Genomic DNA, 288,358 nt, shown 5'->3' on the forward strand with positions numbered 1-288,358 from the left:
TTGTGAAGTATTATTATTTTGCCCCACTTTATAGAAGATGAAGATTGAAGAAGTTCACTGATATTGTCCAATGGCACACAGTTAATAGCAAAATGTCTTTGAACTTTTATGAGAGAGGGTATTAGAATGAACTTATGCTCATAAGTGACATCATTGCAGTGGTTTACAGAAAGTTACTTGGAGAGTTGGAGAAAATACATGATTGATTCACAAAGCATAAAAAAAAAAAAGCTGCCACAAGCCTATTCTCTGATTAATTCACGTTTGCACTCATTCATACATTTATTCAAACATTCTTTTCTTTAATAAATGCACATTGATGAAAACCACAACCAGTGCAGATGGTTGTCTTATTCAACTAAAAGTACTGACTTGAATATATTCTTGACTTTTTTTTTGACAGTTTCATCATTGTGAGGCTCTGAAGCAATGAGGAAACTGTTGTCCTGACTGGAATTCTGCCAAGGAGGAAGAATATTTGCTGAAGTGGAAGCTATGAAGCTCTTGTGAAGAAGGGGAGGAGTGTATCAGGCTTTACAGAAGGCAGACTGAAAATCTTTAAAATATTTTTTCTTCAGCTTTGGTAGCAAATAAGAATAATATGAGAAGGTTGTTTTTTAAAAAATGTATTCAAGGGCCTCTTTTCCAGAGATTCTGATTTAATCAATCTAGAGTGAGGCTAAGGTGAACATGTGTGTGTGTGTGTGTGTGCGTGCGCGTGCGCACACACATGGGGTCACAAGCACCCTTTGGTTGGCAAAAAGAAATTCAAGAAGGATAAACCAGAAGCTGCTAAAAATGGTATCCAAAAGGGAAAAAGGGGGAGAAGGAATAAGGCTAGGAATAAGGGCACTGAGAAAACACTTCAAGTTTTGACTTGTGAAACATGTAAATGTTTTGTATACTTTAAAAATTAAATTAAAAGTAAAAGAAAAGACAAACTTGAAGAGTAAAATTAAACAGAAACTAGTGAGAACAGAATGCAAACTGCACATTTAGTAGCTATAGTCTAAGAACAAAAAATAGTGCAAAAATATCACACCTAATGTTGTATATGACTGTAGATTACCTCCTGGAGAGGAAAAAGCCCTAAAAAGTATAAAGGAAATTTGTGCAGTAAGTAGAATGTAATTAGAATGTAAAATAAATGTCCTTTATATTCTATTCAGTTCAGTTCAGTTCAGTTAAATCACTCAGTCGTGTCTGACTCTTTGCGACCCCATGAATCGCAGCACGCCAGGCCTCCATGTCCATCACCAACTCCCAGAGTTTACCCAAACCCATGTCCACTGAGTCTGTGATGTCATCCAAACATCTCATCCTCTGTCGTTCCCTTCTCCTCCTGCCCTCAATCTTTCCCAGCATCAGGGTCTTTTAAAATGAGTCAACTCTTCACATTGGGTGGCCAAAGTACTGGAGTTTCAGCTTCAACATCACTCCTTCCAATGAACACCCAGGACTGATCTCTTTTAGGATGGACTGGTTGGATCTCCTTGCAGTCCAAGGGACTCTCAAGAGTCTTCTCCAACACCACAGTTCAAAAGCACCAATTCTTCGGCGCTCAGCTTTCTTCACAGTCCAACTCTCACATCCATACATGACCACTGGAAAAACCTTGACTAGACAGACCTTTGTTGACAAAGTAATGTCTCTGCTTTTTTAATATGCTGCCTAGGTAGGTCACAGTTTCCTTCCAAGGAGCAAGCATCTTTTAATTTCATGGCTGCCATCACCATCTGCAGTGATTTTGGAACCCGCAAAAATAAAGTCAGTCACTGTTTCCACTGTTTCCCCATCTATTTCCGATGAAGTGATGGGACCAGATGCCATGATCTTAGTTTTCTGAATGTTGAGCTTTAAGCCAACTTTTTCACTCTCCTCTTTCAACTTTTTACTCTCCTCTCCCAATTTCATCAAGAGGCTCATTTGTTCTTCTTCACTTTCGGCCATAAAGGTGGTGTCATCTGCATATCTGAAGTTGTTGATATTTCTCCCAGCAATTGTGATTCCAGCTTGTACTTCTTCCAGCCTAGCGTTTCTCATGATGTAGTCTGCGTATAAATTAATAAGCAGAGTGACAATATACAGCCTTGACGTACTCCTTTTCCTATTTGGAACCAGTCTGTTGTTCCATGTCCAATTCTAACTGTTGTTTCCTGATCTGCATACAGGTTTCTCTAGAGGCAGGTCAGGTGGTCTGGTATTCCCATCGCTTTCAGAAGTTTCCACAGTTTTTTGTGATCCACACAGGCAAAGGCTTTGGCATAGTCAATAAAGCAGAAATAGATGTTTTTCTGGAACTCTCTTGCTTTTTCGATGATCCAGCAGATGTTGGCAATTTGATCTCTGGTTCCTCTGCCTTTTCTAAAACCAGCTTGAATATCTGGAATTTCAGGGTTCAGGTATCGCTGAAGCCTGGCTTGCATAATTTTAAGCATTGCTTTACTAGCGTGTGAGATGAGTGCAATTTCGTGGTAGTTTGAGCATTCTTTGGCATTGCCTTTCTTAGGGATTAGAATGAAAACTGACATTTTCCAGTCCTGTGGCCACTGCTGAGTTTTCCAAGTTTGCTGGAATATTGAGTGCAGCACTTTGAAAGCATCATTTTTCAGGACTTGAAATAGTTCAATTGGAATTCCATCACTTCCGCTAGCTTTGTTTGTAGTGATGTTTCCTAAGGCCCACTTGACTTAACATTCCAGGATGTCTGGCTCTAGGTGAGTGATCACACCATCTTGATTATCTGGGTCATGAAGATCTTTTTTGTACAGTTCTTCTCTGTATTCTTGTCACCTCTTCTTACTATCTTCTGCTTCTGTTAGGTCTATATCATTTCTGTCCTTTATTGAGCCCATCTTTGCATGAAATTTTCCCTTGGTATTCTAATTTTCTTGAAGAGATTTCTAGTCTTTCCCATTCTATTGTTTTCCTCTATTTCTTTGCATTGATCACTGAAGAAGGCTTTCTTATCTCTCCTGGCTATTCTTTGGTAGAATGCTTTACCGCCTGAGATACCGGAGAAGCCTCTGGCCATTCTTTGGAACTCTGCATTCAAATGGATATATCTTTCCTTTTCTCTGCTTTTCACTTCTCTTTTCTCAGCTATTTGTAAGGCCTCCTGAGACAACCATTTTGCTTTCTTGCATTTCTTTTTCTTGGGGATGGTCTTGATTCCTGTCTCCTGTACAATGTTACAAATCTCTGTCCATAGTTCATCAGGTACTCTGTCTATCAGATCTAGTCCCTTAAATCTACTTCTATATCAGTGTTAAATCTTGGATATGATAATGATATTCTGTTATGTAAAAGAATGCCCTTGTTCTTAGACATATGCTGAAATAATTAGAGTTGAAAATACTAAAACTTCATGTGTGTGTGTGTCTGTGTGTGTGTGTGTGTAGAGGTAGGTGAAGACAGAAAGAGAAAGAGAGAAAATAAATGCAGCAAATGTTTAAAATTGATGAGTCTAGGCAAAAGGTATTTATGTGTCCATTGTACTGTTAGTTCACTTTTCTGTAGGTATAAAAATATTCAAAAATATTTGGAAAAAAAAATCACTGCTGAAACCAGTAGAAAAAAGTAAACAGATAATCAAAAAGAAAAGTTAATATATTTATTACACTAAAATTTAAATCATCACACACAAAATTTAAAAACAAAAGAAAAACAAAGTGTGTGACAAAACGCAACTTAAATATATTTAAAGGCCCTTACTAATCAATCTGAAAGATAAGCATCCCCCTAAAAATAGTCTATAGAAATAAATAGAAATTTAATTTGAAAATCAATATAACGTTTCATTTGACATAGGAATAAATCAACCCCTTACCAGTAGTAAAAAAAAAAAAAGCAGTAGTTAATGCATTTATCATAGCCACTAGTAAAGAGCTTTCAGTAAAATTGTTATCCCTATAAAATCTTTCTGTAAGAAAACTTGGGAAACACTTGTGTAAAGCCTTAAGAATGTACGCTTTTTTTTCAGTTTATACATGAGCATGGAAATTCCATTTTTAAGAATAATGAATTAAGGATATCTTTAAGAGGTAAACACAAAGATATTCATGATATCTTTGCTTAAAATTATGACAAATTATAAATAGCCTAAGTAAAAAAGTAAAGACTTGGGTAAGTAATTCATGTTATTTCCAGGAAACTAAATATCATGTGATCATTTAAATATATGTAGTACAATTATGTTTATTAATGTGAAAAATGATGTGATATAAAAGAACGAAAGAAGGTTATAAATCATTTTTTTAAGAATAAACGAAATGTGTGTTCTATATGTATATAAAGCATGTTATGAATATATATATATATGTATAAACAAATGGAAGGAAATTTAATAATGTGTTTGTGTAGATTGAGGAGTTTTTGCCATTATTTCATGTTTTTGAATTTTGTAAATTTTTATCAAAAAGAAGGGGGCTACAGAGGATGAGATAATTGGATAGCATCACTGACTGAATGGACTTGAGTTTGAGCAAACTCCTGGGAGATAGTGAAGGACAGGCAAGTCTGGCCATACTGCAGTCCCAGGGTCCCAAAGAGTTGGACACAAACTAGCGACTAAACAACAGGGCATATTGTTTGAAAGATGTGAGAAAAGAGAAGTTTAGATGGCTGAAAAATGAGCTCTAACAATAACTTAGATTTTAAAAAACTACTCAAAGTGAAATGGAGTGGGTAGCCTTTACCTTATCCAGGGGATCTTCCCAGCTCAGGATTCGAACCCAGGTCTCAGGCAGCAGGCAGACTCTTGACCTCCTAAGCCTTCAGGCAAGCCCAAGAATACTGGAGAGGGTAGCCTATCCCTTCTCTAGCGGATCTTCCAACCCAAGAATCCAACCAGGGTTTTCCTGCGTTGCAAGAGGATTCTTTACCAGCTGAGGGACCAAAAAAGTCTCTCAAAAGTATCACTAGGTCATATTAAGGGCAGCATCAGAGAATCAAGGTCATGATGAGTTTAGAGTAATAGGAAATAAGAGCAATGAAAGGGGATCATGCTTTTCTGTTTAGAGCAGGAAGAGAAAGGAGGAGAAGAGCTAGAGAAGGAGAAGAAAAGGAAAAAGGAAAGGTGAAGAGTAAGATCCCCTTACGGTATTTTTACTTTCAGGAAAAGTGATCTTTAGATTATTAGGAGCAGAAACAAACTGCTAAGAGGGCATCAACATCCCCAACTGGTTTAAAAAAAATAATAATAAAACTGTAAGAAATCACATAGACTCTCTAATCATGTTTGTTACTTGGCCCAGGGGTAAAAAAAAAAAAAAGGTTATTCCCCAAGGAACTAAAAAGACAAAAAAGCATATATAACTTTGAGAAAAATTATGTAAGGTAAGAAAAGACTGATAGTAATTGAAGACTGATAGTAATTGGAGACCTGTGGTGAATAGAAAACTTGGTGATAAGCTGAATCAGGCAACTACACACTCTCAATAAAAAAGGAATTCTGTGCTTCTTTAGTATGAAAATTCTCAAGGTGTCTTTCAGTTTGCTAATTTACAAAAGTCAATTCACCAAAAGCTTGATGTGCAGAACAGTCAATTTATGAAAACTGTTTAGCAAACACTTTCCACATTATATAGGAGAATCTGTTGTAGCTGACTACTCACCAGAAACTGAGGCAGAGGAACTTGGGAAAGGTGGGCTAGGAAGGCAGGAACAGGAGTTTAGAAAGAAAGACGTGCAATTCAAGGGGCAGAGGGGGTCCTGGCAGGGACAAGGGAAGGGAAACAGGGATGGGCAGAAAGAGCTTGGCAAAAATAAAGACAGGAGCTGGATTGTAGGGGAAGCCCACCATTGGTGAAAACTATAATGGGAATTCTGGAGTACAAGATCGTTGCGATATTAAGTCCAGCTGTTTTACAAAGGAGCTGCCTTAAATAGCTACAAAGAAAGAAAGCAACTCATTACATAGTCCATATCTTCAGAAAAAGTTCTCTATAGTTTAACAAGCTAGTGGTGTAATGAATTGATTTTCAAGTAATCTGGCCTTCTCTCTTTCAGGTCTGCACAGGAAGATCATTTATTAAAACAAGAATAAAAAAAAAAAAACACAAGAATAATCAGCAAATAAATCATGATTAATTGCTAAAACATTACCAGTATGTTATGAATTACTAGATATAATAATACAGGGTAATATGTAATGTATGCTGGTGGTGGTGATGTTCAGTGTCTCAGCCGTGTCCGATTCTTTGTTACCACACGCACTATAGCTTGCCAGGCTCTGTAGCCTCTAGTTCTGTCCATGGAATTTTTCAGACAAGAATACTGGAGTGAGTTGCCATTTCCTACTCCAGGGGATCTTCCTGACTCAGGGATTAAACCCACATTTCTTGGGTCTCCTGCATTGGCAGGCAGATTCTTTACCACTGTTCTGCCTGGGAAGTCCAAACATATACTACCTTGCAATCATTCACAGTATTTATTGAGTGCTTATTTTGTAACAGATGTTGGGAGGTATGCTTTATTTACATCATTAAATTCTCACAGCAACACCATGAAGTGCAGTAATGTTTCCATTTTACAGATTTTAGAAACCTATAAATTAATTAATCCAGTGAGAACAAATATAGACATGCATCAAAATGTCTTTGAAAACATACTCAACTTCCATGCCATCTCAGAAAGCTGGTTTGTGTTTGTTCTGCATTTCTGTCCTACATGCCTGTTGTGGAGGATAAGCCATGTTCAGGAGCAATAAAGAGCTCACCAACATCGCTGTGAGATTCACCTTCAACTGTCTTGCCAGGAATTCAGGTTGAGATTTGGTCTCTGATGGTGATAAGGCATTTGCTTCATCTCTCCAGTGGCGCTAGTGGTAAAGAGCCCAGCTGCCAATGCAGGAAACATAAGAGGCTCAGGTTCGATCCCTGAGTCTGGAAGATCCCCTGGAGGAGGGCTTGACAACCCACTCCAGTATTCTCGCCTGGAGAATCCCATGGACAGAGCAGCCTGGTGGGCTATAGTCCATAGTGTTGCAGAGTCAAACATGACTGAAGTGACTTAGCATGCACCCACTCCAGTTTATTAACCAGTCTCAAACATTTAGGACTTCCCTTGTGACTCAGATGGTAAGGCGTCTGCCTACCATGTGGGAGACCTGGGCTCGATCCCTGGGCAACCCACTCCAGTACTCTTGCCTGGAAAATCCCATGGACAGAGGAGCCTGGTAGGCTACAGTCCATGGGGTCGCAAAGAGTTGGACATGACTGAGCGACTTCACGTTCATTTTCTTTTCTCAAACATTTAGGACATACATTACTTTGCTCTTATTAGCAAACCCATCTCTACTCTAGGCTGGATTCCAGGACCTGAATCTTAACCCAGAAACTAAGATCCACTGGAAGCCTTGAGACTTCACAGATGCAAATTTCCATTTTCATCTATATTTTTAACCATTTTCTGCTCCAGATCATTCAGCACTGTTTTCTGCTCCTTGGTCTGATATTCCAGCAGCACGGGGAGTGTTTTATTGTTGACCATACTACTGCAAGTAAACAATCTCATGTAGATTCCCAGTTACATGCTAGGTACTCTCGTGATTTTAAGATACAATATAAACATGATATGCTTCAGGCATTCAACAGACTCAATCTACAGTAGCTTGCCCTGAACAGTCTCAAATTTAGGATCATGTTCTGAGCATTTAGAATATATTTACTTAAAAAGAACAAAAGAATATATTTACTTACTTTCCCTACTATATAGAATATTGGCTTTCTATGAACACAAAACATGATATACTAGCATTAAAAAAAGACTCCTACATTTGTAAATATTGAATATTTCCCAGAAGTCATCTAATTTAATAGGTCTCAAAGAAAAATGTGGGAATGTAGGAACTTGACTACTCAGAGATGCAATATTTATAGATAAATGTAAGTCAGTTTCAGATGAATTTTCCTTCCTAAACTTTTACATGTGGGGAAATATAGATACAATATTTTTAGTGGTAGTTTTTCATGCATTAATAGAGAATTCAGACTTCTCTTTGTACATGATTAGAAAGAGCTCACCACACTCAATTCTGCGTGCTGGCCTTCCCAGGTGGCGCTAGCGGTAAAGAACTTGTTTGCCGGTGCAGGAGACAGACAGTCCCAGGGTTGGGAAGATCCCCTGGAGACGAGTATGGCAACCCACTCCAGTATTCTTGCCTGGGAAATCCTACGGACAGGAGCCTGGTAGGCTATGGTCCATAGGGCCACAAAGAGGCAGACAAGACTGAAGTCACAACATACACACACCACACTCATTCTAGAGAGCTTATTATGCTGCTGTTTTGAAGATCAGAACCCAATGTCTCACACTTTTTTTAGATTAGTTCAAAGCTATAGGAACAGAAGAACTTCTGTTGGACTTCCAGAATCCAAGAACTCAGTTCATTTGTTAATCGACATAGGTTTTTCCATATTGATTTTTCCTCAGTAATTAAAGGTCTTCCCATGGGTTCCTTCAGACTTCCCAGGTGACACAGTGGTAGAGAATCCACCTGCCAATGCAGGAGACACAGAAGACCTGAGTTTGATCCCTCGGATGGGAAGATTCCCTGGAGCAGGAAATTGCAACCCACTCCAATATTCCCTGGTAGCTCAGCTGGTAAAGAATCCACCTGCAATGCAGGAGACCCTGGTTCATTTCCTGGGTTGGGAAGATCCCCTGGAGAAGGGATAGGCTATCTATTCCAGTATTCTTGGGCTTCCCTGGTGGTTCAGATGGGAAAGAATCCACCTGCAATGCCAGAGACCTGGGTTTGATCCCTGGGTTGGGAAGACCCCCTAAAGGAGGGTATGGCAACCCACTCCAGTATTCTAGTCTTCCTTAGTGGCTCAGACAGTAAAGAGCCTGCCCATAATGCAGAAGATTCGGGTTGGATTCTTGAGCCAGAAAGATTCCTTGGAGAAGGGAATGGCAACCCACTCCAGTATTCTTGCCTGGAAAATCCCATGGACGGAGGAGCCTGGTGGGTTACAGTCCATGGGGTCAAAAAGAGTTGGACACGACTTAGCAACACCACCACCTGGGATCCTTCAGATTTTTGCTTCATGTGGGGAATGATCCATAGGATTTTTAAGATCTTCAACCCATAATATAAACCAAAAACAAAAGCAAGATGAAATCTTATAGTAAAATAAAACCAACCAAACAAATAATAAACAGAAGCAAAAAGGTCATTAAATCCGTAGTCTGTGTCACATTATGTCGTGCCAAAGGTGATTTGGATCATTTGTGAGATTCAGTACAAGCACTTCTCTTTCCCATATGCCATCATCTCAGATGATAGAGAGGATAATGTATTTAAATTTCTTCATTGATTACTAAAGCTCCATATCCTCTATCTTCCTCTAGTGATGTGCTGTAGTTCAAGGATAATTATCTTTGGTGCAAAGTGTAAGATGATTTAATTTATCCTAGCAGTTGACAAAAGCTTTATTTCCATTTGCTTAGTTTTCTCCCCCCCCCCACCCACCTTTTATTTCTTTCTCCCTCTCTCTCTTTTGTTTTGGGGGTGGGTCTGTTACTCAAACTCTACTGTGTAACATAACTTGATACTCTATTATATTTCTTTTGGCTTACGAAAAGAAAGGTGGGCTGACTTGGGGAAATAAAGTATTCCAAATAAAGATTACCAGGGAGAAAAGTGAGTTGGAGTCAAGGTCCCAGGTATCAGTCTACCCCTCACTCCGCAAATGACTTTCCTGGTACATTTGGTTCAAACTGACAACATACTTTTGGTGCCCTATGTACATCTGGATCCTCTGTAGAAAAACATTTCATATCATTACCTGGCACTGCTGCAAAATCAAATTGATTAATAAGCTAGTAAACATGCTGATATGCAGGCTGTGTAGATTCTTTCATAAGACAATGTGTCAAGAGGTTTTCAGTCAATAGCAGTAATTAGGTCTCTTCTTTCCAATAAAAATATTCAGTGAAACATTACACTTGACTGTGAAGTATATAGCCAAAGGAGGCAGTATGTAGTTCAACAAATTGTTGTGGCCTATTAGCTCAGACATTTGGTGACTCAGATAGTAAAGAATATGTTTGCATTGCAAGAGACCTGGGTTCAATCCCTGGGTTTGGGAAGATCCCCTGGAGAATGAATGATTACCCACGGCAGTGTGCTTGCCTGGAGAATTCCATGGACAGAGGAACCTGGCAGGCTACAGTCCATGAGGTTGCAAAGAGTCAGACACAACTGAGAAACTAGCACATATTAGCTCAAATAACTATACAATTTGTTAGGTATTCAGTAATGCTTCTTAAAATTAGAAAAAAACATTTAGACATTTACTGTAGTACCTTTATTCATAGATCATGTTTATAATGTTTATAAACATGTTTATCATGTTTATAATCTTGGCAGCTGACTTCAAAGAAGTAAGGTTTGCTTGATTTTTTTTTTTTAAGTGCTCTATTCTCCATACCATTTCAGGTATGTATACTGGAACCTAATGTTTTCCTAATCAGAGCCAGATTAAAAAAAAGGAATATTGTCATTCAGCCCAGGCTACAGGAGATAAGTGGGGTGAGGGGCTTAAGAAAGAGCTCAAAGTACTACAGGAGAAATCTTAACAAAGGGGAAAGTCCTATTTCAGACCTTCTTAGCTTAAAACTCTTGGTGGGGAGCCAGTGGGTCTCCTTGGAGAACCCTCCAAACTCCAGGGAATTCTGCTTTTCTTACTGATTCAAGGTGATGTTTCACAGTGAGTTGATTCTAGGAGAAGTTTGCACAGCACTTGGAATAATTACAAGCACATTGATTGGTTTGGACAAAAGGATGCATCACTAAAAATATGGAATAATGGATGTTCTGAGTAACTTCCCAGTTTAAGCTATCTTCCCCTCAATGTCAGAATGATTGCTTTCTTTGTGGTATCTAAACTGCGTAAGAGCACTGTCCTTTACTTAGAGTGGCATTAAATCCTCTTTCCTACACACAGTAAAAGCTTCATTTTCCCAGCTTGCCAACTTTTATCCTATCCACCAACTATGCAATCAGAAATAGTGAAAAATGTGGGGCCAACAAATTGCTAAACTATTCTATCAAATAGTGTGTCAAGGTCTAGGTCTTTACTGCCTTTTAAGAAAAGTTACTACTTTTCTTGTGAGTGCCTGTAATCTGTAGTTCATACAGATGGCAGTTCTAATATTCTTTTCCCCTCCATTCACCACTACCTTAAAAGACACACTAATATTTATGAACACATAAAATCACACACAATCTATTTATCTAACTTGATAAATTCCATTATAGCATCAACTCAGTGATCAGCCGTGAATCTGAAAAGTTGCCAGAACGTAAACACTCTCTGCCAAACTTGCCAAGGGTAGGTAAGTAGTTGAAATTACCCAAATATATTCAAGTTTGACAGGGAAGTGATAATATATTGAAATATAAATTAAACAAATCAGAATGTTGAAAATGTTTTCCTTTACAGAGAAATGGGAAAAGATGGAAAATTGTGAATTATTTAACTCTTGCAAATTTATAATTTCACCTAATATTTTTCTGATAGAGGAAAAATATAATTTGTACTCAAGAATATACATATTTACATATTTGATTCTGTACATAGTCTTTTTATATGTACAGATTATGCCTGTAATAATCAATACTCAAAAAGGTAAAGCCATTAGTAATAATTATTGTACTACTCCAAACTCTTGGATTTCTACTTACTTTCACTTTAGGGAAAAACAATCTGATAAAACTGTGATTGAAATAAAAATGACAGCTAATATTTACTGAAACAACATTTATTTAGGTACCAGCCATACTTCTAAGTGGTTCTGTGTATTAGCTAATTAATTATTACAATATTCCCATGAGGTAGGTTCTGTATTATCCCCATTTTACAGATAAATAATCTGTGATGCAGGAATATTTAAAGAAATTGATAGAGTAATTCCTCAAATTGAACTGTTTTGTGAAATACATACTTTACTGGCTCTATTAGTACTTTTTTCTAGACATTAGGCTGTCTTAGTGAGTTGATGCTTGGGGCATTATATAATATAAAGAATTTCAGCTTATGAACACAGCATATTTCTGGAATATGGTTTAAATCAAGCCAATCTAAGATTAAACCCTGAAAATGCATTGTTTCATATATCCAGCTTGTGACTTGGCCCTGAAGTTGTATAATTGTTGAATATACAGCTGATAAAAAGTACACTACAGGTTTTCGTGAGGCACTTTGCAATAAATGAAGCAGAGAAAACCAAACTCTAGAAAACCGATCTAAAAAAAAAAAGTTTTTCTGAATAATTGAAAATATTCAGGGAGTCAGAAAAGTCCTTACCGTCTGAGCCTCCAGGAAGCCCTCTATATAATAGAGGAAATAAACTATGACTGGAAGAATTGCTAAGTTATAAACAAAAATAGCAAGCTCTAGAGCTGGCTGCACTGTCCCACATGCTGGTCGCCATCCACTCACAGCTCCTGAGGACTTGGGATGTAGCTGGATCACACAGAGTGACCTGTAAGTATCAAGTTCTCACCTGATTTCACAGACTTAGTATTAAAAAAGGCAAAATATCTCAATAATAATCATCTTGATTATTTGCTGAAATACTTTTGATATGTTATATACTTTGGATCAAATAAAATATTATAAAAAGAATTACAACTATTATAATTTACTGCTTTTAATATGACAATCAGAAAATTTTAAATGACATATGGGCCTCTCTTACTCTAAAATAGAGTGAAGACACAAATTCTCAATCTTATTTTCTATAAACTATAATATGTTAGTCTTTATAGATAGAGGGCCTCCCAGGTGTCACTGCCGGAAAAGAACCTGCCTATTGATGCAGCAGTTGTAACAGTTGAGAGTTCCATCCCTGGGTCAGGAAGGTCCCCTGGAGAAGGGCATGGCAACCCACTCCAGTATTCTTGCCTGGAGAATCCACAGACAGAGGAGCCTGGTGGACTACAGTCCATAGGGTCGCAAAGAGTCAGACATAACTGAAGTGACTTAGCATGCATGCACTATAGATAATTATAAACATTTTCGTGTGAAAGTCCCAAGACAGGAAGACTTTAGAAGAGCATATGGGTAATATGCGGCTGTATAGGTAATATCAAAAATGGTAATTTAAAGCCCCAAACATATACTAAAGTTTGTTTTTTCAAGTCAGAACATGGAAGGCTTTTTGTAAAGAAATTAAAGGTTCTCACTCAAAAAAAAAGAAAGACTTTTGCATATTAGTAGAACACAGAAGAAGTCATCATTATATGAGAAAACATTGAGTACTTAAAAGAAGCCAGCTACTCAATGGATTTGCTGTGGCCCCAAAAAATGAAAATTGTAACAACATGTACTAAGGCAGTGCCTAAGTCAATTCTGCCAAATATGTTATAAATCAGATTAATCTTTATTGTGGAAATATTTATCAGTGGTCCCTAGGGTATATAATTTTCTATTTAGTTTTTTCTTTAATAATTATACTTTATTTTGGTGAGATGAAGCACATTTATTTATAGGACATTCAGGCAATAGAGAAAATGTAATTGCTTCCTATTCCACCACTCAAAGCAACCATTGTTAACCTTAGCTGAACCCTTTTTACTAATATATGTAAAAAGAAGGAAGAACAAATGATTTTATAAAAATTATTTCATATTTAAAGCATTTGAAATAAAAATTTTACCTTTATTGTTACTTTATTTTAAGCTAATGAAAGAAACAGAAGTAATTACTGAATATGAGATAAAAATGTCTCTAACACATGCAACAGTGAACCTTAATGTGAACTATGGTCTTTGAGTGATAGTGCTGCATTTCTGTTGATTCATTAGTTGGAACAAATGTATCCTGCTGGGGGGTGTTGGTGACTGGGGAGCTTATGCGCGGTGTAGGAGCAGAGGCAAAGAGGAACTTCTTCTACTTTCTGATTAATTTTTCTGTGGATCTCAAACTGCTCTAAAAAATTAAGTTTACATATAAAAAAAGTGAGCTCCTTTTCAGTATTTTTCAGAAGTACCATCATGATGTATAAGGCAGTCAATAAACTAAAAAAAAAACCAAAACAAGAGCAGAGTATGGCAGGTAAAGAAAGAAAAACTGCTTACGTGTCTATTCCAGTGAGTCTGATCTCGTGCCCCCTACATATTGGGGGAAAAAAGTCTCTACTAGATGAAATCTTTACCCTTCATTAATCCTAGATTTGCACGGAAGCCTTGTATTCTGGGCTTCCCTGGTGGCTCAGACGGTAAAGCATCTGCCTACAATGTGGGAGACCTGGGTTCGATCCGTGGGTCGGGAAGATCCCCTGGAGAAGGAAATGGCACCCCACTCCAGTACTCTTGCCTGGAAAACCCCATGGACGGAGGAGCCTGGTGGCCTACAGTCCATGGGGTCGCAAAGAGTTGGACACAACTGAGCGACTTCACATTCACTTTCTTTCTTGTGTTCTGGGAGAGTTATTTAGTGTCTTACTCTTGGTTCTACTTCAAAGGAGAGTCTGAGACAAAGGCTTCCAGGCCAGGGCTTTGCCTCATGGCCGATCTGAGCGGAAAGGAATGCAGGGCAATGGGAGTAAAAGGGAATGAAAAAAAAAAAGTCAATTCAAAAAATGTCTTATCAAATTAAGCACTGACCTTAAGACCTTTATGAGAAATCTATGACATGTGTGCCAGAACTATCTGCAGTTGGAAAAAGGAGGTTGAGAGTCCACTTCTTACTGTCTCCTGCCCCTGGGTCAGGTGTTAACACAACTAGGTTTCACTGGTCCACATCCTGGTTATGTGGGTCTGGGCTGTGCTCTCACAAAGCAAAGTTGTGGATGCCACACACAGTAGAGCAGGAAAAGCCTCGAGTCAAGAAGTAAGAGGTACACTTGGGATTGGTTTTTGTGGCCATGACTAGAAGAGGAGATGATGCAAAAGCGTTTTGGAAAGATGCAGAAAAGGTGTGAAAACAATACCTACAAGTTCTAGCGTTCTCACTCTGAAATGAGGATGAGAGGAGTGCCTTCTGTCCGCACACCACTGTTAAGAAATTAAGATAGTAGTTATAAAGTTTTCTGGGGGGCCTTCCAGGTGGCGCTAGTGATCAAGAACACACCTGCCAATGCAGGAGACATAAGCAATGCAGGTTTGATCCCTGGGTTGGGAAGATTCCCTGAAGGAGGAAATGGCAATCCACGGGTTCAATCCCCGGATCAGAAAGATCCCCTGGAGGAGGAAATGGCAACCCACTCCAGTGTCCTCGCCTGGAGCCATGAACAGAGGAGCCCAGTGGGCTAGAGTCCATGGGGTCTCAAAGAGTCGGACAGGACTGAATAGACTTAGCATGCGTGCATGAGGTATTTAGCACACTGCCTGGTACAATGTGCTTGCCCAATACATTTTAGCTCTTTTGATTGCTCAGGATCAGCTACAATAAGCTGTGTAACAGACAATCCCAAACTTTAATGGCTCAAAAAAAGAAAATTATATATATTTTGTCCATCGTGGGTTGGCAGAAGGGATCTGATCACTGTAGCAACTCAGAAATTAAGGCTGATAAAGGAGTCACCATTGTGATAATAAGATTGATAATGGAAAGATGAATAAATAGAAAACAAATTTCAGAGCAGAAAGTAAACCTTTATTTGATAACTTATAAATGCAAGCAGCAGTTCAGAGAATGAAATGATAGCTGCTTTCCCATTATCTTCTCTATTTTCTCTGTGTGTGTCCAAAGGACCCTGAAGTTCAGTCTTTTCAAGGACATTAAAGACTGTGTATCCATATCATATTGCAATAGAATTGTGCTAAAACCAAGATCGACCATGAGGAAACATAGAGACAAATTATACATTCCACAGCAAGAAATTTGTGGTGGTTTATGAACACTTCAGGGGTCAAACTGATTAAAGGTCAGAAGAAAAAGGAAGGGGTTACGTGAGAAAGCACAGAAGTACAGAGTTAGAAGGCGCCCACAGCTGGGTCCTTCCTCTGTTATTCAAAAAAATATCAGCAAGACTCTGGCTTCTGCTAGCATCTTGTTTTCCAGAGCCCCCTCCTGCTGTGCTAATGAGGTGAAAAGTGACCTGCCTGCTCGTTTTCTGGCTCCTTGCTTAGTAATGGTGTGACATGCTGAAAAGCTGACTGCATGTACTGTGTTAGAGATGAGATCATACAATACCTAACAGATGCTCTCAGGGTCTTTGAAACAGCAAAGCTGAAGTTTCAAAACCGCATGTGTTTTTCATCTACAATGCTGAAGGAGTAACATCGCTCCTGTTAATTCCACATACTTTTACATATGTCTCCTTCATTACAATGTGTCACAAGCTAGCTGCCTACAAATTACTGCATTTGCCATTCCAATCAATAAGTATGAGCTAGGAAGAGCCCTCGAGGGTCCAATTTCATTTGATGATATATCTTGCACTCTGATCCTTCTATAGGAAAGTATATTCATTTTTACGGCTTGAATGTCACCTGTTAAGTTCAGGCTTGCAGACTCAGGCCTCAAGAGGCTCTTTCTTTCTTTTTGTCACCAGATAAAGGGTATCTCTGTGGTTATAGAACTGGAGTGAGTATAAGCGGAACACGTGTATCTCTGAGTCTGTATTTGCACATGGCGGGTAGCAGAGGAGGGAGACAAGGAAGTGAGGACAGCATGTATTTTTTGAAGAATTACACCTTAAAGTAATATAGCACAATAGTTAATGTTATTATAAAACAAATGTAAGGCTTGTCTAATCATACAGTATAGGGCAACAGGACGCCCTTAACAAGCTTTCTGTCCTTGGTCAACAGTGAAAGAAGTGACAGGTGACTACATCACAACGGCAATGTCTTAACTAGGAGGTATAAAGGCTGGATGGTTCAGTCTCCTTAAAAAAAAAAAAAAAGATTATTTTTATGTAAAAGAAGGAGTAACAAGGGCAAGACAGTCGCTAAGATTCCTGCAGGTAAAAGAACTTCATCAACAGGGTTGAACAGAGTTCAGGGCTGGAAAAATAATACGCCAGTTACTAGTGAGAAGCCAGAGTGGCACTCTAACTTTTAAATAGAAGAAAATTCCCAAAGAGCTAGCGCACGTTTAAATTCTGAGAGCAAGATGTCTGCTCTCTGAGGGTAGAAGGAGGTGAATCCTCAGGTTTCCCAAATGAAGATTTTTCCCTTCCTTCCCATCTGTTTCCTTTCTTCTCTTTTTATTTTTTCTTCTTCTGTGCTGTGTTACAAGCATTCAAGGTGGAAACTCTTTCTGTCCTCTAGAGAAGGGATGCAAAACTTCTAAAGGAATAAGATGATTTTGTTGTTTAGAGTCAGAATCTAATGAGCCACTAGGTATTTTGTGAAGGAAGAGTGAAGAGTGTTTTACAGAGGAGGTAAAAGGAAAGAAATATTCAGTCTTAGAGAGCTTGATAACTCAGAAAGATAATTTCCTTTGACCAGCAAGATCCAGCAGGAATGTCATGAAAGAAGAAAGAATACAAGATGAGAGTAGAGAGGAGGGGAGGAGAGGAATTAGATTATCTGCCACTAATCTAATGCAACCTTCCTAAACACCATGAATCTTTATAAAAGAAAAGAGAAAGAAGGTGATTATTGGTAAACTATTGTTCTTGCTACAGCGAGGTCTTCAAAATGAATTTCAATCTTAACAAAAAACTTATCAAACCATGGGGCCAATAAGACAGAGTAATTGTCTCAAGAGTTCTTGGTCCTGAGTAGTGACCTCCATCCCAACTCTTTGAACACTCACTAATTCTCAGGTGTTTTAATGTCTTTAAATAAAGTTTTTCACCATAATAGAATCTTTTCTTGGATGTACCTGGCTTCCATGATGAAGATATGACGAAAGGAAATGTACTTGAAAATGTTCTGAGTTAGGCATCAACCAGTACATGCAGATCAAAAGGAGAGAAGAGAGGAACTGGAAAGTTCTCCAAACCACCACTCTTTGAAAAAAAAAAAGATGTCTATAGTGTCTTGATTCACACGATTCAAGCTTTGCATCAAAGTTCAATGGATGGACTCGATGGGGGTCACTGCTGATGTGCTTTGGAATTTGGAGTGGGCTGAGCCAATGCCCAAAGGCTAGTTGATCTTTCCAATACTACTCCCTGTTTAGACTGCAGCAGACTAGCTTTCACTTGATCAGAAACCAGATTTAGCTCATTGTTTTGCAAAAGGGGTGTCTGATTCCTGTCTAACTTATGCCATTTAGATATACTCCTTCACAGCAATTGCTAAAAAACACAAAAAAAGATTTTAAAAAGTCCTGCACCTATATCTTAGGAAAGTTAAAAACATGTATCTTGAGGTCTCCTGAACTAGTAATGGTAACAATGAAACTTTTATCTACAAATGCATGAAAAATGAGTGTTGTTATGAAAAATAACAATTTGCTTACTCATAACATGTTACTATTAAGGGCATTTGAGATGAGGGGGAAGCCTCATGCTCGGCTGTGTCCAACTCTTTGTGACCCTTCAGACTGTAGCCCTCCAGGCTTCTCTGTCCCTGGAATCCTCCAGGTAAGAATACTGGAGTGGGTTGCCATTTCCTCCTCCAGGTGATCTTCCTGCCCCAGAGATTGAACCTGAATCTCCTGCATCTCCTGCACTGGCAAGTAGATTCTTTACCACTGAGTCACATGACCTGAGAGAATCAGGATGTCAAATGGAGGATGGGAGGACAGGCGTTCCTTGGGGCATAAAACATGCACCACCCTGGGGAAGGATCTGTTTGCTGCAGGTAGGAAAGTATTGGTAGCCAGGCAGCTCTGGCTGAGCACACCGAGATAATCTGACAAAGGAAAGTATAAATGGGTCCTATTTTATTTCATGGATTTGGGGGGCTTGTAAGATAGTGAAGGCATGTGAACATTTTCATAATCTTCGGAATTAAAGTTTAGGGTATTATATTTTTCCAAGTCTGAAATTGTGCAAATTGCAAAAAGAATTGTCATAACAATACTAAGGATATGGTTGAAAAGACAAATACAATTTTAAACCAAATAATGCCGACAAAAGGAGCCCAAGACGGCCGTTAAATAAATAAATACAAATATATATATGTATAATAAATACCCAAGTATACATCATCACGTTTTCTTGATTCTAAGGTGTGTCCTCCTTCCGATTTCTTTGGTCTCCCACTTGTCTCAGGTAATTTAATCTACCCATCGCATTTGGTAATATAATAAACAGCTATTTCATTTTAGCAGAATCTTTTCAATTCTATGGGCTTTAAGAAACACTACCACAAAATATGACATCTTGGCATACTGAGTACCTTAAGCTGAAGGAGTTTGAGAAAATAACAGAAACTCCCCCCACTCTACCCTTCTTCCCCGAAACAGGCTGCAAACTCCCCCAAAGAGATGTCTTCCCTATATCCAGAAAAGAGGGAGCATTAAAACCAAGGGACACTCGGGAGAACCCTAACACCCAGGCCTTGCCAAGTTTCCCCTGGTGTGTTGTGATTGCCTCTTACCCCTCAGCCTGCCATGCTTCTCCAAACCGTGTGTGCATGCTCAGTCCTGTCCAACTCTTTGTGGCCCCGTGGACTGTAGGCCATGAGGCTCCTCTGTCCGTGGGATTTCCCAGGCAAGAATACTGGAGTGGGTTGCCATTTCCTCCTCCAGGGGATCTTCTCAACCCAGGCACTGAACCCCTGTCTCTTGCGTCTCCTGCATCGGCAGATTCTTTACTACTGTGCCGCCTGGGGCGCCCAACTGTGCACTCCTTATCAAACTAGCACAAAAGACTCAAGTCTAGCTGTTTATTTGGGTCTTCATTACCTTATGAGGGCCCCTGTGTCACATAAAATTTATATTAAATAAATCTGTATGCTTTTTTCCTATTAATGCGTCTTTGTCAGTTTAATTTTCAGATCCAGCCAGGGACCTTAAAATGTTGAGGGAAGCTGTTTCCTCCCCTGAGGATTTTATCTTCCATGGAGAGAATGCAACAAGGGGAAATACATGGGAAAAATTTGTGGTCTAAGATCAACCAATCTGTAGAAGTCAAAAGGATTAGAAAAATAAAGGCCAAGGTGTCTTACAGATCTAATACTCTGATTCATTTTCTTAACTTTGTATTTCAACAACTTATTTCTCTTTAACATGGGAATTCCCAAACTTCAGGATAAGATTTTTACCTAATGGACATGATCTTCAGTTCATAATTTCACAACAGCATTACTTTTTTTTGTTGTCAATTTGTCTCTAGTTTTGTCTTACTTTACAAAAGGCAATGGTACAATATATTAGTTGAACCATTCATAGATGAATTCAGGGAGATCATAAAGCCTAAAATTGATAGCATTTAACAGATTGGTGGGGGGGGCGGGGCTGGCTAACTAGCAAAAGATTTGTCTAAAGTCATCCAAGCAGACCTGATATTCATGAAATTTTTCATCCATTGATACCTAAGTTGAACTCACAAAGTGTGTTTCCTCAAAACATGAATTTGTTTATGTAAATGAATATTCTATATGCAAAATGCAGGCAGAATTTTCCATTTAGGCATGAAATTACCTTTTTTATGTGCATAGAAATATTTTGTGAGCGCAGACATGGGACCTGAAGTTTGAACATCTGAAAGTAATAAAAAAAAGTTCACCAACCAGATAGCTAATAGGAAAATTGTGCTAAAATTTTCTGTTCTTCTAAGATAGGTTCAGATTGGTCTCAATTTTAGTTTAAAATTATAAAATCAAAGCCTATATCACTCATGAATTTCCTTAATTCCCCACCTAAATAGACTCATGTGTATGTCTGATGCTAGGACAGAACAGCCCTTCCAATCTAATTTCTCTTCATTCTTTTATGTAATGACAGATAATATTCTTATCCTTCCTTTGGTTCACCTGTAAATCACATGGGGCATCATTTTTGGGGGGAATTTAAACCATAATGGAACTTATTAAATTTTTCCTTCTTTTGAGCCATACTCAATTTGATTTTGGCATCTGAATTCATCTTTTTCAGTGATTTTTATTATCTCTTTTGTTAGCTGCTGCACCATCAATAACTTTCAATGTATCAGTCTTTTGCATTAAGTACATTATGTGCTTCTTTAGTCAGAGCATTTCTTCTTAAAATAATATCTTTTATTCTAATAAGCATACTGTGCTTTGCAAATGCCTCAAATGTTGGAAAGAATGTTTCACTGAAAGGGAACAAGGTCTGTTTTTCATTGTATCTTATTATACTTATAAATTCATTGTCTACATATTGCCTAACGTATGTTAGATGCTCAATAAATATTTAGTATTTTACAGGTTACACTGCTTTTATGAACAACGCATGAAAAATATACCACAAAATTTGGGGGGAAAAAGTCATAGGTCTTCCTTTTCTTGAAGTTGTGTTCCATTTCTAAGCTAAATCATTACTTATAATTTTATTCTATCTTAAAGCTAAAACTAAAATGCTTACATAAAAGTTATCCTGCAATCTGCTATCAAAGAACCAAAAGTAGAAAAGAGCAAGTATAAAAAATATCAAAGATGGAAATGGAAAAAAAAAAAACAGGTTTAATTTTTAACTTCCACTACCAAGAATTTCCAGACTACATAGCTACTTATGAGGACAGGGAATAAATCTGCATATAAAATAAGTGGGCATAATACCTTAAACAAGCAACTTTGTAGTTTTTAAAAATGTTTTGAAAACTACATTATGGTTACACTGAAGAGACTGGTGGTTGCCAGAGGCAGGGGGTGGCAGGTGGTCAAAACTGAGCAATGGGTGTCAAAATGCACAAACTTCCAGTTATAAAATAAATGCCATAGAGATACAATGAACAGCATGGTGATTATAGTTAATAATTTTATATTGTTTATTTAGAAAGTGATAAGAAAATAGATCTTAAAAGTTCTTATCTCAAGGAAAATTTTGTAGCTATGTATGGTGATGCATGTTAAATAGTCTTGTGATCATTTCATAATACACACAAATATCAACTCATTACACTGTACGTCTGAAACTAATGTGAAGTTACATATCAATTATACCTCAATTTAAAAAAGTTTTCCTATAAACACTTTGTCACATCAAAAGCATATTTTACTTGAAATATACCTCTGGGGGAAATCACTAAGAAATATAATTGTTTTTCAATTTGAAATGATTGTGACTACTTTTTAAATAAATATATATTATATAATGTACCACCCTTGAATTAACATATCATTATTATTATTGTAATTAAACTGATAGTATAAATGATTATGTGATAATAATGCTGGTCTTTTTATATAGTAATAAATCACTGATGATCAAATGCAAAATAGACTAGTGATTGACCCCAGCAAATTATCTATTATATATACACTTTCAAGACATCACAATTTACTTGCTTCAACTCAAAGGAATATATTTTGACAAGCTTTAGGAGAACACTAATTAGAGGGTCCCTAACTCAAGACAAGTTAACCCTCCCCTTCTGGATGCTTGTAGATGTACCCTGGGATTTGCCTCTGGCAGATGACACTGCCAACCTTCTTCATTAGCATGCAGCAGGGTGGAGGAAACTCAAAAAACCTGTGCACGAAGTGGAAAGACTGCTAGTTCTGCATATTGATGGCCCAGGAGTAGGCTGTGAGCCCCAGCCAGCCTGGGAGCAGACTAGAAAAGCACGACCTTCTGAGGCTCATTCTTTATCATTAGACAACATATTTAATTTCCATTGGGGAAAAAAAAAAAATGACACAATTTTCCCTAATTTGTGATTTGTCTAATGCTTTGCAATTATATTGTCCACCTGAAGGAATAATTAAAGTAAGATTAACTTATGTATGAAAACTTCGTATGAGAAAAAAGATAATAGAAAGGTGGAGGAAGTAGACTTTAGCTCTGAGGGATGGGTTGGAGGTTTTGTAAAGAAAGAGGACAAACTTTCAGTGGTATGTGTATTAAAATGCAAACAAGCTTTCTGCATTTCCTTTACTTTTAAGCTTTCTGCATATATTTCCCTGTCTGCATGCATGTGTGATCACTTTCTGCAGTCATGTCTGGCTCTTTGAGATCCCATGGCTCCTCTGTCCATGGAGTCCTCCAGACAAGAATACTGGAGTGGGTTGCCATGCCCTCCTCCAGGAGATCTTCCCGGGCCAGGGACTGAACCAGAGTCTCCTGCATTGCAGGCTGTTTCTTTACCGTGGAGCCACTTGGGAAGCCTGTGGCTGTAGATGTGTCTGCAGCTTTAGACGTGTCTGCAGCTGTGTGAACATCTAAAGACCTGTACCTGTAGATGTGTCAACAAGTTGATGAACTCTTAGCCCTTTCTCTCTCTTCCTGACTTATTAAGCATTCCATTTTATAAAAGGCAAAGTCAGCTAGAAACCTTTAGATGAAACTGCTATTAGAAACTTAAAATTCTCATTAGACAGAAAAATGGAAAACATTAAGAGGTAAAGTTAGTTGTTTTTTTTTTAACAATGGGAAAGAGTTTTTGTACAAATAATTCTTTCAAAAGGCTTAGCAAAACAACCAGAACTGCATCCTGTTAGTATGTTTCCTCAACTTTAATCCAGATGAAAGTGGTGACATTTTTCTTGTTCTGCTCAAGTTGGAAGAAACCCCAAAGTAGATTAGCACTGAACACAGGAGTCTCTGCCAAATTTCAAGTCTTCAGTCCCAACAAGAGTCAAAGGTATTTAAATATTTCACACACAAGAAGTGTGGTTACCACTGCTTTTCATGACCATTTTTAAAGCTTAATAAAGGATTATCTTGGATGAAGTCCTGCCCTAACACGGTTGGATGTTTGTACATCTTAAGTCACTTTTAGAGAAGTGACTCTGGAATTAGGCTTGAGAAGGAACTGGGTTTATGCTTGACTAAACCACTTCACTACATCCTCTGGCATCTACCTCCACTTCAGAGTAAGAAAGGGAGAGAATATATCAATTTTTTGCTCTACTTTTTATTCAACACCCAGTTATCCCCAGGTGAGTAGTCCAGAACCCCTTTTTTTCTCACCTTCAATGCATGTCACTGCTCATTAGAATGATGATAATAATTGGAAGACAAACATTTTCATCAACAAAAGTTTTCTGAGTGCTCTGGGAGTAATGCCATTATAATACTAAACATTGTTGTACAGACTCTATGTTCTATGAAAATTAATTTGCTCCTGCTGGCAAAGGAGTGAAGTGGAGGGAATAAAATGAAGGAGGTAGTAACAGAAGACATCATGACCACTATTCTTAACTGTGCTTTAGATCCATCTTCTAAAGTCTTTCCTTCTCTTTCTCCTCCCATTCCCTTCTCTACCTCTCCTTTCCTCTGTCTCCTCCTCTTGCTTTTTCTCCTTCACCCATCATAAACTAAGAGTTAAAAAAATAATTTCCTGTGCATTAGAAGACTGGTTCAGTTGGATACCATAGAATCCATTCAGGTGAAATTTTCTCTCACTGGTTATATTTTAAATTTTGGCTAAAGGACTAAAAAAATTAAAAATCCCAAACCTAATATTTCTGAAATGCATAGGTTGTTTACAAATTTTGATTCCATTACTTTGCTTCTACATCTCTTCTGTGGCAACACTGACTCTTCTAATGCAGACTTATTCTTATTAACTTCCTCCAATATTACTGCGAGTTAAGGAGGTCACACCTATGTCTGCCCATAATATTGTTTCTAGATGTCTCTCCTAATTTATTCATTATAGAACTCCCTTTAGAAGTCATACCAATTTTTCTAATGTTTTCTTCTACCTTGCTCTACCATCTATCAATCTTTAAGCTCATTTCTATCCAAGTCAATTATTTAACACCTTTTTCTATATTTTCCTATCTCTTACTCCATAATATCAATTTCAAGAACTTTATATGCCTGCAAATCTTACAGTTTCCTAACATGCTTTGCTTCAGCTAATGCCATCTCTACTCTTTGTCCTTTTGAATCATCTTATGTCTTTTATCTTGAGTATTGTTCCAGAACTTTTTTCAGACATGATTGACATAAATTCAACTCAGAATGAATATTAATGCATGGAATCATGATATTTTTATGGTTGAATCCTTGGTCAGCCAAGGACATCAGGAACCTATTTTTGTGTTTTGTTTTTCCCAATTTATTGATTATGCTTTGGTCTGTGCTATTTTTAGCATAATAAATATATCATTTATTTACTTATGGAGGTAAAATATATCTCCATATAATAACAGAGTGATCTCTTTTTATCTGCCTTATGGGTCCTTTGTAGTTAATACTCAAAATAAGTTCTACCAAGTATCAATCATCAATCAATTATCAGTCATCTATCTTCCAGTATTTATATCAATAAATGAAAAAAATCTATTGCCCTTGTTTGAATGACCAAATTGGTTACCAATCAAGAGAAGTAATACATGGTTGGAAAAGGACACTGGAAAGTGCTGTCCCTAACTAGTGTCCAACTCTTTGAATCTTCGTGGACGGGCAGGTTCCCTCTGTCCCTGGGATTCTCCAGGCAAGAATGCTAGAGTGGGTTGCCATGCCCTCCTCCAAGGGATCTTTCTGACTCAGGAATCGAACCTGGGTCTCCTGCTTGGCAGCCCAGCCTGAATCCCACACTGCTGCCAGGCGCTCTATGTAAACCACGGATATGATGGTGTCTTTCACCAACCTGAAATCTGTCACTGAGTCTTTCTTACCTTGAAGAGAAAGTCTATATACTCTCAAGCATGGTCTTCATGGTATGACTTCTAAAGGGAGTTCTATAATGAATAAATGTTGGCGATCAGTTGCATGTCTCTTCATGGCCTCCACCTTGGTGAGCATATTCTTCCCAGAGTCTCTTGGAAAACTCACTTAGCAGTTTCAAACAATACAACATTTTCTCCTATAATTCTGGAGATCAGCAGTCTGAAACAGTATTCCTAGGCTAAGATCAATGTGTTCACAGGCCAGCATTGCTCTTAGAAGCTACAAGGGAGAATCTGCTCCTTTCCCTTTCCCACTGTCTAGAGCCTGCTTGCCTTTTTTTGGCTCCTGGCTCCTTCTTCTATCTCCAAAGATAACAGCACAGCATCTTCAAATCTACTTCCTTTCTGTCCTTTGTTTGAAACGTCTCCTTCTCTGGCTTTCTTTGCTCCCGCTTGTAAAAAGCCTTGTGACCACAATGGACCCACTCTTATGATACAAGAAATGCTGGGCTGAAGGAAGCACAAGCTGGAATCAAGATTGCCGGGAGAAATGGCAATAACCTCAGATATGCAGATGACTCCACCCTTATGGCAGAAGGTGAAGAAGAACTAAAGAGCTTCTTGATGAAAGTGAAAGAGGAGAGTGAAAAAGTTGACTTAAAGCTCAACATTTACAAAACTAAGATCATGGCATCTGATCCCATCAGTTCATGGCAAATAGATGGGGAAACAGTGGAAACAGTGGCAGACTTTATTTTGGGGGGCTCCAAAATCACTGCAGATGGTGACTTCAGCCATGAAATTAAAAGACGCTTACTCCCTGGGAGAAACGTTATGCCCAACCTCAACAGCATATTAAAAAGCTGAGTCATTACTATGCCAGCGAAGGTCCATCTAGTCAAGGCTATGGTTCTTCCAGTGGTCATGTATGGATGTGAGAGTTGGACTATAAAGAAAGCTGAGCGCCAAAGAATTGATGCTTTTGAACTGTGGTGTTGGAGAAGACTCTTGAGGGTCCTTTGGACTGCAAGGAGATCCAACCAGTCCATCCTTAAGGAAATCAGTCCTGAGTGACGTTGAAGCTGAAACTCCAATTGTTTTGCCACCTGATGTGAAGAGCTGACTCATTTGAAAAGACCTTGATGCTGGGAAAGATTGATAGTAGGAGGAGAAGGGGAGGACAGAGGATGAGATGGTTGGGTGGCATCACTGACTCAATGGACATGAGTTTGAGTAAATTCTAGGAGTTGGTGATGGACAAGGAAGACTGGTGTGCTGAAGTCCATGGGGTCGAAAAGAGTCAGAGAGGACTGAGTGACTGAACTGAACTGAAGTGTACTATCCTGTTATTTTACAACGTATATTATGGGAGTGGGTCTGTTAAGATCTTTCTACTGTTAGTTCTAATCTTGTTATCTGAAAATGTAAATTGAGGGAGTGGGTCTAGTAAGATCTTACAACCTTGAGACATTCTTTAGATTTATTGTAATAACCAGTTAAAAAAGTATGTAGCTCCCTTGCTACGACTAGCAAGGGGGCTCTCTCCATCCCCTCTCTGATGTCTATGTCAGAAGCATTCTCTGCCCCCTTTCATACTTTAATAAAACTCTGCTACACAAAAGCTCTTGAGTGATCAAGCCTGGTCCCTGGTCCTGAAGCTAAATCTTCTTCTTTGGAGATCGTGAATCTGACACCATTCACTGTAAGCTATGAGTGGTAGAACAATACTCTTTGAACAGTAACCCTCCAAATGGGGATAGATTTGTGTACCTTCTCCCCAAATTCATATGTTGAGATTCTGATTCACAACGAGAAGGTGTTAGCTTGGTGGCCTTTGAGAGGTAATTAGATTTAGGTGAAGTCGTGATGGTGGAGCCCCTAAGATGGAATTAATGTGCTTCTAGGAAGAGAGAGACGAGAGCTCCATCTGCTCTCTGCCACGTGAGGAAGCAGCACAAAGATAGCCACCTGCAAACCAGGAATGAATTCTTACCAGAACCTGACCGTGCTGGTACCTTGATCTTGGACTTGCCACCTCCAGACCTGTGAGAAATCAATTTCTGTTGTTTAAGCCACTCAGTCTATGGTATTTGTTATAGCAGCCTGAACTTGCAGGATAGAACACTTTCCTAAAAGAAGAGATGGATTTCCAGAAGAATCTCAGATGGCCTCACACAACTGTTTTCTGCTATTCTTATTAGTCTTTACTTGACTGACATGACTTGGCATTCTCTGCAGATAATCTGCAAGGTCTCAATATTATTTATAAACTCTCACTCTCAACAGAGATCTTTAATTTCTAATCTCAAAGATGGATGCTACTAATGAGAACTTTATCAACATCACCATTGCTTTATTTGTCCAGCCTCATGTTTTTCATCACCATTTATATTCATGTCTATCATATCATCTGATACTAACCAATGATTAATGAATGACTAATAATTGATTCCCAAATCTTTATATATTTCCCAGACCCTTCAGCTAAGCTTTATTTTCAATCCCTGCTGGGCCTTTTTGCCTGTTTATCTCATTGAAATTCTTAAATCTGTATTTTCAAAGTCAAACTCATTGTCTTTCTTCTAACTCTTTCTTGAATTTTTCTTTCTGTTACTGACATCATCCTCATCAAAGTTGGAACCATGGAGTTATCTTGTTCCTTCCCCCTCCCTCCCTTGTTTTTTTTCATTTCTAGCCAGTTGTTAAAATTCAATACAATTCGTTTCTTAATTGCATGTGGCTGTGTTTTAATTCTCCTTGTCTTTCACTGGAATCACTGTAATAAACTTGTTGATTTCCATGCTATCTCTCTGTAACTTTGCCCAGTAAATATTTCAAAACTGAGATTATGATTATAATTTTAGCATCTCAAAATTCTTCTGTGTTCCCCCAATGCACTGAGAGCTAAGTAATAATCCTTCAGTTGCATGATAATGTTTTACAATTAACTAAGCACTTTGCATCCATTATCATATTTTTTATCACAGAAGTAGACTTATAAAATATTCTAGTTTTTATAATGAATGAGGAAACTGAAATGCACAGACGTAGAGTTTTTGGTTAGGCTTATATGGTTAGTGATAGAGATTTACACTACATCAAGTGTACTCTCAAATCCACTCTTCTTTGAGACAGAGGAACTTTTCTCATTTAGCCATTCAATGCCTTCCATTGGGAGGGCCTGTTGTATCTCTCTGACCTTACGAGTTATCACCACTGCCCCTTAACTTATGAGTTAACACCTCTCAAATTTGAATCACTGTAATGTTATTTATTTGTGAAATTGACTCCATCTCTACGTTTTGTTATCCTATATATTCCTCTAATTCTTCATGAAATCTACTGATATTGATTCTGTGTGATCTCTCCCTTATGCTTTTTATTCTTGTCTTGTGTGTGTGTACTTTTATCATTTGCCCCAAAGCTTTTGAAATTATACATATTCCCAAGTGCTTAGTACAAACAGGACCTTTCATTTCTGAACCACTCAAGACACGAATGTTAATTTAACATATCTTATTCCTATCTATACCATGTTTAAAAGATCATGAGAATTCTGATGCTGTGTTTGACCCCAGGATTCTATCTTTGGTGGAAGAAAGAACAAATATGTATTAAAGCAAATTTATTCTGACGCTTGTTAAAACAGTAAGAAAAATTTTATCAGGACTATTGTAGTAGGTGTCAAGATTAGTGGAATGGGAGAGAGTGATACAGCAGACAGCTGTGGATTTATAGTCAATCAGAAGAATGAGGGTGGTCAGTGGATGGAAAATTGCTAAGAGAAGACATCAAGGGTAGAGAGTCTTGCTATACTGACCTAACAGGATTCTTACTGAAGGTAGACCAGGGTTATCAGAGATCAAGGTTTGTGGATTCTCACTAAACTGACTTAGCGGGATTCCTGTTACAACTATACTAGGTATACCAAAGGCAGGATCCAAGGATGCAACTGAGTTGAAAAGAAGACTTAGAGGAACGTGTCTACAGTTTGGTCAAAGAGAGAATCTTTGTCACATGGTAGAGACAGGATAGGAGGGAAACAATGGTTTTCTTTCCCTAGACACGTCCAGTTCCCTCAGTTTGCTGAAAGAAAAATTATGGATAAATGATTAATGATTTTTTTTTTTTTTCCTGAAATTGTTTCAGTCTATCTGTAGATTTATCTCACCCTACTCAGGGGTTGTTATCTGTCTCGTGAGGCAATGTAAGCCTGGATATGAGTCCTCTGTACAAAGTCCGTACTTTTCATGATAGTAACTACACACCTTCTCCCAGAGTTGGCCTTTCACAATGGAAAAATCCTTCAGTAACATCTTACCCCATTTTTTTTTCCTGCTTTGTTTTTGCAAACTTTCTTAGACTTCGTCTATTTCAATTTTATCTATCTCATGCTGTGACAGTAAAGCTGTAAACACTTTTCCAGATGGCAAAGCATCAAAATAGTTTCAAAGTTTGAGATAATATCTTATATGTTCTTTTGAATATGACATTTGCCAATGATTGATATTTTACTTGTATTCTTGATCAAGTCAAATCTTAAGCTTTTATCACTACGACTGAGGTCTTAAGTGATACCTTAGAGTTGATAATTATAATACAAACTGTTTTCTCATTTTCACTACTTCCTCATACAAAAAATAATCTGCCACTTATAAATGCATTCAAAATTTTGTCAAGACTATTTTCTAGCCTACTTAGTAGATTCATAATTTATTTTATTTACTTTTATTTTCAGATCATATTTTCTAATACTTTAGTTATCTGAAAAGTTCTTGCCTTCTTAAAATTTCAGGATGATAGAATGATGAATTACCTTTGCATTTCTCCATTTAACATATTGCTTATTTTAATTTATATTTTATAAATTCACAAATATCCAGAAGCAAAGAGACCAATGTTCATGATACTTATGCACCATTAAGATTTTAAAAATGTTAAAATTTTGTCCGATTCATTTTTTAGGGAGTAAAATAGAATCAGTTTACATCTCTTTGTATTCTCCTGAAACCTATTCCCCTCATTTGTTCCCAGAACTAATTACTTTGTTAAATTTGTTTCCCATGGAATATAGCTAGACAACCTTGGAAAGTTAACAACATGCAGTTTCTCCTGGTCAGGTGATCATCTCTCTAGATCAGACTTCTACATACTTATCTCTATGAAACTTCTCCATGGTCTTCCAGAAACATAAATGAGCCTTTTGAAATCATGGACATGTAACAGTGCTTGCTATTCATGTGTCACATGATACCACCTCTGGCTTCACATTCTAATTAACCATCTCCAGGGTATGCATATCTTAGGGGAAAAAAATGTTATTTTAGCTCAGCCTATGTGACAGCAGAAAACTTACTTCTCAATTATGATCAGGTGTAGGTCACATGCCGGGAGAATGACAGGAGAACAAAAGCTCTGAGTACCTTAGACTGTCAGCAGATTTATCTTTTTCAAGCTAAATTAACTTCAGCAACAATCATTTAAAATATCAGAAATATCTTTTTAGAATGCAATTTCAGCAATCGTTCTGACCCTCATGAAGAGTTATAAAGATAATAATAATGATTTATGTTAAAACACACACACACACATTTTAAATTAAAATAAGATAATATGTTCTAGTTTTTATTGATAGAAAAGATGAAACATGAAAGTAAAAATAATATTTTCAATCTTTAGAAATAAACGAATTAAAGTTATGCATTTATTATTCTTTATTCCCTCTACATTCCTTCCAATAAGAGTGACCGGTGGAAATGAGAAATGTCATGGGAAGACAATTATTTCTATCTAGGCACAGATACCTAAACTAGGACAGCTAATCTCAGCCACAGCAGCTGTTCAGGGAACCGTGATAATACGGGAGGTAAAACAAATTAAAAAAATAAAAAAATAAGAGGCCAGAAAAGAGAGTCTGTACATGCTAAGCACTTCATTACTACTTAATAACGGTTATTGACAAACAGTAATCTTATTTTTTACATAGAGCCTCGAAAAACCTTCCCACCAAAGCCCATCCAGAGTCACCCCACTGCTTTATCAACAAAAACAAGTGTGGACTTCCCCAGAGTCTAGTGTTTGGGGCTCCCTGCTTCCACACAGTGGGCATGGGTTCAACCCTTGATTGGAGAACTAAGATCCCACATGTTGCCCGGTGTAGCCAAAATCAAAACAAAAACTAATGCAATGCGTAAAATGCAAATTTGACACTGAGGAATTTATGTCTAATTCTGGTTTTTATAAGTTATTTCCTTTTACAAGCAAACTTTGTTTTTCTAATAAAACTTTTATTTTAATAAAAACGTATCCACTCTAGAGGAAAAACTTCAGTTTTTAAATTGTCAGGATATTCCTCTGCCACATTAATGAATTGACAAAGAAAACACGTTTCCACTCTGCCTACAAATTTGCATGTCCACTTCTATTGGCTTCCCCCGGGTGACATGTACAGCATCCCACTAGGTGAAACCCCCAGGGCCTACCCGGGTAAGTGTCTGGGGTGACAGAGCAGTACCTGGTCTGCACACTTTGTAATGTCCTAATCCCTCAGCTAGCTGCTGAGGACATAAGAATGAGTAAGAGGGTTACGCCACTCGAAAGTCAGAAGAGAAGAAATGTCTTTTAAATGAGCAGTGACGTTCATGGCCAAGGGATTTAACAGAGGAAAATGCAACAAAAACAGAATCCTGATGATATCAGGGACGCTTCAGGTACATTTCAGGTTTATGTAGTAGATTTGTGGACCTTGAGTAAGGAAGGATTTTCAAATGTAAGAGGTTAATAAAGTTGAGTAATCTCTATATTAAACAATGCTACTTGTTTTAAGAGAAGTATGCTCTTGATTACCTAATCTTTCGGTAATCTTCTCAACTTTATCAGATTGAACAAACCTCAGATCATTGCGTTACAACCACCCACCTGAACTCTGAAACTTGGATCCTTCATTTAATCTATCCAAGATTCCGCAAATCTGTACCTCTACTTTCTTTATTCTTAGTAATAACTTTCATTCTATAAGCTACTAGCACAAAGTGAACTAATGTTAATAATTGACAAATCACTTTGGTATGTTTACTTTTCAAAATGGTAAAATGCATTCTTACTGTATTCATTGTTCATAGAGTTTTGAAAGTCTTTTTTACATAAATTCCTTGGCAACAGTAGGTATGAACATAGTATATACTTAACAGACCATCAAATGTAGGACTGAGGCTAAGTGGTTTTCATAAGGTGATGTGAGAATAAGAAAATGGAGTATTAAAAAAGAGAAATTCTTTATTTCTTTATTATCTTAAATATCTGTGTCTCTTCATAGTTCCTCAGGTCTATATTTTTATTATCAAGTTACTTGCCAGTCATCATTTACGTAAGTTTGTAGGATTAAGTTGAAATGCAATATTATGTATTTGCATTTAAGTAATATTACACAGTCATTTATTTTAATTTTTATCTTTGATCAATTGCCAATTTAATAGGCAGTAAGAAACATAAAAGGACTAAAGAGAGGAAAAAGGAAAACACCAAAAATATTGAAATCAGAGAAGTAAGAACATGGGACTACCATAGGGGCATAGAAGAGTGCAGAGGAGGGTTATTTATCAGCAAGAAACAGAAAAAAAACCCTTAAAAGATTACAATTTGCAAAATTGTGGCTACTTAAAAATATGTGTAAGCTTTGAATCATTATATTTCTAAGGATGTATTCTGACAATTCAGCTTTCCTGGTGGCTCAGGGGTAAAGCACCTGCCTGCCAATGCAGGTGACGCAGGTTCGATCCCTGGGTCAGGAACATCCTCTGCAGAAGGAAATGGCAACCCACTCCAGTACTCTTGCCTGGGAAACCCCATGGACAGAGAAGCTTGGTGGTCTACAGTCCACAGGGTTGCAAAAGAGTGGGACATGGCTTAGAAACTAAACAACAACAACAATAAAATTCTGATGAATAAGGATGTATATCTGAAATAACGGGACATATCTACAAACACATATGAAAAGAGTCTTCAAAGTAAAATGCTTTTATTATTGAAATAGTGACACAATCTGAATATCCATTTATAAGTTACAGTTTGTAAAGTGTGTAAATTTTATAAAAGGGCAAAGGCAATATTTTAAAAAGAATTTTATCCTATTAACATGGAAGAATATTCACAATACCTTTCTTACGGAGAAAAGCAGATTATAAAACAGTATGGACGGTAGGCCCAGTTTCATAAAAATAATTTATCTACATTCATATTGCATATCTGGAAAAACAATGTTATCTCTTATTCATGTATTTATATAAGGTTTTACATTTTTCTTTTTACTTATGTGAATTTTCTATTATAATTTTTCACAGTGAACATGATTTGATTATATTAAAAAATTCTGAAATCCATTCTTGAAATCACAGCTGCTGGAAAGAAAATAGTGTGGCAGAATCATCTAAGATTTAAATTGAGTTATGGATATAAAAACATTAACACTTTAACTGAATGTATATCTAGTGGATATGCACAATTAAATTGATCTGAACAGTGTAAATCAAGTGAGGAACAGTGTTGAAAATCTCAAGTTTCCTCAAATGTGAAATGAAATAATCTACTGTTTATTATTTTGTGAATGTCAGGATCATGCAAATGTTGCCTCTGTGAGACACAGGGAGGATCCAGAAAGGTTAAGACCTGAGGATCCACTACTAAGCAGGTTCTCTCTGTCACTATCAGCCAATAGCAACCTTCTCTACTCTGTAGAGTTATAATGCCCATTGCTACATTGGGTGTACTTTTAAAGGAATGCCATCTAGTAAGGTAAAAAATATATTTATTCCAGTAAGCTGTTTACTCAGAGGGAGTATCCAACATATCTTAGAGCTTGCCTCACACAGTACTGAAGGGGTCCAGGATAGATCACTGTGGCATAAAAATTATTTTGAGCTGAAGGCATTTGAGAATAGATTTTTTTTTTTCCTGAACCCTCTTATTTTCCTAAAAGCAGAGCCTTCCAAAAGAACTCAGTTCTCATAAATCTGCTTCCCTGGATTTTCCCAACCAGGGAAGATTGATTCTTACCCACTGGAAGGGAGAAGTCCACTCCACATGTAAACAGACATTGCCACAAAGCTCTCAGATTGCTCATCTATTGTCTTAAGGGACCATCAATTATCTTTCCCAAAAGTCATTTATTTTCCCATAAATTCCTTGCTTTCACCCCTTTCCACATTAAGACATCATTCACTTTCCCAGAAGTGCCCTTCTCCCCATTTCCTTCCCCTATTGAGATGGCATATAAGCCTTAATTTCTAATTGCTTCCTGGAATCACATTTGTCTGTGAACTTCCATACATACGTTAATAAAAATACTTGATTAAATTTTGGCTTTTCTTCTGCTAACCTGTCGTTTGTCAGTTTAATTTGCAGGACCCCATACATTCCACCTAAGAGAGTAGTGGAAAAGCTTTTCCTCCCTGTGGTGCCCTTGCTGACAGAGAGAGATGGTGGCCCCTTGGAGAGGTGCTGGTAGTTTGGCAAGCTTTTGTGGAGGGAAAGATCAAAACACACTGTGCCTTACCTTTTCTAGTGGATGTACTTCATGAGGAAGACAAATCGTTGCCCTTGAATTTTAACTATGATCTGTCTCTACTTGGAGTCTAATAAGTAACATTTTTTTAAAGGAAAGAAGGATAGTATAACATGGTCTGGTCTAGTGAATTCCGCCAAGGTAAATAAGACCCTACAAGGCCTTCCCCAGACAGACTGCATATCTTCTCTTTAACTTCTCTTTGAAGTAGCTAGATAATAGCATCTGTGCACATTTTCTGATGTGAAAACCCCCACCCAATGAAAGATGTTAGCTACTTGATGATGATAAGCATGGAGTCCCCAGGCCTCCGGGAGCCTGAGGGTTGATACACAAACTCCCGTGACACTAACCTGTTACCTCATCATCGACTAATCAGGGAAATTCAGCATGAACTGATCAAACACACTGTCATCCCCTCCCTCACCTTGCCTTTAAAAATGCTTCTCTGAGATCCATGGTGGCGTTTAGGCTTTTTGAGCGCTAGCTGTCCTGAACTCCTCGTCTGGTGCCTTACTATAAACGTCCTTCACCTCAACCCACTGTTGATAGACTGGTTTTACCGCGTGCAGGTGAGACACCCAAGTTTAGTTCAGTTAACACCAAAATTTGTTTTAAATCAGATGACAAAAATCAATACCTCTTCCCTGAACCTATAATAAGCATGATGACAATAATTAATAAGTAATAAATAATAAGTAAACAAAATTCTGAAATATATAGAAAAGATATAAAGGAGACATTAGCAATCACCCATAATATTGACACTTGAAGATGATGACGACGACGATGATGATGACTCATAGAGACGACAGCGATGGCGGTTGTGATCATAATCATAGGAGCAACTAATGTGTATAGTGCGCTTACCCACGTGGGCATTCTGCTTCACGTTGTATGTGCATAATCTTATAGAAGATGTAAAGCTATTGTTATCCCACCTTTAGAAGTGAGAAAAATCAAGTTTAGAGAGTTGATTTTTGAATTAGAAGAGGCGGGAGCACAGAAGTAGAGGACTACAGATCTGGCCCAACTCTTTGTTTTAAGAGATAAATGTAAAGAATCCCAAATTTTGACTAAGTTTGTTCACCAGTTAGCTGCAGAATAAGATTATATTCTCACTTCCTGACTCAATTATTAACTATATTCAATGCCAATTTATATTCATATATAAGCTGGCAGTGACTATATAAAAATTCATATATATATATACACAAATTCATATATATATAGTTTTAAAACAAGGGTGTGGTCTAAATTCCTATTAAAATCTCAAAGTTATTTTATTGCTATAATTTTTAAATCTAAATTTTTAATCAGAACCTGAATGAAGCTATCTACACTTTGCAAAGATCTCCCACTTCACTTTCAAGAGTGCTGTCATTGTATTTGAAAGCTATTCCACACCTGCCTCCATCCCCCCAAAAAGAAAATTATTCTAAATATATGAATAATAAAATCTCTAGGTTTTTTTCAATATTTAGCATCTCCCTTTTTCTCAAAATTTTAAACAATTCAAATGGTCTTACACAGCAATAACAGCCAAGAAAATAAAAATAATGTGTATTCAGAAGGCTGTGCTGCTTGTGAAGCTCTTGTTCTTGAAGTGAGGGGGGGTACAGCTCCAATCATAGTCAGGGTCAAGTTAATAAATTCCTCTTTATTTTCAGGTGGAGTATGCCACATACTTAAATTGTTCCATGGTGCCCTATCATCCTGACACCCCCATCTATTTTGAACCACTTTGTTTAAATGAAAAGCTCCTGTTTAACTTTGTAATACAAAACACAGCTGAATCATTGACACTTCAATCAAACTTTATTATGCTGAAATCACAGTAGGATATCCCTTCTATCCAGAATGTACTGACACTAAAATAGAATGGATTTCAATCTAAAAATGAAAGAAAAAAACACATCAATATATGCATGCATCTGCATAATAATCCAGTGTAATTTAATTATAACTGTGTTCACCCAACAGCAGAACTCACCATGAGATAGACCTGAATCTGGCTGAATAAATTTTCAAAAATTTATAATTTTTGAAAGAAAAAACTTTTAAGCTAGGCTGACAACTTTATTTATAAAGAAGTTTAATCATTCCTCTACTACAAGAGTATACAGTGAGAAGAATGTCTTAAATTTGTCAAGCACTTGTTTTTCTCTAACCTGGGGAGTTATTTATTGTCACAAACATTGGAAAGTTTACCGAAGGTTATTCTGACTTGTCAAACAGGTACAGACTTTGCAGATGGCATTGTGGAACAGTTCATCATGTACAGGGTGATCAGGTTCCTTGAATTACTTAGGAGTTAACAGGAGATTCCAAACCTAGGTTTCTCCTTTGACCAATAAGATAGAGGTGTGGAAAAATAAATGAGATGTATATCTTATATAAAGACCCACAACATGCGCTCAGTTGCCCAGTCGTGTCTGATTCTTTGTGACCCCATGAACTGTAACCTCCCAGGCTTCTCTGTCCATGGGATTTCCCAGGCAAGAACACAAGTGGATTGCCATTTCCTTCTCCGGGGGATCTTCCCGACCCAGCTATCAAACCCGCTTCTCCTGCTGTGTGTCTTGCATTGCAGGATTCTTTACCACTGACCCCAGCAGGGAAACCAGAAACCCTGGCAGGGTCAAATTTAGATTCATGTTTTAGAATAGTTAAGCAAAGAAAATATGAAATAAATAAATTACCATAACTAGTTAACTGCCTATTGCATGGAATATTTTCTAAAATGCAAAGGAGGAATTTTTTTTTTTTTTTCCTCTCTACCTTCCTTGGATCTTTGGTCTAATAATCAAAACAACATAGGGTAGATTAATAAGAGAAAATAAATTTTAATTATATATGTATGGGCCCCCTAGAAGACTTTGATAACACAAGCAGTAGGACAATTGAGGTATGTTTCAGGGAGGAAGTCAGTTCTGACTCCATGTTGGAAACGGTTTCCTTGACTTGCTTTTATTGTTATAATAATACTCAATGGGTTGCCTGGAGGACCTTGCACCTCTGCTTGACTGTAAACTAAAGTGCCTTTGTTTAGCTCATGGAGAGATAGTTTTTCCCTGCCCACCTGTGAATAGAAAAGATTAACACACCCCTTCCAAAAATCTGTCCATTCCCTTGGAGATGTTTTGCAAGGCTGAATACCCTTTACTTTGCTTCGCAAGTGCATTTCCCTCTCTACTCTTCCTTTTCACTTTAGTTCCTCATTGCTTCTTTCCCTCTGATCTATAAAAGAATCTGGCATCCAGACCCCAATATTGTTTATTTTGAGTCAGCCTGCCATCTTCTCAGTCAGCTGCGTTCCAAATAAATTCCCTTCCTTGCCTCCACCCCTCGTCTCTCGTATTCATTGGTCCATCACACAGGGAGCAGAGTGAGCTTGGACTCAGTAACAGTTATATGCTAGCCTGAGCTGAGAAAAAGGGAGGAGGGCTTGGGACTTCAAAGGAGAGAAAGTTCACAGGAAGATGGGAAGAATAAATGTTTGGTAAATAAATGTTGCCTGTGCCATGCAGAAGCCACGGAGCACAGAGAGAAATGTGATCTCTAAGCCCAGCTAAGCTCTCTCCAGCATGCCGTACCCAGGTCAAAGCTTCTGTTGTTATCTCTTCCTAGACCAGCCCCTCTATCCAATTTGTTTCAGGCAGTTAAAGGAGAGGTAAATGTTTTTCTTGAACCAGCTGGGTCTTGATCGCCTTCAATTCAGTTCAGTCCACATGCCAAAGTGGCACATTTTGGGGACACTTGTTCTCAACCCCTTCAAAGGGCAAGAGTAGGAAAATGAGCAGCTTCCCAGAGAGTTTAAGTCCTGTGGCTTCTAACTGAACCAGTAGGATTTTGATGTTTTTAAAGCATACACTAGGACTGTTTGATTAAACTGAATGCTGCATAAAATGCCAAGCAAGTCTATGAAGTGTGAGAAATGTGTTGGCTTTTGTCCACTAATAAACTTAGAGTTGAAACAAATCGTGTTGTTGCCTAAACTGTTTCCTGGGCCCGAAGAAAACTGGAACTCCTACATAATGCATATGTTTCATTAATTGCAGGAAAAGAAAAAAAATCTGTAGTTTAGAGAGAAAACAGTACTCATAGCACAAAAATGCCAGCATGAGCAGGAAAAAAAATAAGAAGAGACTTACAAATGAGTACATTTGCATGCAGGAAAAAGAAAAGAATTTAAATACCTGAAGCAGGTGAGCTGTTTTAACAAAGAGAACAGTGTGTTATTTAACAAAAGGCATTACTCTAATTCTACCATTAAATCCATCTTGCAAAGTGGAGTGAAATCTGAGAGGCAACCTGAAATTGTCAGTAATGGAAAGTATTCCCTGTGCAGAGACCTCAGATGGGCTAAAACTTGAATCCATATCTTAGTTAAACACAAGGAGTCTTATTTTGAGGATGTGGATCTTGAAAAATCAATGAAAAATCCATCCAGAGTTTATCAAATTAGCTCAGATTTGCAAGCTGTAGATAGTGATGAACGGGAAAGAAGGTTGGATTGATTTATGATTCTTGCAAAGGCTCACCTTCATCTATAAAACAGCAAAAGATGAACCAACGGTATCTATGTATTTAGCATAATTTAGCATATAAAGAGTTTTGACATTTAACAGTAACTGATCAGAAAATTATACGAAGTAATGTTATTAAGCATGACAGAATCTGACTAATGAAGATATATAACAAAGATAGTTTTTATCAATAATAAATAACTTAATTTTTTGTAGTGAATATATGTTATTCAGAAATAGTAGGCTTTAGTGTGCTAATTAAAAGCCATTGGCTTCCCAGCTATTTACATGGCTTTCAGCTCTCCAAAGCCAGTGACCTAGCCAAATTAATGCTGGCCTCAACTTAAAAGTCATCTCTATGAATAAATAATTAACACCCTCTGCATATTTATTGCATTAGCAGTTGCACTACAGGATTTTGCTGGTATTATGAAAAAAATCAGTAGGGTTAAAACTAAGAAGGCAAATAAAATATATTTTAGACCACCATCTAGATTAGAGCATGAAACTGTAAAATTAAAGTCATTTCATAATAAAGAGTCACAAGTATATATAAAGACTTCTTCTGGTTATATTGTCAGCCTAAGACTGACAGATTTAAATATATGCATGTGTAAATATGTATTTTACAATCCAGTGACAGCATTAAAATAGCAAACATGACTTGGATAGTGGGATATTAAGGAAACATTGCAAAATCCTTGGTAGAAAATAGAATCATAGTTTGAAATAGAAATTAATGTCATATGTTGTTTTCTTTGTTTTGTATTTCCAGTCCTGTGTTAGAGAACATACTAATCATCCGACATATTAAACATTCTAAAATAAAAAGTCATGTAGATAATTTAAATATTTGCATATGTGTATTACATATAATCATAATAGATTAATCATTATATCAAGCTGACTTTCCTGGAGAAATATTGGCTGACCAAGATTTAGTTTGTCCTTTTCATGTTTTGTTTTTCTGACTAATTGTATTTTAATTCTCATGGGTTCAGAATTTTAAAGTTGGCTTAGGTCAAGCATGTATTTAACTTGACTCTCATAAAAAAAGAAAAATCTACACTAACATCACAGTTTATACTATTTTGTTCCTTATGAGGAGACTGTAATTCTTAGACTACTGATATGAAAAGTCCTAACTGCTTTATTGACTATGCCAAAGCCTTTGACTATGTGGATCACAATAAACTGTGGAAAATTCTGAAAGAGATAGGAATACCAGACCACCTGACCTGCCTCTTAAGAAACCTGTATGCAGGTCAGGAAGCAACAGTTAGAACTGGACATGGAACAACAGACTGGTTCCAAATAGGAAAAGGAGTACGTCAAGGCTGTATATTGTCACCCTGCTTATTTAACTTATATGCAGAGTACATCATGAGAAATGCTGGGCTGGAAGAAGCACAAGCTGGAATCAAGATTGCCGGGAGAAATATCAATAACCTCAGATATGCAGATGACATCACCCTTATGGCAGAAAGTGAAGAGGAACTAAAGAGCCTCTTGATGAAAGTGAAAGAGGAGAGTGAAAAAGTTGGGTTAAAGCTCAATGTTCAGAAAACTAAGATCATTGCATCTGGTCCCATCACTTCATGGCAAGTAGATGGGGAAACAGTGGAAACAGTGTCAGACTTTATTTTTTTGGGCTCCAAAATCACTGCAGATGGCGATTGCAGCCATGAAATTAAAAGAGGCTTCCTCCTTAGAAGGGAAGTTATGACCAACCTAGACAGCATATTAAAAAGCAGAGACATTACTTTACCAACAAAGGTCCGTCTGGTCAAAGCTATGGTTTTTCCAGTGGTCATGTATGGATGTGAGAGTTGGACTGTGAAGAAAGCTGAGTGCCGAAAAATTGATGCTTTTGAACTGTGGTGATGGAGAAGACTCTTGAGAGTCCCTTGGACTGCAAGGAGATCCAACCAGTCCATCCTAAAGGAGATCAGTCCTGAGTGTTCATTGGAAGGACTGATGCTGAAGCTGAAGCTCCAATACTTTGGCCACCTGATGTGAAGAGCTCACTCATTTGAAAAGACCCTGATGCTGGGAGGGATTGGGGGCAGGAGGAGAAGGGGACGACAGAGGATGAGATGGCTGGATGACATCACCGGCTGGATGGGCATGAGTCTGAGTAAACTCCGGGAGCTGGTGATGGACAGGGAGGCCTGGCGTGCTGCAATTCATGGGGTCGCAAAGAGTCGGACACGACTGAGTGACTGAACTGAACTGAACTGAACTGCTTTATGACTTGCCTTAGCAAACTTTCTAAACTATATATATGTGTGTGTATATATATATATATATGTATATGCTGCAATATTTACAGATTGATACATAACTTGTCACAGATAGTAACATAATTTCCTAGGAGATTAAGTTCTGTTCAATATTAATAATAACTAATAATAATAATAGATAATTGAAAATATAGAGTTTTATATATTTGTGTATGTGTGTACTTAAGGACTTATCATAATTTGGGAAAACTTCAGCAATTTCCATAAATAAAAATAAATAAATATTAATAGTTAAAACAAGCATAAATTCAGGTCTGAAGATTCTTAAAATAGGAAAAATAGACATTTAAATTAGATCTTAATAGGATCAAGCATTATGAAGGGTGCCTATGAACAGGTGATTAAATATTGTGCTACATATCACAGCAAAAGGCAGACCTTGACACTCACCCAGAAGCAGAGAGATCTATACCAACAAGAGAAGGTCCAGATGGGCTCTGCAGAGTTCAATGTTCTTGCTTTGGCTTCTGGTCCTGAAATGGGACAAATTATGTTTCTTGGTCTGGTGCAAATCATTGATCCTGCTAGAACTGGTGTGAAAGAAGCTGTTACAACACTCATTGTCTCGGGAATGTCAATAAAATTGATTACTGGAGTCTCACAGGAGACTGCAGTTGCCATTGCTAGTTGTCTGGGATTATATCCCAAAACCTCCCAGTCAGTCTCAGGAGAAGAACTAGATGCAATGGAGGTCCAGCAGCTTCCACAGATTTAGTGTCAAAGGTGGAGCTAGGGATAAAGAACTTGCCTGCCAATGCAGGAGACACAAGAAACGTGGGTTGGATCCCTGGTTTGGGACGATCTACTGGAGGAGGAAAGGACAACCCACTCCAGTATTCTTGCCTGGAAAATCCCATGGACAGAGGAGCCTGCCGGGCTACAGTCCATGGGGTCCCAAAGAGTTGGACACGACTGATCAAGCATTAGGTAAAAGATTATATATTAGATGGAAGAAACAGATAAAACAAGCAGTTCTCAGATCTCTGAAGTTTTACTCTTGCATCCTTGTCCACTGAGGGTTGAAGAAAAGAACAAGCGAGGAGCTACTCCATGAAGTCATTCAGGAATTCAGACTTCTGCTATGAAGTTTATGTACCATCATCTTGAGCAAAAGTTGGAAAACTAGGATCCATGGAAAAAATTTTGGCCCAAACTTAATTTTGTATGTCATCTGGGCAAAGAATGATTTTTGCATTTTTAACAGCTATTTAAAAAAAAAAAAAAAAGAATATGACAAGCAAATCCTTTACTCTCTGGACTTTTCAGGAAGAACAAAATTCCCAGTCACAGCTCTAGATCCTTGGTGCCCTCAGATAAAGTCTCTGTATCCAGCTGGCAGATAAGGGAAATGAGACCATGGCAGGTGGTAATAGAGGTTTAGGGGACAGGTCTGGATATGACATTCATCATTTCCACTCACATACTAATGGCCTTACATATTTAATGGAGCCCCACCTGAATGCAAAGCATAGTTGTAAGCACAGCCTCTCTTTAGATGGAAAAGGACTATGACTTAAAGAATTATTAGAGATGCTTCATTGATAGGGAAAGAATTTTTTTAAAACTTGTTATAATCCCAACTGAAGTTAAAGATGCTCACATTCATGTCCGACTCTTAGAAATCCCATGGACTATACAGTCCATGGAATTCTCCAGCCCGGGATACTGGAGTGGGTAGCCATTCCCTTCTCCAGGGGATCTTCCCAACCCAGGGATCGAACCCAGGTCTCCCACATTGCAGGTGGATTTTTACTAAGTGAGCCACAAAGGAAGCCCTTTTTAAAATTTTTTATAAGAAAAGGCAGAGGAATAAGAGCTCAAATTGCCAACATCTGTTGGATCATCAAAAAAGCAAGAGAGTTCCAGAAAAACATCTATTTCTGCTTTATTGACTACACCAAAGACTTTGACTGTGTGTATCACAACAGACTGTGGAAAATTCTTAAAGAGATGAGAATACCAGACCATCTGACCTGCCTCCTGAGAAATCTGTTTGCACGTCAAGGAGCAACAGTTAGAACTGAATATGGAACAACAGACTGGCTCCAAATTGGGAAAAGGGCACATCAAGGCTGCATATTATCACCCTGCTTATTTAACTTATGCAGAGTACATCTTGCAACATGTTGGGCAGGATGAATCACAAGCTGGAATTTAGAATGCTGGGAGAAATATCAACAACCTCAGATATGCAAATGATACCTCCCTTATGGCAGAAAGAGAAGAAGAACTAAAGAGCCTCTTGATCCAAGTGAAAGAGGAGAGTGAAAAAGTTTGCTTAAGCTCAACATTCAGAAAACTAAGATCATGGCATCTGGTCCCATCACTTCATGGCAAGTAAATGGGGAAACAATGGAAACAGTGAGAGACTTTTAATTTGAGGGGCTCCAAAATCACTGCAGATGGTGACTGCAGCCATGAAATTAAAAGACACTTGCTCCTTGGAAGAAAAGCTATGACCAACCTAGACAGCATATTAAAAAGGAGAGACATTATTTCATCAACAAAGGTCTGTCTAGTCAAGGCTATGATTTTTCCAGTAGTCATGTATGGATGTGAGAACTGTACTCTAAAGAAAGCTGAGCACCAAAGAATTGATGCTTTTGAACTGTGGTGTTGGAGAAGAGTCTTCAGAGCCCCTTGGACTGCAAGGAGATGCAACCAGTCCATCCTAAAGGAGATCAGTCCTGTATATTCAATGAAAGGACTGATGTTGAAGCTGAAACTCCAGTACTTTGGCCACCTGATGCGAAGAACTGACTCATTGGAGAAGAAGTCGATGCTGGAAAAGATTGAAGGTGAGAGAAGAAGGGGCCGACAGAGGATGAGATGGTTGGATGGCGTCACTGACTTGACCGACATAAGTCTGAGTAAGCTCTGGGAGTTGATGATGGACAGGGAGGTCTGGTGTGCTACAGTCCATGGGGTTGCAAAAAGTTGGACATGATTGAGCAACTTAACTGAACTGAACTGATAATCCCAGCTACTGGGTAACAAAACTTAAAATGGAAACATTTGAAAAATATATAATAGAAAATAATTAAATGTTGATTTGCAAAAGAAAAAAATAAGGTTAACCGGAAAGCACAAGATAGTCCAGGTTACAAACAGGCAATTGTGGTTAGTGGCATTTTTTTTCCCCAATAAATATTCAATACAATCCAGTAGCAAGTTATTCTAACTCTTGAACACAAAATCTCTGGAAATATAATGCACATTGGTTGGCTTGTCAAAATGGAAATTATATCTTTCATAGACCATATGAAAAGTGGAACTGAGATTATCTGCTGCAAAATTATGTTGAATAAAATTGTCTACTAGATTCTTCTTGCTCAGGTATCTACCATCACATTATCTAACTAACAATTTTATAAAAATAATTTTAAATTTAGTTCTAAATAATTTAACACCCAGATAAATGAGAAGTGTTTTATAAACATTGAATATAAGCCTAAATATATATAGAAAAAAATGAAAAAAATTACACGTCACTAGAGTGTAATTCTTATGTAAACTATAAATCACTTATCTTTGGGCTTTAGTGGAAATCACTAGGCATGACTATCTGAGAAAAACCTCCTTCCTTACCCTGTGAAGATGTTCTTTTTCCTTACTGTCATGATTGTTTTTTATCTGCTTCTATACACATTGATTCATGGTGGACAAGAGCAGAGAGCTTACTCTCTTTATTCAGAGGCAGGATATTAATTAAAGAAAATTATCTTTCTGTCTGAAACTGCTTCAAATTCAGTATTTAAAGCAGAAGGAATAGTTGACTACATCTATTTCATCAGTAATATCTCTTCTTCTAGTTATATATACCATAATGTATATTTCCCGCACTTGTGAAATAGAAAATGTAGGGATAGGAAATCTGCTAATATTTTTTCAGGGGCTCTTTGCGATGCCTTCCACAAAGTGCTCTTCGCAGACTTCATCTGCTTCATCTGTGATGGGAATGATTTTATTCATCTCCTTCATTTTTCAGTACCATCAAAAGCATGATATAGGGAAAATAGTATCTTAGATGTGAAAAGTTACTTGCAAAAATTGCCTATATTTCTCATCCTCCCTTCGGGAACTGTTTCCTCTTTCAGTTATTAGGAAACTCCAGCGTTGCGCCATCAAAGCAGTTACACCGTATCTGTCTGATGTACTCCAGGAGTTTGTTGATAAACTCTTCCATGCTCATTTGCATGTGGATTAAACACACACCCTTTCTCTCATACCCAAGCTGTATCATCTGATTGTCATCATATAGCCTCCACATCTGGCATCTAGTAAAAGCAATGAGGTGAAAAACTCAGGGAAACTATCTTACTAGAAATTTTGGATGTAAAATACCCTTTAAACCTGCCAATCTGGTTCTTTCGACCATGACTCGGCAATGACTTTGGAAACACTTATTATGGATTTCTTTTTTTTTTTTACTGTGAAGGAAAAAAAAAAAAAAAAAAGATTCTGCTTCATAAAGCCCTGACTTTCTCTCCTAAATCTTGCAAAGGAGAGATTCTCCTTTGACTGCCGTCCTCGCCTGTGGATTGCAATTTGCCACATTGCAGAAGCTTATTGTGACTCTTTGAAAGGCTTGTGCATCCCCATGCTGTTTTGTGAATCGGCTCTCAGCTATCAGCCTTATGTGTGTGGTGATGTCACACCATGCACTCCTGAAAAGTTGTTACAAGCCACATCCTTATGGATTCTGTACAATTTATCTAGAGAAAGCCTATGGAAGCATACGATCAGCCTTTAAATCAAAGAAAAGAAGCACTATGAAGATTTTCTTCAATACAATGTTAGCTCTGTGTGAAACTAATATGGACAAGGAGTCTGTGAAATCTGGGCTACTGAGTTGAAAAGCTTTGCTAGAGTTGCTTAAACCTATAACATTCATAAACATCTTTAATAAGATTTTGATTCATGAAAATCTAAGCCTGTCCTTTTTATAAGTAGTCTTACAATGACGTCAACACAGCCAGCCACCGATTCTGTTCCTATTATTAAACATTACAAATATAATATTTAAAAAATATATATATAAAGAAATGGCAACTGACTCCAGCCTTCTTGCCTGGAAAATCCCATGGATAGAGGGGTCTACATTCCACGGGGCTGCAAAGAGTCAGACACAACAACCCAGCGATTTAACAACAACAACACCATGCATACAATGTGTGTGTGTGTGTGTGTGTGTGTGTGTGTGTGCACATGCGTACGTGCCCAGTCGTTTCAGTCCTGCCCAACCTTCGTGACCCCATGGGCCATACCCCACAAGGCTCCTCAGTCCATGGGATTTTCCTGGCAAGAATACTGAAGTGGGTTGCCAAGCCCCTCTCCAGAGGACCTTTTTGACCCAGAGATCAAGCCTGCATCTCCTGTGTCTCCTGCATTGCAGGTGGATTTTTATCGCTGAGCCACCAAGGAAGCCCGTGTGTGTGTGTGTGTGTGTGTGTGTGTGTGTATGTATACACTACTTCTTTGAACTACCCTTGGTGGAATCATAATTCCAGTTCTGGAAGCATTAAACCTGGTCATACCAGAAAAATGTCTGTATAGGAAGAAGTTTTCAGGGTCACTTTTCTAAATATTAGCTTATATTCCCAGAAATAAACAATGCCCTGGGTCATAAATATTCAATTTTAAGAAATCTGAAATTGCTACTAAAATAGTTCAATTGCTTAGGGGTTTAGTGAATGATCTAAATTACAGGCAACAAAATTCAAATAAAAATTTTATCATTGAATAAATGACTAGTTTGATATTGATGAGATTCGACTTAATAGGTGAAAAACCAAGCCTTGTGGTCTCTTTTTTAAAGTAACACAGTGGACATAGGAGAGATTGGGAACTAGTTAGAGTAAATTGGGATAAATGAACAAATATGGTTAAAATAGCACACAATTTGAGGACTTGGTCTAGGTAATAAAATTATAAAACAGAGCTATGACAATAAGAGGGTAAGCTATCTACTTTATGGGTAACTTTGCAATGAGTGAGGGAGAGAATAATAATTACAAAATTTTTCCCCAGTAATTCTTTTTTTTTTTTTAAATCTCTTGAGCCCCAGTTCCAATAATTCTTCATATAAGGTTTAAAACATCATTTTAATGTGATGTTTAACCTGAAAGGGTCTTTGATACAAAAATAAATACATATCAGAACAATCCTAACTATAGCACTTTTTTTCCTTTTTAAAAAGGATCATTGTTTTGCTGTATTGTGTTGGTTTCTGCTGTCCATCAACATGCATCAGCCATAAGTACATGTGTGTCCCCTTCCTCTTGCACGCCCCTCCCACCCCCCATCCCACTTTTCTAGGTTGTCATAAAGCCCCAGTTTGAGTCCCCTGAGCCATACAGAAAATTTCCACAGGCTCTCTGCTTTATATATACATATATGTTTTTTATTAAGTGTTGATGCACCAGACATTCAGGAAAGTGTTGTAAATATTATTTAACTCACATATACAGACTAAAAGCTATCTTATGTACTAATGGTGTTACAAATGAAAAACCAGACGCTAAGAAAGGATAAATGAATTCCCCTTAAGAACCAAAACCTGTGAGCAGTAGAACTAGGAGTCCAAATGAAGTTTGAGTCCAAAGCCACTGTTCTTAATACTTAAAACTCTGAGTTCTTCCTCTAAAGTTGGAAATGGACATAACCTTTGTGATTAAAAGAACATAGCTGTTCAAGCTTCCCCAAAACATTCCTTAATAAAGCTAAGCAGCAAAGTGTGACCTGTTTCATTGGTTCAAGGGGGTAAAAATAAATAGATAGATCAGTTCAGTTCAGTTCAGCCGCTCAGTCATGTCCAACTCTTTGCACCCCCATAGACTGCAGCCAGATCTCCCTGTCCATCACCAACTCCCAAAGCTAGCTCAAACTCATGCCCATCAAGTCAGTGATAGATCGATAAATAGATATATAGATAAGTCTCCCAGTTCATATCACCTGAAGGGGAGTCTTTTGGGGCTCTAAAAGACAAAGTGAGTAATAGAGATTTTAAGGATAGAAATGAAAAATAAGTAAGATGAATTTCATGTTGTGATGAGAAAAGATGAGAGGCGCAGTGTAAAGTAGCTGGAGATAAATAAGTACAGTGAGAAAACAGCAGGAGGAAGACAGCTCTTACAGAGTGAGTGAGACTCAGCATGCTTATTTTTGAACATACAACTTTGTGTGAAATCTAACTATGAAGGGTAAAAAGGGAGTGAGAAAGGAAGACATCACTACAAATAAAGGAGATTAAGCTCAAGGGGAATAACATGGAAGTTAACTAGAGACTGAAGCTAAGTTTTTTATTCAAAATAAGAAATGTAAGTCAGAAATCAAGTAACAGAAAAGAGCCACTTTTGGAGAGCCTAAGCTAGAAAAGAAAAAGCCTGAAATAAGCTACACAAAGTCACATAGCTATGGATCAAATAGTTCTTGAAGCAGGATTGTGTAACCTAAGTAGCATCACTAGAAAGAAGGCATAAAAATGTGATTTATTGTTCTTTGAGAAAAGAAAAAATACAATGTCAGTACAAGAAAGACCATATGAAAAGAAAATACTATGAAAGGATGAACCAGTTTTGGAGTTCTTCATAATGATTAATAAAGGGAAACACAAGCATAAAAAAGAGGGAATATGATATTTTACAACTATTTCTTTAATTGATCCCACTTTGTGAATCTATTAGAATGGGTATGCTCAAAATGATCATATTTAGTTTTTCTCAATCTATATTTGTCTTAAAATTAATGCTAAAGAAAAAATAACAAATTCTATTTGTTAGAATAGGTAAATTTTGTGTACATTTATAAGATATATGAATTGGGAGGCAATTCAAAGTAGAAGTATTGACAAAAAGACAATGAGTGGACTGAAAGTGACCTAGGGAGAGAAATACTGGAAATCAGATTTAATATTATAAATATCACTAATTCATATGTTTTTTCATTCATTTATTTGACATAATTCCAAAAGCAATCTATAATCATTTTTAAAATTTTAGAAAATACTCTTCACAGCAGCAATACAAACCTATAGGCATGACATGGTATTCTCAAGACCATCCATTCAAGTACATCTGTATACCCTTGCAAGCTGCCTTCAGTGATTTGTTAATGTAGTGAGGATGTCTTCCTGGATCATCACTTTGGGGCCATGAACTAAATGCCCCTAGATCAACTTCCAGAATGTTAATTCACCAATAGCCATTCATCATAAGACCAATTTGTTCCATGATAAATTTGACAAATTACTAACTCCCCAGAAAGTGTACCCACTAACAAGTTGTGAAGCTGGTAGCAATCCCTACTCACCCAAGGCCACTCGGTTTTTCAATGTTAGCCTTGATATTGCAATTTATTTTGGACTTTGAATTTTAGGTTTAGAATATAACATTTATGTCTAAGAATTTTAAAACTTTGGAGTGAGTCTCTTAACAAAACATTTTCAATCAGGTCTACAATGAGTAAATGCAGAGGCATTGTGTGGGGAGCTGTGTAATCTTTATTACATTCAGGAGGCTTTCCTGGTGGCTCAGTCAGTAAAGAATCTGCCTGCAATGTGGGAGACTGGGGTTCAATCACTGGGTTGGGACGAGCCCCCGGAGGAGGGCATGGCAACCCACTCCGGTATTCTTGCCTGGAGAATCCCCATAACAGAGGAGCCTGGGGTCTACAATTCAGGAGGTCGCAAAGAGTTGGGCACAACTGAGCGACTAACGACAGCACACATTACATCCAGATAGCCGTGGGAACTAAACCTGGGTCCGTATAAATCATAAAACTGAATTAAAAGAATTTACAACCTGAAACTTCCCTGGTGGCTCAGCTGTAAAGAATTTGCCTGCAATGCAGCATACCTTGGTCCAATCCCTGGGTCAGGAAGATCCCCAGGATAAGGGAATGGCAACCCACTCCAGGATTCTTGCCTGGAGAGTCCCATGGACAGACAGAGGAGCCTGGCCGGCTACAGTCAATGGGGTTGCAAAGAGTTGGATATGACTGAGCACCTAACACTTTCACTTTTTTCACAACCTAAAGCAAAAATAAAATTACTTCACAGAGGTGAGATACTCAGGCTCTTTGTGACATACAAAATCAATGTTATATGTGTCATGTTATTTCTATTAGAATTGTTTGATCTGTATATATTTATAAATAAATAAATAAATAAAAGCACTTGAGCTCCATCAATCAGTAGCTGTTTTCAGCAATAGTTGGCTACACAGAGAAAAGACATGGCATTGTACATTTCAAATTCCTGAATACTCTTTAAGTGCTGAGTGTTCTATATACAGATGGGTAAATTTTTCCTTAATTGCGATTCAGACTGACATGGATGTGTGAAAATAGACACTCAGGTGAAAGCTCCACTTGGCAGTCTAAACAATGGTTGGTCTTTGTGCTCATGTTTATCGTGTACACAATAGAGTTTGCAGAAATTAGGCTCAGTATTATTTCTTGGTTCAGTGGTACTAACAAATTACTATCATAGAATTGATTCATTAGATTATATATTTGGGAACTACATTTAAAAGAATGTGGACAAATTGAGCATGCGTATTAAAAAGCTTGCAAATTTAAAATTAGCTATCAATATCTTGGAGGAGGGAGCAGAATATAATGAATACATAATGTTTTTTCTCTGTAGATTCAATCAATGCACACTAAATTTTCTTAAGTCACAAAGATAACTACTCACAAAAGCAAAAATTAGAATATTACAAATATGGAAATTTGGTACAACCACTACGGAAACTAATATGGAGGCTCCTCACAAAATTAAAAATAGACGCAATACTTTTACTTCTGGGTATTTTTTTGAGTGAAAAAAAAAACCCACTATCTCAAAAAGATATCTGCAGCCCCCATGTTCATTGCATTATTATACAAAAGCCAAGAAATGAAAGAAAAAGTATCCATCAAGATGAATGTATAAAGAAGTGTAATATATACATACGATGGAATATTATTCAGTCACAAAAAGAAGGAAATCTTGCCATTTGCTACATGAGTGGGCTTCAAGGGCATTAGGCTAAGTGAAAGAAGTCAAATATAGAAAAACAAATACTATATGATTTAACTTATATGTGGAATCTAAAACAAAGGGAACTCATAGATACAGAGAACAGATTGGTTCTTGCCAGAGGTATAGGGTAGAGGGTGGGCAGAATAAGTGAAGATAATCAAAAGGTACAAACTTCCATTTAAAAGACAAAAACTCCTGGGGATGCAATATATAGCCTGGGTGATTATAGTTAACAATAATGTATTGTGTATTTGAAAGTCACTAATACACACAAAAAAATATTTGCAACCAAGGGTGGATGTGGATGTTAACTACACCTATTGTGATCATTTTGCAATATTTATATAAATCAAGTCATTATGTTTTACATCTAAAACCAATACAGTGTTACATGTCAATTTTAAAAAGAGTGTTATGAACATATATTTCATGGGAGGGTGAAAGTGCTCTAAATTCTCAACATTCATAGTAAGAAGTAAAACATGTCTATAATTTATAAAATAAGAAATACAAACTTAAAGATTGTGCTTAAGGTAATGACAATCATCAGAATAACTAGAGAGATTTATTCTAATTGGAAGGTGCTGAGAGGGTAGAAGTGGTGAAATATAGTGTAAATAGATTCATTTACTCAATAAATATTTCTAGTTACTACTTAAAGCTGTTAAGTCAAGCAACAAAGTTATATAAATTGATAAAGCTTGGTAACTAAGAATTCCAGTTTGTTTAAAGAATGTAGAAAATAGGCAAGAGTGCTGTTCACATCTTAGCAACCAGAAAAAAAGCAGGTGATTTACAAATCCATATCTTTTCTTGAATGTATCACATAGCTGAGGTCACAGCGCAATCAACTAGCCTGAAATCTAAAGAGAAGTACAAACTGTCAAGGAGAGATGTAGTCACATGTTTTAGGTTGCTGGGGCAGAGCCAGAGACAAATACAGGACTGTCATAAAAGGGAGTTAGAGACTTTTTATTAATAAACTTCTGAAGGTTTAGTGTCAGCTAGTATTTAGAGTTTAGGTACAGCCCATATATTGAAACAATCCATCAAGGAGTTAAAATATTTATGATTAATATGTTAGAGGCCCTGGTAGAAAAAATGGACAACACACATGAACAAGTGGAAAATTTTAGCAGAAAGATGGAAACTACAAAAAATAATCGATTGGAATTTCTAACTGATGAAAAATATAAAACAACAGATCTAAAATTCTCAGAGATTCTTGGAGTAAATACTCTGAATGAACCTAAAATCCTGCTATGCAAACATCTAGAAACCAAAGATAAAGAAAGGGCACACTGATAAAACTCTAGGCAAGAAAAAAGAGAGCAGACACAAATTACCAACCTCAGTTAGGAAACAGAGAACATATCTATAGACATTTAATTTAGAGTCTGCCCGCAGTGCAGGAGACTCAGGTTCAATCCCTGGGTCAGGAAGATCCCCTGGAGAAGGAAATGTCTACCCACTTCAGTATTCTTGCCTGGAAAATCCAGTGGATGGAGGAGCCTGGCAGGCTAGAGACCATGGGGTCGCAAAGAGTCGGACACAACTGAGCGACTTCACTTTCTACTTTCTCCTAATTTAGCAGAGGAATTTTACAAAACTTAATAGGAGAATGTTACCAAAAATTATATAACTCTGATTAGATAAACATGTGTGTGTAATCTCAATAGTTTTACACATTTAAAGATATCAAATTTGTATTAAAAAATTACAGAAGCAGCAGCAAAACTCTAGGCCTATGTGACGTCTCTGGCAAACTCAAACAAATATTTAAAGGTGAAGTTGTACCAATCTTCTTTTTTTTGTTTTTTTGTTTTTATTTATTTATTTATTTTTTATTAGTTTGAGGCTAATTACTTCACAACATTTCAGTGGGTTTTGTCATACATTGATATGAATCAGCCATGGATTTACATGTATTCCCCATCCCAATCCCCGCTCCCACCTCCCTCTCCACCAGACTCCTCTGGGTCTTCCCAGTGCACCAGGCCGGAGCACTTGTCTCATGCATCCCACCTGGGCTGGTGACCTGTTTCACCATAGATAATATACATGCTGTTCTTTCGCAACATCCCACCCTCACCTTCTCCCACAGAGTTCAAGAGTCTGTTCTGTATTTCTGTGTCTCTTTTTCTGTTTTGCATATAGGGTTATCGTTACCATCTTTCTAAATTCCATATATATGCATTAGTATGCTGTAATGGTCTTTATCTTTCTGGCTTACTTCACTCTGTATAACGGGCTCCAGTTTCATCCATCTCATTAGAACTGATTCAAATAAATTCTTTTTAACAGCTGAGTAATATTCCATGGTGTATATGTACCACAGCTTCCTTATCCATTCATCTGCTGATGGGCATCTAGGTTGCTTCCATGTCCTGGCTATTATAAACAGTGCTGCGATGAACATTGGGGTGCATGTGTCTCTTTCAGATCTGGTTTTCTCAGTGTGTATGCCAGGAGTGGGATTGCTGGGTCATGTGGCAGTTCTATTTCCAGTTTTTTAAGAAATCTCCACACTGTTCTCCATAGTGGCTGTACTAGTTTGCATTCCCACCAACAGTGTAAGAGGGTTCCCTTTTCTCCACACCCTCTCCAGCATTTATTGCTTGTAGACTTTTGGATAGCAGCCATCCTGACTGGCATGTAATGGTACCTCATTGTGGTTTTGATTTGCATTTCTCTAATAATGAGTGATGTTGAGCATCTTTTCATGTGTTCGTTAGCCATCTGTATGTCTTCTTTGGAGAAATGTCTGTTTAATTCTTTGGCCCATTTTTTGATTGGGTCATTTATTTATACAAACAGTTTCAGAAAACTAAAAATGGAACATATTTCAACTCATCTAAAGAAGCAAAAATTGCCCTGATGTCAAAGCCAAATACTAAGATGAAGACTGAGAGAAAAGAAAACTACAATTCAAGATCCCTATGAAATAAAAATGCCAAAACCCTCAATAAAACATTAGCAAATCAAATCCAACAACATACAGAAAATGGTAAATATATGAGGATCAGGTAGGGTTAATCCCAGGAATGCAGGGCTGGTCCAAAATTCTAAAATTGGTGATTGCTTTTCCCCATTTCAATAGATAAAGGAACAAAGAAAAATTCCTTTCAGGAAATGCAGAAAAAGCCTTTATTCCCCAGTTGCATATTTCATCATTCAGCATGCCCACATTATATTGATAAGTGAAAAAGGCAATTTCCAGAATCTCATATATATATATATATATATATATATGTTTATATAACATATAGCTATAGGTATATAGATATATGTGTACATACATACACAATGATCCTGACAGATTAAATGGGTGAATGTATTTGTGTATGATTAGAAAATATATTGCATATTAATAATGACTGCATCTGGGGATGTCAGATCAGATTTTGGAAGCTACATGAGAAATCAGAAATCTTCTACCTTTCTCTTTGTATACCTCTGTGCAGTGTAAATTGTTTTATAGCAGATTCATTACCTATATAATCAGTTTTAATATAAAGTCTATCATTATGACTGCCTGTTAAGTGGCATATTCTAAAAGAAGCCGTGCATTAAAGAAGAGAAAGTTTCTAAATGAATATCCTGGAGTTGCTCAAAACTCGCCGCCAGCAGATTTTTCTCCCCACTGCTTCTAGAGCATTAATTGGCCCTCGGAATAGATGATTAACTCTCTCTTGTGAATGCTTTATCCTGTGGAGACAGTGATGGCTGAGAATTAAAGCCCCTTGTGATAGAGATGAGGATGGAACTGGAATAGCAACCATTCCAAGTTTCAACGAAAATTATTCTTCTTTACCGATTATGCACAGTTGCATCTCGTTCCCACAATGGATGGTTTCTTTTACAAAATGTGAAAATGGGCTATTTTGTAAATAATGTGACATTGTGAATAACCTCACAAGAAAACTTTACAAAGAACTGAGGGATATGTAAGAGTGAAGAAGACATTTGACATAACAGCTGTTTCAAAAGGTCCTTCAGAGGAGAGGGCTGGGGTGGGAAGGGGTCAAAGGAGAGACCAAGGGATTTAATTGTAAGAGCTTATCACTCCAGTGTTTTCAGTTGATTGTATTCATTTTGTGTTTGGAGTTCTCCATAACTTATTTATAGAGAGTGTTCCGCTGCAAAAGAAAGTCTACCGAATCCATTTTAAAAATAAAGGAATTAAGCCTCCGGTGTTCCCTCTACCTCATTTTCTGTCTCTTATAATTCAAGCTGTTCACATATGTTCCTTTTACATAGAAATAATTCAAGAAGTTGTTAAATTTATTTATACATTATATTTATTCTGCTTATGCATTCAATTACAATTAATTTTAAACTCTATGAATACCTTTTATGTTACAGTTCTATTGTTTTTAATTGAAAAAAGAATGCATGCTCAGCTAATAATAAAAATTCAAAATATTAAAAATATAATTTGTATAATCTATAACATAATTATTCCTCTCCACCCAAGTCCCTCCACCTTCTCCTAAAATGCAATCTTATAACATTTTTATGAATGTACCTTTAGAAATTTTATATACACATACAAACCCATGTATATGTAGATATAAATATTATGAATATGAATAGCCTTTTACAAAATTTAAATGGTTATATTCAACATTCTATCTGCCTTTTCTAACCAAATATCTTAGAAATTGTTTCATGTCTTGTGTTCAGTAGGTCAGTCATGTTCGATTCTTTTTGACCCCATGGACTGTGGCCTGCCAGGCTCCTCTGTCCATGGAATTTTCCAGGCACGAATACTGGAGTGGGTTACCATTTCCTTCTCCAGGGGATCTTCCCAACCCAGGAATCAAATCCCTGTCTTCTGTGTCTTCTGCATTGGCAGGCAGATTCTTTACCACTGGACCACTTGGAAAGCCTGTTGTTTCATAAAACATGAATTTAGAACTACAGTGTACATCATTGCTTGCACTATAATTTAATCATAATTTTAACTGATCAAGTAATGTTTTTTTAAACTTAGCTGGATAAATTAAGGTCATGTTGGTCAATTTTAGTAATTTGCTATTAAAAATCATGTTATTTGTTTGTTATCATTTGCTCCAACAATGCTGCTTAGCAAATGACCTCCAATTAAAAGATTTAAAAAAAAATAACTTAAACCTATGACCATTTAATATTGTTCATGAAAATACAATTTAGATGAGCCATTCTTCTAGCCTTCATTAAACTCACTCATCTGTCTGCAATCAGTCAAAAGTTGAGGAAGTTGCCTTTTTGTTCTTGTTTAAGTCACCTGATGTGTTTATTGCTATCTGGAGGTTGGCTGGATTTTGTCTCTTGCAGGATGGTCTTTGATGGGAACAACTGGGATGACTAGGAAGGTAAGAAAATCTAAATTCTCTTCTACATGTCTCTCACATCCCTTTCCACATTAAATAGCTTTAGCTTCATGTAGGAGATACTCATTCAGTGATTCTGAGGATACTAATTGGAATTGTTTTCTGTGTTTATGGCTGCATTATCTTTTCCCGAGAATCAGTCATTTTGTTCATCTTGTTGATGTTCAGTCACTCAGTTGTGTCCAACTCTTTGCGACCCCATGGACTGCAGCACATCAGACTTCCTGGTCTTTCACCATCTCCAGGAGCTTGCTCAAACTCATGTCCATTGAGTCAGTGATGCCATCCAGCCATATTGTCCTCTGTCATCCCTTTGGGTCTTCTCTTTCACGCTAATGGTTTTACCAAGAGGCTGGGTCTCTTGGTAAACAACAAGAGGTTGTTTAAAGTAAAAAATGAAGTCACTCAGTTGTGTCCGACTCTTTGTGACCCCATGGACTACAGAGTCCATGAGATTCTCCAGGCCAGAATAATAGAATGTGTAGCCATTCCTTTTTCTAGGGGTTCTTCCCAACCCAGGGACCAAACCCAGGTATCCCACAGTGCAGGTGGATTCTTTACCAGCTGAGCTACCAGGTAAGCTGTCTCAGTTTAGTTATATTTATTAATGCTCTCTGATGGCCCAGAAGGTAAAGAATCTGCCTGGAATGCAGAAGACCTGGGTTTTATTCCTGGGTCAGGGCACGGCCCTGGAGAAGGGGATGGCTACTCACCCCAGTATTCTCGCCCGGAGAATTTCATGGACAGAAGAGTCTGGGGGTCTACAGTTGATGGGATCGCAAAGAGTTGGACACGATACAGCAACTAACGCTATTTCTTTTGTTTACACTATTAATGAAGTGTGATGTTAGAATAGATATCTGGCTAAGGATAATATGAGATAGGTAACAAATCTGCCACTTGAATGGGAGTATGAATTATTTGTTTATAACTAAAACTGATACTTTAACAGGCAGGGCTCATAAGTAGGAATGAAAAGCAAAGAAAGCAGACAAAATGAACAGATTCCAACTGCCGATTAGAACTTTACTCTGCAAAGGTGAAGCAATTCAGTATATTTTACTGCTCTACCAAATTGTCTTCTTATCTCACCATATTTTTTTCCTTGTCTGTTGAAGAGGTTCAACTGACAGCTCACTCTGTTCACTACACTATTAGGACCAACACTTTCTAACTTCTTCTAAATATATTAATTTATCTATAAATTCATTTAACAGGAGTTCTCAAGATTTGCACTGTGGGCAAGAATTGGTGCTCAATTTATAGAGAGTAAAAGAAAAATTACCCTAACAGCCAAGTGAATTTAATATAGCTCTTTCATGAATTAATTTGAATGCTCCCCTCTCCCATTCACCCTCCATATGATGCTTTTTTTTGGTTCTTGACTTAGAAGTTCATGGAGGCTTCTTTGAGAAGAGGCTCAAATATTCCTAGTGATTTGGGCCATTATTTGCTCTGATTTCTTCCCCATTCACATGCTTTTTGCTGTCAGTATTGCTGATATAACTCAAACTTTCCTATGGCAAACTTTGTTATACTCTAACACTGTTATAGTTGAAAAAAATTATGATTATTAATTAGCACCATTTCTGTGTAATTTCTATCTTAAAATGAATTTGAAATAGTGGGAGAGAGATGTCCTTACTTTCCCATCAGGAGCTAGAAATATGGAATTAACTATGTAATGGAATGATTTTTAATTTTTTTTAATTGGAGGATAATTGCTTTACAATATTGTGTTGGCTTCTGACATATATCGACATGAATCAGCCACAGGTATACATACGTCCCCTCCCTCCTGAAGCCCCCTCCCATCCCCCTCCCCACCCCACCCCTCTAGGGAGTCCCAGAACACTGGGCTGAGCGCCCTCTGTCACACAGCATGAAGACAAAGAGAACAGACTAATCAAAGAGCTAATTCTGAATGGTAGCTTTTCTTGATATATTTTCTCGTGGATAATCTATTTCCTATCCTCCCATTTGTCAGTGGCAAGTGAGACCTGCCTTTCTGTATTTTTCCATTAGAGAGCAAATAGATTTTAATTCTCATAAACAACATTTTTAGCAATATTAAAGGAAGTATAAAATCTGATCCTAATTGCCTAAGATTTCCCAACTTGATGACATAAATTATGATCTAATTATAGAAATAGATTTGTCAAATCTATAGAATGATGGAAATCATCTCTCATATCTTAATGTTTGTATGTATAAAATATCCTTATATCTAAAAATGTTTTTCTCTTTAAGATAACTACCAATCTGGAGTTAGTCAGCTAACTCTTTGCACAGAGAATCACTTAATTTTTAATCAATCAGATCTGACAAAATTAAGTATTGTTACCATTCTCTTCGGAAATGACCATTAAGACATATCATGCCTCTCTCTAATAAACTTGTAACAGATACAAAATTGCTTCTGGGAATGCTTCCTGGAATTCCATATCTAAACTGGACATCTGGTAAGAAAACAGGTCTCTGTCATCTTAGAATAGATCATTTATTTTCAACCCTCTCAAGAGATTACCCCTTTGGCAACCAAACACTTTTTGCCATCTGTAGCAGGTGAAAAACAGAGACAGTTTGTGAAATTCTAGTGCATTTCAGTGACCACAAGAAATATTTGCAGAAAAATGTTTTCTCTCATTTTAGTGGAAATTTTTTATATTTTTAATAAATGTTCCCTCCCCATGATTTCTGTTAAGATATCATCTCTTTTCCAAGTATGTTACTATTTTTCTTCTCAGAGATGTCCAATATGGTGTCAGGAATTATCCATTAATGTAGGCATATATCATCCCAAAGTTATTCAATAACCATGCTTCAAACTGAAATTTCTGCTTTAAGTTCCATTATTATCTTAGACCAATTTCATTAATATCCAAAAAGATTCAGTTCTTTTTCAGATGTCACTGTTTTTCTGTCCACCTTCTTGTTCTCTCCTTCAATTAAACTCTCAAGTCTATATTAGCATTGTACACTACACATACAGGCTAACAAAGACTCCTAGTCACCACAAATGTTTCAGGTAGTAAGAAATTTTGTGGATTTTCTACTTCCTAGATTGTTGATACTTTAATGTTACATTCAGGATCTTCTAGGTCTTATAACTTAAAGTATATGAATAGAACATCTTACCTATACATCATATAATATATATCAATATATATTTATAGTTATCATATAATCATAGTTATTTATTATATTATAAATTATATTGTAGACTCTTTGAATTAGCACCTAATTGTCTACCACTGAGATGGATGAATGGATAAATGTTATTTCAGAAGAAATCTAATTAACCAGACAAACCAATTGCTCTCAAGAAGATAATCATGGTTCCCTTCTGTAGTTGAATCAGTGCCCAGAACATCAGAAGAAATATGGGAATTTTCAGCAGCAATTATCAAACCATTTCTAAACTGATACAGACTTTTAGCCCAATAAAACACTTCTTAGAATTCCAGTTTGTTGAACTACTTGGGTGGAGACAGGATACGATGGGTAGTCATGGCCCAATTTTTGTCCTTACTATCTCACTTTGAGACATGATTCACTGCCTCTGAACTCTTTGAGGACTATAGATTACAGTTTTAAAACTTTATCCTGTGGGAAAAATTGATTATTTCTGATTACCGTGGTTTGCATATTGTTTATATCACTTGCAATTTGAATAAACTAAGGCAGCTTAAATTATTTAAACTTAAAATGTGTTTTACATTTGATCTTGAAACAATAATTCAGTTCACTTCAGTTCAGTTTAGTCACTCAGTGCTGTCCAATTCTGTGACCCCATGGACTGCAGCACGCCTGGCCTCCCTGTCCATCACCAACTCCCGGAGTCCACCCAAATCCATGTCCACTGAGTCGGACATGGACTGATGCCATCCAACCATCCCATCCTCTGTCGTCCCCTTCTCCTCCCACCTTCAATCATTCCCAGCATCAGGGTCTTTTCAAATGAGTCAGCTCTTCCCATCAGGTGGCCAAAACATTGTAGTTTCAGCTTCAACATCAGTCATTCCAATAAATATTCAGAAGTGATCCTTTAGGATAGACTGGTTGGATCTCCTTGCAGTCCAAGGGACTCTCAAGAGTCTTCTCCAACACCATAGTTAAAAAGCATCAATTCTCCAGTGCTCAGCTTTCTTTGTAGTCCAACTCTCAGATCCATACATGACCACTGGAAAAACCATAGCATTGACCAGATGGACTTTTGTTGGCAAAGTAATGTCTCTGCTTTTTAATATGCTGTCTAGGTTGGTCATAACTTTTCTTTCAAGGAGCAAGTGTCTTTTAATTTCATGGCTGCAATCACCATCTGCAGTGATTTTGGGCCCCCCAAAATTAAAGTTTGCCCTTGTTTCCTCTGTTTCTCCATCTATTTGCCATGAAGTGATAGGATCAGATGCCAAGATCTTTGTTTTCTGAATGTTGAGTTTTAAGCCAACTTTTACACTCTCCTCTTTCACTTTCAAGAGGCTATTTAGTTTTTCTTCAATTTCTGCCATAAGGGTGGTATCATCTGCATATCCGAGGTTATTGATATTTCTCCTGGCAATCTTGATTCCAGCTTGTGATTCACCCAGCCCAGCATTACTCATGATGTCCTCTGCATATAAGTTAAATAAACACAGTGACAACATACAGCCTTGACATACTCCTTTTCCTATTTGGAACCAGTCTGTTGTTCCATGTCCAGTGGTAACTCTTGCTTCTTGACCTGCATACAGATTTCTCCACAGACAGGTCAGGTGGTATTCCCATCTCTTTCAGAACTTTCCACCATTTATTGTGATCCACACAGCCAAAAGCTTTGGCATAGTCAATAAAGCAGAAATAGATGTTTTTCTGGAACTCTCTTGCTTTTTTGATAATCCAGAGGATGTTGACAATTTGATCTCTGGTTCCTCTGCCTTTTCTAAAATCAGCTTGAACATTTGAAAGTTCACGGTTCACATATTGTTAAAACCTGGCTTGGAGAATTTTGAGTATTACCTTGCTGGCGTGTGAGATGAGTGCAATTGTGCAGTAGTCTGAGCATCCATTGGCATTGCCCTTCTTTGGGATTTGTATAAAAAATGACCTTTTCCACTCCTGTGGCCACTGCCTCATTTTCCAAATTTCCTGGTAGAGCAAGGTAACAGCATCATCTTTTAGGATTTGAAATAACTCAACTGGAATTCCGTCACCTCCACTAGCTATGTTCGTAGTGATGCTTCCTAAGGCACGCTTGCCTACACATTCCAGGATGTCTGGCTCTAGGTGAGTGATCACACCATCATGATTATCTTGGTCATGAAGATCTTTTTTGTATACCTCTTCTGTGTACTCTTGCCACCTCTTCTTAATATCTTCTGCTTCTGTTAGGTCCATACCATTTCTGTCCTTTATTGAGCTCATCTTTGCATGAAATGTTCCCTTGGTATCTCTAATTTTCTTGAAGAGATCTCTAGTCTTACCCATTCTATTGTTTTCCTCTATTTTTTTGCACTGATCACTGAGGAAGGCTTTCTTATCTTTCCTTGCTACTTTTTGGAACTCTGCATTCAAATGGGAATATCTTTCCTTTTCTCCTTTGCTTTTGGCTTCTCTTATTTTACTCAGCTATTTGCAAGGCCTCCTCAGACAGCCACTTTGCCTTTTGGCCTTTTTTTTTTTCTTGGAGATGGTCTTGATCCCTGTCTCTTGCAAATGTCATGAACCTCCATTCATAGTTCATCAGACACTCTGTCTATCAAATCTAGTTCCTTAAATTTATTTCTCACTTCCACTGTATAATTGTAAGGGATTTGATTAAGGTCATACCTGAGTAGTCTAGTGGTTTTCCCTACTTTCTTCAAGTTAATTCTGAATTTGGCAATTTGGAATTTATGATCTGAGCCACAACTAGCTCCTGGTCTTATTTTTGCTGACTGTATAGAGTTTTTCCATCTTTGGCTGCAAAGAATATAATCAGTCTGATTTCGGTGTTGACCATTGGTGATGTCAATGTGTAGAGTCGTCTCTACATACTGAAAATATAATTCAGTATAGAATATTCCTGGAAAACAAAAACCTCATAGATGAAAACATTTAAGCCTTTCAAACATCTCAGCTTACAATAAGTTCATGAAACATCAAACTCTGAAAATGGTAAATGATGTCAGCACACAAACTTCTTTATAGAAACAGCCAAGCTAGTGGTGAAGGAAACAAATAACCTATTCTAGTAAATGCTGGAATGTAAGAGCCCAATGAATTAGTGAGCTCTGGAAATACGTTATCACTGAGGACATCTGCTCAACTCTGGCAGCCCAAAGACATCAAGGGTTTTCATGGCCTCTTGGCAAAAAGAATAGAAGCAAATCATAGGTTATAAGCACAGGAGGAGAACTCCCCACCCACATACAATCTGAACATAATTTAACACATCATTGGATAAGGAAAAACAAAAAGCAAAATTCACCAGATAGCAGAAGATTCTCAGAATAAATGACTATCTAGTAAATCCTTGTTTTAGTAGTCTTAGAGTCAGCATTTCTATCAGCATGGGCACAAAAACTCCAAGTTAAAAATTTTAAGGATGTTAATGGTCCAATTTTAGGGCAGTTGATTGAAGCAAGCAGAAATTATTTCTAGAACACTGCATTTTAATACAGTTCTCAAATGATTCCAACAAATAGCATTCATAGGAACAAGAGCTCACAATTTAAAAAAATCAACATACAAATGAAGAAATCTACCACTATTAATAAGAATCAACAGAAAACAGATTCACACAAATTTGACAGTTAATCCTTGAAGATTTCATATGTTGAAATTATAAACTATAAAGTATAAAAGAATTTTGTATGTTTAAAAATATAAATAAGATAATATTTAAAATAGAATGTAGACCAAGCTTATATATTAGTTTCCCTATATAAGCCTGGTCTACATTCTTTCTATTTTAGATTATGCTTATATAAAGAAGGATTTCGGAGAAGGCAATGGCACCCCACTCCAGTACTCTTGCCTGGAAAGCCCATGGACGGAGGAGCCTAGTAGGCTGCAGTCCACGGGGTCGCTAGGAGTTGGACGTGACTGAGCGAATTCACTTTCACTTTTCACTTTCATGCATTGGAGAAGGAAATGGCAGCCCACTCCAGTGTTCTCGCCTGGAGAATCCCAGGGACGGGGGAGCCTGGTGGGCTGCTGTCTATGGGGTCGCACAGAGTCAGACACGACTGAAGCGACTTAGCGGCAGCAGCAAAGAAGGATTTGGTGAAGTGGAAAATGTGTTTATAAAGAAATTATGTAAAACAAGGCATAAAAGCACTAGAGGAAAATACACAAGAAAAGTTAGAGCAGACAGAGAAAAACAGACTACAAATTAAATATCTAGAAGCATATAAAAGAGAAGTGGAGAAAGATGATTATTAAAGAGAAGTAGATTAATAGTTTTCCAGAATTTAGAAAAAATAAAATCATAGATTCAAATACTTAAAGAAAGTCAAAAGAGTATAAGTAAAAAACTGTCCCTTGGATGGAATGCAGTGAAATGGCAGAACACCAAAGTGAAAGAAAAATTTTATAAACTTTTAGAGTTAGAATGGGTTACCTACCACTCAATGACAATAAGTCCAACAGCTGCCTTCTCAATATCATAGTAGAAATACAAATATATTGGATAATATACTCATAGTAATTAGAGAAAATAACCACTGAACTAAAATTCTTTCTTTTAAAAATGTGGTCAAAGTAAACACACATTCAAAATAACAAAGTTTTATTCACGAGCAAACTATATCACTGAAGACTTAATAAAGTAGTACTAGCCAATAGAACTTTCTTCAATGATAGAAATAGTTACATCTGTGCTGTCCAATTTGGCAAGCCACATGTAATTTTAAGCACTTGAGGTATGGTTACTATGACTGAGAAACTGAATTTTAAATTTTAATTAATTTAAATTTAAATAGTCACAGATGGCAAGCGGCTATGTATTAGACAACTGGTCTAAAGGATATAATTTAAGAAGGAATGAAGTGCAAAGATAATAGTAAATTTTGTATAAATATTAAAATGTATAAAACAATTTGTGTTAAGAGAATTAAGAGAGATAAAACTGGAATTATAGTCAATAATATGATCTGGGAAGAGGCTAATCTGTCGGAACATTTTAAATTATTTGTACACGAGGAGAGTAAAGTAAATATTAATTCAATCTTTAGCATGCTAAATAGTTATAGTAAATTCTAGGGAGACTAACAAAAGGAAAACTTAGAATACATAGTTTCCAAACTAGGAGATACATAAAGAGTGGGTGTAATGGATGAAAAAACCCAGTGTAAAATAAAGGAATGAAAAAGAAAAATCTATACAATATACAAAAAATAAAAGGGAAAAAACAAGATTAGTAATGGAAATAAATCCAAATCTATCTGTGATCATATTTAATGCAAAAGGAAAAATGTTTCTACTTAAAATTGGATAGTACTACATAAGATTCTACTTAAAACTTCTACTTAAAAGGAAATGATTACCTGAGTGTATTTTAAAAAAAGCTAGTTGTACTCAGTGTTTAAGAATATAAAATGAGGATAAGACAAAGATATATCAGGCAAATATAAACCAAAAGAAAATTGATGTCGGTATGTTAATATAGACTAAGGGCAAAACTTTACTATAGATAGACTTTTGCATGTTAATAAAATGTTTAATTCATAAGGACAGAATTAAAAATTCTAAATTTACAAATACACAATAAAATAACTTCAAAATGTACAACAAATTCAAACATATAATTAAAATTAAAAATTTATAAATCTGGCATTATTATAAGAGATTATATTACACTTTTGCTCATCAAATTTTAGATATGTAGAATATTTCACTAAAGATATGGCAGTTTAAATTAACATAATTAACAAGAATGATCAAATAAAAACTGTCATAAATGCAATATTTTCTAGCATACCTGTAATTTTCATGAAAATTGACTATGTTAAGGTCCATAAAACAAGTTAAAACAAAGTTATAAAAGGGATATTCATAGAGTGTTGTAGAGACTGTTAAGTCTACCAAACCCCTATCTTTTTTTTTTCTTTTTTAAGAAAGTAGCTGAATTCCACTCCCCAGACTTAATTCCAGTTGAGACAAGAATGTACATGCATCATATACAGTTATAAATGCTATTTTATTCAATGGAATGTGAGCAGAAATGATGTATGTTTCTTCCAAACATGTACTATAAACACCTCTCATAATAATTTTCCACGCTCATTCCCTTATCTCATTCATGGTGACAAGTATAAAGAAATTGAAGCCTTGTACAAAGATACTATACCCAAGATATAAAAAAATGCCTGGAATCTTTAATCACTGCTTAGAGAAAAGCCTCTTCCTAATCAAGAACATATTTGTTGAAAGCTTTATATGAAAAAGAAATGGAATTATATTTTGTTAACTCACTGAGATGTCAGAGGTTATCTGTTACAAATGCTAGTGTTATATCTAATACAGAAATTGATATCAGAAGTGGTATACTACAGTATATAATTTTATATATACAAACATAAGTATACAATATATCAGCTTATAAACATATATCCACATTAGGTTGCCATGAATTCTTAGTAATGACTAAAAACAAAAAAATGGATAAACATGAAATAGTTGGCAAAACACTTAAAGATACATGAGCTATGATAATTTGGAAGGCAACCCATATGTCTCCTGCATCTGCTGCTCTTAGTAAAATTGTTGGAAAGAATTAGTGTAATAGTATATGTAGAATTCTGATTTTGGTAAGATATCACAAGATATATATAACGTTAAAATAAGAATGCTTTACTTTGCCAGTCAAAATAAAAGGAAATTGACTTTTTAACAAAATGTAGCAGAGAAGAATTGGAAAAGACAATTGTTCCTAGACCTCAAGCAGTAAGACATAAGACTGAGAAGGACTTTGAGAGTCAAAAGGCTATTAACAAACTTCATTAATTAATTAATTAAAGTTAAAATTTTAAAATGCAGAGGAAAAATAAAATAAAACACCTATGATCTTTGCGACCCCATGGAATACACAGTCCATGGAATTCTCCAGGCCAGAATACTAGAATACTGAAGTGGGCAGCCGTTCCCTTTGCCAGGGTATCTTCTCAACACAGGGATCGATCCCAGGTCTCCTGCAGTGCAGGCGGATTATTTACCGTCTGAGCTACCGGAGAAGCCCAAGAATACTGGCGTGGGTAGCCTATCCCTTCTCCAAGGGAACTTCACCAACAAGGAATCTATCAGGGTCTCCTGCATTGCAGTAGGATTATTTACGAGCTAAGCTACCAGGGAAGCCCAAATGATTTAACTCTGCAATAAAGGTCAGTGTGTTAATTATCTATTATTGTGCAAGAAATTACCCAGAGTAGTATACTAGTTATCTACTGTTCTCAGTTGCTCAGTCGTGTCTGACTCTTTGCCACCCCATGGACTATTGCCTTTGGGCTTTCCAGGTGACGCTAGTGGTAAAGAACCTGCCTGCAAATGCAGGAAGATGTAAGAGACACAGGTTGGATTCCTGGGTTGGGAAGATCCCATGGAGAAGGAAATGGCACGCCTCTCCAGTATTCTTGCCTCCAGATCCAATGAACAGAAGAGTTTGGCGAGCTACAATCCAAAGTTCCCAAAGAGTTGGACATGACTGAAGTGACTTAGCATGCATGCGCTCATGTGGACTGTAGCCCGCCATGGGATTTCCCAGGCAAGAGTACTGGAGTGGGTTGCCACTTCTTTCTCTAGAGGATCTTCCAGACTCAGGGATCCAACCCACATTTCCTGCATTGCAGGCAGATTCTTTACTGTTGATCCATCCTGGAAGCCTCATTAGTCATCTATTACTACATAACAAATTATCCTATGTAGTTAGTAGACCCAAAGACATCAGGTCATAATCTCTAGAGCTTATGGATGTTACTTTAATATGATAAAAGTTTTGGGGTGTGATTAAATTAAAAACTTTGTGATGAGGAGATTATTCTGAATTATCCATGTTGGCCCTAAATCCTATCACAAGTGTCCTTATAGAAGAAATGAAAGGGAATTTAGACACAAACTGGAGTGATGCAGTGACAGGTCAATCAATAGCAGACTCCAAAAGCTAGGAGAATCACGGAAGAGATTTTTCCCCCTATAGCCTCCAGAGGAGGTGTGTCTTGGTTGAAACACCTTGATTTGTACTCAGTGAAACTGTTTTCAGGCCTCTACACTCCAGAATTGTTAAAGAAGACATTTATACTGTTTACCACATGTGTGACTGTTACAGCAGATGTAGGAAACGAATGCACCCCTAGCAGCTATAAACAAGGAACATTTACTTTATCATTGTTTCCCAGGGTCAGGGATACACAATTGACTCAACTGGATTGCCCTGGCTTAAGATCTCTTACAAATCCATGATCAAGGCCTCTGTAATCATCTCTGGGCTCAATTGAGGAAGATCTCTCTCCAAGTTCACTCATATAGTTTGAGTGATCTCTGAAGATCTGCTTCCAAGCTCATTTACACAGTATTTTCCACATAGATGTACGAGTTCATAGCAGCTCGCTTCCCCACAGTGAGCAATCTGAAAGCAAAAGAAGGCACCAAGATGGAAACCACAGTCTTTTTCTAGCTTAATATTGGAAGTGAAATCCTATCACATACGCCTTATTCTGTTAGTTAGAAGTGAGTCAATAAGTCTGTCCTGTGTCCTAGGGGAGCATATTGCACAAGGTCATGAGTAAGAGGACATGGGGGTATTTGCGGGCCATGTTGGAGGCTTTCTACCACACAGGCATAGATTTTATGAAGAAATAGAAGCACTGAGGAAAAGTTGTTTTTTCTTAGCTCAAGGATAGGTGAGAGTAAGAGGAAAGGGTGAATCGTAGAATTCCAGGTATACTTCTTGATATCCTGAAGAAAGCAAAATTATAAGAACAGACATCAGATCATTTTCTGCCAGGAGACGAGGGTGGGATAATAGACAATTGCCAAAAAGTGGTACTTTGAGGTTAATGAAATTATCTGCATCTTGATTGTGGTTGTAATTATCTAAAACATATAGTTAGTATACATTTATCTAAATCATCAAACTATATCTCAAATGGGTCAAGTTTATAGCACATAAATTACATCACAAGAAACCTGACTAAAAAAAATCACTCCCTCAATGCAAACCAGAAATAATATACAAGGAATGAATAAGTATAATTACATACAAACATTTCTGGGGAAAATGAAATGAGCATACTCTTCAAATTATTTTATGATGTTATAGTAATCTTAATCCTAAAATCTGAAAAGGAGATTAAAATTTCACAGAATTAGAGGTTTATCTCATTCATGAATATGAATACAAAACTTCTAAACAAATGTGAGCAAAGTAAATACTTCAAAAAATGAAAAGGACATCATGACAGAACCAGATTTATCCCAATAATGCAAAATTACTTTCTAAGTATCAATAAAAAAATTAATGAAATTCATCTAGGTAAAGAAAAAGATTTAGACAAATTTCAATATAATTTATATATTTTTTAAAAGTATCTCTCAACAAATTGAGAATAAGCAGGGATTTTCTTTTATTGACTTTTAACTGTTGCCAGGGATTTTTAAGCAGTATATGTCACTGATTTAAAATGAAAGCAAATAAAGCATTTTCCTTCAAACTCAGAATGGTAGGGTACTAGTATGAATTCACTGAATATGACATATCTTTTTGGTTGTTTGTCCATCACCATCTATTTCTTGTTACTATTAATAGAATACAGCTTTGTTCAGAATAGTATGGATGTCCTTCCACATATGATAAAGCAAAACCAGTCTAAGTTGTCATGGTAATTTTTATTTCTTTGCCAGATGTGGAATTTACCAGCTTCCTTTGTAGCCCGTTATGGCCATGTGACCCTGTTCTGGCAAATGGAACCCAGCACATGACTACTATTTGATTAGAACTGCTTCTAGAAAAAGTTAATTTCTATCAAAAAGAAGCCTGAATATGACAGCATCTTTCTTGCCTTAAATATGAATGTAATGTCTGAATCTTGGGTAAGTCATCTTAAACCCATGACACAGTGAGTAACTTGATGAGGGTGATACCCAGAATGATGAGAAGAACATAGCTGCTTGCAGATGTTGTTAAGTTTGTCTATCAATACTGTATTGTTTGTCTAGCCTTGGACATGATTAACGTCCTTATTACTTTAAGTAAGTGTAAGTAAGAAACTTTTTACTTGTAGCTGAAAGTACTCTAAACTGATCAGTAGTTACTGATCAATCCAAGTTCTCTTATAATTAAAGTATATTTATTTCCAATTCATGAGAATATAGATGGGGTAGCTTGGCCCTTTTTATTTATTTATTTATTTATTTAAAATTTTTATTTATTTATTTATTTAAAAAGTATTTAGTTCAAAACTCTTACACTTAACAAAAATTTTTAAATTTGTATGGAAACACAAAAGACTCCAAATGGCCCAAACAATATTGAGAAAAAAAAAAAAGACCAAGGCTGGAGGAATCACTATCTCTGACTTCAGACCGCAAAGCTATAGAAATCAAAACATTATGGTTCTGGCACAAAAATAGATTTATAGATCAATGGAATAGGATAGAAAACTCAGTAACAAAATCATGTACCCATGGTCAGTTAATCTATGACAAAGGCAGCAAGAATATACAATGGAGAAAAGAGAGTATCTTTAATTAGTGGTTGAGGGGAAAACTGGATGGTTACATGTGAAAAAAAAAAGAAAAAGAAAAGAAATTAGATCTTCTGTAATACCATACACAAAAATAAACTCAAAATGGATTAAAAACATAAATGTAAGACTGGATACTATAACTCTTATTGGAAAACATGCAGAACATTCTTTGACATAACTTGCAGTGATAATTTTTTTGATCCATTTCCTAGGGTAATGAAAATAAAATAAAAAATAAACAAATGAGACCTAATTAAACATAAAAGCTTTTGCATTGCAAAGGAAAACTCTGAACAAAGCAAAAAGAAACCTATGGTTTGGGAGAAAATAGTTTCAAGTGATACTACAAACAAATGATTAATTTCCAAAACACAGAAAGAGCTCATACAGCTTAATATAAAATATCTTATTAAAAGTGAGCAGAACACCTAAAAATATTTTTCTCCAAACAAGACATACAGATGGCTAAAAAGTGCATGAAAAGATGCTCAGTATCACAAATTATTAGAGAAATGCAAGTCAAAACTACAGTGAGGTATTATCTCTCACCAGTCAGAATGACCATCATTAAAAAGTCTACCAAAAAAAAAAAAAAAAAAATGCTGGAGTAGATATGGAGAGAAAAAAACCCTCCAACACTGTTGAAAAGAATGTAAATTGGTACAGCCACTAGGGTCAACAGCATGGAGGTTCCTTAAAAAACTAAGAGTATTATTACTGTATGATCCTATAATCCCACACTTGGGCATATATCTGGAGAAAACTCTAATTTGAAAAGATAAATGTACACCAATTTTTGCCTGGTAGTCAGATGGTAAAGAATCTGCCTGCAATGCAGCAAACCAGAGCTCGATCCCTGGGTCAGGAAGATTCCCTGGAGAAGGGAATGGTAACCCACTCCAGTATTCTTGCCTGGAAAACCCCATGGTCAGAGGAGCCTGGCAGGATACAGTCTGTGGGATCTCAAAGAGTCCAACACAACTTGAGCGACTAACACTTCCAATTCCCAATGTCCATAGCACCACTATTTACAGTAGACAAGGCATGGAAGCAGCCTAATTGTCCATAATCAGAGGAATGGATAAATAAAATGCGACACAGAATGTCACATACATAAAAAAGAATGAAAGAATGCCATTTACACCAACACAGGTGGGCCTAGAGATTGTCATATTAAGCAAAGTAAGTCAGACAAAGACAAATATCACATGATATCAATTATATCTGAAATCTAAAGAATGATACAAATGAATTTATTCACAAAACAGGATAGACTTACAGACATAGAAAATAAATTTATGCTTACCAAAGGGGATAGCAGGAGTGGGGAGAGAGAGATAAATCAGAAGTTTGGGATTAAAATATAGACACTACTATACATAAAGTAGGCTTCCCAGGTGATGCTAGTGGTAATGAACCCACCTGCCAGTGCAGAAGATGAACGTTCCATTCTGGGTCAGGAAGATCCCCTGGAGGAGGAAATGGCAAACCAAGTATTCTTACCTGTAGAACTCCATGGACAGAGGAGCCGGGCAGGCTACAGTTCATAGGATCACAAAGAGACATGACTGAAGTGACTTAGCACACACACGCACATATATAAAATATGTAAACAACAAGGACCTGCTGTAACAGTATAGGCAATTATACTCAATATCTTATAATAACCTATAATGGAAAGGAATATGAAAAAAGGAACATATGTGTGTGTGTATGTGTGTGTGTGTGTGTGTAACTGAATCACTTTGCTACTCTTGAAACTAACATATCACAAATTAACTATATTTCGGTTAAAAAAAATCTTATTTTTAAAAAGAATGTATATTCCCGAAGAAACCATGTTTCAGTTCCAAATTCCCATGTAGTAAATGAACCCACAATCTAGTGACTTAAAATGGCAATGATTTACTATTTCTTGCTTCCTATAACTTTTTTAAGTTAGCTGACTTAGCTTTCTTTCTTTGCCACGGGGTGTTGGCTAAAAGTACAAAGCACTTCTTTGGCTACCTTCTGCAGAACGTGGCTGGGATAGCACATCCAAAATGGCTTCATTCACACTCATGGAACCTCTTTTGAGGTACCTGGAATGCCCCTGTAGACTGCTTTGGGCCTTTTCTCTTTTGTCACAGTAATCTTGCCCATAGCCTTTTCACTTTGTGGCTGGATCCCAAGAGAATGAAAATGAAAGGTGCTATGCCTGGTAAAGAACAGTCATGCACCAGAACTTGCACAAGATGCCTTTTGCCTCTTTCTCCTGGTCAAAACAAGTCATGGAACTAGCAACGATTCAAGAGAGGGAAAATAGCATCCAAATCTTGATGAGAGACCAAAGGGATTGTTGGTAGCCATCTGCCGACTGGATAATTTGACTCTAAGTCACTTACGATGATATTTTTCTCCTATCCCCACTATACTTTCTTTTACATGTGTTATTTTACTGTAATGCTTAAAATAAAAGTATAGTCTTTGTAGCTAAGAATTACTATACAGAAGAGTGGAAGATACGGCATAGATTCAAATATGTATTGCATGGATGAGTGCTCAGTTTCCAAGCTGTGTTTGACTCTGAGATTCCATGGATTATAGACCACCAACTCCTCTGTCAATGGATTCCCCAGGCAAAAAACTCTGGAGTGTATTGCCATTTCCTTCTGTCGGGGATCTTCCCCACCCTGGGATGAACCCATGCCTCCCGCATTGACAGCAGTTTCCTTAATGTTGAGCCATCAGGGAATATGTATTATTCTATACCAATTCAAGATAAATCAGATATTTTGTTAGTTATTATTACTATTGGAAGTAACTACATGATTAAGAGAGGCAAAAGTGATAGTGTACTATGACTGAATATGTTTATGCTATATAATCTTCTCTTCATTTCTTCTTCTAGACATTTGCCTTGACTTTAGAATGGAAGAACAATGGGACATTGTTTTACACTTCTATTTTTCAATGAAAATAGAATTTTTTTCATTCTAATATAAAAATTACTTTTTCCACTTTGCAATAAAAATACATAATGTGGAGATGATTAAAGAAGATTTTTCTATTACCCAAGAGAATACTTAAAAAAAGAAATAAAACCATAAACTTGTAAGAGATCAGAAATGTCAAATATATTTGCATATACATAGATTACATTAGTAAATTACAATTACTTCTTCTAATTGCTTCTTTAAAACTACATCTATTTTAGGGATTATTAAGGACTTGCTCTACAGAACTGAAGCAAATGATTTGTTTTGTGTTTTAGGGAAGCTCCTTGTTATATGTATATACATATATACAATGTAATATTATTCAGCCTTATAAAAAGGAAATCCTGTCATTTGTGGCAACATATGTAAATCTGGAGGACATTATGTTAAGTGAAATAAGCCAGACAAAGATAAATACCATATGGTATTGCACTTATATTTGGAATCTTAAAAAAAATATTGGACTCAGAAACACAGTAGAATATTGGGGTTGCTGGAGCTTGGGGGTTGGGAACAGGGAGAATTTGGTAAAAGTGCAAACTTTCAGTTATAAGATGAATAAGGTCTGAAGATTTAATATATAACACAGTGACTGTGGTTGGTAACACTATTGCATAATTAAAATTTACTAAGAAATAAGAACTTAAATGTTCAGATCAAAAGAAAAAAGGGGGGGGAAAGAAGCAAAAAAAGGTAAACATGTGTGTGTGTGTGCATGTGTGTGTGTGTGTGTGTGTGTGTGAGTGTGCACTCAATGTCAGTCATGTCTGAGGACTCTGTGCAACCTTTTGGACTGTAGCCCACCAGGCTCCTCTGTGCATGGGATTTCCCAGGCAAAAATACTGGAGTAGGTTGCCATTTCCTCCTCCAGGGGATATTATTGTAGTCTAAATATCTTACAACTGTATCTGTCAAGTATATCTCAAAAGCTGGGACAAAAATGAAATCTTGAAGATCATCAGCATGAGATAATTATCTTAAGGTATTTTTTAAATTCAGATCTCTTTTTAAGGGCATAAGAAGCAACTTTTATATTTCTTAGAACTCATTTTCTCTAGTCCACTTAATCATCATTTTTCATAGTGCTACTTATTTTACAAAAACAAGTATCTTCTTAAATCCAAATTAGAATAGGTAATATCATATTACATTTTGTTGATCAGTTACTCTAGTCAATCAACTTTAGTATCCTCTACACACACACACACACACACACACACACACATGTGCACATACTTATGTACCTATTTATGTACACAAATAAATATACATGTGTGTATATATAAGCATACATAAAGAAAATTGCAAGACAATATATAAAGGAAAAAAGAGTTGAAAGACACTGGACTTAGAGAGTGGTTGTCACTACATCTAGCCTGAAAGTACAACTGAGTTGGTAATTAAACAGCCACACTCCCACTGACAGGCCTGCAGCTATGTAGCACTCATCCCAAGAATAAGACTGAATCTAGACTCACACTGAAAACCTCCATTAAATAGGTTTACTTCAAACAGATTCAATCTCTCCAGCCAGAGAGTACAAATTATAAAATTTGGCATAAGAGGAGTCACGAAATACCCAATCTTTATCAAACAGTATGTGCAAGGATGGAAGATAAAAGGATATTATATATTTAAATGCATTATATATTTAACGCAAGTTAAGTCTTTACAAAAATCGATTTATTTTGTTAAGATGTACAGCAGCATACACTGATTGGGTACACATCTCATAATAATAATGTTTGATGATGTCTTTTAATAATATTCCAGCTGTATTTTTGGCTCAAGAAAAGTAAATCAAAGTCAATTCCTGCAATCATTTCTGAAATAGTTAAACTAAAATTCAAAATGACCACGAATATTAAATTGTACTTAGGCTGCTACTATCAATAATGCTATTATAATCTCACTGAATTCTACACAGTTCCCAATAATAGAAGCTATATTAGAGCTATTAAAACCTAGATTTGCATAGTGATTATCTGTCCATAGAGCCTAATTTCCTTTTATGAATGTTATTTTGCTCAGAATTCCTACTTTGGATGGAAACAGATGTAAAGGGACAGAATTTTATACTTCATCCAAGATCAAAGAAAACTATTATTTATGAAATAATATATCATATTATTCTTATATGATATATAATATATCATATTATTGATAATAATATCATGAAATAATATATCCCTGAAACAAATATCTCTTAAACTCCTTGGCTAATCTCTTTCACTTCAAGTTCATCCTCACCAACTCCTTTTTGATTGAAGATTCCAGAAATTTTTCTGCATAGTTTGGGGCCACTCTTTGTTCTTTCAAGATAATAGGACGCTAAAAGCCAGAGGTCACAGTGGGAAGTCATCCTAGCCAAATTAATGCCAGAGGATGTGATACTATCACTGCCTTCAGCCAACTGGTTGCTTGCATGGTCGCCAAGCAATAATTTTGTCCCATGATTCATGTTAGGTAGTTAGAATAGGAAAAAGGAGTCTATAGTGGCCATGGTTATAAGAGAAGGAAGGGAAAACCCTCAAAAACAGAACAAAAGAAGTTCGGAGGGCTGGAGTGAGGACCTCAGGTAAAACAAACGGCACTGCTGGCTAGCCCAATTTACATAGGGCAGGCTCAGGGGGAGGAGAAAAAACATATAAAAAGAGGGGCCAATATTGGGCTGGGTGGAGGGCTCTCGTCATGTCTTTTGGGTCAGCATGCCCTCACACCTCAGAAGATGTATTTTCCTTCGCTTTTTAAACAAAACTGAGCTGTAACGCAGAGCTGTGACACTGGTCTGTCCGAGGGCTGTAACACTGGTTCATTTGTCACTTCAAATTTTTGTTGCGATGAGACAGAACGGAGGAAATTACAAAAGTACTACAGGAAATTCCTCTTGAGTCTCTAACTATGAGAAAAAAGACCACAAAAGACAAAACCAGAGCCACATGTTCCTCTGTCACTTAAAATTCTTCCCTATTGACCTCACTGTTTACCTGCCTTTCCAGTTAGAGCCTATTCATTTTTTTTACCTAAATGGCCTCTCACGTAGTAACAAATTTCTTTTTTCAAAAGATGTGTTCTCTGGTAGTCAGGCTGACTTTGGTTCTCAGCCTTCCTCTGACTTATGATGCTATAAAAAAGGACTCATATTTTATGTGGGTAACTCAACACTGCCTTGGCAACAAACTCTTGAAACTTCCCAGGCTTGACCATCCCTTCTGCCTCTTCTGCTTGGCCTTTCATTGGGTCTTCTGGTGGCAGTCTTTAGCAATCTGTATTCCATTTTGACCGTATCAAGCAGTCAGCACCTTGACACTTTCCTTCTCACCACCATCTCCTGTAACACCATGTTTAGCATCATTTTCCTTATAGAACAGTTTGAGCTACTCAGAGCTCATATTCTCTATTATTCCTATTTAGATTTGAAGATAATCCTATTTTATCACCTAGGGTCATTATTCTGAAACATGACAGGCATTACCTAGTTTTTAATCTAGGTAACTAAATATCATGTTCCTTTGTAGTTGTTGTTCATTGACTAAGTTGTGTGCACCTATTTCTAACCTCATGGACTACAGCATGCCAGGCTCCTCTGTCTACTATTTCCTGGAGTCTACTCAAATTCATGTCCACTGAATTGGTGATGTTATCTAACCATCTCGTCCTCTGCTGCCCTCTTCTTCTTTAGCATTCAAACATTCCCAGCATCAGAATCTTTGACAATGAGTCAGTTCTTCGCATGACGTGGCCAAAGTACTGGAGTTTCAGCTTCAGCATCAGTCCTTCCAATGAATATTCAGGACTGATCTCCTTTAGAATGGACTGGTTTGATCTCCTTGCAGTCCAGGGGACTCACAACAGTCTTCTCCAACACCACAGTTCAAAACATTCAATTCTTTGGAACTCAGCCTTCTTACTGAGAGCATTCTTCAGGAGCTTTTAAAATTCTTCATTGTGGGTTTTTTTCTATCTCATATGAATTTATGCTAATAGAATAATAATCTCATGGAATTGTGAGATAAAATTAGAAGTTCCCCAAAATCCATTTTCTTTCCTTTATTTTCTTTCCTTATTAACAATGAAACATTTTCAGGTAGGCTCATATCCTAAATATGCAATTAGGTAAGACTGAATAACCAAAATCTGTTAGATGAAATATGAGCTAAAATAACATGAACAACTTCTGGATCTTGCTATTAAAGGGATGTAGCATGCATTTTACATCTTTTTTATTTTTCATTTTTTCACTGATTTTTTAAAACCTTTTTAAAAATTAACCTTTAAATTTTAGCACATTTGGATATTTGGGGGAAATTATAAAATTAGGACAAAATCTATCATACAAATTCCACTATTATTAAAATCATATATCATTATGGCACATTTATTCCAATTTATTAACCAATGATGACATAATATTATTAACTAAAGACTATATTTTATTCACACATTTTCAGTTTTGATTACACAGTGGAAGTGACAAACAGACTCAAGGGATTAGATCTGATAGACAGAGTGATTGAAGAACAATGGATGGAGGTTCCAGACATTGTACAGGATGTGGTGATCAAAACCATCCCCAAGAAAAAGAAATGCAAAAAGGGCAAAATGGTTGTCTGAGGAGGTCTTACACATACCTGAGAAAAGAAGAGAAGAAAAAGGCAAAAGAGAAAAGAAAAGATATATCTATCTGAATGCAAAGTTTCAAAGAATAGCAAGGAGAGACAGGAAAGCCTGCTGAAATGACCAATGCAAAGAAATAGAAATACAATAGGAAGGGAAAGACTAGAGATTTTTGAGAAAATTAGAGATATCAAGGAGACATTTTATGCAAAGATGGGCACAATAAAGGACAGAAACAGTATGGACCTAACAGAAGAAGAAGATATTAAGAAAAGGTGGCAAGAATACACAGAAGAACTATACAACTATACAAAAAAGATTTTCATGACCCAGATAACCACATGGTGTGATCACTCACCTAGAGTCAGAAATTCTGGAGGGCAAAGTCATGTGGGCCTTAGGAAACATCACTACGAACAAAGTTAGTGAAGGTGATGGAATTCCAGTTGAGCTATTTCAAATCCTAAAAGATGATGCTGTGAAAGTATTGTACTCAATATGCCAGCAATTGAAAAGCTCAGCAGTGGCCACAGGAATGGAAAAGGTCAGTTTTCATTCCAATTCCAAAGAAAGCCAATGCCAAAGAATGTTCAAACTACTGCACAATTGCACTCATTTCACACTCTAGCAAAGTAATGCTCAAATTCTGCAAGCTAGGCTTCAACAGCATGTGACCCAAGAACTTCCAGATGTGCAAGCTGGATTCAGAAAAGGCAGAGGAACCAGAGACAACTTGCTAAAATCAGTTGGATCACAGAAAAAGCAACAGAATTCCAGAAAAATATCTACTTCTGCTTCATTGCTTATGCTGAAGGCTTTGTGTGTATCACAGCAAACTGGAAAAACCTTCAGGAGATGGGAATACCAGACTATGCCAAAGTCTTTGACTGTGTGGATCACAATAAACTGTGGAAAATTCTGAAAGAGATGGGAATACCAGACCACCTGACCTGTCTCTTGAGAAATCTGTATGCAGGTCAGAAAACAACAGTTAGAACTGGACATGAACAACAGACTGGCTCCAAATAGGAAAAGGAGTACGTCAAGGCTGTATATTGTCACCCTGCTTATTTAACTTATATGCAGAGTACATCATGAGAACACTGGACTGGAGGAAACACAAGCTGGAATCAAGATTGCTGGGAGAAATATCAATAACCTCAGATAGGCAGATGGCAGCACCCTTATGGCAGAAAGTGAAGAAGAACTAAAGAGCCTCTTGATGAAAGTGAAAGAGGAGAGGGAAAAAGTTGGCTTAAAGCTCAACATTCAGAAAACAAAGGTCATGGCATCTTGTCCCATCAGTTCATGGCAAACAGATGGGAAAACAGTGGAAACAGTGGCAGACTTCATTTTTAGGGGGCCCAAAATCAGTGCAGAATGTGACTACATCCATGAAATAAAAAGATGCTTACTCTTTGGAAGGAAAGTTATGACCAACCTAGACAGCATATTAAAAAGCAGAGACATTACTTTGCCAAAAAAGGTCCATCTGGTCGGCTATGGTTTTTCCAGTAGTCATGTATGGATGTGAGAGTTGGACTATAAAGAAAGCTGGCCACCAAAGAATTGATGCTTTTTAACTATGGTGTTGGAGAAGACTCTTGAGAGTCCCTTAGACAACAAGGAGATCCAACCAGTCCATCCTAAAGGAAATCAGTCCTGGGTGTTCATTGGAAGGAATGATGTTGAAGCTGAAACTCCAATACTTTGGCCACTTGATGCAAAGAGCTGATTCATTTGAAAAGATCCTGATGCTGGGAATGATTGAAGGCAGGAAAAGAAGGGGACGACAGAGGATGAGATGTTTGGATGGTATCACTGACCAAATGGGCATGAGTTTGAGTAAACTCTGGGAGTTGGTGATGGACAGGGAGGCCTGGCATACTTCAGTCCATGGGGTCACAAAGAGTTGGACACAACTAAGCAACAGAACTGTACTGAACCTAGACAGCATATTAAAAAGCAGAGACATTACTTTGCCAACTAAGTTCCATCTAGTCAAAGCTACGGTTTTTCTGATAAGTCATGTATAGATGTGAGTGTTGGACCATTAAAAAATCTAAACACTGAAGGACTGATGCTTTTTTTTTTTTTTTTTTTTTAATTAGTTGGAGGCCAATCACTTCACAACATTTCAGTGGGTTTTGTCATACATTGCTATGAATCAGCCATGGATTTACACGTATTCCCCATCCCGATCCCCGCTCCCACCTCCCTCTCCACCCGATTCCCCCAGGTCCTTCCAGTGCACCAGGCTGGAGCACTTGTCTCATGCATCCCACCTGGGCTGGTGATCTGTTTCACCATAGATAGTATACATGCTGTTCTTTTGAAATATCCCACCCTCACCTTCTCCCACAGAGTTCAAAAGTCTGTTCTGTATTTCTGTGTCTCTTTTTCTGTTTTGCATATAGGGTTGTCATTACCATCTTTCTAAATTCCACATATATGTGTTAGTATGCTGTACTGTTCTTTATCTTTCTGGCTTACTTCACTCTGTATAAGGGGCTCCAGCTTCATCCATCTCATTAGGACTGGTTCAAATGAATTCTTTTTAATGGCTGAGTAATATTCCATGGTGTATATGTACCACAGCTTCCTTATCCATTCATCTGCTGATGGGCATCTAGGTTGCTTCCATGTTCTGGCTACTATAAACAGTGCTGCAATGAACATTGGGGTGCACGTGTCTCTTTCAGATCTGGTTTCCTCAGTGTGTATGCCCAGAAGTGGGATTGCTGGGTCATATGGCAGTTCTATTTCCAGTTTTTTAAGAAATCTCCACACTGTTTTCCATAGCGGCTGTACTAGTTTGCATTCCCACCAACAGTGTAAGAGGGTTCCCTTTTCTCCACACCCTCTCCAGCATTTATTGCTTGTAGACTTTTGGAGAGCAGCCATCCTGACTGGCGTGTAATGGTACCTCATTGTGGTTTTGATTTGCATTTCTCTAATAATGAGTGATGTTGAGCATCTTTTCATGTGTTTGTTAGCCATCTGTATGTCTTCTTTGGAGACATGTCTGTTTAGTTCTTTGGCCCATTTTTTGATTGGGTCATTTATTTTTCTGGAATTGAGCTGCAGGAGCTGCTTGTATATTTTTGAGATTAATCCTTTGTCTGTTTCTTCATTTGCTATTATTTTCTCCCAATCTGAGGGCTGTCTTTTCACCTTACTTATAGTTTCCTTTGTAGTGCAAAAGCTTTTAAGTTTCATTAGGTCCCATTTGTTTAGTTTTGCTTTTATTTCCAATATTCTGGGAGGTGGGTCATAGAGGATCTTGCTGTGACTTATGTCGGAGAGTGTTTTGCCTATGTTCTCCTCTAGGAGTTTTATAGTTTCTGGTCTTACATTTAGATCTTTAATCCATTGTGAGTTTATTTTTGTGTATGGTGTTAGAAAGTGTTCTAGTTTCATTCTTTTACAAGTGGTTGACCAGTTTTCCCAGCACCACTTGTTAAAGAGGTTGTCTTTTTTCCCTTGTATATCCTTGCCTCCTTTATGAAAGATAAGGTATCCATAGGTTCGTGGATTTATCTCTGGGCTTTCTATTCTGTTCCATTGATCTATATTTCTGTCTTTGTGCAAGTACCATACTGTCTTGATGACTGTGGCTTTGTAGTAGAGTCTGAAGTCAGGCAGGCTGATTCCTCCAGTTCCATTCTTCTTTCTCAAGATTACTTTGGCTAGTTGAGGTTTTTTGTATTTCCATACAAATTGTGAAATTATTTGGTCTAGTTCTGTGAAAAATACCGTTGGTAGCTTGATAGGGATTGCATTGAATCTATAGATTGCTTTGGGTAGAATAGCCATTTTGACAATATTAATTCTTCCAATCCATGAACACGGTATGTTTCTCCATCTGTTTGTGTCCTCTTTGATTTCTTTCATCAGTGTTTTATAGTTTTCTATGTATAGGTCTTTCTTTTTCTTTAGGTAGATATACTCCTAAGTATTTTATTCTTTTTGTTGCAATGGTGAATGGTATTGTTTCCTTAATTTCTCTTTCTGTTTTTTCATTGTTAGTATATAGGAATGCAAGGGATTTCTGTGTGTTAATTTTATATCCTGCAACTTTACTATATTCATTGATTAGCTCTAGTAATTTTCTGGTAGAGTCTTTAGGGTTTTCTATGTAGAGGATCATGTCATCTGCAAACAGTGAGAGTTTCACTTCTTCTTTTCCTATCTGGATTCCTTTTACTTCTTTTTCTGCTCTGATTGCTGTGGCCAAAACTTCCAACACTATGTTGAATAGTAGTGGTGAGAGTGGGCATCCTTGTCTTGTTCCTGATTTCAGGGGAAATGCTTTCAATTTTTCACCATTGAGGGTGATGCTTGCTGTGGGTTTGTCATATATAGCTTTTATTATGTTGAGGTATGTTCTTTCTATTCCTGCTTTTTGGAGAGTTTTAATCATAAATGAGTGTTGAATTTTGTCAAAGGCTTTCTCTGCATCTATTGAGATAATCATATGGTTTTTATCTTTCAATTTGTTAATGTGGTGTATTACATTGATTGATTTGCAGATATTAAAGAATCCTTGCATTCCTGGGATAAAGCCCACTTGGTCATGGTGTATGATTTTTTTAATATGTTGTTGGATTCTGTTTGCTAGAATTTTGTTAAGGATTTTTGCATCTATGTTCATCAGTGATATTGGCCTGTAGTTTTCTTTTTTTGTGGCATCTTTGTCTGGTTTTGGAATTAGGGTGATGGTGGCCTCATAGAATGAGTTTGGAAGCTTACCTTCATCTGCAATTTTCTGGAAGAGTTTGAGTAAGATAGGTGTTAGCTCTCCTCTAAATTTTTGGTAGAATTCAGCTGTGAAGCCATCTGGTCCTGGGCTTTTGTTTGCCGGAAGATTTTTGATTATAGTTTCGATTTCCTTGCTTGTGATGGGTCTGTTAAGATCTTCTATTTCTTCCTGGTTCAGTTTTGGAAAGTTATACTTTTCTAAGAATTTGTCCATTTCATCCAAGTTGTCCATTTTATTGGCATAGAGCTGCTGGTAGTAGTCTCTTATGATCCTTTGTATTTCAGTGTTGTCTGTTGTGATCTGTCCATTTTCATTTCTAATTTTGCTAATTTGGTTCTTCTCTCTTTGTTTCTTAATGAGTCTTGCTAATGGTTTGTCAATTTTGTTTATTTTTTCAAAAAACCAGCTTTTAGCTTTGTTGATTTTTGCTATGGTCTCTTTAGTTTCTTTTGCATTTATTTCTGCCCTAATTTTTAAGATTTCTTTCCTTCTGCTAACCCTGGGGTTCTTCATTTCTTCCTTCTCTAATTGCTTTAGGTGTAGAGTTAGGTTATTTATTTGGTTTTTTTCTTGTTTCTTGATGTAAGTCTGTAATGCTATGAACCTTCCCCTTAGCACTGCTTTTACAGTGTCCCATAGGTTTTGGGTTGTTGTGTTTTCATTTTCATTCATTTCTATACATATTTTGATTTCTTTTTTGATTTCTTCTATGATTTGTTGGTTATTCAGAAGCGTGTTATTTAGCCTCCATATGTTTGAAGTTTTAACAATTTTTTTCCTGTAATTGAGATCTAATCTTACTGCACTGTGGTCAGAAAAGATGACTGGAATGATTTCAATTTTTTTGAATTTTCCAAGACCATATTTATGGCCCAGGATGTGATCTATTCTGGAGAATGTTCCGTGTGCACTTGAGAAAAAGGTGAAGTTGATTGTTTTGGGGTGAAATGTCCTATAGATATCAATTAGGTCTAGCTGGTCCATTGTGTCATTTAAGGTTTGTGTTTCCTTGTTAATTTTCTGTTTAGTTGATCTATCCATAGTTGTGAGTGGGGTATTAAAGTCTCCCACTATTATTGTGTTACTATTAATTTCCTCTTTCATACTCGTTAGCGTTTGCCGTACATATTGCGGTGCTCCTATGTTGGGTGCATATATATTTATAATTGTTATATCTTCTTCTTTGATTGATCCTTTGATCATTATGTAGTGTCCTTCTTTGTCTCTTTTCACATCCTTTATTTGAAAGTCTATTTTATCTGATATGAGTATTGCGACTCCTGCTTTCTTTTGCTCTCCGTTTGCATGAAATATTTTTTTCCAGCCCTTCACTTTTAGTCTGTATGTGTCTCTTGTTTTGAGGTGGGTCTCTTGAAGACAGCATATATAGGGGTCTTGTTTTTGTATCCATTCAGCCAATCTTTGTCTTTTGGTTGGGGCATTCAACCCATTTACATTTAGGGTAATTATTGATAGGTGTGGTCCCGTTGCCATTTACTTTGTTGTTTTGGCTTCACGTTTATACAACCTTTCTGCATTTCCTGTCTAGAGAAGATCCTTTAGCATTTGTTGAAGAGCTGGTTTGGTGGTGCTGAATTCTCTCAGCTTTTGCTTATCTGTAAAGCTTTTGAATTCTCCTTCATATCTGAATGAGATCCTTGCTGGATACAGTAATCTAGGTTGTAGATTATTCTCTTTCATTACTTTCAGTACGTCCTGCCACTCCCTTCTGGCCTGGAGGGTTTCTATTGATAGATCAGCTGTTATCCTTATGGGAATCCCTTTGTGTGTTATTTGTTGTTTCTCCCTTGCTGCTTTTAATATTTGTTCTTTGTGTTTGATCTTTGTTAATTTGATTAATATGTGTCTTGGGGTGTTTCGCCTTGGGTTTATCCTGTTTGGGACTCTCTGGGTTTCTTGGACTTGGGTGGTTATTTCCTTCCCCATTTTAGGGAAGTTTTCAGCTATTATCTCCTCGAGTATTTTCTCATGGCCTTTCTTTTTGTCTTCTTCTTCTGGAACTCCTATGATTCGAATGTTGGGGCGTTTCACAGTGTCCAAGAGGTCCCTGAGGTTGTCCTCATTTCTTTTGACCCTTTTTTCTTTTTTCCTCTCTGCTTCATTTATTTCCACCATTTTATCTTCTACCTCACTTATCCTATCTTCTGCCTCCGTTATTCTACTCTTGGTTCCCTCCATAGTGTTTTTGATCTCATTCATTGCATTATTCATTTTTAATTGACTCTTTGTTATTTCTTCTAGGTCTTTATTAAACATTTCTTGTATCTTTTCAATCTTTGTTTCCAGGCTATTTATCTGTAACTCCATTTTGTTTTCAAGATTTTGGATCATTTTTATTATCATTATTCTAAATTCTTTTTCAGGTAGATTCCCTATCTCCTCCTCTTTTGTTTGACTTGGTGGGCATTTTTCATGTTCCTTTACCTGTTGGGTATTTCTTTGCCTTTTCATCTTGTTTAGATTGCTGTATCTGGAGTGGGCTTTCTGTATTCTGGAGGTCTGTGGTTCCTTTTTATTGTGGAGGATTTACCCAGTGGGTGGGGTTAGACGATTGGCTTGTCAAGGTTTCCTGGTTAGGGAAGCTTGCGTCAGTGTTCTGGTCCGTGGAACTTGATTTCTTCTCTTTGGAGAGCAATGGAGTGCCCAGTAATGAGTTTTGAGATGGGTCTATGTGTTAGGTGTGAGCTTGGGCAGCCTGTATGTTGATGTTCAGGGCTATGTTCCTGCCTTGCTGGAGAATTTGTGTGGTATGCCTTGCTCTAAAACTTATTGGCTCTTGGGTAGTGGTTGGTTTCAGTGTAGGTATGGAGGCTTTTGGACAGTCACTTATTACTTAAAGTTCCATGTAGTCAGGAGTTTTCTGGTGTTTTCAGGTTTTGGGCTTAAGTCTCCTGCCTCTGGATTTCAGTTTTATTCTTCCTGTAGTCTCAGGACTTCTCCAACTATACAGCCCTGATAAGAAAACTTCTAGGTTAATGGTTAAAAGATTCTCCCCCATTAGGGACACCCAGAGAGGTTCACAGAGTTACATGAAGAAGAGGAGAGGGAGGAGGGAGATAGAGATGAGCAGGAGGAGAAAAAGGGGACTCAAGAGGAGAGAGACAGATCTACGCAGCTGTCTGTTCCCAGAGTGTTCTCCGTAGCCCAGTCACCTACAAAGATTCACAGAACTGGATTGGGAAGAGAAGGGGAAAGGAGGAAATAGAGGTGTTCTGAGGTAGAAAACAGAGAGTCAAGATTGGGAGAGAATAATCTTTGGTTTAAAAATAGGGCTTCTCTCCTTTTTTTTTTTTTTGTAAGGTTATAGTGTATTGAAAATGAAAATTAAGGAGTAGTAGAGGAGTACTAGAGGACTTTAAAAGAAATAAGAGAAAAAGAAAAATAGAAAATAGAAGAGAAAAAGGAAAGAAAAAAAGAAGAAAAAAGAAAAAAAAAAGAAAGAAAACGAAAAAAAACTTTTTTTTTTCCCTAATTAAAAAAATCGTAAAAATCTATGGAAATGAAAGTTAAGGAGTAATGGGGGAGTAATAGGGGATTTTAAAGGAAAATAAAAGAGAAAAAATAAAAAAGAAAAAAGAAAAAAAAGAGAAAAAAGTAAAATTATATCTGGTAGTTTCTCTGGAGCTGTTGCGGTCAGTGTGGGTTCGGCTCAGTTTCAGATAGCTCCTCGTTCCAGCTTACGCTTCTCGATATCTACAGGCCCCTTCCGGTGTAGTCAGTGTTTTCTAGAGGGATTTTAATCTGTTGCACCAGTCCCTTCTGAAGCGGTTCCCTTTGTTTATTTGGCTTCTGTTTGCCGGTCTCTTCAGAGCCTCATTTCCGCCCTGACACAGGCGGGCGGAGGTGGACTCTTATTCAAGTAGCTAGTTCCTGGACTGATGCTTTTGAACTGTGGTGTTGGGGAAGGCTCTTGAGAGTCCTTTGGACTGCAAGCAGATCAAATCTGTCAGTCTTGAAGGAAATCAGTCCTGAATATTCATTGGGAGGACTGATGCTGAAGCTGAAGCTCCAATACTTTGGCCACCTGATGAGAAGAGTTGACTTATAAAAGACCTTGATCCTGGGAAATATTGAAGGCAGGAGGAGAGGGGGATGCCAGAGGATGACATGGTTTTATGGCATCAGCAACACAATGGACATGAGTTTGAGCAAATTTCAGGAGTTGGTGATGGACATGGAAGCCTGTTATGCTGTAGTTAGAGCTGGACATTACTAAGAGACTGAACTGAACTAAATGACTCTACTTTGTTCACATATCTTCAGTTTACCTAAAGTTCTTTTTCTTTTCCAAAATTCCATTGTGGATACCACTTTACATTTACTACTCATATCTCCTTTACTTTTTGGCTGTGAGAGACTTATTTTTGATGACCTTTATAGTTTTGAGAAGGACTGTTCCGGTATTTTATAGGATGTATTGCAATCAGAATTTGTATGGTGTTTCATGTTTAACTGGGGTTTGTGTCCATATTTTAATATTTATCAATATTGATGTTAATCAACTGGATGTAGTTGTGTTCTTCTCAATAAGAAGGTATCCAAATGGAGGTGTCTGGGCTAGAAAGGCAGATATGACTAAAAAGAGTGTCTAAGTGCGTGCACGCAATTCTTTCAAAGAAGCGCAATTGGCTGACTTTTTACCAAGTCTAGGATGGAGAAGATAGCCTCTTCCTCTCCCCACAACCTGCCAGGCAAAACTTGTAGTTGCCTATGTCTGGTCCCCAAATATCATACATATGGTTTTGACCTGGACCCAGACTCATCAATACCATATATATATATATATATATATATATATATATATACATATATTTTTTTTTTTCCCTGAAAACCAGGTTTTTGTTTTCAGTAATGAAAATTGAGGTAAATAGACCTACAGTGTAAGGATTTATATTAATCTGGCTGGAAGTTGGACTGCTTTTAATGTTTGCTCTAGCTATAAGGCTTCCCAGGTTGTGTTAGTAAGAAACAATTCAGCTGCCAGGGCAGGAGATGCAAGAGATGTGGGCTGAATCTCTTTGTGGGGAAGATCCCCTGGAGTAGGAAATAGCAACTGACTCCACTATTCTTGCCTAGAAAATTCCATGAACAAATTAGTGGGCTACAGTCCATAGTGTTGCAAAGAGTCACACAGGACTGAGCAACTGCATAGAAGTTCAGGCAAAGTCTTCAAATGACTTGCATCATTGGTGCTAGAGTGGTGAGCATAACTGCCTTGCAAAGACTTAAAATTCCTCTAGTATCCTAGCTTCTGCCTCCCCTCTTGATGACTTTCGGTTATCCTGAAGTATCTCTTAGAAAATTATTTTGTCTTGCAGTTCTTCCGGCTGTAATCCATTATTATGCTGTGGCTCTCTTGGTGTGATGATCACTGAGACAGCAAATATCTCTTCTCTAATGCTTCTGCTCCTTTGACTCATATTGACATGGTGCCCATTTAGATCACAAAATAAAACTCACTTTTTGGAACTGGCAGTGCACTTCAGGACATTCACACAAAGAGAAATGACTATGTGTGGCAGCAATCCGAGCCTTAACTCTCCCCTAGAATATATGTGTGGGTTCTTTGGAAAGGATGAAAAAGGGCCTTCCTACTGCAGTTTCCTGAGGTGGAAGAGCTCCACGCCACCACTTCTTGTGGCTGGGCTACCTTCAGGCAATGGGTATTCATCTTGAGTGAAAAATCAAGAAGACAGAGTCCAGATGCCTCTCTTAGTGTTTACTTGACTCAGGCAAACTTCCTATCTATGCAATTTGAAACGGGAACTGTGAGGAGGAACACAACTTCCTTCACCCTTGACTCCAGCATCTCCTTTCCAGTCCTGGTCCTTTGTTTACCTAATATAGAGCAGGCCAGCAAGGCTGCTGGCTAAACAGATAAGTCTCTTGAGGTTGTCTTCTTTGTCCTATCACCTTGAATTCTGCTGACCTCAAAAGCTTTAGTTTCCTATCTCGCCAATCCTCCTTTCCTATTTATTTGCATTTAGGGTGGAGAAGGCAATGGCTCCCCACTCCAGTACTCTTGCCTGGAAAATCCCATGGATGGAGGAGCCTGGTTGGCTGCAGTCTATGGGGTCGCTAAGAGTCGGACACGACTGAGCAACTTCACTTTCATTTTTCACTTTCATGCATCAGAGAAGGAAATGGCAACCCACTCCAGTATTCTTGCCTGGAGAATCCCAGGGACGGGGGAACCTGGCGGGCTGCCGTCTATGGGGTCGCACAGAGTCGGACACGACTAAGGTGACTTAGCAGCAGCAGGGTGACGTGAAGGGTTGTAAGACCATTTCTGAAGTCCCTTAAGTCCAAATGGGAACAAAGGAGTGTTTGCCCCCACTGTGGCAGTCTCTCTGAACTTAGAATATTGTGTGCTTAGATACTTCAGTGTTCGGGTTTGGTCCCTAATTGCAATTCAGAAAGAAACAAAAAAATATAATAAACTTCTTATGATTTTTAAATAAAAGGTTTTATTGGTAGTTGATGTTTTTCCTTTTGACCCAATTTCTGATTCTTTAGAAATATATAATAAAGGAGTCTCTTTCAAACAAATTTTTCTGAAATGTAATTCCTCTCACAAAGCCAGAGCATCTATAATTTGGTCTGCCCTTTTTCATAGATAGCATTTAACTTTATCCTACTCACATTCAAGAACTGAGAGCCCACATTTTTTAAAGGTCTGAAAACCTTCATCTTAATTTTAAAGACACATTTTCTGAATCTTTTGAAATCTCAAAAAGCCTTTCAACAGTAATTTTTCAGTGGTAAATCACCATTCTGTAATCAACTTATTTAGAGCATGGAATGTAAATCCAGACTCAAGTGGTTACAACAATATTTAGTAATTTATGAACTATGAAGAAAATAAACCATGGACATTCAGTCTGTCAGTGGTCTGGTTAAGAAAGTAGCCTAATGAACCACACATAGGGCCTGGAGTTTCACCTTCTCTAACCAGTGAGATGATCTTCTAGATATATCTACATATCAACTGACCAAATTCTACCAAAAACAAAAGGGAAAATGCAGCTAAAAATAGAAAAAAGAAATAGAAATAGAAAATCATTGTAACAAACCAAAACATAAAGTGGGTGTTAAAATTATAACTAAAAAACAGAGTATAGAGAGGAAAGTCTCAATCATTTTTAAAAAAATCTAACTTCATAAGGAAAGCAGTTATTAATTTTAAAAATGCTGACAGTGGCTATAAATTTGACTCTCAAACTTTCATGTATTTATCAAAAATGAAAAATATTACTTATCAACCTCCAAAATTACATTTGAAATGACTGTGTGCTTTTTCAATAATGTTTTACACATGAAGAAGTTTTGTTTATCTACAGTGTCTAAATTAGAGAGAATCTGATAGCTAAAGGATCACTTTACAGGATCTTAGTTCTCTCTTGCAGTAAATAAAGTTCCATTTGTCCATTTAAAATGCTGAATTTTTAATATGTCCCTCTGCCCTTTCTCTGTCTCCTATCCCCTTTCTCTGTCTCCTATCCCTTCAGCCCAAGAATCCAGTCCACATCTAAAAATCCATTAACTTCCACATGCTGCAGTATCGGAATGGTCTTTCCTGGCTGGGATAAAGAAGGAATTCTTGCCCTATCACTGACCTTTATGTCAAATGGAAAGATAACTTCACGGTGTTATCCTTTCTTACCATGCCCTTTTCACATGATTTAAATTCTCTCACGTTACCTTTACTATTTTCAAACAAAGGTTTGAGTTTGACCTGAACTCTGCTATAGAGACAATCTTTCTTACAACGGTCATTTAGGACAAGTTTCTACCAAGTAAAAACTGGAGGAAGTCTGTTAAGGAGAATTTGGGAAACTGAATTAAAACAAAATGGTGTTTTTAAAAAGAAATGTGAAATATTATTTTCACATACTTTTTAGTTTGGTTACAGAAAATTATTCACATTTTAATGAGTACTTTGAAGCACAGATCTTTCCATTAAATAATAAATTATGGAAATGTGTCCCCCAAAACATGAATATAAAATTTTATTTTAAAACAACTGAGGAAAGGATGATACAGTAAGAAGAGTAGTAATAGCTATTATGTAATTAATGCTTACAACATGATAGCTATTCTAACATTTTACATATTTTATATACCATTTAAACCTGACAATAACAGACTATTGGTAGCTATCATTTCTTTATTTCCAGATGTTAAAATGGAAGCTGAAAGAAGGTAAGTGACTTACTGATAATAACAGAGTCAGAAATTCCACCTAGTTATGTGTCATTCCAAAGCCTGCTTTCCTAATCACTTTTCTAATATGCTTGTGAATAAATGTTGTTTACAAATGAATTTCAGGAACACAGAAGTTTAACAGAGACTTGAAAATTGAAAAAAAAAAAAAAAGAACCTTCTCTTATAGACCAAAATTTAAGTTTGATAATGCAAAACAAGAGCACGAATACAACTTAGATTACTTGGTGTATTATTATTACAAAATGCATTATTTTCACTTCAAAGAGTGATCTCTAGCATCATTGATAATAGTAAGAAAAATCAACAAATTTGCCTTGGAAAAAACCAAAATCTTTTAAGTCACTTAATGCTTGATATTTTTTTTCCCTCATCTTGATCAAATTAATGAATTTATTGTGTAAATATAAAGTGAGTGAAGCCACTCAGTCGTGTTCAACTCTTTGTGACTCCATGGACTGTAGTCCACTAGGCTTCTCCATCCACGGGGTTTTCCAGGCAAGAATACTGGAGTGGGTTGCCATTTCTTTCTCCAGGGGATCTTCCCCACCCAGGGATCGAACCCAGGTCTCCTGCATTGAAAGCAGATGCTTTACCCTCTGAGCCACCAGGGAAGTCCTCAAAATAGGGTATATTTTAGTCAAGACCTTAAAAATACCCTGTGGTCTAATTTTCATGTTATAAGTAGAATTCCAAACCTAATTTTCAATCTCTCTTAATATCTCTGATTTACTTTTAAAATACAGAAAGTCATTTACTTACTACTGTTAATATAGTCAGAGGTATATAAAACAGCCTAATGTTAAGTGCGTTTTCCTTCTCTTTAATCCTGTAACAAGAAGTATATATTTGAAAAGACAAACACTTTCAGATGGTATTATTAAGGTTTACAAAGTATGACCTTTCTGTACAAAATAGGAAAACACTCTTGTTTTTGAAAATGCTTATATCACTAATAAATGATTTTTGCCTGAGTGATGAGACAAACATTTTCGTTTCTTTATGACTGAAATTACCTGGAGATCATCTTGACTTTATCTAACTGTAACAAATAAATGACTTTTAAAAAAAAAGAAATCACCTGTCAGATTCCATACATAGCCTACACTTTTTTTTAAATTATATACTTCTCTGTTTTACTTTCCAATTAAAAAAAATACATCTGGACCTATTTGGACAGAAAAACAGAGATAACTCAGTAGCGGCAGTTCCAGTAGGGGCTGGATAGATTTTTTCATGAATTAGGGTTGGAATAGGACCCCAAGTTCTATCCCATGTAGAATCTCATGCACTAAGCCTTAGAGATCTGATTCAGATCTTTCATGAGAAAATGTTCAGAGAATAAGAGTATACTGAACAAGTTTGATTTGTGACATAATTAAACCAAATTTCTTCTGTTTTCCATTGTTCCTTTAAAACACATTAATGGAAGTAATCATATGTATCTAGATTAAACATGGAAAAGTCCTATGATTTTATGATTTTTCTGTTTTCTTTCAGGCAGCAGAATATGCAGTTTTACAGGACCTAAAGCTTAGATAGTTTAGGGTGACTTCCTTAAGGAAATGAACACTGAAATACAAATTTAATTAAAAAAAGAATATCTATTCAGAAAGAAAAAATAAATCATAAGAACATGCAGTGCAAGTGCTCGGGCCTGGTGCGCTGGGAAGACCCAGAGGAATCGGGTGGAGAGGGGGTGGGAGGGGGGATCGGGATGGGGAATACGTGTGACTCTATGGCTGATTCATGTCAATTATGACAAAACCCACTGAAATGTTGTGAAGTAATTAGCCTCCAACTAAAAAAAAAAAAGAACATGCAGTGCTTAGTTGCTCAGTCATGTCTGACTCTGCAATCCCATGGCCTCTAGCCCATCAAGCTCCTCTGCCCATGATGATTCTCCAGGCAAGAATACTGGAGTGGGTTGCCATGCCCTCCTCCAGGGAATCTTTCCAATCCAAGGATTGAACCAAGGTCTCCCACATTGCAGGCAGATTCTTTACTGCCTGTCACCAGGGAAGCCCAAGAATATTGGAGTGGGCAGCCTATCCCTTCTCCAGGGAACTTCCCAACTCAGGAATCCAACCAAGGTCTCCTGCATTGCAGGTGAATTCTTTACAAGCTGAGCAAAATATGTACATTTTTAAAACTTCCAAATACCACAAACATCACAAATCATCATCCTTGTAAAGAAAAAAAAAAAAACTATACTGCATTTGCATCAATTATACCTGAAATACCTGTGTACTATCTTTTTTCATTATATTTTTTGGTCATATGCCCTTTGATTACTTTCACATTTCAATATATGTCATTTTTTCACAGTAGTACACATCAGTTTTTAATCATGATTTAGCAAAAAATAAGATTCATTCTTTTCATTTTAAAAATTCCTTCAGCTTCACTCCTTATGTTAAATTTTTAAGATAATTTTTAACATGGGGAAACTTCTATTGTTTAAGTATGAGCTGTCAGATGTGAAAGAACTTTTCACAGACCAACTTCTGAGTCTGTATATTACAAGCCTTGCTTCTTCCCCCATATATTTGGTGCCCAGTCACAGCAGGGAAGGGCTTCACAGCGTGGAAACACTCAAGTCACAAGATGACGTATGACTCTGCACCTCTCCATAATGGTGCCAGACGAGTCTAGGCCCTGGGCAGCAGGGGGGTTGCTGGCAGCCATTTCTGCATCTGAAAAACCAGTGGTACATTAACTTTGCGTGGAAATGAGTGAGAACATAAACATCTTCCATGGAACCCAAATGAAAGTATCTGTGGCTTCTCCATAGCTGGGCCTTAAAAGGGCATCCATGGTCACAAGAAAGTCACTTACCTGGAAGGCAAGTGTGATGTGAATAGTAGGAAGTTAGAATGGAAGGAAGTAGTAATGCTGATTGTGGTTAAAACATTATTTGCAAAAGTTATGCAAACCAATGATCCTGTGACTACATTGCTAGAGTTGACTCTAGGCTCCTGGTACCGAGGGACCCCTGAATGGAGCATTAAGTGTCTCAGTGATACCACTACAGGTGGTGTGCTGTGGCCAGGTAATAGGCTTGGGAGACCCAATTATGCTCCTCTCTCCCAACTCTGGTTTCAGGGACACCATGCTGGTAGACAGAAGTTGGCCATAATGGGGAACTGACACCACAGAAAAGGGTGAATGCCACAGATCAAGGCTTTCATTCCAGGGGCAACCACTTGCTATTAACCAGAACAGCACTTGTCCTATTCTCACTTCAAGAATACATTTAAAATGTGAAATTAATCAGCCCAAGATACAATCAATGTTCAAAACTTGAGTTAATATTAAGTGAATATATTTGTTATGTATGAGGGATATCAAGAAGATGAGTGCAAGTGAATGAAGCAAGAATGAATGAAGACAAATTGGAGAGATATTCAAGGTTTGTATTACTTAGTCTTGTTGGCTGTGATGAGAACTTGGAGTTTTATTCTAAATGCAGTTGAATTTTAAATGTGGCAGATAATATGATCATACCTAAAATTTTAAAGGATTACTCAGTTTTTTTGTGTAAAAAGTGGTTGATGGGGAGTGCAAGAGTTGAATTAGGGAAATCGGGTAGAATTTTGTTGCAACGGCTCTGAGAAATACTGGCAGCTTAATCTTTGGTTTTAGAAAGTAGTAACAAGTAGACAAATTCTGAATTTATTTAAAAAGTAAATTCAAGAGCATGTGCTTTCAGATCAGATATGAAATATAAGAGAATGTAAGGTATCAAAGATAATTCCAAGAATTTGGTCTATACAGCTGAAAAGATGGGGTTGCCATTTGCTGTGATAGGACGTCCATGGGAGATAAATAAATGCTTTTCTGAGTTCGTATAAAGAGTCAGGTTTGGAGTAGACATGCCTTACTTCAGACAGTCTAGAGTTGCCATTTACCAAAATAGTGGAGACTTCAGAGTAATCAAGAGGTCAGTTTTGGATATTAGAAGGTTGAAATTCTAATAGTTCTTTAGTTGGTGGCAATTATTAAGAGTAGGCTAAATACACAAAACTGTATTTCATGGGAAAAACAGTTCTGTGTTAGAATTATACATTTGAAAATTGTCAGTGCATTTATGATATTTAAAGACATATGACTGGATGAGACCATCTAGGACAAATGTAAACACAGAAAGGAATTGAGACCATTTATTTTGATGAGTATATTGAAGCCCAGACTAATTAAGAGATTTCCTTCAGTTCAGCTAATAATCTCCAGATCCAGGATTAGAAACACAATCTCTTTAATCTCCATCCTGCATTCTTTCCAAAAAACTTGTCTCCGCCTTGGGTTAAACGTAAATATATGTTTCCTGTGTGAAGACTTGTTAACAACAAGACTAAAGAAAGTCTAAGACATCCACGTAGCTTGGAATATATACAGGAGTGTGGATTCCCAACGGTATTCTCACCTCAGAGCATCATGCAATCAACAGTCACTGTGCAGAGCAGACCAACACATTCTAAGATAATATACCATCATCACACTGCAACTGCTGCCAAAAGAAAAGGATAGTTATCTACTACAACTCCCAAGTAAAAATCCTAAAAATAAAGTTATAAAGTTCATTGCATCAAGGAAATAAATTAATCTTACTTGCATCTCTTTCAGTGATCACTTTCCCCTTATATTACAGTGAGAATCATCACATATCTTTCCTATTTTGGAGGGAATTCCTGAATAGCAGAGATCTTTTTTAACACATATTTGTAACTTCCTGGAAACTGGTATCTAGCTGTTTTTTTTTTTCTTCAAAAAATGGCTTTTGAGTTAAAAATAAAAGAATTAAGACGAAAAAAAGAAGATTAAAATATTGTGCTATTAACAGTAAGTAGCATAAGAACTAAGAAAATTTGCCAATTGACATTATTCTGAGAGAGTAGTATCAGTAGGAGCAGGAAAAGATAGCCTTAAGAAATAAAAGGATAAAAGAAGAAACAGTAAGCTAAGGACAAGGAGAACATGGAAACTTGTGAATAAACAAGAAAAAGCCAGTCAAGATGGGAAAGCAAGTATCACAAATGTCTCAAGGACTGGAGGAGATGGAAAGAGAGAGGTTAGAGAGAGTTGGTGAAAAGAGTTGTTGGATTTATAAGAGCAGAGGAAATTTTTCTTATGAAATAAGAAGGAAATGAACAGGCAAGAAAATTTTGATGTAGAAAACAATTCAAAGAGAAAGGTGAATTTGATCACAGAGAGGTGGGAAGCAAGGTCATTCTCTGAGAGTAAAGAAGATGGCGATGTGTTTGGATAATGTGAGACATCTCAGAAAGGATTAGAACAGTCACTGTGTCAAGTATGACAGAAAATCCACAGGAGACAGGCAAATGGTTTTCTGAGTTAAAATAAAGGATAAGAACAGTTTGAATTTGAAGTGGAGGCAACATTACTTCAAGCAGTCTTTAGTTAAAAAGTTTTACTAGCACTCATTTTGTAAAATATTTATGTAAGTAGAATTGAAAGGAGGAGAGGAGGGAGGGCATCAGAGGATGAGATTAGCTTGATGGCATCATCGGTGCAATGGACATGGACTTGGGCAAACTTCGGGAGATGGTGAGGGACAGGGAGGCGTAGCGTGCTGCAGGCCATGGGGTCACGAAGAGTTGGACACAACTTGGCAACTGAACAACAACTGAAAATAATTTCCAATTTGAATAGGTAATTTACTGAGCATTCAATACAAATACATCACTTTGAGGGTAATTTACAATGTGCCAGGCTCTAATCTAAGCACATCTCATGAAGTAACTCACTTATATTCCTCCAAAATCTATGAGATAGAATCTATTATCATCTCCATTTTAGGTATGAGCAACTGAGGCATGGAAATGTTAAGCTTTATAATCAAAGCAAACAGGTAGGCCAAGCTTTAAATTGGAGTTCAGATCCCATTAGAGAGAGAGAAAAAGACAGACAGACAGACAGATAAAGGCAAAGACAGACATATTTTACATAATAGCATAGAGTTATCATGAACGTGGTTGGGGCAAGGGAGGATATGTACAGGATTATCTGTTTTCCCAAAAGGTTTTCTTCATTGGCCATTGATGAGGGTTCCTTTTTCCCCTTAAAATGAGGCTAAATTGTATCTCTGTTCTAGCATTCTGATGGGTAAAATAGTATGTTCTTTTATTATATTTGAGGCTTCCCTGGTTGATGAGAATGTAAATAATCCTCCTGTAATGCAGGAGATGCAGAAGACCCAGGTTTGATCTCTGCGTCAGGAAGATCCCCTGGAGAAGGGAATGGCTACCCACTCCAGTATTCTTGCCTGGAGAATTCCATGGACAGAGGAGCTTGGTGTGCTATAGTCCATGAGGTCGCAAAGAGTCAGACATGTCAGACATTGTTTTATTATATTTGGAGTAAGAATTAAATGAACTGCTATGCAGATTATGGAATTCTAGAATATATTTATTTCCTTCTTTCTTGTATCCTCATTTAGCATTTAAATTTTGCTTATGAGCTTTAACATGAAGATAATATATTTAAATATTCAAACATTCTTTAGACTAGCCCATGTTGCCATTTTTAAAATAATGGATAAAACCTCATTCTTAATTGTACTAAGCTCCCCTGTCCTAAGAGGAATAACCTTTCTGGCTTTGCTGGGATTTTATGTATTGTATTTATTGTAAAAAATATGTGTCTGATAATAATACAACTTGTGCTTTCATTTATGATCTTGACATATTTACTGTTATAGAGAAAGTTTTCAAGCACATACTTAGGAAGCAAAGTTTAATGCTTAAAAATACTTTATGCTAAGAAACCATCTGAGAAAGACTGCATATGCATGGAAATATTTCACAGGTATGTTGGTAAAAATTTCCACGGTGATTGTAATGGTCATAACTATGGAGAAAGGGCTTTTACCTTCCATGAGACCATTCCTAAACCTTTATTTCCGGCAATAACTTATTTGAGATTATTGAGTTATTTATGTTCTCTTATGGGCCAATCATAATTTAGCAATTTAAGAATACCAAAAATATTTTCTGATATTAAAGATATTAACAAAAAATATGAACAATGCATTTCCTGAAAGATCTGAAGTTAATCCAAACTGTCACCTTGGTTGACTTACTCATGATTTAAAGTGATACAGATAGGTAAACGGAAAGAAAATCTAATTCACATTGGAAAGGAAAGCTAGAAATTCAAATGGCAACTAACATAGATTTACCACAGGATATTCAGTAAGTGAAGAAATAAAAGAAGTGTATATAAAATCATAAAGAGATACCTAAAATATAAAGTAGCATGCTTAAAATGTTAATATGAAATACTTATATACACAGAATTTATATTTTTTCATTCTTTAATATTGAAATAACCTGAAAGAGTGACTTGGAGGAAAAAGATACAAATACAGATAAAAGAGGACACTTATGAAAACATCAACATTTAATAGGTGAAATATAGCCAACTCGATAACTACCAACAAGGTAATTTTCACTCATTTTTAGACTGCAATGAAGATCATTAGTACCTTCACAGTCCTAGGTCAAGTTACAAAGCAGAAAAGTTCTGAATTTGGTTCACTAACAGAATTTATCAATTGTTTTATCTCTTTATGAAATGTATTTTTTTCCTAAACAATTTTCCTAACAACTTTCCTAAACAATTCTCCTTTTGTTATCACAAAAGCTGGTTCATTAATGATATTTGTTGTTGACATACTCTTGTTAAGCTTATTAATCTCGTGTGTGCGTGTTTGCTAAGTCACTGCAGTCGTGTCCAGCTCTTTGCAACCCCATGGACAGTAGCCCACCAGGCCCCTCTGCCCATGAGATTCTCCAGGCAAGAGTACTGGAGTGAGTTGCCATGCCCAGCTCCAGGGATCTTCCCAACCCAGGGATCAAACCCAAGTCTCTCAAGTCTCCTGTGTTGACAGGCAGGCTCTTTACCCCTTGTGCCACCACTTGTGAAGCCCTATTAGTCTCCTAGCCAAGTTGCAATTTTAATAAGATTTTATATGATGAAAAGGTTTGTCCTTTTTACAGAAGTTATTATTAAAACAATATAATAAAGAATAAATTTGAAAACAAAACCAATCAAATAGTAATCCCAACACAATAGATCAACAGTTGCTCTTAAAATTTGTACTACGGCTTTAGTCTTTGACCATATGCACACAAAATGTCCATATAATTTTGAATTCAGCTTATTTTTTCCTATTATTAAAATTTAAGATTTGGGATTATTAAATCATTTTTCAGTGTTTCAGTAATTTTTTGAAATGCTGTAAATAGCATCTTAGAGATGAAATGTTTCATTTTGCTTTTGCATTTTTTAAAAATAATTTTGACATGGTTTAAGAAATCAATGTGTAGAAACAAATTTCAAGGTCTTCAGAATGGTGATATTGCCTTTCAAGAGCTTTGTACCAATTTACAATGCTACCAGTTAATGTATAAATGTACCAGTTTTACCTCTATCTCATTAGCCTCAGGTATTATGTTTGTTAATGTAATAGGTTCTAAATGTACCTTTTCAAGGTGTTAATTTGCAAGTCTTTAATTAGTAGAGAACTTGTTCATGCTACCAGATGTTTGTTTTCTACCTGGAATTTTTTAAAATTAATTATCCACTCATTATAGGTCCAGTTATGTAATGGTATCATGATGCTATCATAACTATGAATATGTACTTTGTATTTAAAGGCATCTATTTTTTAATGTTTAATGCATGTTTTATTTGCTTCTTATTTTCTATATTATTTAAGTTTTTGTGCTAATTTATATGAGCTTCTCAGTGGTTTAAACTTTTTTGACCATGGCAATGCAGGCACTGGATGACATTTTGAAAGGCAGCTAGATTTTTATGGTACTGTTCAAAACACATCAAATGGACAGCATTCTGGTCTACTTCTTTAGCATCTTTAGCCACAAAGATTACAGTAATAGGCTCTTTTATGCAGGGTGATGGTACATGAAGACTCCTAATAATAAAATGCATTCTAATAGGAATGTGCATTTAAATGAATAAAGGCATTGAGATAATGTAGCAAAAGTGGTTAAAAGATTGGGAAGGGAGGTAATGGTAAAGCTGCAAACCATATAGCTTCTCAAATTGGATAGGATTGGGCAAAGGCAAGTAATGTTCTGATGCTTGAAGAATGCTAGTATAATGTAGAGTAGTATTAAGTACTGAGATGACCTGAAGAAAAATCAAGCAAGTACCAAATATTTTTATAGTCAACTCATATGCAGTATGTATATATACAACAACTATTACTGCTATTTTGTTTGAGGACTTTTCCAGTCTTTTTTATGAATAGAAGATGAAGTAACTCATTAAAGTTCACATAGCAAGTCAGTGCCAAAATCAACACTGAGCTTGCAAACAGACTTTTTGCTTTGCTTTCTACTTTGGTTCCAGAACACCTCTCAAATTAGTTAAAATACTTCAAAAGAAGGAGTGGAGCCTGAAGTATATCAAATAGATGTGAAGAAGCTGAAAAAAATAACAGCCAAAGAAAAAGTTAAAAAAGGAAACAGTAAACAAAGAGAAATGTTCTTGCAGGAGTTCCAATGACTTGGCTAACTAGAAAATCAAGAGCAGCGAAACTTGTTTCTCTGCACCTGGTGAATCCCACATACACCTCAAATCCCACAGCCGGAAGAGTAATATTAAAATTTTGTTTCCTCATTCTCTTGATCTAAAAGTTGGATTCATCTTGACAACATCCAGATTTATTTTGAAGTATTAATTAGTGAAGTTGAAATTGCACTAACTTCACTGGTATGTATGGTTTTCATTTTTTTCCCTCTGAAATGTTTATGTCAAGTGACTATGTATTAATTCACATTATTCACACATTTTCTTTGAAGAATTAAAGACTTACTGAACAACTGACTAATCTGCTTTTAGTAAAATTCTGAGTTTAAGCTGAATTGATTCCTGATTTACTTGCTGGTGACCTCTTTGACAATATTCATAAGACTTCTTTCTTCTAAATTCTTCCATTTTTCAGTACTTCTTCATGTCACGTCCAAAAAATTCCTCAAAGCTCCAAGTTTTCAGGTTGAATTTATATTATTTTAGTGCCTGATAAAACTTCCAGTAGCCTGGAATGGGGCTTCTCAGGTGGTGCTTGTGGTAAAAAACCTGCCTTCCAATGCAGGAGACATAGGAGATGTGGGTTCAATCAGGAGGGTCAGGAAGATCCCCTCGAGGCAGGCATGGCAACCCACCCCGGTATTCTCGCTGGGAGAATCCCGTGGACTGAGGAGCCTGCCCGGCTAGAGTCCATAGTGTCGCACAGTCAGACATGACTGACGCAACTTAGCAGAGCCTTGAATGCGTTTTTTTTTTTTTTTTTTTTTTAATTCTGCATCTTATACTTTATCTTTCCTTCAACAATTATGAAGGTGATTCTACTCCCATATACCTGGAGTTGGGTGGAGACGGGATTCAGAGAATGAGAATAGAACTGAAGAAGTTCCTAAAAGAAATAAAGTGAAATGGGTGTAGAAAAGAAAAAAAAAAAAAAAAATATATATATATATATATATATATATATCATATATATCTCTTAGGAAATCTTTTGAAGTCAAGAAAATGTGTGTATGTGTGTATCTGTGTGTGTGTGTGTACACGCATGCACTTTCTAATTGCTAGGACTCAATTCGTTATCTTCAGATAAAGGGGAAAATCAAAGCAACATCCAAACGTCTGTTCCATCACGTTTCCTCTGCAGGAGAGATCTAGTGAGCCTAGGTCTGTCTGGAACATTCTAATGCAAACTCCATATATATGTTTCATTCTCATAATGTTTCCTAACTTTCTCAATAAATGTTAATTAGAATGCCACTGCAAACCTAAAGTAAATATGTCACTGTTTTCTAGTCAAAAATATTACCTATTTTGGCAACTCCAATAGTCTTTTACAACAGATTTCAACAGATTTCAAATTAGATCCTAATACTGAAATTCTAACTGTTGGATCCTAAAGGATATAGTATCAAGAAATGATAGATATCAATACTTTTTTTTTTTCCATTTATTTTTATTAGTTAGAGGCTAATTACTTTACAATATTATAGTGGTTTTTGTCATACATTTCTATAATTAAAATGAATACATAACAGAAGATGAAGTGTACTTAGTCTATACCATCAAAGAACTGAAAATAGAAAAAGTTACGCTGGTGTAATAAACTGCACTCCACTATCAAAAAAAAGAAAAAGTTAGGCTAAGATAGTAGAAATAATTCTAAAACTGAGAAAAGAAATTTTCTCAAGAAATGAGATTAAGATTTCTTAAAAATCTTAAAACAAAAGGCTAAAAACAAAAGGCAAACAAACAAGCCGAAACCCAGGAAAGACACGAATATGTAAAGACAGAAGCAGTAGAATGATTTTTAAGTAGCTGAGCATTGCAACCCTCTAATTTTAAGAAAATATTAGGGAGTAATGAGATTTAACATACTTAAGCATTCGGTCTTTCTCACACTAGGGAAGTAAAACAGCAACACGTCAAATAGTCTCTATGGGTTCTCCTTTCTTTGCAACAACTCACCTTTTCCACTTTTGTTTAGGGCTCTGAAACCTCCAGAATGAACTTAGAGCAGGAATCAGTGACTGGTGTCGGTTGACTAATGCGGTGAAAAGAGTGAAAGAGAATAGTTAAAGGGCAATTAAGGTATCTGCCAGTCTGGGGCCACAGATTAGCTTCTATTCTAACATCTCCCAATCAGCTGCTGAAAATTCAGTATAAAACAGTAAAGACTAATTTGCATCTTCATGCAACTGTGGATTAGGGGGAAACCTTGATGTTAACAAGAAATTGGATGCTAGTAAAAGGAACTCCAAAGAAGCGGTAGAGATGCAAAATCTTAGTAGATTTACTACATCATGGTCTTGACATGCTGCTGTTTATCACCTAAGTCAGTAGTTACTAAACTCAAACTTACTGGTCACTTTGGATCAATGCAAAGTCTTTCTGGCAGATGTGAAAACAAATAAACACATGAACAGACAGCCAACCAAGAAAACAGATTTGGGAAAAAAAAAAAAAAAACCTAGGAAAATCTTTTGGAATGAACTTGTAACAAAGAGTGGAATTTCTGTGGGAAGAACAAAGCTAATAAAGAATAGTGAAAACAATCTCAGTTCCAGGAAAATAAAGTTCTACTGGTTTCACTCTGTAGCTCCCAAGCATTGTACTGAATCCATAGGAACCTCACTTAAATCATCTAACAGTTAAAGGGCTTAGACACAGTAGATACTAAGATTCAGTGAGGGTCTAAATTCCCATAATTCTATGTGACTAGGATTCTCAAACCTTTCATAAACATTGCTTTTATCCTTTCCATTGGAAAACTTACACTGCAAAATTACCAAAAGTTTAATGCTCAAATCGAAGATCATTTAATTTGGTGTCTTCCATGACACTTATGAGACACTTATGAATAAGAAGGAGTAAATCAAATGATATACTCAACTAAGGGCTCTTTTCTGTTTTCTTGCTGTGTAAATATACTTGTCTAACAAGAATGGTAAATATATTCATTTTTATTTTAAATTATAGGAAAATATATAATATGGCATCAGGAAAGCTGATTAAAATCACATAGGGTCTTATCCCTAATGGGTTCTATTATTCTTCAGGTACAATAATTTATATAGCACACCAACTAGGTATAATAATGGCCACGCTTTATTTTTTGTATCTTATTTATAAACTAATTGATTTATTTATCCATTCAACTGACTGACTTAATGAGTACTTACTAGGTGACTGTAATTATGCAAGGCACAGTCTGGGGGCTCAACTACACAAAATGCAATCCTTGTATGTAACTAACTTTGGTACGCAAAATATGATTCTCTTAGAGAAAATTCCATCATTTTAGCTATTTTTTCTAATAATAAATTTCTTTCCTTAGAAACAATAGAAGTAATGATACTACTTCCGCTTGAACAGCATATATATTGTATAATGTTTATACCACTTATTTCTCTCAGCAATCTTAGAGGCCAATGTTATCATCAGAACACATATACCAACCAAGCTTAATGTTATTTTGACTGAGGAGAAACCACATATCCTTCACCTTTTATTGATGTCATTAAGAGAGGAAATGTTGGTAAGGTGCACATAACAAAACATAATAAATAATACATTTTAATTTGTGAGGAAAGACACTTGGATAGACATGTAAAATAAAAAATATATAAAATAGGTAGAGAGATAGATATAAAAATCAAGAGATAGCATGCCCATGAAAAATTAGAAAAGAAAAAAAAAAAAAAAACAAAGAATAAAAAACAACCACAGAGCAAGGGCAATATTAAAAAATAAATAAATAACATAGTACAACTCAGGCCTAAATTCTATTGGAAAGATGCCAGAGAACTTCTCTTGTGTCTGAGTAGCAACAGAAGCAGCAGCTTGATGGATGATGTTCTGGGCCCTAGCTTCAACTACAGAGGTCACTGATAATCCAGGAGGGATAAAAGCATTGGGAAAAAGAATCATAGCATCAGTAGTGATAGATTCAATCTGATTATAGAATCTAAGTCTCTATCATAGCTCACTGAGTTGGAGTTATTATGACCTTACTTAATATCACCGAGTTATAAATTTAGTTGTATATGAAATGACAATAAATAAAAATGCCTAGAAAGACCTAGTGGAGGGAATCAGTAAATATGATTTTGTTTCCTTGAACAGAGCATGTACAAAAGCCAGAAGCTCCCAGGAAGATTTTCCAAGTCTTTCACTCTCAGTTATTAATGTCCCAGATAGCTCAGGGGAACTTGAGGAGGACCGTGCAACCCAAAAGAATCATGAGCTGTATTTTCAAATGGGAAAACAGTAGGCCCAGGCTTTTATTTTCTCCAGATTCTTGATGTCTTCATTACTTTGCTTTCCCATGAGCTTTATGGGTCACTCACAAGTACTTTAGTTACTGTTACCAAGTACAAGCAATGAATAAGCCAAAATGCATTTTAGTAACATTTATGGTGTTTACGATAAATGACATAAGGGCCATTTATGACACAGTGACATAAATGCCACTAACACAGATGCATATCTTTCTAGAAAAGGGATATTGTACGTTAGATGTCAGAAAGGCAGCGACTTTTTAAGAAAAATCTATTTCATTTTATATCTATACTTAATACCTTCCTAAGCTTGAATTTAGGAGAAGGCAATGGCACCCCACTCCAGTACTCTTGCCTGGAAAATTCCATGGAAGGAGGAGCCTGGTAGGCTGCAAAGAGTTGCAAAGGGGTTGCAAAGAGTCAGACATGACTGAGCAACTTCACTTTCATTTTTCATTTTTATGCATTGGAGAAGGAAATGGCAACCCACTCCAGTGTTCTTGCCTGGAGAATCCCAGGGATGGGGTCTCACAGAGTTGGACACAACTGAAGTGACTTAGCAGTAGCACTAGCAAGCTTGAATTTTCTACTTAAGACTACAAAATTATCAAACTGGAGAAAACATGTTAAAAATTTTGGATTATTTTACCCATATATAAACATTGTCATTATTTATATTTTTAAACTGTTTTCAGCAACTCTACTAATAAAACTAGAGTAACAGCAGAAAGCTAGAGTAAAATATAAGTTTTAAACGTCTTTCAAATTTCTATATTTGTGTAAACCAAAAAGGTATAATGTAGGCAATTCCATTTCAGTATTAATCTTACAGTGGGAAGGGGCCTTAAACAGTAGCCATTTCAGTTTCCCATTTTCTTCTTCAATATCTCTGGAGTATGTGAATCAAACGGATACTCTGAGTTTAGATGGCACAGAATAATGCTTAACAATCTAGCTCCTGGACAGACCTTGTAGCAAGTCCTGCCTTTGTCACCTTGGAAAACCTTGGAAAGTTTACTAAATCTGCTTTTGCAATATTGGACAAATAAATCAGTTTCTCTGTGCCACCATTTCCTCATTTAAAAACAGAGATCATGGTAGTACCTACCTCACTGGGTCAATAAGTGCATTAAAATGAGTAGAGCACTTTGGACAGCGCTTAAAGTCAGACAGACTGACTCACAGTTGAGTCTCCAAAATGTCTTAGTCTTTATTAGAAGTGTATCTTTTGAGCTCAAAAGTTCACCCAATTCTTTGTTTGATACTCTTTAATACAGAAAGTTATTCCCTATATTGAATTGAGCCTACCTTCCTGGAAACTTGGTCCCATTTATGTTTTCAAACAAGGCAACCTAGTGCCTCTTTTACTTAATAGCTTTTCATAATTACAAAGCACTGCTCATGTTTACTTTTTTCTTTTACTCACTTTTGTCTTTTTGTTTTGGTGTGGGATGAAACTTACCTAGTTTCTCCATATACAATTTTTCCAAACTATTTACCATCCAGCTTCCCTCTTCTATATAATCCAACTCATTCATATCATTTTTCAAAGCAATGCTTAAGAAATTATATGAAAATCCAATTGTAAACATGATTATTATCATTTCACATTAGTAACATTGTTTCCTTCTGTCTAATTCAGTTTATCCATTCTTTTAAATCTAGAACATTATATTTTTGAATTTTGATTTACTCATAAAATGATAGAATAATAGAATACAGAATTAGAAAAGAATTTAACAATCAAATAGTTCAAATCCCATTTTTACAAATGAAGAAATAATAACTGAAGACTAGAGAAGGGAAACTATTTTACTAAGGTTATATGGCTTATTTTCCTAGTAATAATGGAACCAGGACCAGATTACAAGTCCAAAACCAATAGGTTTTAACTCTGGTGCCGAGTGTTATCAATTGTTAGTCATTTTCCTGAGCAAAATTTAAAATTTTATCCTGGCTCCAAGGGAAAGAGTACTATTAGTAATGTCTGCCTTGGGCAAAATAATGGAAAATGGTACATTCTTACTATATATTTTGCTATTTTTAAACCTAAAATCCTCTTAATCCAGACTGTTCCAATACTGAAACTGATTTTTCTAAATTTCATACTTAACATTTATCATGTTATTAAGTATTATTTTGAGTTCTTTATTCTAGTTTGTTGACTTATTCTCAAAAATTTATTCTGCCATCAAATATATTTGCTCTTTATATTTATGGGACACACACAAATTTGATAAGGCCACTATATCCTTATCCAAAACATTCATTAAAATGTTCCTAAACTGGAACAGAAAGCAAATATTTCATCTGCTTAGGGTATAAGTCATATGTTCAGCCACTCCAATTTCCTCTTTAAATGATTTCTCAGGAATATGAGTGAGAAAAGAATAATTAATTATACAAGTATACATACATATATTTTGTGATTTAAAGTCACTCAGTCATGTCCAACTCTTTGCGACCCCATGGACTATACAGTCCACGGAATTCTCCAGGTCAAAATACTGAAGTGGGTAGCCTTTCCCCTCTCCAAGGGATCTTTCCAACCCTGGGATCAAACCCAGGTCTCCCACATTGCAGGCGGATTCTTTACCAGCTGAGCTGCAAGGGAAGCCCACATATATCTTTCAAGATACTATTTAGTTAATAAAATGGGATAAAAGGAAGGATGAGTAAGCATTTTAGGGGAAGGAGTAAAACATTACTAATGGTGGACAGTGGTGGTGGTGGGGAGATTATATTACTAGTTAGGTAGACTATTTAAAAACGTAAATAAAAAATAGTTCAAGTATTTTATAAATCAAGGCAAGAATATCAGCTAGACCAGTAAAGCTAAATTTCAACCCTGATAAGAACTTCCCACTTCCCTTCACTGTTGGGTAGGACAATGCCTGAAGCCTTCAGGCCGCTTCTAGTTCTGAAGTGGAGCAGGTCACAGCAAGCCCCCAGTGCTTATGGCCAGTTCAAAACATTTCACTCCTGGGACCAATAACAGAGTAAGTTGTGAATGCTGAAGCACCAGTCAGCATGCCACCTGGCTGCTCAAGAAACATTTCATCTGCTATGCCTTAAAGGAAGCTTGCTTATGGGTCTTTTAATATCTGTACTAGCTTCTCACTGTTATGAGGAGGAAACTAATAAGCAAACTTGAAGCTTTGGGTTATTTCTCTAGTTACCACAGTGTCAAATATCAGGGATTCTTTTTAGCACACCTGTCTTATAAACTTCGTCCTTATTCCCCTCTGTGTTTGTTCTAAGACTAAAAACAAAGCAAAACATTAAATAATCCAAAAATACTCTTCATGCCATGGGAGGGATTATGGCAACCAGCACCTGGGTGTCTATGTACCCAAGGGACCACTGCAGTTGTGTGTATTTCTACTGCTCATTCAAAGCAAACAGCAACCAGCTGGCTGTGACTGGCTCAGACTAATAAGCATAAAATCAACATAGGCTGATCCCGGCTGTATCAGCATCTGTTAGGCCATTGTCTCTGCCGATATGTCTGATTGAGCAGAAGGAAGAGCCGAATAGACAGTCTGTTGTGAGGCAGAACACAAGATGAGGAGCCACTAACCACCTGCCAAGTTTTTGGTGGAGGAGCAATGAGGGAATGGAGGACAGTCAAACCCACTAAGAAGGTGCCTCATCCAACCTGTAAACCCTCTGTCCTTTTCCAGATATTTCCTTGGGCATTGCTTCTGGCTAGTTTCAAACAAAAGACAATAATACAAAGAGCCATTGATGACTCAGGAATTAGGATTAAAGATCAGGACTTGTAAAATCATTTCCTGCATCATTACCCTTACCAGAGACAGCCAGATGAACAAACATGGCAGACCATGCTCCACTGCACCAGACAATGAGGTTTCCATCTGATCTGAAGAAGAAATATAAAAAAATAAATAAATAATAAATAATTCTCACCTTGGGTATGGGAATGAATTTAACCTCCCTGACTGTGTCCTCATTTTGCTGAGGCTTCTGCTTCTCTCTCACCTCTGTTCTTGGGCATTTTTGCCATTTCCTGCGACCTCAGAAGCACTCAGGACTTTAACATTATGTTCAGATTCTTCTGATGCATGATTACAATGTAAACCCTTCATCTGTCTTGGGAGGACAGTCTCTTGAACTATAATTTAAAGGATAAGGCAAAAAAAACTGATGAAGAGAAAGACAAGTGGTCTCTCCTTTCCAATCTATGTCAGATTTGATTTTTGAAAATAATTATTTCCTCTAAGTATTCCTCAAGAAAACTAAAAATCACTTGGCATTTTTAAGAGCTAGGAACATCATATTTCTGTATTTTATAAAATGGAAGAGTCTGAATATGGAAGCTTGGCATGTTAAAAAGTGATGTTTCCAAAGTGTAGATTATAGTATGCGAGTCATTTGTATTGAAGGCTCACAGAACATGCCGCCCCAAAATATGCTGCTCTGTTATGTTGATTATTCCAAGCTATTGGCTCTTGAAAGATAGCAAATGCAGGAGAGGTTTTCTCTGGTCTTCCCTTATCTGCCTAAATACAGATCTCTAAAAGGAACTTATTTTCCATAGCGGCTGTACTAGTTTGCATTCCCACCAACAGTGTAAGAGGCTTCCCTTTTCTCCACACCCTCTCCAGCATTTGTTGCTTGTAGACTTTTGGATAGCAGCCATCCTGACTGGCGTGTAATGGTACCTCATTGTGGTTTTGATTTGCATTTCTCTAATAATGAGTGATGTTGAGCATCTTTTCATGTGTTTGTTAGCCATCTGTATGTCTTCTTTGGAGAAATGTCTGTTTAGTTCTTTGGCCCATTTTTTGATTGGGTCATTTATTTTTCTGGAATTGAGCTGCAGGAGTTGCTTGTATATTTTTGAGATTAATCCTTTGTCTGTTGCTTCATTTGCTATTATTTTCTCCCAATCTGAGGGCTGTCTTTTCACCTTACTTATAGTTTCCTTTGTTGTGCAAAAGCTTTTAAGTTTCATTAGGTCCCATTTGTTTAGTTTTGCTTTTATTTCCAATATTCTGGGAGGTGGGTCATAGAGGATCTTGCTTTGATTTATGTCGGAGAGTGTTTTGCCTATGTTCTCCTCTAGGAGTTTTTGAGTGGAGATTTCTTAAAAAACTGGAAATAGAACTGCCATATGACCCAGCAATCCCACTTCTGGGCATACACACTGAGGAAACCAGATCTGAAAGAGACACGTGCACCCCAATGTTCATCGCAGCACTGTTTATAATAGCCAGGACATGGAAGCAACCTAGATGCCCATCAGCAGATGAATGGATAAGGAAGCTGTGGTACATATACACCATGGAATATTACTCAGCCATTAAAAAGAATTCATTTGAACCAGTCCTAATGAGATGGATGAAGCTGGAGCCCATTATACAGAGTGAAGTAAGCCAGAAAGATAAAGAACATTACAGCATACTGACACATGTATATGGAATTTAGAAAGGTGATAACGATAACCCTATATGCAGAACAGAAAAAGAGACACAGAAACACAGAACAGACTTTTGAACTTTGTGGGAGAATGTGAGGGTGGGATATTTGAAAAGAACAGCATGTATACTATCTATGGTGAAACAGATCACCAGCCCAGGTGGGATGCACGAGACAAGTGCTCGGGCCTGGTGCACTGGGAAGACCCAGAGGAATCGGGTGGAGAGGGAGGTGGGAGGGGGGATCGGGATTGGGAATACATGTAAATCCATGGCTGATTCATATCAATGTATGACAAAACCCACTGGGAAAAAAAAATAATAATAATAAAAATTAAAAAAGAAAAAAAAAATAAAAGGAACTTATTTGTCATAAATCCTCTCCACAGGGAGCTTCATCAAGCAAGGAAGATTGACTCCTATTACAAAGAAGGAGACTAGAATTTGCCATCATCTCTGGACAAACTGTGTCCCAAACTATCATACCTCCCACCATTCTTCTAAGTGCCCATTCATCTTTCCTGGGAATCACTGCCTCTTCCCGAAGACACCTACATCCCCACCTCCTCACCTTTTCCTATTAAAGTGAAAGTGTTAATCACCCAGTCCAGTCTGACTTTTTGCCACCCCATGGACTACAATCTGCCAGGCTCCCCTGTCCATGGAATTATCCAGTCAAGAATACCAGAATGCGTAGCCATTCCCTTCTCCAGGGGGACCTTCCCAACCCCGGCATGGAAGCTGGGTCTTCTGCACTGCAGGCAGATTCTTTATCATCTGAGCCATCAGGGAAGCTGGTATTTAACCCTGAAATCCAATCCACCTCTGGGAGTTACTCATTTTTCCTTGGGTGTCTCCTCTGCAAACATAATGTTTTTTGTTTTCTTCTTATTAGCCTCTCTTTCTATCTGTGTTTTTTTTGTGTGTTTTTGGGAAGGGGAATAGGGAAACAAGTGGCGTGTTTATAGGAGGGAAAGCATTACGTGTAGATAGGCTCATGGGTGGGCTCAGAGCTTATTTACCTGTCTTTTATCACAGGAGTCTCAGCTAAGAATACAGATTAGAGGGAAAATTATTTTTTCCTCCTCTATAGTATGAAAACATTCAAACATTTCCTGTGGGAGTAAACAGTATATAAATCCAAAATCTTTTTTGAGGGAAATTTCAAAGAAACTGTTGTGTTGGATCAACAGGAGACATGAAAGATAATAGGGAGGAGGAACAGAAGAGACAAACATAGAATTTGACTATTTAGTGTAAATGCACAGAAGACAGTTTCTGAACCAAATGTGGTGATTCATAAACTGTGAATCATTCTGGGAAGAAAAGAGTCATGCTGCAAATTGGCTCAGCATCTTTATGTTTTCTAATTTTTAAGTTTTTCAATGAAACTGTGAGCCATGCTGTGTAGGGCCACCCAAGACAGACCAGTCATGGTGAGAGTTCTGACAAAACGTGATCCACTGGAGAACGGAATGGCAAACCACTTCAGTGTTCTTGCCTTGAGAATCCCATGAACAGCAGGAAAAGGCAAAAGATAGGACACTGAAAGATGAACTCCCCAAATCGGTAGATGCCTAATATGCTTGGAAATCAGTGGAGAAATAACTCCAGAAAGAACGAAGGGATGGAGCCAAAGCAAAAACAATACCCAGTTGTGGATGTGACTGGTGATGGAAGCAAGGTCCGATGCAGTAAAGAGCAATATTGCATAGGAAGCTGGAATGTTAGATGCCAGAACCAAGGCAAATTAGAAGTGGTCAAACAGGAGACGGCAAGAGTGAACGTTGACATTTTAGTAATCAGAGAACTAAAGTGGACTGGAATGGGGGAATTTAACTCAGATAACGGTTATATCTACTACTGTGGGCAAGAATCCCCTAGAAGAAATGGAGTAGCCATCATAGTCAACAAAAGAGTTAGAAATGCACTACTTGGACACATTCTCAAAAGCAACAAAAAGATCTCAGTTCGTTTACAAGCCAAACCATTCAATATTACGGTAATCCAAGTCTATGCCCCGACCAGTAATGCTGAAGAAGTTGAAGTTGAATGGTTCTATGAAGACCTTCAAGATGCTATAAAATTAACATGCAAAAAGACGTCCTCTTCATTATAGAGGACTGGAATGCAAAAATAGGAAGTCAAGAAACACCTGGAGTAACAGGAAAACTTGGCCTTGGAATACAGAATGAAGCAGGGCAAAAGCTAATAGAGTTCTGCCAAGAGAATGCACTGGTCATAGCAAACACCCTTCTTCCAACAACACAAGAGAAGACTCTACACATGGACATCACCAGATGGTCAATACCGAAATAAGATTGGTTATATTCTTCACAGCCAAAGATGGAGAAGCTCTATACAGTCAGCAAAACAAGACTGGGAGCTGACTGTGGCTCAGATCATGAACTCCTTATTGCCAAATTAACTTAAATTGAATAAAGTAGGGAAAACCACTAGACCATTCAGGTATGACCTAAATCAAATCCCTGACGATTATACAGTAGAAGTGAGAAATAGACTCAAGGGACTATTTCTGATAGACAGAGTGCCTGATGAACCATGGTCAGAGGTTCATGACATTGTACAGGAGACAAGGAGCAAGACCATCCCCAAGAAAAAGAAATGCAAAAAAAGAAAAATGGTTGTCTGAGGAGGCCTTACAAATAGCTGTGAAAAGAAGAAAAGGGAAAAACAAAGGAGAAAAGGAAAGATATTCCCATTTGAATGCAGAGTCCAAAGAATAGCAAGGAGAGATAAGAAAGCCTTCCTCAGTGATCAGTGCAAAGAAATAGAGGAAAACAATAGACTGGGAAAGACTAGAGATCTCTCCAAGAAAATTAGAGATACCAAGTAAACATTTCATGCAAGGTTGGGCTCCATAAAGGACAGAAATGGTATGAACCTAACAGAAACAGAAGATATTAAGAAGAGGTGGCAAAAATACAGAGAAGACTGTACAAAAAAGATCTTCATGACCCAGATAATCATGATGGTGTGATCACTCACCTAGAGCCAGACATCCTGGAATGTGAAGTCAAGTGGGCCTTAGGAAGCATCACTACGAACAAAGCTAGTAGAGGTGATGGAATTCCAGCTGAGTTATTTCAAATCCTGAAAGATGATGCTGTGAAAATGCTACACTCAGTATGTCAGCAAATTTGGAAAACTCAACAGTGGCCACAGGACTGAAAAAGGCCAGTGTTCATTCCAATCCCAAAGAAAAGGAATGCCAAAGAATCCTCAAACTACCACACAATTTCACTCATCTCACAGGCTAGTAAAGTAATGCTCAAAATTCTCCAAGCCAGGCTTCAACAATACATGAACCATGAACTTCCAGATGTTCAAGCTGATTTTAGAAAAGGCAGAGGAACCAGAGATCAAATTGCCAACATCCTCTGGGTCATCGAAAAAGAAAGAGAGTTCCAGAAAAACATCTACTTCTGCTTTATTGACTATGACAAAGCCCTTGACTGTGTGGATCACAATAAACTGTGGAAAATTCTGAAAGAGATGGGACTACCATACCACCTGACCTGCCTCTTGAGAAATCTATATGCAGGTCAGGAAGTAAAGGTTAGAACTGGACAAGGAACAACAGGCCAGTTCCAAATAGGAAAAGGAGAATATCAAGGCTGTATATATTGTCACCCCACTTATTTAACTTATATGCAGAGGACATCATGAGAAACTCTGGGCTGGAAGAAGCACAAGCTGGAATCAAGATTGCTGGGAGAAATATCAGTAACTTCTGATATGCAGATGACACCACCCTTATGGCCAAAAGTGAAGAAGAACTAAAGAGCCTCTTGATGCAAGTGAAAGAGGAGAGTGAAAAAGTTGGCTTAAAGCTCAACATCAGAAAACAAAGGTCACGGCATCTAGTCCCATCTCTTAATGGCAAATAGATGGAGAAACATTGAAAACCATGGCAGACTAATTTTTTAGGCTCCAAAATCACTGCAAATGGTAGCTGCAGCCATGAAATAAAAAGACGCTTACTCCTTGGAAGAAAAGTTATGACCAACCTAGACAGCATGTTGAAAAGCAGTGACATTACTTTGCCAACAAAGGTCCATCTAGTCAAGGCTATGGCTTTTCCAGTAGTCATGTATGGATGTGAGAGTTGGACTATAAAGAAAGCTGCATGCCAACTCTTGAGAGTCCCTCAGACTGCAAGGAGATCCAACCAGTCCATCCTAAAGGAGATCAGTCGTGGGTGTTCATTGGTAGGACTGATGTTGAAGCTGAAACTCCAATACTTTGGCCACCTCATGCAAAGAACTGAATCATTTGAAAAGACCCTGATGCTGGGAAAGACTGAAGGTGGGAGAAGAAGGGGACAATAGAGAATGAGATGGCAGGATGGCATCACCGACTCAATGGACATGAGTTTGAGTAGACTCTGGGAGTTGGTGATGGACAGGGAGGCCTGGTGTGCTGCAGTCCATGGGGTCACAAAGAGACAGACAGACATGACTGAGGGACTGAACTGAACTGAATTTTTCAGAAAACCAACACAGAGCCCATAAAATGTCAGAATCTTATAAATTATTGTTTTCCAATATTCTCTTTTCCTCAGAATTAGCTGACTAAATTAAAAAATTTAATAAATAAACCTTAAACTTCATACCCCTCCTTCCCTTACCCGATGGTTTAATTTGGGTGGGTGGGAGAATATTGAGTGGTTTATTTTTGGTTTAATAAACCATTAATAACCATTTATAAACCATTAATAAACCATTAATACTGATGGTTTAATTTAGTGGTGGTACCGAGGCAATGGAAATTTAAAAAAAAACTCTCCAGGTGATTTTATTCCAGCCATTCCTAAGAACTACTAAAAATTAAAGACACAGACTGGAAGAAAATACTTCCATAATATATAACAGGAAAACCTTAGTAATTAGAATATATGAAGAATACAATTTAAATTTTTAAAGATGAATAGAAAAAATAGGCAAATTTTCAAATTACAGAAAAAAAAAAACTCTAATGACCAATAAATATGTGAAAGCATGGTCAACATTCCTTAAGGAAATGTAAATTAAAATGATAAAAAGAAAAATACTCTAGCTCTGACCAGATTTGCAAGATAACTAATATCTGATAATTTAAAATATTGACAAAGCATAGAAAAATATGAACTTTTAAGTATCACTAGTTGGAATACAAATTTTTTCAATTACTTTAGAGAGAGAGTAATGCTGTATTACCCAGTAGCTGTACATACATAAGACAGTAAATTTCATGTGTAGGTATATACTTTGTGAAATTCTCACCAGCACACAGGAAGATGTGTAGATTATCCATTGAATCATTAAATTTTAACATGTTTAAAATGTAAACAATCTAAATTTCACCAACATGACACTCTGAATGCAAACTGTGGTATATTCCATACTGTAATTCTGTAGAGCTGGTAAAATAAACAAAGTTATTTGCATCGGCAGGTGTTCTATAAAAGGAGAAGGCAACGGCAACCCACTCCAGTACCCTTGCCTGGAAAATCCCATGGATGGAGGAGCCTGTAGGCTGCAGTCCATGGGGTCGCTAAGAGTCGGACACGACTGAGAGATTTCACTGTCACTTTTCACTTTCATGCATTGGAGAAGGAAATGGCAACCCACTCCAGTGTTCTTGCCTGGAGAATCCCAGGGACGGGGGAGCCTGGGGGGCTGCTGTCTATGCGGTCGCACAGAGTCGGACACGACTGAAGTGACTCAGCGGCAGCAGCAGTGTACTATATATTTTTGAAGGTTGTTATGAAAATTGACCTTAAAAGTTCTCATCGCAAGAAAAATAATTTGTAGCTATCTGTGCAGATGGATGTTAACTAAACTTATTGTGATGATCATTTCATACTGTGTACGACTATTGTTGCCATACACCTGAAATTAATATAATGTTGTATGTCAATTATATATATCAATTTTTTCATTCAAATATATAAAATTGAATGAAAAAAGGGAAGAAGCACTAGAAGAAAAAGATAAAAAGGAAAGTTCATTGCTTTTGGCCATACAATTTTCAGAGTCAGTGGAAAAATATTGGAGATACTGTAGAAAACTGGTTTAATAGCCTTTGAAGTCAAAGAAATCTGGATTCAAAACCTTCATCAGACAGTTACTTTCAATGTAACATTAGAAAATTGCTCAATCTTCATAAACCTATTATGCCCACCTGTAATATAAGAATGATAAAAGCTAACTTACCGAATTGTTCCAAGCATTAAATTAGACAAAGGAATATGTGAAACTTTTCCTTATTTAAGGAAATTCTTCAATTAAATAAAGGAAATATTTTCCCCACCTTCATTTTTATATGTTTTAATATATTGTACTAAACTAAAAATAATATATTGACTAACAAGCAAATGATCTCTATCCCTACAGAACCTATGATTTTTATGAATTAGACCTTAAAGAAAAAGTCACTCAGCTGCCTTAGAATCTCTGGCATAGAACCTTCATATGCTTTCATTCAAACAGCTGAACAACCAAAGAACTGAAAACAATATATCAAACCAGAAACCCCGTAATCATAGCGAGCATTTCACCCGTTAGACATGGATTCTATCATCATAAAGGTCAACTCTTCAGAAAAGTTCTAGATGTGGAGTTTATCAAGAGAGTGAAAATATTGGATTAATGTCTTGGCAGTAGTGAATTACTATGTAACATTACCAACCTAGGCTTATATTACATGCCCTAAATTGGTTAAATGAAGGTCATGTGCCCCATTTTTTAATTTATTGCTACTTTGTGGATATAGAAGCATTTCAGAGCATGACGTTCATAAATAAGTGACCACTTTCTCTTGCTGCTGCTAAGTACAAATTTAAGATTTGACTTTCTCACACATCAGGCACCAGCATACAAGAAGAAATATGGAGACTGAGAAAGAAGTTTAGGGTATGAACCACTGTTGTCCTTATAGTCTGTCTTTCTGCCTCTGTGTCTCTCATTAGAAATTTCGATGTCAGCATTTTACAACAGCTCAACAAGCAGAGTACACTCTAGGAAAGGTTTTACTGAACAGAATAGATTTTTTTACTTAATGTACACAGGAGTCATAGTTAAACTTCAACACTATAGGTTGTAAATTACAAAATAAAGTATAAATATAGCATTTAGAAGCTGGGACTAATGAAACAAACAACAAACCCTCAGAAAACAAAATAAAAAACCATACACACATGCACTCATGTATATGCAATACAAGCAGTTCCTTAAAATTTTAACTCTTGGAATGATGGAAAGTTAAGCATAAAAACAGTTTCTAGCAACATTACATAAAGTGATTTTGATAAGTTGTTTGAATTGAGTGGGTCCTTTGCTAATATATTTAAACAAAACAAAGAAAACATCATGAAAGCAGAATAAAGAAAAAAGGAAAGAAATAGGCAAAGCTATATTTTTTTAAGCAGAATTTAGTATAAATATAGAATATTTTCTTCAAGAGAACTTGTTCAGATTAGTTAGGTCAAAGTCATACAACAATAACTTGAACATCTTGTTAGACATGGTGAAACTAATTTTCAGTGAACCAAAGATATGATCAAGTTCTTAGAATGTATTCATTTGATAAATATTTATAGAACACATTCTTCAGATACAAAGATGGGGAAAAAATAGTCATAACCCTCAAATACCCTATGCTTTGTTATACAAAGGAGACAACACACACAATGTAATGAGAAATACATCAATAAAAATCTTTGCAGATGTATTTTTCAAACAAAAATTTAAAGGATGAATCTAAGAGGATTAATGAAGGAAGACAGCAGATACATCTCATCCTGGAGAAAGGGAAAAGTACAATTTAGAGAGATATAAAATGGCGGTGTTTACTTGAGTGAAAGTGAGTAGTTGTACACAAATAAAGGAGTTGTAGGTGCTCTCCTGATGGTATTAAGACTGGTCTTCCAGTAGCAGCCTGATTTCTCAATCCTACCTTACACTTGAAAGGAAATGTCATTCTCTTCTGTCATATCTCTCCTAGATCAATTCATGCATCATGAAATATGGCCATTTGGTTCCATTCTCTAATCTCCCAGAGAGAATCTAATGTTTCAACTTAATGGGTAGAGCAAGATTACATAGAAAATTTCAACCCATTTCAAGTAGCCCATGGGGAAAGAGACTTGCTTTTATGATTGCTCTTTGTTCTCTCTCTGTGTCTTGTCCCCCTCATCCACATATTCTCAGCTCCATTTGACCTAAATCAAACAATGCAATGCTCTGAAACTCCAACAATAACTTATGCTTACGTTTTCTAATTTTCATTTTAAAATCAGGTTACCCATATTTTACATTTTCTCAAGTAAGCTATTAAAAAGTATTAGAATGTCATCTGTGCTTTCTCTGAATGGTGTCCTCATAAACCATGTGAACAAGGAAACATTTCATAACTCCAGAATGTTTAAATTTTGTTGCAAGCTTGTACCAGGCTTCACGGTTTGAGAAGAAGTTGTGTATAAGCACTAGTTTCCTGAGTATAGCAAAAAGATAATTTTTCTTCTCTTGTTTTACTATCTTAAACCTGTGTAATGGGCAAATGAAGTAAATATTTCCTATTAATCAAAAGATTGATAGAATATTGTGTTAAATTTGGCATTTACAAATAACTGCTAATTTATAGTACGTGGTGTTGAACTTTACAAGAAACACAAGAAAGCAGTACATAATTAATTTTTCATTAGTTCTGTGTGTTTAATGGAGGATGAGATCGTAACAGATAATTTTAAATCAATGTAATAAAATAAAATGATATGAATTGTAGAACAGTGAAGTGACTTTAGGAGCTCCTACTGCGTAGTTTGGATCAGCAGTGTCTCTATTTCCTCTTTTCTCTGAAGCAGAAGCAATTTACTAGCAAATTTAAGATTAGGAGTCATTCATATGCCTATGAGCTATAGTTAGGAGGAGTAAAATATTGGGAGAAAGTCTTAAGCTTTCATCACTAAATGTTGGTAGTAAGGTTTTCAAGATTAAAAGGTAATTTCTAAGCAGGAACACCAGCTTCATTCAGAGAGAAATTTATCCAATCATTGTGATTTGAGATAAGTTCTAGACAGTATATCCTTTCAAAACTCACAACCTGCCATTCAATAAGAGACCCATACTTCTGGATCTTAAAAGTTTTTATTTTCAAGACTTTCTTAAAATAATGCCAATTGTAGCTAAACTGACTGTAGGTTACTAAATTCTCTTCCGAATTAGTTGACAGCGTGGTTTGAATAAAACTGATAGAAGTGAAGCTTAGAATACTTTTTGAGTAAGAAGAGTGAGAGGGGATCTTTGGTAGAAGAAAGAGTTTGATTTTTACCTGAACATAGAGAATATTCATCAAACAGAAAACACCAAAAAGTTTTGGTCAGAAAAACCAGTTAGTAGGGAAGACTCAAGAAATGTCCTTAATGGTTAAATAATTTCAGTGTGATGCAAAGCCTTTTTCAATCCAAAATCGCAGTTCTTATTGACAAAAACAGAAAAGAAAAGGAAAAAAAAAGGAACTTTAGCCCACCTGCCCTGACAGCAGATCAAAGGGCATTCTGTAACCAATCATTTCCATAATAAATGACAGTAGCTGGCATATCTAGTGGGTTAAACCCTGGATTTCTGAAGTCCAACCATCTGTATTCCAATTTTTGCTCTTTACTACCAAGTTCGGTGGCCTTAGGCAAATTACTTAATCTCTCCAATTGTCGATGTAAATTTCAGATGCTGCTAGGGAATCAGAAAAGAAACAAACCCATAACAAACATAATGACTGCTTTGAAGGTAGTAGAAGTGGTAGCACAGAAAAAGAAGCATCTTAGTTTGCCTAAGGGAATTGGAGAAGCCTTCTCAGAAGAGGTAAGTTGAGCTAAGATCTAAATAACCTGTAGGAATTCGCTAACTGTATTAATCTGAGCTGTGAACTTCAGGCAATGAAAACATCAAGCAAAGGCAAAAAGGTGTGGGAGAGCATGGAGCCATCAAGGAATTTAACATGGCTGGAATCTAAGATGCAAGACAGACATAATATAAACAAAGAGGCAATGGGGAGCCACAGATTATTCAGAGCAAGGGAATAGCACTATCAGATTGCTTATTGGAAAGGTCGCTCTGGTGACACTTTGAATTAAAACAAAATAATATGACGAAATTTCAACTGAGCACGGATGAGAACCTGAATTGGATTGAAATATAGAAAACATTAGATGAATATAGGAAGTAGAAGAAATAAAATTCAAAAATAATTTGGCGGAGGAGAGAGAGAGAAAGAAGCTTTCTGGAATGACTTCTAAGTTTCAGCTTAAGAAATCTCCACACTGTTCTCCACAGTGGCTGTACTAGTTTGCATTCCCACCAACAGTGTAAGAGTCTTCCCTTTTCTCCACACCCTCTCCAGCATTTATTGCTTGTAGACTTTTGGATAGCAGCCATCCTGACTGGCGTGTAATGGTACCTCATTGTGGTTTTGATTTGCATTTCTCTGATAATGAGTGATGTTGAGCATCTTTTCATGTGTTTGTTAGCCATCTGTATGTCTTCTTTGGAGAAATGTCTGTTTAGTTCTTTGGCCCATTTTTTGATTGGGTCATTTATTTTTCTGGAATTGAGCTTCAGGAGTTGCTTGTATATTTTTGAGATTAATCCTTTGTCTGTTTCTTCATTTGCTATTATTTTCTCCCATTCTGAAGGCTGTCTTTTCACCTTGCTTATAGTTTCCTTTGTTGTGCAAAAGCTTTTAAGTTTCATTAGGTCCCATTTGTGTATTTTTGCTTTTATTTCCAATATTCTGGGAGGTGGGTCATAGAGGATCCTGCTGTGATTTATGTCGGAGAGTGTTTTGCCTATGTTCTCCTCTAGGAGTTTTATAGTTTCTGGTCTTACATTTAGATCTTTAATCCATTGTGAGTTTATTTTTGTGTATGGTGTTAGAAAGTGTTCTAGTTTCATTCTTTTACAAGTGGTTGACCAGTTTTCCCAGCATCACTTGTTAAAGAGGTTGTCTTTTTTCCATTGTATATCTTTGCCTCCTTTGTCGAAGATAACATGTCCATAGGTTCATGGATTTATCTCTGGGCTTTCTATTCTGTTCCATTGATCTATATTTCTGTCTTTATGCCAGCTTGAATGTCTGATGGGCAGTGTTGCCCATCATTAAAACAATGATCACAGATTCAAAGCAGAAGGTAAAGAGACAGAACCCACCAAGCCATGAGAAAGCAGGACTGATACCCGCTTCCATTTTTAAGACCATGAGCACTTATAGCAAGCATTTCTGTGGGAAAACATAGACAGAAAGCAAATCTCTAATAATGAAAAGTTAGTACCTAACATGCAGCAACAATAAAATCAACAATAAAAGTTAGAATACAACTGTACTAAAGTGTGGATTTTGAGCCATTTAGAACAAAAGTCTCATAATTTCTTTAACAGGTATGAACATGGATAATAGGAAATCATTAAACTGAGAAAGTAAAGATGACTAGGCAAAGAAGAGAATATGGCTCTTGTAAAGACAACTATTCCCCTCAGCCTCATCAGATTAAAACTTTCAATTCTTAGAGTAGAGGCATTAAAAACAGAGCATCCCAGTTCTCAGCGCTATTTTTACTATGTTATTGGTAACCAAACTCAGCTCATTGTTCAGTAAAATCTGAATTTACCATCCAGTATTACAACTTATTATTCTCAAAAAATTTCCTTTTCATTTTGGGAAAAAAAAAAAAAAAAAAAAAAAACACCTACATAAACAACCTTACAGACATATTGAAGACAGTTATGTGGCTGGAATTCAACTGGCAAATTTTCCCTAATCTACAGAAACCAAACTAGTAACTTCTTCTGACAATTTAAAAAGTCATTCTAAACAAGAATATTTTTTCCTTGGTAAGCTAAGATGGATGTGGAAAGTTAATACCTTACCTAGAACCGATCCTGAACTAAATGACAAGGGTGTTTTTCTACAAACCTGTGAATAACTCCCAGTAGCAATCACATATGAACCTGGTAATGATCAGAATCTTTCTTTTTTTTTTCCTGTAACTACAAAATCATCAAGTGGGAAGCAGCGCTTGACAGGACAAATCATTCAGTTAGTTGTAAGGGTTCCAAGGTTACAAGTGTAAATGTCATAAGAGAGTTCTTAGCAGCTTTATGCATCAGTGTCTGTAATGTCAGCATTGTGTATAACAAACCTCTGACTGTCTTCTGTGAGGAAGTAGAAGGAAATGTACCATATGATGAGATGTAGTGTTTCTCCTTGCTGGCATCACTAAAACAAGACAGGTCCAACTGGACGAGACTGGTATAATATCTTTAGCCTGGAAATCTCCTGGAGATAGGGCATGGTTCTATTAGGTCTGCTTTATGAACTAGTGCCAAAGGATGCCAAACAGACCCAGTAACAAGCAAGATAGCTATTTTTACTTTTGCACTTTCTCCTTTCACTTTACGTCTTTGTGGTGGACACACATTTTCCAGACCAGATGCTTGCATTCCAGTCCCCTATGATGAAAATGACATATTTTTTTGGTGTTAAGTGCTAGAAGATATTGTAAGTCTTTGTAGAACCATTTAACTTCAACTTCTTTGGCATCAGTGGTTAGGACACAAACTTGGATTACTGTGATGTTGAATGGTTTACCTTGGAAAAGAACCCAGATCATTCTCTCATTTTTGAGACTGCACTCAAATACTGCATTTCAGACTCTTGTTGACTATGAGGTCTACTCCATTCATTCTGAGGAATTCTTGGCATAGTAGCAGATATAATGGCCCTGTTACCTAAATTTGACCATTCCTCTCTATTTTAATTCACCGCTTCCTAAGATGTCAGTCTTCAATCTTGTCATCTCCTACTCGACTATTTCCAAAACTAAGATCATGGCATCTGGTCCCATCACTTCATGGCAAATAGATGGGGAAACAGTGGCTGACTTTATTTTGGGGGGGCTCCAAAATCACTGCAGATGGTGATTGCAGCCATGAAATTAAAAGATGCTTACTCCCTGGAAGGAAAGCTATGACCAACCTAGACAGCATATTAAAAAGCAGAGACATTACTTTGTCAACAAAGGTCCATCTAGGCAAGGCTATGGTTTTTCCAGTGGTCATGTATGGATGTAAGAGTTGGACTAGAAAGAAAGCTGAGTGCAGAAGAACTGATGCCTTTGAACTGTGGTGTTGGAGAAGACTCTTGAGAGTCCCTTGGACTGCAAGGAGATCCAACTAGTCCATCCTAGAGGGGATCAGTCCTGGGTGTTCTTTGGAAGGACTGATGTTGAAGTTGAAACTCCAATACTTCGGCCACCTGATGTGAAGAGCTGACTCATTTGAAAAGACCCTCATCCTGCGAAAGATTGAAGGCAGGAGGAGAAGGGGACGACAGAGGATGAGATGGTTGGATGGCATCACTGACTCAATGGACATGAGTTTGGGTAAACTTCAGGAGTTGATGATGGACAGGGAGGCCTGGCATGCTGCAGTTCACGGGGTCGCAAAGAGTTGGACACGACTGAGTGACTGAACTGAACTGATCCTTGATTCATGGACCTAACATTCTAGGTTCCTGTGCAATATTTTTCTTATAGCATTGGACTTTACTTTCACCACCAGACTCATCCATCCACAGCTAAGTGTCATATCCACTTTGACCCAGCCACCTCATTCTTCTTCAAGCTATTTCTAATTGCCCTCCGCTCCTCCCCAGTAGCATATTGGATACCTTCCTACCTGAAGGTGGGGGGAGGATCATCTTCCATTGTCATATCTCTTTTCCTTTTCATACTGTCTGTGGGATTCTCCAGGCAAGAATACTGGAGTGGATTGTCATTTCCTTCTCCAGTGGACCACATTTTGTCAGAACTCTCCACCATGACCCGTCCATCCTGGTTGGCACTGAACAGCCAGGCTCATAGCTCCATTGAGTTATGCCAGCCCCTTCTCCATAACAAACTGTGATCCATGAAGGGAAAATATAGGTATAAAAAATGGCTATGAGAAAGACATTTTCTGGCTATGTCAGAGCTACATCAGAACTCAATAACCATTATAGAGAAAACTATATGGTAAATGTTCATTTTTTATTGTCAGGAAAACATTTACGTCTCTTGAAGTAGCAGCATTCTTTCTGTGCTCAGGGGACATCTTACAACCTACATCATCTTATTTGTGCATTAATTGACAGGAAGCTTAGGGCTGAAGTGATTGCATAATTATTTCATGTTTTAAGTCACTTTTGTATCTCCTCTTTTATGTTTTTAAATGAAATAAAAATATATTTATTCTCTATCAAGACAGTTTTATACTACACTTTAAGCAAGTTCTATTTATTCTTTATCTCTGGTATAATTAATGTCTTTAATCCTTCTTCTGTATTATCTCTAAATCAATGCAAATTTAAAAAATAACTTCTTGGTTGTGTATTTATCTTGGACACAGATTTCCAGATTTTTTTCAGCTTATTGAGGTATAATTGGTACATAAAATTGTGAGATATTTAAAGTGTACAATATGATGATTTGATATACATATACATTGTGAAAGATGTACCCTCAATGAGTCATTTAACAATCTATCACCTCACATATTTATATAAATGTATGTGAGCACATTTAAGTTCTATGCTCTTAGCAAATTTTAATTACACAATATGATATTATCAGCTATAGACACATATACATTAGATACTCAGACTTATTATAACTGAAAGCTCGTACCCTTTTACCAATCTCTCCCCAAGTTCCCCTCTCTACAGAGCCTGGCAAACCCACTTTCCTACTCTCTTTTTCTACAACTTTTATTTTTTTACTCCATAAACAAGTGTACTATGCAGTGTTTGTTTTCCTCTGTTTATTTCACTTAGCACAATGACCTCCCAGTTTCTGGTTCATCTACATTGTCACAAATGACATGATTTACTTCTTTGTATGAATGTCTTTATATATATGTATATATATTTCACATTTTCTTTATCCATTGCACCATTAATGTACGTTTAAACAGTTTCTATATATCACTGCTTTCTTTACATGGCTTATATTTTTAGGTTTTCATCTTTATTTTAAATATCAAGATATTTTTGTAAAAGACAACCCAAATGCTTTTTGGAATGAAAAATTTATAAATAAGAAAACTTCAATAAGCATAGCAATAGTTGTCAGTGCATCAGCTTTCACTTCCCAGCTGGCACTAGCAGTAAAAAACCGTCCTACCAATGCAAGAGACATAACGAGACCCAGGTTTGAACCCTGAGTTAGGAAGATCCTCTGGAGGAGGAAATGTGATCCTCTCCAGTATTCTTGCCTGGAGAATCCCATGGACAGAGGAGACTGGCAGCCTCAGTCCATTGGATTGTGAAAAGTCTGACATGACTGAAGCAACTTAGCATGCATGCACAGTTTTTGCTTTATCAGATATAAGAGAAAATATTTGAATAGGATTTATAGCCTTTTATGTGGGATTTTCCCAGATCAGGGATTGAACCCCTGTCTACCACACCGGCAGGTGGCCTCTTTACCACTGAGCCACTGGGAAGCCCTCAATTATATTTTAAATACATAAATTCCATAGTTTTAAAGCATTAGTCAGAAGTACTTGTGTATTGGAGTTGAATCATCATTTTGTAAGTTTATTAATTTACTGGTTTGTAATGAAGTTCAGGGTTTTTCAATTATATCTGCACTTTCAACTTACACTAGGTTATTATTACTATCATTGTTGCATGTGTTCCAAACCTAAAATATTCATTACCCTGATTAATTCTAAGAAACCCTAATAGGTAGTCTGTGTTTTATGACTATATCCAGAAGTTCAGGAGTGTACTTGAGAAGTTTGAATTAAGGTTGACCTTAAATACTAATATCTAGCTAAGCATGTCAGAACAAGCAATTTGGGATTCATTAGGTGAGCTATGTTGGAAGGAAAATATGGTTAAATAGAGCTGGTTATTTATTAAAGAACTGAAATGTAGCTTTAGTTTGAAAAGAGATTGGAAAGAGGAATATGAGATGTTTTGCCATATGCTGGTTTTGGCTGGCATCAATTGCAACAGCTCTGAAAAAAATTTTGTGTGTTCAGGAAGTAGGCTATAAAATCTTTCCATGAATATATACCAGAATCATAACAGCATAGGCTATTAAAGTTGGGAGGAATTTTTGAGAATATTTAATACAACACTTTCATATATCACATTAAAAATGATAGACATAGAAATGCAGTGATTTCCCCAGGGATAAGTATTTTTGTAATAAAGTTTGAATAAGAATTTCACCCAACTTCATCCAAATATCAAAAATATCAAATATCTGTTTTTTAAACTCAAAACAGAAAGCTTTGCTCCCATTCCTTCTATTTAACCTCCCACTGTTTCTGTGATATACTTCCAGTTATCACTAAGCATCACTGAAAGAATGTCAAAATGATACCAGTAAAGATGCTCTCCATTTCTAGGAAATAAAAACAGTTTCAAGACAGAGCTCACAATCTTGAACTCTTACTTTGTCTTGGAGTTATTTTCCCCCATATACTATTTTAAATTACCCATTTTTCAATAATATTTTGCATCCAATCTTCTGAGACAGTTTTCCTAGTTTCTTTTGTCTAAGTGTTTTTATAATGGTTTCTCACAAGCAAGTTGCTTATATTTTTATAATTATAATTCATCAGTGAGAGAACATATTAACTAAACCTTTGCAACCATAGATGAGCAGCACTGATAACATCTGAAACTTGTTAGAAATGTAGATCTTCAGGTCCTGTCCCAGACTTCCCGAACCAGAGTCTGCATTTTAATAAGATCCCTCAGTGACTCCTATGCACATCAGTGTTGGACAATCACTGAACTAGATCAATAATCTATATAGAAACCAATACAAAGCTACTCTAAATACCCAGAATAAGACTCTCTTATATGGCTAATTTTTGTTTAAAAAAATAATAATAATAAAATTTAAGAAGGGATGGCTAAACCTGGGATATCAGATACAAATGGATTAGACTCTCAAAAAGTTTAAATAGTTGCTTCTGTTATTAATTTAGGCAAAACAAAACTCTAAACTTCTCTAAAGCAGGGTTATCTGTCTTAACAACATAGGCTTTATACTTTGAAAGTGAAAGTCACTCAGTCATGCCCAATTTCTTTGCAACACCATAGACTATACAGTCCATGGAATTCTCCAGCCCAGAATACTGGAGTGGGTAGCCTTTCCCTTCTCCAGTAGATTTTCCCAACCCAGGGATCAAACTGAGGTCTCCTGCCTTGGAGGTGAATTCTTTACCAGCTGAGCCACAAGGGAAGCTCAAAAATACTGGACCCAACTATTATACAGATTCTCAGAAGTATGGTGGGAATTTAAATATTTAAGTTACTGGAAGAATGAAAAATGGCAACTCTAAGATAAGACCATAGATGAGAAGTGGAACAAAATAGTACAGGAAACAAATATCAGGAAAATGTTTTTGAAAATTATTCATAAGATAATAAATCTGCTCAGTCGTGTCCACATCTTTGCGACCCCCTACACTATAGCCCATCAGGTTTCTCTGTCCACTGGATTTTTCCAAGCAAGAATACTGGAGTAGCTTGCCATTGTCAGGCAGATTCTTTATCATTGAGCCACCTTGGATGCCCAAGAAAATAAACATATATGCTATTATCTCATAAGTATAGTGTAGACCTGAATACTCCCCACTCCTGGAGCTTATGCCACCTCTAGTGGTATTTGTCAACACAACCTAGTCAAAGGAAATACCCATTTTGCATTTTACCATATTGATGTCCCTTAAAATATGTTTTTTTTTCCTAAATTTTATTGGGTATTTATAATGGATCAAAGTAGTAATTATTTTTTCAGCACGACTGAGAAGGATAGGGAAATGCAATGAAAGAGATGTGCTCAGTTGGTCACAGCTTTGCTTATTTTTAACTGAATTTGCTCTAGGAAACATCTACTTTAGGGTGTTAACACATTGTTTACTGAAGCAAAAATCCATTGTGAGAAAGAGTATATTTTTAAACAATCTCTATATTTAAGTAGTTGCATGGCATGTCTTTTCAATCTAGGTAGTCTGTTTGATAAACCAGTGAGAAGTACTAAGGTGATTAATGAAAGTCATAATTTCTGGCCAATTGTCAGTTAAGACAATGATGTGCCACTGACCTTTGTAGCAGATGCAAGTAAACAAATATCCACTATTGCGGTAGTTTGATTGTTACTTGTGGAAAAAGGGTTATGAAGAGGAGCTTCATTTCTAGGGAGGAACACACTTCTTATATATTTATATCAGTACATGCCAAGTTGAGGATACAATCAAAACGTTTTAATTTAGATGATTGTCTCTTTTAGATTGCTCTTGTTTCCATATCTAGTCTGTATTCAGCTCCAAATAGAATAAAGGCTCTAAACACACAGGTGTAATGGGAGTGGCTGATACAGCAATTATCGTTATTTTCTGCTAGTCCACAAATGTCAGCCATTCTAGAGCAGGGGAGATGATCATTATAATGGTTAGTGGAGGCTCAAAGAACATAAGAAAGCATCAATTTCCATTCTGCCTTTTCAAACAAGGTTATATAAAAAAAAAAAAAAGACAAGAGAAGCTAGCTGTTGAACAAAATGAGAAAGCTAAAATATATCTTCCATTAAGAGAAATCATTTGCCTTAATGTGTTACATAACACCTAGCACATGTTAAAGCATTCAACAAATAAGTGTTGAAATGAAAAATAAATGAATAAGTTTTGCTATTAATAACCTCATACTTCAGAAGCTAACAACTCTTCTGTTTTCTTCTATTTAAATGAAAATGGTAAATAATTATTTTGAATCTTTGATTAACAAACAACTGTACTGGTCTGTTAGTAAATAGCTAGTATTATATTTATTCAGTAAGAAATCCTCGATCTTCTACTAAATGCCAGGATCATCTTAGACTCTGAGTATGTGAAGATCAATAAATCAAATTCTCTGAAGGAAACTGAGAATCCAGACTGAGTGCAATACTTGTAATCCCAGACCCTCCCTTCGGTGCACAAGACACTCATTACCCTAGCTCCTGGGAGGGTTGATGACTCTCAGCTAGGTCCCTCTCTGAGCATTTCTCTTAGCTGAAGAGATCTATCTGATATAATATTACACCTCTTCCCCAGAGGCAATCCACATTCAATGAATAAATAAAATCCTGGCTCCCCTGCCTCAAGGAGAATAACCATGAAACAGCATCCCAGGAATTCCATAGTTTTCTGGGGATTTGGTTGAAGCCCGTGTTCCAGCCGATTTGCACTGTGACTCCTCCCTTTGCCAAAACCCATCTCTCTCATTCCCAGTGGGAATTGTTCCTTAGGCCTCCTTACATACCATTTCTGAACAAAAATCTCTGAGTCTGTTTCATGGAAAATACAAACTAAGAGAGCTGATGATGCCAGGGGGTAGTTAGGACTGAGAAAATGGGATTTTGGAGCCAGTTGTAGGGCAATGAAGATGCCATCACAAGTGTAAATGAGGCAATAATTGCGCTCTTAGAATGCTGCTGCTGCTAAGTCGCTTCAGTCTTGTCCGACTCTGTGCGACCCCATAGACAACAGCCCACCAGGCTCCCCTGTCCCTGGGATTCTCCAGGCAAGAACACTGGAGTGGGTTGCCATTTCCTTCTCCAATGCGTGAAAATGAAAAGTGAAAGTGAAGTCGCTCAGTCGTGTCCGACTCTTCGCGACCCCATGGACTGCAGCCTACCAGGCTCCTCCGTCCATGGGATTTTCAAAGCAAGAGGACTGGAGTGGGGTGTCATTGCTAGAGGAGTGCAATTGTCAGAATTACAAGTGTTAAGCCCGAGTGGGATACTAATAGTAGGGAATATATAGGTAAGAATTAGTGGTAAGGAATCTGCTTGCCAATGCAGGAGCCACAGGAAATTCGTCTTCCATGCCTGAGTTGAGATCTCCTGGAGAAGGAAATGGTGACCTCTCCAGTATTCTTGCCAGGATAATCTCACAGAGAGAGGAGCCTGGCGGGCTACAGTCTTTGGGATCGCCAAGAGTTGGACATGACTAAGATAGCGAGCAAGCGTAAGCATGCACAATAGTTCAGGCTCTTAACAGGATATACAAAATATTAATTATAAAGTTAATAGGAACATGGTGTCCCTGTTGGGTGACCTAGGTATATTGAGAAAGACTGAAAAGTTTAGGTTATTGAATCAGCAAATGAAAATAAAGTGTGAAAATCAAATAGAATTTAATGTTATTTGGGAGCATAATAAAACTCATCTGCTACAACCATGGGCTAAAAAATCTGAGGACTTAATTACAAGAGTTCTTAGCTCTAGGGAAGGTGAAAGTCCCTGCCCCAGCAAGCATGCTAGGTTAGGATCATGGCCCTGGTGGGAAATAGTGGAACTCTGAAATCTGGAATTGAGCATATCTAAGAGGATATAGTCAACTCACTGGAGCTCCAGAATATATCAGCAACATTGGTGGAAGGTAGAAGGAGGACGCAGCACTGGGTAGGTGCAGAAGTCAAACTGTGGTGTAGACTGGGCAGCCTCAGTCCACCCCAGGGGAAGCTTGGAACTGAAATACCTCATTGGGCTTCCCATGCTTTGGGCAAAAGTGGATAGGACTTCATAGTCCTCCTTGATCAGCCACTGCATGGGGTTTCCTAGAACTCAGACCAAAGGCAGCGCTTTGCAACTGAACCAGACCTTAAAGGGGCTGATCAGTGATGACTGGTGACTACATTTCCAGAAGCTGAAGAACTCAGCTGGGTGTTTGGTCATAATTTCTCCATGCCTACTACCGTGTGCATCCACTTCTCAGGACTGTACTCACTCCTCATAGGAGGTAAAGCATGAGTACTGATGGCCATGTTCTGGAAGTCCCTTTGAGAACTGCCCTCAACCAAATAAAGTCTCCTTGCTAAAATTTATGTTCCCTTTCCGAGAAAAGCCCAGTTCCAAAGACTGGTTGTATAGGGCAAAAGAGTGAATGCAATACTCCAGTCTTCTTGCCTTAGAATTGTCCATTAAGAAGCACTATCCCAGCAGCATAAGCACCCCATCCCCTGGTTTGTCTGAGGCCTTTGTTGTGACCATATCACAGACTGAATCTTTCCACTTCCTATTCCCTCTTATTTTAATCCCCCTTAAGAGTTGATCTGGAAGATACACTACACTAAACATCTATAAGTAAATCTCTGTCTCATTGTTTGTTTCCCAGGCAACCTGATCTATGAAGTGATGAAAGTCAAACAAGCAACTATAAATCTGTACAATAAAAGATATGACAGAAGTAAGCAACAGGGCCACTGAAGCATAGTAAGAGCATTCAACCTAGACCTGATAGTTTGTAGAGATGCAAAGAGGAGGGGTAAGGACAGCCTCCCTGGTAAGATAAAATTATCTGCCTTTCATGTTGCCCCACTAGAATGGAGCCCCAAACCCACTCCAGTTCTGATAATACGATCATTGTTTTACATGCAGATATATGTAACTAAAATTATATTCACTTAAAAGAATAAGAGATTATTTTTTTGTCATCTGTCAAGAAGTTTTCAGATAGAACAAAGTTCATATGGCAAATTTCACCAGTGATCCAGACTTTTCCTCTATTTCAGCTCTACCATATTCGTAGGTGTGACTGTTTTCTTAGGCTCACAGCATAATTGCTAAATGTATAGCCATTGTTTTTATTTCTACAATAAACATCTACAAGTAAATCTCTGTCTCGTTGCTTTTCTGATACTACAATCATTAAGTTTTACATGAAAATATATGTAACTAAAACCGTGTTCACTTAATAAGGGATTATTTTTTGTTATCTATCAAGAAGTTTTCAGATAGTTAGTACAAAGTTCATATGGCAGATCCACAATTTCACCAGTGACCCAGACTTTTCCTCTATTTCAGCTCTACCATATTCATAGGTGTGACTGTTTTCCTTAGGCTCACAGTGTAATTGCTAAATGTATAAGATTTGTTTTTATTTCTTCACAGGAAGAATGAGAAAGATTAAGAATATAGAAAGTCAAAGGGCAAATTGCAACAGGCAAAAGTCAAATGATTTTAACCCCATTAAAATATTTTCCCTAACCAAACTGTTCACATAAATCACAGCTTTCTCTATCTCAATGAAACTACAAGCCACACTGTTCAGGGTGACCCAAGACAGACGGGTCATGGAGGAGAGTTCTGACAAAATGTTGCCCACTGGAGAAGGGAATGGCCAACCACTTCAGCATTCTTGCCTTGAGAACCCCATGAACAGTATGAAAAGGCAAAAAGATATGACACTGAAAGATGAACTCCCCAGGTCGGTAGGAGCCCAACATACTGCAAAAGAGGAGATAAATCACTCCAGAGGGAATTAAAAGGCTAAGCCAAAGTGGAAACAATGTCCAGCTGTGGATATGTCTGGTAGTGAAAGTCAAGTCCAATGCCAAAAAGAACAATACTGCACAGGAACCTGGAATATCAGGTTCATGAATCAACGTAAATTGGAAGTGGTCAAACAGGAGATGGCAAGAGTGAACATTGATGTTTTAGGAGTCAGTGAACTCAAATGGATGGGAATGGGCAAATTTAATTCAGATGACCATTATATCTACTACTGCGGCAAGAATCCCTTAGAAGAAATGGAGTAGTCCTCATAGTCATCAAAGGAGTCCGAAATCAGTACTTGGGTGCAATCACAAACCACAGAATGATCTTGATTTGTTTCCAAGGCAAACAATTCAACATCACAGTAATCCAAGCCTTTCTCTCAACCACAGATGCCAAAGAAGCTAAAGTCAAATGGTTTTTATGAAGACCTACAAGATCTTCTAGAACTAACACCAAAAAAAGATGTCCTTTTCTTTCTTTTTTTTTTTTTTTTTAAGATGTCCTTTTCTTTATAGGGAACTGGCATGCAAAAGTAGGAAGTCAAGAGATACCTGAAGTAACAAATTTGACCTTGAAGAAAAATAAAGGACAAAGGCTAATAGAGTTTTGCCAAGAGAACTCACTGGTCATAGTAAACACCCTCTTCCAACAACACAAAAGACGAGTCTTCACATAGACATCAACAGATGGTCAATACTGAAATCAGATAGATTATATTTTTTTGCAGCTAAAGATGGAGAAGTTCTATACAGTCAGCAAAAACAAGACCGGGTGCTGACTGTGGCTCAGATCATGAACTCCTTGTTCCAAAATTCAGACACAAATTGAAGATTTTCCCTAACCACACTGTTCACATAAATCACAGCTGTAAACAGGTTTCTCAGGAGGCAAATAAGGTGGTGCTCAAGAAGCAACAGTTAGAACCAGACATGGAACAACTGACTGATTCAACATTGGGGAAGGAGTGCATCAGGCTATATATTGTCACCCTGGTTATTTAACTTATATGCAGAGTACATCATGTAAAATGCCAGCTGAAAGAATCACAAGTTAGAATCAAGATTGCCAGAGAAATATCAATAAGCTCAGATATGAGCATGACACCACCCTTGTGGCAGAAAGTGAAGAAGAACTAAAGAGCCTCTTGATGAAAGTGAAAGAGGAGTGTGAAAAACCTGGCTTAAAACTCAACATTCAAAAAACTTAAGATCATGGCATCCAGTCCCATCACTTCGTGGCATATCAGTGGGGAAACAATGGAAACAGTAAAAGACTTCATTTTCTTGGTCTCCAAAATCACTGCAAACAGTTAATGCAGGCATGAAATTAAAAGATGCTTGCTGCTTGGAAGGAAGTTGTGACAAATCTAGACAGCGTGTACAAAAGTAGAGACATTAATTTGTCAACAAAAGTCCATATCGTCAAAGTTATGGCTCTAATGGTAGCCATGTATGGATGTGAGAGTTGGACTATAAAGAAAGCTGAGTGCTTAAGAATTGATGTTTTTGAACTGTGGTGTTGGAGAAGACTCTTAAGAGTCCCTTGGACTGCAAAGAGATCCAACCAGTCCATCCTAAAGGAAATCCATCCTGAATATTCATTGGAAGGACTGATGCTGAAGCTGAAACTCTAATACTTTGGCCACCTGATGCAAAGAACTGACACATTTGACAAGCCCCTGATGCTGGGAAAGATTGAGGGCAGGAGGAAAATGGGACAACAGAGGATGAGATGGTTGGATGGCATCACTGACTCAATGGACTTGAGTTTGAGTAGGCTCTGGGAGATGGTAATGGACAGGGAAGCCTGGTGTACTGCAGTCCATGGGGCAGCAAAGAGTCGGACATGACTGGGTAACTGAACTGAGCTGAACTCAACTCATCGCATTTACAATAGAAAATTACATACAAACAAAACCAAAATAAACAGCAAGAACAGTTATCATTGTTACTATGGAGTGTATGCGGCTTAGCATGTTTGAAACTTACCAATACTATCTCGCTTATTTATGTAATATAATATCAACCAGTTTCCAATTAACCTAAAACCTACTGTAGTGTTTGTACTGTGCTGTCATGGCCAACTCTTCGAAGCCCCATGGACTGCAGCCCTCCAGGCTCCTCTGTCCTTGGAATTCTCCAGACAGGAATACTGGACTATGTTGCCATTCTTTCTCCAGGGGATCTTTCCAACCCAGGATCAAACCCAGGTCTCCTGCACTGCAGGCAGATTCTTTACCATCTGAGTCATCAGGGAATTAGGGAGCAGGGGAGGGTAACACGTTTAATACAGAATCAATTATATATGAATGATTAAAAAAACCTTAAGTTGATCATTTTGAATCTTCTTCCTGTCCTGTATCATACTGGTTTAAATTGCAAAAAGTAAAGATCAATGAAGAATCCAACTTAGTGCAAATGTTGTTTAAGTGAAACTTTCCATTGAACCCACAAATCCAATTCAAGGAGTACTTTACTCATGCTGCAACTTACATACCCAGGATCTTAAAATGATTTATAAAGTTAAATAATACAATTACACAGTTAAATAACCACAAAGAGAGAAGCAAATTAACAAAGCTTTTAGGCAAGAGAGAAAAGACTTTCAAAAACTCTATGAAAAAAAAAAAGAGATAGCATCAGTGATGCAGAAAAATGCAAGAATTTTCTTCCAGATGCCAAGTACAATAAAGGAAAGGGCTTTGATCCTATCTCATGGAGAAGCACCATGGAAAGAAGGGAGAATTATTGTCAGAGAACTGAGGGAATGGGATAAAATGGAGACAAATATTTCTTGAAATATATTTCCTGGCTACAAGCAGATATCAAATTTTAAAAGATGTTGGGTATTCAAAATTTTTGAGGTATAAAAAGCATTTGATAATATTAATATATGTATATGGTTCCAAAATTCCTACATACAACTAGACACAATTCTCAAAGCAGGAAATATGGAAACGTGTGTATTTCATAGTCATAACTAGACCAGCGGTATTGAATTAAATGAGCCCTTTCCTTCCGCCCAGTTTTCCTTATGTAAAGAGTCTGATGCATTAGAAATGAATCTATTACATAACCCTTCTTTTTCTGTTATGCTAAAGGCAGTTCATACCTCAAAGACTATCCCTGTTGCAGGGAGGAATGCAATGTATGTACTTTGCTGCTTTGATAAGATTCCTTATTCAGCAGCCCCACCTCGTACTCATTCTATCAACTGTTATATTCTCTTTATGTGGAACATTTAGCCGCAGCTTATTCTCATAACCTATGTCCCAGTTATGCCCTTTTGGATGGGATTCTGAGGTGTAATGACTAAAGTACTAGATTTAGAGACAAAAGAAGGGATTTAGTATCTTCCCTTGACTTTCTGATGTGTATTCATCTCTGTGCTCTTTAACTTATTTGAGCCTCATTGTTCCCATCTATGAGAGAGAATAACTGTACATGGAACACTGAGGTAGACACAAATTAAATAAATTTTATGACAGAGAGACGAGACAATTTATACATATTTAAATAGAACAAAATATAGAGTCAGTTAAGACAAAAAAATCATAATTTTACTCCAATATTGTCAAAAGAACTGTATAAAGAATACATGAGTGCATTGTGAACTTTAAATATATACATCTTAAATAGTAAGCACAGGAAAGTCAGTTTCAAAGGAAGTAGAATCAATTATGAGGACCATCTTCCTAGACAAAAAAAGTACTGTGGTCATCTCTTCCATATTAACTAAGCCCATCCAGAATCTTTAGCAATCCTTTCATATGGGTGCCTTGTAGAAGTAAACCACATTATCTTATATAGCCAAGCAGATGTTTTAACACACCATCTTTTTGTTAGCATATGTTCTTAAAGTATTGGCTTTTATATTATATTGGCCTTTATCCTGTATTGGCCTTTACACTGAACATCTAAAGAGTTAAAATTGTAGAATGATAATGATAGGCAAAATTATATGCAATTGATACTGAAATGATGGTATTAGGGTATTCAAAACCCTGTTTGGAGCCATTTGTGGTGGACATGTAGATTTCATTAATGGGCTTCTTTGTCTTTTAGTGTAATGTTTGATACAAGACTTGAAACAAACAAACAAAAAGAGGCTGAGTTGAATTGGTTGGTGTGTGTATATCAGAACAGAAAAGATCCCACAATTAGGAGGGAGAAGTGGGAAGAGACAGAAGAACCAGCAGAGACTGGAATGGGGAAGTCATTGGAAAAGGGGTTGACAGTTAACTTGAACAGAAAATCCAGGGATAAATGAGGTTTTGGGGACTCAGAGGAGAAAGGAGAAATCAGGATATTTTGCCATGTGTCATGTAAAGCATTTCTCTATTTTCCCTCTTTAGCACAGATGTACTTTTCCTTTCAAGCCTTTTATTTTTAATGTTTGACTTGCATTTTCTTTTACAGATTATACTCTGTGAGATAGGTTGCGAAGCAATGAAGGTGAGTGAACGTAGAGTTATCTATATTGAGATATTAAGGTTATGTTACTGCCATACACATGCACAAAATTTAGCAGTGGTGGTAAGTTTTGATTTGGGGGAAAAGAAAAGCAGACCTATATTTGAAACAGCAAGTTTAGAGGCACCATATATTTTAATTCCACTGAGATCTGCTATGATCTCCAATCAGAGTTCAGCACTGACAGTCCAGGGCAGTTAGAATAGTGTTTCTAATAAAAAGGAAGGATTAAATGGAACAAATAATACCTAGAGCAAAATAAATAAACCAAGTCATAAAAAAGCCCATCTCCTATGACAATATCATAAAACTTGTCTTTAATCTTATTTCTCCTTCTTTTGAAAGAGGGAATGTTCATATGGGAAATTTTCATTTTTATGTCTCCCTGGCTACCAATATGACCCTTCATGTGAAAAAATCCTGAGGCCCCAAATGTACCATTTACAATAAATCATAATCCAAAGCTCATAATTTTAGCCACTTTAGGATGATTTCTTTCACCTCAAGTTGTTGTTCTCCTTGGCTTCCACATGATGTTTTCCTAAAGTCATTATCCAACAGAGTCTGTTTATTAAAAATGTTTCAGTAAGAACAAAATAGTGATGGATATAAAGAGCCAGGAGTCACTACCATTGAAAATTGCTTTAGTCAGTGCAGTTAAGTAAAAACATATGTTGATAAGAGTCATATTTTTCAGTAAAGCATATTCTTATGGCTTAATTTGTTCTACAAGCCTAACCTCTTCCTCCCACTGCTTCTGTCTGAACACAATATTACTTTCTCTCTCTAATTATCTTAACAGCAGCCCTGTAAATAAACACAATAGCTTAATTGTATTTATTTGCGACCTATCTGTTTTAGTGTGGTTCTAAATGATTACCTTTTCTAATTATTTTTGTGAAGCTGCTGCTCATAAAAAGAATATAAAAGCCTGTGGCTACAGCAGTGAAGAGGTGAACAGTACATTAAGAGGAGAACAGAATTTCATTGTAAGAAGAAGGGAAAGAACTTTAGAAACCAGTTAGTCCTACCTAGCAAATCATTAGTTTAATTGGAGACTGAGTGAGGCCCAAGTAAAAGACTAATCAAAATATTCATTAATTAGAAGACTTCTGAGAACTGCAAAGTAGGGGACACGGTGATGTACTACGTAGACCTGCCTTCCACAACTGAGGCCCTCATTCCTGCAGCTCCTGGGGGTGCTCGCTGCTGGCAGGTCACAAGCAGACATCTTTAGGAACTGCTCTTAGAGTAAATGTGCACCTTTCCCAGGACTATACTCCTGTTCAGGGACATTTTTTTTTTCTTTTTTTTTTTTTTTTTTAGGAACATTTTTGACTCAAAGGACTGTTCTATGGGGAGGCTTGGCTCCCTGGCCTCTGTTTGAGACATCTCTGACAAGCTCTAGAACTCTGCGTGAGACTGGTTAAGGCCTTTGTGCTATTGTATAATTCAAGTTCTGTCTCTGCACAATCTTGTTCTCTCATTTCTGCCAGCAATTTTTCCCAACAGAATACTCCAATAAATATTTTGCATACCAATTCCCACTTTAGAGTGTGTTTTCCAGAGAATCTAGTCTATGGCACACAGTTGGACTAATTTAACATTGTCTAATTGTCAGCTTGAGAAACTTACGAGTACTCTAAGGTATCTGAATTTTTAATAATATTTTAAAGATCAAAATATTAAAGAAAATGATAAAGTGAGAAATTTGAAGTCCTAATCATTTATTCCTTTGCATTAAACCAAGAATTATAGTTTTTTTTTTTTTATTGTTGAAAGTTAGACAAAGGCCAGTTTCAGAATACAATCACTCGCATTAGTTAAACATTTATCGAGTCTCCACAATATGCCCTACTTGATGCAAGAAACTAAGAATGTTAAGACAAATATGACACAGCCCTGACTTCAGGGAGCATGTATTTAATCAAGTATTGGTAATCAAATAGGGCAGTAAGTAAATTGAGGTACGAACCAAATAAAGAAATGAAACAAAGGAAGAGTGATTATTCTGTTTTGGTGAATCCAAGGGTTCCTTATATAGGAGAGGATATACTAGCTGTGACAACAAAAACTAGTAAAGAGTTCATGAGTTAGAAAAGTAAAGAGGACGAGAGGAATATGGGCAACTATAATATCATGTACAAAGGCACAGAAGCAGTAAGGAGGACATTCTGTTTGAGGAAATTCAAGTAATTCAAGACAGCTGCCATGGAAGGAAAAACTGGCAAGAGAGAGAACAGATGTAGGCTGAGCTAGGAAGATCCTCTGCCAAATTGAGAATTTCACATACTCTCTGTAGTAATATGATAAGATCTGTGTTTTAGAAAGAGCATTCTGGAAATTGCACAGAGGCAGTATTGAAGGGAGGCAAGAAAGACAAAGAACAGCATAACAAGTTAAGGTCCTCTGGTAATAATACAAATGTGAGATCATGAGAGAAGTGATAGTTGTAATAGAGAGGCATATAAAGAAATAAAAAGAAGTACAGATACCAGGATATGGTGACCAAATTCTCCTTGATGCAAGCTTCCACTTTGTTGATAAGTGTATGTTTTGGCTGCTTTGGCTTCTAGAGGTGTATAGCCAACTCTAGCCTCCAGGCAGAAACCACAAACTCTATGTATTCCACAGTCATGTCTTTAGGAACTTGCTTGTTACTTTCGTTTGTTAATTTATTATAGACTTTAATCATTTCATGTTCAATATTTTCCATAGGTCTTAATGGATATGTATTGTCTTAACACTGGAGAATGAACCACTAATGATGAAATTGCAGGCTGTCCTTCCTATTTCCTACATATATAGCTCTCTCCCATTAAAAAAAAAAAAGAAAAAAGGAGTATACAGTTTATGAGAAAACTAACTACAAGAAAACTAAATTTTTCTATATGGAGAATTTTAAAAACTCATAATTATGCATATTTTACTGGTACTTAGAAATATTGATAAAGAAATTAAACATCACTGTGCTACAAGCTGTGGATTAAAGGAAACGGCCTAAAATAGGAAGAAAGAATTCCCAAACCTCCAAATTCATATTCAAAAAGTTTTAAAGAGTGTTAGTCCTTACATTCCAACTTTTGACATTTATGAATAAACCAACTTATGCTATAAAAAAAAAGTAACATGCCCCAAGATTTAGTAACTTGCTCGCATTAATTCCGGTTACATTTAATCCACATTTCAATTTTAGTGGTTTTTTTTCCAATAGTCAATGCATAAAAATCCACCACAATTCTACTATATTCCAGAGAAATGTGACCATATAATGGTGACTTGATTGGGATTACCATAGCTAGTTTTAGTCATTTTTTTTTATTCTACTTTAATAAGATTTAAAAAAAAAAAAAAAAAAAAAAACTCCATTAACCCATTCAGCTGCACTTTTATAAAATCAGAATATGTATCTTGTCTTTTTTATAGATTTCTCCCTAAATTGTGTTTCTTGTCAAAATTATTTCCTCTCCATAGACAGAGCAGATCTCTCCATCACTCATCTATTACCACAGAGATGTTTGTTTGGCCAGTTCTGCAAACTAGCTCTTCAGAGAGAAGTCACTTGGGGGGCTGGGGCTTCAAACCCTTCTTGGGAGAAGTGGAGTATAAATGGATTTGACTCAGCAATACTGAGTTCTTTAGACTCAAAAACTATTCCCAACAATTCTATTTACTTACAAACACCAAGACCAAATTTTCAAAAGTTTTCAAAATGGAGACTCTCAAAAAATAAGTGGCAGAGGTAGTTGGAGGCAGGCATGCCTAGAGCTCTATCCTAGGATCTCACAGGGAAAAGGGTGGCAGTAAATTAGAAGAGATGATGATGTGTGCTCAAACCCATTCTTCAGAGTGTGTGTGTGTGTGTGTGTGTGTATACAAAAGCTCTAGCTTTTAGTTTATGTAATATATATATGGGCTTTCCTGGTGGCTTAAATGGTAAAGAATCCACCTGCCATGCGAGAGAACTGGGTTTAATCCCTATACATATATATGTACATATATACCAAATTTCAGTTTCCAAGGTGACTACATATATATATATACGTGTGTGAGTGCTAAGTCACTTCAGTTGTGTCTGACCCTTTGAGACCCTGTGGACTGTTAGCCCGCCAGACTCCTCTGTCCATGGGATTCTCCAGGCAAGAATTCTGGAGTGGATTGCCATTGCCATGCCCTCCTCCAGGGGATCTTCCTGACCCAGCGATCGAAACTTATTATGTCTCTTGCATTGGCAGGCAGGTTCTTTACCACTAGCATCACCTGGGAAACTGTAACTACACACACACACACACACACATACATACATTCACATTAAAAACTAAAGTTTTGGTATCATAAACTAAACTGTAACAAATATATAACCTATCAGAGAGATTTGTGATGAAGATAAGCTGAGGAGAACAAAGAACATTTAGCAAGAAAGAACAATAATGTATTAGCAAGAAATGCCAGGGTCACATCAAATCCTTCAATTCTTAAGATTAATAATATTTGCAAGACATTATTGCAAAACTAACATACATTGTAAACTTTATAATAGAATTTACAGTAACATTACCTGATTGATCAACAAATTTTGAAGTTGTTATTCTTGAGTTATACATAAAATGCATCTTTGCCTTTATTAAGCTTTTCATTTATTTATTTGGCTGCACTGGTTCTTTGTTGCTGCATGTGGGATCTCTTTTTTTAGTTGAGGCAGTTGCATCCTTGCCTTTAAATGACAAGAATGTGGTTTGACATCAGATTCACTGAAGGAGTGTTAAGAGTTCTATCTTTCATATGGATATAAGTGACATATTTATGCTAAGTGAATGACAAAATATCTCAGAGCAAGATAAAAGTTCCAAGGACTGTATTACAAACTAGGAGCTATAATGTGATTAGAAGTAGATAGCCCCGTTGATATTTTTATATATGATATAAATATAATTTTATGGTATATAAAACTGTTGCAATAATGAAGGCAGTGAAAATATTAACAGAAATTACATTTTAGTATTAGACATACTTGTTAAAGCATATTTAATCATTTATAACTATAATTAAAGTATAAAATAAGAACTCAATATTTTTATAGAGTGTGAGTTGATATCTGTTAACTTAATGAGAGACACTGAATAAATTTGTAGATGAAAAAGTGCATTGATATTTATGATTTATTCTATCACTACATCAGAAAACCTCATAATGAGCTTTGGGTTTGCTGTAAGAAGAGGGAGGGAGGAAGGCTGTGACATAAATGACCACAGACCTAAAATGAGTGCTTTTTAATTCAGAAAAAGAGAGTTCAGAGTTGATCACCAGTGTTCAGTGTACACCTGTCAATTAGCATTGTCGAGAATGTACGTGATTTATTTTGATCTCAAAATGAGTATATTTTCATGGTCTTCACACTCTCAGCTGTTTTCATTCTGATTCTAACATGCGGGTTACTTTAACATTATACAGAAATTTTATTAAATTCTTATGAACAATGTTAGTCAAAACTTTAAAATATGATAGGTATCCAGTTTGAGTTAGACAAAAGGTTTAAGCTATTTTTCTGTAACATGATAAAGCAAAAATGCAATACAAGTAGAGATTATCTGCAGTTTTTAAAGAAAAATAGTATTTATTGGTCAAAGTGGTCTTAATGGGTTCAAAATGATCAAATAGCATATTAGTGTTATCAACTAGTAAATAATAAAAATATATATGAGAAAAAACAGAAAAATTTTAGTTGTTAATGATTATTCCTATATTCTATCACAAGATGGGAATACAAGAGAAGAATAAGATACACAAATTTTACCATTAAACAATGATTCAGGCAACAGTTACACAAAATAGACTGGTAAGCATGATATCTTCTTTTTTTAATGATATGTTCTTTAATGTCCTGCTACAAAATCCAATATTACTTTCCTTAAAACTAAACAAACTCATTAATCTCCTCAAATATTCTATTTCCCCACACCACTAAAACACTGGATATTAATGGAGAGGTGGGCCATATGTTCACAATATGTGTGTGTGTGTGCATGTGTGTGTATGAGAGAGAGAGAGAAATGTACAAATACGCATAGAAAAAGCTAAGTACACCCAAACTGCTTATGCAAATGTTAAAAGAGTATACACATCAAACAGAAAATAGAAAACATTGTAAGAAACCCATGTCAAATAGATACTCTAAAAAAGACCTAAATGGATATATGCAAATACTTTTTATGTAAAGATAGTACATGAGAGGAAAAAAAAAGGAATCCAAAATTCCCTTTAGCTTTACAAAAATTTCTAAGCTGTTTTCAGAAGTAAGACAAACTTCATCAAGAACAACAAAAAAAGAGGGGCGAGAACCCCACTTTTGATAAAATGGCAAAGGCTGATAAACTCTGACATGACAGAATAGGGAATATTATGAAACAGCTAAAAGAGAGCTAAAGAAAAGGGATTCTATTGTCTCAAACTATTTTAGGTCTTTCCCATCTGCTTCAAAATTCTTGTCTCACCACAATGCTACACATCCAGACATATCTATTAGAAGAAGGAGAAGTGCTCAACTGTTAATAATTTAATAATTAGAAGCACTCTTTAAATAGTAAGGCAGGCAATTAAGAATTGTATGAAAGGTGTTGCAATTGATGTTTAAGGCAGGCAATTAAGAATTGTATGAAAGGTGTTGCAATTGATGTTTAAAGGTGATGCAATTGATGTTTAAAGTAAGTTTCGAATGTCCCAAGAAAGCAACTAAAAGCAACTCGTGAAGGAAAGGAGGAAGATGAGAAAAACGGAGAGGAAAAATATAATAATAAATAAAATCATGTAAAATAATATAGACACCAATCTCTATGTGAATATCTTAGAACAGGAGAAACATTACAAATGAAGTGTTTAGTTTTGAGATTTCTTATTGGCCTTCTTAAATGTACTTTCAAAATTGGATTATGATTACATTATAGTTGCTAAAGATGCTTTAGATTGTGTGCTTAGAGTGCATAAAACAATGATGCTTCGTGAATATTGTGCATATCATTCTAAACATTTAAAAAATCAAAAAATGTTCTATTTTCCTCCTTCTGTGCACTTTGCTCTTGGTAAACGGCATTTGAAATGTTTTGCAATTTTTAAAAAATATCTTAGGTATCCTAGACAGCAAATTCTCTCATGCATTTTTTAAAAGCTATAAAATTGTTTGAAACGCATTTAGAATTTTGATAAATTTAAAACGGTAAATTACCTTGATGTTTTTAGCTTTCGTAGAGTAACATTGCCCTTTGAACAAATTGGATGTAATTATGCATTCATTAATTTTAGAGTCATTATTCTGTACAAAGAGAATTAGAATTTTACTTTCAGTCTTAGTTTTGGAAAGGATTTCATCTGTCATGATAATTTATTTTATTTAGTTAGTTAAGTGCAGTTTTATAAGTAAAATGATAGATTTACTTTAGCAAATGAAGAGCCAATTCAGGTACTTAAATTCCTATTAAAAATCTGCATTTAAAATAATATGTACAATGGCAATTTTGTATGATGAATACTGAAATATTTTTTAATCTAAAGAAGCAGTTTCATTACAAATACTAGTGTGTTTTTATGCCAACATGAGAACCAAGAGGCAAGGTACAAAGGAAAATGAATCAATTGCTTGAGGTTTTAAGATATAAAAGATAAATGTCTGAAGATTGTTGGGTTGTAGTAGTGAAATTATAGATCTGTCAATTTTTTTCTAAGCTTTTCTTTACTATAATAATAGTGTTTTTGCAAACATAAAGGAAAAGCAATTAAATATATATATATATTTTAAACTTTTACAAATAGCGCCAAACTTAAGACATAGATTTTAATTTAAACCATCAGTGTCATAGCAGCTCAAAAGACTAGAAAATTCAAGCAGAGGGTAAGTGGTTGGTTGCGCTTAACTTTGCGATTGATTTTATTCAGTAAATATGATCTCTGTTTAGTATTCAAGAATCAGGTTCACTTTCCTTCCTTGTTGTAGCATATGTATGCTCTGCTCTTTTTTCTCTTAAGTATTATTATAAAACATACGCTTTTGACATTCAAACTTAAAACCAGTTTCCATTCTAATTGTGAAAGAGATGAAGAGATCACTCCCAACTGCCACCCACATTGGAGTGTTGAAAGTATTTCACTATGTACCCAGTAAGTCTAGCAGGAAAGAAATAAGATCCTGTCCTCAGGATCCTTGGACATTTCTGACAAGTAGAAAGAAATTCAAATACCAGTAGAGTTTGTTTCCGCAAACTGACTGCATACAAACATTTTTGCTCAGGAACAAAGCTGCAACCTCCTGAAGGGTCTATTTGTGTCAGTTACTTTGTTCAACTGCAATTTGTTATTGAGAAAATATTATCCCTGTAATTCTACTCCGTCAGTGAATCCTTAACTGCTCAGTCTTATAGGTGAAGGTTGTTAAAGTTAAACCATCTGTCTTTCCAGAGTATCTGTTGTAATCAGTTCAGGTCAGAAAAAAAAAAAAAAAATAACTTTTTCTTGTTTGTACCACTGTTCATTTTTCACTGACTCTCAGAAGTGGACATATTGGCTCATTGACCCCTTCAGGTATCAATTTAATCTTTACCCTTAGTTATTGTTTCTTGCTTGTAGAGTGCAAACATCTATTTCACTTGTATTTTCTAAGTTAGTTATAATAATACCCATAGGGGAGCAGCATAGTTTCAATTATTAATAATAATGTCCTGAGTGAGAAGGAATTTACTTTTTGAAGTTAGATTATTTATGTTCTCAGTTGCTACCCACACTTTTGGGTTTGGGGCATGCATGTTTTATTACTCTTTTCTTAAAAAAAAAAAAAGAAACAAAAAACAAACAAAAAACACACCTCATTTGTTAAGTTTAAATTGTCCAAAATGTAGAACTCAGCAGTTGCAGAAGTCATATTTAACACTCATAATTCAAAGATGAAAAACATTTATCTCCCCCCAAAACAAAGGAACCTTCTAACCAAAGCATATTTCATCGGATATAAATGTGTTCATAATCTAGTAATCCTTATCAAAACCACATTGTCTTCATTGTCAGTGACTACTATTGCATTCAGCTCTCTCTTCCCTCTCCTGTGTGATCAGCACTGCTTTAAAAAACGTGTACAGCTTATAGCTGCTGTTCTGTTTGCTCTGTGTTTCTTTAATTAACAAAACAAAAAGAGTTCCTGGCACAGCTCCTCAGACCACGATTCACCTCAGGCCAAGCCCGGGGAATGTTTCCTCAGCGAGGAAGCAGCCACTGCTTCCCCTGGGAACCATCAGCTGAGGGTACAAATAAACGAAAGGAACTACAGTCCCTTGAGACAACAAATATGGGGGAATCATTTATTTGGTGACTGGGCCTCTTTCACCTCTCTTTCTGTGTTCCCTATAAAATAAGAAAGTCACTGTGATTCTACAGATCTGAATCTATAGTAACAAAGAGAGGCATTGTGACTGAGTATGACTCGTCCAAAAATAACTGGGAAGAGTCAAGTCAGTTGTCAGGTACCACAAGAATGCGGCGGTCCCGTGAGGGAGATCCATGGAAATAGAGTTTCTGGACTCGGGACACAAGATGCTTCCTCTACGAAGTATCGGTACCTGAAAGAATCACACATGTGGAGCCGTCTAATGAGAAAGGTTGTTTCCTAATGTGTAAAGAAGGTTTTTTCCCAGTAAAATTTAACTTGGACATTGCTTGAACAGAGACAAAGACGTCAGGGATTATGTATTGATAAAATGAAAGTAAGGCAAAGCAAAATAAAATATAACAAAATAATTGTATACACAAAAATACTAAGTAGAGTGGTAAAAACATGATTTCCAACAAGAATATGATCCAATATGGCAAATGAATTATTTATAGTACATCACAGAATTCCAAATAGTGAAACATTAAGTACCTTTAAAACAAATCTCGTTTATTTTTTAACCACAGCCCACTAGATAAAGTCAAAATAAATCCCTTGATAAAATTATATAAGGCCTTTCATTCTATTATTTCTAATCCCACCACACTGCTACAGTCATATCAAATGATTAATCTCCAAACATTTCAAAATGTTGTTCCTTCTGTTTAGAATTTCTTTAAAGAGAAGAATTTCTTTGCCACTCACCCCCTTACATGTCTATTTTATTTCCCTGACCACCCAATATACTTTCCACATAATCCAAAAAATATTTAAATGTTCCTTCTGGGGCAACTTCTTTCTTATATATTCTTCTGCAACATATCCTACATACCTTTATTACAATCTATGCCACATTGTTAAGTGACAGATGACATGTCTGTGATACTATGCAATCTGTATGCAGTGGAGATCTTATTTTGTTCATTTTAGAATTTGTAATATTATACACCATACTGAAAAACAAAGTTTTTGATGTATTTGAAGTGATTAAAATGATTGAAGGATATATGTTTGGATATTTTTCTCACAGTGTGTCAGTAAGAACTTTTCTAGATATACTTTATATTCAAAAGCTGATTGGTAAAGGGAACTATTTTACATCTTTCTTCTGATTACAAGTCATAATTATCCTGACAAGAGTATTTCTTAGTGTCAGTTCAAGTTTCTGAAATAATTGTCAAGCCCCAAATTATTTAAATATACATACCTTTCTATTGGTGATCAAAGCAGAGACTAATTCCTTAGGAAACATTATTGTATATATCACTTAGCAGTTTTATAATTAGACACTGTGGAGACACTGGAGTGCTTTAGAAGTCATTAATAAACCACTTCACTTATGAAATGATCATGCATTAGAAATATTGGCATTGCAATTAATTCAACAGTGCATATTTATCTCATTTAGTCAAATAGTCATTTTCTTTTTATCATATGAAAAGAAATTTGAAAGTTTATGTACACACAAACCTGTACATGCATGTTTATAACAACTTTATCGATAATTCCCCAAAGCTGAAAGCAATATGCCTTCAGTAAGTGAATGGATAGACAGACTGTGATACATTTACACAATGGGGTATAATTCAGTGATAAAAAGCAATGATATATCAAGCCACGCTTGATGAATACATTTTAAAAACATATTGCTAAGATAAAGAGGCCAATCTGAAAATGCAACACACTGTATGATTGTACTTATGTGATATCTTGGAAAAGACAACATTACAGAGGCAATAAACAGGGCAGTGGTTTTCAGGAAACTGAAATGTCATGCAGAATGTGTCAGAAAAATCAAAGCTATACTACATATGTATGAAACAAACTCAATGGAGGGGATAAAAGAAAAGGTGTTGCCCTAATTTTTAACTATAGGAATGAGTGGAAGCTGTGATACTAAAGACAAAGAAACTGCCCACAAGTACTGCACTGTGGTAGAGACAACTGTTTCTCATAGGAGTACAGGTTAATTTTAAACAAGTGCATATGTACCCTGGAATTGAAAATTAAGTAAATGAAAAGTCAGCGATGAGAAGCAGGTTTCTCATTGTTGAAGTAGGAAGTTACAAATAAGGAAGAGAAGGCTAGAATGTGGCAATGGAAGAGACTCAGAAGTGTCAATGTAAATGCATGTGCATCATTTAACATAGGCACAGGTTGATACACCCAGAAAGTGTGTGTGTGTGTGTGTGTGTGTGTAAACATGTGGATTAGTATACACATGTCATCGCTTTGTTAGCTGAGAAGGTCTAAAGTTAATGACACCCCAGTAATCATGAGCACACTGTGCGCTCAGATCTTGGTTTCTAATACCATTCTTCAACGAAATAAACTAGTGATCCTCAGAGAAATGACTCACTTGACAACTGGGACAGGGAATGTATAAGATGAGCCTGAAACATCTTATATTGCTAGAAAATAAGAAAGTACTAAGAAAAAGAAGAATAAAGAAAGGAAGAAAGAAGAAAAAAAGGAAAAGAAAACTACAGTGTATATCATAAGGACCCAAATGAATGAGCTCCCAGTGTCCAACGTTGAAGCAATTTAAGCAATAAAATATAGCATTAGCTTATAACCTGACATATAAAATAAATTTTCATGAGTTCATGCAATATAAATAAATGATTAAATTAAAACATAGGAAAGAATAAACAAATTTCACAATAGAAAAATTCCAAAATAATTTATATACATCTCTCCCATAGGAAGTAAAGGAAAACATATCCTAAAAATATGAACTACATAATGACTTCCTAAGAATATGGAAAAATGAGGCAATATAACTACATCTAGGTGATCAAAGTTAAAATTAATAGATAAGTCATATAGATAGTACATGATGTGATGACAACGACTTTTTAGTTCTGTGATTTTTCTCCATAAAACACATAAGCGCACAATAATCATAAGGGAAAAATAAGACAAAACCCGATTGAGGGGCAATTATTTTGCAAAATAATTTATCAATATTCTTCACAAACAAGATTATCAAAAACAAAAAGAAAATTCTGAGAAAATGTCACAGCCAAAAGAAAGCTAAGGAGACATGATAATTAAAAGTAATATGGTACCTGGAATGTGATACTGCAACAGAAAAGGGAGAATAGGTTAAAACAAGAGAGTGTGGTATATAGCATATAACAATGTATCAATATTGCAAAAAAAGAAAAAAAGTACTCAGAAGAATCTTTGTCTTGTTAACCTTCCCTTTCTCTGTCTCCTCTGGCATTCTCTACCTTTCTCTCTCTATGACATATGTAAACACACACAAATACAGAGAGCATACACATACTAGTGACTTATATAATGATACATAGTAACTGATACACTAGGCTATTATAACTGTTTGTTTACCTTCAGTAATTTCATACTATTATAACTTCAAAGAAGACATAACCAAGAAGAATACTGTGTTTATCTGATTATTATTCCATGATAAATGCCATCTCTAAATCACTGTACAGTGGTACATGTACAATGGAATATTACTCAGCCATAAAAAAAAACAAAATAATGTCAATTGCAGCAGCATGGGATAGACCTAGAGACGGTCATACTGAGTGAAGTAAGTCAGATACAGAAAGATAAATATCAAAAAATATTGCTTATACATGGAACCTAAGAAGAAAAGAGTACAAATGAACTTATTTACAAAGCAGAAATAAAGTCACAGATGTGGAAAACAAATTTGTTGTTACCAGGGGATAAAGGAAGAAGCTGGGAGATTAGGATTGACATATACACATTGAAAGTGAAGTGAAAATTAGCCACTCAGTCATGTCCAACTCTTTGTGACCCCATGGATGGTAACCACCAGGCTGCTCTGTTCATGGAATTCTCCATGCAAGAATAAAGGAGTGAGTTGCCATTTCCTTATCCAGGGGATCTTCCCGACCCAGGAATCGAACCCAGGACTCCCACATTGCAGGCAGACTCTTTATCGACTGAGCCACCAGGGAAGCCACTATATACACACTATTATATATAAAATAAATAACTAATAAGGACCTATTGCATAGCACAGTGAACTCTACTTTATACTTTGCAATGACATATGGCAAAATAATCTAAAATTATTCATACATATTCATATATGTATGAATAACTAATTCACTTTGCTGTACATCTGAAACTAATACAACATTGTAAATCAACTGTATTCCAATAATTTTTTTTAAATAAACTAAGTAATAAAAATCCACTGCACTTCCAAATGTTTGAATCTTAAATGAAAGACTCAAAATTAAAAGAAAAAAATGTCACTGTTTCCATATATTTTATTTTTGATGAGTTTTTCAATTGGCTGAGCTTTTGGATGATTTTTAAAATATGTATAATAATTATAAATAAATTTCCTAACAGTCCCATCCTTTAAAGAAACACATTTTAATATTTATTATACTATAATTTCTAAGTCTATTTCCTTAATAAATGACTATTTTTAAACATAACTATGTATATATCATCTTAATGCATGGGAGAAAGGTTTCTAGAGAAAATGCTAAATTATTTTTGGTGTCTTCATCCAAAAGTTTTAGGCCAATAATCCAGCTAGTTGATAATGAACTTAACCTAAGCCTCCAGTTTTTGCAAGATTTATTCTTTGAGACTTATCTATTGTTATCTAAGGTTCATTTCAAGAGAACTCAGTGCAATGGACAGGGTAAACAGGTAGAAGTCATGTGCTTGTACTGAAGCACAGATAATGTGAACATTTCAAAATTACTGAAAAACTAATAAGACAAGTATATTCACTAGGGAAGAAACAGAATTGGGGATGTATAAAACTAAACTTTGACTCAAGTTTCCTAAAAACTGGGCTAAAACTTTATGGAATTGAAACATCATTTAATTTGGTCCTGAGCCTCCATTACAAGTAGAACAGATAAGACTCACAATAGTTGTGTATATCTAAACTCTATTCTATTTGTCACCCTGCTTATTTAACTTATATGCAGAGTACATCATGAGAAACGCTGGGCTGGAAGAAGCACAAGCTGGAATCAAGATTGCTGGGAGAAATATAAAAAACCTCAGATATGCAGATGACACCACCCTTATGGCAGAAAGTGAAGAGGAACTAAAAAGCCTCTTGATGAAAGTGAAAGAGGAGAGTGAAAAAGTTGGTTTAAAGCTCAACATTCAGAAAAGTAAGATCATGGCATCTGGTCCCATCACGTCATGGGAAATAGATGGGAAAATAGTGGAAACAGTGGCAGACTTTATTTTTTGGGGCTCCAAAGTCACTGCAGATGGTGACTGTAGCCATGAAATTGAAAGATGCTTACTCCTTGGAAGGAAAGTTATGACCAACCTAGATAGCATATTAAAAACCAGAGACATTACTCTGCCAACAAAGGTCCGTCTAGTCAAGGCTATGGTTTTTCCAGTAGTCATGTATGGATGTGAGAGTTGGACTGTGAGGAAAGCTGAGTGCCGAAAAATTGGTGCTTTTGAACTGTGGTGTTGGAGAAGACTCTTGAGAGTCCCTTGGACTGCAAGGAGATCCAACCAGTCCATCCTAAAGGAGATCAGTCCTGGGTGTTCATTGGAAGGGCTGATGCTGAAGCTGAAACTCCAATATTTTGGCCACCTCATGCGAAGAGCTGACTCATTGGAAAAGACCCTGATGCTGGGAGGGATTGGGGGCAGGAGGAGAAGGGGGCGACAGAGGATGAGATGGCTGGATGGCATCACTGACTCAATGGACATGAGTTTGAGTAGACTCTGGGAGTTGGTGATGGACAGGGTGGCCTGGCATGCTGCGATTCATGGGGTCGCAAAGAGCCGGACACGACTGTGCGACTGAACTGAACTCAACTGAAACTCTATTCAAGTGACCCAGAAAAATAATACAGTTAATAGTCAGTATGAGGCAATCCTTCAAACTTCTAATTAACTAAGAATTTTAAACAGCAGGTTACTAACATACACACACATATTTGTATGTGTGTGTGTGTGTATGTGTGATAGAGCAAGAAAGAGACAAAGAGAGGAAGAGAGAGAAAAAAATAGATGGGATATTAACATATTATCTCAAGAAATCACTCTTCTCAAATTTAAATTGTATAATTCTTAAATTATTTTCAAATAACAGCTCTCATGCATTTATTACCCCATTTACTTTTATGATTAACAGGAGGAACTTAGATCTCTTGGTTAAATTGGCAAATGCAAAGACGTGCCAGGGTAATAGATTATCTTTGATATTTGGTGCCTTTTTAAATGACAAATTCTAAAAGTATTTTTGTAATCAGATTTTTGTAAGGATAATGTCACTGTTTTTAAAATTATGTGAAGAAGTTATTATTGTAGTTTTCATATGAAAAACACACTTGATCAAATTGGAAGTTATTTAAAACTTTTCAGTTTCTTGATATGCTGAGAGCCAATACGACAGCTCTGGTCTTTGGTAGTTGATTAGAGGATGTGATTATTGTTCATCATTTTTCATCATTTTATCTATCCAAATTTCAAGAGCAAGGTTACTAATTATTTTATATTTGTCTACTAACAGATAGCAAAAATAGAAGAAAGACTATTGGAAAAGCCATGAAGCAAATGAAAATTTTAAATAGCCTATCAAATGAGTGGCAATGCAATTATGGCTGTATATTATTAAAAATGAAATTGAATTACCTATATTATGATATTTGCTTGTGAAGTCACTCAATCGTGTCTGACTCCTTGCAACCCCATGGACTGTAGCCTACCAGGCTCCTCCTTCCATGGGATTTTCCAGGCAAGAGTACTGGAGTGGTTGCCATTCCCTTCTCCAGGGGATCTTCCCAACCCAGGGAAAATCATCATAAATCTCTAAGAATGCTAATTTTCTCTATTGTTTACTGATTTTATTTTATAAAAGTCCACTTTTGTAAAAATTTCATTAATTAAATACATACAGAGTAATTCTGATGAGTCAGATAAGACTCCTGTCTCTCAGCTCTAATTTCTATTCTGTGAAGAAGAGATTATTAGCCATATTTTACATTTACATTTAAGAAAACTGGATCTCAGAGGTCAGTAATTCATGCCAATATACACAGTTAGAAGTGACGAGTCCAGGATTACATTCGGGTGGCACTAGTGGTAAAGAACCCACCTGCCAATGCAGGAGATGTAAGTGATGTGGGTTTGATACCTGGGTGGGGGAGATCCCATGGAGAAGGGCATGGCAACCCACTCCAGTATTCTTGCCTGAAGAATCCCATGGACAGAGGAACTGTGCAGGCTACAGTCCATGGGGTCACAAACAGTCAAACAGGACTGAAGCAACTTCGCATGCACACATGTTCTAGTTTCAGATACACGTTCTTATCTAATTTTTTCCAGTTTTGAAATCTGCCAATTATACTTCAATAAGACATGTTCTTAACTATTACGTCACATGGCTTCAATTTACTTAGGCCCTGATTGCAAGTAAAATACAATCATTTTATAAAACAGATTATTTCTTCATAATAGAAAATAACAACTATATGTATTACTTAGCATAAATAATTAATTTTGAAAATATAAAATGCAGAGGATATTAAAAAATCATAACAAAACTCATTCCTATTATATGGAACAGGTGAAGTTGTGTTTGAACTGAAAACATAAACATGCTTATTGTATCATCATTCTTTTTCTTCATAATTTCAAGTTTCAAAAGTGTCATTTAGTAATAATTTGCTATTGCTAATATAAAGGAATTGTATGTGGCTAAATGAGTCCTTTCTGTTGCCTGTGGAATTATGATGTCATCCTAAATTTTGTTTTGGGATATATGGTCAGTAGTTATACCACAGGCTCAGTGGGCAATTGTTATTACAAGAAAACCAGTGACCAACTAATTTTGTCTACATATCTAGAACAACTATTTCCGCAACTATAAATATGTAAAGCAAAAGTGACAAAGCTTCACACCTCAATCCTACTTGGTACAGAAAGATGAAAATAATCTTCCTTTTGTAAATTACGATTTTAACTCAACAAAGACAATAGAATGGGAGAAATTTTCCTGGAATTTATTTTTCTAATTCCTTTGATTTTGACCTATCATTATAGTGATATTAATTAGTACTATTATATAATTATTCAGAACACATGTGCTGCATTTGTAAATATCAAACTGATAAAATCAAAATAACATCATTGAAAGGTGACATTAGAAACATGATTTCAACTTTTTATAAATTATCATTTCAAAAATATATTTTAATGATCAAAATTTCTGAAAATGTGATATCTGTTCCCCTGAGTGAAATGGTATCACTATATAATTCCAAAAAATTATTTAAGATGGTAGATCATTACTGCTTTTTTCTAACAACCTGACAAAAACCTTCACAAAACATTTGGTCACAACACCAAATTGAAAAGTTAACTGACACTTTATTACTGTCTTGTTTGTAGAATGTGGTTGTAGGAGGTTATTGTAGAAGGCTAGGGGGAAAGGAAATAGGTTTGAGTATGTTATAGTTGATGTTAGATGAAAAAATCCAGAAGAGATGGGAGATGGATAATTGGGAGTCACAAGGATAGTGGATTGAAAGGTCTTTCTCTTCCCGAGTCTGCAGAAAGACTATCATATGGGTTGAATTTTATGAAGATCTGTACTATTTACAGTCAGTGTCCCAGCAGAGATTTTTTTTTTTTTTTTTACCTTGTTCAACAGAACAAATATTAGACCTTACAAAAGCCCAATTTGGGTTGGAGGTGGGGAAGGATGAACAGGTAGAGCCCAGGATTTTAGGGTGATGAAAATACTCTGAATGATGCCATAATTATTGATACAAGTCATTACACATCTCCCAAACCGATAGAATGTTCAACAGCAAGAGTGAATCCTAAGATAAACTATGGACTTTGAGTGATTAGGATGTTGACGTAGGTTTATCAGTTGTAACAAATGTGCCACTCTGGAGGGGCATGTTGATAATGGAGGAGGCTATGAATGTGTATGGCAGAGTCTATATGGGAAATTTCTGTACCTTTCCTTGCATTTTGCTTTGAACTTTAAAGTGTTTTAAAAAAAATGAAGTTTCAATATTATTAAAGGTTAAAAAACAGAATCTACTCAGACGTCTCTCAAATGGAAAGACCAATGTAAGACAGTTTCTGTGTCTGCTACAATTTGGACTTTAAAGTATAAGATTCAATTAATCCTGGAAACATCATCAGAGGTAAGTATGTTCTATTGAAGAATCACCAATACGTTAAGTATCTCTACTTTATTTTCCCTTTTTCCTATCAAGACCACTTTGAAACCTAAAATCATTACTCTTGAGACAACTGAAGGAAAACAATTTTTCACAAATGTTCTCCATACTTCACAATATCCCCTTTGTCACATATCTAATTTCTTATAACTTTTGAAATTGAAGAATAAATATTTCCTGGTGGCCAGTAGAAATCAGGGAGGCCCATGCTAAATATTCCAGATTCATAATACAGAGTGAAAATTTTTATTATTTGCTTTATTCTTTGTACTGTAATATAGTGATGATATTGTAAAACAAACTCTGTGTGTGTGTATGACATATGTACATATAAAATAGGATTTTCCTTTTAAAAATCCCTTTCTTTATTTCAGATATTGAAACTCCTCCATAGATTCTTTATTTTCCCATTATAAATACAAAAAATAACAGCCAAGTTTAGATACTGCATGCAATTATTTTCCTTTAAACTCCTGACCTGATGAAGGAAGTGAGGTCTCTTTCCAACGACACAGTTTACTTTCTTGTCATTCTTAGGTGGGAGAACCTTGGGAACAGGCATAAGAGTAAGCTTCATTTCAATTGTCTCTTTCCACAGTCACAAGGCCAGAAAGCATGCCTCAAGTAAAAAAGTACTGAGAGTGTTATAAAACATATTTCTACCTTTCTTCCCCTTTGGGTTGAAAACAGAGAGGATTGTCTATCTTGGCAGCTCCCAAAGTTACTCACAAAAAGATGCAAGAAGGCTCATAAAATCCTTTCTATCTAAAATGACATTCTTAGGTATGGGATTGAAAGTGACACTGTAGACAAAGGTAAGATTTAATAACATAAGACTTCCAAACTTCATGGAAATCGTCTTTCTCATAAAGGTAAAAGAATAAAATAAGTCTTCAAGGATTTTAAGCATACTCCAAAGCAGACTGTAGGAGCTCTAGCTACCTCTCCTGCACACTGCTGGCTTTCAAAATAAACTTGCTCACCAGACAATAATAGATTCAACATACTCTATCACTTAACTGAACAGAATGTGTTTGGTTTTATTTCACCAAAAGGCAAACTGACCTTTGCACATGTATGCAAGTTGCAAGGGTATAGTTCATGGGAATTCACTGATATTTTCAGGACATACAGGCTCCTTAAATAGCAACTTAAAATTAAAATAAAAACCATTTTTGCTAAATTGTGTGCCTTATTGACTTCATAGTCATTTGTGTCTCTGGGGAATTCATGTCTTTATGCTTCAATACAGTTAAAAAAAAAAAAAGAACACTAAATTATGACTGTTCAAATTAGAAAAGCAGGAAATAGAGTCAGGTCTTCTAAATCAGAATGACTTTCTTAGTGGCCATACGAGTATATGTTAAAAGGTACAGGGGACAAAATACAGAGACAGGAGTATGATAAAATGAATTTTAAAGTATCTAGAAATAGGGGAGAATAAAATATCAATATCATCACATGAGTCAGAGATTCAAAATGTAATGCATTAACACTGAATTTTCTCATCTCATAAAAGTGTTATAGATTAAAAGTTTTAATGCTACAATCATTAATTCTAGTCTTACTTCTTGGCCATAAATCACATAATATTCTTCCAACAACTTATTCTGTCTTTCTTTCTCAGATGTCTTGTTCTTCTTTCTTATTTTATGATTATATATCCTTTAAAATTCAGTCAGTTCTTAACCTTGCCTCAGGTCTGCCTCTGGCTAAAACTAGCTCAGTCATGTCTTACCTCAGATCAGGTAAAGGAAGACTAGGTAAGTAAGGGTTACCTATACTTCTGACCAGGAGGAGAAATTTCATTTGGGCAGAATAGCATAAAGCAACCATGTTTATCAAATAACATAATTTGACTTCAAAATAGTTTTCAGTTTTAGTGTACTTCTAAATTCTGAAATTATAATTTGCTTTGCTTTAAAATTGTTAGTGTTCATACATCACAATCAAGTGGGCTTTATCCCAAGGATGCAAGGATTCTTCAATATTTGCATATCAATCAATGTGATACACCACATTAACAAATTGAAAGATAAAAACCATATGGTTATCTCAATAGATACAGAGAAAGACTTTGACAAAATTCAACACCCATTTATGATAAAAACCCTCCAGAAAGCAGGCATAGGAGGAACATACCTCAACATAATAAAAGCCATATATGATAAACCCACAGCAAACATTATCCTCAATGGTGAAAAATTGAAAACATTTCCCCTAAAGTCAGGAACAAGACAAGAATGCCCAGTCTCACCACTACTATTCAACATAGTTTTGGAAGTTTTGGCCACAGCAATCAGAGCAGAAAAAGAAATAAAGGGGATGCAGATTGGAAAAGAAGAAGTAAAACTCTCACTGTTTGCAGATGACATGATCCTCTACATAGAAAACTCTAAAGACTCCACCAGAAAATTACTAGAGCTAATCAATGAATATAGTAAAGTTGCAGGATATAAAATCAGCACACAGAAATCCCTTGCATTCCTATGTACTAACAATGAGAAATCAGAAAGAGAAATTAAGTAAGCAATTCCATTCACCATAGAAATGAAATGAATAAAATGCATAGGAATAAATCTCCCTAAAGAAACAAAAGACATATATATAGAAAACTATAAAACGCTGATGAAAGAAATCAAAGAGGACAGAAATAGATGGAGAAATATACAGTGTTCATGGATTGGAAGAATCAGTATAGTGAAAATGAGTATACTATCCAAAGCAATCTATAGATTCAATGCAATCCCTATCTAGCTACCAGCAGTATTTTTCAGAGAACTAGAACAAATAATTTCACAATTTGTATGGGAATACAAAAAACCTCGAATAGCCAAAGCAATCTTGAGAAAGAAGAATGGAACTGTAAGAATCAATCTGCCTGACTTCAGGCTAAACTACAAAGCCACAGTCATCAAGACAGTATGGTACTGGCACAAAGACAGAAATATAGCTTAATGGAACAAAATAGAAAGCCCAGAGATAAATCCATGCACCTATGGACATCTTATCTTTGACAGAGGAGGCAAGAATATACAATGGAGATAAGACAATCTCTTTAACAAGTGATGTTGGGAAAACTGGTCAACCACTTGCAAAAGAATGAAACTAGAACACTTTCTAACACCATACACAAAAATAAACTCAAAATGGATTAAAGATCTAAACATAAGACCAGAAACTATAAAACTCCTAGAGGAAAACATAGGCAAAACATTCTCTGATGTAAATCATAGCAGGATCCTCTATGACCCAGCTCTTAGAGTAATGAAAATAAAAGGAAAAATAAACAAATGGGACCTAATTAAACTTAAAAGTTTTTGCACAATGAAGGAAACTATAAACAAGGTGAAAAGACAGCCTTCAGAATGGGAGAAAATAATAGCAAATGAAGCAACTGACAAAGAATTAATCTCAAAAATATACAAGCAACTCCAGAAATATATATACAAAAATATACAAGCAGCTCAATTCCAGAAAAATAAGTGACACAATCAAAAAAATGGGCCAAAGAACTAAACAGACATTTCTTCAAAGAAGACATACAGATGGCTAACAAACACATGAAAAGATGCTCAACATCACTCATTTTCAGAAAAATGCAAGTCAAAACCACAATGAGGTACCATTACACACCAGTCAGGATGGCTGCTATCCAAAAGTCTACAAGCAATAAATGCTGGAGAGGGTGTGGAGAAAAGGGAACCCTCTTACACTGTTGGTGGGAATGCAAACTAGTACAGCCGCTATGGAGAACAGTGTGGAGATTTCTTAAAAAACTGGAAATACAACTGTCATATGACCCAGCAATCCCACTCCTGGGCATACACACTGAGGAAACCAGATCTGAAAGAGACACGTGCACCCCAATGTTCATCGCAGCACTGTTTATAATAGCCAGGACATGGAAGCAACCTAGATGCCCATTGGCAGACGAATGGATAAGAAAGCTTTGGTGCAAATACACAATGCAAAATCACTCAGCTCTTGAAAAGAATGCATTTGAATCAGTTCTAATGAGATGGATGAAACTGGAACCTATTATACAGAGCAAAGCAAGTCAGAAAGAAAAACACCAATACAGTATATTAACGCATATATATGGAATTTAGAAAGATGGTAATGATGACCCTATATGCGAGACAGTGAAAGAGACACAGATGTAAAGAACAGAATTTTGGACTCTGTAGGAGAAGGCGAGGGTGGGATGATTTGAGAGAATAGCACTGAAACATGTATATTATCATATGTCAAAGAGATCGCCAGTCCAGGTTTGATGCATGAGAGAGGGTGCTCAGGACTGGTGCACTGGGATGACCCTGAGGGATGGGATGGGGAGGAATGTGGGAAGTGGGTTCAGGATGGGGAACACATGTACACCCATGACTGAGTCTTGTGAATGTATGGCAAAAACTGCCACAAAATTGTAAAGTAATTAGCCTCCAATTAAAATAAATAAATTAAATAAATTTTAAAAATAAAATTGTTAATGGTGTAAGATGATTTTAAAACTTGTCTTCTAAAGTACCTCTTACCAACCTTCACAGTTTGTCTAGGACTGGAGGAAACCACAATCACAGAAAACTAACCAATCTGATCACATGGACGACAGCCTTGTCGAACTCAATGAAGCTATAAGCCATGCAGTGTAGGGCCACCCAAGACAGACAGGTTATGGTAGAGAGTTCTGAGAGAAAGTAGTCCACTGGAGAAGGGAATGGCAAACCACTTCAGTATTCTTGCCTTGATAACCCCATGAACATCATGAAAAGGCAAAAATATAGGAAACTGAAAGATGAACTCCCCAGGTTGGTAGGTACCCAATATGCTACTGGAGATCAATGGAGAATTGACTCCAAAAATAATGAAGAGATGAAGCCAAAGCAAAAACAACACCCACTTGTGGATGTGACTATTGATGGAAGTAAAAGAGCAATATTGCACAGGAACCTGAAATGTTAATTCCGGGAATCAAGGCAAATTGGAAGTGGCTGAATAGGAGATGGCAAGAGTGAATGTTGACATTTTAGGAATCAGCGAACTAAAATGGACTAGAATGGGTGAATTTTAATTCAGATGACCATTATATCTACTAATGTGGGCAAGAATCCCTTAGAAGAAATGGAGTAGCCATCATAGTCAACAAGAGAGTCTGAAATGCAGTCCTTAGATGAAATCTCAAAAATGACAGAATGCTCTCTGTTCATTTCCAAAGCAAACCATTCAATATCGTGATAATCCAAGTTGATGCCATGACAAATAATGCTGAAGAAGCTAAAGTTGAATGGTTCTATGAAGACCTACTTGACCACCTAGAACTAACACCCAAAAAAGATGTCCTTTTCGTTATAGGGGACTTGAATGCAAAAGTAAGAAGTCAAGAAATACCTGAAGTAACAGGCAAATTTGACCTTGGAGTACAGAATAAAGCATGGCAAAGGTTAATAAACTGTTGCCAAGAGAACGCACTGGTCATAGCAAACACTGCTTCCAACAACACAAGACTCTACACATGGACATCACCAGATGGTCAATATTGAAATCAGATTGATTATATTCTTTGCAGCCAAAGATTGAGAAGCTCTACACAGTCAGCAAAAACAAAACTGGGAGCTTACAGTGGCTCAGTTCATGAACCCCTTATTGGCAAATTCAGACTTCAGTTGAAGAAAGTAGGGAAAACCACTAGACCACTCAGGTATGACCTAAATCAAATCCCTTACTACTATACAGTAGAAGTGAGAAATAGATTCAAGGGATCAGATCTGATAGACAGAGTGCCTGAAGAACTATGGACAGAGGTTCATGACATTGTACAGGAGACAGGGATCAAGATCATCCTCAAGAAAAAGAAATGCAAAAAGGCAAAATAGTTGTCTGAGGAGGCCTTAAAAACAGCTATGAAAAGAAGAGAAGGAAAAGGAGAAAAGGGAAGATATACCCATTTGAATGCAGAGTTCCAAAGAATAGCAAGGAGAGATAAGAAAGCCTTCCTCAGTGATCAGTGTAAAGAAACAGAGGAAAACAATAGCATGTGAAAGACTAGAGATCTCTTCAAGAAAATTAAAGATACCAAGAGAAATTTTCAAACAGAAATGGGCACAATAAGAGACAGAATTGGTATGGACCTAACAGAAACAGAAGATATTAAGAAGTGGCAAGAATACACAGAAGAACTACACAAAAAACATCCTCATAACCCAGATAACCACAATGGTGTGATCACCCATCTAGAGCCAGACATTCTGGAATGCAAAATCAAGTGGACCTTAGGAAGCATCTCTACGAACAAAACTAGTGGAGGTGATAGAATTCCAGTTGTTATTTCAAATCCTAGAAGATGATGCTGTGATAGTGCTGCACTCAATATGTCAGCAAATTTGGAAAACTCAGCAGTGGCCACAGGACTGGAAATGGTCAGTCTTCATTCCAATTACAAAGAAAGGCACTACTAAAGAATGCTCAAACTACCACACAATTGCACTCATTTCACACGCTAGCAAACTAATGCTCAAAATTCTCCAAGCCAGGCTTCAACAGTACATGAACCAAGAACTTCCAGATGTTCAAGCTGGATTTAGAAAAGGCAGAGGAACCAGAGGTCAAATTGCCAACTTCTGTTGGATCATGGAAAAAGCATGAGATTTCCAGAAAAACAGCTATTTCTACTTTATGGACTATGACAAAGCCTTTGACTATGTGGATTCAGCAGACTGTGGAGAATTCTTCAAGAGATGGGAGTACCAGATCACATGAGCTGCCTCCTGAGATATCTGTATACAGATCAAGAAGCAACAGTTAGAATTGGACATGGAACAACAGACTGGTTCCAAATCAGGAAAGGAGTATGTTAAGGTTGTATATTGTCACCCTGCTTATTTAACTTATATACAGAGTACATCATGCAAAATGCTGGGCTGGATGAAGCACAAGATTTCTGGGAGAAATATCAATAACCTCAGATAGGCAGATGACACCACACTTGTGGCAGAAAGCAAAGAAGAACTAAAGAGCCTCTTGATGAAAGTGAAGGAAGAGAGTGAAAATGTTGGCTTCAAACTCAACATTCAGAAAACTAAGATCATGGCATCTAGTCCCATCACTTCATGGCAAATAGATGAGGAAGCAGTGGAAACCGTGTCAGAGTTTATTTTTGGGGGGCTCACAAATCACTGCAGATGGTGACTGCAGCCATGAAATTAAAAGACGCTTACTCCTTGGAAGAAAAGCTATGAAAATGCAATCTAGACAGCATTTTAAAAAGCAGAGACATCACTTTACCACAACAAAGGTCTGTCTAGTCAAAGCTATGGTTTTTCCATTAGTCATGTATGGATGTGAGAGTTGGACTATAAAGAAAGCTAAGCACTGAAGAACTGATGTTTTTTAACTGTGGTGTTGGAGAAGACTCTGCTGCTGCTACTAAGTCGCTGCAGTCGTGACCGACTCTGTGCAACCCCATACACGGCAGCCCACCAGCCTCCTCTGTCCCTGGGATTCTCCAGGCAAGAATACTGGAGTGGTTTGCCATTTCCTTCTCCAAAGCATGCATGTTTGGTAAGTTGTTTCAGTCGTGTCCGATTCTGCACCCCTATGGACGGCAGCCCACCAGGCTCCTCTGTCCACGGGATTCTCTAGGCAAGAATACTGGAGTGGGTTGCCATTTCCTTCTCCAGGAGAAGACTCTGGAGAGTCCCTTAGACAGCAAGGAGATCCAACTAGTCCATCCTAAATGAAATCAGTCCTGAATAGTCAATGGAAGGACTGATGCTGAAGCTGAAACTTCAATAATTTGGCCACCTGATGCAAAGAACTGACTCATTTGAAAAGACCCGAATGCTGGGAAAGATTGAAGGCAGGAGGAGACGGGTTTGACAGAGGATGATATGATTAGATGTCATCACCAACTCAATGGACATGAACTTGAGTAAGCTCTGGGAATTGGTGATGGATAGGAAGGTCTGGTAAGCTGCAGTCCGTGGAGTCACAAAGAGTTGAACGTGACTGAGTGACTGAACTGAACTGAACTGGAGGATTTTTCAGTAGTGACTTTCAGTAGTGAACTCCAAAAATTTCCAGGCAAACTGTGTGTGTGTGTGTGTGTGTGTGTATTTGTGCTGGTATTTTCATTGTGGGAATCTTGCTGGGACATAATGGGTGGATTTGGAGGAATATAACTTGAAGCAGCATAAGGAAAGTAAGATATGTTTTAAAAGTGAAAAATATTTAAAATCCAAAGTTAGCTTTCAAAATCATGCAACCTTGCATTCTCTACTATATTTGTGATCATTTTAATGTAAAATCATGTTTTATCTTTAGCGATGAAAAGTCTCCCATTCTATTTCCAGAATTCAAGTAAAAGTGGTACCACATGTATTATTTGGCTTCAAACATCCTCTTGTCATACTGCCACATACCTTGGCAGATTTAAAGAATTACCATATATTTCTGGACTCTATTAAAATATAGACTTCTGAAGTTGATGAAGTTGTTGAAGTTGATGACATTCAAGATCATTAAAAAATCAAAATGGAGTAACAATGGTCCAAAATGAAGTCAGGAAACCACTGTGGATATGGTTTCGGAAATGTTCCTGCATCAATGAGAACTTGAATTTTCTCTGAACCATATCAAACTCAAGGGCACAACCAGACATTTTCAAAACAATATCTGCTAGCAGCTGCTGGCAGCATCCCTGTAGTTCCAAAGTCTCCGTCACCCCATTGCAACTGCAATCATTCCAAATCCCCAACCAATTCCTGCTTAACAAGCACCTTTACTTCTTGCCATCTCCAATCCTAATTCGTAACAAGCAATTTATGTAATGTTGCAATATTTTTGTTTTGCCTTTATAAAGCTTCCCATTTGGTAGTTTGTGCTGTGCTTAGGCTCTCAACTGTATCTGACTCTTTGCGGCCCCATGGACTGCAGTCCGCCAGGCTCCTCTGAAAAAAAAAATTCAATTTATTTTCATTCTTGAAATAAATTTAGTCAGATATAAAATTCTAGGTAAACAGATTTTTTAAAGTCAACACTCTAAAGATATTTTTCTGTTCTTATTTTTTCGTGGGTGGGAGAATGAGCATTGTAGTTAGTCACAATTTGAATCATTCTTCCCCTGCACAGAACATATGTTTTGTCTTGTTTTTTTCCTGCTGCTTTCAAGACTTGCTTTTTGTCTTTGGCTTTTTAAAGTTTTGCCATGATACATATATCATGGGATTATGTATAATCCCATGGGATTTTTTAACAGTTCATTCTGCTTAATGTTTAGAACCTTATGTCTACAAAGATCTAACTTTTAACAAAATGGAAGCTTTCAACCATTATTTTTTAAATATGTTTTCCTGTCCCAGTCTCCATTTTCTCTCTAGTATTTGAATTACACATTCATTTAATCATTTGGTATCAGCTAACAGTTCATTTCCTCAATGTAAGTTTCTGATGAAAAGTCACCTGATGGTATTATGGAGTTTCCTTATATGTGCTTATTTGTTTTTCTCTTGCTGCCTTAAAATTTTCTTTAACTATCAGTATTTCAATTTTTATAAGTCTTGTTTGTTATCTCTGTGCTTCGTGAACCTTAATATTTGTTTTCTTTCCCAGGTTAAGGAAGTTTTCAGCCATTATTTCTTCCAATAAATTTTCTTCCCCTTTCTATCTCTTGCCTCCTTCTGGGACACATGCAATTCAAATGTTAGTATGCTTGCTATTGTCCCAGTGGTGCCTTAAATATTTTTTTTTTCTTGCTGTTCTGGTTGAATGATTTCCACTATTCTGTCTTTCAGATGGCTGATCTGTTCTTCTGTATCATCTGATCTGTTGATTCGTTCTAGTGTATTTTTCACTCTCAGTTATGATATATTTCAGCTCTGATTGGTCTTTTATTTTATGTTTTAACTCTTTGTTGACATTCTAATTGTTTTTTTCTATTCTTCTCCTGAGATTGGAGTATTATTTTAACTATTATTTTGAACTCTTTATCAGATAAATTACTTATTTCCATTTCATTAGGGTTTTTTAACCCAGGGTTTTATTTTTTTTGTTTGTTTTTATATATTCCTCTGTCTCTTCATTTGGTTTGACAAGTTTGTGTTTGTTTCTATTAATTAGGTAAAATAGCTACCTCTACCTCACCTGGTATTGAAAGCATGACTTTGTTTAGAAATGTCTCCTGTGAAGTCTGCATGTGCCAGGCAGCTTTGGCTGGCTAGGGGGAGCTGGAGTGAGTACAGGCTAGGGGTATGGGGCATGCTACACCAGGGCCACCCTAGGGGGGATGGCTGTGGCTGTTGTGGACCAGGGAACTGGGGTGCATGCTGGCAGCCTTGCCAAGCCAGGTAGAGGGCCTGGACCATGTTCCCACTCTTGCTATCAAGATGGAGAAGGAACATACACACACAAAAATGGCACTCTTCAGCACCTCCAACCTGAGAGAGAGAGTATTATTCATAGTAGTTTCTCGTCCATTTGGCAAATGCTCTAGGGTTAATAAATAGATTTCTTTCACATATAGTCTAGGTTCCCTTTAAACCATTGTTTGTTTGCTGTGCCCTGAGGTAGGCAAATCCACAAAGGTGGGGGCCTTTGTGATATGCCTCCCTAATGCACATTACCATGTTGGGGGTAAGGGATGTGGTGAGTTCAGGGTTTTCCTATGCCATTATCTTGAACCTTTGTCTTTCTAGTAAATATTTTTTATGTATCATGCAGAATTTTCTTAAAAGCACAGTACTTAGCATGTTGTGACATTGTGAATGAAGCACAGAATTTGGCAGGGTAACTGGGAAAGTCAGTGTTGCCATAGGAATGTTGACTCAACCACACAGCAGGCAAAGTGCTGTATATTAAAATTCATTTTTTAAAAAAGTGAACCCAGTGTTTAACTTCCTTTTAGAGCTTAGCAAACTGTGGCTTTCACAGAATTTTTTTAATGTCTTCAACCAAAACAAATAAAACAGAAAAATTTCATCAAACTAGGAATAGAAGGAAACTTCCCCAACCAGATAAATGTCATCTATGGAAAGCCTACAGCTAACATATTTGACTATAAATAACTGCACAAGTTCCCCTAAAATTGGGATCATGACAAGGATGCTTGCTCTTGCCACTTCTGTTCAACATTGCAATGGTGGTTTCAGCCAAGGAAATTATGCAAGAAAAATAAATAAAAGGCTGATTGCAAAAGTAGAAGTAAAATGATCTCTATTTCCAAATCACATAATCTTGTAGGTAGAAAATCCTAAGGAATATATATATATATATATATATATATATATATATATATACACAACTAGAATTAATAATGAGATTGGCAAAGTTGAAGAATACAGAATCAATGGACAAATTTCAATTATATTTTTATATTCTACCAAGGAATGCTCTGAAAATAAAATTAAAAGAACAATTTCATTTACAGTATCAACAAAGAAATTCTTTAAAATAAATTTTACAAAAGAAGTACAAAACTATACTGCTGTGCTTAGTCACTCGTCATCTCTGACTCTGTGACCACATGGACTGTAGCCCACCAGGCTCTTCTGTCCATGGGGATTCACAGGGCAAGAAAACTGGAGTGGGTTGACATATCCTCCTCCAAGGATCTTCCCAATCCAAGGATTGAACTGAGTCTCCGGCATTGCAGGTGGATTATTTACCATCTGAGCCGGGAGGGAAGCAGAAAGCAATTAAAGAGAACCAAAATCAATGAAAACACCTCTGACGTTCATGAGTAGCAATATTTAATATTGTTCAGATGGCACTACTTTTCAAACTGATCTATAGATTCAATAAAACTGCTATAAAATACCAGCTAATATTTTGCAGATTGACCAGACAATGTTAAAATTGATATAAAAATTCAAGGGATCCCAAATACCTAAAACAATCTTAAAGAACAAAAAATTTGGAGAAGTCACACTTCACGATCTCAAAACTTGTAACAAAGCTACAGTAATCAACACTGAATGGTACTGGCATAAAGATAGATACATTGACAAATGAAGTATAATTAATATTCTAGAAATCACCCTTAAATTTACGTTCAGTCAATTTTCAACAAGAATGCTAAGCCATCCAATGTAGAAACAATAATCTTTTCAACAAATGGTGCTAAGACAAATGAATATCCACATGCAAAAGAATGAAGCTGATCTGACTTCAGACTAAATATAAACATTAACTTAAAATAGATTCAATATCTAAATGTAAGAGCTAAAAATATATAATTCTTAGAAGATATTCAATTAAATTTTCTTGACCTTGGACTAGGAAATGGTTTCTTAGGACACAAAAATCACAAGTGGCAAAAAGAAACTTATATAAATTGGACATTATCAAAACTAAAAACTTTTGTGGTCCAAAAGATCCCATCAATAAAAAAGAAAGAAAGAAGTCAGATTGAGAAAGACAAATACTGAATGACATCACTTACATGTGGAATCTAGTGACTATAACAAAAAAGAAACAGACAGAGCTATAGAGAACAAGTTAGAGGCTACTTGTAGTGGGGAAGGCAATATTGACATGGAGGAGTGAGAAATACAAACTATTGAGTATAGAATAGGCTATGAGGATATATTGTACAACACAGGGAATATATTAATAGCCAATATTTTTTAATAATAATAAATGGAGTGCAAACTTTAAAAATTGCATAAATTAAATAAAAAGACAACCCACAAAATGTATGAAGATATTTACAAATCATGTCTGATAAGAGACATATTTAGAATATATTTTAAAAAATGCTTAAAGTTCAGTAGTTAAAAAGATAGATAACCTTAATTTTAAAATATACAGAAGATTTAGACATTTCTTAAAAGAGGATATATAAATGGCTACTAAGAATATGGAAATATGCAGAATACCATTAGTAATTAGGAAAATGTAAAAGAAAACACCATAATAAGATACTCCTTTACACCCTCTGGGATTTCTAACTCCATAAAGATGAATGATAGCAAGTTTTGACAAGAATAAGGAGAAATTTGAACACTTGTACATATACATATGTATATATGTATATATATGTACATATATTATATGTACCATATATTATAAAAATGGTGATGGGAATGCAAAATGTTACAACAGTTATGGAATACAGTTTGGAGTTTTCCATAAAGCTTTAAAAGTTAAATATGATGTTACTATACCACCAATATTTCCACCCTTACATATGCACTCAAAACTAAAAGCAATGTATATCTCCTTTATAATTATGATAGAGACTACTGGCTGTTTACCAGACTCATTTCCTTTTACTTGTGGACAAAGAACAAAATTGTCATTATTTGTGACCATACAAATGAGTTCTGACCAATTATGGAAAGGAAAGTATTGACAGGCTCATTTTCTCAGTCTGGCCCAGACAAACCTCTCATAGAAAGTCCCCCATAGTTTTTCTGATTCATCAGCTTCACAGACGAGCAAGAGGAAAGATAGCATAGATACAAGGAAAAAGATTGGCTCAGTGAAAACAGTTACTAGAAGAGAGCTTTTCATACAATCATCATTAACAACTACTTTGGTATTTAAATAAGAAACAAAATGGTATTCTTTTTTTTCTCTGAGATGTTGGGGTATACTTATTACTCCAGAGAGATTTTTCCTTAATTACAATGCCATTCTTGCTAAATAAATTTCCAAAAATTAGCAACCCAATCATGAAAAAATCAATATAAGCAGAAGACTCTCATGGGGGCAATTATTTTTCTTCAGGTAACAGTTTGTATTTCATAAAGAATGAAACTGACTTTCTGGATAGTCATAAAAGTAGCACCAAATATTCACTACATGAAGTTGAAAGTGAAGCTGCTCAGTCGTGTCCGATTCTTTGCAACCCCATGGACTGTAGCCTACCATGCTCCTCCATCCATGGAATTTTCCAGGCAAGAGTACTGGAGTGGTGTACCATTTCCTTCTCCAGGGGCTCTTCCCGACCAGGGTCTTCTGCATTGCAGGCAGATGCTTTACCATCTGAGGTACCAGGGAAGCCCGTGGGCATAAACAAATAGTTGAACATTTTGAGGTGAAGTTTATAGTTTAAGGTTCTTGAGGGGAAAATCTTTCAAATGTAATTTCTTACTTGCACTATTTGGTAATAATATGAATTTTTCTATCATCTTAATTTCCTGAATAGGAGAGATTATAAAACTCTAATGTGAAAATACTTGAAGCCAGTTTTACAATTTGTTTCTTCCTAAACTGTTTGTTCCCTCAAAATTTAAAGATTTTATATTTAGCTCCATTAAGTGAAAGCTGTAAAAGATAAAGATAAATTGCTATAATAAGAGCATATGCACACACACACACACAGAGATTTCTTTCATACCGATTTTCAAAATTACCTTTTAATATTTTAATTACCTAAAATTACTTTAAAATTATTTCTCAAAACTAAAATGCCTTATTATAATAGAAAATCATTTTAAATTTGAGAAGGAAAATTTTACTCAGAGATTTCTACAGTGTATATTTGATTTATTTGAATACTAAACTGTTAATGCAAATTTCACACCATATATTATAAAAATTAAGGTCCTTTTGCCTAATACTACTCAGATGTATTGGATAGCTATCATGAAGGTATGAAGTAACAGTTTACAGTCCCAGGTATTAAGGATAAATAAGGAAACTTAAAATGGCCATTTTAATGCAGTTTTGTTGATATTAAAAAATAGCTGCATGTTAAGGAGTAAGTATTGTCTCAAAGCGACTTATCATCTTATTTGACTGTTTTACAATTTTTTGACAAGCTTCCCAAATATCACATTTGAGTTAAATTTCTTTTGATTTCAGTTAAGTTTGGGGTGCTTTAGATGGCCTCTGAGGTATCTCAAAGAGAAGTATTTAGCTAAGATTATTTGTGTTTTAAGTTAAATGTAATCATTTGTAATTCTGGTTTTTGTAACCAAGTTTTGTTATCTGATCACACTATAATCAGAAGTTTAACCATGCCTTTTAAGCCTTTTGTCATTTATAGACAGTTATTGTTGAACTCTGATGCTGTTACAAAGTGCTGCATCAAAAAGATTCATAGGAAGGCTATAGAAGCAGTTACAACAGTTCCACATCAAGATGATGGCTATGTGAGGATTCTAGCCCATACCAACTCAAAACAAGGCACTGTCCAGCCCCTGAGTCCCCTAAATCAGGCATCCAGAGATTTTTACTGATAGGCAGGGTCAATGTCTGTCAGCTTTGAAGCAATTATGGAAGATGGGCTGTTGTCCCTCTGCCTCCCAAAAGAATGTGGGAATAAAATCTCTGAAGGAGAAATAAAACAGGAGGGAAGAGGGCAGTGTGCAATCTCTAAAAGAACGACACAGACCTTGAGGATATGACATAAACTGATTGGGACCAACTAGGTTCAAGATGGCGGAAGATTCAACTTTCAGTAGACTGTGAGCCTCATTATATGCGCATTGTAATACATTAGCAAGCCAAATGACACACCCAGGGATGCCATGACACTTCAGAAACTAACCATCAAAGGAGAAAAAGTGGGTGGTGGCCCAATTTCTGGAAATCCCTACCATCTCCCCCACATAGTTGGAATAATCGTCACACTCAGCCTATGAAGTTACCCAGCCCATAAAAACTAATCATATTTCTCAATTTCTGAGACGGCCTAAATTCTGTCTGTGGAGTGTGTTTTTTTCCTAGGCTACTCTCGCTTTCCAAGATGACACTGTGCCTTGGAGTCGCTCTCGCCTTTTGAGACGGACCTTATTCTGCCTATGGAATGTTATATAACCCCTGGTCACGCTGAGTTTCCCATAGTCTTCTGTGCATACTATCAAGGGAAAGGTAATGAAGAAGGCAACTCTGTCCTTCCCAACTGTGCCAGTCACAAATATACGTGATTGAAGCAGAAGAACCTGCTTCTGGTTCCACTGGCAGTGGGCATGGCTTATTTCATGTTACACCTATATGTCTTAATACAAGGCGAGGATGTATTCACAATATGGGAAATGTTTAAGGCAACAATGTTATAGCTGAACAACTGCCGCTGTGGAAATGTTAGGAACTTCTGGCATAACTATCTGCACTCAAAAACAAAGAGCAATAATCAGAAGAGAACTCTGGACACTTGGGGTTTCTGAAATTACCTGGGATGGAGAAGAAACTATATTTTAAAAAGTCAGTATTCCTACAATCATGAAGTGACAAAGAACTTTTCATATTCGGGGACCAAAAACATAGCCGCCGACAGGTGAATACGGACACTCGAATCACAATAAAAGCTACAGTAAATGTTTAGGAATCGATTCTTCTTATGTTTATAGTTTATATATAAAACTTAGAGTTTTACTAACTGAATTCCTAAAACCTAACTGCTGCCAAGACTAATTTCCTAGTACACTTTGTTTTTGTTGTTTAGTCACTGTGTCTGACTCTTTGTGACCCCATGGACTGTAGCCCACCAGGGTGCTCTGTCCATGAGACTTCCCAGGCAAGAACACTGGATAGGGTTGCTCTTTCCTTCTGCAGGGGATCCTTGTGACCCATGAATCAAACTTGAGCAGCCTGCACTGGCAGGCAGGTTATTTACCACTGAGCCATCAGGGAAATCCTCTTTGACTCTTACCGAAATGCAAGTCTGTGCACCCAAAGTACTGTGAGGCCAAGCAATTCCAAAACATCAGAGGCTGGAGCAGAGAAAGATTAACTGCAGAGTTCTGCAAGGAGATGGGTGGCTCATGCTCTAAAAACCCCAAACTCCCTGACAGCTTTCAGCAAGACCCTTTGCTAGGAAAGGTAAGGGAGGGATAGGGTTAGGTATTGCAAACTCCATGGTATCAGATCCTTTGTTCCTGAGGTCAAGTCATGGTCAGGTAATGATATTCTACTACACACAAGGAGGCAACATTTTAGACTCTACCTTAGGGGACTATCCTCTTCAAGTTAATACTGGAAAATACATACTGTACCTGTCTATTTTTCTTAAGAATGGCTGTAAAACATTGCCTGGTGTGGCATAAAGGCTGGTGGTAGGGGGTTCTAAACTACTCTGAACTTTGAGGTTGGAAAACTAAAGCTTCTAGGCAAGTAACATAACTTAGTCTTCCTCGTTAATCATAAATTATTACCGTGATTGCCTTTATGTCATATGCTATTCAACAATCCCACCATGTGTAACAGTCCTCAATTCGTTTTCTGGTTAATCATTTAATCCTCATTTAATCCAATGTTTGCTATGCTGGCATGAAAAAATGGAAAGTAAAATTATTACTACCTCTTTCTTCAATATATTTTTAGCTTCATCCTGGTAATTGCATTGCCATTGTTAGCATTTTTGCCAATGCACAGCTAAGTATAGTCAACTCACATTTGCCCTTATATGGGTACTCTACATTCAACTTAATCTGGAATGAATCATAACCATTTAGCCAGCCCCTATTATTTCGACGGATATAGAGTTTACTTCCTTATTTATTTCTACTCTATTTATACCTGTATAATATCAAACTCTGGAAAATCAGGCCAGGAGTTAACTTGAAGTTATTAGGCACTGTAATAAAACTTAGGTGCAGACAAGAGAAGACCTCAAGTTCAAATGATTAGGTAAGTCCAAAAGTTATTCCAACACATCCGTAGTCTAAAATGCCAAAAGGAAGTTAATGTAGTCACCAAATCTAAGAAAAGAGAATCCAAGATTCATATTCAGTACAGAAACCCTGCAATCAGTGAGATAAGAGGTTGGGAGAAAATGATGTAGACTGGAGGTCATAAAACAAAAAGCTAGGGCCTCCAAAAAGAAATGCAAAAAACCAAAATGGCTGTGCGAAGAGGCCTTACAAATAGCTGTGAAAAGAAGAGAAGCCAAAAGCAAAGGAGAAAAGGAAAGATATACTCATTTGAATGCAGAGTTCCAAAGAATAGCAAGGAGAGATAAGAAAGCCGTTGTCAATGATCAGTCCAAAGAACTAGAGGAAAACAATAGAATGGGAAAGACTAGAGATCTCTTCAAAAAAATTAGAGATACCAAGGGAACATTTCATGCAAAGATGGGCTCAATAAAAGACAGAAATGGTATGGACCTAACAGAAGCAGAAGATAAAGAAGAGGTGGCAAGAATACACAGAAGAACTGTACAAAAAAGATCTTCACAGCCCAGATAATCACAATGGTGTGATCACTCGCCTAGAGCCAGACATCCTGGAATGTGAAGTCAAGTGAGCCTTAGGAAGCATCACTACGAACAAAGCTAGTGGAGGTGATGGAATTCCAGTTGAGCTATTTCAAATCCTGGAAGATGATACTATGAAAGTGCTACACTCAATATGCCAGCAAATTTGGAAAATGCAAAAGTGGCCACAGGACTGGAAAAGGTCAGTTTTCATTCCAATCCCAAAGAAAGGCAATGCCAAAGAATGCTCAAACTACCACACAATTGCACTCATCTCACACGCTAGTCAAGTAATGCTTAAAATTCTCCAAGCCAGGCTTCAGCAATGTGTGAACCATGAACTTCCAGATGTTCAAGCTGGTTTTAGAAGAGGCAAAGGAACCAGTTCACATTGCCAACATCTGCTGGATCATTGAAAAAGCAAGAGAGTTCCAGAAAAACATCTATTTTTGCTTTATTGACTATGCCAAAGCTTTTAACTGTATGGATCACAATAAACTGTGGAAAATTCTGAAAGGGATGGGAATACCAGACCACCTGACCTGCCACTTGAGAAATCTGTGTATAGGTCAGGAAGCAAAAGTTAGAAATGGACATGAAACAGCAGATTGGTTCCAAATAGGAAAAGCAGTACATCAAGGCTGTATATTGTCACCTTGCTTATTTAACTTACATGCAGAGTACATCATGAGAAACGCTCGGCTGGATGAAGCACAAGCTGGAATCAAGATTGCCAGGAGAAATATCAATACCTTAGATATGCAGATGACACCATCATTAAGGAAGAAAGTGAAGAAGAACTAAAGAGCCTCTTGGTGAAAGTGAAAGAAGACAGTGGAAAAGTTGGCTTAAAGCTCAACATTCAGAAAACTAAGAGCATGACATCTTGTCCCACAATTCATGGCTAATACATGGAGAAACAGTGGCAGACTTTATTTTTCGGGGCTCCAAAATCACTGCAGATGGTGACTGCAGCCATGAAATTAAAAGATGGTTACTCCTTGGAAGAAAAGTTATGGCCAACCTAGATAGCATATTATAAAGCATAGACATTTCTTTGCCAACTAATGTCCATCTCTTCAAGGCTATGGTTTTTCAGTAGTCATGTATGGATGTGAGAGTTTGACTATAAAGAAAGTTAAGCACAGAAGAATTGATGCTTTTGAACTGTGGTGTTATAGAAGACTCTTGAGAGTCCCTTGAACTGCAAGGAGATCCAACCAGTCCATCCTAAAGGAAATCAGTCCTGAATATTCATTGGAAGGACTGATGCTGAAGCTGAAACTCCAATACTTTGGCCACCTGATGCGAAGAGCTGACTCATTTGAAAAGACCCTGATTCTGGGAAAGATTGATGGTAGGAGCAGAGAGGGATGACAGAGGATGAGATGGTTGGATGGCATCACTGACTAAATGGACATGAGTTTGAGTAACCTCCGGGAGTTGGTGATGGACAGGGAGGCCTGGCGTGCTGCAGTACTTGGGGTTGCAAAGAGTTGGACATGACTGAGAGACTGAACTGAAATGAACAGGGCCTCTTCTAACCTGCAGCTTATTTTTATTTAAAAGTAAATTTAGACATGGTACATAAGTGGACTGACCTGACTTAAAAGGCCAGATGGAAAGCTAACAGAGCCACTCATATAGTTAGACAACTTTGTATAGCTATTTATGCAGTAGCATGAAAATGTGAACATATTTGCTTTACCCATTGAAAATATATGCAAACAATCAGTCTTGATCACCTTGGCCTCATCTCTAAAAGTAAAAAGAAAACTAGGCCAGAAATGGGAAGAATCAAAAAATAGTTCGGGATTGGAGTTAACCTCAGAAATGGAGAGGCAATATCTGCCCATTTGCTTTTTTATATATTTGACAAGTTTTTGGAAGGTCTATCATTGTCAAACAGAAGCATCTATTGTATAGTTTATTCAGCATTGGTTTTTATTAAAGAAGTTTATATTTTGATTTTAAACCCAACTTGAATAAGCCAGGCTTTTTAAAAGGGAGAAAAACAATTGTGAGAAAAAAGATCGCTTCAGAATATTAGGTATCTACTTACCCATATTTCTTTGAAAAATGCCTACCAATTTGCCTTTTGAAATGGAGAAGATGAATAAGATAGGAATATTTGAGTCTCATTCCCTTTAATATCTGCTAAGGAAAATTTTATCTTTAATAGGCAATGACCAACACTTCCCCTGTGTGTGTATGCACACACACACACATACACACTCAAGTTTTATCAGGCAGAGTAGCCTGAAGGAAAGGAGCACTAGAAATTGGTTTGGATTTGGGAAAATGCACCAGAAAGAGCTGAGACTGACTGAAAGATGGAAAGAGAAGTAGGGGCAAAAGAAAGGGGAAGGGAGAAACAGCTAATGCTGGGTGGGCCGAGGTCAGAGAGAGATTTTAGGGGAGTGGATTAGAGACTGACTCACCTAGAGGGAGAGGAACAAATAGATTTTTTAAATTTTTTTTAGAATTGCCTCTTCAAAGTGACTTCCTTAAGACATTAGGCTACTGATGTGTATAGAGATGACAATAATAAGGAAGATAACTAAAAAAGAAAAAAAAAGTGACTATTGCATTTTAAGAAAATTACAGAATATATTTCAGTGTTTTGCATTCTCTATTCTTTTTTTCCCCATTGAAGTGAATAACCAAGTTTTGTACCTGTCCTATGTTACTACACTTTTACAAAGGAAATGCTTCTAAGTGATTAGACAATATAAGCATTTGCATACTATGTAATACATTTTAATAGGGAGATGTCAATTTAACTAGAAAAGCATGAAAACTAGTGTTTTCCTTTTCAATTCATTTTGCTTTTAATCTTTCCATGAAAAAGAATTTTAAATGGGGAAGTTTAAAAGTATTTAAGATACTTGAGGGTTCTTAGTTTAGAATATATATACGTTTTTTTTCTAAGTAACTAAATTATTCTGTTTTACAGAGTCAGTGAAGGGGCTAAAATAATGATCCTGTTGACTTCACATAATTAAAAATAACTGTTTTAAACCCTGGCATATACTTAGTTTAAGTCCAAGTATCACCTAAAAATCTTATCCCCAGCTGTTGTTATTTTATGGATTTTAACTTTGTTTACTCCTACAAAATATTTACTATGTTGATAATGAGAAGAGAAGGGGACTTAGCAAAAACAAATGAATGACACAGTTCACACTCCCTTTAAAAATATAAACACTGAGGTATTGCCAACATTCAGTTCATTTCAGTCGCTCAGTCATGTCCAACTCTTTGCGACCCCATGAATCGCAGCATGCCAGACCTCCCTGTCCATCACCAGCTCCCGGAGTTTACTCAGACTCATGTCCATCGAGTTGGTGATGCCATCGAACCATCTTATTGTCTGTCGTCCAATCCTGTCCTCCTCCTGCCCCCAATCTCTCCCAGCATCAGGGTCTTCTCCAATGAGTCAATTCTTTGCATGAAGTGGCCAAAGTACTGGAGTTTCAGCTTCAGCATCAGTCCTTCCAATGAACACCCAGGACTGATCTCTTTTAGGATGGACTGGTTGGATCTCCTTGCATTCCAAGGGACTCTCAAGAGTCTTTTCCAACACCACAGTTCAAAAGCATCAATTTTTCAATGCTCAGCTTTCTTCACAGTTCAACTCTCACATCCACACATGACCACTGGAAAAACCATAGCCTTGACCAGATGGATCTTTGTTGGCAAAGTAATGTCTCTGCTTTTTAATATGCTATCTAGGTTGGTCATAACTTTTTAGATGTCACCAAAGGCCATCACTCAGGAGTACTTAAATCTGCACTTGAATGTGACATTAGCTCTCCTCTACAGTTTAAATTCTCTAGGATGATTATAGGAAGAGGGAGCTTCTCAGTAAGCTAGATTTCTGTTTTCATCCTGTCATGTCATAATAATCCATTATAATGAATTCACAGTAAAGCTTCATAAGAAACACATTGCAGCTGCCTTTTCAACCTCAAAAGCTCCACTTTTAAAAATTCTACCTCATTAGAGATGATAGAATTATGCCTCTATCAAGCATCACAAATTGATTGTATGATTTGGATCAATAAAATAGCAACCAATTTCTTGCCAAATAATTCTACCCTTAAGGTTTTAACTAAAACATGAAAACATACTTTCAAAGGGGGTAAAGGCCCCATCTGTGATTCTGACTCATTTACTGTTAGCTCATCTAAGTGTCTATTTATGGGGCACAATTTTTGTTCATGAAATGTTCTGCTGTTTACTTCTAACAATCATGACTATATACTTTTGCCTATATAAAGTTAATTTTAATTCCATACTGAGAGCTACAGAAGATATTTGAGGTTATCTTCAGTGCTCAGAAATGTCCTAAGTTTGATAGTTGATACTTGGATCAATATTGCAAAGGATGTGTTAACTCTGAAGCTTTAGAAACATTGTTATGATGTTACAGAAGTTATTATTATTATTATTGTCTAAAGAGTATATAGATTATTGAACAGAATCAACGAAGGCAAAAGATGAGTTCCTAATCTTGAATCAGTGATCCCCTATTACCAGTATCTACTTTTTTTTTTAATATTGAAGTTTTGTTTTTGTGCTTTTTTTTTTTTCATTTATTTTTATTAGTTGGAGGCTAATCACTTTACAATACTGCAGTGGGTCTTGTCATACATTGACATGAATCAGCCATGGATTTACATGTATTCCCCATCCCGATCTCCCCTCCCACCTCCCTCTCTACCCAATCCCTCTGAGTCTTCCCAGTGCACCAGGCCCGAGCACTTGTCTCATGCATCCAACCTGGGCTGGTGATCTGTTTCACTATAGATAATATACATGTTTCGATGCTGTTCTCTTGAAACATCCCACTCTCGCCTTCTCCCACAGAGTCCAAAGTCTGTTCTGTACATCTGTGTCTCTTTTTCTGTTTTGCATATAGGGTTATCATTACCATCTTTCTAAATTCCATATATATGTGTTAGTATGCTGCAATGTTCTTTATCTTTCTGGCTTACTTCACTCTGTATAATGGGCTCCAGTTTCACCCATCTCATTAGAACTGATTCAAATGAATTCTTTTTAATGGCTGAGTAATATTCCATGGTGTATATGTACCACAGCTTCCTTATCCATTCGTCTGCTGATGGGCATCTAGGTTGCTTCCATGTCCTGGCTATTATAAACAGTGCTGCGATGAACATTGGGGTGCACGTGTCTCTTTCAGATCTGGTTTCCTCGGTGTGTATGCCCAGAAGTGGTATTGCTGGGTCATATGGCAGTTCTATTTCCAGTATATAATTTTAAAGGATTCAAAAATAGCATTTGTCACTGGATATACTGTGTCATCCCTGGAGGAGGAAATGGCAACCCACTCCAGTATTCTTGCCTGGAGAATCCCATGGACAGAGGATTCTGGCGGGTCATAGTCCATGGAGTCCAAAGAGTTGGACATGACTGAACGCACACACACATACACACACACACACACACACACACTGTGTTATGTAATTCACAAATGTGATAATATTGTTTAGTCATGCACTTTCCCAATAAGTTACTGCATGGTTAAAAGAAAAAAAGAAAAAGAAAAACTGGGTAATTAGACACCAAAATGTTAATAGGAATTTTTTCTAGGTTAATTATCTTTGCTTTCTCTACAGTTTCTTTGTTGTTTCTAAACTGAAGACAGTAACACAGATTTTAAATAGCCTAAGAGAAAATAATGATTTTGATACATACTTTAGAAAACAGGAAACAGATAACTCATATTAAATCCCCTCAGGTTTTTCAGTGGCTCATGAGATTTTTAACAGCCTGGTAAATGAAGAGACATAAAATGCTTCAAATTTGTTCAAAAATTACAAAGTAAAAAGCCGGACAATTAATTTATCAAAAATTTGACTCACAATGTAAGGAATATGGAATATTTATAGGCACTTGATATTTGTTTGGTTTTTATGCCATTCAGCTTTCCAGTGTTTTAACTCATACCTCAATGTCTTCGGCACACAGAATTTAGAATTGTGCCAGCAGACAAACATTTCAAGATTTACTATCTTTGCATGTTGCTGTATTATTTTCAAGTAAATATAAAACAACAGAAAAGAATGTGTTGTGCTAGTGATAAAAGGTATGTCTCTTAAACTTAATATAATTGGAATAATGACTGTAATTATCAGATATGCCAAATGTGAAAACCAATAGGTGTGATAAAACTTCAGACAGTCATAAGACTTAAGCTTGTCAAATGTGGATTTAAATGTGAATTAAAAGAACAAAATTAAAGTATAGGTGTGAAAGCCTGGATATAGCATCAAAGATCCTAAGAGGTGAGGTATAATTAAGGAAATTATAATACTTTTAGTCATCTCAGTCAAGAGTCTTCTTTGTATAACACATAAATATATTTTCTGACATATATTTTAGTTTCTCTTATACTTGCAAATAGGCTTAAGGAAATTCTGCTGTATTGTATGAACATTAAGTTTTTCCACCACTGTCTTGCAAGTTAGATATTATCATCTTAATTTCACAAATGAAGAACCTGAAGAGACTTGCTCAAGATACATAGATATAGAATGAAGAGTAAAATCCTTGTTTTTCTTATTCCATCAAGCAGGCTTTTTCTATTGACATGACAACATTCTTTCTTCTAAACAAACCAAAGGTGTTTTTCAATATCCAAATTTCAAGATTCTGGCTCATTTCAAGAAGAATCCATAAAATTAGGAGTGAACATTGAATGTGAAATTGAAAGGAATCTTGGAAATGAACTGTCCACATATCTCTTTTTGTCACTGAAGAATTAAAAGATATAAAGGATAAGGAAACAGCTTTTGACTCACTTGGTCCCTTCACAAGTGCTTGGGGTTGTTTGTGGGGTGGGGGGAGGTTCACTATCATGAAGGTGTAATTGGGACGAGATGTACTTTCAAGTCTTCATTTCCTTCTCTTCGATCCTCTGTGTCCATGAATGTAGCATCTGTTGCCAATTAGGCTCATCAGCACTCCTCCATAAGGTCCCTGCTGATCTGCTTACTCTTGTTAGTGGATCAGCAGGGGCGTATGGCTGCTTGGCATCTTAACCTTCGCCCTGCCAGGGTCCATGCGGAACCTATTCATCCCACTGCAGTAATCTGTGAGACTGTGTACATATGCACTTTAAGGTTCTGATGCCATGGTAACCAGTGGGTGACAAAGTCGTTAAGAACACTTATTAGCAGTTGGAACTTCTGCACATTTTCATGGCTGCCAGCGGAGAGGTGCTAACATTGTTTTCCAAACACTACCTACAGATATTAGGAGTCTTCAGGGTATAGCATGTTAGATGAAGATGGAAAAGAACTTTCCATTTGCAGTCGTATAAATTTTTGAATATTAACACTTTGTATGTGTTCTGATTTCTGTTATAGGTGCTTTGCAAAACATTTAGACCTTTTCATGTAGTGATACTTAGGTTTGCAGGTTATGGGATAAATATATTCCCATTTATTCTCTGTGTGTTCATATGGCATATAACAAACTGTACATTTGGAAACATTTTTAAAAGCTTTACATAATTTTCTTAAATTTAATTATAGATCATTTAACTAACCTATGTACATTTGAGTCTATTGCTTTTGAAATAGACATAAAAGGAAGTAAAACATTGATTAAAGATTATCCAACCAAATAGGACAAGATTATAATTAATATTGGTATTTTTAATGTAATTATTTTTTAAATTATTTTTTATTACAATTCTATCTTTGACATTCATAGTGAAGCACAACTTCAATATATATTATGAAACATATGTGCTAAATATGGCCATGTAAATATACTGAATGTCTACTCCCTTGCACACACACACATATATATATATACACATATACACACATTATTACACACATACATATATATATATATGAATAGTCCTTTAAGTATGTGAGTAGTCATTTAAACAGTTATTTGGACTGAATATATTTGTGCACTTTGTTTAATATCTTTTCCCAGCATTGTTAAGATAATTGGCAAACAAAATTTGCATATATTTAAGGTATACAACTGATGGTTTGATATACATATGCCTTATGAAATGATTGCCACAATCAAGCTAATTAACACATCCATCACCTGACATAGTTACTTGTTTGAAGTGTTTTTGTTTACTTGTTTCTTGTGCTTTTTTTTTTTTTTTTTTGATGTGGTAACGACACAAGATTTACTGTCAACAAATTTCAAACATACAATACAGTATTTTACTTACAACTAAGTCAGAAAAAGAAAAACAAATGTCATTTTTAATGCATATACATGGAATCTAGAAAACGGTACTGATGAACCTATTTGCAGGGCAGGAAAAGAGACACAGGCACAAAGAACAGATTTGCGCACACGCGGAGGGAAGGAGAGGGATGAGCCAAATTAAGAGAGCAGCGTTGACGTGCATAGACTACCATGTGTAAAAGAGATAGCTAGTGGGAAGTTGCTGTGTACCATAGATGCTCAGATCCTGCATATCACAGGACCATCAGTGCTCTGTGATGATCTGGAAGGTGGGATGGGCTGAGTGTGGGAGGGAGGCTCAAGAGAGAGGGGATCTATGTATACTTATAGGTGATTCACGTTGTTCAGGAGAAACTAGCCCAACATTGTAAAGAAATCATACTCCATTTAAAAAATAACTTTACAAAGTCTTTTATAACTGAAGGTTTATCCTCTGACCAACCTCCTCATATTCCCCACTCCTCAGTCCCTGGTGACAACTATTTTATCCTCTCATTCTAAGTTCAACTTTTTAAGATTCCATATGTGAGTGACACCAAATAGTATTTGTCTTTTTCTCTCTGGCTTGTGTCAATATAATGTCTTCTAGGCTCACCCATACTGTAACAAATGGCAAGATTTATTCTTTTTTTATAGTTAAATAGTATTCCTATGTATATATATAATTTTACTACTGATAAACACAGGTTGTTTCCATGTTTTGGCAATTGTGAATGTTGCTACAATGAACATGAAAGTGAAGATACCTCTTTGAGGTAGTGATTTTATTTCTTTAGGATCAGTTCACTTCAGTCGCTCAGTCATATCCAACTCTTTGCAACCCCATGGACTGTAGCACACCAGGTTTCCCTGTCGATCACCAACACCAGAGCTTACTCAAACTCATACCCACAAAGTCGGTGATGCCATCTCATCCTCTGTCATCCCTTTCTCCTGCCTTCAGCCATTCCCAGCATCAGGGTCTTTTCAAATGAGTCAATTCTTCACATCAGGCGGCCAAAGTATTGGAGTTTCAGCTTCAACATCAGTCCTTCCAATGAATATTCAGGACTTATTTCCTTTAGGATGGACTGGTTGGATCTCCTTGCAGTCCAAGGGACTCTCAAAGGGTCTTCTCCAACACCACAGTTCAAAAGCATCAATTCTTCAGTGCTCAGCTTTCTTTATAGCCCAACTCTCACATCCATACATGACTACTGGAAAAATCACTGCTTTGACAAGATGGACATTTGCTGGCAAAGAAATGTCTGTGCTTTTTAATATGCTGTCTAGGTTGGTCATAACTTTTCTTCCAAGGAGTAAGCATCTTTTAATTTCATGGCTGCAGTCACCATCTGCAGTGATTTTGGAGCTCAAAAAAATAAAGTCTGTCACTGTTTCCATTGTTTCCCCATCTATTTGACATGAAGTGATGGGACCAGATGCCATGATCTTAGTTTTCTGAATATTGAGTTTTAAGCCAACTTTTTCACTTTCCTCCTTTACTTTCATCAAGAGGATCTTTAGTTCTTCTTCACTTTCTTCCATAATGGTGGTGTCATCTGCATATCTAAGGTATTGATATTTCTCCTGGCAGCCTTGATTCCAGTTTGTGCTTCATCCAGCCCAGCATTTCGCAAAATGTGCTCTGCACCCAGAAATGGGATTACTGGATCATATGGTAGTTCAATTTTTAATTTGCAGAAGAACTTTCACACTGTTTTCCATAACAGCTGTAGCAAATTATGTTCCCACCAAAAGTGTACATGAGTTTCTTTGACCCACATCCTAGCCAACACCTGTCATTTCTTACGTTTTTGATAAGTCATCTTAGTAGATGAGAGGTGATATCTTACTGTAGTTTTAATTTGCATTTCCCTGTTTATTAGTGATATTGAGCAACTTTTCATGTACCTGTTTGCCATTTGCATATTTTTGGGGGGAAAAAGTCTATTCAGGTCCTTTTCCCATTTACTAACCAAGTTTCTTGGTTTGTTTGATGCTGACTCCTATGGGTTTTTTATATACTTTGGATATGAACTCTTTATCAGACATATGGTCTACAAATATTTTTTCCCATTCCATAGATTGTCATTTCATTGTGTTGGTTGTCTTCTTTGCTATGGAGAAGGCTCTTAGTTTGATGTCCTGTGTATATATTTTTTGGTTTTATTGCCTGTGCTTTTGGTGTCATTCCAAAAAAATTCATTGACAAGGCCAAGGTCAAGGAGTATTTCCCTATGTTTTCTTTATGAGTAGAGCAGAAAAGATTTTAAATATAAAAAAGCCAAAAGCAGTGAAAGTTATATTTTAAAAACACCTAATAGCTTTCAGATTTGTTGTTGTTGTTCAGGCTTTATCATTTGAGAGGGAAAAATAGCACATTAGAGACTCCCACCCCCCTCCCACCTTTTGAAACAATACACAAAGAACTCTTTCTAAACTCTCATCTCTTTGGAATGAAGCAATAGTGAATAAGTATAGGAATATAACAGTTGTCATGGTTATCAGACTAATTGGATACATGTTGTTGTTTAGTCGCTGAGTCGTGTCTGACACTTTGCAACCCCATGGACTGTAGCCTGCCAGGCTCCTCTGTCCATGGAATTTTCCAGGCAAGAATACTGAAGTGGGTTGCCATTGGATACATATCCATGTCTAAAAGAATAAAGAATTGAACAACATTTATTCTGAAAATATATATTTATTATTAAGAACTAAGTGAAAGAAAGTAAAAGTTAGTCACTCAGTCATGTCCACCTTTTTGTGACCCCATAGACTGTAGCTCACCAGACTCTTCTGTCCATGAAAGTCTCCAGGCAAGAAGAGTGAATTGGGTTGCCATTTCCTTTTCCAAGGGATCTTCCCAACCCAGGGATCGAGCCCAGGTCTCCCATATAGTAGTCAGACTCTTTACTGACTGAGCCACCAGGGAAGCCCATTAAGAAGTAAATGTAGCCTTAATAAAACACTGTCAGAAAAAAAAAAAAAAAAAAGCTTGTTACAACTATGCTAAACCTATATTAACTTTGTTAAATATTTGTAATTGTCTAGATAGATAATATAAATAAGATCATCAAAAATATACTAGTGGATTCATCAATATTTTGTTCTGGGAAAAGTAAATATCCTGTAGCCCCATAATTATGATTCAAATGGTTTAAAGAAGCTTAGTAAGTCCTGAATTTAAATTCTAATATCTGAGTAACTCTAACTGAATAACTTCTACCTGAGTAACTCTCCAAGTATTTGGGATAAAATATTCACTTTTGAGAAAAGTTTGATCACGTTTTGGGTCACTTCTATTATCCACATCTATGCATATTTAGATGGTCTCTTCATCATGACATAAATCAATAAAAGTTGTCATTTTAATATCAAGTTCTTAGAATAAATGATCCCTCTTCAACCAATTTCTCTTTAGGCCAGTACCAAAGAATTCAACAATGCAATGACTGACATTCACCATTTGCCCTCTCTGATATTTGAAGGAGCTCATGTAAAAGGTATGTTAAACTTCCATTTCTCTAGGCTGGAGTTATATTTCTATATTATTACATCTGGTCTGTATTACTTATCCCCAACACACAGTCATGCTTTCACAGTTAAGATGTAAAGGTATGACTTCAGCTTATCTTTCATTCTATTTCAGCAAAAGCATAAATTTAAAGCATTCATATCAAACCAAATAAATAAATAAATAAAGCATTCCTATCTTCTGCAATACTGCTGTCAAAAATACTTAGAAATTAAATTGTGTTATGTTTATTATTGAACCAGCTATATGATTGATTTCCCTGGAAACTCAGTATTTAAAATATTCTATCCCTGCAAATGAAAGTGTACTTCTTTATTACAGAAGAACTATATATAGCTTCTGTGTTTGTGTGTGTGTGTTTTATTTTGTCTACAAGAATTCTGAAAGTGAAATTCAATATTCAATAAATGTAACTAACTATTCTGAGTTATGTACAATGATCTTTCTTCTCTTTCCAAAGTAGTGATCCCTAACACTTCTGGACCTATTAATACTTGGACAACATGATCAAGTTATGAAGCCACTTCCCTGGTTAATTAGCACATCTGGTAAAATTAAACATAAACACTCAGGAATTTCACAGATCATAACTATGAACACTAGGTTAAAAACTCCTCTTTTAAAGGGTTTCTGATTTTTTTAACTTCACAGTACTGATTTTAATCTTGTAAAGTTATTTAGAATTCTTTAGTAAAAAAATTAAGTATAAATTACAAATTAAAATAATTTCAACGTTAATCAAATAATGTTAATATATAATGCATTGTAATAAATAATATCATATCAAATACATAAATAAATAATATTAATAACTATTAAGTTCTCATTACACTCATATCACATTAGTAAATTAAAGTTTCATTTATACTATTTTTCCTTTCTTTCTTTTTCAGTTAAGAGTAACCAATGATAGGGCAAAGAAATAAACAGAGATCCAGGATTTTATAAACTACATCTTAAATATCAATATTACATCTCTTCACACTCCTCATGCAACAGAAATCTTATCTCAAGCTGTAGAACTCTGATTATGCCACACAATGCAACCTGGATTTCTTGATTACTCACTGTTCACCTAGATTTGGATTGACCCTAAGAATCACTTCCCAGGGCCAGACTTAGAAAACCAATGCTTGCTATAAACTGAAAATTTAGATGTGGAGAACAATCTTCTTGAAATAATCATCACAGCTCATACTATGTTTTGTTATTCCATCCAGTGCATTGTTGGAAGCATTGTGGCAAGCAGTGGCTATTTTTTAAAGCAGCTCTCTGATTTAAACATTTCATGTGTTAGTGTGTGTTAGCCACTCAGTCATGTCTGCCTCTTTGTGACCCCATGGACTGTAGCCTGCCGGGCTCCTCTGCGCATGGGATTTTCCAGGCAAGAATACTGGAGTGGCTTGCCACTTCCTTCTCCGGGGGATCTTCCTGACTCACTCATTGTAGGCAGATTCTTTACCATTTCAACCATCAGGGAAGCCCCTAAATATTTCATATAGAGTCCATTTCACATTTTTAGGAAACACTAGAAAAAAATATAACTTGCCATTTGGGGTTTAAGAAAATAAAAAAATAAAAATTAAATGAGAAAAAAACCCCAAAATCAAAAACTTCCACCCACTCTTCCCATAACACAGTATGTGAGAGTGCAGTAGGAGAGTAGAAAATAGCTTCTTGAGCTATCCTTCATATATTACACAAGCACATAAAGCAAACCTTTTTATAACTCTCTTTTAGTCATAATTTTTCAATCACCCTTTTGATTTCTATCATATTCATAGTCTTGAATATTACCTTAAATGTGAAGTATTGACAAAACCCAAGTAGAAGCTGATCAGACAATGTATGTGCTCCTGGTTCTTACTGTATTTGTTTCCTGAGGCTGCTGCAACAAGTCTTCATCAATTTAAAGGTTTAGAACAGTAGAAATTTATTGTCTCACATTTCTGGATGCCAGCAGCAAAATCAGGCTCTCAGTGGGGTTGGTTCCCTCCAGAGGGTCTGAGGGAGATTCTGTTCCCTGCCTATGTCCCAGTTTTTGGTGACTGAGGGCAGACTTTGGTGTTTCTTGGCTTATGACTGGATACCTCCAAAGCTGGCCTCCATCTTCACTTGACTTCTGCCTGTGAGTGGATGAGTTTCAGATCTGCCTCTCTTTTATAAGGACCTCTGTCACTGAATTGAAGGCCCACTTGAATCTCCAGGATTATATCATTTCAAGATCTTTATCTTAATTATATACACAAAGACCTTTATTCCAAGTATCACATTCTGAGTCTCTCAGGGGACATGAATCTGGGGGAATGGTATTCAACCCACCACACTCACAATATAAACTGCCTCTAAACTGTGACTTAGAATCACCTGGTCTATTTCCTTCTGGGGCTGTTGCTGCCTCCATCAGACCCTGCAGTAATGTTAACTTTCAAAATAGCTTTTCTTTTTCACATCAAAATCCTCTAAAATGCTATTTTTAAAAAGGCATTTATTCTTCTTTTGTTTTTTTTTTTTACAAAAGCAATCAGTGTTCATCATGGAAAATTTGGAAAATGGGGAAAACTACAAGGAAAAAAAAATAAAAACTACTTGAAATCTCAGAGTTAAAGATTCTTAATATATTTAAAGAAATGCTTTTACCAGTTTGTGCAAATACCCATATGGCTTTTTAACAAGTTGGAAGTCATACGGGGCATATTTTTCATGTAATAAGTCATATTATAATAAATGTCATTCTATTTCATAACAAAATATGTAGTTTTTATGTCATAATTAGATACTATAAAATATAATAAGATATAAGCAATGTGGCAATAACCCTACTAAAGGAAGCTGATTGCTGAGTCAAGAAGACCCCAGGAAGAGTTTCTTCAGGGCATACAGTTTGAGTGCAGGAGCTGAAGGCTGGAACAGAAAGTAAGCCATTTGATGTAAACACAGAAAACAGACTTATGGATCCCAGGTGAGGGCAGAGGGAAGGAGCCGATGGGACGAATGAAGAGTAGCGTGGAAACATATACACTACCATGTGTAAAATAGGTAGTCGGTGGGAATTTGCTATATGATTCAGGGAACTCAAACTGGAGCTCTGTGATGACCTAGAGGGGTGGGATGGGGTGAGAGGTGGGAGAGAGGGTCAAGAGGGAGGAAACCTATGTATACTATAGCTGATTCATGTTGATGTATGGCATAAATCAATACAATATTATAAAGCAATTATCCTTCAATTAAAAAAAAATTAAAAATCTATCATCCATGTAAAGGATGCACTATCAGGGTCCCTAATAAGGGGGTCCTCAGAAAAGTCAACAAAAATACCTCACATATGTTGTATGGGCGTGTGTGACAAATGCTACCCATTGAAATACTGCCTTTTTCTGCTAATGCTCCTATTGTCTCCCAGTCCTAGAGGAGTCAGAAGCAGTCTAGCAAGAGTGGACAGAAGGAGAAGAGATAATACCCTTTTCATCATTCTGAGGGGAAGCAGAGTAAGGCTAGGTGAAACAGGTGAAAGGAGTGAAAGTTCTGACCCATATAAGACTAGGTATTTTATTATATATAAGTGAGATAGTTTCAGTTCTGAAATTGATGATGAAGAGACTTACAAGATATTTTGCTACAGGATGGAAAAGGAAAATACAGCACAAGCTATTGAAACCACTGGGAAAGGAGATAATCCTAATTGCATCCTTCATATTTTAGCATCTTTAATGAACAGGCAAAATTATAGTTATGCTTTTATTTCTGTCTCTTCATACTGAAAAATATAAATCAAGAAATCAATATGGCAAATTCCAAAGAGACCTGTTGGGATTTTGAAAATTTTCTTTCATTTTTTGAGATTTGTAAACTTTATAAAGAATTAAATTATCTACAGTATAATAACAACAGTTTCCATAAAATAATTATGCCTCTTACTTCTTCAACATCATGTTCATATTTAGTTTGGATTCTAACTTTTAAAACACTCTCCATTCCTTAGAACAACTTTCATTGCTATAAATGCTCCATTGCCAAAGTTGTATTACATTTCATCTGATTGTTTGTTTATATAAGATTACAGTTAAAAATAAGATGTTAATGCAGAATACGGAAATGTTTTTCAGACTAGATTTAACCCATTTTCATCTAATACTATTTTGTGATTACTCTCATCATAGTTCAATCAGATTTTCAAAGATTTAGAGGAGAATAAACTTCTACACTCAAAAGTTTATAATCTAATAAGAGGAGAGAATATATGAACAACCACATGTAATAGAAGGAGAAGGAATTGAGTGGAAGAGACATGAAAGCAAAGTTCCATGAGAGAGAAGAGAAGCAATGATTTTTGATAATGACAATCTAGGAACTTCAGGAAAGTGAGGTAGCCAAGTTCAGGGATTATTATTAGAGTTTATTTTTGAGACTATCTAGATATATGACCTACAACTTGACAAATGATTTTTACAATCTATCACTGTGCTCAAGAGACAGCCTGGAAATTATTATTTTTAAGATTTTGATTTTATACATAATCCTTAATATATATAGCACATTTCCTTCGGAGGCATCTCTTTTGCACTATCTGTTCATTCTTTGGTTAAAATTTTATGTTTCATAATACATCATCAGTTTTGATATTTTAGCGTGAGCCTAGATTAGTAGTTAGGATAATATTTCCTTGAATATAACTTGGCAAAATAAATAACTTTAACATAGTCTTATTTGGAGAAATGAAGCAGAATGTACATTATTCCCAAAGCAGTAAAAATAAAACCTCTGTGTACTTCTGTGTTCTCAGAGGGTATTAAGGATGTCAAAGCTATTTTTAAGGACATGTACAACTAACTGCTGTTGAATACAGTTCAGAAGCTCTAAAGATTTTAGTCAACTAAGAAATAATGTTCTCAGCCACAAAAACTGGAGAATTCTTATTGGTGAGGGATGTTAAAATGTTAAAAATGTGGCCTCAATATGGTGCCCTTTTTCACCTTTGAAACTACATTCCAAAGTGTGACAGTTTTTAGAAGCTACCTCTACCACACTGTCAATGGTCAAATTTTCTTAGAATAAGTAACATACTCCAATAGATAAATCTGAATTTACAAATCACATAAATTAGGTGGTGATTATTTACACTGTAAATGATTCACTGCAGGGTTCCTTTAAAACTCTACTAGTGTTTTTAAGCAATTGTTTCTAGTTCATTAACTACTTCATAGAAAGACTAGAGAAAGCAGAGAGGCTTAATGCTAAAAAAATTCTGAAGATCAACCAGAAACAATAACAACAAAAATCACATTCTTGGAATTGTATAGAATCAAGCAAAACATTATATTTTTGGAGATAAGATGCTAAAAGAAGATAGAGCTGCCCTATATAATCCAGCTAGTTATCTGAATGGGCAAAACAAAAATTCAGTCTTTCCAACCCACAGTCTAAAAGTTCATCTTTTTACCAAAACCAGACAATTATTGTTCACTTTACAAATATGTGTCACCAAGACATATTGTAAGATATCTATTCCAGAGAATGAAATGTATTTCACTTACATTCAACTGTAAATTTTAAAACTATCAATTTTGTCTCTTGTTTCATCAGGTAAAAATCTATATAAATAAAGTAGCCAGAAAGGATTTATAATGTGATTTCATCGCTAGCATTAAAACATGCCTTCAAAAAAAAATTAAAATTAACTGGGATACTAAGAGATAGATGAAGGGATCCAATAGACCATTCTCTAACTGACCTTCTGTGTTGCAAGCTGTGTTCTTCAGGAAACAAAACTGAGATTGACTTTAGTGTTTAGGATATTTTAGGGAGTACTCTTGGAATCAAAACTGGTGCAAGAAGGTCCAGGGATCAAGATCAGGCTGAGAAAAAATTCAGTTTGTAATATAAACATGCTGAGAACCTCAACCAAGTACATAAGAGGTTTTGGAATTCAAATGGTTCATCAGAGTTGTAAGCTGAGTCAAAACTGTGAATTAGGTTAGCCGTATCAGTCACTGAGTGTTGGCCACTCTGGAAACTCACTGAGGATCCTTTAGGGAGCAGCTGGTACATGATATTGCACATCAGAAGAACTAACGCAGTGCATCTCCATATCCATCACAGGCTCCAGTTCAGAATTATGCTTAATCTTTGAAGATAGTTAAAACTAGATTGAAATATCTGCTTTCTCACTGTCACCAATGTGACTTTGGACTATTCATCTAAGCACTCTGAACCTGTCTCCTTATCTATAAACCAAGGTTAACAGTACTTACCACAGGGAAATGCTTAAGTACAAATATTAACAGCTTCAGATGTGCTGAAGTCCATCAGCCCCAAAGGAAATCAGTGCCACACTAATGGCAGAAAGTGAAGAGGGACTAAACAGCTTCTTGAGATGGAGAAAGAGGAGAGTGAAAGAGCTGGCATAAAACGCAACATTCAAAAACCTGAGATGTGGCATCTGGTCCCATTACTTCATGGCAAATAGATGGGGGGAAAGTGGAGGTAGTAATAGATTTTATTTTCTTGGGCTCCAAAATTACTGTGGAGAGTGACTGGAGCCATGAAATTAAAAGATGTGTGCTCCTTGGAAGAGAAGCTATGACCAAACTACACAGCATATTAAAAAGCAGAGGCATAACGTTGGCAACAAAGATCCGTTTCGTCAAAGCTATGGTTTTTCCAGTAGTCATGTAGAGAGGTAAGAGCTGGACCATAAAGAAGGCTGAACACCAAAGAGCTGATGCTTTCAACTGTGGTGCTGGAGAAGACTCTTGAGAATCTCTTGGACAGCAAGGAGATCCAACCAGTCAGTCCCAAAGGAAATCAGTCCTGAGTATTCATTGGAAGGACAGATGCTGAAGGTGAAGTTCCAGTCCTTCAGCCATCTAACATGATGAGCCGACTCACTAGAAAAGACTCTGATGCTGGGAAAGATTGAAGGCAGGAGGAGAAGGGGTGATAGAGGATGAGATGGCTGGATGGCATCACCGAGTCAATGGACATGAATTTGAGCAAGCTCCATGAGGTGGCGAAGGACAGGGAACCCTGGAATGCTGCGTCCATGGGGTCACAAGGAATCGGACATGACTTAGTGACAACAACAACAACAAAACGCTTCGTGAATAACAGATGGTTAATTAATAGTATCTACTAGTTATGTGAACTAATAATTATTCTCTTAATGGATGAGATTCTGTTTTTCTTACTTTGTATGTGAAAAATAAAAATTTCTTCCTAATACTCATCTCTTGAGCATTAGGAAGAAAGTAAGGAAAACCACTAGGCCATTCAGGTGTGATTATACAGTGGAAGTGACAAATAGATTCAAGGGATTAGATATGATAGACAGAAGGCCTGAAGAATTATAGTTGGGTGAGGATATTTAACAGGAGGTGGTGATCAAAACCATCCCAAATAAAAAGAAATACAAAAAGACAATATGGTTGTCTGAGGAGGCCTTGCAAAGAGCTGAGAAAGAAGATAAGCGAAAAGTAAAGAAGAAAGGGAAAGACATACCCATCTGAGTGCAGAGTTCCAAAGAAGAGCAAGGAAACAAAAATAGCCTTCTTAAATGAACAATGCAAAGCAATAGAGGGAAAAAATTGAATGTGAAAGGCTAGAGATCTCTTTAAGAAAATTAGAGATATCAAGGGAAATCTCATGCAAAGATGGGCACAATAAAGGAAAGAAACAATATGGATCTAACAAAAGCAGAAGATATTAAAAAGAGGGGGAAGGAATACACATAAGAAATTTATTAAAAAAAAAAAAAAAAAAGAAGAAGAAGAAGAAGCAGCAGCAGCAGCAGCAGAAGTCTTTAACACCTAGATAACCACAGTGGTGTCATCACTCACCTAGAGCCAGACTCCCTGGAGGGTGAAGTCAAGTGGGCTTTAAGAAGCATCACTATGAACAAAGCTAGTGGAGGTGATGGGATTTCAGCTGAACTATTTCAAATCCTAAAAGATGACGCTGTTAAAATGCTGCACTCAATATAACAGCAAATTTGGAAAACTCAGCAGTGGCCACAGGACTGGAAAACGTCAGTTTTCATTCCAATCCTGAGAAGGGCAGTGCTAAATGTTCAAATTACTGTACAATTGCACTCATTTAACATGCTAGCAAAGTTATTCTCGTAATTCTTCAAGCTAGGCTTCAACAGTATGTAAACCAAGAAATTCCAAATGTAAAAGCTGGATTTAGAAAAGGCAGAGGAAACAGAGGTTAAATTGCCAACATCCACTGGATCACAGAAAATACAAGGGAATTCCAAAAACCGTCTGGATAAAAACATCCCAACAATTCTGCTTTATTGACTACACTAAAGACTTTGACTGTGTGGATCACAGCAAACTGTGGAAAATTCTTAAAGAAATGGGAATACCAGACGACCTTATCTGCCTCCTGAGAAACCTGTATGCAGGACAAGAAGCAACAGTTAAAACCAGACTTGAAACAACAAAGTGGCTGAATATTGGGAAAGGAGTACCTCAAGGCTGCATATTGTCACCCTGCTTATTTAACTTACATGCATAGTACATCATGCAAATGCTGGGCTGGATAAATCACAAGCTGGAATCAAGATTGCTGGGAGGAATATCAATAACCTCAGATATGCAGATGACACCACTGTAATGGCAGAAAGTGAAGAGGATCTAAAGAGCCTCTTGTTGAAGGTGAAAGAGGAAAGTGGAAAAGCTGGCTTAAAACTCAACATTAAATACACAAAGATCATGGCATCTGGTCTCATCTGCTGCTGCTGCTAAGTCACTTCAGTCGTGTCTGACTCCGTGCAACCCCATAGACGGCAGCCCACCAGACTCCCCCATTCCTGGGATTCTCCAGGCAAGAACACTGGAGTGGGTTGCCATTCCTTCTCCAGCTCATGAAAGTGAAAAGTGAAAGTGAAGTCGCTCAGTCGTGTCCGACTCTTAGCGACCCCATGGACTGCAGCCTACCAGGCTCCTCCATCCATGGGATTTTCCAGGCAAGAGTACTGGAGTGGGGTGCCATTGCCTTCTCCTCTGGTCTCATCAGGTCACGGCAAATAGATAGGGGACAAAATGGTAACAGTGACAGACTTTATTTTCTTGGGCTCCAAAATCACTGCAGATGGTGACTGCAGCCATGAAATTAAAAGATGCTTGCTCCTTGGAAGAAAAGCTATGACAAGCCTAGACAGTGTATTAAAAAGCAGAGGCATCACTTTGCCAACAAAGGTCCGTATAGTCAAACTATGGTTTTTCCAGTAGTCATGTTTGGATGTGAGAGTTCGGCTATAAAGAAGGCCGAGCACCGAAAAATTGAAGCTTTTGAACTGTGGTGTTGGAGAAGACTCTTGAGAGTCCCTTGGACTGCAAGGAGATCAAACTTCTGCTGCTGCTGCTGCTGCTGCTAAGTCGCTTCAGTCGTGTCTGACTCTGTGCGACCCCATAGACGGCAGCCCACCAGGCTCCCTCGTCCCTGGGATTCTCCAGGCAAGAACACTGGAGTGGGTTGCCATTTCCTTCTCCCATGCGAGAAAGTGAAAAGTGAAAGTGAAGTCACTCAGTCGTGTCCGACTCTTTGCAACCCCATGGACTGCAGCCTCCCAGGCTCCTCTGTCCATGGGATTTTCCAGGCAAGAGTACTGTAGCGGGTTGCCATTGCCTTCTCCTGGACATCAAACTAGTCAACCCTAAAAGAAACCAGTCCTGAATATTCACTGGAAGTACTGATGCTGAAGCTGAAACTCCAATCCTTTGGTCACCTGATGTGAAATGACAACTCATTGAAAAAGACCCTGATGCTGAGAAAGTCTGAAGGCAGGTGAAGGGGACAACAGAGGATGAGATGGTTGAATGGCATCACCGATGCAATGGACATGATTTTGAGCAAGCTCTGGGACATGGAAAAAGACAGGATAGCCTGGCATGCTACCATCCATGGGGTTGCACAATCAGACACCATTGAGCAACTGAACAACAACTCATCTTTAAAAGAAAGGGTACAGAATCATGTGACCTATAATGGATTTGAACAGCGTTATATAAAAATGATCCTAAGATCTTCAAGTTACAAGGCAGATATGTATGATCTTAATAATATTAATAGGTATTTTATGTATACATTAGAACCATAATATCTAATACAATATAAAGCTGAGAAATTACATTATCTCATTGAATATCTTCCAATGACTTTACACGGCAGGTTCCTTTATTATCTCCATTTTTAAAATGAGGGTAGTCAATTTTTGTTAGAGCAAATGATTTTCCAGTATCAGTTTTAGTCTCAAGTCTGATACGCTCTACTTACTGGGAAAAGCTCCTGGACCCAGAGAATCTCTGAACAGATATATATTTTTTAAACAATCAAACTAAACATTCAAAAGCCAATAGCTTTATTTTAAAGAAAATTATCTACTGTTTTTTTTTTTTAATATCAACTTAGTTTCCTTTTATTTAAATTTAAGGTCTGTTTAACTTGAAAATTATGCATAGTCAAAATAGTTACAATAGATAACTAAATCTCAGGTTTTAAATTGCACCTGCCCTAGGATTGTATTTTACTATATTTTTGAATACATGTGTATCCATATTTTGCATCTCTTAATTATACAATTGTGTTGATATTCATAAAATTCACTTCCAGATAACCAGGCGAATTCTTCCTAGGGATATTATTATCTTCCATTCCATATACTTCTATGGACTCTGTCTTTTATTTACTATTACATCTTATATACTTTAAACAGTGATATAAGTACATAAATATAAGTGATACAAGTATATGATATATATAGATATATACATTATATATGTATAAGATACATACATAAGAATCTTACATTCTTATATTCTTGGAATATATAAATATGTATATATATATCTTATATACTTGGAATAGCACATATGAGATATCAATAATTTAAGAATGATTTTTCACTTGTTTAGATGTGTCTCCATATCTCTGCAACTAGACTTTCCATTTCCTAAAGGCAATGTTCTGGCACCCAGGCCAACGTCTTATACTATAACAAATGTTCAGCAATACTTAGTTTTTGATAAACAATTTTAAACAATTATGTTATAGTACTTTTTAATACCAAGAATGCCTATTTGAATACAACTTTTCATAAAAGATCATTATTCAGTAGTAGAGCTGATTGCACATAAACACGTGTCTCTGTAAATGCATGATGAGAGCTAGTCAGGAATATTGGTTAATAGTTTTAACCATGGCTCCTCACTGGATGATAGAAAATAGAGTATGGAAACACTGTAATTTAAAAAGCCCTAATTTACATAAGGTGGTAGCACAAAAGCTCATGCATGCTGAGTCGCTTCAGTCATGTCTGACTCTTTGTGACCCTATGGACTGTAGCCTACCAGGCTCCTCTGTCCAATGGGGTTCTCCAGGCAAGAATACTGGAGTGGGTTGCCATGCCTTCCTCCAGGGAATCTTTCTGACCCAAGGATGGAACCTACATCTCCTGCATTGGCAGGCAGTTCCTTAGCACTGTTGCTACCTTGCAATAAATGTAAGTCAATTAAATGTCAACTGTATATATTTTCAAGTTTGTACTATTTCAGATTTTCAAACATGCATTGGTTTTGAGCTGAGTGTACACCAACTGACTCTTCTTTCTGGTAGCCTTTAGGCAGACTGTTCTCTTGTTTTTGCTCTAGTTGCTAATTATTTATTTGGAGAAAGGTGGATTAGACTAACAAAAATATAACTCTTATTTTTTTTTGTTCAGCCTCTCAGTTGTGTCTGACTCTTTGCAACCCCATGGACTGCAGCACGCCAGGCTTCCCTTTTTTTACGAATATACAAATAATTTATCACTCTATAGAATCTGACTGAAGACAAAAAACACAGGAAATTATAAAAAGCAATAGATGTTCAATATTATTTTTTGACAAAAATGAGTTTCTCTCCAACCTCATTTCTTCAAATGAAGAACAAAAAGATAATTAAATAAGTCAGAGGGATAAGTTCCAGCAACTTTTTCGTGTTACTCACCTTCTGATATTGTGGTAGACACAGAAAAAATTCACTTTTTTTCATTTATTTTTATTAGTTTGAGGCTAATTACTTTACAATATTGTAGTGGTTTTTGCCATACATTGACATGAATCAGCCATGGATTTACATGTGTTCCCCATCCTGATCCCCGCTCCTGCCTCCCTCCCCATCACATCCCTCTGGGTCTTTCCAGAAAAAATTCATAATGGAATTTTTAAACTAGAATACTTCTATTAAATAAAATTAGCAAGGGCAGTAACCCTGTTTTAAAAGAGCACTACATACAGATACTCGTATTTAGTAATTCATTATTTATAATAAACCAAATAGCATTATTTCATTCTTTTTTATGGCTGAGCAGCATCATGGATGGATCAATAGACTGTCATACTGAATGAAGTAAGTTAGACAGAGAAGGACAAATATCATACGATATTGCTTATTTGTAGAAATTAAACAAACGTTACAAGTGAACTTATTTACAAAACAGAAGTAGAGTTATTCTGTAGAAAACAATCTTATGATACTGGAGGGGAAGGGCGTGGGTTATAAATTGGGAGATTGGGACTTCTATATACACTCTTTAAAATGGGGTTTCCCAAGGGATGCAGTGCTAAAGAATCCACTTGTCATTGCAGGAGATGCAAGACATAGGTTCAATCGCTGGGTCGGGATGATCCCCTGGAGCAGGAAATGGCAACCCACTCCAGTATTCTTGCCCGGAAAAAGCCCATGGACAATGGAGTCCGAAAGACTATAGTCCATCAGGTCACAAAGAGTCAGACATGACTGAGCAACTAAGCGCACACATATACAAAATAGATAACCAGCAAGGATGTATGTATGGCACAGGGACGTCTACTCAATACTTCTGTAAGGATCCATATCAGAAAAGAATTTTTAAAAGGGTAGATATATGTATGAATATATATACATATATATATAACTGATTCACTTTGCTGTAGAACAGAAAGTAACACAACATTGTAAATCAGCTATACTCCAGTAAGAACTAAGTAAAATAAAATAAACCAAATAATAAGTAAAATATTAAAATATGGATACCAAATGGTAAGCAAATAAAAATCAGCAAAGTCCATGTTATTAAAAGTGCTGAAGTATAAGATAATCTTATTACTTACTAGGCCTCAGGATTGCAGAGGTTGCCAAACTTAAACTTGAGTGGTAAGTGGAGAATTTTGTGAAATAAACAATTTTAGGAAGTAGCGGAATGAAAGGAAAGATATATTTTGGTGAGCTGTGAGGAAAGAGTATCTGCTAGAGAAGTGAAGTTTGAAGAGTCTTTGAAATAGGCATGTGATAAATAAATGAAGACAATGCAGAGGAAATATTCTTGAGTATGGCAGAAATTATACATAAGAAATAAAAAAAGAAGTGACGAATATCAAGACCATGGCTTTATTTTGCACTATAATCTTGACACTGTAATAATATCTCAAAGCTGTTGTAAGGAATTTGCAATCCATACTTTCTAATATACAATGGAGTGACATTTTGGAAATTTTTTAAATTTTCTCTTAAGTAAGAATGGAATATGAATTGAAAGTAATAATAGATACCATTTATGTAACCTTCACAATCCCTGACCTCCATTCAACAGATAAGGAACATGAAGGGTAGAATGATTAACAAAATCCTCATTGTCTGAAAATGGAAGAGTAAGACTGCTACCCTAGGTATGACCCTGTGATCAGCATCTTGATGACTCTTTACTTCAAGTCAAGTCATATTCATTGAAAGTTCCAATGGCACCCATGATATTGGCTAAGTTCCCCCTTCATGTCCGTTATCAATAGTTCAATATAGTGTCACAATTTTATAGAGTCAACATATCACTATGAAAAAGCATAAACAGAATGTTTAATAATAAATATATCAGAATTATCATCTACCTACTCTCTTCAGTAAACAAAGGAGGGCAGAATGCCAGATGAATATTTGGATAGAAATATTTATTAAATCAACTTCAAACCTAGAGCCCCAAGAGTTAAGTGGGGAATATACTCCCACAATTACAACTGAAGCCATACTCAACAGTTTTAAAACCTCCTGTTTCCTAAGTTAACCAACAGAAACCAACTCTGCTTATGCAAAGATGTCATTTTTTGTTAATATATAATAGATATATATAGCAGATCATAGACAGGAACAAAGGGCATCAGTATACAACCTGTCTCATCAAAGTTCTTGGATTTGGATCTGGGGGCTTGACAAAAACTAGATTACAGACCCCACTTCTAGTCAAAAGAAAGTAACAGAGAACAGATTCACCCTCCCACCTGAAATATCTAAAACAAATGGACAAAATACATGGGAAAAAAGGCACTCAAGACACTAAACAATAGGCAACAAAAGACAACAATTCCATAGAGACAAAACAAGGAGATGAGCTCTATCATTGCACCAGTGTACTGCCTATTGAGAGTGTCCATGCAGGTATGAGAAACTCAGACAGAACCAGGAGCTCTTTCTGAATCAAAAAGGCAGTCAAGCCTGGGGAAGCCAAGAAATCATCTGCCTAAAATGATATAACCCTACAATACCCATCAGTACGGCTGATGTTTCACTTTGCTGCCCCATAATCTCCACGATGATGACAAATACCAATTTTATCTTTTTTTTTTTTTTCAAATACCAATTTTAAACACAGTATGTGCTTTTACTTCAAGCCCAGGAGATAATGTTGTAACTTCTAGAGGCAGGCAAAGCAATTATTTCCCCTTTCTTTCCACTTAGGCCAGATTTTTTGGCCCTTATTCCGGTTTTTATTTAGAGATCTCCTCCAAACAAGAAAAATATGTGATTTCTAGGCAACCAAAAGAGCAAATGTCCTCTACAAGCACAAAATAAACAGAGCAACCTCTACTGAGTGCTTGGAAGCACTAAGTATTTAACATAGATGACCCCATTTAAAATCTTTAACAATATCATAAGATAGGTATTATTATTATATTCAGCTTTACAGAGGAGAAGCAAAAGATTTAAGCAAGACAGGTAAGTGGGAAATTCAGGATCTGAACAGCTTCAGTTCCGTAAGTGGGACTATTATCCATTTTATATACCACTCTCAAACAACTGTAGCATTGGTAATGTAGTGGCTCCCTGATCCCACATACATTTCCATCCCTACAAAAACAGTTAATAAATGAAAGAATGACTTTCCTATGAGTAATTTTAATTCTTGAAGCATTTAACCCATGCCTTACACATACTATATACTGATAAAATTTTGCACAAATATTTATCAAATTCAGAGTGTATAACAATCTAAGAAAGACACAATTCAGAAAGAATAATTTATTATTTCTTAAAAAATCTTCCCCTTCAAGTAGTATTGAATGAAACCCACTGGCCCTCCGAACTCAGCTCTGATAAAACCTAAGGAACAAGTTCAAAAGCATGAAATCACCTATATTCTACTCAGGTCAAATGGCGTTTCAGACGGAGGAAAAGATGTAATTCTTAGTAGCTTTGGAATGTGACTTAAACCAACTCCTGAGTACCAACTCCTGAGCATCACTAGCATCACAAAGAAAGAAAAACACGCAGCTGGGACAGATACAATACAAGGGCTACGTGACAAAGAGGCTGCATGGCAGATGAATAGCAAGAGCTCCCTAGTCCTAGCGTGACAATCAGAAGGGATATTGTGGTACAGACCAAACTCCTGCAGGTAAATGAAAGAGAGGGAAAAACCTGGAGGCAAAAAGGTAGCAGAACTGACAAAAAGGTTGATTGATAAAAAGTAGAGAAATACTGAGGGGGCACCATATCTCTCTAGGAGGCCACAAAAAAATGACTAGTCGACACTTGATCACAGTCTATAACTTCAAGTTAAAAATATAAATGAAGTAACGGAGTTATTCACAGTCTCCGAATAAAGTAGGGAAAAGATCAGTGCCCTAGAGTTAAAGAAAAGGTACTTTGAACTTACATTTGGGGGGAAAAAGATTTTTTTTAATACTTTGAACAATTGGACAATAGGCTTAACTCCTAAGGGAAGTCCATGAGTTGATCTTCTGACAGACACGTTATGAAAGGTCAGAGAAGTAATCAGCCAGATTCAACAAGCAAGTTGCTATCAAAGTGGCAGAAGTGGTTTAGATCATCTTGTTTCATAAACAAAGACTTTTTTAAAAGTACTCAAAATATTTACTTGGCTTGATCAAACACAGTAATGCTTTTGGTGCTTCTTGAAGAGAACTTGGTCACGATACAAGTTTAACTTTAAATTAGTGTAAATATGTGATCAGGTTTGGGTAACAAATACATATCTAGAGGATTCTACAAAATGAATTCTTTAGGGCAGACAGTTGATAGATTCAGTAAGCATGTATTCCATTGATCATAACTATTTTGAATACATGCTAATGATTCACATCAAGGTCATGATATGACCTAACAAATATACTACCAGCTACTCACTATCTACACTTTTTCAGAATGTTTAGTTCATTCTGTACTTTCCTAAGTAAAAACAAACAAACTCTTCAGAATACTACTTGTTAATACAGTTGCTGGCAATTTTACTTAAAATCTGCAAGTATGTGCTAAGTTGCCTGAGTTCACTTCAGTTCAGTCGCTCAGTCATGTCTGACTCTTTGTGATCCCATGGACTGCAGCACGCAAGGCTTCCCTGTCCATCACCAACCCCCAGAGTTTACTTAAACTCTTGTCCATTGAGTCAGTGATTGATGGCATCCTACCATCTCAACCTCTGTCGACCCCTTCTCCTCCCATCTTCAATCTTTCCCAGCATCAGAGTCTTTTCCAGTGAGTCAGTTCTTCACATCAGGTGGCCGAAGTATTGGGGTTTCAGCTACAGTGTCAGTCCTTCCAATGAATATTCAGGACTGATTTCCTTTAGGAAGGACTGGTTGGGTCTCCTTGCTGTCCAAGGGACTCTCAAGAGTTTTCTCCAACACCATAATTCAAAAGCATCAATTCTTTGGTGCTCAGCTTTCTTCACATTCCAACTCTCACATCCATACATGACCACAGGAAAAACCATAGTCTTGACAAGATGGACCTTTGTTGGCAATGTAATGTCTCTGCTTTATTTATTTATTTATTTATTTATTTTTTCAGTGGGTTTTGTCATACATTGATATGAATCAGCCATAAATTTACACATATTACCCATCCCGATCCCCCCTAAATAAGGTGAAAAGACAGCCCTCAGATTGGGAGAAAATAATAGCAAATGAAGAAACAGACAAAGGATTAATCTCAAAAATATATAAGCAACTCTTGAAGCTCAATTCCAGAAAAATAAATGACCCAATCAAAAAATGGGCCAAAGAACTAAACAGACATTTCTCCAAAGAAGACATACAGATGGCTAACAAACACATGAAAAGATGCTCAACATCACTCATTATCAGAGAAATGCAAATCAAAACCACAATGAGGTACCATTACACGCCAGTCAGGATGGCTGCTATCCAAAAGTCTACAAGCAATAAATGCTGGAGAGGGTGTGGAGAAAAGGGAAGCCTCTTACACTGTTGGTGGGAATGCAAACTAGTACAGCCGCTATGGAAAACAGTGTGGAGATTTCTTAAAAAACTGGAAATAGAACTGCCATATGACCCAGCAATCCCACTTCTGGGCATACACACTGAGGAAACCAGATCTGAAAGAGACACGTGCACCCCAATGTTCATCGCAGCACTGTTTATAATAGCCAGGACATGGAAGCAACCTAGATGCCCATCAGCAGATGAATGGATAAGGAAGCTGTGGTACATATACACCATGGAATATTACTCAGCCATTAAAAAGAATTCATTTGAATCAGTTCTAATGAGATGGATGAAACTGGAGCCCATTATACAGAGTGAAGTAAGCCAGAAAGGTAAAGAACATTACAACATACTAACACATATATATGGAATTTAGAAAGATGTCTCTGCTTTTTAATCTGCTGTCTAGGTTGGTCATAACTTTCCTTCAAAGGAATAAGCTCTTTTAATTTCATGGCTGCAATCACCATCTGCAGTAATTTTGGAGCCCCAAAAAATAAAGTCTGACACTGCTTCCACTGTTTCCCTGTCTATTTGCCATGAAGTGATGGGACCAGATGCCATGATCTTAGTTTTCTGAATGTTGAGTTTTAAGCCAACTTTCTCACTCTCCTCTTTCACTTTCATCAAGAGGCTCTTTAGTTCTTCACTTTCTGCCATAAGGGTGGTGTCATCTGCATTTCTGAGGTTATTGATATTGCTTTCCAGCAATCTTGATTCCAGCTTGTGCTTCTTCCAGCCCAGCGTTTCTCATGATGTACTCTGCATGTAAGTTAAACAAGAGGAGTGACAATATACAGCCTTGACATACTCCTTTTCCTATTTGGAACCAGTCTGTTGTTCCATGTCCAGTTCTAATAGTTGCTTCCTGACCTGCATATAGGTTTCTCAAGAGGCAGGCCAGATGGTCTGGTATTCCCATCTCTTTCAGAATTTTTCACAGTTTATTGTGATCCACACAGTCAAAGGCTTTGGCATAGTCAATAAAGCAGAAGACAGTAAGCAATAAGCAACCAATGGACAAATGGCCACTAAAGACCTGAAGTAGAGCATTTCCTTTCTTTCTATTATATTATGAGTAAAACTTTACCCCCTGTAATTATGAAGTACCTTGTACTTTTAGAAAATCTCTTGGCTGTTTTTAACTGTTTTCCTCTCTCCCAAACCTTGACATGATCCTTTCTGTCTGGCCAGAAGATTGAATGATAACATATTGGCTTTGGAGGGCTAAAGTAATGCTTTCAAGCCCTAATTCTAGGATCTGATGAAACTGGAAAGATTTCTAAATGTATGGAGTAAAAGCTTCCTAATATTAATGTTAAAATAAGTTGTAGATGCTACCACTGTGCAGGGGTTACTGTGACAATTAAATGGGATAGTCTTGGGCTTCCCTCGTGGCTCAGTTGGTAACAGAATCTGCCTGCAAGGAGGGAGACCTGAGCTCAATCCCTGGGTTGGGAAGACCCCCTGGAGGAGTGCATGGCAACTCACTCTGGTATTCTTGCCTGGAGAATCGCCATGGACATAGGAGCCTGGCAGGCTGTAATCCATGGGGTTGCAAAGAGTCAGACATGACTGAGCTTCTAAGCACAGCACAGTCTACAAACAGTGTAAACAGTAGACATTCCATAAATACTAATTCTCCACTTGCTATCACCCTTACATAGACTATCACCATGAAAACCTTAACCAGATTTATGAGAAATGTCTAATACAGCAAACCTCTGCGAATATGTAGAAGTGTACATGGCACTACCATCATACCAAGTCTAGTCCAGATCCTCATCAAATTAGATGTTCTGTTAACAATAAAGGTCGCTAGATCTCTGTTCTCAACTGGTCCCAAGTCTAGTGGGAAAGACAAATAAATGTACATAAATAATTATAAGACAATATGTTCTGTGCTACAATAATGGTGTGAACAGAGTGTTACGGGAACACAAAGAAAGGAACAATTAACTGTCCAAGGACAAAGTAACCTCAGACAGGCTAATTTAGAGGAACAATTAATAAAATACCCATAATTTTTCAGAGTACAGGTAACATCTCTTGTGAACTCATTAGACAAAGAAAATATTAAAAGCCTAGAACTTCCCGTAAGCTAGAATATAACTAGCTTCCACTGTAACTCAAAAGCTCCGAAGCACAAGAACAATTGTTTTCAACATTAATGTAGTATTAATTTTATAATGTAATTTATAGGCAGACAATCCTCAGGTACATAAGCTAAAATTCATGAAAAAGATTATTGACATTGCAGGATGAAAGGCCAACAGAGCTGACATGAAAGCACCAAATCCCTCATCAGAGAACTATGGCTTTGACTAAATTCTTTGAGAATGCATTCCGTGAGCCTTACTTTCAAATTTTGGCTTAGTGCCACCAATGATTTTTACAGGAAGTCTTGTGCAAAAAAAAAAAAAAAAAATTCCATAAAAGAGACAAAGGGAAGAGTTTTCTTATGAACAAAAGACCAAATTTCAAACATCTTCATAGCCCAAGAAAGTGGCATGAGAATGTCACTAGAATTCAGTGTTGTTTTCATAGTTTTGCCTCACCTCTTCCTGGTTTCACCTTTTGTGCATTTAAAGAGCATTGTATGAAATTAAGTGTCTAAAGAGCATTTGAAGAAAATTATATTTTTTGTCCAAAGTTCACATTACAGAAAGATAATTGGGGGAAAAAAGCAAAATAAGTCTTAATATCCTTCATTTATTTCTCTGTCTGTTTTCTCATCTGGAAAATAAGGTCTCTGATCACCATTTAGATTCTAAAATTTTATTTATACTTATAGAAAATTGAGGCTTTTAATGTCAACAGTCACATTGTTTGCTTTTGAAGAACCAGAGTGGCGCCTTCTCCATTATAGATTAACTGAACCACAATGACAGAATTTCTTCTTTAATTTTTGCAGTGTTTGAGATTTATCCACAAATTGGGTAACACATTTCTATTGAGTTGAGGTAGATCCTTGTTTAAAAGTGAAAGGATGCATCTGTATGTTACATTTGCTAGTTGAGTTACTAAGGTGACTCATCATCAACTGTTGTATTATTAATAGCTACTAATTACTGAGTGCTTACTATGTGCAAGGTATTGCTTATTAGGGAGCTATTATAACTGTCTCTATTATAAGACAATGAAACCAAGACTTAGAGAATGAAAATGACTTACTGAAGTACTCTGAACTAATATACGTTCAAGGTAGGATTTGTAGCTGAGCCTTTTTGATTCTATGCATCAGACCCCTGCTCTTAGTCATGACCTCCCAATGTAGCCTTAATAGAAAGTTTTTCATTCTTTAGTGTTCTATATTGTTTGGATATTGCCCTAACAGCTTATTACATTTATAGACATAAAAAAATAATTGATAGATCCAACTTTAAGCCCTCTAAATTTGTGATAATACATGTCTAATATCTCTGTGCAGGCAGATATGAGTCTGGTTTAACCACAATAGAATCCATCACAAGTGACAAGCACCTGACATACAGCAAAGCACATAAGGGGCCAAAGTAATGCTCAAAATTCTCCAAGCCATGCTTCAGTAGTGCATGAACTGTTAACTTCCAGATGTTCAAGCTGCATTTAGAAAAGGCAGAAGAACCAGAGATCAAATCACCAACATCCACTGGATCATCAAAAAAGCAAGAGAGTTCCAGAAAAACATCTACTTCTGCTTTATTGACTATACCAAAACCTTTGTGTGGATCACAGCAAACTGGAAAATTCTTCAAGAGATGGGAATATAAGACTACCTTACCTGCCTCTTTAGAAGCCTGTATCCTGGTCAAGAAGCAACAGTTAGAACTGGACATGGAACAACAGACTGGTTCAAAATTGATAAAGGGGTATGTTAGGGCTGTATATTGTCACCCAGCTTATTTAAATTATATGCAGAGTACATCATGCAAAACGCTGGGCTAGATGAATCACAAGCTGGAATCAAGATTGCTGGGAGAAATAGCAATAACCTCAGATATGCAGATGACACCAACCTTATGGCAGAAAGCAAAGAACTAAAGATCCTCTTGATGAAAGTAAGAGTGAAAAAGTTGGCTTAAAACTCAACATTCAGAAAACTAAGATCATGTCATCCAGCCCCATCACTTCATGGCAAATGGATGGAGAACAGTGGAAACAGTGACAAACTTTAATTTTTTTGGCTCCAAAATCACTGCAGATGGAGCAGCCATGAAATTAAAAGATGCTTGCTCTTTGAAAGAAAAGCTGTGAAAAACCTAGACAGTGTATTAAAAAGCAGAGACATCACTTTGCCAACAAAGGTCTGTATAGTCAAACTATGGTTTTTCCGGTAGTCATGTATGGATGTGAGAGTTGGACCATAAAGAAGGCTGAGCACCAAAAAATTGATGCTTTTGAACTGTCGTGTTGGTGAAGACTCTTCAGAGTCTCTTGGTCTACAAGGAGATCAAGCCAGTCAATCCTAAAAGAAATCAGCCCTAAATATTCATTGGAAGGGCAGATGCTGAAGCTGAAGCTCCCATACTTTGGCCACCTGATGAGAAGAGCTGACTCACTGGAAAAGACCCTTATTATGGGAAAAATTGAAGGCGGGAGAAGAAGGGGACGACATAGGATTAGACTATTGGATGGCATCACCAGCTTGGGGGGCGTGAGTTTGAGTAAGCTCCAGGAGTTGGTGATGGGCAAGGAAGCCTTGCGTGCTGCAGTCCATGGGGTCGCAAAGTGTTGGACATGAATGAGTGACTGAACTGAAGTGAACTGACTGATAATGGGCACATCATATGCATGTTTGCTGCATTAGTAAATTTTAATGCATTAATGACAATAAAAAATAAAAGTAAGGGAAAATTTACATATTCTCTATTTGTGTCTTTCATGTAAGTGGATAAATAGCTGTAAGTTTCTAAGCACAAACCAAATTAACTGAATAACACAGCAACAATATTCAACAAATTTACCTGTTAAGGCTGAGAGTTTCAATAAGTAGTGACCAGTACTGTTCTTCCAATCAAACATATTAATTGCATACTCCACATCTAATGATGATTTAGAAGTGTATGTTTCCCTAAATGAGTACTTATAGTTTCAAAACAAAGGCAATGAAACTTAAAAAATACTAATTTTCATGTAGAATACATGAATAAAAATAGCCACAATAAAATCAAAGTACTTGGCTCATAGTTTCAATCTCCACCCTCCCTCAAACTCCATACTCTACCATGGTTATGGAGAACCTATCAGAAGCCTGAATTTGAGTTTAAAAACCATATTTCATTAAATATTGAAATAGAGATAAGACCACTTTCCACAAAATGCTCACACAATTCTTGATTGGTTTTTATAATGAATACAAAATGATTATCAAAGAAGCTGACTTTGGTCTTAGATATCCACCTATAAGTTTATTTCCTCCTCTTAAGTCCATATACCCAAATTGTTTGTTTTACATGTTAGAACTAGATAATATCCCCCATGAACTTTTATCTAATAGGAATTCTGGCTCTCCTGGACTGTGAGATATCCACTTTTCCTCAACATATCAAAGGCAGGGTTGGTGCGTCTATGATGTTCTCAGACTTGCCTGCCTAGGGTTGAAGTGGCTTATTAGAAATTCCTTACTGACTTGTATTAATATAAATTAGTAGGTAGAGAACATAATCCAGCACAAAGTACAATTTTTATTCAAATATTTCTATTAGCATAATTATCTTTTTTGAGGAAATTAAATGTACATTATTATACTTAATATGCCACAAATTATAGAAGCAAAAATTTCATTTGTAAGGTTCTGCAGTTCTCAAGTAATTAGCCACATGGCACCCTGGAAACTAAAATTAAATACATAAATTAAACCAGTGGGGGAGATGATAACATAGTTAAAAGGTTCTGGATATAATACAGTATGTCATACCTGAAGCTCAGTCTTCAAAGAGTCACTCTAGGCATGCTCAGACAAGAACTTGATCAGATCTCCTGAAGATCTGAGCATGTGAATAAAGTAATCAGTTGGAAAGTCTTCCTCTGATGAAACAGCATTTACGCAAATAGGTTTCTTTGCCTACTTTCTGAACTTTCAGTTCAGTTGCTTAGTTGTGTCCAACTTTTTGCGATGCCATGGACTACAGTATGGCCAGGCTTCCCTGTCCATCACCAACTCCCGGAGCTTACTCAAACTCATGTCCACCAAGTCAGTGATGCCATCCAACCATCTTATTCTCTGTCGTCCCCTTCTCCCACCTTCAATCTTTCCCAGAATAAGGGTCTTTTCCAATAAGTCAGCTCTTCTCATCAGGTGGCCAAAGTATTGGAGCTTCAGCTTCAGCATCAGTCCTTCCAATGAATATTCAGGACTGATTTCGTTTAGGATGGACTGGTTGGATCTCCTTGCTGTCCAAGGAACTCTCAAGAGTCTTCTCCAACACCACAGTTCAAAAGCATCAATTTGTTGGCGCTCAGCTTTCTTTATAGCCCAAATCTCACATCCATACATGACCACTGAAAAAACCACAGCTTTGACTAGATGGACCTTTGTTGGCAAAGCAGTGTCTCTGCTTTTTAATATTCTGTCTAGGTTTGTCATAGCTTTTCTTCCAAGGAGCAAACACCTTTCAATTTCAAGGCTGCAGTCACCATCTGCAGCAATTTTGAAGCCCAAAAAAATAAAGTCTGTCTCTGTTTCCATTGTTTCCCCATCTATTTCCCATGAAGTGGTGGGACCAGATGCCATGATCTTAATTTTCTGAATGTTGAGTTTTAAACTAACTTTTTCACTCTCCTCTTTCACTTTCATCAGAGAGTCTTTAGTTCTTCTTCACTTTCTGCCACAATGGTGTGTCATCTTTCATATCTAAAGTTATTGATATTTCTCCCAGCAATCTTGATTCCAGCTTGTGCTACATTCAGCCTGGTATTTCGCAAGATGTACTCTGCATATAAGTTAAATAAGCAGGGTGACAATTTTTACAGCCTTGATGATCTCCTTTCCCAACTTGGAATCAGTCTGTTTTTCCATGTCCAGTTCTAATCGTTGTTTCTTGACCTGCATACAGATTTTTCAGGAGGCAGGTAAGGTGGTCTAGTATTCCCATCTCTTGAAGAATTTTCCAGTTTGTTGTGATCCACACAGTCAAAGGCTTTGGCATAGTCAGTGAAGCAGAAGTAGATGTTTTTCTGGAATGCTCTTGCTGTTTTGATGACTCAGGGGATGTTGGCAATTTGATCTCTGGTTCCTCTGCTTTTTCTAAATCCATCTTGAACATCTGGAAGTTCATGGTTCACATACTGTTGAAGCCTGGCTTGGAGAATTGTGAGCATTACTTTGCTAGCCAGTGAGATGAGGGCAACTGTGTTGTAGGTAGATTAAGCACATTATTCAGTCCTTAATCTCTGGAAAACTCAAGGTGTGAGTTCCGGAGCAAGATATTACAGAACTTCAAAGTTATTTTTAATATCCCTTCCAATTTATACCTTGAAACCTTCTGTTATTTGTCCTCTGAAGACATGCACGTGAACACAACAAGGATATCCACTACTCCTCACACAGAAAGTAGCTTGGGGCTGAACTTACAATATTTATACTGGCTACATTTAGTAATAATTGCTCTCCAGTTCACAAACTGAAGAACTACTGTTTTCTGCTTGTTACTCAATCTGACACTAAGCTTAAAAGCAAAAAGCATAAAATGAAACTTGAAGTCTTTGGAAAGTTTTATTCCCCTCCATGTGTAGTTATTATTTTTTATAAAGTGGGAAAACAAAGCAACACTATAAATTAGGTTCTTCCTGTTTGTGTCCCAGGTAGAAAGTGAGACTTAAACATAAACTGTTCTGTCTCCAAAAGACAAAGTAGAGGCTGATGGAGTAGTGGTTATATGTCATTCGTAATGCTAGGACCACAGCCTCATCCAATATTCCTCATTTATACCTCAATACCCAACCCACAGATGCTCTTTTCTACCATATGCTCTTTTAATATAAAATTTGCATTTCTAGAGCATAGGAGATTTTAGGATGTAAGCTGTATGCATACATGCTATGTTACTTCAGTTGTGTCCAACACTTTGAGACCCTATGGACTGTGGCCTGCCAGGCTCCTCTGTCCAAGAATATTAGAGTGAGTTGCCATGCCCTCCTCCAGAGTATCTTCCTGACCTGGTGATGGAACTCATTTCTCATTGGCAGGTGGAATCTTTACCACTGGAACCACCTGGGAATAATGTAAGCCACTTACCATCAAATAGATAATCCTTTTACCATAGAATAATGTGAAACTCATAGGAATAGGCACAAAGTGTGATCCCTCTGTGCCATTTTAATTCCCACCAAAGAACATTCTTCACTAATGAGTCAAAGACAGCTAAATAGTTATGTGATCAGTTAACATCAGTTAGTTTTTGTCTTTGACTATTCCTGGCACAGTAAGTATATGGCTGCAGGTATGGAAGCTATGTATGAGTCCAAAATTGTAAGCACACACTCACCATATCTGAGCTACACACCACTGCTACTGAATTTTCAACCTGCCAGTAACAGAGACCACTGCTGAGTCACTGATACACCACTATCCCTCAATATAGCCCAACTAAGCCAATTCATAGTAAGTTGACTTTTTTGGACATCTTCAATCCTGAAAAAGTCAGAGATTTATTTTTACTAGAATCAATATATATACTGCCCATGTATTTGCTTATCCAGCCCAAAGAACCACTGTGTGAAAGCTTTCAGAGTGTTGGACGCAACATCATGGGACCTCACACAACATAAGATTTCATCAATAAAAGATACATTTTTGGCTGAGTCCTTTCACTGTTCACCTGAGACTATCACATTATTAATCGGCTATATCCCAATACAAAATAAAAAGTTTTTTTAAAATTAAGAAATAAATTTTACAGCAAAGAAGATTTGGAAGTTGCTATATGACTATGGTGTCCATTCATCCTATCATATATCATAACATCCAAAGCTGTGGGCCTATTAAGCTAGAGAACAGAATTTAAAGGCACAGCTGGGATTTAACCTTGAGGATGATCTATTACAAGGATTGGTACCATCCTCCAGAATGTAGCATGTATTCTAAATCAATGATCTTTTTATAATGTGGTATCCCCAATAAGACAGGGGCTGGAGAACAAAATGTGGAGTCAGAAATGGCCTCACTTAACATCACCCTCAGTGATTCTTTGCACAGCCATGCTACAATTCTAGATTTTATGAGTAGAGAGGTCTTGATATCCAGAAGAGTGGTTCCATTAGGAACGTATAATAGTAGTTTCATCAAATTTCAAGCTATGGCCATCACCTGAGTACTTTAGGCTGTGTGTTTGAGACTAGCATGCAAAAAGAGAAGTCACTACATGGCAAATATAATTTACCCTGTCTATTAGGAGCAGATAGGGCTGAGGATACACAATAGGTGATGGAAAGAGTATATTTTACAGCTCAGAGATTCAACTGGGTGTCTTTTTTATTTCTCTGCCCCACCGAAATCATATATGCGTGAGTGGTCAGTTGTGTCCAACCCTTTGCGACTCCACAAAATGTAGGCCACCAAGCTTATCTGCCCATGGGATTTCCCAGGCAAGAATACTGAAATGGGCTGCCATCTCCTTCTCCAAAAATCATATTTGAACAACTACAATAGCCATAATCTGAGAAAAAAAGCAGTGACCAGGGAATCACTCATGGATTATGATCTGAATAATCAAATCATGAATGAAGAAAAACTAAGATGGTGAGTAGAGTAAATAAATCATGAAATATGAATATCAGCTTTAGTCTTACACTACCTGCAACTGCAGAGGCTTTAATTTATGCCAGTAACAGTCTTCTTCCCAAGAACTCTCAGCAGAATTCTGAAGGAACTGCTGCCAGAAACAGTACAAAAACTATAGATCCAAATAGTACAAGGAGTGACTACAGTAGAAGCTGCAGTGCTGTTCAGATTCCCCAACCTCTTCTGGGTCAAAGCATTCATTCTCCTTGAGTGCTAGAAGGGCGTGACTGATGTGGGAGTAAAATCCCAGTCTCCATTCTCTAATGTGGGACAGGTCAAAGGTCATTCGACTCCAGAAGTACCTGTGTATTCAGGTAAGGCTTTTGTTGTCATTGCATCAAAGTCCAATTTCTTCCTCTGATCATCTCTGACTCCTTTGATCTGACTCAAGTATTGATTCAAAAAAAAAAAAAAAAAAAATCCCGTACATGGATATCCATCTCAGACTATGCTTTCCAGGAAATGGAAAATAATATTGTAGGAAACTAATGTCAAAATCTGTATTAGTTTCCTAGAGTTGTAACCATGTACCACAAACTGAATGACTTAAAAGAAATTTAATCTCTTACGATTCTTCCAGAGGTTATAAATTCCAAATCAAAATGTTAGTAGGATCAGTTACTACTGAAGATTCTAAGAGAGAATCTGCCCCACACTTCTGTCCTAGCCTCTGGTGATTGTTGGCAATTCTTGACATCCCTTGGCTTGTATATATAATATTCTAACCTTTGGCTTAACATTCACATGGCTTCTCCTTTCTTTTTTTGTGCTTAAATTTCTCTCTTCTTCTAAAGATGTCAATCTTTGTATTGGAATGAGTGAGGGATAGTCACACAGTCATCTCCAACTCTTTGCGACCCCAAGGACTATAACTTGCCAGACTCCTCTGTCCATGGAATTCTCCAGGCAAGAATACTGGAGTGTGTTGCCATTTCCTTCTCCAGGGAATCTTCCCTACATGGGTCTCCTGCATTGCAGGCAGATTCTTTATCATCTGAGTCGCCAGGGAACCCAACTATTAAGAGGCATTTTTAAGTATAAAGACAGGTCAACATAAAAAGTATCAGCAGGTATATGCTTGACTTTATCTTATAATCTATAGACAATACATTAGAATATGTAATGAATCCATACATCTTTTTCAAAGGAATACCCAAGATGGAAGTAGCAATAAAGTTATAAATGACATTAATCTTTGTATTAAGGCTTACCTAATCCAGTATAATCTCATTTTAATTCCATTGTATCTGTGAAGACCCCATTTCCAAATAAGGTCACATGCTGAAATTCTAAATGGGCATTTGGGTGGGAGTGGACACTATTCAGCCCTGTATTCTGCAACCGAATAAAGGAGAAAAACTATATAATCTCAATCAATGCAGAAAAATTATTTGATAAATTAAACATGCATTAATGAAAAGAAAAAAGATTATTAGTTAATTAGAAAAGGAAGGGAACTACTTTGACATGATAAATGGCAGCTATATAAAACTTACAACTAACATCTTTTTAATAATGACATATTGCATACTTTTTCTCTAAAACAGGGAACAAAGCAAAAGTGTTAACTTCACTTACTGTTAGCATTGTTTAAAAGGAAGAAGTAAAATCCCTTTACTAACAGGTACCCTCACCATTCTACAGAAAATTATAAGAGATCTACAAAATACTAACAGAACTAATGACTGAATATAGTAAATGGTAATTAAAACACAAGGAGATTCATCCACCAGAATGGGAAAATAAATAAGACTAACAGCAGAAAGGGCTACCCCACTAGCTCAGTGGTAAAGAATCCACCTGCAATGCAGGAGACAGAGAAGATCCCAGGGTCAAGAAGATTCCCTGGGAGGGAATGACTACCCACTCCAGTATTCTTGCCCGGAGAATCCCATAGACAGACAACGTGGCAGGCTACAGTCCATAGGGTCGCAAAGAGTAGGACAAAACTGAGTATGTAACAGCAACACAACAAGCAATGACAGCGTAAATTATTAAGATAAAGAGTGAAGTTGATACAATCATTTCAACAATATTGAAATATTGTTTGGTATTTTCTTACAAAGTTCAACATAAACCTACCTTATGAAAAAGGAATTTCACTATTTACAAAACCAAAAACTAAAAATATATCCACAAAAGGACTTATACAAGAATGTATATAGCAGCTCGATTTATACTCTACAGTAATCAAGACCGTGTGGATTTAGTGTTTAGTTCAGTTCAGTCGCTCAGTTGTATCCGACTTTTTGTGACCTCATGGACTGCAGGACACTAGGCTTCCCTGCCCATCACCAACCCCCAGAGCTTACTCACACTCATGACATCAGTCAGTGATGCTATCAAAACACCTCATCTTCTGCCATCCCCTTCTCCTCCCACATTCAATCTTTCCCAGCATCAAGGTCTTTTCAAATGAGTCGAGTTCTTCACATCAGCGGGCTCATGTATTGGAGTTTCACCTTCAACATCTGTCCTTCCAATGAATATTCAGGACTGATCTCCTTTAGAATGGACTGGTTTGATCTCCTTGCAGTCCAAGGACTCTCAAGAGTCTTCTCCAACACCACAGCTCAAAAGCATCAATTCTTCCGCACTCAGCTTTCTTTATAGGACAACTCTCATATAAATACATGACTACTGGAAATTCCATAACTTTGACTAGACAGACCCTTGTTGGCAATGCTTTTTAATATGCTATCTAGGTTGGTCACAGCTTTTCTTCCAAGGAGCAAGCATCTTCTAATTTCTTGGCATGCAGTCATCATCTGCAGTGATTTTGGAGCTCAAGAAAATAGTCTGTCACTGTTTCCATTGTTTCCCCATCTATTCGCCATGAAGTGATGAGACCAGATGCCATGATCTTAGTTTTCTGAATGTTGAGTTTTAAGCCAACTTTTTCACTCTCCTCTTTCACTTTCATCAAGAGGCTCTTTAATTCTTCTTTGTTTCCTGCCATATGGGTGGTGTCATCTGCATATCTGAAGTTAATGATATTTCTTTCAGCAATGTTGATTCCAGCTTGTGCTTCATCCAGCCCAACATTTCATATGATATACTCTGCATCTAAGTTAAATAAGCAGGGTGACAATATACAACCTTGACATACTCCTTTCCTGATTTGGAACCAGTCTGTTGTTCCATGACCAGTTCTAACTGTTGCTTCTTGACCTGCATACAGATTTCCCAGGAGGCAAGTCAGATGGTCTGGTATTCCCATCTCTTGAAAAATTTTTCACAGTTTGTTGTGATCTACACAGTTAAAGGCTTTGGCATAGTCAATAAAGCAGAAGTAGATATTTTTCTGGAACTTTTTCAATGACCCAAAGGATATTGGCAAGTTGACCTCTGGTTACTCTGGCTTTTTAAAATCCAGCTTGAACATTTGGAAGTTCACAGTTCACACACTGTTGAAGCCTGGCTTGGAGAATTTTGAGCATTACTTTGCTAGCGTGTGAGATGAGCACAATTGGGTGATAGTTTGAACATTGTTTGGCATTGCCTTTCTTCAGTAAGAATAAAAGCTGAACTTTTCTAGTCCTGTGGCCACCGCTGAGTTTTCCAAATTTGCTGACATATTTTGTTCAGCACTTTCACAGCATCATCTTTTAGGATTTCAAAGAGTTCAACAGGAATTCCATAACCTCCATGAGCTTTGTTCATAGTGATGTTTCCTAAGACCCAGTTGACCTCACATTCCAGAATGTCTGACTCTAGGTGAGTGCTCACACCATCGTGGTTATCTGGGTTGTGAAGATCTTTTTTGTATAGTTCTTCTATGTATTCTTACCACTTCTTTTTAATATATTCTGCTTCTGTTAGGTCCATACCATTTCTGTCCTTTATTGTGCCCATCTTTTCATGAAATGTTCCCTTAGTATTTCTAATTTTCTTGAAGAAATCTCTAATCTTTCACATTCTTTTGTTTTCCTCTATTTCTTTACATTGATCACTGAAGAAGGCTTTCTTATCTTTCCTTGCTATTCTTTGGAACTCTGCATTCAAATGGGTATATCTTTGCTTTTCTCCTTTGCCTTTCACTTTTCTTCTTTTCTCAGCTATTTGTAAGAACCTCTCAGACAACCATTTTTGCCTTTTTACGTTTCTTTTTCTTGGGGATGGTCTTGATCACTGCCTCTTGTACAATGCCGCAAACCTCCATCCATAGTTTTTCAGGTACTCTGTCTATCAGATCTAATCCCTTGAATTTATTTCTCACTTTTACTGTATATACATAAGGGCTTTGATTTAGGTCATACCTGAATGGTTTCGTGGTTTTCCCTACTTTCAATTTAAGTCTGAATTGGCAATAATGAGTTCATGATCTGAGCCACAGTCAGTTCCCAGTCTTGTCTTTGCTGACTGTATTGGGCTTCTCCATCGTTAGCTGGAAAGAATATACTCAATCTGAATTAGGTATTGACCGTCTGGTGATGTCCATGTGTGGAGTCTTCTCTTGTGTTGTTGGAAGAGTGTGTTTGCTATGACCAGAGTGTTCTCTTGACAAAACTTTATTAGCCATTGCCCTGCTTCATTCTGTACTCCAATGCCAAATTTGCCCGTTACTCCAGGTATTTCTTGACTTCCTACTTTTGCATTCCAGTCCCATATAATGAAAAGGACATCTTTTGGAGGTGTTAGTTATAGAAGGTCTTGTAGGTCTTCATAGAACCATTCAGCTTCTTCAGCATTACTGATTGGGGCATAGACTTGGATTACTGTGATATTGAGTGGTTTGTCTTAGAGATAAACAGAGATCATTCTGTCATTTTTTAGATTGCATCCAAGTACTGCATTTCTGGTCTTCCCTTGTAGCTCAGCTGGTAAAGAATCTGCCTGCAGTTCAGGAGACCTGGGTTCGATCCCTGGATTGGGAAGATGCCCTGGAGAAGGAAATGGCAACCCACTCCAGTATTCTTGCCTGGAAATCTCATGGACAGAGGAGCCTGGTGAGCTGCAGTCCATGGGATCACAAAGAGTCGGATATGACTGAGCGACTAACACTTACTTACTTATTGCATTTCAGACTCTCTTTTACTATGATGGCTACTCCATTTCTTCTAAGGGATTCTTGCACACAGTAGTAGATATCATGGTCATCTGAGTTTAAATCACCCATTTCAGTCGTTTTAGTTCATTGATTCCTAAAATGTCGATGTTCACTCTTGACATCTCATTTGACCACTTCCAATTTGCCTTGATTCATGGACCTAACATTCCATGTTCCTACACAATATTGCTCTTTACAGCATTGGACTTTACTTCCATCATAAGTCACATTCACAACTGGGTGGTGGTGTTGCTTTGCCTCTGTCTCCTCATTCTTCGTGGAGTTATTTCTCCACTGATCTCCAGTAGCATATTGGGCACCTACTGATCTGGGGAGTTCCACCTTTCAGTGTCCTATCCTTTTGCCTTTTCATATTGTTCATGGGGTTCTCAAGGCAAGAATACTGAAGTGGTTTGCCATTCCCTTCTCCAGTGGACCACATTTTTCTAGAACTCTCCACCATGACCCATCCATCTTGGGTGGCCTACACGACATGGCTCATAGTTTCACTGAGTTAGACAAGGCTGTGGTCCATGTGATCAGATTGGTTAGTTTTCTGTGATTATAGTTTTCAGTCTGTCTGCCCTCTAATGGAAAAGGATAAGAGGCTAATGGAAGATTCATGATGTGAGAGACTGATTGAGGGGGAAACTGGGTCTTGTTTTGATGGGCAGGGCCATGCTCAGTAAATCTTTAATCCAATTTTCTGTTGAAGGGCATGTTTTCTGTTGAAGGGCATGTTCCTTACCTGTTGTTTGATCTGAGGCCAAGCTATGGTGGAAGTAATGAAGATAATGGTGACCTCCTTCAAAAGGTCCCATACAAGCACAGTTACACTCAGTGGCCCCGATCCTGTAGCAGGCCACAGTTTACCCACACCTCTGCTGGAGACTCCTGAACACTCACGGGCAAGTCTGGGTCAGTCTCTTATAGGGTCACTACTCCTTTTCCCTGGGTCCTGGTGCACACAAGGTTTTGTTTGTTCCCTCCAAGAGTCTGTTTCCCCAGACCTGTGTAAGTTCTGGCAGCTCTGTGGGGGGTTAATGATGACCTCCCCCAAGAGGGTTTATGCCATACCCAGGTTTACTGCACCCAGAGCCCCTGCCCCTGTGGCAGGCCACTGCTGACCCACATCTTTGCAGGAGACATGCAAACACAGTTCTGGCTCAGTCTCTAAGGGGTCTCTAGGTCCTGGTGTGCACAAGCTTTGTTAGAGTCCTCTGAGCATCTCTGGTGGGTATGGAGCTTGATTCTAAACACAATTTTGCCCCTCCTACCATCTTTCCAGGGCTTCTCCTTTGCCCTTGGACATGGGTTATCCTTTTTTGGTGGGAGCCAACATTCTCCAGTCAATGGTTGTTCAGCAGCAAGCTGTAGTTTTGGAGTTCTCACAGGAGAAGATGAGCACATGTCCTTCTACTCTGCCATAATCAGCTGCAGCAGGATTTAGTGTAAGCATAAACAAATAATTCAATGAATAGTCAATTGGTTATCTAAAAGATAACCATTCAAAACAGAGGCTTCTCAACAAATAGTGTTAAAATAATTTGATAAATATATTCATAATAGCTTGTACCTGACAATGACTCAAATTCCTAACAAAAGTAGACAAATAATCATATACAATGGAATTATACTTATCAACTAAAAAAGAAGAATAAATTGTTGTTACATGTAAGAGTGTGAATGATTCTTAAAAACATCAAATAAAAGAAACCATGACCAAAAGAGAAAATATTGTATGACATTATTTATATGAAATATAAATATAAGTATTTCTATTTATATTCATTGGAATATTTATATTCATTGGGAGGACTGATGCTGAAGCTGAAACTCAAATATTTTGGCCATGTGTTGTGAAGCTGACCAGTTGAAAAAGACCCTGAATTTGGGACAGATTGAAGGCAGGAGGAGAAGGGGATGACAGAGGATGAGATGGTTGGATGGGATCATTGACTCAATTGACAAGAGTTTGAGCACACTCTGTGAAAGAGTGAAGGACGAGGAAGCCTGTGCTGCAGTCCACGGGGTCACAAATAATCGGACACAACTGAACAGCATCATATGAAATACAAAGATAAGCAAAACTAATAAATCATGTTAGAACTAAGAATACTTGCCTACAGGGATGTGAGGGTGGGGATTGACTGAAAAGGCCCAAAAAGAACATTCTTGCACTCATGGAAATGATCTACATCTCAGTTAAGTTATTGGTGACATGGATGTCATGTCTGACTCTTTGTGACCCCATGGACTATACAGTCTATGAAATTCTCAAGGCCAGAATACTGGAGTGGGTAGCCTTTCCCTTCTCCAGGGGATCTTCCCAACCCAGGAATCAAACTGAGGTCTCCCGCATTGCAGGAGGATTCTTTACAAACTGAGCTATCAGGTCTTCCCTGATAGCTAGTCAAAGCTATGGTTTTTCCAGTAGTCGTGTATGGAAGTGACAGTTGGACTATAAATAAAGTCAAGCACCGAAGAATTGATGCTTTTGAACTGTGGTATTGGAGAAAACTCTTGAGAGTCCCTTGGACTGCAAAGAGATTAAACCAGTCAGTCCTAAAGGAAATCAGTCCTGAATTTTCATTGGAAGGACTGATGCTGAAGCTGAAACTCCAATCCTTTGGCCATCTGATGTGAAACGCTGACTCATTGAAAAAGACCCTGATACTGAGAAAGTCTGAAGGCAGGTGAAGGGGACGACAGAGGATGAGATGGTTGGATGGCATCACTGACTCAATGGACATGATTTTGAGCACACTCTGGGACCTGGTGAAGGACAGGGAAGCTGGTGTGCTGCAGTCCGTGGTGTTGCAAAGAGTCGGACACGACTGAGCAACTGAACTGAAGTGACATACATGTATGTTTGTCAAAACTTTGAACTGTCCATTTAATATCTTTTCATTTTACTGTATGTAGATATTCCTTCTCAGTGAAATGGAAAAAAAAAATTATTCTAACTCTGGGAAATGAGTTATAATAACAAAAAAAATTACCAAAGTACTTATTAAGTGAAAGAGGCATTTCAAATAGAAACAATAAATAGATTTGAGGATTTTTACAAGTAATCTAAGTAAAGAATGAGTCACTGGAAAATGATTTGAATTTCTTGCTGCCTTGACATGAAAACATATCGAAGAAGGTAACATGGTAATATGCCTTAACAAGGACATAATGACACATCTGGCAGAGTGGTTTATGAATGTTGTGAATCCAAGGAGTATTTAAGGTTAGCCATTGCACAAGAGAAATTTTAAATTCCCTGTTCACACTTGACAATTTCAGAGTGGCTTCCTCAAATCTGACAACAATCCTGAAATATAGTATGGCATTATCAGTAATGAATTATGAAGCAGAAAGAAACTTCTCTAAACTATCAATAACAAAGAGCAATTTCACATGAACCTTGCTGGAGGAAAGACTTAATTATCTTTCTATTCTCCAAAACAGATGATATAACAAAATATTTATCATATGAAAGAGCAAACAGTTTGCTGCCAGAAATGTAGGAAAAAATGATTATAGATGTCTGTCAGAAATTTCATTAATGAATATATTAGGATATTATTCTAGATTATGTGATTATTGTGGTATGTTTTAGCATTTTATAATTTGTAATTTGTTATGATTTCTCATACTAAATATTCCCTTTATTTTCCTACCCAAATTTATAGTCATAATTTTGTCATCACTTTTCTTGAGGACAAGTAAAATGATATGAGATTTAATCTTCATGAAACTGGGATCTGGCTTTCCTTCAACTCCTTTCAGGGTTCAAATCTTACAGTGGGTAACAGTGTCCCACCTTTACATTACAATGATACTTCAACATTTTTGTGTTGCTCTCACCTCATTCCTAGAGGCCACTCTTCTCCACTACTTCTCTATTGCATTCATAGGTTAATTCCATTTGAAACACTTGAACCTAAACTTCAAATAAGGATTTGAACCTAAACTTCAAATTCATAATCAGCTCTTTTTTCTACAAACACATAATCCACATTTTGTTAACAATTTGTCATTTAACTCTAATGCTGTTTGTATTATTGTCTCTAAATCTCTGTAAAAAGGACTTTTTTAAAATAAGGAAAGGAATAAAATTATAACACAGAATAGATATCACCAGATAATCCATAATTGATTTAATACTCTTATGGCTGAAGAAGAATACAAATGACAGTAAGATTTTATAACACTCAACTCCGAAGAGCAAAATATGCAAAGACTTATTCTAATTCTTCTTCTCTGTTTTCCTCTTGCTCTTATAAAATTCATAATGGGCAGCAAATAGTTAAGGTTTTGAATGGTTGTTGCTGAATCACGCAAAGACATGGGGGGTTCTTGGAGTCCGGAAGAGAAGAATTCAATCCGGGGCCAGAGACAGACGAGGCAGGATTGCTCAGAGCTAAAAGTTTTATTAAAGTATAAAGGAGATAGAGAAAGCTTCTGACATAGACATCAGAAGGGGGTAGAAAGAGTATATAATTCCAGTGCTAAGACTAGCAGAAGAGGAAGAAAGGACAAACTTTTTTTCCCCCTCTACATTCCTTAGGATGGACAGTCTCTGGAAAAAACCTTCTGGCTAATTCTGTTATCTCAAAATGTAAATCATGGGAGTCTTAGCACTTTGCTAGTCTTAGCACTGGAATTAGATACTCTCAAATTAGTTATTGTGAAGTGAAAGTGAAGTCGCTCAGTCGTGTCCGACTCTTTGCGACCCCATGGACTGTAGCCCACCAGGCTCCTCCATCCGTGGGATTCTCCAGGCAAGAATACTGGAGTGGGTTACCATTTCCATATTACAGTGAATCAAAAGAATGTCTAGAGGTTGTAAAGACCTCACCAGACCTACTCCCATGATTTACATTTTGAGATAACAGAATTAGCCAGAAGGTTTTTTCCAGAGACTGTCCTCAAGCAGGATACATTATTGTTATATAATCCTAAGGAATGTAGAGGGGGAAAAAAGTTTGTCCTTTCTTCCTCCTTGAGAATTCCAAACCCCTCTCTCCATGGGGACCCCTAGACTTCTTATCAACTTGCCTAGGAGTTGACTCTCTCAGTTTGCAAGATGATATTTTGCCAGTGAGTGAATAGAAGATTCAGTCATTGTTGCCTTGACTTGGCTAGCGAAATGATTTAAACATGAAGAATTAGATTATTATGCAGTTATTTGAAATGATATTTACACTAAAATTATGACAGAAAAAGTCAAAATAAATTAAAAAGCTTGTTATAAACACTAGTGTTTATCTTTAAATTATTCTGCATATGTATGTAAAAGTTTAGGAGGAAAGAGATGAAAATGTTAACAGTGAAAGATATCTCTAGGTGTTGTGACTGTTGAGTTTCTTTCTTTAAGTTATCATGCTTCTACAACTATATGTTTCACTTTATAGTAAAGAAGTTTTGAAAATAAATTTTTTAAAAGAAGTTTAATAACACGGAAAATTTTCACCATCTAGTAGAAAAGAAATAGGCTAAAATATTTTATGTGAACTATGAACCCAGGCTATAAGTATATGTGTGGTGTTGGTGCTAAGTTGCTTCAGTTGTGTCTGACTCTGTGCAACCCTATGGACTGCAGCCCAACAGTCTCCATGCCTTGGGAGTCTTCAGGTAAAAATACTGGAGTGGGTTGCCATTTCCTCCTCCAGGAGATCTTCCCAACCCAGGAATCAAATCCACGTTTCCCGCATCTCCTGCATCCAACCGGTGGATTCTTTACCACTGAGCCACCTGGGAAGCCCATGCATAAGTACATACATATACAAAAACATTTTATTTAAATGCATTAAAACATATGCAAACCAGCACTCATATTTACTGGGAAAGGATCAGAAGGCAGTTTAGCATATAGTTAACAGAAGTTCTTTCAAGAAGTTGAGTATATGGGCGATTTTCATTTTTTCTTTTATACTTATGTTCAATTTTTTCTACAATTAATATATACTGCTTTTTAAATGGAGGAGAAAGAACAAGACAACGGGCAAGAAAATGTATCATAAAGCAATCTCTCTTTTGTTTTATACCAAATAACTGCTCCTAGTAATAATGCATAAAGCCAAAACGTTCCTACCTCAAATTGGATTTTCCTCATATTTGGAATATCTCCACCTCATTCAGAAAGTGGGAAAGAACAAACCTCAAGCATAAAGAGTTTTCTGCCCAAATACAGATATAAACGCTGGAGAAAAACTAGGGACGTGTGAGGAAGTGAAAAATGCAGCAGAACAAAGCAGATAAACAGATAAGCAGAGATATTTGTTAGATTTGTAATTAAAGTCAGCAAGCTCAGGAGTGATTGTTGTTTGACTTTGAGGTATTGTTGAAGGTGTCTGAAGAATTCCAATAAGCACACAATCTGACCAAAGACAATACAAGAAATTATTATCAATTCAGCCAATAAGATCAACAAAAAACTGAAGCACAGCACATGTAAACACATACACACATATGTAAATATACACACACACACATACACACACAGGGCCATAAATCCAGACCATGAAGCATGGATGGGTTGGGACAGAGATCTGACAAATGATTACCAACTATTTAAAGTGAAAGTGAGAGTGCTGTCAGATATTCCTGATAACACTTAGTAATAATAACGCCCATTCTTAAATAAAGAGGCTAACTCTTTAAATTATGCTTGACTCTTATTTCCCCCGAATTGTGCTATTATTGAGTTATTCCCAAATATCTTTGGTCAAATTCAATAAATATGAATTGGTATGGTTTATCAAAGAAATACTTGCCCTGACAGATTTTAAGAACCTTCATTAACACACAAGTGTCCCAGTAAACATCAATTTTCCCTGATTAAATTCAACTGAAACTCAAACTTCCCTGTGTGGAGAGAAATCAGGAGAAAGGTGGTTATATATATATATGATTATCAATTGAAGACTATAGTATCCTAAAACAACACCAAAAAAACTGACGTGAGCTTGATTTTTAGTGTCTTCTGAATAGTACTTATTAGCATTTACTAATCTCTGTGTATCTTGAATGTTATTGATACAGAAGTATTCATTTCATCTAGCTGGATTGAACTGAAAGTTATGTATTATATGGAATTATTAAGAGGTTACAAGCAAAGTTTTCAACTGTGTTTTATTCCTGAGTTAGGATAGTTCTCTAATACCAGACTCCAGGCACCAGTCGTATGCCCCTTCTCAGGGGAAGCTCCCATCAGCAGTCTTAACATACCTGTAATAGTTAAGGCTGGGCACCAGTCCATGGGAAAGCTATAAACTGGACAAAAATTACCAATAAACTTTCAGAGGGTAATAACTTCTGATCGTTTTTACCTTACCCACGTTTGAACCAGTAATTCACCTCTGAAAAGCCATTTTTAAAAATCACAGTACCATTTAACCATTCACAAAACAAGAACCTAATCTCTTTTAAAATCTACTGTTTATACTAATACGTATGATTATTTTCAAGTAAGTATGAAATAAGGGGGGAAATATTGTGCATACGGGTTTAGTGCGATGGCTTTTTGTTTTTTTCAAAACAGATTAACTCATGTAGCGTAATCTTTATCTGCAAATTGAGGAGATGGAATAAATGAGAGGAGATTAGAAAAAGACATAATCAGCATGGCAGATAATATTTACCACAAGTATATACTCCAGAGGCAGATGGGTATTACAATGAACCATTGTCTAGAATATAAGTTACTTGAACAACTTAATTATTTTTAGAAGAAATATTACCAACTTAATTCTATATTCAAAGGTGAGATATCAACTACTTTTGAAACTAAAAATTCTAACTTCAGGTCCCTGGAACTTAAACTTAGAAGTCTGATATTAAAAAAAGAAATAATTCTCCTACAAAAGGATATTGGAATATGCAAATGCTTAGTTAATTAATAACTTATTGGAATTATTCTAAAGAGCAATGCTTTATTCTATATGCTTTAAAAATCATTGTCTTATCTTAAGCATCAATTAACTCCCCCCCCCAAAAAAAAACACACACACACGATGAAAAAGACTCAAAATTTAATACTGCTGTAAAATTTTTTTTAAGTTTTTTAATTGTTATCCAAGGTGTACAAGCAAATAATGATAATCAGTTCAGCTCAGTCGCTCAGTCATGTATAACCCTTTGCGACCCCATGCAGCATGCCAGGCTTCATGTCCATCAACTCCCGGAGCTTGCTCAAACTCATGTCCATCGAATCAGTGATGCCATCCACCATCTCATTCCCTGTCGTCTCCTTCTCCTCCTGCCTTCAATCTTTCCCAGCACCAGGGTCTTTTACTATGAGTCAACTCTTCACATCAGGTGGCCAAAGTATTGGAGTTTCGGCTTCAGCATCAGTCCTTTCAAAGCAATGAATATTCAGGATTTATTTCCTGTAGGACTGACTGGTTTGATCTTCCAGTCCAAGAGATTCTCAAGAAGCTTCTTCAACACCACAGTCAAAAAGCATCAGTTCTTCAGCGCTCAACTTTCTTTATAGTCCAACTCTCACATCCATACATGACTACAGAAAGAACCATAGTTTTAACTATATGCACTTTTTCAGCAAAGTGATGTCTCTGCTTTTTAATATGCTGTCTAGGTTTGTCACAGCTTTTCTTCCAGGGACTATACAGTCCATGGAATTCTCCAGGCCAGAATACTGGAGTGGGTAGCCTTTCCCTTCTCCAGGGGATCTTTCCAACCAAGGGATCGAACCAAGGTCTCCCACATTGCAGGTGGATTCTTCACCAGCTGAGCCACCAACAAAGTAATAATAATAATAATATCTACCATTAATTTATTGACTAATATTTTGCTAATTTTACTAACATTAAGCCTAGGTGAAGCTGAAGGTTGAATGGCTCTATGAAGATCTACAAGACCTTCCATAACTAACACCAACAAATGATGTCCTTTTCATCATAGGGGACTGGAATGCAAAAGTGAAAAAAAGTCAAAAGATAGCTGCAGTAACAGGCAACTTTGGCCTTGGAGTACAAAATGAAGCAGGGCAAAGGCTAATAGAGTTTTGACAAGAGTGTTTGCATTGGTGTTTGCATTGGTCATAGCAAACACCCTCTTCCAACAACACAAGAGACAATCTACACATGGACCTCACCAGATGGTCAATACTGAAATCAGATTGACTACATTCTTGGCGGCTGAAGATGGAGAAGCAGTATACAATTAGCAAAACAGGACCCAGAGCTGACTGTGGCTCAGATCATGAACTTTTTACTGCAAAACTCAGACCTAAATTGAAGAAAGTAGGGAAAGCCACTAGGCCATTCAGATATGACCTAAATCAAATCCCTTATGATTATACAGTGAAAATGAAAAATAGATTCAAAGGATTAAATCTCATAGAAGTACCTGAAGAACTATGGACAGAGGTTTATAACATTGTACAGGAGGCAATGATCCAAACGATCCCCAAGAAAAAGAAATGCCAAAAGGCAAAATGGTTGTCTGAGGAGTTCTTACAAATAGCTGAAAAAGAAGAGAAGCAAAAGGCAAAGGAGAATAGCAGTAGCAGAGAATATCAAGAAGAGGTGGCAAGAATACATAGAAGAACTATACAAAAAAGATCTTTATGACCCAGATAACCACAATGGTGTGATCATTCACCTATAGTCAGGCACCCTGGAGTGTGAAGTCAAATGAGCCTTAGGAAGAATTACTATGAACAAAACTAGTGGAGGTGATGGAATTCCAGCTGAGTTATTTCAAATTCTAAAAGATGATGCTGTGAAAGTGCTGCACTCAGTATGCCAGCAAATTTGGAAAACTGAGCAGTGGCCACAAGATGGAAAATGTCAGGTCAATGCCAAAGAATGTTCAAACTACTGCATAATTGCACTCATTTCATATGCTAGCAAAGTAATGTTCAAAATTCTCCAAGCTAGACTTCAACAGTTCATGAACCGAGAACTCCCAGATGTTCAAGCTGAATTTTAAAAAGGCAGAGGAGCAAGAGATCAAATTGCCAATATCTGCTGAATCACAGGAAAAGCAAGAGAATTCCAGAAAATATCTACTTCTGTTTCATTGACTACACTAAAGCCTTTGACTATGTGCATCACAACAAACTGGAAAATTCTTCAAGAGATGGGAATTCCATACCCTTACCGGCCTCCTGAATAACCTGTTTGCAGGTCAAAAAGCAGCAATTAGAACTGAACATGGAACAACAGACTGGTTCCAAATTGGGAAAGGAGCAGATCAAGGCTATATATTGTCACCCTGCTTATTTAACTTCTTTGCAGAATACATCATGTGAAATGCTGGGCTGGATGAAGCACAAGCTGGAATCAATATTGCTGAGAGAAATATCAATAACCTCAGATATGCAGATGACACCAACCTTATGGTAGAAAGTGAAGAGGAATAAAAGAACCTCTTGTTGAAAGTGAAACAGGACAGTGGAAAAGCTGGCTTAAAACTCAACATTCAGAAAACTAAGATCATGGCATCTGGTCCCATCACTTCATGGTAAATAGATGAAACAATGAGGAAACAATGGAAACAGTGACAGACTTTATTTTCTTGGGCTCCAAAATCACTGCCAATGGTGACTGCAGCCATGAAATTAAAAGATGCTTGCTCCTTGGAAGAGAAGCTGTAACAAACCTGGACAGTGTACTAAAAAGCAGAGATATCACTTTGCTAAAAAAGTCCATATAGTCTATGATTTTTCAGTAATCATGCATGTACGTGAGAATTGGACTGTAAAGAAGCCTGAGCATCAAAGAATTAATCATTTTGAACTGTGGTGTTGGAAAAAACTCTTGAGAGCCCCTTGGACTGGAAGAAGATCAAACCAGTCAGTCCTACAGGAAATCAGTCCTGAATATTCAGTTCATCGAAAGGACTGATGCTGAAGCTGAAGTTCCAATACTTTGGGCTCTTTATGTGAAGAGCTGAATCACTGGAAAAGACCCTGGTGCTGGGAAAGACGGAAGGCAGGAGAGAAGGGGACGACAGAGAATGAGATGGTTGGATGGCATCACCGACTCAATGGACACGAGTTTGAGCAAGCTGTAGGAGATGGTGGAGGACAGGGAAGCCTGGCGTGCTGCAGTCCATGAGGTCACAAAGAGTCGGACACGACTGAGTGACTGAGCAACAACAAAGATGTGTTTCAAGACAGACATTTTCTTAATTTTGTAAACCATAACCAATAAACCACAGTAAGAAGTAGAGTCAGAATTTCATCATTAAGTTACTGTTTTTCCTTTTTCTCTCTCTTTTTTATCATTGTCAAACCTAGCAAAGAGTCTCATACAGGGTGCAATTAATCAACAAATATCATTCCAGGGTTATTTTTTTAAATTCCCTTTACCTGAATCAAATCAGAGACATCAAACTTGAAAGAAGATCTGTCATGGGTTTCTATATACCTTCATGTTGTTCTTTCATATGATAATGAGCTATTGCATTAGCATTTTATTCATTCATTATTCAGCTCCATCTATCCATTCATTTAATCATTCAATTCAGTAGGGAAATAGCCATAGTACAGATCTTGTTCTCACAGAGTCTATAGCTTAATTGAGACATCCAGGAATGAAAAGCTGGTGCTGCACAAGAAGCCCTGTGATAAGAGAACTTGAGACTTAAACAATGTGAGAGGATTCCTAGAGAAAACAATCTTGAAGATGAGTGTGTTTAGTCCTGGCAGGAAAAAAAAAAAGTCCTCTCCCTTTTACCTCACTGTCAGTCATAACTTACCTCAGTCAACTTTTGAAGTATCCCAAAACTCCACCCCTACCTGCCTTCTACCTATTCATTTGGTGAGGCTATGGTTTTTCCAGTGGTCATGTATGGATGTGAGAGTTGGACTGTAAAGAAAGTTGAGTGCTGAAAAATTGATGCTTTTGAACTGTGGTGTTGGAGAAGACTCTTGAGAGTCCCTTGGACTGCAAGGAGATCCAACCAGTCCATCCTAAAGGAGACCAGTCCTGGGTGTTCATTGGAAGGACTGATGCTGAAGCTGAAACTCCAATACTTTGGCCACCTCATGTGAAGAGTTGACTCATTGGAAAAGACCCTGATGCTTGGAGGGATTGAGGGCAGGAGGAGAAGGGGACGACAGAGGATGAGATGGCTGGATGGCATCACCGACTCGATGGACATGGGTTTGAGTAAACTCCGGGAGTTTGTGATGGACAGGGAGGCCTGGCATGCTGCGATTCATGGGGTCGCAAAGATCGGACACGACTGAGTGACTGAATGGAACTGAATGATTATATAATCAAGAAGGGACATATGTATACCTGTGGCTGATTCATGTTGATATATGGCAGAAACCAACACAATATTGTAAAGTAATTATCCTTCAATTAAAATTAAATAAATTATATATATATATATAAATCAATAGACAATTTGATAACCTTATTAATTGATCTGAATGTTTCTCTACAGAGCATCTAAATTTACACAGAGAAAATGTTTTATTATCAGAATCTCCAAAATGTAAAAGATCAGATGTAAATGTGAGCTCTCTGGGGCTTCCAGCCTATTCATATTTGCTCTTCACCCTTATTTTACCAGAAGTAGGATAGACCTACTTAATACTCTGTTTCATAAAGTTGTTCATCACCAATAAAGACATTATACTAATACCATTCTCTAGATAAGGATGTGCACAGGGTCAAGAATAATAGAGGCATAAAGTCAGGATGAATTTTAATTCCTAGTTCTCAAGAATTCCATTAAGCTATATGGTTTCCCACAACCATGATTCTACCAATCAATTACTCTAATAGTCTAAAGGAAAAAACCAAACCACAACATTAAAGTAACAAATAAGTGCTTCTGTTTTAGGGAATGAAATGAACAACTTTAAAAACAGAGACTATTATAAATGAAGATACGTGCTTCACAGAGATTCTGGTGGTATTTTCCAGATGCAAAAATACTAAATTTATCCTGGAATAATAATATATGGGGTATTTAATAAATCCATACTAGAAAAGATGGATAAATGGAAAGATAAATAATGTATTTATTTATTTAACATGTATTGGATACTATCTTCCCAGTATTGTTTCAGATATGAGCCAGTCTTCTAAGGTGCCTGCTATCCAGAAAATTAGCTCTGTGGGATGTGAGAGGAATTGGGCTGGGGAAGATAATACAGGGTGAGCTTAGAAGCCCAAGTGGGTAGCAAGTTTAGTGTGTGATCTTATAAAGCCAAGATACCTATTTTAAGAGTTAAACACTAACATAATTTATGTTTTAAAAAAAATCACTCAACTTACTGTCAGATTTGCAGAGGGCAAGGATGGAAACTAGTCAAGTGTCTTGTAGTAGGAAGTATTGGTAATTCAGGCTATAATGGTATCTGAGCAGACAGAAAAGATAACTGACTTCAACTAGGCTTAAAGGTTTAAAAATGGTCTTTGCTGATGAACAGCATGTGAAAGTTAAAGGGTTTGAATAACTTGAGTAGATGATGATATTTACTGAGCTCAAAACAAACAAACAATAAAAAATAACAAAACCAGAGCACAGCATAGTTGGGGAAAATCAAGGGTTCCATTTTAAGCATCTTAACTCTGAAATGCCTGTTAGGCATCTAAGATGAGGACGTTGGACATATAATTTGGAGAAGCAAACTGGATAAAATGAGAGAGAGAGAAAAGAGATTAGACATGTAGCACATTTTTTTTTCTCTTTTTCTTTTGTTTTTTTATTGAAGGATAATTCAGTTTAGCTCAGTTGCTCAGTCATGTCTGACTCTTTGAGAGCCCAATCGCAGCACACCAGGCCTCCCAGTCCACCACCAACACCTGAAGTTTACTCAAACTCATGTCCATTGAGCCAGTGATGCCATCCAGCCATCTCATCCTCTGCCATCCTCTCCTCCTCCCACCTTCAGTCTTTCCCAGCATCAGGGTCTTTTCCACTGAGTCAGTACTTTGCATCAGGTGGTCAAAGTATTGGAGCTTCAGCTTCAACATCAATCCTTCCAATGAATATTCAGGACTGATCTCCTTTAGGATGGACTGGTTGGATCTCCTTGCAGTCCAAGAGACTCTCAAGAGTCCTCTCCAACACCACAGTTCAAAAGCATCAATTCTTCAGTGCTCAGCTTTCTTTATAGTCCAACTCTCACATCCATACATGACTATTGGAAAAACCATAGCCTAGACTAGATGGACCTTTGTTGACAAGGTAATGTCTCTGCTTTTTAATATGCTGTCTAGGTTGGTCATAACTTTTCTTCCAAGGAGTAAGTGTCTTTTAATTTCATGGCTGTAGTCACCATCTGCAGTAATTTTGGAGCCCAAAAAAATAAATTCTGCCACTGCTTCCACTGTTTCCCCATCTATTTGCCATGAAGTGATGGGACCAGATGCCATGATCTTAGTTTTCTGAATGTTGAGCTTTAAGCCAACTTTTTCACTCTCCTCTTTCACTTTCATCAAAAGGCCCTTTAGTTCTTCTTTGCTTCTGCTGTAAGGGTGGTTGTCATCTGCACATCTGAGGTTATTGCTATTTCTCCCAGCAATCTTGATTCCAGCTTGTACTTCATCCAGCACAAAAGGATAGTATCTTTACAGAATTTTGTTGTTTTCTGTCAAACCTCAACATGAATCGGCCATAGGTATACATACATCTGCTCCCTTTTGAACCTCCCTCACATCTTCTGCCCCATCCCACCCCTCTAGATTGATACAGAGACCCTGTTTGAGTTTCCTGGGCCATGCAGCAAATTCCTGTTGTATCTATTTTACATATGGTAATGTAAGTTTCCATGTTACTCTTTCCATATATCTCATCCTCCCCCCTCCCCATGTCCATAAGTCTATTCTCTATGTTTGTTTCTCCATTGCTGCCCTGTAAATAAATTCTTCAGTATCATTTTTCTAGATTCCATATATATGTGTTAGGATATGATAATTATCTTTCTCTTTCCAAGTCACTTCACTCTGTATAGTAGGTTCTAGGTTCGTCCACCTCATCAGAACTGACTTAAATGTGTTCCTTTTTATGGCTGAGTAATATTCCATTGTGTATATAGGTACCATATCTTCTTTATCCATTCATCTGTGGAGGGACATCTAGGTTGCTTCCATGTTCTAGCTATTGTAAATAGTGCTGCAATGAACAATGGGATACATGTATCTCTTTAAATTTTGGTTTCCTCAGGGTATATGCCTAGGAGTGGGATTGCTAGGTCATATGATGGTTTTATTCCCAGTTTTTTAAGGATTCTCCATACCATCTTCCATAGTGGCTGTATCAAATTACATTCCCACCAACAGAGCAAGAGCATTCCCTTTTCTCCACACCCTCTCCAGCATTTAATGTTTGTAGACTTTTTGATGATGGCCATTCCAACCAGTGTCAGGTGATATCTCATTGAAGTTTTGATTTGCATTTCTCTAATAACGAGTGATGCTGAGCATCTTTTCATGTATTTGTTAGCCATGTGTATGTCTTCTTTGGAGAAATATCTGTTTAAGCCATTTTCCTACTGTTTGATTGGGTTGTTTGTTTCTGTAGCATTGAGTTGTATGAGCTGCTTGTATATTTTGGAAATTAATCCTTTGTCAGTTGTTTCATTTGCTATTATTTTCTCCCATTTGGAGTGTTGCCTTTTCACCTTGCTTATAATTTCCTTTGCCGTGCAAAAGCTTTTAAGTTTAATCAGGTCCCACTTGTTTACCATTGCTTTTATTTCCATTACTCTAGGAGGTGGGTCACAGACAATCTTGCTTTGATTGATGTCATCAATTGTTCTGCCTATGTTGTCCTCTAAGAGTTTTATAGTTTCTGGTCTTACATTTAGGTTCTTTAATCCTTTTGGAGTTTATCTTTGTGTATGGTGTTAGGAAGTGTTCTAGTTTCATTCTTTTACATGTAGCTGTCCAGTTTTCCTAGCACCATTTATTGAAGAGGCTGTCTTTGCGCCATTGTATATTCTTGGCTCTTTTGTCAAAAATAAGGTACCCATAGGTGCTTGGGTTTATTTCTGGGCTTTCTATCTTGTTCCATTGGTCTATATTTCTGTTTTTATGCCAGTACCATACTGTCTTGATGACTGTAGCTTTGTAGTATAATCTGAAGTCAGGAAATTGATTCCTCCCGCTCCATTCTTCTTTCTCAGGACTGCTTTGGCTATTTGGAGTCTTTTTTTTCCATGTGAATTCTGAAATCATCTGTTCTATTCCTGCGAAAAATGCTATTGGTGATTTGACAGGGATCACACTGAATCTGTAGACTGCATTTGGTAGTATATTCATTTTCACAATATTGATTCTTCCTACCTAGGAACATGGAATATCTATCTGTTTATGTCATCTTTGATTTCTTTCATTAGTGTCTTATAATTTTCTGTATACAGTTCTTTTGTCTCCTTAAGTAAGTTTATTCCTAGATATTTAATTCTTTTTGTTGCAGTGGTGAATTGGACTGATTCCTTAATATCTCTTTCTGATTTTTCATTTTTAGTATACAGAAATGCAAGTGATTTCTGTGTATTGATTATGTTTCCTGCAACTTTGCTAAATTCACTGATTAGTTTTAGTAATTTTCTGATCTAATCTTTAGGGTTTTCTATGAAGAGTATCATGTCATGTGCAAACAGTGAGAGCTTTACTTCTTTTCTGATATGGATTCCTTTTATTTATTTTTCTTCTCTGATTGCTCTAGCTAAAACTTCCAGAACTACGTTGAATAATAGTGGTGAAAGTGGACACCCTTGTCTTGTTCCTGATCTTAGAGGGAATGCTTTCAGTTTTTCACCCCTGAGAATAATGTTTGCTGTAGGCTTATCATATATGGCCTTTACTATGTTGAGGTGGGTTCCTTCTATGCCCATTTTTTGAAGAATTTTAATCATAAATGTGTGCTGGATTTTGTCAAAGGCTTTTTCTGCATCTATTGGTTCTTCTCAAAGAACCAGCTTTTAGTTTTATTAATCTTTACTATTATTTCTTTCATTTCTTTTTCATTTAATTCTGCTCAGATTTTTATGATTTATTTCCTTGTACTAATTTGGGGGGTTTTTGTTCTTCTTTTTCCAATTATTTTAGGTGTAAAGTTAGGTTGTCTATTTGATGTTTTTCTTGTTTCTTGAGGTAGAGTTGTATTGCTTTAAACTTCCCTTTTAGACCTGCTTTTGCTGCATCCCACAGGTTTTGAGTTTTCCTGTTTTCATTGTCATTTGTTTCTAGAAATTTTTTGATTTCCCTTTTGATTTCTTCAGTAACCTGTTGGTTATTTAGAAATGTGTTGTTTAATCTCCATGTGTTTGTGTTTCTTACCGTTTTTTTCTTGTCATTGATAGCATTGTCTCATAGCATTATGGTTGGAGAAGATGCTTGATACAATTTCAATTTTCTTAAATAGACTGAGGTTTGATTTGTGATCAAAATGTGGTCTCTCCTGGAGAATGTTCCATGTGCACTTGAGAAGAAGGTGTATTCTTCTGCATTTGGATGGAATGTCTTGAAGATATCAATGAGATCCATCTCACCTAATGTATAATATAAGACTTGTGTTTCCTTATTAATTTTCTGTTTTGATGTTCTATTGGTGTGAGTGGGGTGTTAAAGTCTCCTACTATTACTGTGTTACTGTCAATTTCTCCTTTTATGTCTGTTAGTGTTTTTCTTTATGTATTGACATGCACCTATGTTAGGTGCATAGATATTTACAATTGTTATGTCTTCCTCTTGGATTGATCCCTTGATCGTTATATAGTGTCCTTCCTTATCTCTTGTAATCTTCTTTATTTTAAGGTCTACTTTGTCTGATAGAAGATTGCTACTCCAGCTTTCTTTTGCTTCCCATTTGCATGAAGTATATTTTTCCACCCTCTCACTTTCAGTCTATATGTGTCTTGAGGTCTGAAGTGGGTTTCTTGTAGACAGCATATATATGGGTCTTGTTTTTTTAATCCATTCAGCCAGTCTGTGTCTTTTGGTTGGAGCATTTAATCCATTTACATTTAAAGTAATTATTGATATATATGTCCCTATTGCCATTTTCTTAATTGTTTGGGGCTGATTTTGCACATCTTTTTACTTCTCTTGTGTTTCTTGATGGTCTAAATCCCTTTAACATTTGTTGTAAAGCTGGTTTTGTGGTACTGAATTCTCTTAACTTTTTCTTGTCTGAAAAGCTTTTTATTTCTGCATCAATTTTGAGTGTGATCCTTACCAGGTACTGTAATCTTGGTTTTAGATTTTTCCCTGTCACTACTTTAAATATACCCTGCCATTTCCTCCTGGCCTGAGCTGAAAGTCAGCTGTTAAGCATATGGGGTTTCCCTTGTATGTTACTTGTTGCTTCTCCCTTGTTGCTGTTAAAATTCTTTCTTTGTTAGTTTGATTACTATGTGTCTTGGCATGTTTCTCGTTGGGTTTATCCTGTATGGGACTCTTTGTGCCTCTTGGACTTGATTAATGATTTCCTTTTCCACATTGGGGAGATTTTCAACTATAATATCTTCAAAAATTTTCTCATACCCTTTCTTTTTCTCTTCTTCTGAGACCCCTATAATTCTAATGTTGGTGTATGTTGGTGTGCTTGATATGGTCCCAGAGGTCTCCAAGACTGTTCTCAATTCTCTTCATTCTTTTTACTTTATTCTGCTCTTCAGAAGTTATTTCCACTATTTTATCTTCCAACTCACTGTTCTGCATCAGATATTCTGCTATTGATTCCTTCTAGAGTATTTTTAATTTCAGTAATTGTATTGTTTGTCTCTGTGTGTTTATTCTTTAATCCTTCTATGTCTTTGTTAATTGATTCTTGCATTTTCTCCATTTTGTTTTCAAGGTTTTTGATCGTTTTTTCTATCATTATTCTAAATTCTTTTTCAGGTAGCTTGCCTATTTCCTCTTCATTTATTTGAATTTCTGTGTTTCTAGTTTGTTCCTTCATTAGTGTAGTATTTCTCTGACTTTTCATTATTTTTTTAACTTATTGTGTTGGAGGTCTCCTTTTCTCAGACTTCAAAGTTGAATTCTTTCTTCTTTTTGGTTTCTGCCCTCCTAAGTTTGGTCCAGTGGTTTGTGTAAGCTTCATATAGGCTGAGATTTGTGCTGAGTGTTTGTTTGTTTGTTTTTCCTCTGATGGGAAAGGCTGAGTGAGGTGGTACTCCTGTCTGCTGATGATTGGTTTGTATTTTTGTTTTGTTTGTTGTTTAGATGAGGCATCCTGCACAGGGTGCTACTGGTGCTTGGGTGATGTTGAGTCTTGTATTCCCGTGGTTTCCTTTGTGTGAGTTCCCACTATTTGATACTCCCTAGGGTTAGTTCTCTGGTAGTCTAGGGTTTTGGAGTCAGTGCTCCCACTCCAAAGGCTCAGGGCTTGATCTTGAGTTTTTCATGGTTGTATATATTCTTTTCCTCTGGTCAGGTACTCTTGTCCACTTTCAGCTGGTGTTCTGCATGCACTTCTGTGTCTGAAGGCGTATTCATGATGTATCCATAAAGAGAGATGTACTACATATCCAGCTAACTCTCCACCATCTTATTCTCCTAGCATATGGTTTTGGATACATTCCAACATTTAAAGATTTGGTGAAGGAGAAAGAGTCAGCAGAAAACTGATAAGTAGCCAACAAGGTGGATGAATAGTGAGGTGAGTGAGAAGTCACGGAAACCAGGAATTCCGAGAAGGAAGGAGTCATCAACTATGTTGAATACTGCTGAAGAGTCAAGTAAGATGGGGACTAGATAAGCAAGCACTGAATTTGGTATTAAGGAATCATTTGGTAATTTAATAAACAAATCCAGTGGAGATGTACAGACAGTAGCAGGAGTAGCATGGGAAGATGACCGAATTTGAAGCAAAGACAGGGAGACAATGAGTGTGCACAAGTCTTAAGAATTTTTGCTGCAAATGAAAGGAGAAAAATGTAAAGGCAAGTAAAAGCAGGGCTGAAGGGTTAAGAGATTTTCTGTTTTGAATGTGATGTTATTTGTACATGTTAAAGTTAGCAGTATAAGTTTGTATGAATTGTAAAGGAGAGGTGAAAAATGTGTAGATTTCATGGTTCAGGTGAAAGGATAAATTCAAGTGGAGATCCCTGACAAGAACAAGAGTACAGGGTGGAGTATGCAAGGGGATAGGTTGTAAGACTGTCCCCTTGACAATAGAAGCAGGGATTCTTTGTCCCTTGTTTAAAAAAGAAAAAAAAGTGAAAAAGAGTATGGTACAGATGCAGAGCTTGGGCACCTCCTCAACAGCTTTCAAATCCAGTGAGCTCTGAGGTGAAGGGCACTGGGTGAGGTGAAGCAGGGATATCTTGGGTGAGCAGGGCTGGATGCATAAATCACAGTGACCAAGTGCAAAATGAAAATGCAAGGAACCTTCTTGCAAAAACGGAAGGGGCAGGGGGGCGGGAAGCACCAAAAAATACTATATATAAACTTTCCCTTTCTTCTGCTATCTCTTTCTTGGCTTGTCATTATGTATTTTCTCTGTCATATAATATCACTCTAAATAAAGGAAAGTTAAAATATTAAATTACTGGCATTTAATTTAAGCATTCCTTTTTATATTTTACAGTGCCAGTTTTAGCTAGAAATATGAAAGCTCTCATTTAAAGAATTACCAAAATTATGCAATTTTTATGCCAGAGTTAATCCCCAGAGGATGCCTCAAAATGACTAGGAAAGACAATGAAAACTAGACTCAGGAAGGTTGGAAGGCAGAAAAGATGCCCTGCCAGGCATGGAGTCAGCAGGAGGACTGCTCCCTTGGGCATCTAGATATTCATTGGGCTTGTGCAAACACTAACACGTCTGGGGGCCCTGCTGGTGGTTCAGGTCATGCTGGGCAACTATTCCTTCCTGCTATTAGATGAATGTGTTGGACCCTGAAGGGGGCAAGATTCACCTGGAAAAGTCAAGCTAGGCACTTCCGCTTTCCACAGGCTTGCTGCCCAAGCCATGGTGAAGAGGAAGTATCCAGGGTCTGTAAGCCCCTGTGCACACATGGATGCATCCAGTGCAGTGGATCAAGGTGGGACAGGAGCCTTCTTCCATGTCTCAGCCTGACCACCATCTGGATGCTTGTGTGACTGTTGCTTTTACAATCCATCCAAGGCCTTCGTGTGGGGAGAAGGGCAACAGTCACCGCCCTAGAGAGAAACGGGCTTCCTCTAGTGGGGAGGCTGGGCAGAGTATGGGGTGTCAGGGACAGTAAATGGCATAGAATTGATTTTCAGGAGGCCGGGAGACAGCAAGAGATGAGATTATGCATAAACCAAGATTCCATGGGCCTGGCAACTGCTCTGTTATCTCACAGGACTTCATTTACAAAACATAAGATCTAAGATAACATTATTAAGAGTATCAAGACAATAACCAGGTGCAATCACAGATCATTAAACCATAGTTCAAGGTGTGGCTTCTGAGCATAGGGCTTTGCGTATTTGCACTGGTTGTGTATCCACGAAGATGATCCTGTGTGGAAGAATTTGAAAGAGATCATTGGTTAGGTGCAGGTATATGCTGGCTTACTCTCTGTAAAGCCAAATCCATTAGAACAGCTTAAACAAGAGACAATTCTCCACAATTTTGCATGTTTCTACATATTTTGCAGGCAGAGGCATCAACTGCCTTTGATTCATGACAATTTTTTTCAAGGACAATAATGAACAGCCTTGAAAGACAGATATAGTGTTTTTATCTGAAGTGGAAGCATGCTTTTTCCCATTATAAAAGATCCAAACCCCCTAAAACTCAGGATTTCCCACCTGAAAGCAGCTGTTAGCCAGTCTTCCTCATGTCTACCTGTGGGAAGTGAGTCTTAGAGAATGGTCCCCAACACCACCCCAAAATGCTGACACTCTGGCAACGAGTTAGGCCATCATTCATCTGTGATTCAGGAATCTTATGTCTTTTAACAGCATCCATTAAAGTTTGATAGGCTAACTTCTCAGCTGCCAAGAAGGTAAAAATTCTTCCTAATACTTTTACTTTACTATGTTCTCTCTGATCAAGACTTTCCAGGAATAACTGCATTTGCAAAACACTCTAAAATCCAGATCATTATCATTTGCCTGTTAGAAGATACAGTAAATGGGGGAGAAAAAAAAAAACATTTTGGCTGCTAAAACTGTGATTCACAGAGTGTGTTTCACTGGATCGTAATCAAGGATGCATACACACACATAAAGTAGCCTATGGTGATACAAGTTCAAAGTAATGTTGCTTTACTACAATAGTTCTCAGATCCTTTAATGAAGAAGTGTGCACATTTTTTCTTCATACACTTCATCAATAACTTCATCAATAACAACTGAGCACATATTCCCAATAGAAGTGTGTGTATTCACATGTAAATTGAATAACTTACTGTCATGATAATAATATGTACTTTATAAAATACACAAAAAATAAAACAAAAATATCATAAAAATAGAGTAGCATTGATTTATACACATCACCATATGTAAAAGAGATAGCTAGTGCATGCATGCTGAGTGGCTTCAGTTGTGCCTGACTCTTTACTGTAGCCCGCCAGGCTCCTTTGTCCATGGGATTCTCCAGGCAAGAGTACTGGAGTGGGTTGCCCTGCCTTCCTCCAGGGGCATGGAGGGGCATGACCCAGGGATCAAACCCGCATCTCTCATGTCTCCTGTGTTAGCAGGCGGGCTCTTTACCCCCAGTGCCGCCTGGGGAGATAGCTAGGGGGAAGTTGCGATATGTCGCAGGGAAACCAGCCTGGTCAGCCCGGTGCTCCGTGATAACTTAGTGGGGTGGGGTGGCGTGGGGTGGGGGGGTTGTGGGAGGGAGGTTTAAACGGGAAGGATGTGTGTATACTCATAACTGATTCGCCCCGTTGTACAGTGGAAACCAATACAACCTTGTAAAGCAATATCCTCCAATTAAAAATTAAAATTAAAAAAGCATTGTTCTCAAGTTTCCTTCCTACCTCCTACTGAATTGTCTTGTGCACCCTATGATATTGATGCACCCCATTTGGAGGCCACTGTTTTAATGTGTTTGATCACATTACAAATCTGCAAAGGGAGATGTACTACGTGCAGTTTCTCCAACATGTGTAACAATGGAAGTTTTCCCTCTTCCCCAGGAGTCTTTTAGGATGACTATTTCTTAAAAGGAACCTTAAAAATATTGATCTGTTCTGCAGAGGTTGCAAACTCATGACCCAGACCCAGTGTCATTTATTTCAATTGAGTTTGTATGACTTTATTCAGCAAAGTAGCTAGTCTCCAATTTACCTACTCATAATACTCTGTTTGCGTTAGAAATCTCCTTTTCTCATTCATCTGTCTAACATGTAGAGTTCTTTTAGTTTTTTGGGGTTTTTTTTTTTACTACCACTTGGATTGTGTTAAATATCACATGGAGTTTAGTGGGAAGCTTCCTGGTCTTTGAGGAGCATAATTTATTCAGAATGAATGGGTATTTTTGGCCCGGGAGAAGCAGGTAATAGCTTGCTTGAGTTGGATCTATACCAAATGGTTGTGGGAGGTAAGAGAATAGTTAAGTGTCCTCCTTTACTATTGCCTTAGAATTTCTTGTCCCAAAAGACAGGATCCCTAGATTATTTATGATTTTAACATTCAAGAGGGTTATAGCTTTAGCCTATGGCCAAGCTTGAGGAAGACAGGTTGCTGGCTGTTTCAATAATTAAAAAATAAGAGACATTAATTTGTCATTTCTTTTTCATCACCAACCCCATCAGCAACAGACAAATTTTTCATACAAATTAAAAATGTTAATTTTACTTCAGAGTTATCTTATTGGATTTCAAATAAGGTTAGGAAAGAAAATAAGTCTAAATATTTCTCAAATTCTTACAATGAGGGTAAATTAAACATTTCAGAGTACAATAACTGAATCATATTAATCTAGTATTATTTGCATTGCTTCTGTGATCCAGTGAAAGAACATCAGAGTTAGTGCTATCTTTCATTTGAAACATTTTCAAATGTTAGCCAGGAAACAGAAACATTTGCAAGGGTTTGTGCCAACTGGAATTGTATTGCCATTCATTCTATTCCCACAGGGAAAGAGTAGATGAGACAGTAATTGATTTCTTCCAAGAGAAACCGTCACCCATGACTCTCACTGTTCTTACACATCATTAGTCAGACAAAAGAAAGCTTCCTAATGGGGTTTTAGATTCTTCTGAGTTAAAAAAAAAATGCATTTCCAAATATTTTAATTATTAAATTTCAAAATTGTATGATATATCATATTTTTGTTATCCTCAACTAACCCATAGAGATAGTTATTTAGCATGGAATTTAATTAAAATGTGGAACTAATATTATACAGAATCAAAATAGAAGGTCTAGTGAATAAGGTAACTAAAATGAAGTATTTGCCACAGGTATAACACAGTTATTGAATGAACAAAATGGTGTAATTCAATTATGTACATGGGGTATATATTGGAGACAGATGAAAAATAAGATAATTAAATGACAGCAATAAACAAAGGGTAAGGCTGACACAGAAATTGTCCATCATGAGTGTTTTTAGTTCATATCCAGATTTCTCTCTTAAAACCTGAAGACTTTAAGAGGGCCTGTTTTGTACTCTCTGATTTATCCTAGCCCTTGAACTGGAAACTATGGTAAATAACTGAAAGGAATTAGAGCCAGAAATGATGATAAGCATGCAGTCTTGTATTCAACAACAGCAAAAAAATCAATGGACTTGCATTAGGTTCTAAATGGCTCCTGTTATACTCAGGGGATCCCTAGAAAGGAGAACGTAAAATCTTACCATCTTACCAACGTGCACTCTCTCACATTGTTCTGTCTCTCTGTGTATAAGCATTTGGTTCTTTTATATTATGTCTCAGCAGAAGCAGGATGCAGTCTTCTCTTTGAAGTTGCCATCACACTATTTTTGTGGGCTTCTACTTATGGCAGGCTTCCATGGTCTAGGGATGAAGAATCATGGAAGGCAGAGCCACTTGTCTATAACAAAGTGTTGCTACACAGGCAGGGGGTAGAAGCAAGATATCAGCTGAACAGTAGGACTTTCATTTCAAGATCTACTTCTTGAAATGCAGAATACCAGCTTTCTCTTTTTTTGCTGCATGCTGCTAAAGTGGAGACTAAATCATTGCAAGGTATGGAGTTTATTAATAAAGAACATGAGAGAGGTGAGTAAGCAGAAAGAGATTACAGAACAGAGCTGATAGTAGTTAGGACCAAGTATTAAAAGCATCCCCTTTGCACAATTGAATTCAGTGTGGAACATTTGGAAACAATAGAAGCTAATAATAATAATAATAATAAACTGGCCTGACCTTCTCCAAGTGAAGGAAATGCAAAGCTATGTAAATACTTTCAAAGCTATATAAATACTTGGAAATAATGAGAGCAGAAATCAGGGTAACAGGCTCATGATGAAGCTGACAGGAAGAATCTCCAGCTGGAATAGTGCAAATTGCAAAGAGCAATATTAGTAGCACTGACTGGGCGTCCAAAGACTGATCTATGTTGATTCAAATACTGAATACCCTGATTTGAGTTTCTACCTTTGTTCCTCAGAGATGTCAAAACTTACTGAATCAATGTTGATTTTTTTTCTTTTCCCTACCCTGCAGCCACAAGCATAAATTCCACCCATATGAGAAGAATGTGTGTTTATAATTATACTTCTTGAACTTGGTAACATTAGTCCTATGTTTTCTTACTTAAAATAGTATTTGAGTAACCCAGACTCTGATCACTATCAATACCGAATGTCCATGTTAACCTAGGCAGTCCTAACTTTATTCCCTCTCAGCAGAGCTACTTTTCTGCTGATGAATTAAATAGCAAAATGTTGTTTCAGGTTGTGTTTTAAGGTTGTGCCCTAGGGAGAAATTCTAGAATCGGCTTAGTCAACAGAACTGCATTTCCTAGCCTACATTTTGATTGAATGTGTCTGTCCACAGAGTGCTTTGTAGCAAAGACAGTGGGTGATATATAAAAACTAAATAGATAGAACAATATTGGGGCACTTAGGGTGGGAAACAGAGGAAACAGGACCATTTATAGATGTTGCCATCAGGCTGTTTGAAGGGAACCTTAAACAGAATGTGGTGTCAATAAGCCCAGATTCAATAACTCATTGTATTAATGCTAGAAAAAAAATAAACCACTTGGGGAGATACGATTTTTAAATATTTATTTGATCATCAGGTTTTGTACCCAAAGCACCCACATTCATTAATTTCCTTTCTCCACATCAGTTTTCATCTCATTTTAGTATTCTACATTAATAATATGAAGTACACATTACTTTCAACAAAGTTAAATAGCCAGCATCCCCCCACCCCCCACCACTGCCCCGGCAAACACTGATAATCTCTAAAAAGACCAGGAAAAGAACTATCCTGTTGATACCAGTTAGCCCAGACTTATTGGGAAAAATTACTATTGTTTTAAGTCACTAAGTTTTAAGTGTGATTTTTATGTTGCAACATATATCTAAAAACAACATCAGTTCAGTTCAGTCGCTCAGTCGTGTCCGACTCTTTGCGACCCCATGAACCGCAGCACGCCAGGCCTCCCTGTCCATCACAAACTCTGGGAGTTTACTCAAATTCGTGTCCATCGAGTCGGTGATGCCATCCACCCATCTCATCCTCTGTCGTCCCCTTCTCCTCCTGCCCCCAATGCCTCCCAGCATCAGGGTCTTTTCAAATGAGTCAACTCTTCGCATCAGGTGCCCAAAGCATTGGAGTTTCAGCTTCAGCATCAGTTCTTCCAATGAACACCCAGGACTGATCTTCAGGATGGACTGGTTGGATCTCCTTGCAGTCCAAGGGACTCTCAAGAGTCTTCTCCAATACCACAGTTCAAAAGCACCAATTCTTTTGCACTCAGCTTTCCTCACAGTCTAACTCTCACAACCATACATGACCACTGGAAAAACCATAGCCTTGACCAGACAACAGAGAAGAAAATAAAAATGTTGAAATTTGTTCAGATTTTTAAATTTTTTCAAGTTGATAAAGTATGACCTCCCAAATTTATATTACAGCTCATTTTGCCATGAATTACTAAAGGACAAAAATCACAAACACACATACACTCATTCTCTCTCTCTCATACACACACTATAATATAAAACAGAACTAAGTCAAACATTAAAAGAATAATAAATACTACAAATAAGTATGATGCTAGGAATAGGATGGAAATCTGAGTAATAAGGTATTCTCACCTACAAACAAAAGGGGAATAAACTGAAACAATCATTGGGAAGGCAACATACCAATATCAAAATTTAACATACATAACATGCATATGCTTTTTTACCAACTAATTCCATTATTAGGTACTTATCTGATGGGAAGATTGAAATGAAAATATAGACCTAATACATACAAGATAGATGATTGATTGTGGCACTGTGTGTAAGAGTTAAAAACTGAAAAATAAAATCTATCCATCTAAAATAAGAAAATGATTTATTTTTAAAATCCTTATTAGGCAGAAGTTTACAGTGAATTAAAAAGTACTTAATCGCTCTAAGATGGATTAATTGAGGGAAAAATGTGTGTTATAAAATGATATCGAATGAAGTGAGCTGTTGCTACTCTCTGTATAAAAGGTGCATATGCCTTTTCTTGAACTTACATACAAAATTTTAAGACGGATACACAAGAAAACACTAAAGTCATTACAGTAATTAATTTGGTTAGTGGGATAGAGAAAGAGAAGAGAGAAGAGAGAAGTTTACTATTTATATTAAACATATCTATTTGTCTTGGTTATATGCATGAATTAAGTAGACAGACAGAGAGACTTTTCATGTTTTTGCATTGATCTTGGCACTTTATGATGCATTTACTTCTTTTTCCCAAGTACTCCTGTCACCATTTTTGTTAGGTAAGCAAAGGTTTTTCAAAGTATCCCTCTTTTGATAAAATTTAACAAATTTTATTAAATTTCTTAACTAAAAGAGATAATACAAATGTGTACTTTTGGAACAATTATTTCACTTATAGAAATACAGTTTAAGGCAATATTTTGTAAACTATAATTTTATTAATTAATGGGTGGGGAAATCAATTTATCAGGTAGAAATCAACATTTTACATAGAATAGACTTATAATAGAATCAAACAGGAAAATGCAAAGTTCACAAGATGTAGAAATCACAAGATGAGAACTGTGTTGGGAAAGTTTTGATGTATGTATATGTGCATATGTCTGCACATGTGTGAATTGTGATGAATACTGACACTGTAAGGTTTTACCTATGAATAATGAACCGTTGGTCAGCCCCGAGCACGCCGCTGCTTCGCCATAGACTGGTTCCTGGCTGAGTAGACGGTACTATCCTGAGTCCTGTTAGCTTTGTGTATTTCAATGCTATGTTACTTGGTGCTAAGTGAGAATCTAAAACTTTAACGAGGAAAAGCTTGATGACTTAAGAAATCATAATTTTTGGAGACCTTTACAAAGTCTTACAAAGACCTTTACAAAGTCTTACAAAGTCTTACAAAACCACAAAGAAACCTGATTAACTATGTTTCAAATGGAAACAAGCCCCTTTGAGAAGTAGACTGCATGCTTTCAATTAGTTGCAGCATAAAATAGGAAGAGAAGAAAAGAAGGTAGCCTTTATATAGGTATGTAAGAAGGAAACAACTGAAATTTAATAAACCAATTATGATTCATTGTGAACTAGTGCAACAGTTTAGAATACTTGGGCACCTCAGATACAACGGGAATTTTCATCCACTCTCCAGTCTTTTTCACGGACCTCCAAGAAATCTTCTCCCCAAATTAGGGGCAAAGTAGAAGATCTGTGAATTCCACCTGGGTGGTGTGGACATCAAAGGTTGGCATAGGTTTGAGGTTTGAGTAGCAGCATCTGGAGACACCGTTCATGCTTCAGGACAGGCACAGAATCTGCTATCTTCTTGGAACCTTCTCTTGCATATGATAAGTCTGCTGTGAGGGAATGAGTAGAAGACCTCCTACTTGCCAAGACTTGCTGTGGCATTTGGCAAGATGTATTACCCCTGGGTTAGGCCTATACTAACAGGCAAAAGCCATCTGCCAGGAGGAGAGAGGGGGGATACCTACACATGCTTCAGAGCCTACACTATTACAAGCAGAATTCATTGCAATGGGGAAAGAGAGAAGGGTTCAGGAAACATCTGAAAGGAGAGAGAATTGCTGTTTACCTCTAGGAGAGGAGCAGGAATACTGAAAAAGTCTCAATACTACACTTTACTTGAAAATGTTATAATAATATTTAAAAGACGCTTGTAAATTTGAGATCTATATTGTGTAAGTATAGAAGTTTCTTAAGAGTTACCATACGATCCAGCAATCCCACTCCTGGGAATCTATCTGGAAAAGAAGAAACCGAATTCGAAAAGATATGTGCACCCCAATGTTCATAGTAGCAAGATTTAGAATAGCCAAGACCTGGAAACAACCCGTGTCCATCAACAGATGAATGGATGAACAAGATGTACTATTCTAAAAACAGAATATTACTCACCCATAAAATGAATGAAATAATGCCATTTGCAGCAATACGGATGGACCCAGAGACTATCATACCAAGTGAAGTCAGACAGAGAAATACAAATCATATGATATCCCCTATACGTGGAATCTAAACAAAAATGATAGAAATGAGCTTATTTACAAAACAGAAATAGACCCAGATATCAAACAAACTTATGGTTACCAAAGGGGAAAGGTGGAGACGGGATAAATTAGGAGGTTGGGATTAACATATAAATACAACAAGGACATAGTGTATAGCACAGGAAACTATATTCAATGGCTTGTAATAACCTATGAGGGAAAAGAATTGAAAAAGTATATATACAAGTAAAACTGAATCACTGTGCTGCATACCTAAAATGTTGTAAGTCAACTATACGTCACTTTCAAAAGAAATCATCTCTTTTGGATGTATGGCAAAAGCCATCACAATACTGTAAAGCAATCGTGCTAAGTCGCTTCAGTTTCGTCTGACCCTTTGCGACGCCATGGACTATAGCCCACCAGGCTCCTCTGTCCATGGGATTCTCCAGGCAAGAATACTGGAGTGGGTTGCCATCCCTCCTCCAGGGGGTCTTCCTGGCCCAGAGATTGAACCAGGTGTCCTGCATTGCAGCTGTTTCTACTGAGCTACCAGGGTAGCCCAGAGACCCGCTGGCCTAGGTCCATTAGACAGGGTTTCATCATAAGTTGGGCTTCCCCGGTGGCGCTAGTGGTAAAGAACCTGCCTGCCAATGCAGGAGACATAAGAGATGTGGGTTCAATCCGAGGATCAGGAAGATCCTCTGGAGGAGGGCATGGCTGCCCACTCCAGTATTCTTGCCTGGAGAATCCCATGGACAGCGGAACCTGGCGGGCTACAGTCCATAGGGTTGCAAAGAGTCTGACATGACTGAAGCAACTTAGCATCATGCATGCAATCACAAGCTAATACAGAAGATAAAACTGAATCACAAAAATGGTCGATTTTTAGAGAGGCAGGAAAGAAAAAAAAAAAGGAACACAGGGTAAAGAGACAATAAATAACAAGATATAAAATTTAATATTCTAAGCACCCTAAATAAAAGTTAAGAACTGTATTCCCATTTAATCTCAAAGTTGGCATTTTGGGTATCTCACATGTCAGTGAATGTGTGGTGATACCTGACATTCATCCCTGAACTTCTTGTTCCCCCACCCTACAGTAACCCTCATGCTTTTAAGTAGACCACTTAACTTTTCACCAAAAATTTATGCCTTAATACTATCCATCAAAAAAAGTAATTTTTGTTCATTTAATTATTTCTTCTGAACTCACTTCTTAAAATGAATTTTGACATTACATCATCTGCTTATCCTATAGGATCCGTATGGAGCTTAATGATGAGAGGGACTTTACTATGCTTTGTTCAATGCCCGTGTTCAAGTAGTTACAACAGGGCCTGGGACAGTGCCTGGAACCTAGAAGTTAAAGAAAAATACTTATTGAATGAATGAATAATTGAAATTATGCAGCAATAACTATTTAATTTCCTCTTGAATGTTATCTGCCACTTCCTTATAAAGAAAAGAATTCACCTTTCATTTTTATGGTTCTTGTTATAATTTTTGTCCCCATTACAGATAAGATGAGGATTAATTTATTGATGCAGGAGACTCAGGAGACACAGGTGCGACCCCTGGAAAGATCTGGAAGAGGGCACAGCAACCCACTCCAGTATTCTTGCTTGGAGCATCCCCACAGACAGAGGAGCCCAGCAGGCTACAGTCCATAAGGTCGCACAGAGTCAGACACAACTGAAGCGATTAGCAAAGCATATAGTTTTGAGTAGAAGTTATTACCCAAAACATAGTTATCATTGCCAAGAAAGAATGTACTTTTAAAATAACTCAGATGACAATATTCCAGCCCTCTAAGAAACTAAAACATATTTATGGGATGTAAAAAACTAAATATATCTAGAGAATAGCTACAATTTATCAGTCAGTAGAGAACAATCTACTATAAAAATGAAAGACGTGATATGAGTGGTATAGGGAGTGAATCCAGAGAGAATTCCTAGAAAGTTATTTTTGAATAAAATGTTGAATAAGGTGTTGGAACATGGATTATCAGCTCAGAATACAGAGGGCATTCCCTAAAAACTAAAAAGCTGACACTAAGCATAAGGAAATTTAAGCAAATTTCAGTGCAGTGGAGCAACATATTATGGATGAAAAACAAAAGAGAAAAACAAGAGAAATGACTAGTTCAGTGCTAAGGTGAGAATATGAGGGAGTCTGCCAATAAATTTAAAAACATGAAATAAGAATTTAGAATTGAATTTGCAACATTTCCTAAACTGTAAATGTTATTAAGAGTCTTCATAAATATATAGGGTTGGGTCATAGTAAGTCAATACATTCATACATTCTCCTACTCCAAAGAAACAACAATGATGATTAAACATAAAAAGTGAAATTCCGGGTCATATGGCAGTTCTATTTCCAGTTTTTTAAGAAATCTCCACACTGTTTTCCATAGCGGCTGTACTAGTTTGCATTCCCACCAACAGTGTAAGAGGCTTCCCTTTTCTCCACACCCTCTCCAGCATTTATTGCTTGTAGACTTTTGGATAGCAGCCATCCTGACTGGCGTGTAATGGTACCTCATTGTGGTTTTGATTTGCATTTCTCTAATAATGAGTGATGTTGAGCATCTTTTCATGTGTTTGTTAGCCATCTGTATGTCTTCTTTGGAGAAATGTCTGTTTAGTTCTTTGGCCCATTTTTTGATTGGGTCATTTATTTTTCTGGAATTGAGCTTCAGGAGTTGCTTGTATATTTTTGCCATACGACCCAGCAATCCCACTTCTGGGCATACACACTGAGGAAACCAGATCTGAAAGAGACACGTGCACCCCAATGTTCATCGCAGCACTGTTTATAATAGCCAGGACATGGAAGCAACCTAGATGCCCATCAGCAGATGAATGGATAAGGAAGCTGTGATACATATACACCATGGAATATTACTCAGCCATTAAAAAGAATTCATTTGAACCAGTCCTAATGAGATGGATGAAACTGGAGCCCCTTATACAGAGTGAAGTAAGCCAGAAAGATAAAGAACATTACAGCATACTAACACATATATATGGAATTTAGAAAGATGGTAATGATAACCCTATATGCAAAATAGAAAAAGAGACACAGAAATACAGAACAGACTTTTGAACTCTGTGGGAGAAGGCGAGGGTGGGATGTTTCAAGAGGAATCGGGTGGAGAGGGAGGTGGGAGCGGGGATTGGGATGGGGAAGACATGTAAATCCATGGCTGATTCATATCAATGTATGACAAAACCCACTGAAATGTTGTGAAGTAATTAGCCTCCAACTAATAAAAAAATTAAAAAAAAAAAAAAAAAGTGAAATTCTAAAAGAAAAATACAACTTGAAACCACTGTAATGATCTCTGTAAACAAGAATTGTAACAAAATTATGCATTACTGAGTTGAAGTGAACCACGCATAGCCATGCTAGGCTCCAGTTCAGAAAAAGGCTGTAGCAGATGGGAATTCAGCTCCTGCAAGGTCACAGGGGCTAAAGTCATGCATACAGGACAGGAAATCAGATGTCAGGGTTTAACAGCTGAGGCTTTGAAGCTAATATGCTTGAATTCAATCCCTAGCTCCACCACCTACTAACGAGTTATGACCCTGGGTAAAATGGGGGCGTTAAGAACTATCTTACAGGATAGCATGGGAATGAATCAAGCTGACACGTGTGGGGCACTCAGAATACCCGGAAATCCACGTGCTAGAATGCAGCCCTCCTAATTCCAGCATTGGTCCACTCCCTTCACATCAAGTTTGTTCTTTCGGCTGGATCATTCCTAACAGCACACAAACATGTTGAGCTCACTATTTCCAGCAAGCGGCTCTCCCATTTCTTGCTGCCATTTGCAGCAACACTCTGAAGGTGTTCCCATATTAAGGTCTCTGCTTTATCTCCTATTATTATCTTTAAGCCCACTTTGAGAACTTTTTCACCTCCATCACCCCAATGAGACTGCATGTGAGGGCCACTAATGACTTCCTCACACTTACATCCCCTAAAGTCAATTTTCACTCCCAATCTTATCTGACCATTCTGCAACATCTCATATGGCTGATGTCTCCTAATCTTTCACGATTCCCCCCCACTTGCCTCTTTTCTTTCTCACTTTTTGCCTTATGGGTTACTCCTTTCCTTTCTTCTGTTTAGGTTCTCCCTTGCCTCCCAGATTACTTAATGTTGTAGTAATGACGCAGGGCTCACTTCTGGGTTGTTTTCTCTTCTTTATCATGCTCACTTCTTTGGTAATCTCATCTGGTCTGGGGCTTTAAATACTATGTGTATGCTGAAAACTTCTTAAATGATATATTTTATTCAGATATCCCATTCCCAATTCTAATTCCTCAATCCATTTGCCTACTAACGATCTCCACTTTAAAATCTGAAACACTCTAAACTCAGAAGATCAAAAATTGCACTCATAATCTCCCAGCTCCGTGCCAGAGACTACTCTATTTCAGCCTTTACCATTACAACTGATGTTTCCAACTTTTAAGTTATTCAAGCCAAAAAAATTAAAGAGTGGGGGCGGTGGGAAGGGGGAGAGAAAGAAAGAGAGAGGGAAAAAATCTGTGACATAGCACATAAAATCCACCAGCAACTGTTTTTAGCTATTCCTTCAAAACACATCTGAAATCTGACTACTTCCAACCATATTCATTGCTCCCAACCTAGTATGAATCACTTTGTTGGGCAACTCTAAAGCTTTCTAAGGACTCCTGTCTTCACATATTTATTATCTATACTCAACACAGCAGCAAGAGTGATTCTTTTAGTTCTTATGAGTGAGTGAGTGAGTGAAAGTCACTCAGTCATGTCTGAGTTTTTGCGATCCCATGGACTATGGCCCACCAGGCTCCTCTGTCCATGAGATTTCCCAGGCAAGAATACTGAAGTGAGTAGCCTTGCCCTTCTCCAGGGGATCTTCCCAACCCAGGGATGAAACCCAGGTCTCCCTCATGACAGGCAAATTCTTTAACGTCAGAGCCACCAGGGAAGACCTCAGTGCTTACGGGGATGGCAAATCATCTACTTTCTCACCACACTTTTCTCCAATAGCTTTCCATCTCATTTAGAGCAAAGTTAAGTTCTTGCAATGGCTTACAGTGCCCTCATAATCTACCCCACTTCTTACCTTTCTGGAGATCCTACTACATCCCTCCTGTCAGCCAAATAGGCCATCTTACTAATCGTCATGTGTTCTAGACACACTCCTGCCTATGAGTGGCTCCTTAAATACATTTCTCCTGACTCTTCACTGCACTACCTACCCCATCTGCTTCAAGTATTTGCTCAAATCTCAAATTCTTAATAAGGTGTAACTTACCACTTTATTCAATAGTCACTTGTAGTGCAATTCCAGATGTTCAAGGTGGTTTTAGAAAAGGCAGAGGAACCAGAGATCAAATTGCCAACATCTGCTGGATCATCAAAAAAGCAAGAGAGTTCCTGAAAAAAACATCTATTTCTGCTTTATTGACTATGCTACAGTCTTTGACTGTGTGGATCACAATAAACTGTGGACAATTCTGAAAGAGATGGGAATACCAGACCACCTGACCTGTCTCTTGAGAAACCTGTATGCAGGTCAGGAAGCAACAGTTAGAACTGGACATGGAACAACAGACTGGTTCCAAATAGGAAAAGCTGTATGTTAAGGCTGTATGTTGTCACCCTGCTTGTTTAACTTATATGCAGAGTACTTCATGAGAAACGCTGGGCTGGAAGAAGCACAAGCTGGAATCAAGATTGCCAGGAGAAATATCAGTAACCTCAGATATGCAGATGACACCACCCTTATGGCGGAAAGTGAAGAAGAACTAAAGAGCCTCTTGATGACAGTGAAAGGGGAGAGTGAAAAAGTTGGCTTAAAGCTCAACATTCAGAAAACTAAGATCATGGCATCTTGTCCCATCACTTCATGGTAAATCGATGGGGAAACAGTGGAAACAGTGTCAGACTTTATTTTGGGGGGCTCCAAAATCACTGCAGATGGTGATTGCAGCCACGAAATTAAAAGAGACACTTACTCCTTGGAAGGAAAGTTATGACCAACATAGACAGCAGATTAAAAAGCAGAGACATTACTTTGCCAACAAAGGTCCATCTAGTCAAGGTTATGGTTTTTCCAGTGGTCATGTATGGATGTAAGAGTTGGAGTATAAAGAAATCTGAGTGCTGGAGAATTGATGCTTTTGAACTGTGGTGTTGGAGAAGACTCTTGAGAGTCCCTTAGACTGCAAGGAGATCCAACCAGTCCATCCTAAATGAGATCGGTCCTGGGTGTTCATTGGGAGGACTGATGCTGAAGCTGAAACTCCAATACTTTGGCCACGTGATGTGAAGAGTTGACTCATTAGAAAAGACCTTGATGCTGGGAGGGATTGGGGGCAGGAGGAGAAGGGGATGACAGAGGATGAGATGGCTGGATGGCATCACCGACTCGATGGACATGAGTTTGAGTAAACTCCGGGAGTTGGTGATGGACAGGGACGCCTGGCATCCTGCGATTCATGGGGTGGCAAAGAGTCAGACACGACTGAGCGACTGAACTGAACTGAACTGTAGTGCAGTTAAAACTGTAATCTATTATATATCCCCATACTCCTGTCACATAGAAATTCATCATAAATTGAGCAAAAAATGAGCCACTGAATATTTATGAGGACACTAGTAAAATTAGAATTATAAATTAGAAAAACAAACTGTTTAGTACATAAGGTACATTAAAGCAGGGGGTGATGAGACATGAGTGAACTAAGTGAGAAATCCTTAGAAAGTCATAGTGAAATACTGGATTAGTGTGGAGATGGTGCAGTAACTGTAAGAGCAGAAATGCAATACATACTGTTGAAGGAGATTTGGCAATTGATTGGATGCTTTCAAAATACAGATACAAAATTTTGGATAAATATGGAAAGGAAGAGTGATTAGCTGTTCAGTTAATCTTGACATCCAATAATCAGTTCTAACTAATTAGTGTGAGTTAGTTTCTAGTATGAGTTTACTAGATATGTATGCATTTGTATATGGTATTATTTTGTCAGTGTTCCACAATATTGACTACTTGAACTTCTCAAAATTATGGTAGTCTTCCTAGCTTCTCTTTCTTAGTCTCCTTTGCTAGATTTTCTTTCCCAGGTGACCCAAAAATTAGTGTACCTTAGATTCACTCTTAGACATTCTTATCACTCTATACATTTTCCTTGGGCTAATTTAATAAGCTAATAACCTATAAATCTGTATCTGAAACTCATTTCCCTCTACTCTATTCCAGAGCTATATGTACAAACTCTATCATCTCCATGATGCTGCTAAGTCGTTTCAGCCGTGTCCGACTCTGCGACCCCATTGACGGCAGCCCACCAGGCTCCCCCCGTCCCTGGGATTCTCCAGGCAAGAACACTGGAGTGGGTTGCAATTTCCTTCTCCATATGCATAACTAAAAGCCCCTTCAAACACATGATCAGAAGTAAACTTATTATCCTCTCAAAAATTATTTTTTTTTAAATCCCATAACGCTGAGCTCTGATCCCAAGTAATTGTTTCCCACATTAGTAGTTAATACCACTATCTGCCAAGTTATGCAAACAATAAATCTAGGAGTCCTCACAGAATCTCCCTTTTCCCACATTTGCCATCTAATGAATCACCGAGTCCTTTCAATTCGACCTGCCAATTATTTCTCAAAATGTTCCACTTCTCTCCTTTCCCATTCCTTTGTATTAGTCTGAGTCACCATCATTTCTCCTAATGAGTTCAATTCTCTTACTCCTTCTGATCGTCTTTTTTCATTGCATCCAGAAAGATATTGTGAAATATAAATTCGATTTTGTCACTCACATTTTAAAATGTGTTTTCGTATGAATAAACACCATAAAGACCAAAACCATCCTATCCTTATACACATGATTCTGCATGTGTAGATCTTGAGTTTCTCCTTTCTGTCTCTCTCTAGATATGTTATCTATAAGTGAAGTTGCTCAGTTGTGTCCGACTCTTTGCGACCCCATGGACTGTCGCCCACCAGACTCCTCGGTCCATGGGATTTTCCAGGCAAGAATATTGGAGTGGGCCTCCATTTCCCTCTCCAGGGGATCTTCCCGACCCAGGGATCGAGCCCCCAGTCTCCTGCATTGCAGACAGACGTTTTACCGTCTGAGCCACACGGGAAGCCCTATGTTTATATATAATATGAATATTCTATATATTTTATTAAAATGCAATATATACATTATATTTATAATTTTATTTCAGTTTCTTGAAATTACTCCACTCCCAACTCCTCTCATCTTAATGTTTACTCTATTTTACAAACACTCTACATTTCTGCCGTAGGAACCATAAATGAGCTCTCATATGAGGTTCACACTATTGTTTTAAGGTTCCATTTTATTCTTTACTTCAACTTTTTAAACATGTTACATTTCCAATTTCTAGGTCAGTGTTTGTCCTTTCCATTAAACTGTAAGATCAATCACCATTTGTTCACCATTATATCCTGAAGGCTCAACCCAATGCTTGGAGAATAGTAGACTCAACATTATTACTTACTTAATAACGTACAGACTAGCTAATTAATTAATACTGCATTTGGTTTTTAAACATGCATTTAATTTAGATATATTTCTATACATCTGCTAATGTTAATGAAGAACAAAAATATTGTTTAACATTATTTTTGATTTTATGTTTGTTTTCATATGGTTTGATTAACTGATTAAGAGAAATAAGCTACGGAATCTTGTAATCAAGAAGTTCCCTGTTGTTTAAGCATGTTCACGGCATAGAAAGAGCACCCTACTTCATTATTTCTTAAGACCATCATAAAGCAGTATTTGTACCATTTTGAATGAAGGAAAACTGAGTTACAAAGAGGTTGCTTAACCAATAAGATCTCTAGATTAGACACTGGCAGATAGTAGGCTGTGAGTCAGGATGAATACATACATACAAAAGGGTTCCAATAATACATAACAAAACATAGCAGCCTTGAGGATCACTAAACAGGAAGGCTGAGAAGAACAATTTTCAAGGACCATTAATAATCCTACCATATACTTGTGCCATTTAGAGAATTAGAGCTGTTCAGTGATTTACCCACCCACCACTAATCTTTCACTTCCATTGCTATTTACTCTGATGTGGAATATTAATTAAATAAGTTCTATACAGATACAGTCTCTTGAAGTGCTAAAGCAAACACTTGAAGGAGTCTCACTGAAACTGATGTTAATGTCAGGTTCATCTACAAAATCCCCAGAGTACCTGAAGAATACATACTTTTAGTTTTGAAAAATACTAGGTTCTGACATTTCAATTTATTCAAGTATTTTGCTTCATTTCCATATTCTGTTTTATGTGTTGCTTTTTCATTTTTTAAATGGGAATGGGTTGAAATTAGTAGCTTGGTTGCATGAACTTAATAATTACAAAAATCTCATAGGGTTATTGAGCACACTCCATTTTAAGAGATACTTTTGAGTAAGAAAAGCTGACTGAAATAGTGTTTTATGTATGAACGCACCTTCAGTGGAAAAAGAGTTCCCCGAACCTTGAGCCGATTGTAATGGAGTTTTATATTTTTCTGTAACCATAGCCTAGATGTTTTGACTTTCAGTTCTCTTTCAGTGTTCAATCACAGAGGTCACATCACACTTTAGGAAGTCCATTCTTGTACAAAGTTCTCCACTCCACTTCTGAGAAACTTAAAATCTTTGAGACTAACAAAGCATGTACATATGCTCTTCAAATCCCTCCTGCTCATCACTTTCATTTTGCACCACAGATGCTCCCCAAACCTGCTACTAGCAAGTAGCTTCCTAAATAAAGCTCCTGTCCCTCACACAATGCAAGCGTTGTTAACGAGTTGCTTTTTTCATTTCTCAAATCATGCCCTGGATTAAGGCATAATATTTTTAAAACATTTTCACTAAAGGGATAAGAAAAGTGAGGAGACAATAGCCAGTGTCCCAGCCTAGCTCTTGGCAAACTGACAGGGGGAAAGTCAACTCAGACCCCACCAAAGTTTAGTGTCAGTACAACTCTGTTTCCATTCCAGAGCAAAAAGAAATTCTGCTCCCATCCAGGACTTCCAACATTTCTTACCCCAGAATTTTATCCTTCTCACGAGAGGGAGATTTATTATTATTATTATTGTTGTTGTTTTATAGGGAAATTTCCATTTCCACCTACAAAATAGGATCTGGGAATCAAGATAATCATATGTATCTGGCTTTCAAAATATTACATAGCATTGCACGTAGGATTTCAATAATGTACCACAAGTTGGGCTGTGACAGTCTCCATCCTGCTAATAGCCTTTCTTGTAGGAGTGAAGACACTATCAGATTTACACATCTTTCCTGGAGTGATCTGTTCTTCTAATAAATGCAAGTAAATGTTCAGATGTAAAAGAACACTATCTCCTAAGGACAAATAATAGTTTCCAGTCATGGGGTAGCATATATCCAGATTCAAAGGAAAAAAAAATTGATTTCTCTATCTCAGCAGGGAAACAGTTTTGCATAAGATAAACCTAACTTCTGTCATTAAACAGAACACATTTCGTTGGAAGCAGCTGCATTTTGATTACTTCTCTTTTTCAAGGTTACCCTCTAAGGAGAGGGTAGCTATTTGCTTTATATGTGCATGAGTAAAAGAGCAAACCAGAATACCAAGTTCTCTAGTCAATGTAAAGAAATACAAAGTCCAGTTTCTCCCCCAATCACTGGAACTTCCAGCAAACCCAAAAGTGGCAGTCTGAAACTTTCAACATTTTAAAATTAAATCTTCATTATTCAATAACACACACACACACACACACACACACACACACACACACACATTCCCAAAAACCTAATAGTCAGTGACTCTATTTGCTTTTCCCCTGAGGAAAGCTGACATACTATGTATTTCCTCGAACTTCTACTACATCTCTTCCTGGCCACTGCTAATTAACCTCTCTCCTTTTAAATCTTGTAAATCACTAAGCAATTAATCATTCACTGCCTTGGAAAATCATCTCTGTTGTTTCCCAGTACTGCTTTTAATTACACGTTACAGTCAACCCCCCATCTCAGTTGTATACTTGCAGGGTACAATTGTGGAATGGGGACAGATTTGTGTCTTTCAAACCACCTTAAAATGTTTCTCTGCACTAAACTGATAACCAATAAATACATTTTGATTCTAGTCTATGAATACATTCAGAATAATACAATCTCTAATGTCTTTTATTAACCCTATTGTGTCCTCTATAAGTTATCATCATTTTAGTATCACTGAGTATTAAATATGCTATCTCAGTTAAAGCTGTTATCCATCTCCAAAGTTGTAAATGACCCCAAGTTTTAATAGGTCACTCTTTTCTTATTATCTCTGTGAATTACCCAACAATTTATCTAAAATTTCAGCTGAGAAAAGCCTATGTAACTTTATCTCTGTCTTCAATTCCTCCTGTATTTCCCTTAGCTTAGGACTCACCTGGAATACTCTAAGGATTGCTAGTTATTCCTCATACCTCCAGTCAATTAACATGACTGTTAATCATTTCTACTAATGCCATCAAAAACCCGCTGAACATGAAACTGATTTTGTCCCCCATTGACTTAAAACATTCCAATGTTTTCCTATTAGAACCTTAGTTTGGCATCAAAGCTCTTCACGATCTGGTCCCATTCCTCATCCTCAGTCTTATATTATATCCACCAAACTATACTATATACTCTGCATCCCGCCACACTGAAATTCCCACTTCCTCTGGGATAAAGCATTTATTTTGTACATGTATATGTTTTGGCATAAATAAAAGCATGTCAGCATTTTATCCCTGCAAAATCTTATTAGTCCTTCAAGATATAAGTTAAAAATTACCTTCACTGTAAATTCATTCATGACTCTTCCAAGGAGAATTATTAATATCATCTAAATTGCATCCCCATAAGACTTTATTCATGTCACTAATTAGTACTCATGATATTTATTTGCTTATATGTTTTTTTCTCTTTGTTCTTTATTGAAAATGAGTACATATTTATACCACACAAACTTAGTTCCATTTCTAGAAATTTATTGGCCTTACTGCAAGAAAAAATTATACAAGTCCAAGTTATAAAGATATAAGTTGAAATGTCAATTCTGTGGCTGGATTCAAATTTAAGATCCAACATTGACTGGCTGTAGAAAATATTTAACCTTCCTGTAAATGAAATTATAAGCTCTACAATGTAGAGCTTATAACACTTATCTAATTGCTATAATAGATAGTACAATAATTATCAAAATGATTTTACCTGTATATTGTACACTCCCTTTAAATAAAAATTTTTATTATATCACATTAGAAAACAGTTTAGGAAATGATTCTTTAAACATTTCCATAATTTTATTATGTGATTTAGCTTTTAGCCACTGAATCTGCACCCAATAACAGGTCAAGAAAAAACAGATATAAAACTACCTCTTCTGCTTAGATGTAAAACAGTGCAAAGAATGTTGCTTCCACCTCCACAATGAATAAAAGCTGAAAAAACACAAAATCACAATTTCTTGAATCACAATTGGAGAGCAAAAGGCATAAGGGACTATCAACCAGGTAAATTTCAAAGAGAAACGAGCTTCTCCAATGAGAAACACGGTACAAAAATGTCATATCTGTGATAGAGCACAGAATAAAGAGACACCTACCCACCATTTAAACAGATACGAAAAAACAGCCAAAATTTAATTTAACTGCCATAGTCTTGTCTAGACAAGTTTATCAGTTTGAAATAGCTGAATCCTGGACAAAAAGGAAGTCTCCACTCATCTGCCAAACTTCCTCATGGGTCTCCACCATTTGAGATAAGAAAGATTCGGGGCAGAATATGAGCTGAGAATGAGTAATGCAGGTGTGTGTGTTAATTGCTGTCATATCCAACTCTTTGAGACCCCCATAGGCTGTAGCCTACCAGTCTCTGTCCATGGGGTTCCTCCACACAAGAATATTGGAATAGGTTGCCATGCCCTTCTCCAAAGGATTTTCCCAACCCAGTGATCGAACCCTGGTCTCCTGTGGCTTCTGCATTGCAGGTAGAGTCTTTACTGTTGAGCCACTTAATAAAACAAAGCTATCCAGTGTCATTATTCCAATTTATCATTGTACTCAAAATCATACCAATACAACTATGCAAGAAAAGGAAATGAATGGTAAAGAGATTAAAAGGAAAAAATAAACTTTTTATGTAAAGAAACATGTTTTCTTCATAGAACATTCCAAAGTCTCCAGAGGGAAAAAAAGCTACTAGAATCAATAAGTAAAATCAATTGTATCTTCAAGCTATAAATGAAAAACTGCAATTAAAATAATTATTACCATCTGAAATAATACTAAATATATAAAATTCTTAGAAATAAATCTATCAAATTACTTGAATTATCTATATGCTGAAAAACACTGATGAGATAAATCAATGAACCAAAATAAATGAAGAGATATACCATGTACATGGATATGAAAAGTCAATATTGTTAATAGGACTTTTGTCTCCAAGCCAGAATACTGGAGTGGGTAGCTGTTCCCTGCTCCAGGGGATCTTCCCAACCCAGGGATTGAACGCAGGTCTCCCACATTGCAGGCAGATTCTTTAACAGTTGAGCCACCACGGAGGCCCCAAATAGATGCAAAGAGTGAATGTAATACCATCAGAAATTTCAGAAGTCTGTTTTGTGTGTGTTCTATTTTATTTTTTTAATAAACAATAAGAATCTAAAAATTATATAGAAAAATAAATGACAACATGGGAAAACACTTTGGAAAACTTAGAACAAACCTGAAGGATTCACATCTCCTAATTTAAAGCATACTATAGAGCTAAAATAATAAGTGTAGTATTGACAAATCAATAGATATAAAAGTCAGTTAAACAGAACAAAATCCAGAAATAGAAGCACATGTAAGAAAAAAATGATCTCCAACAAAGATAATTCAACAGAGAAGTTAGTAATTTCAACAATAGTGCATGAAATACTGAACATTCATATGCTAAATAAACTAACTTTTACTATCTTGTAAAATATACAAGTTTATGTCCTTCTTGAAAATACATTTATTGAAGCACAACATCCCTAATGTCTTAACTCATTTCCACATCAATTCTAAAGATTAAAATCCATAGTCTCATCTAAATCAGACATGGATAAGAAGAGGACAGTTCATCCTGAGGCAAAATTGTACTCAAGCTGTAGACGTGTAAAACCAGACAAGCTATGTGCTTCCAAAATACAGTGGTTGGACAGACATAAGATGGACGTTTAAATTCCAAGTGAAAGAAATCAGAAGGAGAAGGAATGGTGTTTTCCAAAAAAGTTAAACCTAGCAAGTCAAATTCCATCGGCTCTTAAGGCCTGAGAATAATTCTTTTTGGTTTGATGTTCTGCCCTGCAGGACAGAGTAATAACAGTGTTCCTCCAATAACTCCTTTGGTTCACTAAAGCATCTTCACTCCAAGGGATCTCTGTGCTAAACCCACCCATGTAGACCTCAGGGATAGCTTCCCAGTCAGCTGAAACCTTGTTTCCCACACCAGTGGAGAGAGTGGCAGTCCTAATGATCTATGAATCAACTTTGGGGTCAGTACTCTCTTTTCTTGAAGGATAAAGTGTGCTTGCAGCTAAATGCACCCATTGACCTGTCCTGAAGAACCCAAAAGTCTGACAGCTGACAGATTTCCTTGATTTTATTTCCTTTTACCTATCCCCTTTACTTCAAATCGAACTTGTCTCTGCTAGTATAATCCTATTTCCCTTCATGGCCTTGGTTAAGGTGGCTGACCAAATCCACGAATCACACTCACAATTTCCTAATCAATGACTGTTCAGTCACACAGTTAGTCCTCTCTTCAGAACATGCTATCTCATTTTTTGCAATGTGGATAGGCTGAGACCATCCGAGTTTTTCAAGTTCTGGTTTCTTGTTTTAACAATTCTTTCAAGTTACTTCTCTCCTCTAACACTTTACAAGAGAGTTAAGGAGAAGCAAAGCCACTCCTTCAACACAGTGCTTAGAAATCTGTTTCTAAATATTCAGTTTCACTGTATGTAATTTCTAACTTCCAAAAAACACTGGAACACAATTCAACCAAGCTCCTTGTCACTATAACAAAAATACCTTTCCTCCAGTTTTTTAATATGTTTCTAATTTTTCTCTGAGGCTTCACCTTTAGTATTTCTACCCATATTGCTACAAAATTCCATTGCTGATGATATAGGAATAGTAAAAGTTTAAGGTTTTCTCCATAGATCATTTTTCCTTTTTAAGCTCTCACCAGAATCACCTTTAACATCCATATTTCTACTACCATTTTCTTCAGGGCAACCTTGGCTATTTCTACCATGCACCTCCAACTTCTCCCATCTCTACCCATCACCCAGTTCCAAAGCAACTTCCATATTTTTAGATATGTGTTAAAGTAACACTCTTTCAGAAACATTTTTCACAACCACCAATGTCTGGAAAATATCCACATGTTCTTCAACTAGTGGATGAATGAAAAAAAAAAATGTATCCAAGGATGGAATCAATATGGTAGAGCAGCAAGATTCTAAGCTTATTACTCCCATGGACAAATCTAAAGCAAAACTACATATAGAAAAAATCTCTCTGAAAAAGACCCAACAATTAGCAAAACAGAACTTCTGCAATTAAAAATGTAAAGAAGAAAGACACTGAAACAGGTAGAAGGGATAGAGATGCAATCTATTCAGGACCCACCACAGTGACTTACAGGCAGGGCATGGTCTTTCCTAAGGAGCGAGGGTTCTCAGTCACGCATCCGGCACTCCAGCCCTGGGTAATAGCACCTGGAAAAGTCGTGCCCATACCATCTGGTTTTGAAAGCCAGCAGGGCTTTTATCTGGGAGAGCTGGAGGGTGGAAGGAAACCAAGACTCCACACTTACAGGGCTGATGTACAAGAATACTGGCCCCAGCACCAGCAGAGACAGCAGCTTCAAAAGCCCCTGGTCGTCCAGTCATACTGCCAAGGCCACCGCAGTTGTAGTTCAGGTCAGTAGAGGGTATCACATAGTTGCAAGCTCTTTGAGATGAAGTCAAAAAATATCTTGCTTTCTAGGAATATTCATTCACAGAGCTCTGGACTGCATTGTAGGAAGTCTGACTACCTTGAAACCACCATTGTGGACAAACATAGAGGGAAATATACTTCAGAAATTATAACTAAAAAGAGAGGGAAGGCTGCTTGCTCAACCCCACTCAACCTCATCCCAGAGGTTGTAGATCAGAGATTATCTGTCCTACTGTACACTGAACAAATTGAAGATTTATGAGAAAAAGGAATGATTGTAGTTTAAGTCACTAAGTGTTGGCATGATTTTCATGCAATAATAGATAAATGAAAGAGAAAATATTGAAATAAAATAATCATCATTAATTGTGTCTAAGCAATCAGGGTAAATATTAAACAAATGTTAATAACTCATGCAAATAAAATTATAGAGAACATAATTATTAAGAAAATAATTTCTTCCATTTGGGGGAATTTCCCTCCCCTTTCTTTTTCTAAAACTCCTTGAAACATGTTAATAGGAGTCACAAGATTGAAATAAAACAACCCGTTGCTTAAACTTCACATTAATGTAATCAAGCTTTCTTACACTCAAAAGGGGATCAACCAATAGTTTAGATATGGTATTCCTAAAATGTAAGAAATACATTATGATTCAGATTCACAACACAAACATTGTTAAACATCACCCCAAATCCAGCTTTGAAATTTATGAAATACAGTTAAGCATTTGTATGATAAATCATAGGATAATCTATAAATTGCCTAGATATTTGTAATCACAGCATTTTGCTCAACAAAGTTAAAGCCATTTCTTTGCTAGACCCAACTGTAAAGATTTAGTTATGAAAACATGATTGTCACTGGCCAATTTTCTTAAAAATAGTTTTTAAGGAAAACATAAATACCTCTTAGAGAGGGTCTGTATATCTCCAGTTTTACCTTTTTTTTTTTTTTTAACATGCTAAATGTACAGAATTAATTCTATCTGCCAGATAATAGGAACTTTTCTGGGTGAAAAATAGTAAAATGCACAGGAGCACAGTCAAAATTTGAGGGACAATCAAAGCCAGCTCTGAAATTTCTGATGAAAGAGACCCAACTGAATCACTGTTGACACTGCTAGGCTTAACTATTGGGAATACAAAAGAGTGTAAACATATATACCAAATGACATCCCATAGTAGAATGCCAAGTCAAGACAACCGCAGGTAGAACGTTAATGAATCAGATATTAATGTATTGAAAGTAAAATCTTGACAATTAGAAAATGGCTTTAGCTCAAATAAAGACTGATTCCTCCTTCACCTTTTAAAAAACCACATTCTTCTCTAATTTTGTCACCCATTTTCCCACCATCTTTAACCGTCATTGTGTGTTAGAATGCACTATTTCTCAAATTTCTACATCTTCTGATAGCATAAAAACTTTCAGAGTGAGCTAGAAGAGAGATGCACAACAAATTTACTGCACTGACATTTACTGGCCTGCTGTTAATTGGCTGTCCCCTTAAGAAGATAAGTTAGTAAAGAATCTGCCTGCAATGCAGGAGACCCCAGTTCAATTCCTGGGTCAGGAAGATCTGCGGGAGAAGGGATAGGCTACCCACGCCAGTATTCTTGGACTTTACTTGTGGCTCAGCTGGTAAAGAATCCGCCTGCAATGCAGGAGACCTGGGTTCAATCCTTGGGTTGAGAAGACCCCCTGGAGAAGGGAAAGGCTACCGGAGTGGTCCAGTGTTCTGGCCTGGAGAATTCCATGAACTGTATGGCCCATGGGGTTGCAAAGAGTTGGACATGACTGAGTGCCTTTCACTTTTACGAAGAAGACAAGAGTCTAAATCAAATTTCCATATATATAAATGCATATATATGGAAAAACCATTCATGAAAAACCTGAAAGAAACTTCAGGCCAACCCAATAATTAGAGTCATGGTAAATGCAACAGAAGGCTGTACAAGGCACAGATGCAGTATTAATGTGCAACTAAGTCTTTCAGGCACAGCAGGCTTGCTGGACACATCAGATGGACATTTATTGGACATACGTGAGTTTGCCAAGAGGACAAGTGGTGAGCAGTTTGGCCCAAGAAGAGGAGAATAGTAGATGTGAAGACGGGAGGCTAAAAACTGTGTGATGCTTGGTATTTGATACATCATCCATAACTATGATTAGGGCAGTAGCAGGAGGTAAGAAAGAAATCAGATCAAAAAGGGCCTTGTATTTATACCAAAGTTAGAGGGAAAGAGTGACAGTTCTTTAACTTGAAGAGAAACATGATCAAATAAACATTTTTTAAAGATCACATAAGTGAAGGATCTACAATGGAAGAAGCTACAATGGAAGAAATTTAAAAACAAATTTAGGTCACATCATAAGATGAAAAAAGCCTTAAAAGTGGCAATAAAAGTGGCGAAGGCATAGAGGGGTTAGTTTTGAGAATATTTATCAAGATTCCAATTTAATAACTTACTAATAACTAATTAGATATGGACACTGAGCTTGGAATAACTCCTAGGTTTAACCTAAGGTAGTAAAATAACTAGTGAATCATCATCCAATAGAGGTATATAGGAGGAAACCATTTGGGGGCGAAGATGAGTTGAAGTCAGAAATTCGGAGGTTAAAGTGACCATAAAAAATACAGTTAGAAATGAAAATAGGAGTGAGTAGTTTGGATTTCCTCTAGCATTTGGAACTCCTACCTAATCAGTGACATTTGCAGGTTACATTGTCTATTAAGGCATATTTTGTATGAGTAGCTGTGTTAAGAGCACAGACTCCAACGCCGAACTACCAGAATTTCTATACTTGCTCCGCCACTTGGGGCAGCATGAATTCCAGCAATTGCTCAAACTTTCTATGCCTCAGTTTATTCATCTGTAGAATGGAGGTAACAACGATTGTGTTTACATAGGGATATTATGAGAATTCAGTGAGTTATATTAGCACTGCATTAAAAGCAGGGCCTGGCACATAGAGAGGACAGAGGGCTTGCTAAATAAATTAAGCCAAGAGAGAGGCTTCTTTGGTGGCTCAGTGGTAAAGAGTCTGCCTGCCAATGCAAGAAACACGGGTTCTAGCTCTGGGTTGGGAAGATCCCCTGGAGAAGGAAATGGCAACCCACTCCAATATTCTTGCCTGGGAAATCCCATGGACAGAGAAGCCTGGTGAGCTACAGTCTATGGACTTGCAAAAGTCAGACATGACTTGGCAACTAAACAGCAACAAGGAAGCCAAGAGAAACCATTTGTTTCAATATGATATGATTTTGACCTGGTATAGAGACATGCCATGACTACATTTTATCTTGGTTGCACACCATAATGGCAGAAAGGGTTTTGTTTTTGAAAACATTTCCTTAAAAGTTGATAAAGAATTATATGCTTCTAAAGAAATAAGGTACAGGGCTTAACCTTTATTAATTTGTTTTTCTATTGATTGCAGTGTGGTTTACAGGAGACACAAATCTTGTTAAGGCTGTTTTGATTTGAAATTCAGCATTTAAATAGCTTACTACTTTTCACAGGAAGTCATAAAATCTGAAAAATAACTTTTTCATAATTTAAACTTGTTTTAATTTAACATTGGGGCATAGGAGAGGAATACTCTTGTTTTAGGTCAATAATATTCTGATGGGAAAAATATAATTTTTAATTCAGTGGCAATGTAACAGGGTTTTTTCTAGGAAAAAAAAAAATGAATGTTTCACAGGCTTACTCTATTGTACAGCCCAGAAGAATGGTTCATGAACTTTTTTTTCTGTCAAGATGCCTTTTCATCATTTTATTAAAGTTCAATGATTCCTTTCAGAATCCCTCTGAATTCACACCCTGTTCACTCTTGTCACCTCATTAACTAACTTCTGCTCCTTGCCTACTAGTCTGTGGTTTTTGCATTTCTGTAGCCTGGTGCCTTCCGGAGTTAAACATCTTACTCCCCTGGAGATGCTACATAAAGTTGGAAAATTATGAAAAAACAATTTACTTTTGGAACAATCTCATTATAAATATTGCAATTATAAAGATGACTCGGAACATATGGCAAAATTCCAAAATTGGAACTGATTTCATCTGAATTAATGGCACTTTGGGGGAAAAGAATCATGGAATTGGTTAACTTTTCATCTTAATTCATTTCTAGAATATCACTTGAGCTTAGCTAGCTGTGTTTAGTTTAGAGGAATCATTCTCTTGGTACCTGAGGTAAGAAGAAGCAGAGATCAGCAAATGAGGGGTAATGAGTCTTTTGGATACAGTCTCAACTGTTTCTGCCTAACATAAACTCCTTTTCTTAAATAACTTCATGTTTTCTTATGGAATAAGTAATCTGGCACCATACTCTTGACTAATTCTCAATACAATATAAAACCATAGATATAATGAACAAAATGTCTGTTCTAAAATCTTCCTATTTTGAAACAATACGGCAATGACATCCTTGCCAGATATTGGCTACACAGAAAGCCCCAACGGTAAAGCATACACAGGGTGATTAAAAACCTCCACTCTCATATCATAGATTTAAAATAGAATTGTTACTTATATTAAGAAAGAAATTTTTTTCCATTATAAAAATTTAGTGGATACTTGGAGAATAATTTTCTTGGCCCAGGTCTCTGCTAAAAAGCTATCCAGAGGAGCATGAAATCATGTCATCTTTTTATAAATTTCCCCATAGCAAGCAGAAGCATTCAAAATCATTTCATTTGTTCAGACGGTGAGGACTCTCTGAAGGGACCTAGACCTTTACTGCAATCACCAGCACCTGCAGAATTTATTCTGGGGCTCAGCACACACCTGTGAGCCTTCATCCATCCACATAAGAAAAACTGCTTAAAACCCGGGCAGAGGGATTATCACCCTCATCATGGGATTTGCTCTCATATTTCCACTGCACACATGGGTGAGAGATCCGCCCACGCACTCAGGCTCTGATCTTCCCATCCCAATACATTCGTCACCTTTTGCTTCATAACTGCTTAAGTCCCGATCTCTGTCCTTAACACTGTTGCAGCTTCAGCTCTCCCACCTGCCTTAGACTGCCTGTCAGGGACCTCAGCCTTCCCACATAACATCATGGATTCTATCCCCAGATGTTTAGTTTGAAAATTTAGCAAGTACATTTTTTTTTTTTTTTGATTATTTGCTTCTGGAAACATGCTTGATTGTAGTAATTTACGAAGTTCTTTTATATACACTGTTAAATTTTAAAATCATAACCATTAAGTGAGATAAAGTGTCGACCTTGTGTTACAGCCCCTGCATTTATCTTTTTCTTCTGGGTTTCCAGGGATGACTCCGTTCAGGGTCTTCACTTACAGACCCAGACAGAGTTTAGTTCCTGAGCCAATGAACAGTGGTTCGAAATAAAACTCTAGCAATGCTGTTTGCGCGCAGTAATTATTCAGTCTTCAAAACAACTCCATGGGCTAGAATATATTATTCTCTTCATTTTATAGACAAGGATATTGAGGCACAGATGAGCTTAATCAAATAGTTAGGAAGCTGAGACTGTCACTGGAAGCAATGTCACTAAGAATGGTAACAATGGTAGTTAGCGGTACAGTGACGGATTTTACTTTCTTGGGCTCCAAAATCACTGTGGATGGTGACTGCCATGAAATTAAAAGACACTTGCTCCTTGGAAGAAAAGCTGTGGCAAACCTAGACAGCATACTAAAAAGCAGAGACATTACTTTGCCAACAAAGGTCCATCTAGTCAAAGCCATGGTTTTTCCAGTAGTCATGTATGGTCCAACATAAAGAAAGCTGAACACCAAAGCACTGATACTTTTGAACTGTGGTGTTGAGAAGACTCTTGAGTGTCCCTTGGACTGTAAGGGGATCAAACCAGTCAGTCCTAAAGGAAATCAGTCCTGAATATTCATTAGAAGGACTAATGAATATGAAGCTGAAACTCGAATACTTTGGCCACTTGATGTGAAGAGTCGACTCATTTGAAAAGACCCTGATGCTGGAAAAGATTGAAGGAAGGAGGAGGAGGGGATGACAGAGGATGAAACGGTTGGATGGCATCAATGACTCGATGGACATGAGTTTGAGTAAACTCCAGGAGATGTTGAAGGACAGGGAAGCCTTAAGTGCTGCAGTCCATGGGATCACAAAGAGTCAGACACAACTTGGCGACTGATAAACAATAGGAAACTCTAAGCTAGATTTTAACCCTCAAATTGTTTTGCTTCTAGAATCCATGCTCTTAACCAAGAGTCATTAAATTTTGCATGAGCATGGACTTTGGATACCGCAGCTTGAATCGCTGGTTTCCTTTGCAGGGGAGGTTACTATCACCAGTCTATTTCAGCACCACCCTATGCCCCAGTCCCAGCTTTAGAATCTCCCTCCTTTAGTAGACTATCTCCAAATACAATTATAATAATACCTTCCATATCATATGGCTTCTGCATAGAGACTTTGCCATTCCTCTCATCCAGTGGTGGGTCTGACTTTTTCTCCCCTTGAATGGGGGCTAGCCAGTGATTTGCTCTGTCTATAAACCATGGTGGGAGGAACACAGCCAGATTTCCAACATTATCTTTCAGGAGTTCTGTACTATCTGTTCTCACATTCTTAAAACCCTCCCTGTTGGAACAGTGCCTGAGATCAGGAGGCAGTGATAAAGCCCAAGATAGCTCCATGGGATGGCCCAGTCGAGGAAAACTGAGTCACCCTCTCTGGCATCCCACGGAGTCCTGCTCCTAGACAATTCCAGACCTAGAGGCAACACCAATCTAGGTTAGATCAGCAGCAAGCTCACTCAGCCAACCCACAAAATCATGAAAAATAAACTGTCTTGCTGTAGGACAATATGTTGGGGTGATTTGTAATGCAGAAATAAATAACCAAAACATATTCCCAGTCCTGGGTAGCTGGATTCCAGCATATCTGAGACTTCAGTTACCTTGAAATAGCACAGATGTGAATTTTAGAAAAGATGAAACTGAAGCTCAGAGAGATTTAGTAAACTGTTCTAGGTTATATTTTCGAGATAACAAAGCCTAGACTTCAACCTTACTTAGCCTTCTAAATTTTAAGTGCCCTAGATTCTCAAACCTACTCACTCAGCCATAACAATGTATCATCCCTACCACTCCAACCTTAAAAACACAGGAAGCCACATCCTATTACCATAAATGACCTCCAACTCGCTTATGTGCAGGCCTTTGAATTTTACCCAAAATGTTTCCCAGACACAGCTCCTCCTGGAAAACCCAGTGAGACAGCTGACACCACTAATCTTATAATTCTTCTCTAAGAGCTAAAGTGAATGCTTTCTCATGAAAAACGGGTAAACGCTTCTCTCATGGACAACCACTGGCAAAGCAAGGGATTTTTACAAAATTGTTCACTTTCACTTTCTCCTAAGTCCTCAATTATTCAAAATAACAGGTGAACTAATTTAGCACCAATTTCTGAAACAGTAAGACTTACTAATGGGTTATTATTGGCTTTGTAAAAATTCTATTTTACCACTTGTTCACAAATATCCCATGACTGATTCATGTCAATGTATGACAAAAACCATCACAATATTGTAAAGTAATTATACTCCAATTAAAATAAATTAATTAATTAAAAAAACAAAAATACCCTCTCAAAAAATCAGAGTCCTTTAAATGTCTTTGAGAGGCTACAGGAAAATAAAAGTTTAGGATTTTGCATATAATTTTAAGTCAACTTGAGATGGATTTTGTGTTCTGGCCATGTAAGCGTTGTTGCTTCAGAACAGTTAAAAATCTCATTTTAAATGGGTACTAATTAATTAAAAATCATTAGATAAATAACACTAGTGAAACTAGAAGAATATGTAACTACACAAATCAGAAAGGAATAATTAAAATTTATTGAGTGCTTTTGGTGAGAGTTTGGATTCTGTGCTATAAGATTACATTCTAAAATGCTTTGATTTTCTAAGAAAACAATATGGAAGAAAGTAACATTAGATTTTCCTCATTGTTTTTCTAAATTAACTTTTTTCATTCTTTAACAACTAAAAACTTTATTATAAGTGACAGCACTCACTTGTCCTATATATTCTTTTCTATATGATTTTTTGTAAATAAGATTCATTAACATAAAGCTAAATGTAATATAGGTTTTCTAATTCTGTAACAGGTTTCATATTTTTTAAATAATAAGAAATAGTGTAGGCCAGGTAATAACATTTTTGATTGAGAAAATGTTGGAATCATGAATATATCATTCCTTCCTCACATTCCAACAAAAACAAATTTAGGAAAAATAGATGTACCCTATACTCCTAAGGCTTAAGTAAGATTAAAATTATTCTTCTGTCCAGAGATATACTCTTGGAAGCAACATTATAAAGGAAGCATGCAGAATTCTCTGCTATAAAGAAATGCCATATGTGTTATTTCTCTATTTGAATAATAATATATTGTCACGCTTCCTTCTTCTTTATTGACTTATAATAGAAAAGTCATCCCAGAAAATGACTTTAAGTGTTATTAGAAATTTTTTAAATTGCATGCTTAAATACAATCATAGTGATGGAGTTGTCATAAATGATTCATACATTTTAAGCCATGTAAATTAAAGCTAATGCAGATAAAAATGCACATTCCATACAGACATCTCTGATGTAACTGTGAATAAATGTCTTTATCTATTTGTAACTCAGTTCTCAAACTTAAGTTTTCTTCTCCAAGGTACTTGCTTATAAAGTGCTATACACTTATGCATAGTTGATGAGTACATATATCAATGTATCAACCATGCATACATCAATGATTCCTCTACAGATGAAAATGAAAGTAACAGGTGCTCTCCATGTATACAGGCTAATAATAAAATTGCAACTGTAAAAGGGCTGTGTACAACTGTAGAGAGTTCTGGGAATACTTTAATTATTTAATTCACTTAGGCCACCATAATAGTAGCATCAGTCAGACATTCTTCTAGCATCTATTAGTAATTTAAATGCAAAGACAGCTGTTGGTCTGTTCTCTGCATCTCATCACCTTATTTGACGAAGTGCCACAGTTAAAAGTAGAGTCTAATTTTAACAAGCCAGGAAACAGATGATTTTTCTTTCTGTATCTTCAACTTTTCAGGACTACTTTGCCCTCCAACCCTTCACATTCTGATACTATTCCATGTCCTGTTCCTACAAGACTGAATGTCTAATTGGCTTTGCACTGTGGGATTAACAGATACAGCCTAAGATTTTCTAAGATGATTTACAATTTAATAGCTGCACTTTTGAAAATTAAAAACTTTTCACACTGAAGGAGTGAATCTGTATCTCTGAAAGGACCAACTTTTGGGACTTACATCATTAGCACAATGATTTCTATTTGCAATTTCATCACCGCCTAGAACAAAGATCAGATCCTGTTCTGCTTTCTCTTGATGTCAGCTCTGATGAGGCTTCTGTTAATGCCTCTTCCTGCTGATGATATATCTCATAGAAGAAGCATTTCTCCTTTTTATTATGAAGAGGAGAAGCAATGAAAAATTTGAACAAGCTTGCACATAAGTTTTAAAAATAAATATGGATAAATTATACAAACACGCTAAGTAATGAAAAGCTGGGTGACTCTGTCAAAGTTCTAAGACCCTGCAAAAGTATGCATTTAACTGAAGTTTCTTTCCATCAGAATGGCATTTCTTACCTGCCACATGTCAATTACTTTCCTATTAAATGAAACCTGTGTGGGCAGAAGGCAAAATGTGATGACTCTGGGTGAAAGTTAATGATTCAGGAGTCAAAGAAGGCTTAGCTTCAAAAAGGTCTTTGAGGTTCACATCAGATCACATGCGATATGAACAAGAGCAGATGGCATGTCAGCCTCAGACAGGACATCAGCACTCGGGGATTAGCGTGGCAACTCGGTAAGTGTTCATTAATGGGGATTAAAAACTTCCAGGTCGGCAGATACTTTCCCTTCTCCAACACTTTAAATGTCATACAACTTCATCCTAGCTAAACATAACAGATGATGTTTCCATTCTCCCTGGATTTTGCCTTGCAATATCATTGCAAGAAATGTGGAAACAATCAAGACATCCTACCTTTCAACATTAGCTTGATCTAGAGTTGGGAGGAATATAAAAATGACTTGGAGCCAAAATGTTCATAAAGAGAAATTTGACAGCCCTCTTTGGGGTTACCCTTTGGAAGTTACTCTTCACATAAACTCCCCTTGCATCTCAGTCAGGAACATAAACCCTGGAATGTGTGCTTAGGAATGAGAAGGAACCTATGTGGGTCAAATGAAAACCAGACAAATAACAAAATGAAAACCAGGCTATGAGGTTAAGTGACAGAGCAACTCTGCCTTTCTATTCTCTTCTCGTTTTACTTTCAAGGTCTCCTTGAAAGTATCAGTGCATCTGCTGCTGCCAGAAATTTGTTGTGTGATAAGAAAAGGTAGAAGTAGCCAAGGAGGAGGAAATATCTGGAATAAATGCTGGACAATCAAATGCAAAGGTTTGGAATCAGCTAGAAACTAGACATTCATATCACCTTTCAAACTGTTTTGCAAACTAGACCTAAAACTTAATGTGAGAGGAGGAAAAGGAACGGAAGCAATCAATAAATAAAGATAAATAGAATAATTAACTAGAAAGGGGAAAACAAAACAGGGATCAATGTGGCAACCGGAAGGTCATAATGAAAAGCCCACCTAGCTCTGTTACTTTTCAAAACCTGAGCTGCTATTCTAGTCCACCGCCCAAGCATAAAATCACTAGTGATGTGAGCAGCAGAGGCACATTAGATGAAGTCACTTAAAAGAAAGAACTTCACAGCATTGAGGGTCTCTCAGAATACGAAGGCATTCAAAAGGAAAGTTATTGCTGTGATTTTCTTTGAAATAAAACTTGGCATCATTATCTGATGTTCTCATTAACTTCTAGGTTGTGCTCAGCATTTTTGTGGCAAAGAAAAAAAAAGACCCATGTTCAGGAAAAAGGGTTGCTTTTCAATAATGTGTGCCTGTGTTTGCACGCTCAGTCATGTCTAACTCTTTGAGACCCCATTGACTGTAGCCCACCAGGCTCATCTGTCCATGGGATTTCCCAGGCAATAATACTGGAATGGGTTGCCATTTCCTCCTTCAGGTGATCTACCTGACTCAGGAATCGAACTCATTTCTCTTGCTCTGGCAGGCGGATTCTTCACCACTGAGCTAATAATGGGAGCTCAATATTTAAAGGACAATCCCACCACTGTTTTGTGAATAGAAGACTAAATATAAGGTTTAATGCACTCTTTTTAAATGGCATTCAGAGGTTTCAACGTTGACCTTCAGACAGGGAAGGAATCTCCTGAAATAGAATGCTGAATGCATATGTAACTTTTGGAGAGAAAGAGGGTCCACTGCTTTACACTGATGAGCCTATTTGCAGGGAAGGAATAGAGACTCAGATGTAGAATGGACTCATGGACACAGTTGGGAAGGAGAGGGTGGGACAAACTGAGAAAGTAGTGTTGGCGTCTATACACTACCATGTGTAAAACAGATAGCTGGCGGGAAGTTCCTATAAAACACAGGGAGCCCAGCCAGGTTTTCTGTGATGGTCAAGAGGAGACGGATGCAGGGATGGGAGGGAGGCTCAAGAGGGAGGTGAGATGTGTATAATTATGGATGACTTGCATTGTTGTATGGCAGAAACCAATACAACATTGTAAAGCAATTTTTTATTAAAAATAAATTTTAAAAAAAGAATTCAAAGGGACCTATGTTCCCAAGAAATTTAAAAGTTACTAAACCAGAAAATCTATGAAGTTCTCTAATTGTATGGTTCTGAATTTTAACTTTTTCTATATCAAGATAAAATTAGTTGATGTTTTCTGCAAGGTATGATTGGAAATATGAATAATACCAAAATGAATGTTATATTTTTTAATATAATAATATGATGGGCATTTGGCTTTCTAAACATTATCTCTTTTAATACACCAAACAGGTTTATAAAGTAGGTATTTTTATTGTTACTTACAATAGGAAATGGGAACTCAGGAAAGATAGATAATTTGCCAAAGATCAAACAACAGGGAAAAATAATTTGTCATAAAACCTATGTACATTTGACTCCAAATCTGGTGCTTTTATGACTATACAACATTTCATAAAGACATGATTATGTAGCCTCTGCCAAGAAACAAACAAAAATAAGAGTTTTCCTTGAAGGTCCAGAGCCATATGTGGGACACAGAATAGCAAATGGGAAAAACTCATTTTGGCTGCCAGTGTTTTAATTCATGTGTTCAATTCAGTTCAGTTGCTCAGTCATGTCTGACCCTCTGCCACCCCATGGACTGCAGCATTCCAGGCTTCCCTGTCCATCATCAACTCCCGGAGCTTACTCAAACTCATGACCATTAGTCGGTGATGCCATCCAACCATCTCATCCTCTGTCGTCCCCTTCTCCTCCCACCTTCAATCTTTCCCAGAATCAGGGTCTTTTCCAATGAGTCGGTTCTTTGCATCAGGTGGCCAAAGTATTGGAGTTTCAGCTTCAGCATTAGTCCTTCCAATGAATATTCAGGACTGATTTCCCTTAGGATAGACTGGTTGGATCTCCTTGCAGTCCAAGGGACTCTCAAGAGTCTTCTCCAACACCGCAGTTCAAAAGCATCAACTCTTTGGTGCTCAGCTTTCTTTATAGTCCAACTCTCACATCCATACATGACTACTGGAAAAACCATAGCTTTGACTAGATGGATCTTTGTTGGTAAAAAGTCTCTCCTTTTTAATATGCTGTCTAGATTGGTCATAGCTTTTCTTCCAAGGAGCAAGCATCTTTTAATTTCATGGCTGCAGTCACCATCTGAAGTGATTTTGGAGTCCAAAAATATAAAAGTCTCTCACTGTTTCCATTGTTTCTCCATCTATTTGCCATGAAGTGATGGGACCGGATGCCATGATCTTAGTTTTCTGAATGTTGTACTTGGACTAAAATAAGTATCAAGTGGTGAAAGAAAGAAAGAAGAAAATAGAACACTGTACATGGATTTGGCTTATGGGTCAATAGCCACAGTCAATCCAAGAGCCTCGGGTGCCTGGGGAACCAGCTCATGGGTAACATCAGTAGCACATTCTCCAACCCTCCCAGGATCCCATCTTTCTTCTATGGTACAATGAAGGTACATATTTCTTCTACCCTAGGGATAGCTGTGCTACTGACGTTTGGAGGATTGCAGAGTCAAAGGGGGTAACCTTTGTAGGGCCAGTTTCACAGTGTGAGACCTGAGACCATGCTCAGAAGGGCCCTGTGATTGTTTTAATGCGCTATTGTGCCATCTTGAAATTTTTAATAATTTTTGGAAAATGAATTCTACATATTCACTTTACAATGTACAATGAAAATTATGTAGCCAATCTTGGGTCTCAGTTTGAAGTTTATATATTGCCTATTTTTTGCTTTATTTGCACTGAACTGCTAAGTTTTATCCACATTAATTGTTCCAGCTTAGGGATAGGGGTAAGGGTAAAGAGTAAGAAGTGAGACCCTTAGCTGCCCGTACAGTACCACTTAGCATCAAGTCATCCATACTGCACACTGCATCCCCTTTCATCCTTTTAATCCAATCTCACCTTTAATGCTAAAGGTGAGAAAATGCCTTAATCTTCAACAGACTGATACTCCCATTTTTATGGGAAACTGATTCAATTCAGTGAGTTTCATTCAAGCCAAGAAAAAAAGATTCAACTAAGCCATTTCCCTGCTGGTCCTTGAGACCGCCTGTCACACATAGAAACACAATCTGATGAGAGAGGCTTCATGCTTGATAAGTTATCTTCTGCAGGTGGCCAAGGGCTACTAGTTGGTATCTGAACATACCGGAGCTGCTTAATACACCTACTTGTGTTTCACAGTCCCTGAATTGCTGAAATAAAACACCATATGCCCAATTAAACAGCTATTTCCTGGATATTTTTAATTCCAGGAATTAACATTTAATATTAATTTTAATATCTTTAATTTTGTACAGAGAGCAGAAACTTTATTCTAATTCAGTTTTTCTTAATACAAGAACCACTTCAGTAAAACGAAGTCTACATCTTCTTACCAACACCACCTCAATAGTCATGGACCATTTATTCTCACAACCATTGTAATTTAAACTATAGATGAAAATCTATCCCATTTTCTCTGGAAAATATACATTAAGGAAATCTATTTTTATTTGTATTTTTATGCTTGCCACTTGACAATACTAAGTATCTAAGAGAAATTCACAGAACTCTCAGAGAACCCTGAGTGAAACATCTTTCATATATGATATCTGGATGGAAAGAATACATTCTGAAGTACCTTGTAAGCTGTGGAGAGTAATAAAACATTGATTACTATTTTAAGAGTGATTATATTTAGTTCTTTTTCCAGAAAAGTGCACTTGTAAGAAATGTCAATGAGACATTGAGCAGTTTATTTAAAGTCATGTAATTGTTTTATATGTTGGAACATAAGCTCTAAATTGAACCAAAAAAGACAGGATATTTGAGAGTTGTGGTAAGGTCTCCTTGTGATGAAGATTCTGTCACACAGGTTGTGTAAAATATTTAAAACATTATCACAAAGAACATAGCTTCTGTGGCTCAGGAGTCCAGGTATGACTTACCTGGGTCTTCAACACAGATTTTCACAAGGCTGCAGTGTGGTGAGATTGGGCTGCCTTCTCATCTGAAGGCTCAATCAGGAAAAGATATGTTTCCAAGCTTATTCGGTTTCCCCTTGCTTGCCTTTATCTATGTACAAGCACTGAATCTATTAGTGTCTACTAGGAGAAGGTAATATATTAAGGAATAAGTTGAATTAGTTTAAGCTTTTCAATACTTAGGCAAGTGAAAGTCCAGGAGTAGTGGGTGGTATACGGATGAAACAAAGTTTATGGTTAGTTTGATGGACTATCAGACTCATTTACTAAGGGGAATGTACCCAAGGGAAGTGTTTAAGAGGGTACCAGAGTATAAACAGAATGGCAAAATGCCCCTGAATGCTGGAGAGAGACATATAGATATATTATCAAGGTGTGTGTTAAGGGGGCGAGGCAGGAGCAGAAAGGGAAAGTACTTTGTCATTATTCCCTCTTCATAGTCCCTCATCCCCCTACCCCCAGCAAGAGTCAGTCCAGGCTGAGATCGTAACGTAAACTCATCATAAGGACACCTGTCAAGACAGGCAAGGTGTACTTGCCGGTTGCTCCGAGTTGAGTCTAGGAGGTGGGGCAAGGTCAAAAGATCAGTCACTACCTTAGAAAAACCTTTCTTTAGTAGTCATACCAGTAGAACACAATAATGGCTCATGTATAAGTATTACATATAAGGACCAAGACCTTCATGTCTATAATCTCTTTTAATCCTCAGAGACCTCTGTGGATATTACCATGTGGCAGACACCCCCAAAGATGACCCCCCTCAGGGAGTCATGCTTTTGTATAATCACCCCTCTCCCTCTAAGTAGAGCTGGAGTCTCTGGCTTGCATCTCACAATAAAATGCAGTAAAAATGATGGAAGTCATGCTTGATTAGGTCATGTTAGACGTCACTCCAGTGATTATGTTATATGAGGTTCTGCATCAGTAGATGCAGATCTAGAGTATCTAGAGTATCTAGATCTAGAGTATCTCCTTGCTTGTTTGATAAAGTAAACAGCCATGTTGAAGCGGTCCTTATAGTAAGAACTCACGGTGGGATCTGGGACTTCCCATGTGCTGCTATTGGTAAAGAGTCTGTCTGCAATGCAGGAGACACAGCTTCGGCCCCTGGGTCGGGAATTTCCCCTGGAGGAGGGCACTGCAATCCACTCCAGTATTCTTGTCCGGAGAACCCCATGGACGGAGGAGCCTGGTGGGTTATGGTACACAGGGCTGCAAAGAGTCAGACACGACTGAGGCGAGAGCACAGCCATGCCCAGGCAGCCTCTAGGAACTGCTGTCATGAAGGATAATCAACAGTGAAGAGCCAACAGAGATGTGTGGTCTTCAATTATACTATCTCAAGGAAACCAGTTCTGCTACCAAACCCAGTAAGACTGGAATCGCGTCTATCCCCAGTCAGCATCCAGATGAGAATTGACCCCTGCCGGCAGCTTAACTGCAGACTTGTATGACCCTGAGCAAGGGATCCCTGAGCTAGGTTAGGCCCAGACTCCAGATTTACAGAAACTGTGAAATGATACACTGGTGCTATTCTAAACCACCAAGTTGTAAATTTTTTCACTCCTTTAATAAAAAGATAACAAAGCATTGTATTTTATAATAGGACTTAGATATCAGGTGGGTTAAGTAGCCTCAGCCACCTGGAAACAGGGGTCACACCTACATCTGTCCAGAGCCAAGTCTGTGCTTCTGCAGTTCTTATCAACACAAACATCGGGCAGTAAACACTCACTCTTCTCCCTGAAACTCCAGTCTCTAAGTTTCCTACATTTATCTTGCTTTTTCTTCAGCTTCTCAAATTTCAGTCGTCCTTCACAAGACCTTACCCTCCACCTCTACACTCCATAACTGTCTGCTGAGCCCAGGCCCAGAATTAAGCTTTGGGGGATGTTGATTTGGTTAAAATCTGAAACTATTCCAGATTTTTTTAATGGCTTATCCTTTGTCCTTAGAACAATCATAGAATATAAATTGGAAAGGTTGTTAACTCAATTTGTGTTCTAAGATACAAAGTTTATCATAAATCCTTATAAAGTTTTTTTCCTAGAAAGGAGGAATTTTCAGAACTAGAGTTCGTTTCAAGTTTTGGACAGAATTAATATTTTTTAGAGTTACATTTTTGCAGTTTTAAGGAAGGAACTAAATATTTTTTAATTGTTTGTTTTAAATCATAGTTGATTATCAATGTTATACTCATTTCAGGTACCCAGCAAAGAGATTCAGTTATACATATATATGCATGTATTCTTCAAATTTTTTTCTCCCTTTAGGTTGTTGTATAATATTGAGCAAGGTTTCCTATGCTATGCAGATCCTTGTTGATTATCCATTCAAATATATCAGTGTGTACACATCAGCCTCAAACTCCCTAACTATCCCTCCCCCCAGGCCTTCCTTTCTGATAACCACAAGTTCAAGGAACTGAATAATTGACCAAAATATATTGTATATCATTAGTGGCTTAATGTTGGGGTCTCCTCATAATGCATATGTTGAAGCCCTGACATCCAGTGTAGCTGTATTTGCTTCTACGGAAATAATCAAGGTCACATGAGATCATGACTAAGGCCCTGATTTGGTAGGATTAGTGTTCATGTAAGAGACGACAGGGATCTCACTCACTCACTCTTTGTGTGTGCACCAAGGAAAGGCAATGTGGAGACATAATGAGAAGGTGGCTGTCTGCAGGCCAGAAAGAGTCCTCACAAGAAACCGACCCCTACTGCCATCTTGCTCTTGGACTTCTGAGTCTCTAGAATCATGAGAAAATAAATTTACGTGTTTAAGCCACTCAGTATGTGGTATTTTGTAATGACAACCTGAGGAGACTAATATACACCTTTCATGAAAAAAAAAAAAAACTTCAGAATTAGAGTACAAGAAATTATTTCTGCTTCAACATTAAGACAGATATAGTCAAATCTTATCACAAACTAACTGAAAATCTTCTGTAAAAAAAAAAAAGTTCCCAGAGTACCACCCCATTTATATTCTGATTTCATAAATCTTGGGAGGAATTCAGTTATCTATATGTTTGGTAGTATGAAGACCAAAGTGCACTAAGTGATTCATTGCTGAGATGCTTGAACCGTACATTGAGAGGTATTACTCTAAGTATTCTGAGAACACTGAGGATATCTAAGTATGTATCTCTTGTGGACTGTGATAATCAAATAGGGAAAGACTTCATGTAATTCAAATGCACACTTAATTATTTTTCAAGATGAAAGAAGATATTTATTTAGAGCTAATAACTTTCTGAATGTATGCATACCTAGGCATCCATGTTCAAATTTAATAACTGAAATTCTTTCTCTTACAATAAAACAACAAAAATGTAATTCACATTAATTTTTTTCTATTCTAGTTGCACATTTGTTTTACCCCCACAGAAAATACACAAGGGAATATTCTTTTCCGTGATTATTTTACAAAGTTAATATACACTTAGCATTACAGAAAAGAATCCCAGACCTAGGAAACTGAATAAGAAACAGATGTTTGGAAATTAGTGAGATCTAAAATGCAGCCTACCTTCATTGCTATTATAAAGAGACCCACATCAGGACCCCTGTTGTGGCTATATGCTCTTAACAGAAGTTTCATTTGGATTTTTTTCCAGTAATAAAACCCAAGTCAGGAAGTTTTCAAGCTGCTGATACTCCTACAAAGACTATGGATTCTTTTAGGCGAGTGTTATTTTGAAAATACCTGTTCCATTCAAAAGATTGCTGCAGGGCACCAAAGCAATAGAAATTTTTTAAGCCCTGCTGTCCCTATCACACCCCTTCTGGTGCCCAGCAGGATATTCCATGAGCAAATATATGAGCTACTAGCTAAAGAAGTGTTCCTTTTAAAACCTTATTATTTACTAAATCTGGGGTGTGTCTCAGAACATTACCTACCCATGTCCTTCAAATCTTCAGCCTGTAGATTCTTAGCTGAGAGGACAACTTTTGAGTATATTAAGACCTACTTTACTAAAACTCCACTGAGTTGATCCTTCTGAAAAAGTGAGATCTAAAATGCAGACAAAATAAAGCCAAAAGACAAAATCAAGCCAAAATAAAGACATCCTTCTTATGCGCTGATATCCAACTGGGTTTAAGAACCATACTATTTTGGTGTCCTGGTTTTCTGAAAGAAAATTACTAGTTTAAGGCAATCAATGGGCTTCCCACGTGGTGCTAGTGGTAAAGAAGCCATCTGCCAATGCAGGAGAACTAAGAGACACAGGTTCCACCCCGGGGTTAGGAAGACCATTGGAGGAAGGCATGGCAACTCACTCCAGCATTTTTGCCTGGAAAATTCCATAGACAGAGGAGCCTGGTGGGCTGCAGTCCACAGGGTCACAAAGAGTCAGACACAACTGAAGCGACTTAGCAAGCCCACACAAAAGGCAATTAATGATACAGTCAGAAGCCCAGGCAAAGTGAAGGAATACAGCAGGCAGACATAACAAACCTTAAAGACTTAATTTTCCCCACCTCCAGAAAGAATTTTAAGTTTTTGAAAATAGTTTTAGAAAATGCAGACCCAGGCAAAATAAACTTGAAGATTAAAACAATTAACATTCTTTTACTATTTTGTGTTTTTTTTAAACAATGTCAAGAACTAGTTTTTTTCCTTTACTTTTTGTTTTCTCTCTTTTACCTGTGATCCGTACTCTTCTTAGCTTGCAGGGTTTTGTGATTTAAATGTAGTCCTAAATTTCTTTTTCTTTTCTTTTTTAAATAAGTTTGAACTCCACTTTATCCCTCTGGTCAAATCTCCTATACACAACCACCCCTGCATGTTTTACTACTACTTTACTATATTACATCACTACTCCAATGACAATTTCGTTGATCACTTAACAAAAGCCACCTGGTCGGTCACCTTCTGTAAAAATAATCTCCTCCCAAATTTGTGAGATGATTATTTAAATGTAATTTTTATTAACTTACTTGTGAATTTAAGATATTTCTCCCCACAATAAGAATAACTACAAAGCAAGCAAACTGGATCCAAACTGTAAGAAAGTGATAAAGATAGTCTCTCTATAGTCCATAATGCTGTGGTTAATGCTTCTAAACAGAGATATATTGTCTCTCTGGAGCTATAGCACCACATCATTTTTCTCAAAAACTTACTTGATGAAACAATATTTTCACAATATGATAACAGCTATTAAGGAAATACAGACATTTGAGAAATACTGTTGCAGTTAAAATTTATCAGATGTATATAGTCTAAAATTTATCTTGGAATAGGTAAGCATACAGAAGTATGTAGTGCTTCAAAATTATGTGTTATGCCTATACAAGGACTATGTTAACATTCTGTTCCTTTGCATATTTTTAGCATATGTGCTAACTGAGCAAGCACAACTGATTTACTTTCTGTAAGGCATTGCAGATCATTGAACACACTAATATAGTTTGTAATTTCCAATGGGAGGAAGGGAATGCAGCCAAATATATTTGACCAAAAATTCCATCCCCCATTCCCTCATTCATTGCCCTTACTGGCTTCCCCTAGAAATCTTCCTTTGAAAAATACTATGTTGCACACAGCTGAGAAAATCCACTCTAGACAGGACCTTCACAATATGATATGTCAAAGAAAACACCAAAGCACAAGCTAGTACGGTGGAACTTTGGAGTCAAATAGAATTGGTTTATAATTCATTGTCAATTATGTAACTTGCTGAATTACTTGAGGATGCTTTTCGAATCTCTCAGAAGTATACATTCTGCACCTTTGAAATGGAAGAGAAAATGCTATGCATCTTGTTGACAAAATTTTCACAAGTCCTTGTACATAATCATGCCATTCATAAAGCACCTACTAAATGCTATAGTCAGCTTAGAGCATATTAGTAAAGATAACAGTAAGTCAGAAAATTAGACTACACATTAATGGCTGTGAAATCTTGCTGGATTTAAGCAAATGTTCACTTTTTTATAGAAAACTTGTGATCATTTTTAAACAAGGGTTTTTTTCCTGAGTTTTAAGGTCTTTTAAAACAGAGGTCATGTTCATCTTTCCTTGTACCTGAAAAATAGTAGCTAGTCAATTCTGATAAACTTCACTGAAAAATATTATGTCACAATGTCTGGCCAATCCTTTTGAACTATTCATGTCTAATAAAACAAATTTTCATCTGTTATTAAATTATGAATAATATGTTAGAATATTTTATTAATTTACATATATAATAACAATTTAAAATCTAATTTTTATGAAGTTCAATAAATATTGAATGCAATTCATCAGTTCCTTTACAAACTGATGTGTAAATATCTGTCTCTATAGAGTGTGATTATAAAATGGAAGCAGATTCTATCAAAAGCAAGTTTCTGTGACTGAGAAGCACATACAACTTTTTAAACAACTGTATTCACTGCCTTAAGTTTAAGATAGATGGCTTTTTAATGTGATCATTTGGTAGAAATTCAGACTTATAAAGAAAGTAGGGAAACCCACTAGACCATTCAGGTATAACCTAAATCAAATCCTTTATGATTATACAGTGGATGTGACAAATAGATTCAAGGGATTAGATCTGATAGACAGAGCCTGAAGAACTAAAAATGGAGGTTCATGACATTGTACAGGAGACAGTGATCAAGACCATCCCCAAGAAAAAGAAATGCACAAAGGGCAAAATGATTGTCTGAGGAGGCCTTACAAATAGCTGAGAAAAGAAGAAAAGCTAAAGGCAAAGGAGAAAAGGAAAGATATACCCATTTGAATGCAGAATTCCAAAGAATAGCAAGGAGAGATAAGGAAGCCTTCCTCAGTGATCAGTGCAAAGAAATAGAGGAAAACAATAGAATGGGAAAGACTAGAGATCTTTTCAAAATAATCAGGGATACCAAGGGAATATTTCATGCAAAGATGGGCACAATAAAGGACAGAAATGGTATGGACCTAACAGAAGCAGAAGGTATTAAGAAGAGGTGGCAAGAATACACAGAAGAACTATACAAAGGAGATCTTCATGACCCAGATAACCACGAAGGTGTGATCACCCATCTAGAGCCAGACATCCTGGAATGCAAAGTCAAGTGGGCCTTAGGAAGCATCACTACGAACAAAGCTAGTGGAGGTGATGGAATTCCACTTGAGCTATTTCAAATCCTAAAAGATGATGCTGTGAAAATACTGCACTCAGTATGCCAATAAATTTGGAAAACTCAGCAGTGGTCACAGGACTGGAAAAGGTCCATTTTCATTCCAATCCTAAAGAAAGGCAATGCTAAAGAATGTTCAAATTATCACACAATTGCATTCATCTCACACACTATCAAAGTAATGCTCAAAATTCTCCAAGTGAGGCTTCAACATATGTGAACCAAGAACTTCCAGATGTCCAAGCTGGATTTACAAAAGGCAGAGGAACCAGAGGTCAAATTACCAACATCCGTTGGATCATCAAGAAAGCAAGAAAGTTCCAGAAAAACACCTACTTCTGCTTCATTGACTATGCCAAAGCCTTTGACTATGTGGATCACAACAAACGGTGGAAAATCTTCAAGAGATGGGAATACCAGACCACCTGACCTGCCTCCTGAGAAATCTGTATGCAGGTCAAGAAGCAGCAATTAGAACTGGACATGGAACAACAGACTGGCTCCAAATCAGGAAAGGAGTACGTCAAGACTATATATTGTCACCCTGCTTATTTAACTTATATGCAGAGTACATCATGCTAAATGCTGGGCTGGAGGAAGCACAAGCTGGAATCAAGATTGTCAGGAGAAATATCAATAACCTCCTATATGCAGATTACACCACCTCTATGACAGAAAGCAAAGGAGAATTAAAGAACCTCTTTACAAAAGTGAAAGAGGAGAGTGAAAAAGTTGGCTTAAAACTCAACACTGAGAAAATTAAGATATCGTATCTGGTCCCATCACTTCATGGCAAATGAATGGGGAAACAGTGGAAACAGTGACAGGCTTTATTTTCTTGGGCTCCAAAATCACTGCAGATGGTGACTGCAGCCATGAAACTAAAAGATGCTTGTTCCTTGGAAGAAAAGCTATGACAAACCTAGACAGCATATTAAAAAGCAAAGACATTACTTTGCCAACAAAATTTCGTCAAGTCAAAGCTATGGCTTTTCCAGTAGTCATGTATGGATGTGAGAGTTGGACTATAAAGAAAGCTGAATGCTGAAGAATTGATAGTTTTGAACTGAGGTGTTAGAGAAGACTCCTGAGAGTCCCTTGGACTGCAAGGAGATCCAACCAGTCCATCCTAAAGGAAATCAGTCCTGAATATTCATGGAAGGCCCAATGCTGAAGCTGAAACTCCAATAGTTTGGCCATCTAATGCAAAAAAAGTGACTCATTTGAAAAGACCTTGATGCTGGGAAAGATTGAAGGTGGGAGAAGGGGACGACAGAGGAGGAGATGTTTGGATGGCATCACCTACTCAACCAAAATGGGTTTGAGCAAGCTCCGGGAGTTTGTGAAGGACAGGGAAGCCTGGAGTGCTGCAGTCCATGGGGTCGCAGAGTCAGACATGACTAAGCAACTGAACTGAACTGAACAACATTAATTTCAAAAAGGTTCAGCCATCAAATTTTCAGAAATGAACTGCCACAAATGACCACTAACTATATGTCTCTAAAAGTGTCATCACTAAACACCAAAAAGCATGGTTTTCACGTGATCACTGATGCTTGTGTATTCAGTGTCTACAAACCATACCTAGGTTAACTATTGACAGGAGGGTAACACGATGCTCAGTAAGACAGTGAAAAATAGAGCTTAAGCACTTATAGAGGGAAATTTGAATACTACAGTCTAATCCTTCAACTTTGAGTTCTAGGCATTCTCAGAGACTTCAGGTTAAGGTTCAAAGATTTCAGCACACTGGGCCCTAAGATTCTCAGGAGATAACATGAGTCCCATACACAGACACAGATTCAGCAACAGAACATGTAACTTGGGCGGTCATTCAGGGATCTTACATTTGGTTCAATATTCTGCTCTTACTGTCTTGAAACTAGTAATTTTAACTTTAAACTTGTGTTGTAGGCCAAACCCAATGGGACAACAGAGCACACACATGGGGAGCGGAGATGTGCTAAGTGCAGACACAAGCCAAGGTCAGAAAGCCTGGCGGGCAGCATGCCCACCCAGCAGGTGACCGGGCCACATGGTGCTCGAGTCTGGGCTGGTTCGTGGCACCACAGGGCCCCCAGGAAGCAGCCGGGGCCGGGTGCTGGGTGCAGAGTGGTGGCGGTAAGAGCAGCAATCGTAGCTGAAGCAAGCCCACCAGCCGCGGTGCTGGGAGCCAGCCCGTCCACGCGCTTACTGCCAGAGCCTGTCCCCGCCGCCTCCGCAGGAATCACCAAGAGTAACTCTGCAGTCAGCTCCTGATACAAGAGCTCCAGGGCTCCT

The sequence above is a fragment of the Dama dama genome, chromosome 31, assembly GCF_033118175.1.
Source record: "Dama dama isolate Ldn47 chromosome 31, ASM3311817v1, whole genome shotgun sequence".
Taxonomy (NCBI): Eukaryota; Metazoa; Chordata; class Mammalia; order Artiodactyla; family Cervidae; genus Dama; species Dama dama.